Below are 288,358 nucleotides of genomic sequence, written 5' to 3'. Positions count from 1 at the left end.
CTTCATGTTTTATGAACATCATGAGTATATTTGATACTCAATTAAATAATCATAATTATAATTTAGGGGCTGCCCTCAAGAAAGAATATCTTAACTTTAATTATCTGTCCAGGAGTTACAACTCTGTTTTGCATATATATATAATGAGCAATTATGTTTAATCATAACACAATAAACCAAATTTTAAAACTACCTTAAAGGCATTTTCTAAAATAAGTAATAGACCCATTCATGCAATGTAATGTTTATCTACCTTTATTTTTATAGGAAGCTCTTACATTGATTATATATATATTAGTCAAATTATATCAGTTGTAATTAATGACTAGAAGTGGTCCACCATTGTGGAAATTTTCATTTCATTAAAAAAAGGAATTTGAACAGTGTGTAAAGGAAGTATGTTATTACTGCTAACTTTCACATTTTGTTAGAGGCTTTGCGTGATTTACAACTTTTTGAACATTTCTCCCGAAATTAAATGTTTCCTTTCTCTAGGGCCTCACCATAAAATAGTTATGTAACTCTGGCTAAGTTCCTGAATGTCTGTTTTCTCAATTTCTCATCCATAAAATGAGAATGATAGTGATATCTATTTATCAGGATAATTTTAAGAAGTAAATTAGTTAATAAATATAAATTTTCTAGAGTAATATTTAGCACATAGTAAGAGATCAATAAATGTAGCTACGGTTTTGAAGATAAAACCAAGAAATAGAAAGGCTAAATCATTTATCCAAGGTACATGCTAGAATGAGATAGTTTAAAAGCAGTAATCAAATTTAAATTTATAACTTATAGGCTGATTATGCTAAAACTCATTATATGATGCTGTGTTTTTGTTTTTTAAATGCTTCCTCAATGTTTTTAAAAATGAATTATTCATAAGAGCGTCTATTAACAAAAAAGACAATTGTTAACAAATAGAGAAAACAGACTAACATATGAAAAACAGTGAACAGTCTAATGTTACCTTTGGTTATTTGACTTTCTACTAGTAGGGCTTTGGGTAATTTAATCACCGCAGAGATCATGGAAAGAGGAAATTAGTATTCAAAAAGCTTAATGAGTTTGCAAAGTCTTCCTGACAGTGCGAACTTGGATCTAGATACATATCCTGATGTCAACTTCTGTGTTTTTTTCTATTTAACTACAGATTTCTCTATCAACCTATACCATGCCCCCACTAATGTCCAATAACAAGGCACATACACACCAGGTGCACACACACACACATACATACATGCACATATACAAGCATAAATGTGCCCCCCTACATCCATATCTGCATTTATGGTGTTGGAGTTTCATATATTTATGTCCTGAACCATCCATTATTTCCTTTTGTGACTAGTGATGTAGCTAACAGCCAAATTGGTGGCTGAATCAGCACCAAAACAGACTCCCCAGTGACTACTAAAATGCGCTCTTAAAGCAACTTCTTATAGTCTCCTTTCCATAATGGAGATCAAAGATCAATGACAAGACCTCATTTCAGGTGACAAAGACATGAGCTGATTTATTCTCTATTCAAAGTGAGAGCTCATTCTTCACTTCAAAATGTTTAATCCTGTACATCAGAGATCCTCTTTAATTTTATACTAACATTAAATCATGTCTTTCAAAAGCTAACATCAAATTATTCTTTTTTTCTCAGATTATTTAACCCTCTCCATCATAAAATGTTGTCCCTACTGTAGTCTGTATTTGCTTATACCAAAGATCTATGATGCTTCACTATGTTTGTTTAGATGTCTATCTCCCATTCCTAAATAGTAATCTCCCTTTATGGACCGTCTGACTTGGTATAACCAGCATGCAGTATAGGGAGTGGTGCATAAAAGATGTTTTTGAATGAAGGAATAAATGCATGAAAATGTAAATATGATGTTAAAGAAACTACTTGATATCAAAAAGTATATGGTTATAAAAAACTTTCCTGAAGACATTACATAACTATTTAGCCTTCATATGTAAACTGAACATTATGCAAACATGAGTTATTATTTGTATTCTACTTTCTATTAACCTTTGATGAAGACGGTATTTTTCCCTTTAAAATACAGCTCTAATTAATTCTACTTCTTTTGACCTCCACTAACCCCACCCTAGTCCAAGAGTCATCAACTCTCTAATTATTGAGCATAACTAGTCAGTCACAGATTGTTATATATACTTTGAGTTGGGAATACCAGAAATTCTGGATATATGGCTCTCTCTCACTAGAAATATTTTTAGTCACATTTACTTTCCAATCTCTTCCCTCTTTTTATATTACCTCATACAAGTCTATAATTAGTATTTACCAAATAAATCAGGTGCATTACACTAAACTAAGTTGTCTTAATCTCTGTTATAAAATTCCTGCTGCAGTCAAAAACTAGATACTCCCCGTGTTTCCTTGGATGAATGATTGACTTATCCACTCTGCTTCCTTCATTTATACCCCTCCCCAGGTGTGAGCTTCTCTATACTCTCCAGGAAGATTTTATACTTTGGAAGCAACAAAGCATACTCCCCTGATGCCTGATATTGTAATGAAGACATTTGAAGAAAGTCTTCCAAGGGAAGATGAAGAATTATTTATGTAACTATATGCCCTCCCTTCTGAAGCCCTCGGGAATATCTAAAATAGCATAATATTGTCTCACAATCTAAATGGATTAATTAAATTTGAAAGACTTGACTTGATGATGACAATAATTATACTTGAATCAATGCTTCTTCTATCATCTTATCCCAGGGGTTCACAGAGACTACATCACGCAACTTCTTCTGGGATATTTAGCAGCAAAGGAGCAGATCAAAATAATTCCTTTCCTTTACTTAATTTAAAAAAAAATGTGGCCTCCATTTTTTTTTTAAATAATCTTAAAACATTTAACTTAGATTATACACACACATACACACACATAAATATGGTAGAATTTCTAGAAACAGTCATAACTTCTTTGGGGATTAACTTAGCTAATTTATTAAAAGTATTTGCATTTGCTCATTAAACAAGAAGTACAAATATACAAGAGTTAAATTTTTTTGAAGATATGCAGTTCTATTTGAGAAACAGACATCAAATGAAAGCTCTAAAGGGGATGGTTAGTGTAATTTATCTGTAGATAAAACTCATTCAGTGTTTCAGTGCCTATACTTACTCTGAGGCACTGGTCTCATTAGGGAGGGAGAAAATAGTGCCCTGTATCTCAAGTTAATCCTTTGAAAGTACAAGATCCTCAGAGGGAGTAATTGAAAGTTCTTTATATCATTTTTGTCCCATGGATAGAAAATAATAAATAAAATTTTATACTCAAAGTTTAATTTCTATTTGAATATTTTAAATTTGTCAATATCTTCAATTAAGTCAAATAAAACTGGGTCTCACAGGAAGTGTTGTCATAGTTTCTATATTTTAAAAAATATCATTAAAAATAATAGCATAACAAAAGCAAATCTGTGACTATGTTATTACTGAATATGAATGAATTCAGGATAATTATAAATTACAGTCAACCACAACTATTTATTATATTTCAGCAATTCACAATTATAAAATTCAAATTAAGTATTTGTTCATTCATTAAGTCAAAATGCAAGAAAATTTTGATATTTCATTTCCATATGGAATACCAGCTACTGAAAATGAGCAAAATATTGACATATCAGGCTAATAATTCCTATTTGGTTAAGTTTATACAAAAGGTGACACTTGACTAGTTGTTTAAAAAAGTTCTAAAAACCTTCCCTCTCCTTTGGAAACAAAAGCCAAGTTCAAATTTCTTTTGTTTTCCCTTCTAGGCTCATAAAAGCTTATCCTTTATGCCTCCAACTCCCTCCCTCCACACACCCCTAACAAATGCAAGTACAGTTAGTCACCTTTGAATTATGCCTAAATGCTTCTGGCTTGTTCAATACGGTTTAGTCATCACAATATGCACTAAATCATAATAATGACAATTCTAATAATAATAAGCTAATATTTAATGAATATTAAGCTCTAGGCACTGTGTGAACTGCTACATATGCATCACTCAATTTTAATACTCATAACAACCCTGTGAGCTAATATTATCATCTCTCTTTTACAAATAAGTAGACAAGGCTTAGAGAAGTGGAGTAACTTGCTTAAGGTCACAAAACTAATAATTGACAGCTTTGGTATTCAAAGCTGGGTCTATCTTAACTACTATGTTATATTGCCTTTCTACATTATTTAACAATAAAGGCTGTTGCTAAATTGAAACGTATAAGAACTTAGATCTTGTGTCTACTTCATCATTGTATTTCCCATGCCCTAGAACAGAGTGTGGTGCTCAATAAACATCTGTAGAATGCATGAGAGTATCCATTATACTGAGTCTAAAATATTCTATAATTGAAAAGCCAAGGTTACTATGTCCTATGAATTCAAAAGCAGAAATCATGGTGTTGTGGTATCAATCTTTTCTTTTTTTTTTTCCCTCTAACTCATCCCCCTTAACTAACCTTCCTCCAATATAACATTTTCTCCCATGAATCATCTTGCTTTTGTTGTACTGTTTTTTTCACTTTTGAGCAGATCTTCATTGCCTCTTGCTTACTAAATAGTCACTCTGATTTCATTTTCTGGCAATTTATTCACATTCTCTGTAATCTTTGGTAAGTCAGTTAACATTTAGCTTTCTTTGTTAGAGGAGAACAGAAAATAATATATCTATTAAAATTTTTTTTTCACCTAAAGGAAATTTCTGTGTTCACTGAAGAATGGACCAGCCAAGCCCCTCATCATCCATCGTCTACAACTAAGAACCGTGCCTTGAATTCCTTCATAGGAAGAGAGAAATTAGTAGAGGGAACATGCTGGAGAAGACAAGATTTTCCAATGTAGTGAGCATGCTGTGGGAGAACGCAGGGCCTTTGAGCATGCTTATCCTTTATAAGGATCAGGAACCTTGTCTGAAAGATTTTTTTTTATCTTTTTCTTTTCTCTACTTTCCTTTTCTTCCTTCTTCCCTTCCTCCCTTGTTTCTAAATAGTTTCTTTCTTTATTCTGACTCCCTAAAGTGGTAACCACAGGTTTCTCTCTCTCTCTCTTTCTCTCTCTCTTTTGAGCACACATGCTTAACTACTTTACTTTTAGTCTACGTTCACCAACTTTCAGACTTACAAAAACAAAAACCCAAGTCCCACACACATAAAAAATCATGTTCATCTTTCTACCTAGCTTTATGAGTCATAATTGTATGTATCCCATAAAGGAAAAAATCCGTGTAAGAGAATGACAGCATTATTTTTCACTACATATCAGTAATTAAGATCAAAGTTTAAATATAGTTGCAGAAGTCGTCACTAAGTTACTAAACTTCATTTAGGATTATTTGTTAAATAAGATTTAGCAAAAATATTTATTTTTCTACTGGTCTATTAGTTCTATAACAATCTTCAAAATTATGTTCCAGAACTTAATAATGATTCTTATACCCTACACTTGTAATGGATTCTCCTCTTCTTATCAAGCTACCCTCTGAGAATCCATTGATAATTCATATTTTCTGACCCACCAATATTTATAACATTGTGGAAAAAAAAAACCCTACCTGAGTTAGACCTATGTCCAGCTCCTCCCAAATATCTGTTCCTACCAGTGGCACTAAAAGATACTTTGGGGAAGGAAATGATTTTGTCTTTTAAAATAGCTTCCTTGTCGAGGTATATACACAAATATTCTTATGCTACCTTAAATATTGTAATCTAGTGTTATTATCCTTGAATAATATTTTGTGATTTTTTCCCATTGATTCCTTATAGAATTTTGTTAGATTTATCCATAGGTTTCTTATCTTTAATATTTACCTTATATAAGGGCTCTTTTCTCTGTTATATTCTCTGTAAGGTTATAAAAATATCATTCCTTTTCTTACTGTGCTTGTAATTAGCAAAATTGCTATGCTCTCAGTAATTCTAACTGCTGGTTTTGTCTACAAATTCCCTTGGATTTTCTATATAGATACTCAAATCATCTAAAATGAGATTAGTTCTTTCTTTCCCACTCTTAACCTCTTATTTGCTTGGCTAAGTCCAATCTGCTTGTTTGCTCTTAGATCCATTTGCTGGTTCCTCTTGTTTTCTGCTCTGTACACAGGAAACTGTGCACAGTACATGTCACAGGCTTCTTTGCCAACTGGCTAATACCTTGCTTGAGCCAAAGTCAGACACTGAGATGAGATTAAACAGTAATAGAGAATCTGGAACATATACCCCCTCTCTCTGGTTTGTACTGTTTCCAGCAGCACTGCCTCTCCTCCGTAATCCCAGCTTCTACAAGATAGCCCCTCTCTCTGTGGTGATAGCTCCCACAGATGCTACCTTGGGTCTAGGTTTCACTAGATGGCCCCAGATCTTTGTCTTGAATAACATCATCTGTCCATCAAGTCTTAGCCTTAGGAGTGGTAGCCTCTGCATACTGTTGCTACCTCTGGTTTGCTTCACCATGCTTTCTTCTTCTTTTTTTTTTAATTTGCTTGCTTATTTTGTTTTGTTTCAACTCTTTCTACAACTTTGTGACTATTTAACCTTTTAAAATGTTCTCCAAAGAACTAACCATTATATAGATAGAGTTTGTTTTTCCTACCAAACCTTGACTGAATCTGAGGGCACCTGTTTCCTTGTTGTCTTAGCTTGGATTCCCAAAATGCAGAGCATAAGACAAGAACTTCCACAGCTGTTTTATTTGAGAGGTAACCCCAAGAAGCTAGTAAGAGACCGTGGGGAGTAAAAAGGGAAGGAAAAGAATCAAAATAAAGGTTAAGTTTTGAGGTCATCTCTGTAGGCAATGAGACTCAATTTTTCTAGGACCTCCAGAAGCTTACAGAATGTCTTCAATAGTTATCTGACCCTCATCTCCCTTTGGTCATGGATTGCCCCAGGGGTGTTAAATCTCTCATCAATCTGCACCAGTGCAAGGGCTGTGCACATTCTCACTAGCATATGTAATTTTAGAGGAAGCCTGAGCAGAAAATTAAGACATCAGGCGTGTGCTTGAGGCGAGATATTATGAGAGCACAAAAAGTCAAAACCAACACAGAACTGTCTACCCCATTTCCGGTCAGTATTAGGGTTGTGATCATGGGAATGTAAGGCAGAGCACCAGAGGTATCTGGTACATTTATAACAAGATTTTTGGTAAACTTGCTATAAAAATAAAATTCCCTTCTATTCTTGGTTTACCAAGTGTGATTTTCTTTTTTAAAAAAATTATTGTTGATTTAAAAAAAATTCTGTGCCAGTTAAGATCATTATTTATGGGTTTTTTTCCTTAGTCTACTGGTGTGATGCATTATAATTATAGGTTTTCTCATGTCATACTATGCTTTCATTCCCAGGTTGAACCCGATATGTTTGTGATACACACACATGCACACAAAGTTGGATAAGGATTAATGAAATTTTAAGAAGATTTTTGCACACCAACATTCAAAAATTAGATTGTGGTAGGCAGAATCATGTCCACCCTTACCTCAAGATATCCACATCCTATCCTCAGAATCTGTGAATATGTTGTTTCAAATGTTAGAGACTTTGTAGGTGTGATTAGCTTAGGGATCTTGAAATGGGGAGAGTATCCTGGATTATCCAGGTGGGCTCAATCTAATTAAACGGGTCCTTAAATGTGGAAAAACTTTCCCAGCTCCTGTCAGAGGGAAATGTGACTATGGGAGAATGGTCAGAAAGAAGAAATGTGCTGGCTTTGTAAATGGAGCAGGGAACTAGGAACCAAAGTGTATGGGTGACCTCTAGAAGCCGAAAAAGGCAAGGAAAGTGATTCTCTTCTACAGTCTCCAGAAAGGAAGGCACTCCTGAGACACTTTGATTTTATCTCAGTGAGACCCATGTTGGATTTGTGACCCAAAAAACTGTTAGAAACTACATTATATGAAACTGCTAAATTGGTGGTAATTTGTTAGAGCAGCATATAATACTAACACTGAGATTGATCTAAAAGATTCCTACTTGATATGTCCTCTCCTTATTTTGATAGTTTGATAGTTTTGATACAGTTTATTCCGGCCTTAAGTATTGTGTTGGAGAGCTTTCTTTTTTAATACCAGTCTTAGATTTTGTATTCCTTGGAGGTTATTTTTTCCTTAACAACTTTGTAAACCCACCTGTAATACCAGCTGAAACATGAGTCATTGGTGCAGGTAGGTTTATTTACTAGCTCAATTTCTTCTATGATTATTTGTTTACTAAGAAATTATATTTTCTTATGATTTATTTTTCTTAAGATAAAAGGTCATTTCATCTTGTTAAATATGATTTTTTCATAATTATTTTTCTCATTTTTCTCGTGATTATTCTTACTAGAAGCATATCAATTTTATTACTCTTTTTGTTAAGAACTAGCTCTTGATTTTGATTATCCGCTCCAATGATTCTGGTTTTTAGATCATTGAGAATTTTTTTTCTTTCTACTTTCTTTGGTTTATTCTGTTAAAATATGTCTAGTTTTTGAGATGAATGCTGAATTTATTTATTTTCAAACTTTTTAAAGCTAAATCATGTTAATGCTATAAATTTATTTCTAATTATTACTTTCATTCCATTCCAGAATTTTGATATGTGGTAAGTTTATTTTCATTCAGTCATAATGACTGTATTATTTTCACCATAATTTCTTCTTTTTTATTTATTGAGGTATAATTAATACATAAGATTATATTAGTATCAGACATAAAACAGAATGATTTGATATTTGTATATATTGTAAAACAATCGCCACAGAAGACTAGTTTATATCTGCTCATTACGTACTTACAATTTTTTTTTCTCATGATGAGGTCTTTTAAGATCTACTCTCTTAGCAATTTTCAAATAGGCAATACAGTATTAACTATAGTCATCATACTGTACATTACATCCTTATGACATTTATTTTATAACTGGAAGTCTGTACCTTTTGACCCTCTTTACCCATTTCACCTACACCCCCCTTCCAACCTCTCCTAACCATCAATCTGTTCTCTGTATATATAAGCTAGTTTTTTGTCTGTTTTTTTAAGATTTCACATATAAATGAAATCATACAATATTTGTCTTTCTCTGTCTGACTTAGTTTACTTAGCATAATGCCTTCAAGATCCATCCATGTTGCTGCCAGATGACAAGATTGCATTCTCTTTTATGGCTGAATAGTATTCTGTTGTCTATATACCACATCTTCTTTATCCATTCATTCATAGATGGACATTTAGGTTGTTTCCATATCTTGGCTATTGTAAATAATGTTGCAATGAATGAGGGGGGCATGTATCTTTTCAAATTAATGTTTTCATTTTCTTCAAATAAATACCCAGAAGTGGAATTACTGGATCATATGCTAGTTCTATTTTTAATTATTTGTGAAATCTCCATACTGTTTTTAATAGTGGCTGCACCATAATTTCTTTTTAACCCATGAGTTTTTGGTGATGGATAGATAGATAGATAGATATGAGATTTTATAGGTATTTTAAAAATATTTCTTGTATTTTGGCCAGAGATTAGGACTGTTATACATGTTATTTGAAATTTGTTGAAACTTCCTTTGCAACCCACTGTATGATCAATTTGGGTAAATGTTGAATAATGTTTTGCAAGTTTAAATGTTCAAATCAATGTATATTCTGTATTTATTGCAGGCAGAGTCCTCTATACATTGTTGAGATAAAATTTGTCAACATATTCTATATTCTTATTAGTTTTCGTCTTCCAAATCCTTCATTTTATGAAAAAATATGTATTGAAACTTCTACTACAGTTATGCATTTTTTCAATTTCCCTTTGTAATTCTCATTTTTTTTTTATAATGTGAAGCTATACAGTTCACAAGGGTCTCATGTTCCTGTAGGTAGTGTTCATTATTGCACTGTGTTCTATTTATAATTATACTTTTTACTCTCAATATTATTTTGTAAATATTAATATTGCTGATCCACTATTATTTTACTTGGCAATATTTTAACCTTTTTAGACTCAATTTCTCTATTTAAACCTCCAAAGAATAATGATATTTTAGCGACTATTCTCAGCATTTGAGGAGTGAGTTCTGGAATATCCTGCAGACTTGAGCCAGCCGACACCATAGCCGTGGGCAAGATTTAAACTGTAAAACTCTTATAACAACTCTTCTTAAACTACCTAGTGGAAGAATGTGTTTCAGATTTCACTGAAAACAAATAGACTATAAGATGCAGATTTCCTCAGTCACTCATTTTGCAAATATACCAACATATTTACATCTCTATCCATCATCATTTCTTCCTCTGAACACCAAGAAAACCTGTCTTCTGAGGTCAACCCTTCTACCTGTGTTCCTGATAAAAATCTGCATCACAGGAACATGCTCCCTTAGCTACCCACCCTGCTTTCTCTTGTATGTTTAACTTCTCCCTCTCTAACTTACTTCTTCCCCAGTGTGATAAGAAAATTTATTGATATCACAGGTCCTCTACAACTCTCCAGTGAACCCCAAATCTCCCACCATCTGCTCTCCTCTACTCCCTAATACCTTCTCTCCTTTTATAGACAAGCTCCTTCACTATCTACAGGATATCACCTCTCAATCCTCCAGGATCTAAGCTTATATTTCAAAAAAAAAAAAAAAACTAACACTGAAATTGTTTAGCTCAATTTACCTATACTTCTCTACTTTCAAATCTGATGCACTGTTAGGTTCTCATCAAGAAAGCCCTCTGAAATATTGATATCTTGATATTCTCACTTCACCTGGCTTTTGAAATAATATTCTCCTAGTTTCCTACTTCTTTCCTTTCCCTCAGCAGCACCACCATCATTATAACCCCTCAATCAAATGTTATTCCACTCAATGTTCTGTCTTAGAGCTCTTATCTCATATTATATACACATTTTGTTGATATAGTTTTACTATGTTAACTTTTATATCTATATTCTATCTATACATATTCTTTCTATGTTCTCTCTATAGAATATAGATATATTCGATATTTTGATGACTTCTAAATCCACACTTCTGGCTTCATTCTCTCTTACAAGTTTCTGGGGAAATATATGGCTTTTTGTCAAAAAATAAATAATAGCCCACATTTACTGGAATATTTTATATTTGTGATGAGGATAAATTTGAAAGAAAAATAAGGAAATGATGTTTGATGTCAGATTTTGGCAGACTGTGCCAGTCAACCAATACAAACGCTACTTAATAGGTGATGAAAAATGATCCAGTGTTTTCTGAAAATGATACTGACTTGATGGATAATACACTTTAGAGAAAGTCCTGTATCACCGTATGGTAAACAAATTAGAGAAAGAAACAATAGAAACGTCAAGATATGAAATGGGCATAAGGAATCAAAGGCCTAAAGTTGGATGGCAAGAGTAGAAATGTACAGAGAGGGAAAGCTTTTAAAGAGTTTATAAAACTCAATATATGGTAATAATATGACCATTGGAGTGTGAGAAAAAAGGAAAGAAGCACTAAGTAAAATGCTTAATATTCACTCTGGCTTAATAGGAAAAGAACACGCCAATAAGAAAAAGGATTAGTTCATTTTTGTCTCATATTTAAGGTATCAATGAGACATCTCAATGAAAAAATTCTGCAGGCAATTAGAAAAGTAGTTCTGATATTCAAGTAAGAAGTCATGCAAACACAAAAATTAGGAAGTTACTAAAGCTGTTGGTGGATGTTCCATAAATGGAAAAGGTCCTCTAGAGAGAGTATATTAGAGCAAGTGCATTGAAAGTAGATTCCTGGAGAGTGACTGCATTTGTATATAAAAGAGAGGAGCCAATATATGTGAAAACACGGCAGCAATCACAGCAAAAGAGAACACAGCATTAGGCAAGCTAAGGGAAGAGAGTGCTCCAAGAAGGAGCTTATGATCAACAGAGATAAAGGTTGTAGAAAAATCAATGCATAGGAGGTTTGAAAAAGGGCTTTGGATATAAAACTTATTAGAGCAACACTGAATACCACAGGGTATGTATTTTTTCATTTATTCAAAACTCATCTATTGAAGTTCCATGAGAGTATGGCAGCAGCTTTTCCTGATTGAAGGTTAGCACTGCGGCATGCAGAGGGCACTCAAAAAGTACTGTGCCTTCTATATGAAAGACACAGTAGGTCCTGGAAATAAAGCAAGTTTACTAACCTCAAGGGTATCCTAACTGGAGAGAAACAGCTATTATAATTTTAGGTAGAAATAGCTATGTAAGTGAATCAGTGCACTAAATGTACACTTCACTGTAAAGAAGGCACTGTAGGTACTGTGGAAAAAAACTATTTTCAGTAATAAAAAGTCTACATTGAGACATTGATATGAGACCTGAGTCTCAAAAATAAATAGAGTGAAACCTAGGAACTGCTTAGGTATGAGGAGAGATAACGCTGAATAGGTAAGTAGAGGCCAGAACATGAAAAGCATTGTACACTCTGCCATGTGGACCATAGTAGCACCTTAAGAAGAGGAACCATTTTCCAGAGAATATTTTAAAATATTAACAATTTTCCCCAATGATCTTTTTTCCCAATAGCCTTGTCCCCATCCAAGCAGAAAGCTATTCTGTACAAATTGCCAAGATAAAGGAAGTTAAACCTACATCCTGGTTAGAGAACCAGGGAAGCAGCAATATTCCAGAAACAGAAGATGCTGCTTAGTGTGTTTATAAGATAGGACCTCAGATGTCTTACTGAGATCCTCTGTGCTCCTGCATGACATAAGAGCAGCAACATGATTGCTGAGCACGCAAGAACAGGCAAAACATGTAGAGTTCTGCTAGACCTAAAAGGACCTTGTGGACAGGGTTTTGAGGCATCTCCAAAGACAGCTGTCTGGGCAGATAACAAAGAAGACAAGATGCCCCCCACCTTTAGTAGACTTGACTGTACATAAATAATATCAGCTTCTACAACTCAACTTGCTCTTTTCATTCAGATTACAAACAACTTCAGTTCTTTCAAACAGTAAAAATCCAACAATAACACACAAACCCTCCCACTGATTCTACATTTTCTTGAAAGAATGGCTATATTTATTTTCTCACCACTCATTCAACTCACTAATGTGTTATATAGATGTTCCTTAGTATTAGAAACAAGAAGGAAGTCTCTTCATAGAGAACAACGTGGTCGTTGCCAGAGGGAAGAGGGTGGGAGGATGAGTGAAATAGTTGAGGGAGATTAAAAAGTTCAAACTTCCAATTATAAAACAAACAGGTCATGGGGATGTAATGTACAGCACAGGGAATATAGTAAATAATATTGTGATAAATTTGACAGAGAGTAATTAGACTTATTGCGGTGATCATTTGTTGTAATGTTTAAAAATACCGAATCACTATGCTGTACATATGAAACTAATACAGTGTTGTAAATCAATTATACTTCAAAAAGAAGAAAGGAAGAAAAGCTGTTTCCCCTGGGGTTGGTAAACTGAGAATGTGAGGTAGCAGTGGCCTGCAGCCATTTTTCTTCTTCATGTGAAGAGCAAGAATGAAATGAACACAAAGAGTAGAGCCAACCACTAGAGAGAGTAAAAGAAAGAGACTGAAAATTTATATGGGCACCTAGATCCATCCATACCTTAAGCTAGTAGCCCTGGAAACTTTTTTGTTTCAAATCTACTAACCAATAAATTATTTTTGCTTTAAAAAAAGAAGGAAGTCTTTCATGAAGAGGAACTATTTTAACCGAGCTTAATTGGCTAAGTCAGATTATGTTTTGACCTACTGAAAGGAAGAATGGATATTAAAATATCCCCAAGGAGATTATATTGTATATATCCTTCTATACTGTTTCTCAGTACAATGATCAAGTACTTATGTGGGAAATTATATATTATAAGATTTCATTGATTAAAAGCCAAATTAGACATCTCAGAGTTAATATTGAAGAGGCACTCTCTGTAAAAGACGGTCTAATACTGTACTGAAATAAAAATGTCTTTGACATATTAGGAAAATTGTGATCATTCTTTTCCTTTTTATGTCTCCCTTCACATCTGAATATACAATGTAAGTTGATAATACATTATAAAATGACCTTCACAAATCTATAATAATGGCTGCCTAGAACAGATCATGGTATTATGGATTACCAAATGAATAATGATCAGGTTTAATGTAAAGGTGTAGTGAAACTTATTCGACCCTGCCACTTATATCTGTCCTTCCAAAGAGTCACAGTAATATCTCAGTCCATTCATTCCCCACAACTTAATGATTTCTGATTTAGCACGTCTATATCAGCAGGGGAAAAAAATCTCTGTAAAATTTAATCCTCATTAATAAAATTAAGCTAAATGGTAAGACAAAGCAGTAAAATTTCAGTGACAATATTTAATGTAGAACCTGATTTATCTGCCATACCAACCACAGATGGAAAGTGAGAGCATACCTGTGTATTTTAACCAAAAGAAACACGTTAAAGAAAAAAATTCATCTTTATCAAAATAATTAAAATAACTTTCTTTTCCCTAGAACACATTTTTAAGTGGAATTTAAGCATAGAGAAGTTCTGACATCTGGACAAAATTTAGTCTGTTTGAAGAAGATATATTTCTAGGGCTAAATAATCAGTGGACATTTGACTGTTTCAACTTACTAAAGCATCTATTCAAGTGAATTCACTATAGTTTGAGGTTGAGGAATCAGGTAGGTTTTGCCATAGTCAAAGATGTTAATGAACTTTAGAACTGAAGCAATGATACCACCAAAATAAAAATTAGTAAAACAAGATCAGGATATTTCACATTAATAGTTTTTATATAGTGTCCTAAAAGTTAACAAACTATATCAGACAAATTCCATATGTAGGATTTGCCTCAATTAAAGTGCTAAAGTAGACTGAAGCTAAATTTCCTCTCTGAAAGGAGTTAATATTTTTCCATTTTTGCTGCAATAAAGAATGATTCATATTTTAGCTTTCTATGTCATATTGCCAATACCGAATTTTTATTGTCTCCTCTACTATAAAGCATGTCCTCTTTCTTGTCAAGTTCAAAAGGGCACCATGATGAACCTTGCATTGCTTCAGCTCATGATCATTTTCCTATCAACCATCTATCACAATACCACAGAAAGAGTGTCTTTCCTATGGTTACCACAATGAGGTTATTATATAATCAGCACTTAAACATGCTTAAACATCACTGCTCAAAATTGCATTTAACAGGAAAATTTTAAAGAGAGTCTTGCCTGTTCTGATTAATGATGTGCAATAAGATGTATATATACATCTTACTGAAGTGGGTCAACTTCAAACCTGAATCTAAGTGTTGCTTTATAGTCTTATAAAACCAGTGAGATTTTATGCCTTCAGAGTAAGTTGATGTTCTGAGTAATTTAATGGGGAAATTGATGGAGAAAAATCAACAACTTTATGAACTGCAAATAGACCAGATGAACAAACCAGATGAACTATTAAGAGATTATCCTCTAAAGACACTTAAAGACTAGTCTATGAAACATACTCAGCTTGCCAAGTGAATATCCTGTGGCCAAGATATGGAAAAATCAGGGTCATTCCCTCTTCATCTCTCGTTTTTTAGGGTGACCTGAAAAGACTCAGTCTTGAAATTGGACTGCCCTGGGTTCAGTTTTGTGCTCTGCTGCTTTCTTACTAGCAATGTGACACTGTGACTATAATTTATATTGCTTGTCCTTTAGATTCATCACTCTTCAAAACATGCAAGCTCGGTGGGTGGATTAGACCATTTTTTACAAAATATATAACTCACTTCTGGTGATTTTTAATCTGATGATAAAAATGGACATGAAGATAGTTTAAATAATGATATTAGTGAGGCTAGTTTGGCAATTCCAGTCTCTTGTCAGAGAACCCTCTTTGAAGTTAAATGTACCTCAAAACATATAGAATCATTTTGAGATACTCTCTAAGGTTATCCTGCGTGAGGAGCTTTCTAAACGGTCTATTTCCTAAATGAAAACTATTCCTTCAAGATTAGATAAAAATGTTTCTTATGTGCATGTAGAGAGAAATTTTTCTTTTTACGTTTATGTAGAGGTTGTGTTTCCCACGTAAAAATGAGAACAATTTCAGCCCCATAAAGCAAAGAAAAAGACCAAAGACAACTAAAACAGAAACAATTCCAACTAAAGGAACAGGAGTTGGTTTTGTCTTAAGCAACTAAAACCCAACTGAAGTAACTTTGGAATTGCCTATTTCAAAAGAGTCTAGTGGCAGCTACCACTAAAGAGGGAGACATGAACACTATCAAGCCTCCCTTTCTGTTTTTGTCTGTGATCCATATATCTCGTCTCTCAGTTTGTCAATCTCATATTTTAAATTTGGTTTTCTCCATAGAACTGGAATCATGTTCACAAACATCCCTGGGATCAAATATTTCTAGCAACATTACACAGGAGAAAAACCCACCTTCCAGTATTAAAACTCCTAAGGACAGTTTCTAACTGCCCTAAGTTAGATTAATTTACCAGCCATGGGAGAATTATCAAAACCAAGTATTTGAAACACCAGAAATGTTCCAGAGTTGGATCATTTGATTATAACCATCAGTGATTAGGAATCTGTTTTTCACCCTCCTCTGATAGAAGAAAATTTTAATCTGAAAAAAACTCAGTTTCCTGGGGTATAAAGTACTAGTACCAATAAGCAAGGGAAAATATATACTATAATAAGAGCATAAAATGTTGTATATTATGTATACATAAGCATATATTAATATAAATATATATATTAGAGTGAAAATCCCTTTTACGCTAATGTTCAGCAATGGATATATTCCTGTCCTTCAAATCATATCAGTGAAAAATAATATAACTTATAAAAATAATGATCATGAAAGGAAAGACAGTGGGAGCAATAAACAAAATGGGTTAAGGCAGAAAAGAAACAAGACTGATATACTGACTTTTAGATTCAAGGTAGACTTTTTTCCTAACAACTACATGTATCTGTATACATTTACATATGTATATAGATTATAAATTTTCGAAATTACTCTTTCAATACATCTATATATGTAGCCCTTAAATTAAATTGAAATTCATTTGTTCCTAAAGGACAAATTTAATAACCTTTTCATAAACTGCCTTAAAGAATGGTTCCCTGTACATGTTTATTCTCATAGGGTCAATGATGTATTATTACCTAGTCAGATGCTATGTTACATAAACATTATTATTAATTAAGGTATGTCAGCCACAAATAGAAAACATTACAAACAGTGGCTTAGAAAAAATGAGTTTATTTGTCTTGCACAACAAGAAGGCCATGGGTAGACAGTCCACATTGGTATGGAAGCCCTAGCCATGTCACCAGACATCCATGCCCCTTCCATGGTCCCACTCTGTCACCTTTGGCTGTGGCTTTCATTCCAACGTTCACAAGAGGCAGTTATACTTCCAGGTATTCAGTCATCATATTGAAAAAGAAAAGGGAAAAAAGGGAAAGGGTAAAGACCAAATAAAGACAGAGCAAACAAGCTGCATTTCCTTTTATAAAGGATTTCCACTTTCCTGGAAGTCTAACTCAGAAACTTCTTGAAGTCCATTGGCCAAAACTGCATCATACTGACTTTCCATGGCCTCAAATTCACATGAGAGGATAAATATTTTTAATTAGCATATTTCACCCAAGGGTAATTAGAGTTCTTATTGGTCAAGAAAAGTGTCAACTGGATAAGCAACTACATATATTGAGTGCTATCATGACATAAATATGTCACCTATAATTTACATCCCACAGAGGCATTAAACACATCTGGTGTTACAAGTAAAAACAATAATCAAAAACCATGGTAGCTACAGCCAGCTAATGCCTAAATTTTTTTTAAATAAAAAATAACTTGTCAGTCCATGGGCAAAGTTGGCAGTCTGAAGAAGTTTTCAACATTCCACCCGCCTTTTAAAAATTCCATATACGTAATTTATGATGGAAGCATATCTATTTTATAGATTAGAAAGCCTACTTTCATAGAGTTCAAGTAATTTCCCCAAGTCCCACAGCTAGAAAATATTAGGGTCAAGAATTGAACCCAGATATTTTAAAGTTTACACCTCTCTTTTGTTTACCATGCTTTCCTTTCCATTCATACCTTTAGGCTGAACTATTTTTGCCATCTGTTTCTCTCTCAGGCGTACACTGATGTTCATTTCAACCAAACCCAAACCTTTAAAAAAGAAGTACAGTTTTGGGTGTATCTCATTGTGTAATTGGTTTTAGCCCTACTCTATAGGCGCTTGCAATCCCAAAGAACAGAAATGAGAAAAAAAGGGAAGCAAAACAGAAAAGAGGAAAAGGCAACACAAGAGAGTTTTACCAAGTTGAATACTGTTCAGTTATCAAATGCAACCAATTGCTTAAATTTTAGAACCATCGTCCTTTAAGCTATATAAATGGCTGCTTCTCCAGACAGTTTATTGGATGAAGGGGTGAAAGACTTTTATCTACTAGCTCTCATTTCCTGTTGATCAATGGTTTGCTCCTTGGAGCACTAATTCCCCTGTATTTTCTGATATTGTGAAACCAGTAGATTTCGTAGTGTCCTAGCACTTAATATCAGCAGGAGGGCCTGGAGCAGGAAGCAAGAAGTGTGTCATGGGTATGAAGTGAACTATTATAGGATTGTGTCTTTACATATTTATTTGGCGCATTTGCAGATTTTGTTAGTGCAGTATTACAGGGATAGAACATGTTACCTAATATCCTGGATAGAGGTGAAACCAAAAGTACCTGAAATGGAGCACAAGAGTTGTGTAATACCCAAGAAGTTAGTGTTGAAGAAATCAGCTAAACAAAAATGACTGCTACCTCCCAGCTTCTAAGCTTGCTTTCTTTTCACAAAACTTATGTCTATTTGTAAATTTTTGCACAAAATAATTAAAGAAACAAATAAATCTATCAGTAAATTATGAGATATTTTGATGAAGAAAATAATGTAGTCTATCTGGTAAGGTACCCAACCTCCAAAGCCAATCAAATGATTAGATAATCAGATTTAACATTTTAAGCTAAAAACATATTACTTATACAACATTATTCCACAAAATCTACAATTTTTTCCATGTAAACTGTGTAAATTTTTTAAAAAGCAATAGTTGATTTTTTTTAAAATAAAGTGAGCATTCTCAAAGAGATTTGCCTCAACACTAAAGTTATTCCATAAACTGGTGAATATTTTCATTGAATTATGTTTGCTTTTATATATTGATTTTATTCTGTGTATTTGTGTGTGTGTGTTGTTGGTCAGCCTGATAGGCTGATTTTGATCTTCATAATTGCATTTAAATTATGTAATTTGTATCTATAGTGGTCTCTTAGTTATGTTACCCTTACTTGCACATCAAATTCTTCTTTTTTAATTATTTACTTGACTTACACATCTCTGTCCCCTCCCCCCAGCTTATAGATATGCTCCTATTCTGTGCTAATAATTTTCATTTCAGCTATTTTTAATTTCTCTTTTAGAATAATAAACCATGATATATATGTTTGACAACAGGATTTGTAGTATGTCTGAATACTGATGCTCTAAAATGTCCAATTAAAGATAAACATGTTCTTAGTAGAGTCTTCAGTAGAAATTTTAGTTTGTTTAGAGAAAGTAATTAATGCTTAATAGGCGAGGATTTGGGTTTTTTTTTAAGCAACTGTTTCCTGTCACAATTGACAGTAGCCTATTTAAATATGAGTCTGTATGGTAAAACACTTAATATATTTTTAATACATTTTTCTTCTATTAATAATCTTAACTTATTCCTTTAAAATATTTAGATAGAATATAATGCAGACCATCCATATGCAGTTCCATAGATATTTAAATCTCATTGTATTGCCCTTTACTGAACCACTTTTGCAAGCAATATTTCATAACAAATAATATTTCATGCTCTTTTTAATACGAAATTTCATAGTATGCCCACATTGCTTGATATGGAAATGGTGTTTTATTTTTAAATATTCTTTAATATTCTTTTTAGAGGAGTAAAAGGAAATTATTTTTATGTCAAGAAAAAAATTCTTAATACTAGGACAAGCATTTACCTTCGGCTATCATGGTTTCAATAGGTACATAATCCTCCTTTTATTTATTCATTTTTAAAATATTAATTGAACATAACTATGTAGCTGATATTAATATGGCAGCTGAGCAATACCATCCATAGAGATATGCATTCCTACCTCACCCTGCTATTTCCAAGAGCCTCTTTTGGCTCTGAATTTAAGCTCATCCCAAAAAACTTTTGGTTGAAATGGGCTCTTTTCACAGGTTTTAGATCTGTTTAAGCTATCATTTATTCCCAACTGAATTTGTTAATGTATGCTTCTATTTATAGAGTCCTAAAGAGGTAGAGCTGATTTTAGCTAAAGATGATAAATAATTCTTCTCATGCAATTATAGAGACAGACTCTTTTGATAAAAAATACCCAAATTTAAATGGTTAATTGATGAGGTTCACAAAGAAATAGCCAGCACTAGTGAATTCACAGTAGATAGCAACATTAAAACTGATTCTCTAAAAAAATAGTAAGGACTGATTGGCAGGTAGCAGGTCTTTTTAATATAATAGCTATAGATGTTTGCAGTCTATTATTTTGTAGAGATTTTGTGCTTTTGCTAATGAGAGATATAATCTAATGAGCAGATAATCTGCTAATGAGCAGATTATCACAGGAAGCCCACAAACAGCAGCTGAAAACCTTGAGTAAAAATGTTCTGCACACAGGTGAGAATCTGGAGATATTTTGAAACAAATTTGAGGAAAAGTTTGTATAGCCTATGGTGATTCCAAGCATGGTAAGATTTATATACTGTAGGACTCAAAAAAATGGTTTGGGGAAATAGGTCTTTGTGTAAATTGAAAGAGCTGTTTCTATTACTAGGTGGAACACTTAATGCCACAGCCACTTGATTATGATACATTCCTCAACTGATAACTGGGGATGGAAGAGACTGTCCTCCTCACTTCAAGGAGCCAGCTACTACCTAGGCAAATCAACTGAAATCCACAGTTACATTAAAGCCAGTAGGTATGAGAAATTGACCAAAAATAGCTTCTTTTTAGGTCCCTTTCAGTTTAATCCATAAAATCTTGGACTATAAGGCATAAACCTTGACAAATTTGTTGCTCTGTTTCTGGTATGGCAGAAGAAGTAGTGGCATCTGATCTCAAACTCTCTGCCTGAACCACAGGTGTCAGGGTGCTTGACAATCCCAGATCAAAAAAAGATGGAGATGAATAGATTGAGATATCTCATCCTTAAGACTTACAGAAGGGCAGAAGTTGCAGAATCTGCTCTCGAGGATTCCTAGCTCATCAGATGTGGTTAGATACAACCAGAATGGATACAAAAGATGTACAAAACTCTAGACATGCTTGGAAGTCCTAGAAAATGTCTGGAATTCCTGTTGGTCAAGATGGGGGACTTGGAATATTCACAAGTTAGAATAACGTAGAAGATATGCTGAGATAGCAAACAACCCCAAAAATCTTAGGCGTTACTAGAGTAAAAGTTTATTTTTAGTTTATGCAAAGTTGGCTGAGGCTCTGAGCAACTCTTCAGGGCAACTGTTCTCTGTAGTAACTCAGAGATCCAAGCTAGAGAAGTCCTCACCACTCTCTAGGCATTCTATCTAGAACACATGGTCTCCCCAGTCAGTCAATGTGGAATAGAAAGGTCAGTGAGGAAATGTCGCCCTCCAGTCATTAAAGACTTTGGCCCTGAAATGACACATCACTTCCACTCACCAAGCCTTTGCCAATTCTGGTCACATGACACCACCTAACTACAATGAGAAGTCATGGGTGAGCAGTGGAAGTCTTTAAGGCAGATTATCAAGCTTGTGAGATATTGTAAATGTGACCTAATTTGTACTCAGGACAATAGAGGTTGGAAATACTAATAGTAGATATAACCTCCACATTAAAAAGATTGGGGGATGGGGTGGGGTAGGGATGATTCAACTGCTCTCAGAGTTCTTCACTAAATGAAGAACTTTTTTCTCTTGTTCACATAGATTAATATTTCTTACAATTTAAGGTTATGGCACTAATGATTCCAATTCGATATCCACTGCCCTAGGAGTCATTATTCAAGCAGAAATAAAAATATATTTATGACTACAGCTAAGCTCTAGTGAATTCTTTGACAAAAATCATAATTAGATTCTAGATGTTAACTTCCCTCCCCAACAAATATAAAAGTTTTAAGTTTAGAATATTTTAAGGTTTTAATAACTATCATTTTAACATCTGATAAGCCAGTAATCATTTTATATCCAAAATTTCTACTGTTACTCAGCATTTTTATTGATTTTTATTAATACAGGGAAGGTAATATGAATGGAAAAACTGGAAAAAATTATGGTCAGCTTAAACTCACCTGGTGTCAAGACTGTTAAACAAGTCATATTTATTAACTTAAATGCTTCTCCTCCTAATTATTTTTTGATAGATCATCATCCTTCTTTTCTTTTTTTTGTATTAGTTTTTTTTTTTAATTTTTGAATTTTATTTCATTTTTTTTTTATACAGCAGGTTCTTATTAGTCATCAATTTTATACACATCAGTGTATACATGTCAATCCCAATCGCCCAATTCAGCACACCACCATCTCCACACCCCCGCGGCTTTCCCCCCTTGGTGTCCATACATTTGTTCTCTACATCTGTGTCTCAACTTCTGCCCTGCAAACCAGTTCATCTGTACCATTTTTCTAGGTTCCACATACATGCGTTAATATACGGTATTTGTTTTTCTCTTTCTGACTTACTTCACTCTATATGACAGTCTCTAGATCCATCCACGTCTCAACAACTGACTCAATTTTGTTCCTTTGTATGGCTGAGACATATTCCATTGTATATATGTACCACAACTTCTTTATCCATTCATCTGTCGATGGGCATTTAGGTTGTTTCCATGACCTGGCTATTGTAAATAGTGCTGCAATGAACATTGGGGTGCATGTGTCTTTTTGAATTATGGTTTTCTCTGGGTATATGCCCAGTAGTGGGATTGCTGGATCATATGGTAATTCAATTTTTAGTTTTTTAAGGAACCTCCATACTGTTCTCCATAGTGGCTGTATCAATTTACATTCCCACCAACAGTGCATGAGTGTTCCCTTTTCTCCACACCCTCTCCAGCATTTGTTGTTTGTACATTTTCTGATGATGCGCATTCTAACTGGTGTACTTCCTTTCTTTTTTGAGGGGGAAACTTTTATGGACGTTGTTACTGCACAGCTGTTATTTCTTCTAACTAATAATTAGCTCATTGTAAAATTCAATCTGTTGTTACTTTAAGCCCAGGTATTTCACTAAGCTGCCAAAAGCATTATGTAACTTACTTATTCATGTTCATTTTTTGAAAACTGTGTGGAAATATATTCTGCCTGATATCAGCACAATTCACTTTTATATTTAACGGTTTTTATTTACCTGTCTTTTGCCTCACTCTAACTCCTATCCTCATGGTATATCACTCTCGTTCAGTACTTTGGTGGACTTTATTAGTTTTGTGCTTTAAATATTAAATGTCTTCCTATTCCTCAGCTCTCTGTTCTCATCTGTTAGTATAGTATGCAATCTTGATCGTAGGGAAGACCAGACATGAGAGAGAGGTGGCTGGGTGAGATAGAAGAAAATGAATCCAGTGTATCTAGGGGAAAGAATGGCTTGGGACATGACTGGACTTTAAGACATAAATAAGCATCCTTCTACCATGCAAAAGAGAGGCAATAATGTGCTATTTACATTTCATCTTTATCTTCAATACTCAAATCTTCCTCTGTAATTATTTTCCTTCCCTCACAGACATGTATGTAACATAGTAATATTTTATCAAAAGTGACAAATAGCCAAGGATATAAAGTACACTACAGGATGCAGTGTATATACAGGATATGTGTGTGTGTGTACCCAATAACACAGCATGCCCATGTTAGTTACATGATACACACATAACACACACATAAAACCATCCACATCAACATATATCAAACACCCCCCAACATACACACAAACCACACCCACAAAATACCATATATTCACCCATATCACAAACATACACACAACAGAAATCACATTACACACATCACTCACCACACTCACATATGTAGCACCTATCCCACCCTCACACACAACACTCACACTCAGAATCCTGAAATCCACAGACTTTACATTACTAGCACAGATATGTATAAGGTATCATGGATCTTTACCATTCTTTATTTGTTGCACATTTGTGTTAAAAGGAAACTTTTGTTGTTTCCTAATAATACCTAATACCTAAAAATATTCTAATCTATATGTTTTCATATTGTTTTGTATGCCTTTGTTTTAAAAAAAATGATCTTTCAGTATTCTCTTTGGAGTATCCCAAGAGTATAATATTTGTTTATAAGATTTTGTAAAGAAAAAGTTAATTTTATTTTCCATTATTTTATTTCTCAAAAAAAGCAGCTAATTATTTCTAACATTGTTAAAAGTGTTACAATAAAATAATGAAAGTGTTAAATTAGTTCTTAACCTCATAAATGACTTTTATCATAATACACTTTAGTATTAAGAGTTATTGCAAAAATGAAAGTTGAGTCTTAAGATGAAATTATTACAAATATTAAGTTTAAAATATTAACCCCTTTATTAGATATTTGCTTCTGTAGGTTTACGGACACATAGTTAAAAAAATGTAATCATGGACTTTTGGACATAGGCATCTTTATTCTGAAGATGTTTACTAAACTCATAAAATTATATATACCAGTTGACCAAAGAGTCAGAAAATATTAAAGAAAAAATGCTGTGAGGGCTATGGTCATTGAACCAACTATATATTTTGCCCAACCTTTAATACTTATCATCTGCCTTCCCTCAGAAAAGTTGAGAAGGTATGGATGATCAGAGAGAAAGAGAAGAAAGCAAGCAAAAGGACATTAAGATATAATTTTTAATAAAAGGCATAATAGGCTTAGACTAAATTAGGAGGGAAAAGAGGCCTATATTTGCACCATTGTATCATAGCAGGTTGTCTAGCAAAACAAAATGCTTAAAATTATAGAAGATTATTAACTGATACAGCAGTTCCCCTGGCTCAGACATCCGTCTTTGTACACATGCACACATCTACACACACACAGATACTTCCAGATATAAGTAGAGAAGCAAAGAAGTGTGATAGGCATGGTATAAGGGAACATAAGAGAATAACTTAAAACATATTTGTCTAAGGCTATTCATGACTATGATTCAGGTTCTCTTCTACTGTGAAAAAACAAATCCTGTTTTCTGAGTGTATACAATACTCCTAACGTGTTTTTCTATTTTTATGTTCTTGATGAAGCATTCTCTCTGGTGTCATACAGGATGACTTATCAGAACAGCACGATTAATCCTGATGATCAAAGAGGTGAAGATGTCTATGACAATCTATTCCTGGAGCTCACAGCAACCCAAAATATTATTGAATTAGATGATAGAAAAATGCCTGTGTTGTGTAGTCTTGAAGTCTTTTATCTGAATATGTCAGAATATATAGATGGACCATGAATCTCCCAAGCATGCCAGATACAGTTGTAAGGAAAGTGGCCCCAACAATTTTATTTCAGTTACTGTCATTGTTTCATCTCCACTCCTTCATAAAGTTTCTATTTCTTATTCTGTATGCTTTGCTTGGCAAATGAAGCCTTTTGCTACAAAAGCTACAGAGGTCTGTACTGGGGAATGCTGTACTAGCTGGAAAATAAACACGTAATAGCAAGGCTCGGAAGAGATTCCTAAATTCTGAAATAGATGATGAGAACCCAAAAAAATACAGACATACTATTCAGATTAGCATCAAATTAAACCAATTTAAATCTCTTTTTTAATATAAATTTAGGAAGATCAGAGAGAAGGGCAAATCGCTCAGCTCAAACCGATGACTGAACGACACTTCCCAAGCATCTGATTTCCTTATGGAGTTCAATACCTATCTCAGAATTGGAAGAACAGTAGACTAGGATAACTGCATGGCCAGTAGAGCAAATCCCTCTTCTAACTCAAATCTCTATAGAGGTTCACAATAAACTACTAGCACTGTAAGAAAAGTGGGGGGAAGTAACTGCTATTTAAAAACACTCATTACAACCATTCAGCGTTCTGTAATGGGGAGGATTTTGTCTCATTGCACAACACTCTTAAGAGGACAAGTTGACTGAGCTGGATTGACCTATGTATTAGGGGAAAGGAATTCTGAGCTTTATGTTTATGTTTTCTAGTTGGTTGTCTTCGAGAGATCTGAATGGATAAAAGGATTCAGGGATGCAGAGAGAGTGTTTGGCAAGTTTTTCATAGGGCCAGAAAATGAGGTAGGGACACAGATAATTGGCAACCAGTAAAGATGCACGTGCCCCCAAAATTTTAGTTAAGAGTAGTGACTATGCTCATTCAAACTAGTTACTGTTCCATGCTCTAATATCCTTCCATTATAGCCAAGATTTCATGAAAATTTTGTACCATATAACACATTGTTTATTAATGACTTGGAAGATGGCACAGTCCTTATTCACACCCAGGTAAAGGGGACAAGACAGAGTAAGAGAATTCAAAGTGACTGATAAATGAACCTGAAGCAAACTTGCAGAACAAGATGTGATAGGTGGCCAACAAGAGAGGGTAAGCATTTACAAAATAAGAATGTGTGAATTCCAGGAACCATTAGGGGAAGGCTGGGTTTTGAGCAAGCACGTGGGATAGAAACCAATGTTATTTTATATGCACATAGTAGAAGAAAGGGCCAATCCCAGAAGAGTAGGGTATCTGGGTACTAACTGTTGGTCCTCTTGTGAGAGAGAGATATGTCATCCACGGAAATCCATCTCCAATCCTAGGCACACTGGTAGAATTTTACCAGCCTCCTTTGCAGTTAGGTATGACTATATGGAATTATTTCCAAGGGAATGTGATTTGTAGTGAAGTCAAATTCAGGCACATTAAAATCTAAGACATAGCTCCTCCATCCCTTTCCCCTTCCACCAGCTGCATGCAAATAATTATGTGTTCCTAGGGTATGACATAGTCACAAAATATAAGGAGCTTTAGTTTCCAAATCACCACATGAAGGAAAGCCATATCTGATATATAGGAGGTTCCTCTGATTTTGTGGTTTTGACACATTTCCAGAAGTCTTGTATATTCATATATCTCTTTATTAATCCCAAAATAAATGAATAAAATGAGCCTCATACTTTCCTGAGACTGAAGATAAAACTGTCACAAGGATCACACAGTCAAACTAAATAGGTAGAAAGGTAATTAAACAGGTAAATACAATACATTGTGATAAGTAAACCTTATCACATGATAGGAAAAGTAAACCTTAGGGAAGAGAAAAGTTTAAAATAAGGGAGAGGTGATATCAAAGATGAATTTGGAGGGCTTGGATGGAAAGGGCATTCCAGACAGTGCCTACGCAAATATGAAGGTCCAAAAAAAGAGAGGAAAGAAAAAAGAAAAATAGTAAGGTATTTTCCAAACACTGACAGTAATTGAAGAACTTCAAGAATAGCATGTACTGTGGTCAGAGAGTGATCCATTAGGTTTACTTTGTGAGCTAAGGATTGCGTAACATGCCTAAGAGTCTGCACTCTTATCTTAAAGGCACTGCAGAATTTTAAGCAAAGAAGTGATGTCGTTGCATTTCCTGAGTAAGGTGACTGGTGACCATAAAGTAAGTAAATTAGAGGAGGAGGGACAAGATTGATGACAGGGAATGCCAATTAGGAGGTTGTTGCATTAACCCAGATAAGAAATAACGAGGCCTGAGTTATGTCATGGCAGTGGGGATGGGGGCGAGCAGTTTGGAGAGATGTTGAGGTATTTACAGTAATTAGATACATCAGACTTGAACACTTTTACTTTTACTTTTTAGATGCTACCTTATTTACTTGCCATCACAATCTTCCCTGAGTCATTCCTGGAGGAAAAATACGTCTGAGATATAGGATCATTTGGTGGTCAAGCCAGCTTCTGCTGGCTTTAAACACTAGATGATGATAATTAATCAGATTCATTACTATCTTAGTGATCCCAAAAGAAAGTTACAGTTAGTATGTAGAAGCTACTATCTGTTGTTCCCTTTAAAGAAATAGAAAATAAAGGAAGTAAAATTGCCCTGAGAGTTAAAATATAGAATTATCATGAAAATGCTAAGACAAAGTCACCTTGAAAAGACATCTCAAGCCACCAAGATTTGACTGAAACCAGACTAGTATTTTTTTCTGTACACCTCTGGTAACAAAGATTTGTGTTTATGTTTTAAAATCAGTTGTATGAAGCTGCTAAGTACGTATTTGCATCTAAACAGGCAATGCATTCTCAATTTAACAGTTTAACAATTGTTAACAAGTTAACAATTTAACAGAGATGTTTGATCTGTGGTTACACCCAGGGTTAGTTGATGGAGGGTTGGCTCTATTTTTTGCTTGGTCTTCAGAATTTTTCTTCTTTGTCATCCCAAATAAACATAAAATCTAAGTAAAGTCAGTGTTTTTGTTATGTAAACCTCAGCTTAAAGATAAGTCCTATAGACTCCACCAGCCCACCAGAGATTGCTCCCTCAAAACCCCTCTTTTAGAGAAATTATAGAATAGCCAAATTAATTCAGCTGGTAATGCTTATGACCAGAATCCCTCCCTTGGGAAGTTCAGTAAGATAAGGACACCAGTGAGACGCTTGAGGATACAGCCAGCTTGTTTTTCCTGTTGGTTACCTTCTTTCATGTTCAACTATCTTCAAATATCTGCATAATTTAATAAAAGTAATTGCTCTCTAATTTGTATACACATAACCTGTCAGCCCCTTTTAATACAGAAGATAAAACTAGAGCAGGGAGGAACATTGGAAGTGAACACTTAATGTAAGTGGCTGTTACCATGACCTCACCATGTTTTCTTTACACTGCATTCCTGGCAAACCACAATGTAAAGGTAATATAGAAAAAGTAAATTTATAAAGAGCAGAGCCTAAAGAGTGAGCGACATCTTCTGTGATGCTAATCCCAGGCTTCTAATGTAGCACTGGGTTTGCTTTAGTAAAAATGTGGAACAGAAAGAGCATTTAAATAATTCTGATTCTCGTCAATTCGGAAAGTGATTACTCTTATGAATCCTTATCAGTACTAAGTGCTAAATATTGTGTTCTTTTTTTTAAAATATCTTGAATTATCAAATATAAAATAGGAAAGGAGGACAAACAAACATAACTCACAAATATGACTGGTAAGAAATGTATCATTCCTAATAGAGCAAAGGCTAAATTGAACACATGGACAGACACAATTCAACCACTCACTGAATGAAAAACATTAGAGTTCTATCAAGAACACTGTATAAGTTTCCTATTGCTATTGCAACAGATTACCACAAATTTAGTGACCTAAAACAACTCAAATTTATTACCACATACTCTGGAAGTCAGAGGTCCAAAATGGTCTTGCTAGACTAAAAGTAAACGGTCAGCAGAGCTGTATTCCTTGTGGAGGCTCTACAGGAGAATTGGTTTCTTTGTCTTTTCCAGCTTCTAGATGCTGCCAACTTTACTTGGTTCAAGGCCCCCTTCCAGACATAATTGCATCACTCCAACCTCTGCTTCCATCATCACATCTCTTTCCCTTATTCTGATTTTCCTTTCCCTTATAAGGACTCTTGTGATTGCATTGGGTCCCCAGCAGGATAATTTAGAGTAAACGCCCCATCTCAAGATCCTTAACTTAATCTTATCTGAAAAGTCCCTTCTGTCATGTAAAGTAACATTCACAGGTCTAAGAGATAAAGACCTGAGCCTTTTTGGAGGGCAGTTATTCAGCCTACCACAAAGACGATACTATGTGCTTAGTTAAACACTAGCCAGTGAGAAATTGACTTCTTGTTGTTGCTGTTACTCCTAGATGAAAAGAAATATTATTGTCATAACCTCAAGTCTCAGATGATGGCACTTTTCCAATTATCATTATGAAATTTACATATTTGTCATAGGACACTCCAGAGCTAGTTTCCATTTTGTCTTCATACTTGCACAAAATTCAGTGAGGAAAAAAGGGAGACTATGACTCTATGCTAACAAATGCTCAAGACTGGTCATCCTTTTTGGAAATGATAAATGAATTATAATGTTAGTTCCAAATGTCACAAGACACTGTATCATTCTATATTCAGTATAAAATAAGATGGAAAAATTTTCCCCTGAGGAAATGTCTATGTATAGAATATGGACAGATTCTAATATCCCTGCTCCAATGAGTCTGCAAGCAAGTAACCTAAGTTAGATGATACCAGTAGCCAATCCAGATAAACACTAGCCTCTGTCCCCAGATACATTTCAAAATGGCCTCTTTCAGTATTCCTTTTTCTTGTTTTCTTACTCTCATAAGATAGTTCTCTATTTATATAAAAAACTAAAAAATATAGACTCTGAGATATTTTCTTGACTGTGCCAGTTGAGCAAAACTATGTAGGTTTAGCCAAGTTAATTTGACACGGGCTTGTATAACTAAACAATCAAGGCAGTGAAAACAACCAATTTATTGTGTTCGTCTAGAAGTACAAAGTTCTGAAAATAAAATCAGGATTGAAATAATATAGTTAAGAAATGTTCTCTGTGGGGGTTAATATAATTGTTAATAAATATTCTCTTTTCGCTGACCATCAATTATACCTTTAATTTTGACAGTGATCTCCCAAATGTGACTCACAGCCTCTAGATTTTTTTTTTTTTACATGACATAATGGTATTTGTACACATGGATCATTTTTGTTTGAAAACAATTAGAAAATTATGAGAGAGAGTTTGTATTACCAACTTCATGTAACAACCAACAAGAAGAGAACCAAATAATAATAATAATAACAATAATGCTAATTGAATACCTACAAATGCCAGGCTCTGAACTGACAATTTTAAATGCATGATTTATTTAATATTCATAACAAATTTACAAGTTAAGTATCATCATTATCATTTTGCACTTATAGCTTAGAAAATTAATGTTTAAAGAAATGAGATAAGTTTTCCAGGGATGCCCAATTGGTAAACTGAAAATCTTGGATGAGGACCACAATGTAGAGGCAGCACATCTAACCCTGCTGTGGGCTGTCTCCAGTTTAAAGATCAGCTTGAAATAGTGAGTGGAAACAAAGGCTTACCACCAGGATTGATTTCAAGTGGATTATCTATTTCAAAAACAAATTTAAAAAGGGAAAAATAACCCTAATTACCATGTGGTTTAGTCTAACATTATCCTTAGGTTAATCATTTAATCTCTAGCACTCCTGCTTGGCCAGAGCCACGTGAGGTTTCTAGACAAGGGACACAGTTTACTGACCTCTGACAGCTGAAATTGAAAACCATTACAACTATCCTAGCAAATTAAGCCTTTAATGGGTAGCTTTTGTTGTATCGTTTGTCTTGAGTATACTGACATAGTTTTCTAAAGACCCATAAAAGGGATAAGTACATTTAATGTCACAGTAATACTAGTAGTTTAGTAGTTAAGGCTTGAGTTTCATAATCAAGATCGGTTGATTGGTTTTCCTGTTTTGCCCCAACATTTCCTGAATTTGAGAGGTTGCCTATGTAAAATAAAGACTAATCAAATGATAGGTCATACATCAGTCATTTAAATTTAATTCCTCCTAGTGGTTTTAAAGTTAGTTTACTTTGGGATTTGGAATTTCTAAGATGTCTGTGTGTATATTTACACATAAACACATTTATATAATATACATATTATGAAATATAAAATGTATCATCACAGATATGATTGATGTCAATTTAGATTTTAAAATAGATCATAACATTTATCATTTTTTTAATCATTGTGCCTTATTAAAAAGTTTCTACCAATGCCTAAATAAGTTTATGATTTTAAGTACTTAAGATAGGTATATTTCGGCAACTATTTAGAAGTTACATCAATGCTTTTACATGATTAATTAGTATAAAGGCTTAATCTCAAAAGATTTCTAACTTACATAGACGCTTATAGGTGTTCCTCACTACAAGCAGTTTTTTTTTCTTTATCTGAAAATACAAATTCTTGAAGCACAAACATCAGTTCAAAATTTTTTTGATCTCTATAAGGATTATTCATTTCACCCCAAAATTCACTCTAATAGCCACATAATTATTGAGTTTCAAAGAGTATTTGAAAGATAACATTTCTGAAAGTTAATTTAGTTTTTAGAAACATTCATTTTATAAAATGCTATATTTGTATAGGGAGAATTAGAAAACACGTAGAATTCTAATACCGCTATGAAGATGTATTTGACATAAAAGGGTATTTTCAACATTTAGAGTTATTTATAACTGTCATTATAAATTCAGTAAAAGATTAAAATAATTATATATACATATATATAAAATCACCTATTTAAAAGATTTTGTATATACATTCATTACATAAAGTGTGATATAAAGTGTCCGTGATTCATATTTCATTTCTTGGAATCAGAAGCTGTACATGAAACGTAAGAGAATATCCTATAGCTAGATAGGAAGGAAATAAGTTGACCCTTGGTATCCTCGGGGGATGGGTCCAGGACCACCTGCTGATGAAAAAATTTGCAATGCTCAAGTCCCCTATATAAAATGTCACAGTATTTTCATGTAACCTACACATATCCGCCTATACTTTAAATCATCTCTAGATTACTTATACTGTATCACCTAACACAGTGTAAATTCTATGTAAATAGTTGTAAATACAATGTAAATGCTATATAGATAGTTGTCAGAGTGCAGTTAATTCAAGTTTTGCTTTTCCAAACTTTCTGGATTTTTTTTGGAATATTTTTGGTACAGTTGGTTGAATCCCTGGATGCTGAACCTGAGGACACGTAGGGCCAGTTGTATTCTCAAGACCAAAAAAATAATAATGATGATGATGGTGATGGAAATGATAAAGACAACAGAGCGTACTAGTTTAATAATGGTAGTGAGCTCCTTTTAAGAGTGTGAAAAGGTAGAAATATCTTCTTTTGAAAGTGGACATTATGAAAGAAAATTGAATCTGATTTTTTCTTTCTCAAAGGTCTGTTGAAAAAAAGACATTTTTATAACTGTACTAATCAGAAAATTATAATAGTATGAAGGTAATTCAAATGTTCTGTCTTATTCCCTTAAACATTTAGCTTAGTGTTGTGTCTGAGCAGAAGAAATTATTTCCTTGCATATTATCACACGATAAAAATACAGAGCAAAGCTGCATTTTGAACCATTCATGATTTTAAACTGCTTTGTGTTTATGGAAATGACTTTCCTTTCTTCCTCCTTCCACAGACAAACAAAATAAACACATTTTCCGCGTCTGTTACAATTTTGTTGTCTTACTTAAAAGTGGCTTTAATAAAGAATTAGTCTGAAACTAGGTCAACAGGCATCATTTAAGAGCATTTACTCTTAAACTAAAATCAACGTTTTTGATACATGCTTTCTAAAATTTAATTGACTTAACATCAACAACTTTGTTTTAATACATCTTTATTGGAATATAATTGCTTCACAATGCTGTGTTAGTTTCTGCTGTATAACAAAGTGAATCAGCTATACATATACATATATCCCCATATCCCCTCCCTCGTGAGCCTCCCTCCCACCCTCCCTATCCCACTGCTCTAGGTGGTCACAAAGCAGCGAGCTGATCTCCCTGTGCTATGCTGCTGCTTCCCACTAGCTATCTATTTTACATTTGGTAGTGTATATATGTCGATGCTTCTCTCACTTAGCCCCAGCTTCCCCCTCCCCCCACCGTGTCCTCAAGTCCATTCTCTGTGTCTGCGTCTTTATTCCTGCCCTGCGAATAGGTTCATCAGTGACATTTTTTTTTTTAGATTCCATATAAATGCATTAGCATACGGCATTTGTTTTTCTCTTTCTGACTTACTTCACTCTGTATGACAGACTCTAGGTCCATCCACCTCACTACAAATAACTCAATTTTGTTTCTTTTTATCACTGAGTAATATTCCATTGTATATATGTGCCACATCTTCTTTATCCATTCATCTGTCGATGGACACTTAGGTTGCTTCCATGTCCTGGCTATTGTAAATAATGCTGCAATGAACATTGTGGTACATGACTCTTTTTGAATTATGGTTTTCTCAGGGTATATGCCCAGTAGTGGGATTGCGGGGTCATATGGTAGTTCTATTTTTAGTTTTTTAAGGAACCTCCATACTGTTCTCATTAGTGGTTGTATCAATTTACATTCCCACCAACAGTGCAGGAGGGTTCCTTTTTCACCACACCCTCTCCAGCATTGATTGTTTCTAGATTTTTTGATAATGGCCATTCTTTTTTTTTTTTTTTTTTTTTTTTTTAAAGAATTTTGGTAGGAACGTTATAAATTTATTTATTTATTTATTTTTGCTGTGTTGGGTCTTCGTTTCTGTGTGAGGGCTTTCTCTAGTTGCGGCGAGCAGGGGCCACTCTTCATCGCGGTGCGCGAGCCTCTCACCATCGCGGCCTCTGTTGTTGCAGAGAACAGGCTCCAGACGCGCAGGCTCAGTAGTTGTGGCTCACGGGCCCACTTGCTCCGCGGCATGTGGGATCTTCCCAGACCAGGGCTCGAACCCGTGTCCCCTGCATTGGCAGGCAGATTCTCAACCACTGCGCCACCCGGGAAGCCCCGATAATGGCCATTCTGACCAGTGTGAGGTGATACCTCATTGTAGTTTTGATTTACACTTCTCTAATAATTAGCGATGTTGAGCAGATTTTCATGGGTTTTTTGGACATCTGTATGTCTTCTTTGGTGAAATATCTATTTAGGTCTTCCACCCATTTTTTAATTGGGTTGTTTGTTTTTTTGATATTGAGCTCCATGGGCTATTTGTACATTTTGTCCATTGTTTCATTGCAAATATTTTCTCCCATTCTGAGGGTTGTCTTTTTGTCTTGTTTTTGGTTTCCTTTGCTGTGGAAAAACTTTGAAGTTTAATTAGGTCCCATTTGTTTATTTTTGTTTTTATTTTTGTTACTCTAGGAGGTTGGTCAAAAAAGATCTTGCTGTGGTTTATGTCAGAGTTTTTTTCCTATGTTTTCTTCTAAGAGTTTTATAGTGTCTGGTCTTACATTTAGGTCTTTAATCCATTTTGAGTTTATTTTTGGTATGGTGTTAGGTAGTGTTCTAATTTCATTCTTTTACATGTAGCTGTCCAGTTTTCCCAGCACAACTTATTGAAGAGGATGCCTTTTCTCCATTTTATGTTGCCTCCTTTCTCATAAATTAGGTGACCATATGTGCATGGGTTTATCTCTGGGCTTTTAATCCTGTACCATTGATCTATATTTCTGTTTTTGTGCCAGTACCATACTGTCTTGATTTCTGTAGCTTTGTAGTATAGTGTGAAGTCAGGGAGCCTGATTCCTCCAGCTCCGTTTTTCTTTCTCAAGATTGCTTTGGCATTTGGGGTCTTTTTTGTTTCCATACAAATTGTGAAATTTTTTGTTCTAGTTCTGTGAAAAATGCCATTGGTAGTTTGAGAGGGATTGCACTGAATCTGTAGATTGCTTTGGGTAGTATAGTCATTTTCACAATATTGATTCTTCCAATCTAAGAATATGGTATATTTCTCCATCTGTTTATGTCATCTTTGATTTCTTTCATCAGTGTTTTATAGTTTTCCAAGTACAAATCTTTCACCTCCTTAGGTGGTTTATTCCTAGGTACTTTGTTTTTGCTGCGATGGTAGATGGGATTGTTTCCTTAATTTCTCTTTCTGATTTTTCATTGTTAGTGTATAGGAATGCCAGAGATTTCTGTGCATTAATTTTGTAACCTGCAACCTTACCAAATTCACTGATTTTTTCTAGTAGTTTTCTGGTGGCATCTTTAGGATTTTCTATGTATAATATCATGTCATCTGCAAACAATGACAGGTCTACTTCTTCTTTTCCAATTTGTATTCCTTTTATTTCTTTTTCTTCTCTGACTGCCATGATTCGGACTTCCAAAACTATGTTGAATAAGAGTGGTGAGAGAGGACATCCTTGTCTTGGTTCCTGAGAACCAAGATTTTGTCAAATCTCACACAATTTCTAATGAGTTAGGTAATTTTGTGGGGAGTCAGGGGGAGATAAGTTTACTGAGCATGTTAGTATTTAGTGGGAATACTACTGATAGAATTTTTTTATTACTATGTGGTAATTTTATTTACCTGCTCTAAAATATAGTTTATACTTGGCTCAATATGGTAGATTAGGCTGGCATGGAAAGACCATTTTTAACTCCATATTTCTTTTAAAAGTGCTTCAAAAAACACTTCTAAGGAATTAAGTGCTAGCTTTATCCCCTTCTTTACGTTGAAGGATAACAAATAGTTATACTCAATTTTTAAAAGGCTGAAAAATAGTTATACTCACTTTATCTTTAGTATAGGTAGATATTTGAAGAAATTTTCTACTATGTTAACAATTGTTTAGGACATCATACCACCATCAATGTCCATCTGTTCTCAAACTACTATTCTAGAAGCCTCAATGTTTCCCTCATATTGACTTCACTTACACAATTATATGTTCAATATTCAACTAAAGTGTATTTAGATGTAACTCTCTGCTAGCCAGTGTACTAGCATTTTTACCTGTGTTATTATTGCACTTAGTACTTGCTGACACACACCTAACAACTCTGATTCAAATGCAAATCTAACTGGAAAAATCTGAGGCTCTAAACTAATTTTTGTGTTGTATGTTTTCTTGCTGACTAAAATCTGTACTAATGGGTTATAAATAAATCATTAAATGAGCTATTTATTTCCTTTTTTTGGACTCATTTCTCTCAAATAATAAAAATATTTCATTGTGGAAAACAACTGGACCAAATACTTTAAACTGTTGACATTTCAAAGAATAAACTCCTGGATACAAGATTTGGGTTGACATTGCTTAGATGACACTCAGTCCATACCAGTATGATGAGTAAGGGTTTCCAGGACGCTTTTATTTATTTATTTTTTTATTCATGAGACAGCTTACTATCCTCTTGGACTTAGCTTCCTAGCCTCAGGATATCAAATAGTGGAGGCTTTTGACAGTCTAATCTTAAATTCCTTATGAAAACCTACAGAGATTAACTTTGTGTTCTTAGTAACTGTTTAATACTGTTTGGCTCTAGATTTCACAAAGCAAACTTAAGGAGGCCTATTTAGTAAATTAACACTCTTTCTATATCTATGTAATTAATCAGGTCAAACCTAATGTGATCCGTCTTATTTTGTGATTAAGAGTTATATTTTGGGGAGATTATTATCATCACAATTTGAAGACGAGTGGGTTCTGAAGGACTCTGAAATGTGTAAAGTAAGACTACTAGGTATACTGTCCAGATCACCTTTTCATTATCTCTGTGCTTCATTGTCAAGCTATTTTATAACTCTACAATGTAGCAAACTGATAATAATGCAAAGTATTATTGGTTATAGAACTTCAAATTAATTGTGTCTTGTGCAATGCACTTGACTATTGCCCTGTGGATATCCATTCTGCATTTATTAGTACATTTATTTCAAAATTCCCTATTTCTAATATATGTTTCTACTCTTCAAAGTCTTCTTAGTGCCAGCTGTGTAAGCAGCTTTAGGCAGGGAAGAGCTCTCTGCAGTAGGCCCGTTCTGTCTTGTCATTTTAGCAAAGCTATACTGTAACTAACCTTAAACCAGGCACCCCCATGCTCTACTCACCTCTGGCCCAAGCACACCTTTCAAATCTTTTGATCACACAATACCTTGCCTAACTTGTCAGTTCTTTCTGTAGATCAAAGAAGTAGAAATGAATAAGTAATTAACAGATGAGATCTCTTCCCTAGCTTCCCCTTCAATAATCTCGAGAACAAACTGTGTGAACAAGATAGCATCTAAAGAAAGAAAGTGAGGAGTCAGTCAGCCTGCACACAATGAAAAATGATGCAGAGCTTGACCTCCTGCCTCAACGATTAACTGAGATTACTTCCCCTTTTCGATTTAAAAACTCTCATGGCTGAGCAGAATCTTCCGAGTTGGTTTTGGGACGTGGCTCACCCTTCTCCCCAGATTGCTGACCTTTGTGATTAAAGCAACTTTCCTTTCTACCAACACTTGGCTTTCAAGTATTGACTTTTGACCCGTGAGGGGTGAGCAAGCAAACCTGAGTTCGGTAATAGCTATATGTAATATGTTACCAGTTTGCTTCTTAATAAATAAGTTAAATAAAAATTTTGGCATGTGTTCATTTTATGTAGGCAGGAGAATCACAATTAAATACTATTTTAACAATTTTTCTTTAATGTTATAAATGTATTCAAATAGAAATTATATATTAGACATTGTATTTTGAATATGACTTAGTTAATGATAACTGTATTATTATAAAACTTCTATTTTACTCAAATGCACAGAGAATAAGCTCATACACTATTGAGAATATATAGCCTACCTAATGAATAATCCTCACTGTTTCAAAAACAATCACTTTTGCAACAAAACAAACTCTCAAAGATCAGATGGATGACAACATCTGCTGGGTTGATATGATCCTTAGTATCAAGTGAATAGTCTCTTGAATTGAATAAAACAAAACTGCAAATGCAAACAGGCAGAAGAGAACCCTGATTTTTTTTTTTTTTTTTTTCATTTTCTGTTTTTACCATAAGAGGCAGATCAGGCCAGAAAGTCTGAAAAGGTAGTTAGGTCTTTCTACTCACTACAAAGCCCTAGTTTCCTTGGAATTACTGCAAAGATGCTTAGAGGTTTCCAGAGCTAATTAAAGATACTAAGAAGCAAATTAGCACTTTTCTCTCTAATAAACTGCAAACACATAGTTAAGTCCCTTTAATAATGCTCCAAAGCCCTCCAAACAGCAGGAGCAAGCCCAAACTGACCGAAGTAGACAAAGCAGGAAATGCAAAATAAAGGCAAAATGCCTGGGAAATATGGTGGCCTAAGACTGAATGGGAGAAAGTTAAAGGTCCATCCAGATTGAAGATATGAAGAAGCTGGACTAGACCAAACAAATATCTTTGGATATTTGATCGATACCATTTTTTGATTTGCATCATTATAGTTCTTTTCATTGTTACTATAACTGCCTATTTATCATTTTCGCTATGTAAAACATATCTCTCTTGCTTTTTTTTTTTATTTTCTAGCATCCAGCATAGTGTAAGACCAGAATAGAGTTCAATATTTTTTAATAAATAAGAACATAAGCTAAAGAATGAATATATTGATGAAGGGAAATGTGTTAGAAAAGTCTTAGAAATATCAATAAATTATTTATAATTTAATTAAAAATAAAATATTTTTACTTGTAATCATTCATTTATATAAAAATGAGCTTATTTGTGTATCTCCTTTTCTGTCATCTATTTTTCAGAGTCATGTTTTCTTTTTTAAACAACATACAGATCACATCTCTCTCCCATTCAAAAATCCCCAAACGTCTCTTATGACAGTCAAGCTAACATTGAGACTTGACCCTCCACCACCAAGTCCCTACTCCTCCTTGTCTTTTACCTTGCCCACTTTCACTCCACTCAGTTACTTGGCTGTAGCCCACTAGCCACCCTGTATGTCTCTGGGTCATAACCAACTATTTTTCCCTCAAAGTCTTTAATTTTGCTTTTTCTTCCACATGGAATTAGCTTCTTCCCTGAGTTTATTCAGAACTCTGATTAAATGCCAATTTATTAGAAAGACCATCCCCAAGCATACTATCTACAAAGGCCCTTGTCCATCACTATCCATTTACCTTGCTCTATTTTTCTTCAAAGCTGTAATTCATTTCCTGAAATTATTTTATAATTTATGTGTTTACTGGCCCTTCCTGCCAATAATGAGCTCTCAATTTGTTCTGTTCACCTCTTTATTCCCAGTGTATAGATGGTGCCTTAAAAAATACTACATATACAATATATAGTATTTTAAAAACTAATTAACATTTAGATGTAGATATCTATACATACACATAGATAAATGTACACTTTATAAGTAATAATGTTTATAGATGGTAGGATTCAACTATAAGTAAGAATGTTTATAGATGGTAAGATTCAACATCATAAAGGTTGAATTAATTTACAAGTTTCACGTGGTAATCAGGAGTTAGTTGGTTTCTCAAGCTAATTAGTAAATTCAATATAATTCCACCACACACACATACAGACAAGATTTTTTGAGGTTGACAACTGAATCTAAATTTCATAAAGAAGACTAAATATACATAAATAGTTAAAACAATTTTGAAAAAGAACAGAGTGGGTCAATCATTCTATCACATATCAAGATATGTTATATTTAATTGTGTCAAATTTAAACTGATTACATCAGTTTGATGTCGGTGCAGAAATAAAAAAGTAGATATTGAAGCAGAATACAAGGTCTGGAAAAAGACCACAGCCAGAGTCTGACAAACTTTGAGGTTTGAGGGTGCAGTCCCGACAAAACTGTCCTCACTTCTGACACTAATGGCAAGTTTGAGGGTTCATCAAAACTACCCTCCAGTTAGGTAATTTACTGGAAGATTTCAAAGAACTTATTGAAAGCTATTATACTCATAGTTACAGTGTTTATTACAGGGAGAGGACACAAATTAGAGCCAGCCAAAGGAAAAGGTGTATCTGGCAGAGTCTAGAAGGGGGTTCAAGTGCATAACTGCAGGTCACCCTCTTCCCACATGGTCATGAAGGGCTTTCCTTCCTCCTGGCCAGGATGTGTGATGATACTCGTAAAGTACTGCCAAACAAGGAAGCTCATGTGAGGTTAGGTGTCTGGAGATTTTACTGAGCACTCATTATGTAAGCACTGTTGATTAATTGATCGCCCATGGGTTGAACTCAGTCTCCAGCAGTCCCCCACCACAGCAGTCAGATCGACATCAGATGGGGACTCAACATCTCATCAGCATAAGCTATCAGGTATGATCAGAGGGGTCCATCATGAATGCACTCCTATCACCGGGGTTTAGTGGTTACGAAAGACAAAGATCTCTTCGGCCAAGGCTGAATTCTTTACTACATAGACCTGTGTGTCTGTAGATTTTTTTTTAATTGACCATAATGGAGGAAGGGTGACTTAAACGTAACTTCCTATCTGTGAAGGAATAGTTTGCCTATGTGTTAAATGGAAGAGACCATATTCTCACAAAATCTCAATAACTCTCCCTAACCTGAAAAACAAAAACAAAATGTAGAGCAGTCAGAAGGTGTATTTGGGAAGAGCCAGTTATTCTAGAAAGGGTATCATAAGTTAAAGCCCACTGGTTTAGATGCATGTGCAAAGCACAAAACATTACTATTGCTGACTTATAATGAGGGAGGCTATGGTAGGCAACCAACTGCTTATTACTACTTGAAACAGAGAAAGAGTATTTCTTCACTGCAGTGCCAAAACTAAGTGGTATGATTGCCTCCCCTTGGGTACATTCCTTCTCTGCTAGGGCTGCTCTTAGTGCTGAACCAGCAAAGTCATACAAGAACAAATCTAAACTCGTTTCCCCTTCATTGTTGCCTTTTCTCCTTCATTGATTAGGATATACAAACTCTTATTCCAGCACTGGATAAGCCTAGTCTTTCCACTGTAAGGATGAGCAGGAAAAATATATTTAAATTTAAGGAGTGTTTATGAATAACCAGAAAAAGCTCTTTCCAGTGTAACAGAATTATTAAGAAGTTGTAGGAAAAGATTATATAAAACATTTAACTTGCAGTCTCAACAAGATAAGAGGGCATGTCATCTACGGCACAACTGTTTAAATTTGTTAAGGATTTAGAAGAGAATTGCTAAATCAAGGAAGGTTGTTTTGCATGTTGGCAACATTCAATGGGGAATATACAGAGAGTAATGGTGATACCTCAACACATCCTGCTGTGAATTTTTAATTTTGGGGTTTAAAAAAACTTCTATGCAAAGCCAGAAAAACAAAAACAAAACAAAAAAGCATTTTGCCCTCATTCTTCTCAACAAGTATAAAGGTCATAATAAAGAAGAGTGTATAATAATAAAAACAACCTGCATAATAATCTTTTGCCTCTGTTATCTCTGGGAATAACTGCTACTCAAAGGTAGGGCATATTTTCCAGAGTTACAGCTTCTGAGTGGCAGAGCCAGAATTAAGCCCATATCTTCAAAGTAAGGATTGTTGATGAGTGCCTCTAGATAGTTTTGTGTGAAAAAGGTTGAGACTCAAAATCCTATCTTCAGCAAGTTGTTCTCCCTAATAAACCACAGGAAAAGCTATTTACATATATCTGTATTTCAAAAAATAAACCTTCCATGAAGAATTGTAGGTGAAAAAAAATGCTCAAAAGTATACTCCTTTCAGTCAGATAAACAATTCAAGAATAGAGAAATCGGCAGAAAAGCAGTAGTAATTAACAAACAATATATTTTTTAAAAATCGTAAAACATAGAATCAATTCTAAAATGATCATGTTTTAATATAATATCAAAGCAACTTCTTTGAGAAAAATTGCAGAATCAAAATTAATAAAATTATTCTACATCTAAAATTGAGATTATATTTTTAATAGGAAAATTAAAATTAAAAAAATAAAAATAAAAGGAGGAAGAAAAAAATTGCAGTAAATTTTTGATGTAAAAACGATACTGTTTCAATCTTAATACAGCTAATTAGAAAAATGTAGGTCTAAATATATTTTTATTCTTAATTTTAAGGAAACACAGGTAGATTAAAATGGAATGTACCTGCAAAAAACCTGAGTTGTATTTACCTCCCCATCTTCAGAAATTTAGGGGTACAACTGTCCCTCAGTAACTGCCACGGGTTGATTCCAGTACACCTGCGGATACCAAAACCTGTCGATGCTCAAGTCCCTTACGTAAAATGTCATAGTATTTGTATGCACATCATCCCATATATTTTAAGTCATCTCTAGGTTACTTGTAATACCTAATACAATGTAAATGCTATGTAAATAGGTTTCAGTGAGTAGTAGATTCAAGTTTTGCTTTTGGAACTTTCTGGAAGTGTTTTTTTCTTTTCAACATTTTTGATTTGCGGTTGATTGAATCATGCAGAACCCACAGATATGGGGCCATCTGCACAAGCTCTTTGGCAATCAGGGAAAAACACTGTCCCAGTTCAACTTCTACTGACTTCCCTTATCTCTCTTAGCCTGCTCCTCTCCTCAAATAAGAATCTCGTTCTTCTATTTTGATTCAGAGACCTAGCAATAATTTATTTTGACTTACTGCATGTGTTTTCCTCTGCAAATTGTATTTATTTTGTTTACACACATACATAGGCTCATTTTGTGAAAATTTGAAATACATTAATTCTAAGTATCCCATGGAAGAACTAAACATTTGTAGTTATTTACTCAAATGCTTATTGCAGTTGTTGACAAATGAGAAGTTTGCTTGGCCCTCAAAGAGCATATATTCATCTGAAGTAAAAATACTGCAGAAAACTACTAAAAAGTAGAACTTGGTAACAATGATTATTAGCATGTTTATAAAGCCACTCCTCAATCCAAACTGGGGGCCCGTATCGTAGATTATCATTTTCAGTGGTCACCCACCATCTTCTCCTTATCTCTAGGCACCAACCATTCCTAGAATCAGCGTTCTGGATATGATGGAAATTCATTGCTCTTAATACTTAACCCAAAATATATTCCAGAATACAGAACTAATCAGGAGAATATGGGGACCTGTGAAAGTTAACCTGCACTGAAGTACATCCAATCTGTATTATCATTACTGAGAACTACCGAACACCCTGTTACAGGTGTCTTTCAGGACACAGTCCTCACTCCCAATAGATCAAGCATAACTTAATGCCAGCAGTATTAATGAAATTTCATAGAAAATATAGTCCTCATTTGTTTGGTATTAGAACATCAGATATCCAAAACCCACAGTAAATTTAGTGAGTTATTACAAGATTTATATGTGACAACCTCTGATCTATTAATCATAAAACTATGGTTCTGTTAGTGACAAATTAGGAAAACATTAAATCCCTCACATGGAAATGCTAGGGGGAATGTATGTGTATGGGTATGTCCGTTTATGTGTGTGTGTATTTGAGCCCATAATAAAGATAATTTCCTGGTGTGCAAGACAAAGAACCAATAGAACAGGACACTACCAGAAGAGGACCCAGTGAATCACCGGAGTACCAAGAATATCCCTCCCTGGCTTCATTATGAGGCAGTATCTTACCTCTCATGATGACCAGAGTCAATTATCTCTGACAGTGCAATAACTCCTTCTGTTCCTGATGGTCTACTGCCACAAGAAGTCCTACGAACAGATGGAAGCTAAGGTTATACGTTTAGTGGGATTCTTACTTTCCCTCCTTACCCCTGGGAAAACTATCACCTCTCTGGGACCCAGCACAACTAGAACCAGAAGCCTAAAGATTCAGGAACAGGAGTACAAATCACCTGGTCTTTGGAAGTAAGGGTGAGTAGGGAAGCTTCTACTTCTACCACCTCATTTCCAGACCCAGGAAACCATTCTACTTAGGAACAGAAACAACAACAACAAAATGATCATTGCTTAAGACATACACCAAATCTTAAAGGATAATTCCCCGTTCTCACAGGGTATCATCTTCAAGCTGGCTCCTCAGCTACACATAAAAGTGGTAGTTCAAGTGCACTATTTGATGGCAGTTTCAGAATGGTGCAGTACATGGCAGAACCAATGTTTCCCACTGCCATTACAGAGGGAAGTACCAGAGTTTCTACTTGGCCTTTCCTATTACATTAGTATTTATTCTACTAGTTAAAAAACCAAGGTGAGAGGGGAGACCTTCAAGATGGCAGAGGAGTGAGACATGGAGATTACCTTCCTCCCCACAAATACATCAGAAATACATCTACATGTGGAAGAACTCCTACAGAACACCTACTGAACTCTGGCAGAAGACCTCAGACTTCCCAAAAGGCAAGAAAGTCCCCACATACCTGCGTAGGGCAAAAGAAGGAAAAAAAAAAAAACAGACAAAAGAATAAGGAATGGACCTGCACCACTGGGAGGGAGCTGTGAAGAAGGAAAAGTTTCCACACACTAGGAAGCTCCTTCATTGGCGGAGATGGTGGGGGTGGGGTGGGGGGTTGGGGGAGTGGTGGCAGGGGGGAAGCTTCAGAGCCACGGAGAAGCCGAGAGGCTTGTCTGCTCGCCCACCGGCTGGGACGGGTGGGGGCTGGGAGCTGAGGCTCGGGCTTCGGAGGTCAGATTCCAGGGAGAGGACTGGGGTTGGCTGCGTGAACACAGCCTGCAGGGGGCTAGTGCGCCACAGCTAGCCGGGAGGGAGTCCGGGAATAAGTCTGGAACTGCCTAAGAGACAAAAGGCCATTGTTTCAGGGTGCGCAAGGAGAGGGGATTCAGAGCACCGCCTAAACAAGCTCCAGAGATGGGTTTGAGCCGCAGTTATCAACGTGGACACGAGAGACGGGCATGAGACGCTAAGGCTGCTGCTGCCACCACCAAGAAGCCTGTGTGCAAGTACAGGTCACTAGCCATACCTCCCCTCCTGGGAGTCTGTGCAGACCGCCACTGTCAGGGTCCCACGATCCACGGACAACTTCCCCGGGAGAACACACGGTGAGTCTCAGGCTGGTGCAACGTAACGCTGGCCTTTGCCTCCGCAGGCTCGCCCCACACTCTGTACCCTTCCCTCCTCCCGGCCTGAGTGAGCCAGAGCCCCCTAATCAGCTGCTACTTTAACGCCATCCTGTCTGGGTGGGGAACAGATGCCCTCAGGCGACCTACTCGCAGAGGCCGGTCCAAATCCAAAGCTGAACCCCAGGAGCTGTGCAAACACAGAAGAGAAAGGGAAATCTCTCCGAGCAGCCTCGGGAGCAGCAGATTAAATCTCCACAATCAACTTGATGTACCCTGCATCTCTGGAATACCTGAATAGACAACGAATCATCCCAAAATTGAGTCGTTGGACATTGGGAACAACAATATACATTTTTTTCCTTTTTCTCTTTTGGTGAGTGTGTATGTGTATGCTTCTTTGAGAGATTTTGTCTGTATAGCTTTGCTTTTACCATTTGTCCTAGGTTCTGTCTGTCCGTGTTTTTTTGGGTTCTTTTTTAGTATGGTTAGTTTTTAGTGCTTGTTATCATTGGTGGATTTGTTTTTTGGGTTTGTTGCTCTCTTCTTTCTTTCTTTTTTTTTTTCTTTTTCTTTTTTTAGTACTTTTAAATTTTTTTAATAATTATTTTTTATTTTAATAACTTTATTTTTTTCTTTCTTTCTTTCTTTTTTTCTCCTTTTCTTCTGAGCCGTGTGGATAACAGGGTCTTGGTGCTCGGGCCAGATGTCAGGCCTGTGCCTATGAGGTGGGAGAGCCAAGCTCAGGACATTGGTCCACCACAGCCCTCCCAGCTCCATGTAATGTTAAACGGTGAAAGCTCTCCCAGAGATCTCCTTCTCACCGCTAAGACCCAGCTCCATTTAACGACCAGCAAGCTGGTCAGTGTTGGACACCCTATGCCAAACAACTAGCAAGACAGGAACACAACACCACCTATTAGCAGAGAGGCTGCCTAAAATCATATTAAGGTCACAGAGACCCCAAACACACCACTGGACGCAGTCCTGCCCACCAGAAAGACAATATCCAGCCTCATCCTCCAGAACACAGACACCAGTCCCCTCCACCAGGAAGCCTACACAACCCACTGAACAAACATTAGCCACTGGGGCAGACACCAAAAACATCGGGAACTACGAACCTGCAGCCTGGGAAAAGGAGACCACAAACAGAGAAAGTTAAGCAAAGTGAGAAGACAGAGAAACAAACAGCAGATGAAGGGGCAAGGTAAAAACCCAGCAGACCAACCAATAAAGAGGAAATAGGCAGTCTACCTGAAAAAGAATTCAGAGTAATGATAGTAAAAATGATCCAAATCTTGGAAATAGAATGGAGAAAATATAAGAAACGTTTAACAAAGAACTAGAAGAACTAAAGAGCAAACAAACAATGATGAACAACACAATAAATAAAATTAAAAATTCTCTACAAGGAATCAATAGCAGAATAACTGAGGCAGAAGAAAGGATAAGTGACCTGGAAGATAAAATAGTGGAAATAACTACTGCAGAGCAGAATAAAGAAAAAAGAATGAAAAGAATTGAGGACAGTCTCAGAGACTGCTGGGACAACATTAAATGCACAAACATTCAAATTGCAGGGGTCCAGAAAAAGAAGAGAAAAAGAAAGGGACTGAGAAAATATTTGAATAGATTATAGTTGAAAACTTCCCTAATATGGGAAAGAAAATAGTTATTCAAGTCCAGGAAGCACAGAGAGTCCCATACAGGAAAAATCCAAGGAGAAACACACCAACATGTTAATCAAACTATCAAAAATTAAATACAAAGAAAAAATATTAAAAGCAGCAAGGGAAAAACAACAAATAATATACAAGGGAATCCCCATAAGGTTAACAGCTGATCTTTCAGCAGAAACTCTGCAAGCCAGAAGGGAGTGGCAGGACACATTTAAAGTGATGAAAGGGAAAAACCTACAACCAAGATTACTCTACCCACCAAGGATCTCATTCAGATTCGATGGAGAAATTAAAACCTTTACAGACAAGCAAAAGCTAAGAGATTTCAGCACCACCAAACCAACTTTACAACAAATGCTAAAGGAACTTCTCTAGGCAGGAAACACAAGAGAAGGAAAAGACCTACAATAACAAACCCAAGACAATTAAGAAAATGGGAATAGGAACATACATATTGATAACTACCTTAAATGTAAATGGATTAAATGCTCCAACCAAAAGACATAGACTGGCTGAATGGATACAAAAACAAGATCCATATATATGCTGTCTACAAGAGACCCACTTCAGACCTAGGGACACATATAGACTGAAAATGAGGGGATGGAAAAAGATATTCCATGCAAATGGAAATCAAAAGAAAGCTGGAGTAGCAATTCTCATAACAGACAAAATAGACTTTAAAATAAAGACTGTTACAAGAGACAAAGAAGGACACTACATAATGATCAAGGGATCAATCCAAGAAGAAGATATAAAAATAGAAAATATTGATGCACCCAACATAGGAGCACCTCAATACATAAGGCAAATGCTAACAGCCATAAAAGGGGAAATCGACAGTAACACAATCATAGTAGGGGACTTTAACACCCCACTTTCACCAATGGACAGATCATCCAAAATGAAAATAAATAAGGAAACACAAGCTTTAAATGACACATTAAACAAGATGGACTTAATTGATATTTATAAGACATTCCATCCAAAAACAACAGAATACACTTTCTTCTCACATGCTCATGGAACATTCTCCAGGATAGGTCATATCTTGGGACACAAATCAAGCCTTGGTAAATGTAAGAAAATTGAAATCGTATCAAGTATCATTTCCAACCACAACACTATGACACTAGATATCAATTACTGGAAAAAATCTGTAAAAAATACAAATACATGGAGGCTAAACAATACAGTACCTAAAGACCAACAGATCACTGAAGAAATCAAAGAGGAAATTAAAAAATACCTAGAAACAAATGACAATGAAAACACGACAAATCAAAACCTATGGGATCCAGCAAAAGTGGTCCTAAGAGGGAAGTTTACAGCAATACAATCCTACCTCAAGAAATAAGAAACATCTCAAATAAAAAACCTAACCTTACACCTAAAGCAACTAGGGAAAGAAGAACAAAAAAACCCAAAGTTAGCAGAAGGAAAGAAATCATACAGATCAGAGCAGAAATAAATGAAACAGAAATGAAGGAAACGATAGCAAAGATCAATAAAATTAAAAGCTGGTTCTTTGAGAAGATAAACAAAATTGATAAACCATTAGTCAGACTCATCAAGAAAAAAAGGGAGAAGACTCAAATCAACAGAATTAGAAATGAAAAAGAAGTAACAACTGACACTGCAGAAATACAAAGGATCATGAGAGATTACTACAAGCAACTCTATGCCAATAAAATGGACAACCTGGAAGAAACAGACACATTCTTAGAAAAGCACAACCTTCTGAGACTGAGGCAGGAAGAAATAGAAAATATAAACAGACCTATCACAAGCACTGAAATTGAGACAGTGATTACAAATATTCCAACAAACAAAAGCCCAGGACCTGATGGCTTCACAGGCAAATTCTATCAAACATTTAGAGAAGAGCTAACACCTATCCTTCTCAAACTCTTCCAAAATATAGCAGAGAGAGGAACACTCCCCAACTCATTCTACGAGGCCACCATCACCCTGATACCAAAACCAGACAAGGATGTCACAAAGAAAGAAAACTACAGGCCAATAACACTGATGAACATAGATGCAAAAATCTTCAACAAAATACTAGCAAACAGAATCCAACAGCACATTAAAAGGATCATACACCATGATGAAGTGGGGTTTATCCCAGGAATGCAACGAATATTCAATATACACAAATCAATCAATGTAATACACCATATTAACAAATTGAAGGATAAAAACCATATGATCATCTCAATAGATACAGAAAAAGCTTTTGACAAAATTCAAAACCCATTTATGATAAAAACCCTCCAGAAAGTAGGCATAGAGGGAACTTACCTCAACATAAAAAAGGCCATATATGACAAACCCACAGCCAACATCGTTCTCAGTGGTGAAAAACTGAAACCATTTCCACTAAGATCAGGAACAACACAAGGTTGCCCACTCTCACCAGTATTATCCAACATAGTTTTGGAAGTTTTAGCCACAGCAATCAGAGAAGAAAAAGAAATAAAAGGAATCCAAATCGGAAAAGAATACATAAAACTGTCACTGTTTGCAGAGTATATAATACTATACATAGAGAATCCTAAAGACGTTACCAGAAAGCTACTAGAGCTAATCAATGAATTTGGTAAAGTAGCAGGATACAAAATTAATGCACAGAAATCGCTTGCATTCCTATACACTAATGATGAAAAATCTGAAAGTGAAATTAAGGAAACACTCCCATTTACCATCGCAACAAAAAGAATAAAATACCTAGGATTAAACCTGCCTAAGGAGACAAAAGACCTGTATGCAGAAAATTATAAGACACTGATGAAAGAAATTATAGATGATACAAACAGATGGAGAGATATACCATGTTCTTGGATTGGAACAATCAACACTGTGAAAATGACTATACTATCCAAAGCAATCTACAGATTCAATGCAATCCCTATCAAACTACCAATGGCATTTTTCACAGAACTAGAACAAAAAATTTCACAATTTGTATGGAAACACAAAAGACCCCGAATAGCCAAAGCAATCTTGAGAAAGAAAAATGGAGCTGGAGGAATCAGGCTCCCAGACTTCAGACTGTACTACAAAGTTACAGTAATCAAGATATTATGGTACTGGCAGAAAAACAGAAATATACATCAATGGAACAGGATAGAAAGCCCAGAGATAAACCCACACACATATGGTCACCTTATTTTTGATAAAGGAGGCAAGAATATACAATAGAGAAAAGACAGCCTCTTCAATGAGTGGTGCTGGGAAAACTGGACAGCTGCATTTAAAAGAATGAAATTAGAACACTCCCTGACACCATACACAAAAATAAACTCAAAATGGATTAAAGACCTAAATGTAAGGCCAGACACTATCAAGCTCTTAGAGGAAAATATAGGCAGAACACTCTATGACATAAATCACAGCAAGATCCTTTTTGACCCACCTCCTAGAGAAATGGAAATAAAAACAAAAATAAACAAATGGGGCCTAATGAAACTTCAAAGTTTTTGCACAGCAAAGGAAACCATAAACAAGACAAAAAGACAACCCTCAGAATGGGAGAAAATATTTGCAAATGAAGCAACTGACAAAGGATTAATCTCCAAAATTTACAAGGAGCTCGTGCAGCTCAATATCAAAAAAACAAACAACCCAATCCAAAAATCGGCAGAAGACCTAAATAGACTTTTCTCCAAAGAAGATATACAGATAGCCAACAAACACATGAAAGAATGCTCAACATCACTAATCATTAGAAAATGCAAATCAAAACTACAATGAGGTATCACCTCACACCAGTCAGAATGGCCATCATCAAAAAATCTAGAAACAATAAATGCTGGAGAGGGTGTGGAGGAAAGGGAACCCTCTTGCACTGTTGGTGGGAATGTAAATTGATACAGCCACTATGGAGAACAGTATGGAGGTTCCTTAAGAAACTACAAATAGAACTACCATACGACCCAGCAATCCCACTACTGGGCATATACCCTGAGAAAACCATAGTTCAAAAAGAGTCATGTACCAAAATGTTCATTGCAGCTCTATTTACAATAGCCAGGACATGGAAGCAACCTAAATGTCCATCGACAGATGAATGGATAAAGAAGATGTGGCACATATATACAATGGAATATTACTCAGCCATAAAAAGAAATGAAATGGAGGTATTTGTAATGAGGTGGATGGAGTTAGAGTCTGTCATACAGAGTGAAGTAAGTCAGAAAGAGAAAAACAAATACAGTATGCTAACACATATATACGGAATCTAAGGAAAAAAAAAAAAAAAGGCCATGAAGAACCTAGTGGCAAGATGGGAATAAAGACACAGACCTACTAGAGAATGGACTTGAGGATATGGGGAGGGGGTGGGGTGAGATGTGACAGGGTAAGAGAGTGTCATGGACATATATACACTACTAAATGTAAAATAGATAGCTAGTGGGAAGCAGCCGCATAGCACAGGGAGATCAGCTTGGTGCTTTGTGACCACCTAGAGGGGTGGGATGGGGAGGGTGGGAGGGAGGGAGATGCAAGAGGGAAGAGATATGGGAACATATTGTATATGTATAACTGATTCACTTTATTATAAAGCAGAAGCTAACACACCATTGTAAGGCAATTATACTTCAATAAAGATGTTTTAAAAAAAAAAAAAAAACTAAAAATAGAACTACCATATGAGCCAGCAATCCCACTACTGGGCATATACCTGAGAAAACCATAAATCAAAAAGAGTCATGTACCACAATGTTCATTGCAGCTCCATTTACAATAGCCAGGACATGGAAACAACCTAAGTGTCCATGGACAAATGAACAGATAAAGAAGATGTGGCACATATATACAATGGAATATTACTCAGCCATAAAAAGAAATGAAATTGAGCTATTTGTAGTGAGGTGGATGGACCTAGAGTCTGTCATACAGAGTGAAGTCAGAAAGAGAGAAACAAATACTGTATTCTAACACATATATATGGAATCTAAAAAAAAAAAAAAAAGGTTCTGAAGAACCTAGGGACAGGACAGGAATAAAGATGCAGACGTAGAGAATAGACTTGAGGACATGGGGGGTGGGAAGTGTAAGCTGGGACGAAGTGAGAGATTGGCATGGACATATATACACTACCAAATGTAAAATAGATAGTTAGTGGGAAGCAGCCACATAGCACAGGGAGATCAGCTCGGTGCTTTGTGTCCACCTTGAGGGGTGGGATATGGGGGGTGGGAGGGATACACAAGAGGGAGGAGATATGGGGATATATGTATATGTATAGCTGATTCACTTTGTTATACCGCAGAAACTAGTACACCATTGTAAAGCAATAATACTCCAATAAAGATGTTTAAAAAAAAAAAAGTGAAATCTCTGCCAAATGCTGAGTATATCCATTACAATTATACCATCGCGACCTGAAGAAAATACAACTGGCATGCCAAAGATACAATGGACCATCTGAGACGGACTTCGTTAGAACTCCATATATTACCTGACCTCCAAATATCCCCTAGCCTAACATGGCATTATAATTATACTAATTACCTGTGTATCAGTAGCAACTCAGATCTTGTATCCAATAACCTTAAAAAATCTAGGGGTTATCTTTTCCATCCATTCTTGATTTTTTCTGTATATATAGAACATATATAGTGAATATATATGCGGAACATATATATTCCGTATGTAAGGAAAAGATCAAACATGAATGAGCTGAAGGTTGAGGTTAGCTTTCTCTGTGTGTGTGCCTACACACACATCGACATATGTTCATATATAATGTGTATATAATATAAAATATCAAGAACATATGTATACATATGCATGTAGATCTATAAATATAGGAAGATATGGAAAAATATAGTTATCTAGATAAAGATAGATATGGATGCAGATATATTTACAGACACAGATATAGATACAGATATAGATATACAGATATAGTCCTTGCTGGCTGCCGCCAAATTTTACCCCTATAAATACCAGATTCTCTTAGCCAGTTCCAAAGATCCCACATAGATGAGGGCTCCCTTGCTACCATTCAGCCTTGCTACATATTCGAGTCCCAATCTTTTTCTCATAAAACTCTCTAGAGGCACTCATCAGCAATCCTTACTTTGAAGATAGACATGGGCTTAATCCTGGCTCTGCCACTCAGAAGCTATAACATACCCACATTGCTTCTAACAGTTAAGTTCTTCCACTAAGCTCCACAATTCTGGAATCCTATTATCCCTATTATTAAAAAGCCCAATTCTTTAATAGCATTTCCTACCATCACCTTGGCCTCCAGAGGGCAAAAATTAATGAGCTTCTCAATAACAGTTGTGCCCCTCTCTTATCAGGGCATTCCATATTGACTTGGTAAGTGGACTGTTCCCAAGCTCTCCTATGGAACATAATCAGCTGGGGAGTTTGGGGTCCTATGGAGTATATCCATTCTAGCATGCCTACTCTAATCCTTTTACCTTTTCCTCTAAAGTCTATCACAGCAGTTCTGGCATCATTTCATGTGTGTCATCACTTTTATAAAGCCTCCAAGATCCATCTAAGCAGTGTATTAGAACGATCTCCTGGGTCCTTGATAGGATTTAAATCCTATGTCACAGGAAAGAGTTCCCATATGAACAAACTCACAATTTGGGGAAAATCTCTACATAATCTCCAGCTGGGCTTATAAATAAACAAACTCCCTCCCCTTTAGCTAGTTTCTTTTTTTTTTTTTTTTTCTTTTCTCTTTTTTCTATTTGGTCTAGGCCTCTCAAGATCGATTTTCAAATTCTCAGGCATATTCTCCCAGTTCTTGCCAGTTAGGTTAGCTAGATCCTACAGCTTCTTTAGCACATAACTCCTCTCTTCCTTTGATAGGTCCAGAAATACTCCATTTGAATTCTGATGAGATTTTCCCCAATTGTGGGAATCTGTGGGTTCAAGGTTTTTAACTGCATATATCCAGGATACCTATCCCAAATCTCACATCTGACCACTTTCCTTTTAGGTCCCTGACTTGCCGAGGCCAAACAAAAAGGCTTCTTTGAAATTCTGCCATTCCTAAAATTAATATTCAGCTCTATCTGCTATCCAGATGCCAGAGAGGAATCTCTTGCAATGCTGCCAAGGCGGCCCTCTCACTCTCACACTTCCCATGAAAATGTGCAAACTGAAATAATGGTATTGCCTAAAGACAAAATATGACTGAAAATTAAAATACTTCTAACATTTATTATTGGCACAGACACAGGCAAAAGGAACTCATATGTATTGCTACTATAAATTATATATTGAGAATGTAAATTGGTATATTCACATTCATTTGAATAGAAACATGGGACTAATGTGATAAGTTTGATTATTGTTCAGCAAATAGTTATTCCCCCTTCCCCTCCAACCTCCACAAAAGGAGCATGTTTCACCATAACTTTGATATTGGGTTTGGCCAGTGATCTGCTATAGTCAATGAGAGGTTAGCAAATGTGACATGAGCAGAGACTTCAAATATGCTTAAAAATCTGTAAAAGGGAAATGAATAGGATCAAGTAGCTAAGTCACACTGCACATTCTGAAGAATTCTGTAATGTGCTAAAAATGAATGTTAGCCTAATTTTCAACTTGCTGTAGTTATAATTGTGTTAAATTTTGCTACTCTTTACAGAGCTTTGTAACCTATTCAAATGCTTTTTCGGAATAAGATAAGATAAAATTAAAATTCTTTGAAGATATTGTTGTTATCCCCAAATATTGCCACCAACTATTACAGGCTCCTATCTAATGCAGTAGAAAAAGAGTACGGTTTGGAAACTGAAAGGCCTTGGATTCATATACAAACAGCTCATGGAGCTCAATATAAAAAAAACAACCCAATCAAAAAATGGGTGGAAGATCTAAATAGACATTTCTCCAAAGAATACATACAGATGGCCAAAAAGCACATGAAAAGATGCTCAACATGACTAATTATTAGAGAAATGCAAATCAAAACTACAATGAGGTATCACCTCACACTGGTCAGAATGGCCATCGTCAAAAAAATCTACAAATAATAAATGCTGGAGAGGCTGTGAAGAAAAGGGAACCCTCCTACACTGTTGGTGAGAATGTAAATTGGTATAGCCACTATGGAGAAGAGTATGGAGGCTCCTTAAAAAACTAAAAATAGAACTACCATATGACCCACCAATCCCACTCCTAGGCATATACCTGGAGAAAACCATAATTTGAAAAGATACATGCACCCCATGTTCGTTGCAGCACTGTTTACAATAGCCAGGACATGGAAGCAACCTAAATGTCCATCAACAGAGGAATGGATAAAGAAGATGTGGTACATATATACAATGGAATATTATTCAGCCATAAAAAAGAACAAAATAATGTCATTTGCAGCAACATGGACCTAGAGATTGTCATACTGAGTGAAATAAGTCAGACAGAGAAAGACAAATATCATATGATACTGCTTATATGTGGAATCTAAAAAAAGGGTACAAATGAAGTCATTTACAAAACAGAAGTACAGTCACCAATGTAGAAAACAAACTTATGGTTACCAGGGGATAAGGGGTGGGGAGTAAATTGGGAGATTGGGATTGACATATACACACTACACTATATAAAATAGATAACAAATAAGAACCTACTGCATAGTACAGGGAACTCTACCCAATACTCTGTAATGGCCTATAGGGGAAAAGAATCTTAAAAAAGAGTGCATATATGTATATGTATAACTGATTCACTTTGCTGTACACCTGAAACTAACTCAACATTGTAATTAACTATACTCCAATAAAAACTTAAAAAATGGGCTTCCCTGGTGGCGCAGTGGTTAAGAGTCCGCCTGCCAGTGCGGGGGACACGGGTTCGAGCCCTGGTCTGGGAAGATCCCACATGCCGCGGAGCAACTAAGCCCGTGTGCCACAACTACTGAGCCTGCGCGTCTGGAGCCTGTGCTCCGCAACGGGAGAGGCCGCGACAGTGACAGGCCTGCGCACCGTGATGAAGAGTGGCCCCCACTCGCCACAACTGGAGAAAGCCCTTGCAGAGAAACGAAGACCCAACACAGCCAAAAATAAATGATAAATAAATAAATAAATAAATAAATTTATAAAAAAAAAACTTAAAAAATAAATAAATGAGACAATAAACTGTAAAATGCAAAAAATAAAAAATAAAAAGAAAGAAATATGCTTGTCCTCTAGGGTTCCTACATCGTATTACAAGAAGAATATGTACAAGGTAGCCACTGGTCCAAGAAGGATAAAAAATATTTGGGGAGGACTTTGACCAAACCTTCAGCTTAGAGCAAAGCCCTGCCAAGTGTAGCCTGGATCAGCTGAAGGGCAACCAACTTGCAGACACATAAGTGAAAAATAAATATCTTCTGTCCTTATGTCACTGAATTCTGCAGTGATTTATCACACATCATTATTGTGAAAATGAGTGATTAATATAACTTATACCATGTGGCCTGGAAAGTCCACTTATGTCTAATCCCCACACATGTGTATAAGGAGATATGTAAAATGATGTTCGTGGCTGTACTATTTGTTCTACAGAAACTGCCTCACCTGCAAGTTTACCATTCTTTATGTTATATTGACTTTTGAAACATGTGAGCCAGCCAGCACTATCCGAGAAGAGTTTATCATTTTTCTGACCCTGGGTAATGTGACTGTAAATTTCTTTGGCTTTCAGCCTCACAACAATGCTGTCCACTACACTTTTTAAAAAATTGCTTGCCATCTTATGAATCCATAAATTTAGCCACATTTTAAATGGCACACTCACCAAAAATGTGAAAAGAAGCAAACACATTTTTAAAAAGTGGCACTAAATAAACTACAAAAGGACACTTGTTTACAGAGTATGAGAGCTGAAACAAGAGGGCGGAGCATTGCCTTATTCAACCACAGCTGGCAACAGGTGTAATGGGCAACTCAAAAATTTTGTGCCTCTGTGCAAGTCAGTAAATGACCATGAAAGTGCCATGAGTACTGATTTTGGTATAACAAATAGATTTCGGCGTGTAGGCAAATTTGCAAATACGTACACCATGGATAATGAGGAGTGACTAAATATAGTTTTAGTAAAATGTAAAAATATGCACAGGAATGAAATTACCAAATCAGGATAGTTCCTATGTCTTTCAAGAAAGAGACAAAAGATACATATGTGGGTCTTATTTTTATCTTTAATATTTTATTTTTAATAGAAAAAAGATTTTAAACAGATACTGCTGGTGTCTCTATCATCTCTAATAAGTATAACTGCCTCTAAGTTTTGGAATATTGAAACGTTTTCTAACTTTACATATTAAATTTTAAGTATATTTACAAATTCTCTTTGAAGAAAAAAATTCATGGGAACTGGGAACTAGAGCTGGGCAATTAGACTTGGCACAGAGGGTAGATTCTGAGCTAGCAGCTGGTCAAAGCACAAATCTGGTAAATGAAGCCACAGAGGCACAGATCTCCATTGATTCCTGAAAGGGTCTCTTACCTTTCATTTAGAAACCATTCAACTGTTGTTTCAAAGAATATTTTGATTGTGGGTTACTAGTATTTTCAGTGTTCAGTTCATTTAAAAACTTAAATCCATTAAAGTATCCTGAGAAGGCAAGCAAGCACTGAATTACTGATACCATATTCTCCACATATACCTCCTACAATTTGGACCAGCTCCAAAATGGTGACCTTCCCCTCCTTACAAAACATTGACTTATTTCTTACCTGAATATTCCATCCAAATAGAATGCCCACTATTTTCCTGGTCAAGGGGTAATCTGAAATTACTGGTTGAATATTCTGACTGAAGAACAGGATGTCTTTAGTTACTGTTTTTCCACACTGATTACCGTTATATTTTTCTATCATACATATTGATCCTTTCCAAATCTTGGTCACTGAGGCTAGAAATAATACTTACAGAGCAATCTGAACAAGCTCAAAAAAGACCATGATTATTGTCAACACTCAGAAACTGAATCATATAATGTAGTGCAGAATCAGATTCGATAGGAACGTTGCATAGATGGAACAGCTAGAAATTTCAAGAGGTGTAGACCTTTTTTTAAAAATTTATTTACTGTAAACCTCAATTAAAATATGTTGAATAGGTTCCAGCTTTTGTTCCCACGCAAAAGGTCCACCCACCTGGCATCCCAGGAAGCCCTTTGAGTTCATGGCTCTTTTAGTTTTAACCATTTAACTTAGATACAAACAGAACCATTTCTGAAAACAAAAAATGGGTATTTTATAGTCAGATATGTTGTCTTTGAACCCCAGTGCCCAACTTCTGAGCAGTGTGGTTCTGAGCTGGCTATTTAACTTCTCTGAACCTGTTTCTTTCTTTGAAAAATGCTGATACAATACCCTCCTTGTTAGGTTTTTATGAAAATTAAGTGACATAATACACACCAAATGTGTATTATGCATACACAGAGTGTCAGTTATAATGCCAGGCACATAAATAGGAGCTAAACAAACATTACTTCTTTTCTTTCCTTTTTTTTTTTAATTTTTTAATTTAATTTAATTTATTTTTTTACACAGCAGGTCCTTATTAGTCATCCATTTTATACACATCAGTGTATACATGTCAATCCCAATCTCCCAATTCATCACACCACCACCCCCCTCTGCCCCACCGCTTTCCCACCTTGGTGTCCATACGTTTGTTCTCTACATCTGTGTCTCCATTTCTGCCCTGCAAACCGCTTCATCTGTATTCTCTTCCTTTTTTTGTAAAATATTTATTAACCATCTTTTGCATAATTTGTATAAGACTCTCCTGTTATAGGTAACAGATCAAGCTATAGTCCTTTACATGTAGGTCATTATGTACAGATAATTGTACAGTAAAATCAAGTTTTTTTCCTGAATCCTGGGAGGTAACTTCTAAACCCTTGGAATTTCTCCAGTGATAGGAGTGTCTTTTTCTTCATGGTGGGCCCCTCAGACCACACCTGATATTTTATGCTAATGAGATGACTAGACCAGACCCATCTGATAGTCTTAGGATGGAAGCTAGTCATAGTAGAGTAACCAACCACATGATTTAGGGTGGAGGCAGTTATGCAACAGTTTAGGGTGGGGGCTCTGGGTTATGCAACATTATCTCGCCTCTGGAGAGTGAGGGGACTAGAGATTGAGTTCAGCCTTGTGGGTAATTAATCAATCAAGCATGCTTCAGTAATGAAGCCTCAATAAAAATTTTGGAGATTGGAGCTCAGTGAGAGTCAGCTTCCTGACTCTGATGATATTCTGTGTGTATTATCACTTACAAATACCAATGGAAATCCATACTGAGAATGAAGAATGCTTTATATCTGGAACTTCCTAAACTCTCTCCTATGCATCTCTACCCTTAGCTGGTACTAATGTATCCTTTTCCATGAGTATAATCATTTTCAGAGAGTTCCGTGCGATTTTCTAGTAAACTGTTGAAACTGAGGGTGGTTTTAGGAAACCCCTGAACTTCTATCTTGAACAGCCTTTGCAGTCTGGAGGACTGTGTCCTTAACCTCAAAGTCTGGCTAACTTGGGTAATAATAAAAATTATTTTCTATAAGTAGATGCAATTGGGAAAGAAAACTAACAATTTGTTTCCTAACAATTGGCAGAAAAAGGCTATAGATCAACTATTACAGAACCAAAATAAATATTATTACATATTTAAAAATATTTAATGGGTTTATAAATACCACATTCTATTATAACAAGATAGTTCATTTGCTTGGTATACATTTCCCAAAATACACCCAGAATTGTTGTAAAATAATATTGTCCAAAGTGATATGCTCTCTACCTGCACACTTTATGTAGATTTTTTTAGGCTCAGATGGCATTGGATTACCATGACTTAAAAAATCTTTCTGAACAAAAATATTTCAGCAATGCTGAGTCAAAAGGAACTTTAGAGTATCAACTGCTCATTCTTTTATATATAAACTGGAACAAAATCAAAACAATTATCTAAATGGAATCAAGGGTCTTTCTGTTACTAAGCTCACCTAAGACCAAAGAAGAAACAAATACTATTCTGGTACCTATATTAGCAAGGTGTCTTGTATTCGTTTAAAAACAAAACAAAACAAATACAATGACATTAACCTACTTTTAGCTTGACTGTTTGTCCAAGTATACATTATCTATATAACTAGTAACACAGAACAACTCTTTCCAGGTATCTGTTAGTGAGTATGCTTTTGAGCTCACTAACTATCAAAACCTCAGTTAGGGCTTCCCTGGTGGCACAGTGGTTGAGAGACTGCCTGCCAGTGCAGGGGACGCGGGTTCGAGCCCTGGTCTGGGAGGATCTCGCATGCCGCTGAGCGGCTAGGGCCGTGAGCCACAACTGCTGAGCCTGCGCGTCTGGAGCCTGTGCTCCGCAACAAGAGAGGCCGCGATAGTGAGAGGCCCGCGCACCGCGATGAAGAGTGGCCCCCGCTTGCCGCAGCTGGAGAAAGCCCTCGCGCAGAAGCGAAGACCCAACACAGCCAAAAATAAATAAATAAATAAATACATAAATACATAAATAAATAAGTTAAAAAAAAACCCTCAGTTAACAGAAACAATAATCATGTTATATAGAATATATGTATCATATCTGTCTTTTTGGTATTCTAAATTACATCCTAGATCAAGCCATACCCACGAAGAATAGGATCCTATGACAGTGATCAGGCATCCTCTGCTAATCGTTCTACCCAACCACACACACACGCATCACTCTGACCAGTATAAATACTGCATTTTCTATTCCCTTGGCTCTAGGTGTGCCTACGTGATAGAGGCTTTCTTACTGGTAGCCTCAGAAGAACAAAACAGTTACCTTGGCACCTAAGGATACAAGCCCAAAGTCAAAGATGGAAATAACATGGTACCATCTCACCCAAGCCTTTTTAATCAGATGGCCTCCAAATAGCTGTTACTATCAATATTTTGGGGAAGAGGAAAGACTGGGATGGAGGGGAGTAAATGGAGCACAGTCAGTAAAAAAAAAAGATCACAGTTTTTAGACTCAGATGCTATTTAGGCAAGATCACCAGTTTTGCTTATTGACATATAGTCCTAAAACTAAGTTTTCAGAGAATTACTTTGACAGAGAATCAATCTTGGCTTGCAAAGGATGGTGGCTGTTCAGCTCCAGGAGTAACAGCTCTCCATCTCTCCACCCACAGCAAGTACACACACGCCCCAGCTGAATCACTAGGACGCTGGCTCTGAAATTGTGTAGTCCTCAAAAAGAACATTTTGACAATGTTCACTTAAGATATGACCCAAGAAGAAAATAGTCAAAGAAGAACTTCCCAGAGAGCTATGGATTACCAGCTGGACTAGCCAAAGGACTTGTACTTCATACTTTACATACAGCAGGATTTGATCATTGCTATAGACCTATAATCACTATGCATTTCTCATTCTCCTTTTCCCCAAATGAGAAGTTCATGCTTATTTTGTGTATATGCTGGGGTGAGAAAACTATGACTCACAGGCCAAATCCAGTTTGCCTGTTTGTGTAAGTAAAGCTTTTATTGGAACACAGCCATGCCTGTCTGGTTTTATATCTGGTTGCTTTCACCCTTCAGTGGCAGCTGAATAGTTGTAACAGAGACAGTATGGTCTACAAAGCTGAAAATACCTACCATCTGGCCCATTACAAAAAAAAGTTTGCTGACCCCTGGTTTATGTCATCATTTTATATTGAGCATGCATGCTAAGAGCAAATGCCTGTTTCTAAACTAAAGATAACTATATCAGACTTAAGGGAAAAGATTGTACATCTACTAGAGATCCTGGGCTTTAAGCTGGATACAGCAACTGAAAGGAACTCTGCCTTACAGAAGGGATGACACAGAAGGAAGTGCATGGAGAGCTGGGTGTTCTAAAGGACAGATTGTATCAGAGAAAACATCTGTTCTTTCTTTTCCCTATAGAAAGTAGAAACTTCATGAATACCAAAACTGCATGTTTTTGGCCCCCTGAAAGATAGTTTTTAACTGTTCTTTAAAATAATGACATCTGCTTATATTGAAGATTTCTGTAAGAAATAATCATATGAGATTTTTAATTTGGGTCTATTATAAAGATATTGTTGATGTTGTTTATTCATTATGTCATTATCATACTATGCACTCATCTCTCCCAAGACAAATGATCATGGTACCTAGTGATGTTTATGTCATTTTTGTAAGTATCTTAACTCCATTTCACTACAACTGTGTTTCTCCCTCTTCTTTTCACTCTATTTTTAATTATTCTAGACACTTTATGTAGCACCATAAGCCACATAACTTCTTTGCTAGACCAAGCAGATAGAAAAATATACAATCCGTCACTCTAAAAAATAAAGCATTAACTCATTTAACCCTAAATATAACTCTTTTAATTCATTGTTTACATTTTACAGGGAAAAGACAAATTAAGTAACATGTAAAGGCAATCAAAAAATAAGTAAAGAATGTATAATTTAAACACATACCTAACCCTAGAAATCATACTTTTTTCCACTTTATCATGTTGTTTTCTTTAGGAACAAAGGTGGTAATAGAGCAATATTTTTCTAAAGCCTAGATCAAATTAAATTAAAAATTGAAACAGGCCTGAGGATGAGCTCTAAAGCCTTGAATTTAAAGAGTCTCATTTTTATGTCTGACAATGTTGAAGAGATTAGCATGTGTACTGGAGGCTCTAAAAACCTTTAAGAAAACTTAGCAGAAACTAACACAACATTGTAAATCAACTATAGTCAAATTTTAAAAATTAATTTAAAAAAAAAGAATTGCTGGATGTAGAAAATTGCAAACCACTCCAAAAGTCCATTACATGTAATGATTTTTAATACTGCTAAAACTGCTGAAACTTATGAATAATTAGGCTAATATGGAATAGAGGCCCATAGCTAAAGAGCAAGCCTGGCCCACCATCCAGTATTCAGCTTTCAATCTGGTTTCCTCATTCTCTTCTTATCTCTATGCAGTCAGTAACTCATGAAAATAAAAATAAAGTCTTATTTTCATAGGCTAAAAAGTAAACAATAATGTTTTGAATATAAGGCTAAGAAACCTAAAATATTTCTTATCCAAGAAAGAATTTTGAATAGAGAATTGAATAGCAAATTCTCAAAGGATCCAGATCTATGACATTCAAAATCATTAAATATATATATTCACTCAGTAAAAATAGTTTATGAAGTTTTACCCCCACTGCAAAAGTTGCACAATAATAGTGATAGAAGTTAAGTGAAACTTTAAAAAGCAGGTACTTTGTCCTTTGAAGTAATATAGTCCCAGGAAACATGGGACTATTTCAAAGAGTTCTTTGCATCTGTGACAGTATGAGAAAGAAGAGAGCGTGTTTCTTTCTGAGGGACCTGCGTTCAGGATGGGGAGTCAGGGGTCTCAGAAAGGAAGGGATATAAGCAGGAACAAGAGTTCAACACTAATGAAATTCACCTAGTTTTATAACAAAATTTGTAGGAAAGAGGAGTATCATGGTTAAATGAAGCAAAGCACATACTGATTCCTATAGCGTTGCAATGTGGAATGTTTTGAGCTATGTCTATTCTAAAATTGTGTTAATCTCAATTCAAAACAAAAAAAAAGAAAAAGAAAAATCTCATTCTTCCGTTCAGATAGTCTATTAAAACATTCACACACTCATATCATGGTACAATTTATCATTTAATATGATTTCACAACTATGTTTGTGCTTAAGTGGTAATTCACAAATGTGAGGTCTAAAAAAAAATTATAAGTGATTTTTCTTACGAATGTCAGGATTCTACTCAGGTTTCTTTTGGCAAACCCACTTAAATTGAAATGATCCCTAGCTAGCTGACATCTTCTATATAACCAGTCTTCAAACTGTTGCATTTCAACAATCTAACTGAAATCCAGCTGGCTCATACTCAATTATGATAAAAATCCAAAGTGTTGCTAAGCGACTAGGGAACAGAATTTGAAAACCTGACAAGAAATATTTCCTCACCCTTGATTGAGGGAAGCAGTGCACAGATGGTCAAGGTGACACAGATTCTTGGGACCTTCAAAGATTAATTCCTTCTCAATTCCTACATAGAAAGTGATTAATTTTTTTAAAAGTATCATTTTTAATCTCTGCTTTAAAGTGTCCATTGTTAACTCCCACTATAATTTTGGTTTTAACTGCTGCATTCACCATTGCTTCTGGTTTAGATTACTGCGTGTACTTCCAACCCTACTACAAGCAGAAGTTTCTGTGGCTATTATAGTTCTTTCAGAGGAGAAGAACACTGAGGTCATATCACATCAGTACTTCCTGCCCTGTACTGATACCGATCAAATTCTGAAAACAATTTAAGGTTTTGGTCCTTAGCTTCAGGGCACAAAACTCGATAGAATCTAGCAATTTGAGAAACTTTATCATGCTCAACATCACATTACTCGTAGCAACTATTTTCAACAAGCAGTCTGTAGTATTGGTCCTAAAACTGAAATGGACAAGATTCTAGGTCAGAATACTCCTTTAAAATCAATGAAATTGCGGAAATTAGTTTGAAAACTTCTAACAGGACATTAAAACATTTTCAAAGAACTTGGCAACAATTTAGCAAGTTCATTCTTTCATGTACTTACCAAAATGTCAATCTTCAAGCCATAGCTTTATTCAGTTCCCTTTCCCATTTCCAACAAGTTAGTTCATGGTTTCTCGAAGGCCCCTCCTCCATGTATGCAGCCGTAATTCTCCACCTCTACCACATACTTGACTGGGAAAACATAAAATCAGGAACACCCTCACCTTCGGCCCTCTATTCCACCCAATTATTTTTATATCCAAGTGTCTGTCAAGATTCACGTTTACAAATAATGACCCATTTAAAATAGTTTTGAAACCATGAGTGATTAGTCAGTCCATTTCACCTGGCTTCCCTAATCAAGGTCGTTTTAAGGCTTGTGTGTCCTCCACGCGGCACAGAGCTTAAAGGATAAGATGTATAAGATGCCTGCCTGAGTTGTTTTCCAGGAACCCGGAGTCACCTGCATCTGGTTCAAGCTGAGCTGAGAGTTAGCTGTGTCTAGCTTGAGCCGAGCTGGTTAAGACTGGATAGGACCACTGACCCTCCAACTGAGCATGCGCGAGTGTCTGGCGGTCTTTAGAACACGCAAAGCCCTGTTGCTTGGTTGGGCTTGCGCAGAATGGTGATTATCACACGTTTTTCCAATCACCCTTCCCCATGCTTCCCGTGCACCATGCCTCAGACCGCCCTGCTTGTTTATTCGTTATCCCATAAATACCCCAGCCCCCTGGCTAAAGGGGGGTGGATTTGAGGTTTTTCTTCTATCACCGTGCTTGGCTGCCTTGAAAATAAACCCTCTCTTTGCTGTAAACCGGGTCTCTCAGCATTTTGGCTTGCTGTGTTTCAGGCAAGACCAACCTGTTTCTGTAACAGTTCAAGCAGCAAAGCTATTTGTTAAAGAGATATTAAGTCAATTTCTCTCTCTCCCTTCCCATGCCTCATTTTCTTTTTCCCCTCTTTCACCAATTAAACAAGAAGAAGGAAGCATGTAACCCTACTAGTCACTGGCAGCTATCTTTTAATTGCAAAGTGAAGCTAGACTTAGGCTAAAACCAAAAATAAGGACAGCAAAGAATCAGAAAGAATCTTTAAGAGATGGCGGCTTGGATCTCAGAATCATTACTCTTGGTAATAGGTATCCACCTTAACTCCGTGAAGTCATGTGTCCAGACCAAACTGATCCATTCCACAGAGTGGATCTTGATGAATTGTAAGCAATATCCTGAGACATTACTAGGGAAAGTATGCTGGCTGGGGTGGTTCTTGGAAAGTTCTACTCATTCTTAAAGACAAAAAAAGTACAAAAGAGTCACATCTGCTTCTATCAGTGAGAATACAGTCAGAGAAGCAGAACTACACTTATTCTTAATTTGTCTAAATGGGGGAAAAATACTCTCAACAAACTAGGAATAGAAGGAAACTCCTTCAACTTGATAAAGAAATATCTACAAACAACCTACATGTCACATCATACCCAACCATGAAATAATGAATACTTTCTCCCTAAAATTGAGAATAAGGCAATATGTCCACTTTTACCACCTTAATTCTTTATTGTACTGGAGATTCTATCCAGGCAATCAGACAAGAAAAAGATATAAAAGTAATGTAGATTACAAAAGAAGGATTAAATGTCTTTTTGTTCACAGATGTCATGGTTATGTAGAAAATCCAAAGGAGTAGGCATGCACACACATGTGCACACACTAGAACTAATAAACAAGCCTACGGAGGTTGCAGGATACAAGACAATATACAAAAGAAGTGAAAATTTGTACACTGAAAACTGAAAACATTACTGAGAGGGGAAATAAAAAGAATCTAAAGGAAAGGAGAATCATTCCTTGATGATGGATTGGAAGACTCAATATTATTAAGATGGTAATCCTCCCCAAAATTATTCAGTGCAGTTCCTATCAAAATTATTGAAGGTATTTCTACCAAAATTGACAGTCTGATACTCAACTGTACAGGGAAATGTAGAGGACCCAGAAAAGTCAAAACAATCTTGAAAAAAAAACAAAGTTGGAGGATTTGCACTTCTTGACTTCAGGCTTACTACAAAGCTACAGAAATGAAGACTATGTGGTACTGGCCTAAGGATGAATATACAGATCAGTGGAATAGAATTGATATTCCTGAAATAAACCCTTACATTTATTGTTAATTGATTTTTCACAAAGTTTCGAAGATTTCATTGAGGAAAAGATGGTATTTTCAACAAATGGTACATTTCCATCTCTCTACTGATTTGGAAGTTGTCAGTTCTAGTTTATATCTTAATGATAGCTCTGAATATTTTACTAAATTTGCCAGAAATAGAGACTGCTAGATTTCTAACCAATAATTTTTTTTTTTTTCATTTTCTGTTTCTAAAGCAACCTTCATCTAGTTGGGGCCATTTGAAAACTCTACTCTTCAATTTCCTGTGAAGTTTCAGCAAATGTAAGTATACAGCCAATATGATACAGGTTGAGATTTGGGGTTGTGGTTTCCATGAAAGCTTTCTTTAAAGAGGGATCAGAGTTAACTGGGAGACCATTTGCCTTTGACAAACTCTTACTACCTTATGTCTTTGTCTTGGTGCCTGCCAATTGGCCACAATGGGAGAAAGTACAGTCACTGACTTCTAACCAAATACAAAAGACAGCAGGGCAGAGAGTCTGGATTTCTTAAACAATATGGAGCCGCCATCCCTGCCTCAGACTGCCTACCTTTTGCCTTATTTTATAGAAAATAAAATCCCTAAGCTGATAGAAAATAAACCCCTAAGCTGTTTAAGGCAGTCATTTTTGGACTTTTGGATTTCTGTTACAGGAAGCGAAACACAGTTTCTAATAACGCTAAACAGATATTTAATTACTATTCTAACACCCCTCTCCAAAACAGCAACTTAAAACACATTAAATCTAATCGTCCCCATCTTCTCATGTAGGCTATGGTAATGGTTAGCTATAAGTTTAATTCAATGTCTTTTTTAGGTGTTTTTGTTTATAAACCCACAAATTAGATATCTTATTATTGCTTTATAACTTAATATTTATTTGGATTTGTTTGCATGTGTTAACAAAATGTTTTGTTTATCATTCCTTCTCGACCTCAGACCTAACTTATGGTTAATTTCCTTTATTCCTGAAGTATATTTTTTATACTTTTGTGCTGTGCATCTGTTGATGGTGCTCTCAGTTTTTGTTTACCTGAAAATGCTGATCTTTTTGTGAAAGATTTGCTTGGGACTTGATTCAAGGTTTAAATTTATTCTGTACTTTTATAATATTATGTTACTTATCTAGCTTCCCTTGTTTCATTTGAGAAGTCTACTGCAGTATAATTGTCTTTCCTTTAGAGATGATCTGTTTATTCTCTCTTGATTAATGAATTCATATCTTTAATTAATTTTGGAAAATTCTCAACCATTTTCTATATATTCTACTCCTGAAAAAGGCTATTTAAGTCTATCCATCAAATCCATTAACCTGTTATATTTTACATTTTATTGTCTCTCTGTATGCATTCCCAGGAGATTCCTCATGTAGTTCTTTCTTCTACCTTATAAATTCTATTTCATCTATATGCAACCTATCAATTAACCCACTCATTGTGCTATCCTTAGTTTCAATTTCTATGCTATTTAAATTTAGAAGTTTTGTTTTGTTCTTTTTCAAGTCTTCCTAGTAATTTGGATAAACATTTGTCTATTGCTTACTGTTTTTAGGTTTACCTCTCAATTTTCTGAACATTGCATATAATATATCTAATTCTATTTTGGTTTTTTCCAGTTTTATTGCAATATAATTGATATATAATTTGCATTAGTTTAAGGTGTACAACGTAATGATTGGGTATATGTATATATTGCAAAATAATTAACACAGTAAGTTCAGTTAACATCCATCACCTCACATAGTTAACATTGTTTTCCTGTGATGAGAACCTTTAAGATCTACTCTCTTAGCAACTTTCAAATATACAATAGAGTATTGGTAACTATAGTCACCATGCTATATGTTACATCCCCAGTACTTATTTATTCTTATAATTCTTATTTATTTATTTATTCTTATAATTGGAAGTTTTTTCCTTTTGACTACCTTCATCCATTTCCTCTAACCACCCCCCTCCCAGAACCTTTAGGAAACATCAGTCTGTTCACTGTTTCTATGAATTCAGTGTTCTTAGATTCCACATACAGTATTTGTCTCTCTCTGTCTGACTTATTTCACTTAGCATAATGCCCTCAAAGTCCATCCATGTTGTCACAAATAGCAGGATTTCATTTTTTTTATGGCTGCTTAATATTTCATTGTCTGTGTGTGGTGTGTGTATCATATTTTCTTTATCCATTTATCCTTTGATGAACACTTAGGTTGTTTCCATTCTTGGCTATCCTAAATAATGCTGCAATAAACATGGAGTGCAGATATCTTTTCGAGATAATGATTTCATTTCCTTTGGGTATATACCCAGAATTAGAATTGCTGGATCATATGGTAGTTTTATTCTTAATTTTTTGAGGAACCCCCATACCTTTTTCCATAATGACTGTACCAATTTACAGTCCCACCAACAGTGCACAAGGCTTTCCTTTTCTTTATATCCTCAGTAACACTTGTGATCTCTTGTCTTTTTGATGATGCCATTCTAACAGGTGTGCAGTGATATCTCATTGTGGTTTTGATTTGCATTTCCCTGATGATTAGTGATGTTGAGCATCTTTTCACATACCTGTGGCCATTTGTAAGTCGTCTTTGGAAAAATGGTCTATTCAGTTCCTCTGCCCATTTTCTGATCAGGTTATTTGCTTGTTTGTTGAGTTACATGAGTTCTTTTTATATTTTGGATATTACTCCATTATCAAATATATAACTTGCAAATATTATCTCCCATTCTGTAAGTTACCTGTTCATTTTCTTTATGGATTCCTTTGCTGTGCAAAGCTTTTTAGTTTGATGTAGTTCTGTTTCTTTATTTTTGCTCTTTTTTGTCTTTCCTTTTGGTATCAAATCTAAAAAATTATTGCCAAGACCCTGGTCAGGGAGCTTCTTCCCTATGTTTTCTTCTAGGAGTTTTATGGCTGTATGATTTCAGGTCTTAATTTATGTCTTTCATCCATTTTTAGTTGATTTTCGTATATGGTATAAGATAGTGGTCAAGTTTTATTCTTTTGCAAGTGGTTGTCCAGTTTTCTCAGCACCATTTATTGAAGAAACTATCCTTTTCCCTATTGTATATTCTTGGCTCCTTTGTTGTGAATTAATTGACCATACATGCATGGGTTTATGTCTGGCCTCTCTGTTCCAGTGCCTTGATCTACTTGTCTGTTTTTCTGCCAGTATCATACAGTTTTGGTTACTACAGTTTTGTAGTAAAGTTTGAAATCAGGAAGTGTGATGCTGACAGCTTTGTTCTACTTTCTCAAGATTGCTTTACCTATGTGGGGTCTTCTGTGGTTCCATACAAATTTTAGGATTATCTTTTCTATTGCTGTGAACACTGCCATTGGATTTCTGATAGGGATTACACTGAATCTGTTGATTGCTTTGGGTAGTATAACCGTTTCAACAATAATAATTCTTTCAAACCATTAGCATGGGATATCTTTCCATTGATTTGGGTCTTCAATTTCTTTCATCAATGTCTTATACTTTTTAGTGTACAGGTCTTTCACTTCCTTGGTTAAATTTATTGCAATGTATTTTGTTCTTTTTGTTGCAGTTGTAATGGGATTTAGTTCTTAATTTCTGTTGCTGATAGTTGATTATTATATAGAAACACAACTGATTTTGTATATTGTTTGTATCCTGAAATCTTACTGAATTCCTCTATTAATTCTAACAGTTCTTGGTGAAGTTTTTAGGGTTTTCTGTATGCAATCTTATGTCATGTGTAAATAGAGAAAGTTTTACTTCTTCCTTTCCAATTCAAATGCCTTTTATTTCTTATTCTTGCCTAATTGCTCTGGCTAAGACTTGCAATACTATGTTGAATAAAATGATTAAGATAGGCTTGTCTTGTCTTGTTCTTAATCTTAAAGGAAAAGATTTTTTTACCTCATTTTAGTTTTTGAAGAAAATGATCAAAGATTGGAGTGAAAATAAAAATACAGACAAGAAAGACAATAGAAAAAATCAAAGAAACTAAGAGCTTTTTTTTTTTAAGTAAACAAAATGGACAAACCTTTATTTAGACTTACAAAGAAAAATAGAGTGAGGACTCAAATAAATAAAATCAGAAATAAAAGAAGAGACGTTAAAACTGACACCACAGAAATACAGAATATCATAGGAGACTAAAATAAAAAATTATATACCAACAAATTGGACAACCTAGAAGAAATGGATATATTCCTAGAAATATACAACCTACCAAGACCAAATCATGAAGAAATAGAAAATCTCAACAGAACAATCAAAACCTCCCAACAAATAAAAGCCCATGAACAGATGGCTTAACTGGTGAATTCTACCAAACATTTAAAGAATAATTAATACCATCCCTTTTTAATGTTTCCAAAAAATTGAAAAAAGGAAAGAACTTCCAAACTCATTTCATGAGTCCAGAATTACCCTGTTACCAAAACCAGATAGGGACACTACAAAAAAAGAAAATTACAGACCAATATCCCTGATAAACATACATGCAAAAGTCCTTAACAAAATATTAGCAAACTGAATTTAATACATTGAAAGAATTATATACCCTGATCAAGTAAAATTTATTCAAGGAATGCAAAGATAGTTCAACATCTGCAAATTAATCAGTGTGATACACCACATTAATAAAATGAAGAATAGAAATCATACGATCATCTCAATAGATGCAGAAAACACATTTGACAAAATTTAACATCTATTCATGATAAAAATTCTCAGTGAAGTGGGTATAGGGGAAACACACCTCAACCTAATAAAGGCCATATATGACAAGCCCAAAGCTAACATCATACTCAATGATAAAAAGCTGAAACCTTTCCTTCTAAGATGAGGAAAAGACAAGGATGCCCACTCTCTCCACTTTAATTCTATTTTCTTAAATTATTGGAGATAGTAAATCTGCTGTGTTTTTGCTGTTTTTTTTATTGCTGTACTGTTGTTTCTGCTGACTTTTATACATGGTTGTTGTTTCTTTACATGTTATATCCAACTGTACTTCAAAAGAAGGGAGAGTTTTGAGGCAGGTGAGTAGAGAATGGTCTACACATGACCATGAGGGACAAATATAACCTTTATCTATACTTCCAGGTCCAGATTACTTTGAGTATGGGAAAAAATATTAAACCAGTTGCTATTTGAGATGACTAAATGGAGAAGTGTCCCTAGGGGAGATCTACATTTCATTTAGAGAAAAGAATTAGGTGAATATTTTTAAAAAATGGGGGTACAGAAAAACTTTTGAACATATCATTAGGTCCAAGAGTCACATTTGAAACCTTTATTGGGGGATGAAGACAGCTTGGTGAGAGACTGAATCAGATCAGAGGCTATATAGTGCAATATAAGAATAAGTCAGAGTAATGAGTGCCTAAGGGCATGGGGCTTCTGCTAGGCCTAAGGTACAGAGGCATGTAATACACGATGAGATATTTCTTGCTTGTCACTTAGTATAAATTCTTTTTAAAAAATCATTCTTAGAGCAACACTCCTAGGGAATATAAAATTTGAGCAAAATATCTTGCTGTGGAGTTCAGCAGGTCTTGCTTAAGTTCTGCGAAGGGTAGAACCCAAAGTCTTAACAGGTGTTAATAATAACACGTGTGTTAAATTTTATTAATAGCAGTAGAAAATAACTAAAAATAGACACCTAATATCTCCTTTCAAATTTCTATATTACCTGAAATAAACCTCTCAACTCTTTGGGCCCTAGCTTCCTTCTCTTTAAATGAGGAAAATAGACAAAAGTATATAGTCACTTACAGCTACTTTAGTGATTTTTCTAAAAACATTTTTAAGAATGCATAACAGAAACTAATCACAGTATATTAATTTGGGTTTTACAGCTCAATATATCTGAAGTATATTTTTTACACTTTTTTGTTGAAAGAATAAGAAATGGATTTCAGATTGAACCCTTAGAATTCTCTAGACAACTGGCAATTGAATGGAGGGAAATATGTATTATAAAATTAATATACTTTTCAGAAATAACAAATTTTTAAATAATGCAAAGCTTTCTTTTTAACTTTTATATCAATTTTATTTTTTTCAGCAAAAGGTCAACTTAGCAAATATTAACCAGTTGTAAGAACTTGCTATTTGCCAGCCATGGTCATATTTATTTCTCTTAACAAATTTATGAGACAGATATCTTTGCCCCGTTTTACACATGAAGATGTAAAGCAATGGAAGTTTAATTGTCTATAGTTATGAATCAGTTGGTCCTATCCCCATTCTGCCTTATATATGGTCTTTCCTTCCTCATGCTTTCTACCAGCCCGTGAAGCAAAGATCCAAGTAATACCGGACTTATGCTCTAGTTACCCAAAGTGTGATTAAATAGTTAATCATGGTTTCTGAGGTAGATATTTTGACTTTTTAAATAACACTAGTACAACAGATGCTGCATGTGCCCTGCCCTTTTTTTCTCAGCATTCAGTGTTACTATAAGCATATGGGTCTTTGCCCAAGAGCTTTCCTTGGTCACAATAGCATGCTTAGCTTAATGCAGAACAGGTTGGAATTGCCAAGAATTAACTCTCAAGAAGAACCCTCAACCAATGAAGAACAGAAATTGGTGGATAAATACTACAGCTCTGTCCTTATTAATGCAACAAAATAGCCCCCAGAGGCCCCAGTGGGAATTAGCCCCAGTTGGACCTAGTGGCAGCCTACTCATTAATATGCCTTGAATGGCTTCTGTACCCTTCTAATCTCACTTTTTGTTCAAGGAATCACTCCAAATAATTTACTAAAATTCTTAATTTAGGGCCTGTTTATGGTGGAACTCAGCCTAAGTCAAATACTATATAAGGTTTTATTTAATTAGTGGGTGGCTACTGAGGTTGAAGATTATTCTCCATAGGTAGATTTTATTATTTATAATGAACTATTAAGCTCTTTTCCCCATACACAGGATATTTCCAAATGACCATAATTTTAGGAGCCTAAAAGTTATGTGTTTTAAATGGTTGTCTATAGAAGCAGAGCTACACACCTTCAGATGGACTATTTGGACTGAATAATGAGTATCTCAGCATTGACCATAATAATAAAGATCACAGGTGGCCCTTCTTCAGATTGTCTGTTCTACATAGGTCTTCAGAGACCTTTGAATGAACTATGTGTTCAATAATAGCTTCTTGAATTGATGAATAACTCCTTTTCTCCTTCACTGGATTTTGATAGTCTTACTGTAGATATAGATACAGATAAATAGTTTTGAGTCATTGGAAAAAAACAGTAGGGAAGTTAATAAAGAGGAAAGCCATATTTAATTTGGTTTATTTTAGAATAATTAGGTGATATAATGTTTACTGCATTCAAATATACTTCAGATTTTCAAATAATTCATGAACATTATATATTGACATATTCAAGTATTTCCATGTTTGTTATAATCAAAAACTACATATTTTAGAAATGAATATGGATATGATGACTCTAAGAATTAAGTATTTTCCCTTATCCTAAGAAAAGTAATGTCTCTAGAGTCATGCATCAGAAAAGCTGCAACAAAATAAATTTAATCAACATAATTTTGAATGAAATATCTTCTTTCTGTTCTAATTTAATTGTACAAAGCCACTAGAATAACTTTTTAAAAAACATATACCCCAAGATTAATGTCTTTACTCTCCAATGACTTCCTACTGTACTTAAAATAAAAGCAAAACTTCCTAATAGCTTGCAAGACTTTTCATAATCTTGTTGCTCTTATAGCCTCAAGATTATTTCAAACCATTCTCCACACCCTAACCCTACTCTACCCACTGACCTTCTCTCAGATCCTTTAATATTGAAGCCCTTACCTACCTCAGTTTAGATCTGCATGTAGTATTTTCTTAGAGCATGGTCCTATTATAAAATTTGAAAAAATTCTAAGTTTTCTAACAAAAAGTAAGGAGAATTGGTGTTAAATTAGTCACCAGCATTTATTCTCTACCGATCAATATGTATCTCAGCAAAGAAGCTTTTGGCTTATCAAGATCTACAGTACTTTTAAAAGATCTGAAGATAAAAGTGTAAAAGACACTTGTGCCTTCATTTGGGAAATAGCTACAATTTTTCTTTGCAAGTCTTGCCACGTATTTTTAATTCTCCAAAGGAAGAGCAGGTTCAGATTTATGCAATTTATATAACAGATTAATTTTAAATAATTTATTTGCCCCATTTCAATTATTTTCCTATTTCATGGATAATCAGGCTAATGAAGTGCCTACCAATTCCCTAAATTTAGCACCAGTCCATCCCATACTAAGCAGAACTAGAGTGATTGTTTATAGCATCGTCCTAACCACTGCCAAGTTACCTGTGGTGGTAGGATGCATTAACACCTCAGCAAAATATGTTAGCAATATTTCACTTCATATTAATTTCAATTTATATTACATTTAAGACTTTCACCTGTAAAAATAAACCCTGAGATACAATGTCTTACCAGTGTGTCTTGCTGTAATGGTTTTCAAATTGTGAGCCCTGAAATAGGAGCATGAGCGTCAACTTGGAACATTAGAAAAGCAAAGTCTTGACCCAGACTTAACAAAATGAAACTCTGGGAATGGGACTCAGCAATCTAGCTCTTTGGATGATGTACATGCATGCTAAATTTGGGAAAAACTGCCCCAGAAGTTTCCCAGATACTTTCCAAAGAAGATTATGTATCTGGAAAAAAGATTGGATTTTAAGCAGCTGAATAGATTGGTAGCTTTAAAGTGAAAGTCAATGAAACTCAGTTTTGAAGTAACAGATTGATAAGGTTTGGGCATAAAAATTATATACATTAGTATGACTACATTTAAATCCATGTCTGATTAGTCGTAATGATATTTTGGTTGCAGAAAGTTACAAAATTTTTTCAATTTAAGAAATTACTAAAATTCCTTTTTAAAATACAAAGCAATGATTTTAAGGAATGTAAAGTTTTATTATGGTAAAAGTTCAAAACTAGTCAAATAGAGACAGACTTCTAAAGTCTAACTTTACATTTCTACAAATGAATTCAGCATGTCCCAAAATTTATTTAAATTCTATTTCTGCAATAAATGTAGGCACCATAAAATCATGGCAGTTTGATCATTAACTATTCGCTCAACTCAATTTAATTGCTGTTCAGAATAAAGACAACATCTACCAACAAATGCATGTTTTTAAACAGCTTCACAAATTAGCGTTGCATTCATTGGTCACATGAGACATCTTAAAAACAGACTGTAGAAATAAGTAGCTAAATTTGAATCTCTTAAAATTATATGCCTTTACAAAAGATTAAAATGTGAAACTTGTTGTTAATATAGTAAAATCAGAGTCAGCTGCTTGGTTTCATTACACTTGCCAAGTTATCTTAGTTGTACTCATTTCATCAGTTGTACTCATTTCAGGTCTCATTCGGATAAAATAGCGGTAGCTACTCTTTCTTCTGTGTACCAACCAACAGATAATCCAGCTAGAAACCTTTCATCTTCTCCATTTGCATCCCTTTTTCAATGTGATTTCTGTCCTAAATAATATTTTAACTATGCAAATAGTTTTATCCCAAATACTGCTATACTTTTCCTTTTATGTCAAGTGGCTATTATACAAGTTATTTAGTTTAATAAAACTATATCCAAAACTATTAATTTAACTAAATATTCCTAAAACTAGGTTTTTAGGTAATGCAAAGTATTTGATAGAATATAATTAATCCTTCTTTTTCCCATATGAAATTATTAATGCATTATAATCGGGTTTGGAGGTTTTATATTTTTCTGTTTTAATAACAATACAATATTTATTATATTATCTGCATTGAAACTTTTAGATGGCATGGCTAAGCTTGTTATTTTTAAGTCTTAGGTTTTTTTTAAAGATAGTAATCACTTTTTTAAAAACTCAAATGCAATTTTTCATTTTCTGTTATGGCCGAAAACCCATATCTTGTGCAAAATCATTCTTGGCTGAATTCATTTAAAATTTAGTGCAATCAAGCATGAATGAAAAATGGCATACTGCATGCATCAAAAATGGACCATCATAATTACTTTGAATCTTACACGCTGACTCTAAATCTTGGGTTAGTAACAAGGTAATAGTTTGCATTGTCATCAATACCTAAAAGCATAGGATCACAAAAACAATGACAAAGGAGCACATTCTATTGGTTTCTTCTGTAAGTAGCTATTTTTATCGTCCAATCTCATAATACATGAATACTAATAGCCTGGTTTGCTAAGTTATCTGGAGAGGTGTAATTCATTTGTAGACAATAAAGTAGAAAAAGGCACTTGAAAGTGATACACCAAATGCTAGCTCAGTAATACCATTAATTCGCTAAAATATGCCTATATTGAATCATCATAAATGAAATAAGGGTAATATCAGTGAAGACAAAGGAAGATGAGGATCAGAAACTTCCTTGCCTTTTTGTTAAATTCACTGTCCACTTGTGAGTTGGGTATATTAGAAACACATCTGAAAGTTCTTTTGTTATTCTCTGATGTCGTGAAATGAAGTAAATATATCTGTATAATTCTGCATCCAACACAGAGCCAGGATGTGCCACTTAACTTCCCTGGAACACATATAATCTGATAGGTTGCACTGTATTTTCAGGTCATCTTGGAGCCTCTGATGTATCTAAAGAATGAACAAACATTCAAAACGCATACTGCAGAAGACTCTTCTTCATTCTGTCTTCTGCCTAACACAAGGGAATGCTATGCAGAAACTTAATATGGCATGTAAGGGATGTTAAAATAATGTCCTGATTGCTGAATTCATAATATCTTCTCACTAGGGAGCCATCAGCCTCACAGATTAAATAAAAATAAATATGAGAAAGAATCCATTCTTGTGGTTGCCAGCTGAAAATAAATTAAAAGCTGCTTCCTTCTTAACTATGGTCAATTGTCCTTGTCCGCAGGGACCATGATTTGGAAATATAAAAGAATATATTTAGTTCTTGATGAAAGAATAATAATTTGGTAATTTCTCCTAGGAAAAAAAAAAACATTAAAGTTGCGGTTACACAAAACCATTTTCCTGTCTATAAAAATTTTCAGATTTAAGACTAAAATGCTTCAGAAAAAATTATCTCAACATCCCAGTGAAACAATATTTTAATTGCCTCATTTAGAAAGAGGAAACAGAAAAAAAACCCTGAAGCATCCGTATACTAACAGGCTTTTCTGATCTCCCAGAAGTCTGCAGTAGAACTGAAACCATAATTCTTGATATCTAGGTGATCTTCCCAGCATAACACTTTTTCAATCAGACATAATTTGAGGAAGGAGTAAGAAAGTCAAATTTGTACTTTAAAAAACATAAAATAAACTTTACAATAAAAATAATAATAAATAAGATGATCAAAGTTCTTGTTATGCAATATGAACTAAACTGGATTATTTTACTATCACTATGTGCTTGTTTGCTTGCTTGTTTGTTTTAAAATAAACAAATAGGCAATTATGGTATTGTTGACCCCAAAAGGAGTTTCAGGTAATAAAAAACAATGCAAAGGGAACAAGGGAGCAATTTTTATTTTTAAAATGTACTGAAATAAATACTATTATATAAAAAAGTCCAGCTATATAATTTATATAATCAAAATTTAATTTTAAAACTCTCAGTACTTTCACTGTAGCATTCTCATTACAAAATTATTGAAAAAAAAGATATAAGTAGTCATCAAAATATAATCTTTCTCTAGAAACAAGGTGAACCTCTGTTCTTAAACAGTGTTTCTAGATCTTGAATAGAGCCAACCTAGTTTTTTTCTTTTTTTACTTTTCATTTGCACTCTAAAGGATCTGTAATATAGGTCTTCACATTTAATTGCAAAGCTTAAATGTTTTCATGTGCACCTGCAATTCAGAGTGTGTATGCATAGATTTGTTCTAATACCCATAGAGTTCATATCCCTGTGCTATTACCGAATATTTGGTATAAAGCAAGGTTAACATTCCGTTTGAACATGGTGTTGGATATCATTCCTTATATTCCCAAATAAATTACTTGATCTGTTATTCAGTTTATACACACTGAGAAGATGCTCACATACCTTCCTGAGGAATGTAAAGCAACTCCAAGCCCTCTTTTTTCCAACTGGCTAGATGAATTTTCATGCAGTTTGTTAAAAGGGTCTGTTCCTCTAGAATACTGCATACAATTTTGAGAACAAGAAAGTAATGTACTCATCACATACAATATAATAAATGCTATTCATTGGAATTTGCTACTCACTCTACATATTCTATCTCAAAGCATGACAATGACCCTGCACTGTTTGTATTATTATTCTCATTAAAGCAATCTTGAGAAAGAAAAACAGAGCTGTAGGAATTAGGCTCCCTGACTTCAGACTGTACAACAAAGCTACAGTAATCAAAACACTATGGTACTGGCATAAAAACAGACATATAGATCAAAGGAACAGGATAGAAAGCCCAGAAAAAACCCATGCACCTATGGTCAATTAATCTATGACAAGGAGGCAAGATTATACAATGGAGAAAAAACAGTCTCTTCAATAAGTGGTGCTGGGAAAACTGGAATGCTACATGTAAAAGAATGAAATTATAACATTCTCTAACACTGTATACAAAAATAGTCTTGAAATGGATTAAAGACCTAAATGTAAGACCAGATACTTTAAAACTCCTAGAGGAAAACATAGGTAAAACACTCTTTGACATAAATTGCAGCAATACCTCTTTGGGTCCGTCTCCTAGATTAATGGAAATAAAAACAAAAATAAACAAATGGGACCTAATTAAACTTAAAACCTTTTGCACAGCAAAGGAAACCATAAAAAAAACAAAAAGACAACCTATAGAATGGGAGAAAATATTTGCAAATGATGCAACTAACAAGGGATTAATTTCCAAAATATACAAACAGCTCATGCAGCTCAATACAAAAAAAAAACCCAATCAAAAAATGGGCAGAAGACCTAAATAGACATTTCTCCAAAGAAAACATACAGATGGCCAACAAACACGTGAAAAAATGCTCAACATTGCTAATTATTAGAAAAATGCAAATCAAAACTACAGTGAGTTATCACCTCACTCCAGTCAGAATGGCCATCATCAAAAAGTCTACAAATAATAAGTGCTGGAGAGGGTGTGGAAGAAAAGGAACTCTCCTACACTGTTGGTGGGAATATAAATTGATATAACCACTATGGAGAACAGTATTGAGGTTCCTTAAAAAACTAAAAATAGAGTTACCATATGATCCTGCAATCCCACTTCTGGGCATATATCTGAAGAGAACTATAATTTGAAAAGATGCATGCACCCCAATATTCATTGCAGCACTATTTACAATAGTCAAGACATGGAAGCAACCTAAATGTTCATCAACAAATGAATGGATAAAGAAGATGTGATATATATATCCAATGGGATACGACTCAGTCTTAAAAATAATAAAATAATGTCATTTGCAGCAACATGGATGGACCTAGAGATTATCATACTAAGTGAAGTAAGCCAGAGAAAGACAAATATCATATGCTATCGCTTATATGTGGAATCTAAAAAAAACCAAAAAGGTAAAAATGAACTTATCTGCAAAGCAGAAATAAACCCACAGACATAGAAAACAAACTTATGGTTACCAAAGCAGAAGCGGGGAGGGATAAATTAAGAGATTTGGTATTAACGTATACACACCACTATATATAAAATAGATAACCAACAAGGACCTACTGTATAGCACAGGGAACTATACTCAATATTTTACAATAGCCTATAAGGAAAAAAGAATCTGAAAGAGAATATATATATATAATACATATATATATAACTGAATCACTGTGCTGTACACCTGAAACTAACATGACACTGTAAATCAACTATACTTCAATTAAAGAAAATTACAAAAAATGAAATCTATGAATTTAACTATATATTAAATGCAGCTCAATAAAAAATTGTGTCTTAGGTTAGTAAACAATTATTGTGCCCACATCATTGTCCTAACAAATATCTCATCTCTAATAATTCTCATAAATCAAGAAAAAAGTTAAAATCTGTAGGGAGTTTGAGGTTTCCAATTATCCATATGATTTATCAATAAAATAAGTTGAAAATTTTACAATTGTTTGTTAGGATAATCAGGTAATGGTACTGAAGAAAATGTAAATATTGCAAAAAAGCTGCATCAAGATTTCCTGCTCTTCACAATCAGATTCTAGGCAGTTATGCTCATCCCTGAAGCTACCTTAAAAAAGTGAAGAGCCTTAAAAGTACTGGAGCAGAACATACAGTTCATTGATCCTGGACTCAGTTCTGAAAGGAAAATAAGAAAGGCCTCTTAGTAGGGCAAAGATTTTGACATTACTTACCAAATGCATCATCATGCATCCTAGCTTAATATCTGTGGATTGTTACTTTTCCTAGTGAAAACAGAGCCACTCAGCAGAAACCTTTCCAGAGGAATAGTATCACAAAAATATTTTTTTGAGATTGTTGATAGTTTTCAACAGGGGAAGTTAACATGGAATAAATATTACACTAGATGATATTCTATTTGCAGAGATAAAGTAAACTAATACATCACTGTGAGCAGGAATTATCTGCCCTTAACAACCCACCAAAAACATATTTTATTTGTCTATGGCTTGTAAAATGTTTTATGGTATATAAATACAGATGGAGAAATAAAGAGTTTTCTGTTACATCATCACAATGCCATTTTCAAAAACGTGGGCTGCATTTAATGAGTTGTTACAAAATATTTAATCATCAATGTTTTTGTTTTTCTTCTCTACCAGAAATTAAATAAGGCTGAATAATTTTGTTTATCTGTTAGTTGATTACATTAGGAAAAAATGGACAAGATGAATATTAAAATTTGTAAGATTCTCAGGAGTGCCATTGCTGTCATTGAATTGCTTTTCAGAGAATTTTGCTTCTAGCATATTTTGTTCTCTTACTGTTTCATGATAATAGGGTTTTTTGGTAGCTATAGGTGGGGCTTCAAAAAATGTATATGTATGTACACACACACACACACACACACACTCCCCATGAGGACATAAAAAATAAAAGATTCTTCCTGTACAGTTATTATGCAGATATTATAAAAATCTAGAATGGTCCAATAAATAAGTAAGCTCCAGGACATATTACTTATTAAAGTTTTTACACCCTGCAGGTGATAACTAATTTAATCTGACACTCTGCCCAGGGTGTGTGAAAAGGGTAGTAAAAAGCTGAATAAGAATTAATAAATTAACAGGCATACATGAGAGATAATTTGTCATACATTAAATTGCATGCAATTATCATTAAATCATTATTTTATATTTATTGTGCTTTTATTATTTATATTCCACATATTTCCACTAACGACCAAAAAGGATTTTAGTCAACTTAAAATGAAACACAGAGATAAAATTAAACTGTATGATTTGAGTTCATTGCATGTTCATCCTTTGATCTCTCATGTTTAATCATAATTTTAGAGCCGAAAAGGATTTTAAAAATCATCTACCTTGAGATCATTCTTGTGTATACACAGAAGTTAGATGTTTTTCCACAAAGTCTACAGTTACTACTAGAGCCAGGACTAGAAGTCAGTTTCAAACTTCTAATTTTGGGTTCTCTAAAGTTGAATATTTACTTAAAAATTCAATTTTATTTAAGCAATGAAAGTCATGTGAATATATCTGATTTTTTAAAATAAATTCTTCCAAATAGTTCAACAGAAGCATTTCCCCACCCTAATTCGGGTATCAGTATTACCAAAGAAACATCTTGATTTTCAGTATTAAGAGAAAAACTTAAGTTATGGAGTTTATTTTCCTGGTATGTCAACTGCTCAACCTACTAACATAGAATCAAAAAGGCATATTCTTGTATACTCATTTAAAAAGCACTGACATCAGTTTCTTTAAAATATTATTTTTCAAAACTACAAAAATATTATTTATAAACTCCTTGAACATAAATAAAATAAATTTAGATGTCAATTGAGCACTAGTGTAGGTGGGGAATAATAAAGATTTTTTTAAATTCCTTAACTTCAAGAAACTATTGATAGGGTAAATAAAAACGTTTCAAATAGGAATATAAAGTCATCACTTTATTAAATAATCTTTTATTTAATAGATACATATTGGATGCTTACACAATATTCATGTATAGCTAGATCTTTGCCAGGCATTCAAGCATGCAGTAGTAAACAGGAAAAATTATTTTTCCTAGAAAAGCTTACATTATGATGAAAGAAGAGCCAGATATATGAGCAAATGCATTGCAATGCGACAAATGCTCACAGTTTACTTGTGCTTTTATGGTAAAAGGAGCTGAATGAATGTTAGAAAATGCATCTAATTGAGCCTGCGCCATGCAAAGGACATAGAAGGTCCTGGGGAATGAGATGTCTAAGGATGGCTTAGAATAGCCAGATGAAAGCAATGAAGAATGATGAGCACTCCAGGCATAAAGAATAACATCAGAAATGCCTCAAATTGAGAAAGAGCAGAAAACTTTTGGAGAAGAAGTGTAGGCTGGGTAGTTAACCAAAGCAAGGCCTACTGTGAGGAAACTCATAAACCTTTTAAGAACTTTGTTTTTGATATTTGAAAAAGAATCAGGGTGTCTTGGTTAAGGTGTATGGACATTCACAAGAGAAGCTAGTTGGAGATCTAGGAAGTCTCTATTTAGAAATTGAAATTTGAGATGAACCTCAAAATAATAACACTAGGCAGGAATAGGAGCAGAAAGAAGTTACATTGCTTGAAAAAGGACTGAACAGCATTAATAGAAAATTATACCTTAAAAGTGCAGACCACGTTAGTTTTTCAATAGGAATATGAGACATGGAAGAAAAATGGAAAATAATGCCTAAAACACACACTTAAGCATTTCTAAAGGTATTATATACAGAGGTTGATGAACTATATGATATAAGAAGAGCTCATAGTATTTCCTGATCAAAAAAATATTTCACTGACATATTGACTTAAATTCCAACATTAAAAATGTTCTTAAAATTTTTACACACACTCACAGACACACACAGCAGAAGGCAAAAAAAAAAACAGGATTCAAATCCACCTTTAACAATCTCTAAAGGTCATGTTCTCTCCACTACATCATGATTCTTTTCAGGTTGAATGAATACTGAAAGCACAATAGTAATAAAAGCTCTCCTCATTTTATTTGAAGCACAGATACAGGTTACTGTATAAGATAAACCCATGAAAAGGACATGAATATAAATGAGAAGCATATAAATATATGTATCACTAATGGCTAGTTACACATAACGTGCACATGTATTTAAAAAGCATTTTTATTACAAATTTCCTCTACAAGTCTGTAGATTTATCTCATATTTGGAAAATACTATTATGAGATATAAGTTCTATACACTTTAGCATATGTAAAATATACTTCTCTCAGACTTCCCTGGTGGTGCAGTGGTTAAGAATCCGCCTGCCAATGCAGGGGACATGGGTTTGATCTGTGGTCCCGGAAGATCCCACATGTCGCGGAGCAACAAAGCCTGTACGCCACAACTACTGAGGCTGCGCTCTAGATCCCGTGAGCCACAACTACTGAGCCTGTGTGCCACAACTACTGAAGCCTGCATGCCTAGAGTCTGAGCTCCGCAACAAAAGAAGCCACCACAGTGAGAAGCCTGCGTGCCACAACGAAGCATAGCCCCCACTCGCCGCAACTAGAGAAAGCTTGCGGGCAGCAGCAGAGACCCAATGCAGCCAAAAATAAATAAATAAATAAAAATAAAATAAGATAAACTTCTCTCTATTGAAACAATAAAACTATTATTGTCAGCAAGAATTACAAAAAGCCGTGAATGGGTCATTTTGAAAGAGTGTAGTCCAGGGTCTTCAATGTGATACCATTTGCTGTAATGGGTTTATGTTAAAATATAACTGGGACAAATTACTGCTGTTTATGAACACTTATCATTTTAGTGGAAGTATGTTACTAAGAATGAAAGCATCATATGTGTGTAAAACAGAAAAAAGTTTGATAATAAAAGTATGTAGAAGGATTTCCTATTGAATGCAAAAATAGATCTATTTCAAGTGAGCTATTTCAACATGTGCTCTTATGTTTGTAATTCTTCCAGTGCCTTCTAGTCGTTAAGATGCTTGGCTTCCTTTTAAGACAGCCAATACTCATGAGTGCTATTGTTGCAAGGTTGTCTCCCAACTAGAAACAGGAAAACAATTCAAGGAATACAGCTTTAGAATGTAGTAGTCAAGTACAACACAAGACATTATCCAGAAAAATTGAGGCAAAAGAAGAATTGTAGTCCAATTGTGGAAACAAAGAAAAAGGACTCCTAAGACCCTGAAGTAGGACAATGGGTTTAATACTCATTCCGTGAAGAGTACTCCAAGTCACGCTAAAAAGCAACACAAAGTATTCTATAAAGCCATAAATAAATTCAAGAAAAAGCTGATTGTAGATATTCGATCATTCATCTCAAATGTCAGTGGTAGCCTGTGACTCTTCATTCAGAAGTACAAAGCCAGCCACATGTATACATAACATCCATCTGTTGCAAATATGGTTTTTGTGATGTTTGTATCAAAGAAATAACAGAAAGCCTTCTGAGACTCATAAAAACTGTGATACCAATTCTGTTGATTTACTTGGCAACAAATGACCAGAGACAGAATAGCTCCAATATCCCTTTCAAGTGACTAGAATCTCATACATAGTAGACTGAAATTTGGACTAGGAGTTCATTTTTCCTTGCAGCTGAGTTCTTATGAGTGGAAAGTAAATAGCAGGTTATGTGGTGATGTAAAATAACCAAACTTGATTTTCTAGGCAAGCGATTCTAGTAAAAAATAGAGTACGCTCAGAAAAACTAGGGGAAAAGATTAAAATGTTCAGATAAAGATAAAATTGCATTCTACATAGAAAAACAGGCTTGGCATAAAAAAACAATTGTAGAGGAGGTATTCTATGATTCTCAGTATAATCACGAAGAGTTTAAAGGAGTCCTGAGACAAAAAGTTAGAATTCACTGCTTTAAAAGCTTAGATACTTAATCTATATTTAATTATTGTAGTGATTCTTTTTCCCGTTTTTCTTTATTGCTGAAACACATATGGCAGATGAATTTGACGTGTAAAACAAACCCCAATAGGCATATCCTGATCAGAAGTAATTCCTAGCATAATTCTATCATTTGTCATATATATAATAAATATATTAGTATCTAAATCTATGAAAAACAGTATTATAAATACAATCTTGAATCTGCTCAAATTTTTCTTTTTCTTTTTTGTGCATGTGTGTGTGTCTTTTATTTTATTTTATTTTATTTTTTATTAGTCATCAATTTTATACACATCAGTGTATACATGTCAATCCCAACTGCCCAATTCATCACACCACCACCCCCCACCGCTTCCCCCCTTGGTGTCCATATGTTTGTTCTCGACATCTGTGTCTCAATTTCTGCCCTGCAAACCGGTTCATATGTACCATTTTTCTAGGTTCCACATATATGCGTTAATATACGATATTTGTTTTTCTCTTTCTGACTTACTTCACTCTGTGTGACAGTCTCTAGATCCATCCATGTCTCTACAAGTGACCCAATTTCGTTCCTTTTTATGGCTGAGTAATATTCCATTGTATATATGTACCACAACTTCTTTATCCATTCATCTGTCGATGGGCATTTAGGTTGCTTCCATGACCTGGCTATTGTAAATAGCACTGCAATGAACATTGGGGTACATGTGTCTTTTTGAATTGTGGTTTTCTCTGGGTATATGCCCAGTAGTGGGATTGGTGGGTCATATGGTAATTCTATTTTTAGTTCTTTAAGGAACCTCCATACTGTTCTCCACAGTGGCTGTATCAATTTACATTCCCACCAACAGTGCAAGAGGGTTCCCTTTTCTCCACAACCTCTCCAGAATTTGTTGTCTGTACATTTTCTGATGATGCCCATTCTAACTGGTGTGAGGTGATACCTCATTGTAGTTTTGATTTGCATTTCTCTAATAATTAGTGATGTTGAGCAGCTTTTCATATGCTTCTTGGCCATCTGTATGTCTTCTTTGGAGAAATGTCTATTTAGGTCTTCTGCTCATTTTTGGATTGGGTTGTTTGTTTTTTTGATATTGAGCTGCATGAGCTGCTTGTAAATTTTGGAGATTAACCCTTTGTCAGTTGCTTCATTTGCAAATATTTTGTCCAATTCTGAGGGTTGTATTTTCACCTTGTTTATGGTTTCCTTTGCTGTGCAAAAGCTTTTAAGTTTCATTAGGTCCCATTTGTTTATTTTTGCTTTTATTTCCTTTTCTCTAGAAGGAGGGTCAAAAAGGATCTTGCTGTAATTTATGTCATAGAGTGTTCTGCCTATGTTTTCCTCTAAGAGTTTGATAGTGTCTGGCCTTACATTTAGATGTTTAATCCATTTTGAGTTTATTTTTGTGTATGGTGTTAGGGAGTGTTCTAATTTCATTCCTTTACATGTAACTGTCCAGTTTTCCCAGCACCACTTATTGAAGAGACTGTCTTTTCTCCATTTTATATCCTTGCCTCCTTTGTCATAGATTAGTTGACCATAGGTGCATGGGTTTATCTCTGGGCTTTCTATCTTGTTCCATTGATCTATATTTCTGTTTTTGTGCCAGTACCATATGTCTTGATTACTGTAGCTTTGTAGTATAGTCTAAAGTCAGGGAGTCTGATTCCTCCAGCTCCATTTTTTTCCCTCAAGACTGCTTTTGCTATTCGGGGTCTTTTGTGTCTCCATACAAATTTTAAGATTTTTTGTTCTAGTTCTGTAAAGAATGCCATTGGTAATTTGATAGGGATTGCATTGAATCTGTAGATTGCTTTGGGTAGTATACTCATTTTCACAATGTTGATTCTTCCAATGCAAGAACATGGTATATCCCTCCATCTGGTGGTATCATCTTTAATTTCTTTCATCAGTGTCTTATAGTTTTCGGAATAAGGGTCTTTTGTCTCCCTAGGTAGGTTTATTCCTAGGTATTTTATTCTTTTTGTTGCAATGGTAAATGGGAGTGTTTCCTTAATTTCTCTTTCAGATTTTTCATCATTTGTGTATAGGAATGCAAGAGATTTCTGTGCATTAATTTTGTATCCTGCAACTTTACCGGATTCATTGATTATCTCTAGTAGTTTTCTGGTGGCATCTTTAGGATTCTCTATGTATAGTATCATGTCATCTGCAAACAGTGACAGTTTTACTTCTTCTTTTCCAATTTGTATTCCTTTTTTTTCTTTTTCTTCTCTGATTGCCGTGGCTAGGACTTCCAAAACTATGTTGAATAATAGTGGTGAGAATGGACATCCTTGTCCTGTTCCTGATCTTACAGGAAATGCTTTTAGTTTTTCACCCTTGAGAATGATGTTTGCTGTGGATTTGTCGTATATGGCCTTTATTATGTTGAGGTAGGTTCCCTCTATGCCCACTTTCTGGGAATATCCTCAAATTTATTAAAGAAGTAGACATGGCTGATTCTTTTCCCACATTGACTTCAACATTTTCCAAACACTCCAAGTTTTTGCCATCTTAGGGCCTTTGAACATGCTGTTTCCTTTAACTGTAACATTACTCCCCTCCTTCATCTTTTATGTATCAGCTAAAATATCCCCTCCTCAGACAGGCCTGCATTTACCAGCTGTATAGATCTGATACAGCCTAATATTTCTTATAACAAGATGCCTTTTGTTTTCTCTAGTGGACTTGTCACTATCTTCAATATGTGTAATTAATATTTTTGGTTGTCATTGTCCCATTCATCTAATAAATTTTGAATTCCATGAGTGTAAGGATTATGTATGTTTTGATAATCACTTTATCTATACTATAGAACATATAACTGTACCTTACACATTGTTTATTATTTTTAACCTCATGCACAATTAGGGTATTGTTAATTTCATAACTTCTAAGTGTTTTTTTTTTCTTACTCCTTAAATAAATTGTAATAATAACTTGGCTATTTTAAAATAGTTAATATATTACTCCTTGAATCTGCTTGTCAAATTTTTGCTATAAAAATGTTTTCTAATTCACTTATATCTACTTTCATCAATTTATCTTTCCTGATTCCTTTTAGATATGTTGTATCTCTCTAACTTCTTTAGCTGTTTTATATTTAACTTCTTTATATTTGTTTTTCTCTTTGTTCATCCCTACCTGTCCTTTCTAATAATAAAAGTATTACCTTCTTATAATAAAGTTTATCTTGTTCCTGTCATCTTGCTTTATCTGTTATTATATATTAGTGTTAACTTCATTTCCTGTGCTTGGACATTTAGTTACTTAATGCTATGAAATGCTCAATGTTTTGGAAGGATTTACTAGGATATACTAGTTTACAGTTATTCTTTCCAAAACATTCTTTAACATACATTCTTATGAATATCATTATTCAGAATGAGATGGTTCAATATCCTTTAATACCTCCTACATTTTACTCTCTGATATAATGTTATCCATAATATCCTTTTCACTGAGCAGCTGTTTCAAAACTAATTTTGGAATTTGAGATACATAAATGATAAGCCTATCACTAGTGCAGAGTACAAATCTGATATATGTAGCATTGTTTCTATTTCCCAAATCTGCTAGTAGGAAGTCTCACATCTCCTCTTTAAAGTCTTGCCCATATGATATTAAGACACTTACCAGATCCAATGGGAATTAAATCTGTCAGCAAACAGCAAGCTGAGAGAGCAAATTGGAGCCCATTGTTGTTTTAATGCTGGTGATCTTCCCTCTTACTGACATACAGTGCCATATGGTCAAGCCCAGATCTACAAACATGTGCATCTATAGCAGCTCATCTAGGTCCCTCCCTCCTCAGGTTGTAGCAGTGCCCCATGCTGGCTGCCAAGTTTAAAACTGTTTTTATTCCACATACACATGTTCTTCCAGAGTCTCACTGTGGCAAGTTGGCTTGGTATGCAGAAACTTCCAGAATTGTCTACATTGTGCTGAAGCCAGCCTCCTGATATGAACTTTTAGGTCTTTGGTTTAAACCAAGGTCATAGACTACACCGGAGATTTCATCAGAGGTTTTGTTGCCCTTACTTATCACTAGACCTTGATAAAACCATCATTATTCATTCCAACAGGTCCCCCTATGTAACCTATCATGATGTAAGAATTTGTGACCCCATTTCCTTCAGAGAAAGTCCTCCTAGAAAAGAAAATCCTGGACTCTAAAATAATATCAGTTTACAGAGCCAGAATATATTTAACAGTACTATATAAGAGATGTCAGTCTTAGATTTTATGGGTATTTTCTCATTTACTCTTTATTATTATTTTTCAGATGAAGAAACTGAGGCATGAAGAAATTGAGAAAATCACTCAGTTTCACAGTTTATAAGAGATGGAACCAAGAATTCAACCAACCTCTGACTCTGGGCACCATGTGTTTAACTAGTAAACAAAACACCATCCAAATACTAAGCAGTCTACCCTCTTTTCCAGATCCCTATAGAAGAGAAACCTCAGCTCTGAGTGGGCTCCACAGAGCAAAGGGTCTGTTTATCTAGGGCAATAGATGCCTACTATTTTTTCACTTTTATAACCAAAAGGGTTACAAGATTATCTTTTCAAGACAATTAAGATTTACTCAAAGTCAAGCTTCCCCACTTGCCGACAGAAAAATTTAGTAGCACTTTTTAAAAATTAATTTTTATTGGAGTATAGTTGCTTTACAGTGTTGTGTTAGCTTCTACTGCACAGCAAAATGAACCAGCCATGCATATACATATATCCCCTCCCTTTTGGATTTACCTCCTTTTTAGGACACTACAGTGCATTAAGTAGAGTTCCCTGTGCTATCAGTATGTTCCCATCAGTTGTCTATTTTATACATAATATCTATAGCGTATATGTGTCACTTTTTTAAAATTTATAAATGAATTAAGTTGGAGTCAGTATACTTATATCCTGACATTTCTATTCTTAAACCGTTTTTGCTTTATCTTTCAGGTAATTAGAAATTATAAATTTATATATACACATAAGTTTCAATTGTATTAATGAAAAACTTAGAATAATCTTTATGACATATGCACTTAAACACTTGTTTTCTTCTCAACAGGTGAAGGAAGTGTTACTTAGAAGAGGTTTACATTCTAGTGATGACAGAAGATGGTGATGATAGATAGATAGGTCCCAAGTGGATCCAAGGTTTTATTTAAGCCCAAAACAATGAGTTTTTATTACAATCCTCTATTTTATGACATCCCCTTTTGTCAGACATAACAAGCTACCCATCAAGAATTTCTGTCCCTATAGGATGACAAGGATGCAAACTGGAGGGAGTCTGAGTCCCTGAATTGTCATGTGGAGAAAAGCCACACAGAGACCAAGTGTACCTACATTGGACTATTTTCTGGGATGAGATCAAATTCCATTGTTTTAAACTACTGATATACATGGATCTATTGTTACATCAGCTAGTGTGCCCTAACTAATCACCCTCAAATAAAATAATGTTTTTCTAAATCTTTTAATAAAGAGACTTGTAAGTTATTTTTGATATGGGAAGCTATATCTGTTGAATAGTCTATAAAATATGCTTATTATAAGAAACTGAATTTAATCCATTAAGCTGTAAATAAAACAAGTAGTCTTCTAATTAAGGAAAAAAGGTGTGTGTGTGTGTGTGTGTGTGTGTGTGTGTCTGTAAAACATTAAGAACATTTTACAAACTTTCTACTACTATAGAAAAATCAAAATCACCTTTGGAAGACCAGTTCCAAACACTAAAAGATTTGATTTCTCCTACAATTCACAGGGCATCTTGAAATATTTTCCATAGGAATATTTTCCATATGTGTTTTACATTTTTTTTCAAAGTCCGTAATTTGTCCTTTAACTTTGTTTGTGGCATTTTTAATCATAGAGAAGTTGTCATACATTATTTTTTCTACATCGTTTCTGGTTGTTTACATGTGTGCGCACGAGTGTGTATGTGTTGTTTTAATAAAACCCTTCCTAACCATAATTATACAAAATTGCTTGCATGTGAAAATATACACAGACACACAAAATTAAACATACATATTCATTTTGATGTTAGGTATGTTTGGATTTGGTTTGTTATAACGTAGAAATATAACTTGTTATATTTCTTTTCCAAATGTATTGGACAATAACCTTAAACGTTTAATTTACAGGTGTATCATATCTCTTCAGATTTGGCAAGAAATAAATTAATACATATTTTATCTGTCTACTCTATCTATATTTACCTTCTATCTATAGGGTACACAAGTTTGTTTATCCAGTTGGTTTCACCTCATTTCTCAGTCGATCTCATGGAGCATGTATGGTGCTTAACAAGTGACACCCTTCATTAGGGAGGGATTTGGTGAATTAACCGGAGGAAAAAAATCCTAGCAAAAAGAGTTTTATTTTGAGGACTTACATCCATGCCAGCAACCAAAATACATGTTACAAAGTGTTGAGACTAGCACTTGGCCTGTACTAATTTCTCGATAAGTGTTAGATATAATTATTAAATATAATTCTTGTTTCCTTATAGAAATTCTTAAAGGTAAACTGGATGGAATCTGGACTCCCTCTTCTCCTCTTTTCACTGACTAGAACACAAATGTGGCAGTAACCAACCTCCAAACATTCAAGGAAAACAACTGAGAAAAGAGTTAAGACACAAAGTGGAAGAAATTTGGTTTCTGAATAATCTGGGGAAAATAATCTGTTCTGTGATGCTAGATATCACATAGTGATGACAGTATTACAACACCTGATAAAAAAACTTGGAGTTGGTCCACAAGAGGGTGATAAGAATAATAAGGCAAATTATGAAGAACTTTTTAAGTGACCAAAGAAGAGACGATGTTCAGGAGAACATCATAAAAATCTTCAAATATTTTAAAAGATATTAATGTAGAAAAATTATTATGCTTTTATTTTGTCTAAGTATATATCTAGGGATATTTATGCTTTGTGTGTCATTAAATATTTATAGTGTATATATATAATATACTATGTTAAATATTTGTTCAGTGTTCAGGATTAGGTAGTTATAATTTTGAAGTACCAGAGACAAAGAAAATACTATACAATATAATTGTATAAATTTTAAAAATTACTATAAAATAAAAGTCTATGTAACCACAATTCAGGTCAAGAAATAGAATATGGTTACCACCATAGAACACCCTTACATGTGCATTTAACATTGTAAGTCAGACAGAGAAAGAGAAATATTGTATGATGTCACTTATATGTAGAATCTAAAAAGAAATGATACAAACGTACTTATTTACAAAACAGAAACAGACTCACAGACTTAGAGAAAGGACTTATGGTTATCAGGGGGGAAGGATGGGAGGAAGGGATAGTTAGGGAGTTTGGGATCAACATGTACACACTGCTATATTTAAAATGGATAACCAACAAAGACCTACTGTATAACACAGGGACCTCTGCTCAATCTTATGTGGCAGCCTCGATGGGACAGGAGTTTGGGGGAGAATGAATACATGTATATGTATGACTGAGTCACTTTGTTGTGCACCTGAAACTATCACAACATTGTTAATCAGCTATACTCCAATAAAAAATTAAAAGATTAAAAAAAAAAGAATGTATAAAAAAATTATAAAACCAGGGGGTAAGGGAGGTGGAGGGATAAATTTGAAGATTGGGATTGACAGATACACACTATTATATATGAAATAGATAACTAATAAGGACCTACTGTATAGCACAGGGAACTCTACTCAATACTCTGTAATGGCCTCTATGGGAAAAGAATCTAAAAAGAGTGGATATATGTATATGTATAATGGAGTCACTTTGTTGTACACCTGAAAATAACACAACATTGTAAATCAACCATACCCTAATAAAATAAATAAATAAAATAAAATTATAAAACCTTTTATTAAACATAAGTTTAACCATTATACTGGCATGTATGGTAAACTCTTATTTTCTTCATAGTTTTCCAATAAATATGCGTTCCTAAATATGCCAGTAAATTCTGACTGCTCTTTTTTTTTTTTTTTTAAACCATGCCATGCAGCATGTGGGATCTTAGTTCCCCCACCAGGGATCGAAACCAGGCCCCGAGAAGTGGAAGCATGGAATCTTAACCACTGGACCGCCAGGGAAGTTCCTCTGCTTGCTTTTTTGAAACATAGTCTATGAATTATTTTATGTCTGATGGCTTTCACTCAAATTTGTATTTGTGAGATTCATCTATGTTTTTGTTCATGCTATAGTTTGTGTCCTGTCATTGTTACTTAGTATTGTACTGTAATAATGATATGAGAGTTAATTATCTCTTCTCTTAATAAACTTTTACAATTTCTACAGTTTTTAGTTATTACAAATGATACTACTATAAACATCCTTGTATGTGTCTCCTAGTACTTATGTGCACACATTTTTGTCAGTATAAACCTGAGCATATTGCTGTTAGGAGTGTAATTTGGTACAAGCTCCTTAGAAAACAGTTTAGAGTTATCTACTAAAGTTGGGATTATACACTGATCTCTCTGCAGCTCATCCTATTAATTCTTAATATCAGTCATTTAAATTTCTAGTATCTAGTATTTCACTTTTTTTTTTCAAATCTGTCATGTCACTTTTCATAGGTTCCAGTTCTCTGCTGAAATATTTGGGTTTGCCTTTTATCTACTTGAACCCAGTAGACATAGTCATTTTACAATTAATTTTGATAATTCTAGTATCTGGAGGTCTAATGAATTTTTTTTGTTGTCTGCTATTTCTCTTTTATATTATCTTCTATTTTTTAAATATTGCCTGATTATCATTTACTGTGTGTTGGGATATATGTGTGTATATATATATATATATATATATATATTCATATACACACATACAGATACATACAGATACTGTGTGTTGGAATATATATATATTCATACATACACACACAAACATTTGTAAAATCATTTGAGGTCTAGGATGAAGTTATTTTCTCCAAAAGAATTTTTGTTCTGTCAGCTGGAAGCACTAAGAACCTGGGATAACAGTAATCCAAGTGTAGATCTTGAGATATTCTGGGCCACCCAGAAAGCACAAGGCTAGGCTGTATTGCAATGTCTGTGATTACTCTGTATGTCCTATTCTATTCCTACTTACCATCCTCTCAGCCCAAACATGGAGTAATTAGGCATAGCCCTTACTCTTGGTGGCATTCAGACTCCATCTTTTGTTTCCCTAGCTCCATAAGGCTCTCAAAGCTGTGCTAAGGTCCCAAGATAGCTTTCATAGGTCAGCAAATGCTCCCAAGGTAAAAGCGGCCTCAAATCCCATATTCACCTTTCTAGAGTTCCACCTTCTCCTGAGCTTTGGCTAAATAGTGCTTCTTTGTCTTATTAGCTATTTGATATTTTCATATAGTCATTATTTCTTCCATGTATTATGGTTTTATTTAGTGAAAGATTGATTAATTAAATAACTCACTATTATTGGAAGTGAAAGCCAGGTTCACCTGAAGGGAAATTTTTGTACCAGTTACTATTAGAGCAAGTATTGGGTTGACCAAAAAGTTCGTTCTGTTAATGAATACATTGTTCACTAAAGCTCTTCGTGAAAATGAAAAATGTGTCTTTTATTTTTACTTAAAACTGAATGAGATTTTTGGCCAATCCAATATTTTGTCAATTTTTTAAAATGCTGTATCCCATTACCAAAAATAAGACAGCTTAATAATTGTTTGCTAAATGAAAGAATAACAGGTATAAATCTAGTATTTAAACCATTTATAGTTTAGCAAGAAATTAACTTCCATTTTCAATTAATCGAATCTAGAGAAAAGCCACTTTATTCTCAGTGTTGACATAAATGCTTAACAAATTAAAAACATTTAGAAACTAGAATGGGCTTTCTTGTGAAGTAGGTAGCTTACTCACTGTTACTAAAAAAAAAAAAAATTATGTTTTGATAACTACACTCTTAGGAATTGAGGTTGTATTTCATTAGTAGTTTGAAACATTTGTGTTTAAGTTTTATCAACCGCTGTACAATGAGTACAAAAATATGTATCTTTGAATCTAGAGACATTTTATTTCTTATTAAACTATAAGATTTTCAGTCATTTATCAAAGATCAAGTTAGAATACCAGGCACACACACATCCACATACAGAGAGAGAAAGAGGAAGAGAGAGAGAGATAGGAAGTGAAGTAGACTAAGAAGTGTCAAATATCTGTGACATTTTCAAGGTCATTCAGAGAAAAGTAGAGAGTTTGCTCTTTTCCTTATATAGCCCATACTTGTTTTCATTTCACTACAGACCTCAGATCGGAGAGAAAGATAAAGATGGAGGGTATGCACAACAACAGCAGAACTATTCTCATGTAACAAATGTCCCTCTGAATTGACAATAACTGGTATACTATTGTCAAAGACTTAACCATTTCTAATTCCCCATCACCAATTTTCTGTAACCATACCAATTAGGAAATAAATATACATTATCCCTTATTTAATAAAACTTTATTTTATTTAATGTCTTCACAAATACTTGAGTTTCTTCTACTTCCAGGTATTGTTCCAAGCACTGAAGTTACAGAGGTGAACAAGGAGGACAATACTCCTGCTCTCAGGAGGTTTGTATTCAAGTGCTCACAAGCAGACTAAGCAAACAAGCAAACACATGAGCTATTTATGACCAATAATAAGTGATAAGAAGAAAATAAATCAAGATGAAGTAATAGAGAAGACTAGGGGAAAGCTTTACATTTGGTAGTCAAGAAAAGTCTCTCCTAGGAAATTACATTCAAAGAGACATCTGAATGCTGAGAGAGTAAATCATGCAAAGGTCTACAGCAGAAGTTCAGGCAAAGGAAACAGATAAGATGATGCAAAGGCTCCAAAGGAGAACAGGCTCTGGAAACCAGCAAAGGCTCCTCTGACTGAAGGATAAATGGACTACAGGAAGATCTGTATATGATGAAATTAGAGAAATAGGCAGTGGTCACACACAGCTTTGCAAGCCATACTTAATGATTTAGACTTCGTTCTAATTGGAATGGGAAGCAACTGGAGGGGTTCCTGTACAGGAGGGTTATGATCTGCTTGAAGTTTTTACAAAGCTTCTCCAGCTTCTGTGTAAAGAATCTACAGGGACATTCACTGGCAAGATTGGAAGCAGAGAAAGCAAGATTTTGCAGTTGCCCAGATCGTTCTGATCAACTGAAACAATTGCTACTAATGAAAAGGTAACATTCAATATTTGAGAATGCCTATAACATTTAGGCATGAATTTACTTTTAGTCCATCAGGCTAAATTGTGATTCTTATTGAAAGATTCTACTTTTCTTCAACTTCAACATACCATTTACATGAAATGAGTTAGTGTAGTAAAAAAAAAAAAAAAGAAGCTGAGGCTTTTCTACTATCAGCCTAAACCAAAATGTATATATTTTACATTGTAAAATGTAAAATGTATATATTATATATGTATACATGTATATTATCTCTGTGGTTGCCTAGTTTCCTTATTTTCTCTTTGTCTTTAAAGATCACTAACTTAGAGAACATTTTTCTTAACATTTTAGATGATTATGAAGTCTTTCTTCAGAAAAATGCACACGCACATAAAAATCTGCAGATAGTTTCAAAGGCTGCACAAACCACCTAAATTACATTCTTAAAAACTCAATCTATTTTCTTATAGCAAATAAGGAATCTTGCTATAAATATCTGTCATGATGCTCTCTTAGGCTTATCTGTCTTTTACTTGTTAAAAAATAAAGTTCAACGCAGTACATTTTAAGTATCTTATTGACTTTATTTAGCGATCCATGAATCAGGCAATACCCAATCTAAAAAACAGAAGAATGGATAGGACTGAAGAGCTAACTATACAAGACAAGAAATTTTATAGGCTAAAGGGAGTAAGAACAAGGAAGCTGGACTAGGAAAAGAGGGGATTGGTTACTGCAAGGTTACTTTCCTTATATGAGATGGCGGGAGGTTATAAAGTATATTACCTAACTAATGCTGATCAAGAGATTCCTGATTGACTGGTTTAAGTTTTCATTTCTGGGATAGCCAAAACTTTAATTCTATTAAATCTTGGTTTGGTGACATGAAGCCTACCATAAGTGACTTCATTTGGGGCCTGTCGTCTTTAACACATTAAAAATAAGTTAGAGTTATTTTGTATTATACTGTAAGGAGATAAATTTAAAATGTATACATGCCTCCAAAAATAACATGATATAAAAAAGAACAACAATCCTGCAGCCTGTGGAACAGAAACCACATCCACGGAAAGATAGACAAGATGAAAAGGCAGAGGGCTATGTACCAGATGAAGGAACAAGATAAAACCCCAGAAAAACACCTAAATGAAGTGGAGATAGGCAACCTTCCAGAAAAAGAATTCAGAATAATGATAGTGAAGATGATACAGGACCTCGGAAAGAGAATGGAAGAAAAGATCGAGAAGATGCAAGAAATGTTTAACAAAGATCTAGAATAATTAAAGAACAAACAAACAGAGATGAACAATACAATAACTGAAATGAAAAATACACTAGAAGGAATCAACAGCAGAAAAACTGAGGCAGAAGAACGGATAAGTGACCTGGAAGACAGAATGGTGGAATTCACTGCTACGGAACAGAATAAAGAAAAAAGAATGAAAAGAAATGAAGACAGCCTAAGAGACATCTGGGACAACATTAAACACAACAACATTCGCATTATAGGAGTCCCAGAAGGAGAAGAGAGAGAGAGGACCCGAGAAAATATTTGAAGAAATTATAGTCGAAAACTTCCCTAACATGGGAAAGGAAAGAGCCACCCAAGTCCAGGAAGCGCAGAGAGTCCCATACAGGATACACCCAAGGAGAAGCACGCTGAGACATATAGTAATAAAATTGGCAAAAATTAAAGACAAAGAAAAATTATTGAAAGCAGCAAGGGAAAAACGACAAATAACATACATGAGAACTCGCATAACATTAACAGCTGATTTCTCAGCAGAAACTCTACAAGCCAGAAGGGAGTGGCATGATATGCTTAAAGTGATAAAAAGGAAGAACCTAAAACTGAGATTACTCCATCCAGCAAGGATCTCATTCAGATTCGATGAAGAAATCAAAAGGTTTACAGACAAGCAAAAGCTAAGAGAATTCAGCACCACCAAACCAGCTCTACAACAAATGCTAAAGGAACTTCTCTAAGTGGGAAACACAAAAGAAGAATAGGACCTACAAAAACAAACCCAAAACAATTAAGAAGATGGTAATAAGAACATACAGATCGATAATTACCTTAAACGTGAATGGATTAAAAGATCCAACCAAAAGATACAGGCTTGCTGAATGGATACAAAAAGAAGACCCATATATATGCTGTCTACAAGAGATCCACTTCAAACCTAGGGACACATACAGACTGAAAGTGAGGGGATGGAAAAAGATTTTCCATGTGAATGGAAATCAAAAGAAAGCTGGAGTAGCAATACTCATATCAGATAAAATAGACTTTAAAATAAAGAATGTTACAAGAGACAAGGAAGGACACTATGTAATGATCAAGGGATCAATCCAAGAAGAAGATATAACAGTTATAAATATATATGCACCCAACATAGGAGCACCTCAATACATAAGGCAACTGCTAACAGCTATAAAAGAGGAAATTGACAGGAAAACAATAATAGCAATATTGCTAATTAATATTGCTAATAATAGCAATAATAATAACAACAAAACAACAATAACACCTCACTGACACCAATGGACAGATCATCCAAAGAGAAAATTAATAAGGAAACACAAGCTTTAAATGACACAATAGACCAGATAGATTTAATTGATATTTAGAGGACTTCCATCAAAAAACAGCAGATTACATTTTCTTCTCAAGTGCACAAGGAATATTCTCCAGGCTAGATCACATCTTGGATCACAAATCAAGCCTCAATAAATTTAAGAAAATTGAACTCATATCAAGCATCTTTTCTGACCACAACGCTATGAGATTAGAAATCACTTACAGGGAAAAAAATGTAAAAAACACAAACACATGGAGACTAAACAATACATTACTAAATAACCAAGAGATCACTAAAGAAATCAAAGAGGAAATCAAAAACTACCTAGAGACAAATGACAATGAAAACACAATGATCCAAAACCTATGGGATGCGGCAAAAGCAGCTCTAAGAGAGAAGTTTATAGCTATGAAAGCCTACCTCAAGGAACAAGAAAAATCTCAAATAAACAATCTAACCTTACACCTAAAGGAACTAGAGAAAGAAGAACAAACAAAACCCAAAGTTAGCAGAAGGAAAGAAATCATAAACATCAGAGCAGAAATAAATGAAATAGAAACAAAACAAAACAAAAACAATAGCAAAGATCAATGAAACTAAATGCTGGTTCTTTGAGAAGATAAACAAAATTGATAAACCATTAGCCAGACTCATCAAGAAAAAGAGGGAGAGGATTCAAATCATTAAAATTAGAAATGAAAAATGAGAAGTTACAACAGACACCACAGAAATACAAAGCATCCTAAGAGACTACTCCAAGCAACTCTATGCCAATAAAATGGACAATTTGGAAGAAATGGACAAATTCTTAGAAAGGTATAACCTTCCAAGACTGAACCAGCAAGAAATAGAAAACATAAACAGAACAATCACAAGTAATGAAATTGAAACTGTGATTAAAAATCTTCCAACAAACAAAAGTCCAGGACCAGATGGCTTCACAGGTGAATTGTATAAAACATCTAGAGAAAAGCTAACACCCATCCTTCTCAAACTCTTCCAAAAAATTGCAGAGTATGGAAAACTCCCAAACTCATTCTATGAGGCCACCATCACTCTGATACCAGAACCAGACAAAGATACTACAAAAAAGGAAAATTACAGACCAATAGCACTGATGAATATAGATGGAAATATCCTCAACAAAATACTAGCAAACAGAATCCAACAATACATTAAAAGGATCATACACCATGATCAAGTGGGATTTATCCCAGGGATGCAAGGATTCTTCAATATACGCAAATCAAACAATGTGATACACCATATTAACAAATTGAAGAAGAAAAATCATATGATCATCTCAATAGATGCAGAAAAAGCTTTTGACATAATTTAACACCTATTTATGATAAAAACTCTCCAGAAAGTGGGCATAGAGGGAACCTACCTCAACATAATAAAGGCCATATATGACAAACCCACAGCAAACATCATTCTCAATGGTGAAAAACTGAAAGCATTTCCTCTAAGATCAGGAACAAGACAAGGCTGTCCACTCTCACCACTATTAATCAATACAGTTTTGGAAGTCCTAGCCACGACAATCAGAGAAGAAAAAGAAATAAAAGGAATACAAATTGGAAAAGAAGAAGTAAAACTGTCACTGTTTGCAGATGGCATGATACTATACATAGAGAATCCTAGAGATGCCACCAGAAAACTACTAGAGCTAATCAATGAATTTGGTAAAGTTGCAGGATACAACATTAATGCACAGAAATCTCTTCCATTCCTATAAACTAATGATGAAAAATCTGAAAGAGAAATTCAGGAAACACTCCCATTTACCATTGCAACAAAAAGAATAAAATACCTAGGAATAAACCTACCTAAGGAGACAAAATACCTGTATGCAGAAAATTATAAGACACTGATGAAAGAAATTAAAGATGATACAAATAGATGGAGAGATATACCATGTTCTTGGATTGGAAGAATCAACATTGTGAAAACATTGTGACTATACTACCCAAAGCAATCTACAGATTCAATGCAATCCCTATCAAACTACCACTGGCATTTTTCACAGAACTAGAACAAAAAATTTCACAATTTGTATGGAAACAGAAAAGACCCCGAATAGCCAAAGCAATCTTGAGAAAGAAAAGCGGAGCTGGAGGAATCAGGCTCCCTGACTTCAGACTATACTACAAATCTACAGTAGTCAAGACAGTATGGTACTGGCACAAAAACAGAAATATAGATCAATGGAACAGGATAGGAAGCCCAGAGATAAACCCACACACATATAGTCACCTTATCTTTGATAAAGGAGGCAAGAATATACAGTGGAGAAAAGACCACCTCTTCAATAAGTGGTGCTGTGAAAACTGGACAGCTACATGTAAAGGAATGAAATTAGAACACTCCCTAACACCATACACAAAAATAAACTCAAAATGGATTAAACATCTAAATGTAAGGGCAGACACTATCAAACTCTTAGAGGAAAACATAGGCAGAACACTCTATGACATAAATTACAGCAAGATCCTTTTTGACCCTCCTTCTAGAGAAAAGGAAATAAAAGCAAAAATAAACAAATGGGACCTAATGAAACTTAAAAGCTTTTGCACAGCAAAGGAAACCATAAACAAGGTGAAAATACAACCCTCAGAATTGGACAAAATATTTGCAAATGAAGCAACTGACAAAGGGTTAATCTCCAAAATTTACAAGCAGCTCATGCAGCTCAATATCAAAAAAACAAACAACCCAATCCAAAAATGAGCAGAAGACCTAAATAGACATTTCTCCAAAGAAGACATACAGATGGCCAAGAAGCATATGAAAAGCTGCTCAACATCACTAATTATTAGAGAAATGCAAATCAAAACTACAATGAGGTATCACCTCACACCAGTTAGAATGGGCATCATCAGAAAATGTACAGACAACAAATTCTGGAGAGGTTGTGGAGAAAAGGGAACCCTCTTGCACTGTTGGTGGGAATGTAAATTGATACAGCCACTATGGAGAACAGTATGGAGGTTCCTTAAAGAACTAAAAATAGAATTACCATATGACCCAGCAATCCCACTACTGGGCATATACCCAGAGAAAACCACAATTCAAAAAGACACATGCACCCCAATGTTCATTGCAGCGCTATTTACAATAGCCAGGTCATGGAAGCAACCTAAATGCCCATCGACAGATGAATGGATAAAGAAGTTGTGGTACATATATACAATGGAATATTACTCAGCCGTAAAAATGACATTGGGTCATTTGTAGAGACGTGGATGCACCTAGAAACTGTCATACAGAGTGAAGTAAGTCAGAAAGAGAAAAACAAATATTGTATATTAACGCATATATGTGGAACCTAGAAAATGGTACATATGAACCGGTTTGCAGGGCAGAAATTGAGACACAGACGTAGAGACCAAATGTATGGGCACCAAGGGAGGAAAGCGGCGGGGGGGGTGGGGTGGTGGTGTGATGAATTGGGCAGTTGGGATTGACATGTATACACTGATGTGTATAAAATAGATGTCTAATAAGAACCTGCTGTATAAAAAAAATAAATAAAATTAAATTTTAAAAAACATGATATAAATTTCAGTGAAACAAATGCTATAGTATTTGGTCTAAAAGCACAATGGTCTACACTGGAATCAGTAGTTCTTTTGCTATCATCCACATCATATACGTATCTTCACATAAAAGTATTTTAAAAGAATAATAGAACATAAAAAATGAGATTTAATTGTGTGAGTAATATAAAAACCAAATTCTCCTCTTATACTGAAGTAATGCTGGACCAGCTTCTGTGGTTTATTGGCAACCATATTTTGCTGAAGTGATTTTGAAAGATGAGAAATAATATAACATGACCACACTTTGTAAATTTGATGATGACCTTAAAAATAAAACACAGGGAATAATGAGGAACTCTGGTGATGGGATCATTCTTGTAAATATCAGGTGTTAGTATTTCTTCTAGATTTAATAAATATCATAGTGTAAACATATTGTCAAGCTTCTGGCTAACAAATCATAAAGTTGAATGGCTTTGAAAGGCAAGGCAGAAAAATGAATACTTAGAAGAAAAAGAGGACTCTATTTGTCCATAGTAGAAACTGAGCTTTTATTTCTTTTACAAGTGTGACTTAACACAAGAACTCATTTTAAATCTTCAAGTAGATCTCTTGGCATATACTTATGTTTAGTAACCATCTAGCCAAGAGGCATCTTTTAAAAACAAAAATTAGATACATTTTTTAGCAAACAGAGAAAAGATTCAATTCAGTACACACCATTGAACAGACCTCAATCTCTCAGAGAAAAATTGAAAAGCAAAAGTGCATGAACCATAGCTATTAGGCTTTCATGAACCCTGTTAAGTGCCATTATTGGGCTATTTTGGTGGGTTTCTTTGTAATATTTCAAATATTGTAATTCAAAAAGTAAAAGACAGATAACCCTACCCATTTTCCCTTAGCATGATATAAAATAATAATCTGAAGTTTTTCTTTGCCATAATCAAACTATTAAAGGATTAACTGTGTGAATGTCAGTGAATAGTGAAAGGTCAGGGAATGGTGAAAAACATATTCATATAAATGGGTGGAAAAATCTGCTTAAATAAAATATTAACAAATAAACCTAAAATATTTTGTCTTTGTACACAAAATGCACTTTTTAAAAAATTATATAAATTAGGTTTTTAAAATTAAGCACATAATTTTAAATGCATTAGAGGAGATGGCTTTGTAAAATAATACCACTCTGAAAATCTTGTAAAATATTAGCACCTTTTCATAAGCAAATGTGCTAAGTCTTCCTAGCGCATCTATAGTTTATATGCATTCTAAGCAAAGGATATTTTTAAAAGGAAGCCACCAAGAACAATAATAGTATTTGCAAAACAGAAAAAGTATGAATATTCACTCATAAAAATTTTTCATAGGATTCCTTAAATAAAGAATTGTTAGCAAATATTTTATTTACAAATTATATTTTTAGGAGTGTTAAATTAATTAAACAAGGAAGCCATTAGACTGAGGTGGCTTTAAAGACCTGCGAGCCTACATAGGCAAACCAAAATCTAAGCCTGTAAACATTTCAAAGTTATAGAATTGAAACCTAAGGATAACCAATCACAAACAGCCAAGTAGGCTTTAAGCTATACCCAATCAATAATTTCCTTATTTTGCTTCCACATTTTCTCTATAAAAGTCCCTCCCCAGCTCCTGTGGGTGGAGCGCTCCAAACCATTTCCTGACTGGTGCTGCCCAATTCAAATGGATTTTTGCTCAAATAAACTTAAAAATTGTAATATGCTTCAGTTTATCTTTTAACAGAGTGTGTATTTTGTGACAAAGCATACTTGTAGGTAGTTTTGTGAAAGTAACACTAACTTTTTATTTCACAAAATTTAGTAGGTGCCTTGTGTGTCTATAATACCTAGACGAATGAGATGGAAAACTCCATTATCAGAAAGTGTTATCATTAAAAAATTACTAAATGTATTTTAAAAACACACTTCATGTAGAGAAGGTGTTCCATGTCTGTTCCTTAATTTTTCTATCAAGTCAGCCTAAAATGGCTATCCTTCTGGTCCCTATCTCTATCTCTCCATGAAATTATTTGTTCATTTTACAAATCCCCACTGAACACATAGTATCGTAACTATCAGAAAATAGGTTCAATTTGGGTCAATAGAATGGGTGTTTTAGTCTTTCTCACTCTTCCAGGTAGAATATCTCCAAGACAAATAAACCTTTTGCTTGCTAATATAGACCACATCTGAATCTGATGTGTACTTTTTTTTTTCATTTTTATTCTTTTAACATCGAGACAAAAGTGGTAACAATAGCAAAGCAAAAAATAATAATAAAAAAGACCAATATTTAACTTTCCCATCCACCCAAGTCTCACACTGAAGTTCTATTTCCGTTTCCTCCATAAGCACCACTGAACTAAAAAATCTATTTTAAAGCACCCAAACCAATCCAGAGCCTCTAGAAACCAAGAGCCCCAGCCAGAGCTGTCGCCTCTCTTGGGTCCAAGCGAGAGGAGGGTTCCGGGAAAGGCACCTCACAACTCACGCAGCGCAACGCTGGGGACGGGCTCGGGCACTGGGCACTTGGCGGGTAGCCGGGGTGGCAGTCACAGCCTCTGTGCTGACACGCAGGGAAGGGGACTTCTTCCGTGATCCCAACAATTTGGTTACACAGCCAAGCAAACGTGACTAGAGAGTTGGGTCAGCGGAACGGGAACCCGGGCCTCAGAAACAGACCGGGCCCCTTCCAGCAGGATCCAGCAGGGGGTCGGGGGTCGGAATAAAGGCAGAAGCACAAAGGCGATAAAGGCTGGTACACAAAGGGCTGATCCTTCTTTGCAAGGACTCCAGAATGCACCTTTTACTGCTGGCTGGTCAATCTCTAATGGCGAGCGCTGGCGAGGCGGCCCCGGCTCAGAGGAGCCTTCCAGCCGGATCTGGAACCAGATACACTGTCCCCACATCTGCCCACCCCCCAAGTCCCTACTGGTTCCACAATCACCTGATTTTCATTTGGACTTCTTTACGGCTAAAGTAGATATAAATGGCTAAACACAGATCCGAGAGCCCCCACCAGGGGGGAAAACGGCAGATTCTATTAATGTCGCGGCCAAAAGGCGGTGGGGGCCTTAGAAGCAGCCAAGGGGAGAAGCAGAACACACATGGCCTGAGCCGGGCTAGAAGGAAAAGCAGGAGAGAAGTGACCCAGATGCTTCCGAGCACGCGGGCACCATTTTGGATGGAGACTGACCACCAGGGATGGTCTTTGCCTAGGTGCTGCCAGCTCCCACAAGGGAAGTTTTTTTCTGAGCGCGTGGTGACTCCTCTCCCAGGTAGCACCCACTGGGCTCACAATGCTAATCACAACCGGAAAGGGGTGTTTTTGAGAAGTGTATGTAGGTTTCCTTAGAATGGGGAAGGAATAAAGGACATATACAGGAATTGGAAAAATTGATCTTGCCACTTAATTGTGGTCACTGTGTACATTGTGATGACTTTGAAGTGGGATACGGGAGAGAGACTAAAAGATAATCAAAGTAAAGTTTGGCCCCAAGAAGACCATAGACAGGTCAGTAAGCAAAAACTTAAAGTTCAAATTCACAAATGGTTATATGAGAGGCAGTGAGATGCACAGTCACTCCCACTGTGAAAGACTCATGAAAATTTCGAAGATAATAGATATAAACTGTTAAGGGTTCTGGAACCAGTCGCAAAGCACCCATGATTTAAGACAGAGAAAAGCAAAATTACAACATTACTATTATATATAGACCATACATAAGATAATTAGAGGAAATTATAATATATTCTGAAATTAAATAGCAGATACAGAAAGCAATAAACGTGAAAGAAACATCCATCTCCCCTACATGGGTCCTTACCAAACAGAAGATCTATAGCCAGCCCTGATGCATGAGAACTGCTCAGTACACTGAACACACCTAGTGACTCCAATCCTCATCATTAGCTCCTTTTCTATGTCCCTTTAAAGCTAAGACTTTATACAAAATAGGCATGAATGCATAGATATGATAATTAGGATGTTTTGTTATTAAAACTACAAATGTAAAAAATGACTCATATCTCTATTCTCAATGGCAAGGGAACAAACATATTTAAAAATGGCTGTAAATCATTAAGATAAAAATCTAAGAGAAAATGATCCAAAACACTATTCCTAAAGTGAAGCAACTGACATTGCTATCTGATCTGTCAGAACACTGTACCTATACTTCACTTTCTGGAGGACTCTCTAGAAGCAACAGGGGTTTCCTTGATGAGCTCACTCATCTTAGCTCATGTCTAGTTTCGACCCACAGATTCAAAGTCAATACAAGCTACAAAAAATATTATGCTACTCTTAGCACATTTTATACAATGTAGAGAGTACAACAGTCAGCTGTGTAATAATCAAACCTAAAAATGTCTGCTAGTCTATTATATTAATAGTGTGAGAAATCCATGAAAACAATTTGACAAGGAGAAAATTGACAAAGAGTTCAGAAATAATGGTCAATGAACTAATGGAAATGTGTTTTGTGGGGGGAAATGTGTAACTTGCTCTTTAAAGGAATGGCATGTATTAAACTATAGATCAATGTTTGGATCATCCAAACAAAATGACAAAGTAGGAGAGCCCCATTCAAAGGAGATATATTAAATATATAAAGTAAACATCACAGTCAATGGTGTGTGGCAGGAATTTTTTAAAACTATTATCCCCCATATAATTAATACTTGTAATCTCACTTTTGATCATTCAAAAAGTGAAGTTTTAGGCATAGCAAAGATTTATTAATGGATCCTAAAATATGTGATTCAGGAATAACTAACAAAAATCTTTGTTTAGTAGGAAAGTTTCTATCATCTTGCTTATATACTGAAGGTGGAGGGAAGGAAGGGGACAGTTCTGCCAGATGGAAATAGTTGTACTTCCATGTCTGTCTGTAAGGAAGCAACCATTGCTTAAAAGCAGAAAAAAGAGACCTAAAATAAATGAGATGTCCAATGTTATGATACTCCCCATTATATTTACATAGTAAAGAAATTTCTAAAATGTAAAATTTATCATTTTATCCATTCACAAAAAATATTTATTGTCCATCTGCTATATGCCATGAACTCTGCTGGACCCTGATGATACAAAGGCAAGATTTTAAAAACCCTAACTCTTGGAGCACGTAGTTTATAGTTTATGAAATAGATAAAAATAAAAATGTAATCAAATGTAAAAGTGCTGATTTTATGAGTATGACAGAGGAGAATCAAGTGACACCATTAGTATTTCTAATAATAAGATCTAGTGTACACAGGTATATTGCTGCTGTAACAAATTACCAGAAATTTAGTGGCTGAAAACAACAAACATTTATTCTCCTACAGTTCTGGAGGTCAGAAGTCCAAAATCAGTTGCACTTGGAGTAAATTCACCGTTTCAGCAGGGTCGTTTCCTTGTGGAAGTTCTAAGGGAAGAATTCACTTTCTTGCCTTTAGCTTCTCATGGCTTCCTATATTTCTTGGATATGGCCCCTTCCTCCATTTTCAAAGAAAATCACTCCAATCTCTACTTCTGTCACCACATTCCCTTCCCCTGTGACCCCGACTGACTCCTTTCCTTCTTAGAAGGATCATTGCTATTGCATTGGACTCAATGAACAATCCAGGATAATCTCCCCATTTCATGATCTTCAATTTATTCATATTTAAAGTCACCTTTGATAGATAAGGTAACATTCATAGGTTCTGGAGATTAGGCTGTGGATGTACTTGGGGGATTATTATTCAGCCAACCACAGGAGGCAATAGAAAGTTTCCCTTGGGAATAAGCCTTGATCTTAGATCTGATAGATAAGATGTTAATCAGAGCAAGAGGAAAGAGAGAGAATGTGAAAATACTGTAGTATGGGAGAGAGTACTTTGCACTTGATGAAAAGAAAATATATTAATTCAGATAACGCTAGCACAGAGTACAGGGAGAGGTTTTTTAGATAAACAAGAAGAGATAGGTAGATCCTTAACCAGGCTTGTAATCTGAACAGAAGTCTGGATGCAGTATAGATAAGGTATTCCTTATTGTGGGATAGAGCACATGTTGATGGGGGTGGGGACAGGGAGGGGGAGCGGGAAAGTAACCAGATAAGGGTTTATTTCAGTGTCCTGTGGTGTGATAATGTTGATGTGATAAGTTGGTGTGATAAAGAAAAAGAGAACCAGACAGTAGATTGGGAATTATTTAAATGAGAGGTAGAGAGAATGGTCGTATATTTTATTATTCAAATTAGGAAACTTTTGAGAGTGAAAGAGAGAGCTAAACATAACTCATGTTTTATATATATATATTATATATATATACATATCTATGCATATATATATATATATATATATACACACACACATATATATATATAGAGAGAGAGAGAGATTAGGAAGGTTCTAAGCATGACATAAAAGGTAACACATGTAAACAAAACCAGAAGGGTTTAGAAAAGCTATAGACTTTAGGTGAGTTCTTTTGGAGGCTAAACCCAAAGATATTCCTGTGATTACATTACATTTCAAAACAGTTGAAAGAAGAATAAAAAAAAAAAGGATTAACCCACTGGAGAATTAAAGGATATAGGATAGATTATTGAACACATTTTGATAGAATTCAGGTGTACATCCTGAAGCAAATGTGATCCTCGTTCTCGCCTCACTTTCTGTAAATTGTCTAAAGCTAAAATGAAGCAATTTAATAGGCAAAGACTGGAATGAGGAACAGCCTCATGGAAGACTGCACTGAACGTTTTGAAACAAAAACAGGTTAAGACCCAGAAAACACTAATGCTGAGCGAATAAAATAAATAGTGCTCCAATATCATCAGAAGAAAAGGGCACCTATAAATATAATAAGCTTAAAGGACACTGTAATAACAGCCCATGCTAGCTAGCTATGTGACTAACATATATAATACTATATATGTGTGTGAATATATGTGTATATATATCTTCATTTTTCCTCACAATATTGTATATTATATAATATAGTATAATGATTATTATATATATTATATATAATATGATACATCTATATATACAACAAATATCTATTGTGGAGGAAACAATAAAAATACTCTGAAGGGAAACGCTGTACCTAAATTCCAACTTTGCCCTTGAACTAATGAGGAGAAATACCTCTAAATATTGAAGAAGATATTTTAAATTTTAATTGTATTGTTAATGGGACTACAATATCATCTTTAAATAATTCCATTGCCATACAAACTCTCTCTCTCTCAGACAGATGGACATTAAACAGCTTTGTAATGACTTGCCACTAATTCAGAAACTTCACTCCCACATCACCCCCAATCAGTGGGAATGATAAAAGAACAAATGAACTTCTCAAACTAAAATTACCAAGCTCAGAGACACGTAAACTTCCATGGCATAAGGTAATGCCATTGGGTTTAATGACAAGCTCAGTTTGTCTGGGATTCATTGACTCTCTCAAGGTTAAGTACTAAGTCAGCCCATGAAACAGACAAGGTTGAATACTGCAAGGTAATATATTGCATATATTGACATTGGCTATCATATTGGTATGTTAGTATTATGCAATATACCGTGTCTGATCATCAGCCTTTCTTCAACATCCCGCCAAACAACTTTTAAATGATGTAAATCTCAAAGATCTAGTCTTCTGGAAGATATACCAGATAAAGACAACTCTTGAACCACAGTTGAAAGGACAGAAAGTTGATCTTTGGGTCCATGATTTTCCATAAAAGAGATATAAGTTATCCTTAGTTCACTGGAATAGTATCTCAGTTAGACACCTTAAGCGAAAATTTTTAGGAATCAGAAGCAGATGATCTTTGGCAAACAGAAAACTTACACCAAAGACCTACAGAATAAGATAGACATGAATGGAACCACAGGTTATCAGGTTTTGATAAGTATGTATGTTTATTTTTATAGCTATTTTCTTGCCTCTTTATTGGTTTAATACCCTGGAGACAGATATTTTTTGATAGGCTAAAGACACAATCAAACAAAAAAGTGGATTTGTGCTTAATTTCTTTTAGGCTCCACCTAGCTCCTTTTAGTACAAGTCCCTTTTAATAAATGAGTTTTTCCCCTAGGCAATTGGATTTACCTCAAATGTGATTTTTATGAGAAAACACCACAAGAGGCCATATTTCCAAAATCCTAAAATCCCTTATCATGTAACACCAAAAGAGAGGTTGATGGCTCTACTCAAATCGTACTTGGGTACCTTTCAGACTTTGTTGACTTTATAACTGACTTTCACAGAAATAGAGATTAGAAAGTGTCCTTAGGAAAATGGTATATATGTGGAAGTTATCTCACTTTACAGACTTTACAAAGAAGTCTCATCACTTAAACTCAGTCTCCTGTTCTGAATTATCTACCTGTCAATCTCTGTACTATAAATCTTACCATTTGTGTATGAGTTCACTCTTCAATGGCATCCTATCTGTATAATATGATTCAGAAACTCCATAAAGTTATTTTTGGCTGAAATCAGATGACTGGGTGCCCACACCCCATTAAGTGGTATTAGATTTGTTCCACAAAAGCCTATTGTTCTACAAAAACGTACTGGCCTACAAAGAGGTCAGTGACTTGTTTTCTCAGTATATTGATGTATGCATTCAGTTCAATATTTGATTTTACCTAGAGCCCAGTTTGGCTCATCAAGTTTTCCTCTTAGCAAAAAAGATCTTAAGATAATTTAATTGAAGAAAGAGAAAAATTGGTCTCAAATTGAAGAAAGAGAAAAATTGGTCTCAGTTTAAGACTCCACACCATAGCTACTGGAAAGGAATGTGATGTCAATTTCTTTTGTCTTCTAGACCACTTAATGCTTATATAAGGCCTGAAAACTGTGGGGAAAAAAAAATCCTAAGGGAAATATGCATGGAATATAGACAATGCCACTAAGACCATAAATTTTCTCACCCTTAAAACTCACTAAGTTGGGCATGCTGTGTTTCAAGAGAGGAGTCCTAAATATAATATTGTTCTTTAAAGGTAAAATGCATGTGATCTTAGGTAAAGAATGTTGTACCTAATTCTTAGAGATATTCTGGTATCTTTACTGCTAATAAAAAGATCCAGAAAACAAAGAAAGCAGGGAAATAGATAATTTGGCTAACATCCCCAAATTGTTTTCCTCCACGCTGTCCAAACTGGGAATTTGATCCATTGCCTTGGGTTAATTTGGGCACTTTAGTGTGCTAATAGAAAGTACACAACAAACTATAGTCATAACACTTTTCTTAGAATTTGTCAATGTTATTGTCTTAGCTCAGGCTGTTATAACAAAATACCATAGACTGGATAGCTTAAACAACATTTATTTCTCCCAGTTCTGGAGACTGGGTAGTCCAAGATCAAGGTGCTTGCAGATTTATTAATCCCATCATGAGGGTCCCACCCTCAAAACTTAATCTAAATCTATCACCCAAAATCCAGATACCATCAAATTGTGGGTTAGGGCTTCAACATATGAGTTTGGGAAGGATACAAACACTCAGTCTGTAATACTTACAGTGATCAAAATGTTGCACAGAAGTTGTCCCATCAAATGACCGAAACAGAGAGAGAAAGAGAGAACAGAAATACTTGATAATAGATAGTAAAACAACCACTATCCAAAACATGATACATGATAATAATGCCTCACACATCAGTACAGATTTGGATTAATCATGTCCCATATGGTAATTATATCCCCAGCTCAGTCTAGAGAAGGATTAAAATTGTCACCAGTAAAGCCCATTAACAATTCCTGAGAAATCAAAATAGAATCTGGGTAATTAAAATAAAACCTAAACTTGTTTTCCTTTGTACTTCGTCTAGTTTCACTTGCTCTCGGGTTGCAGCGGGCAGAGGCTTTGTGCCTGACTTTTCAGACTGGAGTTCCTAGTGTGAAATAGCTGCGCCCAACGCTTCAGCACAGCGGACCACACGCAGAGGTGCTGCACCGGGCGCTTGGATCTGCAGACATGAGCAGCACGCCTGCGCCTGACCAGCGAGAACTCCACCTCCTCCCCTCCAGGCTGAGGAAATCTCTATAAAGCAGCTCTGCCCAGCCTGTCAGGGAGAGCACATGCTCTAGAGCCGGAGCTGGCACGTCTCTGTTCTTTGATCAAAGAAAAAACTTCCCTTTGCTTCTGAACTGAACTCAGTCTCATTCTTATTCTGTTGGCTCCAACGACACCAACTGGGCACGCTGGGCTGGAGGACCCTTGCCGGGGACCAACTCGAAAGAGTTGGTAACAAAATGAAGGTCTGGAAATCGAGACAATTTGTATCAACATAGCCAAACTGGTGGGACCAAAAACTGAGACTACCTATATCAATATAACTTAATTTGCAGCAGTGAATTCTTATGTGGGAAGATGAGACTTCAAACCTATAAATAACTTTACGATTTACATTAGGAAATTATTGGAAATCAGTATACCTGGCAAAGAGTTTGCTCATGTCAGGGAACAGCGCCCTCTTTTTTTTTTTTTTTTTTTTAGTTAATTTTTATTGGAGTATAGTTGATACAATGTTGTGTTAGTTTCTGCTGTACAACAAAGTGAATCAGTTATGCATATACGTATATCCACTCTTTTTTAGATTCTATTCCCATATAGGTCATTACAGAGTATTGAGTAGAGGTACTTGTGCCATACAGCAGGATCTTATTAGTTAGCTATTTTATATATAGTAGTGTGTATGTGTCAATCCCAATCTTCCGATTTATCAGCTCTCTTTTCAATCAAACAATTTACTCATCAAGACCCACCTTAAGACCTTCTCCTCCCTATTCTCCAATCCTGAACTGTTTTATGTGAACTTTACCCAGTCCTAATCAATCCTCTACTTTAAAAGACCCACCTTAACTTCTTGAGCCTAAGCAAGAAAATTCTGAAGATAAATTGACCTAACTTCTATCTGTTGAGTTACTTACTATGAAAGTGGTATTCTTTCTTGTTGCAGTAAATTTAGTGAAGTAAACTTTTCTTGACCAACAGATTTTTCTGGGGGCAGAATACAATAGTACCTATTTCAGTGGTTCTCAGATGGGACATTTGGCAGCGTATGGAGTCATTTTTGAATATCACAACTTGGGAGGGGGTTCTACAGGCATTTATGGCATCTAGTGGGTAGAGACCATGGATATTGTTAAATATCTTAATGAACCAGAGAGCCTTTTCTCCCCCAACCCAACAAAGATTTATCTGGTCCAAAATGTCAAAAGTGCTGAAGTTGAGAAACCCAGATCTGCTTCATTTGATTGCTGTAAAGATTAAATAAGATAAGACTTTTAATGTTTTGGCATACACCCAACATTAAATATGTTAGTTATTATTGTTATTAGTTTTATTGGTGTGTTTATCAGAGCATTTAAGAAGATTCTTGGGTTTCCCTGGTGGTGCAGTGGTTAAGAATCCACCTGCCAATGCAGCGGACATGGGTTCGAGCCCTCGTCCGGGAAGATCCCACATGCCTCGGAGCAACTAAGCCTGTGCGCCACAACTACTGAGCCTGTGCTCCAGAGCCCGCGAGGCACAACTCCTGAAGCCCAGGCAGCTAGAGCCTGTGCTCTGCAACAAGAGAAGCCACTGCAATGAGAAGTCCGCACACTGCAACAAAGACCCAAAGCAGCCAAAAATAAATAAATAAAATAAATAAATAAGAAGATTCTTTACAGACATTTAACATCTATAAAAATGAAGAAGAAAATAATCTTTTTAATTCAGCAGCATAACACTACATATGTTCTCATCACTAAAAAATACAATGAGTCACAGTGGAAAGATACACCATTTCCATGACTGCAATGGCACAAATGCCCATTGTGTAGCACTTCCCAGTTTTAAATGAGAAATGTCAAAACACATACAACTTGGTCTGTAAAAATTTTAGGAATCAAATAGTTTATTTGCCCACAATGTTTAAGCATTTTCAATATGATATATATTAAGTATCACTATATTGGCGAATGTTATTATTCAGCAGAGGCTCTCAAAACTCTTTTAGTTTTCTTATATATTTATCCCTAGTTGGCAAAAACCAGTTTAGAATTTAAATGCTTGTTCACTCTATAATTTAAATGCATTTTACTTCCTTACCCATGTAGAAGAGAACTCTTTTCTAGATTTAGTAGTATTTTTGGTTGGATTAGGTTCAATGTCTGATATGTTTTGGAGAGTCCATAGAAACAAGGATCCAAAAATAAATCTTAAATAATTGATCATAATATCCAAAGAGTAGTAACAGTAGTGTAATAAGACCAATTGCCCACTGATCATACCTTCTATTTTCTTTCAGTATCAATTAATCCTGAGTTACCACCCTTCACAGTTCCACAGTGTTCTGGTGGAGCTGTCATTCACCATGGCTCCAAACCAGTCAATCAAATTCTCTCCTTCCCTAGAATTTGAATCTCAGGCATCTTTGCAAAAGGACAGGAGGCCCTTCAAAATCTGTCTTTCCAACATCAGTGGGGAAGAGACTAGTCATCAGTTCTTGACTTTCAATCTGGGTTATCCTCATCATTGTATAGGTTTTTCAGACTTAAAAAAAAAAATTCTTTGTGATTCCTAGTGTCCTGATAATAAATGTATTTTCATTTAGACTGAGTCATATTCTGTTACCAGAGGCTTCCCAATGATACGTTATTAGCATGTATGCCCCAACATATGCTCATTCCAAAAGGCTTCTATGTTCTGAATTAATTTCTGAAAAAGAAATGGGAAACAGCTCAAGCTGCATCAGGCTTAGTGAATTGTATCAGCAGCTGCAGACCAAAGGATGCTCTTTAACATTCTAAGAGCATAGAAAAAGCGGCTACAAAAGGCTCTGGGTTTTCAACCACACCCAAAACCTGGAATGACACCAGTCACAGTATATCCTCAAATATGAAGAAGACAATGCATTTCACTATTAATGTCTTTCTCACATCCTATTCTTAAAGAAAGTCTATGACTAAAAACTCTTGGCAGAGCAAACCCTAATCTGATCTACTCCTCACCCTCTAAAGCTGTACCTTGCAATAAAATAAAGATTGAAAATTGAATCTCATCAGCGCACTCATACCACCAGAGCTATAAACAGCAATTTCAGAGGTGACTACAAGGAAATGGAGGAAGAGAAAAAAAGCAGTGACTAGCAATGGAGAGAAAAGGGCAGCTCTGGCAAACTGGCTAAAATGGCTAAATTGCTTAAATGATGTATTTACATTAAAAAAGCAATGACAGAAAGGTTAAGAAGGCTTTAGGCTAGGTATTTAGATAAGATTACATATTATTTTTTAATCCTCTCTCAGTTGACAACCTTCTCTAACTACTTCTATGCAGAATCATGACCAGAATATGAGTCAGTACAGTTAAAGCCAGTTGAAGGCATGAGTATAGATTAGTGCTATGACTTGACTTTATGCTTCTTATCTCTGCACAGCCTGGTGCCTTAAGTCTGGCCTAACTTTTTTCAAATTTTGGGCCTCAGGGCCTGTACTAATTTACATAAGGATCTGCAGAAGAAACACTTCATAAAATTTCCATGTATAAATTGAAAGACTTCTATGAAATGCACTAGTTAAACTTGATAAATTTCTTTTACCAGCCATCTGGTTTAACTTTGCGAAATGCAGTGTAGTCTCCATGGCAAAAAGAAATGCAAGGTTCCAGAGGGGATTTTTTTTTTTTAACTTGGAAAATATAAAAAGTTAACAGATTTTGCAGAGTTCCTTATAAAAGATCCTTTGGTATTTTTCACTAACAGATTTGCTTACGTTAAAGAAGATTGACTATATGAATGAGTAGCAAAATACTGGTATATGTTAGAGCCAATCTGACTTTACTGAATGATTATTTCCTTAATCAGAGTTGGAAAGATTAAGTTCTTATTATCTTCCCATTTAAAAGCAATTAGTGATATATCATATGAAAAAAATTTTAAGAACAATGATGTTTACCTTGCAATGCTTCAAGAAAAAGTAAAACTCATTTTTTTGCTTTCAGCATTTGAAAGGTAAGTTATTATTAAAATGTGTATTCTCTTAAGTCTAACAGAAACAGAATAATAGTAAAAACTATTAAGTTCTGTTGCTGCTTTGCTTTTGAGACCCTCTTTCTCATTGAATCTAAACAGTATGATATGCATAGTCAATATGAAATTATTTAAACTGTTGATTTGCAGATTCGATATTACCAAATAATATATTGGAAAGGAATAACATCCTAAGAAAACCAGAAAAGTTCATTTTGGTTGACTGGAGTTTTGCATCTCTTTCTTTTGTGACTTACTTTCTCTGAGTTTATTTCTATTTTATTGTTTACCATAGTAAATAATAGGCAAACAAAAAAAAAAGAGAAAGCCATAGCTTTGACTAAATGTTTTCCCCTGAACAAGTTCATATATAAGTAGCTTACTTATGTAGCTGGTATGAAAGGGAAAATTTCTTACAGTTGACAATGTATTTCTTCATGATCTTTCACATAGTTCTAGTTAATCTAATAAATAATAAAATAATTACATTGGAAGTTACATTATTTTGTTTTCTTTTGTTGTTTCTTTGATAGCATGAACTCCTTCCAGTAGAATGCTATAGTTTTCAATACACTAAGATAATGTTTTACATTGTTCAATCATAAAATATTTAGACAGCACAAAATTGTCTGGCTTCCATTAGCCAATATGTTTTTTAATCAGATTCAAGTTAATCCAACTAGTTTATCTCACCATAATCATTGACAAAACTTCCTCCTCAACCAAACTTTAGTTAGGCTCCTCTGATTCCTCTTCTCATCCAGGCTTCTACCTTGGACAGCCTTCAGCAAAGAATACGGCTTAGTTGGTTTAGCAAGAATCCCCCAACCCTTACTATCTGGTCAAGTTTCTCATCCTCTATCCTTGATATTTGGTCATTGTGGCCTGACTTCAGCAAGAATCCTGTTGTCAGTTTAGCAAAAATCCCTTGAAGTCTTCTCTTAGTTATCTTCCATTCACTGACCCCCTTACTCTGCTCCTTGACTATAAATCTCTAGCTATCTTTGCTATATTTGGAGTTGAGCACAATCCCTCTTCCTTATTACCATAGAGTTGACCCCTATTGCAATAGTCTTGAACAAAGTCTTTCTTACTATATCTGGAGTTGAGCACAATCCCTCTTCCTTATTGCCACAGAGTTGACCCCTATTGCAATAGTCTTGAACAAAGTCTTTCTTACTATTTTAACAAGTGTCAGAGTAATTTTTTCTTTAACATCATGGATGCCTGATTTCTGTTATAATGAATAATTAGGTTATATAATATGGTCAGGTGAGAAAAAGGAGATATTGGTTTCCACAGTTGTAAATGATAGAATTTGTAGAAGAATTGTAGAATCTCTCTTCTCTCCTGTCTTTTCTGGCTTAGAATGGCAATTTAGGACTACTTCACCAAAAATTTAGAGGTAACAAATACATTATTAAACTGATCCAGCATAGGATTATCAAGCAAGCTCAAAGGGATAGTAAAGAACAGGGAAAAAAATTGAAAGTCAAAATAGAGAACAATGACCTGGAAAGAAACCAACAGTCACCTAATATATGTACTCTGAATCAAAGGTCCAAACAGAGTCAAGATATATGCTTCTTCACAGTGGAAAGTAGGAAAGTCATCTAACAGTTCCATGTCTTATACCTCAAAACCTTCCTTCTGTTTTTCTTTTTTTCATCTATCTTTTAGGCATACTTATATGTATTTAAAGGGGAGCAGAATTTGCCACCCCAAAATATGCCTCTCTGGCATAAGTATTATTTTAGGCTGATAATTTTTTAAAAAGAGCAGATACAGGAAACACTCTGAGAATGGAGTAGAAGTTACCCTTTTGTAAGAGGCATTTACTTTTATATGGGAAATCTCCATTTGTAAGAGTTTCTCACTCTGTCCCAGGAAGAAAAGGATGACTAAATCTCTAGAATCTCTTATAGATGGAGAAGGCAAAGATTCAGATCTGCATAACCTCACCCTTATTTACTGAGCATTTCCTAACAGTCTCCCATAACTGGTTCCCCCACTCTCCAAACTCTTTTACGTTTAGCTGACAATGGTATTTAGTATGGTGGCTTGGGAGATTTAGGGTTGTTACTCAGTTTTTCCTGGGTATCTCCTATACAGAAAGTGTACATGTTTTTAAACTTCTGTTTGTTTTTCTCCTGTTAATCTGTCTTCTATTACCAAGGAGTCTCGTCCAAGAACCTAGAAGGGTGGAGGGAAGTTATTTTTCCTCCCCCACATATTCCTTGTTCTCTCCCCACCCCCAGTAAATCTTCTAATCATCTGTTCTCCTCTCCTTCACAAACAAGATTTATGAAATCTTTTATTTCTTCACCATCTATTCTTCACCTGATACAAAACTATTGATACCTGTATTCTGCTACCCCTAGTACATTGAAATTGTTCTTACCAAGTTCATTAGTTCTTCCATACTTCTAAATGTATTGAATATCTTTGGGTTCTTACATTACTTGATCTTACATCATTTCATAATGTTGACAGAACTCAGTTTAGAAATGTTCCCTGGCATCTATTAACACTGGTTCTTGTTCTACACTGACCATGCCTTTTTAATCTCCTTTGCCATTAAAAAGGAGACTGTCACTTAAACACCCCATGAGTTTTCCCCCAAGGAAATGCACCAGCCCTCTTCTCTTCTCATTGTGTACACTTTCTACAAGTATCCTCCATCACCCTGTATGACTTGAGCTATCATCATTAAACTGATCATGCTCATATCTTTTTCTATATAGTTCTTATATCATATCTGAGATTCAAAGCCATATATCCAGCTACCTGCTTGATATAGTCACATTCAAATTCAACATATCCCAATGGAAATAATTTTCTAAAGGAACTAGTTACCATAGTTACTCAGTGAGACAACAGTAGCTATAGTAGCCATGATCTTCAATAGAGGAAAGCAGCCACTGCTTATCTGAGGAAAGAGAAGGAGTTGGAGAAATAAACACAGATTCAGGGAAATAAATACCTAAACTTCACTCTCCTGCCACCCTCTGATTTTCTACTGGTGCTTGGGATGCATAGGACAAGGTAGTTTTTTTCCATGAAGTCCCTAAAGTTGAACTTCCCCAGGCACAAAGCAGGGTGAAACAAGGTGAAGTGTGGATCTAGAGAGACAGAGAGTAGCAGAGTCCAACACTTTTTCCATCAGTACCTAATCTTGTCATTTGTCTGAATGAAAATACCAACCTCCACAGTGAAAAAAAAATGCATGACTCAGCTATCTACTGTCCCACTAGCCTTCTACTCTGAGGTAGAATTGGAGCACAATGTCTGGCATCACCGGCCTTCTTTTGCTGACACTTTGAACAGTAAGCCATGGTGACATTTTGTCTTTAGCAATAGTTCAGAATCAGTATCTAATATCCTTCAGAAAGTCTCAGCATTTCCACTTCTCCAGTGCATAGTCAGTCTAGTAAATGGTAAAGGCTTGAGAAAAAGTCACAGTATATCCTTTTGGGTGTGCCTCAGTGTACTTACTCAAAGTACGCTGACCTCCCCACCATTTCCAAGTCTGTGAAAAAACATATATGTGCACAAAACTCAGCAAAAATCTTTGAGTCTTCACTATGGTGATTCAAGTTAGGTATCTTCTAGCAGATAAATGTACAAGTACTCCCTTCAAGAGGTGAAATCTAATTCTCCTCCCCTTAGCTGTGAGCTGCATTTAGTGACTTAACTTTGAATGAAAAGAATGTGGCAGAAATGATATTGTATGACTTCTGTAACTATATGAAAAAAAGCAATCTGGGTTTCCTCCTTGCTCACATTCTTCCTGGGGGGAACTCAGCTGCCATGTCATGAAAGAAACACAAGCAGTCCTATGAAGAGATTTGTGTAGCAAGGAATTTAGACCTTCTGCCAATAGCCATGTAAGTGGATTCTCCAGCCTCAGTCAAGCCTTCAGATGAATGAAGCTCTGGCTGAAATATTTATTGTAACCTCATGAGAAACCCTGAAACCAGAATCACCAAGCTAAGTTTCTCCCAAATTCCTGATTCTCAGAAATTGTGAGTTAATAAATGCATGTTGTTTTAAGCTGCTAAACGTTGGGGTAATTTGTTATGCAGCAAAAAGTAATTAACATAGCACTTATGTATGTCAAATATCATCTATTCTATTTTGAGATCTATTTGGGATCAATGTGCCATTGCCCAAAATTCCAACAGGTCAGAAGTGTATTTATTATTCTGTTCCTGTAGCTTACTTTTATAATTGTGCCTCCATTTAATTCTATCCTTATGGGGCTCATGATTTCCATCAAGGTTAGGTCATCTACCACAGTTAACTCTGGCTTCCCATGCCTCCACAACTCATCAAGGCCCCTTCAGGATGGTGATTCTTTATATCTTGGCAAAGAGCATATCTTCTGGGCCCTAGTGAAGAGGATGTTGAGGGAGTAGTTGAGCAATTAGTTTATAACCCATTCCAAAATTATCATCTTCCCAAGCATTCATACTCCTTTTTCAGCATGCCAATGAAAGTCTAGCATTTCACCCTCATTAACTATAAAGCCACCAATGAGTCCAGACATTAATTAACCAATTTAATGAATTATTATACCAGTCCCAAATGCTCAAGCTACCATGTTAAATCCTGAATCCCAGGTGAGTGCACCCATGAATTTGACTCTAACTAATCTGATATTTTAATTTCCCTCATTTAATGACCATTGAATCCACCCACTGTATTAGTCTTCTATGGCTGCTATAACAAAGTACCAAAAATTGGGTGGCTTAAAATAACAGAATTCACTTTCTCATAGATCTGGAGCCTAAAAGCCCAGAATCAAGGTGTTGGCTGAGCTGTACTCTCTGATGGTTCCAGGGCATAGTCCTTCCTTGTGTTTTCTAGCTTCTGGTGTTTGCCTGCAACTTTTGGTGTTCCTTGACTTTTAGCTGCACCATATCAGCAACATAGCCATCCTTCCCTGTGTGTCATCACATCATCTTTTCTCTATACATGTCTACTTCTATGTCCAAATTTCCCCTTTATATAAGGATACCAGTCAGATTAAGACCTACCCTAATGACCTTAATTTAAATTGATTACTCTGTAAAGACTATTTCCAAATAAGATCACATTCTGAGGTACTGCGGGTAGGACTTCAGTATATCTTTTTGGGAGGACACAATTCAAACCATAACACTCCCCAGCCTCCTACCAGTACTAATTGGTAAAGCCCCACACTTCTCTCAGTATATAGACTATATTTTCCCATACAATTCCGGTACTTTGCCTTTGTCTATGCTGGGATTTCACTCTCATGGACCTGGAGAAGATGGAGATTGGTTGCAAGGAAAATTGGCATCCCCTTGTGAGACCACAACGGTAGCTGAAACCTTTAATGAGGCAAAGGGGTATGTTACTGCTTCAATTAACAAGGTTCAGGGATTTGAGATTTCAAAATTCTCAACCTTTTCTGTGACTGTGCATTCCTTCCCATGTACCATGTACAATTTACTCTTCCATCAGTAGTGTGAGAGAGTTCCTGTTGCTCCATTTACTCACTAAAACTATGCATTGTTCTCATTAAATTTGAACCATTTTGGTAGGTTGATAGTGGTTTCACACTATTATTTTAATTTCCAGTTCCTTGATTGCTAAGGAAGTTTAGTGCCTTTATTTTTTTAATGTTTATTGACCACTTGAATATCTTTTTTAATGCCTGTTTAGAGTTCTTGTCAATATTTTCTTTTGTAATTTTTGACTTTCCCTTATTAATTATAGAAGTTCTTAATATGTGTTTCAAATGTAATTTCCCACACTATAGCTTAAATTTTCAATTTTTAAATGATATCTTCTGAGACACAGAAGTTCTTATTTCAATTATAGTCTGATTTATAAAATTTTTGTGGTTAGTCCTTTTTTATAAAGTGCTATGTAAGTTTTTATCTATACTAAGGCCATTAAGTGTATAATATTATATTCTAGGAAATTTATATTTTAACATATGGAAGGAGTTTGGGGGGTGGTGTGATGTAAGATCAAGTTTTAAATTTTTCCAGATGCAATTGCCCTGCACTAGCACAATTTTCATAAATCAAGGGTCCAGATATACATATGGTATATTTTCGAACTCACTCTTCTGTTCCATTCTATTAGGCTGCCCTTGCATAAATATCACATTGTCTAATTGCCAGACTTTTATACATAGTGTTAGTCAAGAATAAAAGTTGTTCCAGTTTGTTTTTCTTTTTCAAGAATGTCTTGGCTTTTCTGGAAATTTTTATTTTGGAGAATGCTTGCCAATATCAAAATTTCTATTGAAATGTTAACTGGGATGGCATTGGATATATAGATCATTTTGAGTAGAATTGGCATCTTTAATTGTAATGATCAAGTCATACAAATCATGAGCAGGTCATAGCCCGCCAATCATTTAGGTCTACAATAATATCTTTCAATTCTTTTTTTAAGTTTTCTGTTTAGAGATTTTACATGAAATTTCTTAAGCTTATTCTCAGTTGTTTGTTGTTTTCTGTGGCTATTATAAAGAGCTTCCTTTTGTAAAAATTTTATTTCTCATATATATGTTCATGTTATAGGGACTTACAGTTGACTTTTACACAAACATTTCTAGCAAATTTGCTGAACGCATTTTTTATGGTCCCTGTTTCTGTCAGACTTTTAGAAAGCATAAAAAGGTAAAAGGGAATGGGAATTTTAAGATTTAAAAAATGGAAAATCCAAATTAGCCAAATATATACATTTTAATGTCTGTTTTTGTCAGTATCAGTTACCAGATATTAAATTAACTTCTTAACTGGTTTCACTACAATCTTTCCTAATTAAAGTAAAAATATTTTAATTCATATCATTATTCTCCAAAATTATTTTTTTAATTATTATTTTTTTTTAATAAATTTATTCATTTTATTTATTTTTGGCTGCGTTGGGTCTTCGTTGCTACGCGTGGGTTTTCTCTAGTTGCAGAGAGCAGGGGCTACTCTTCGTTGCGGTGGGTGGGCTTCTCACTGTGGTGGCTTCTCTTGTCGCAGAGCATGGACTCTAGGCACGTGGGCTTCAGTAGTTGAGGCTCACGGGCTCTAGAGAGCAGGTTCAGTAGTTGTGGCACACGGGCTTAGTTGCTCTGCAGCATGTGGGATCTTCCTGGACCAGGGCTCGAACCCGTGTCCCCTGCATTGGCAGGCAGATTCTTACCCACTGCGTCACCAGGGAAGCCCCTCCAAAAGTATTTTAAATGAAGCATCTGAAGCATCGTGAGAAAATGTTTCTGTGCTGATATTTTCTCTCTAAAAATGTTTAAAACTTAGAGGTCCACCTAACCACATCTGAAAAAAAATATTCTAAAATGTTATCTCATTTCTGAAGGACCATTGTATTTTAAATAGTTTCCATTTTTATAATTTTATTTACTTTCCAAAGTTTCTAAAATAAATATATATTGCCTTATAATCAGAAAAATGACAATTTTTAAAAGTCAATCATTTTTGACATTCAAAAAACTGTACAGTGGGTAATAATGGAGTAACACATATTACTGCTTTAAGCATATGAAATGAGTAACCCACTATATTTAGTTTGATTGCATCTAATTGTTTAGGATGAACTCACTTATTAATTCTAATATATCTGAATAGTCTTTAGGTCTATGTACATAACCATAAAATAATGATAGTTTTATTTCTTCTTTCTAATGTTTATAACCTGTAGTTTCTGTTTATTGCTTTAATGAATTTCCAAGGGTCTCCAGTGTAATGTTGACTGTAAAGGGTGATAGCAGGTACCCTTGTCTTGATTCTAACCTCTAAAGGAACACTTTAAAATTTCATTACTGTGATGTGTACTCTATGATTTTTGTAGACACCTGTTATTATATGATGTATGAAGGTCTCATCTATTCCTAATTTGCAGATATCTTATCATAAATAAATTTGAAATTGCACTACTTTTCATTTATCTATTGAGATAAACATATGATTTTTCTTTATTCTGTTGGTGTAGTAGAATATATTGATTTTTAATCCATGATATATTTTTTAATGCATTGCTGGACTAAGAACATTGTTAGTACAATCCATTTTTACTTATTTATCTTCTTGTTTCAGTTGCTGAGAGACATCTATTAAAACTCTCCCTCAAAAAAAAAAAAAAAAACTCTCCCTCAATGATTGTGGATTTGTCCTTTTCTCTTTGTACTTGTGTTAATTTCCATTTTATAAATTTTGAACCTATGTTACCTGAACACAGATTTAGAATTTTATATCTCCTGGTAATTTGATTATTATTTTTTTTATTATTGTGTTGTGTCCTCTTTGTTTCTTAAATTCTACTTTGCTTGACATAAATATAGTTACTCTGGCTCTCTTTTTTTAATTGTTTACATAGTACATTGTTCTCTTACCATTTGCTTTCAAATTTTCTATAAACTTGTATGTTAGATGTGTCTTGTGTAAGTAGCATATTTTGGAATTTAAAAAATACAGTCTGATAAAGCTTGTTCTTTATTGGTCTTTAAGCAATGTGCAACATGATCACAGATGTATTTGGGTTTAAATCTAACATCTTATTAGTTGTTTTCTTTTTGTACCACCCCATTTTAAATTTCTCTTTTTTCTTACCATATTTTCTATTATTTTTTCTTTTTCCTTTTTTTCCCTAATGTTAGCTTGGTATACACTTTTTATAATTTATTTTAGTAATTTCCTTTGCAGTTACAAATTGCATCCTTGACTTATCAAAATCTAATATTACTTAGTACGTTACTCTCTTCCCAGATAATGCAAGGAACATTAAAACAATGTAACTCAATTTACCTCCTTTTGAATTATTTGACATTATTTCCACATATTTCAATTTTATGAATGATTAAAACTCAAGATATTTTATTATTATTTATTCAATATTCATTCAGATTTACCGGTTTTATTTCATACATTCTGAACTTCTGAACTTTCATCTGTGGTTGTCTTCCTTCTGCCTGAGGATCATTGAGTATTTTTGTATTACATGTTTGACAGTGATGGTAATACATTTTCTCAGTTTTAACTTGTCTGAAATTATCTTTATTTCAATTATAATTCCCAAAGGATATTTTCACATAGTATAGAATTCTGGGTTGAGCAGTTTTTGGAAGATACGTTGATTTTTTTCCCCCTCTTTGGCTGCTTTTAATAGTTTTTTTTTTTGTCTTCTTTTTTTCCCTCAATAGTTTTAGTGTGTGTGGCAAGCAGAATCCTAAGATTACCCCCATGATTCCTGGTCCCTGATGAACACACACCTTCTCCCAGTTATTCAATTAAATACTAAACTAGGTATTCCTGTGGGGGACTTTGCAAATGTAATTTAAGATCTCATTAGTTGATCTCTAGGTAGGGAGCTCATCCAGGTGAGCCTAATATAATCACATGAACCCTTTCAAAGCAGAGCGTGGTCTCCAGAGAGTAACAGAACAGAAAGTCAGGGAGTTGAAGCAGTAGAAGGGTTTGATGCACCAGTTGCTTGCTTGCAAATGGAGGGGGCCATGTTCCAAGAAATGCAGGTGGCCTCTTGAGAGCCTCCCCAACTGCTAGTGGCAAGGAAACAAAAATCTCAGTCCTACAAACACAAGAAAACCAAAAAAAGAATGAGATTCCAGTCTTTGATGCCCTGAGAACCCAGCTAAGCAGTGCTGGACTTCAGATCTACAGAACTGTGAGTCAGCAAATGGATGCTATTTTACACTAAGTTTGCAGTAATTTGTTATGTCACAATAGAAAGTTAATACAGTGTGATGTTCCTAGGTTAGGTTTTCTTCATAATTTTATTGCTTGGAGCTTGTAGAGGTTCAGGATCTGATATACAATGTCTTTTAATGGTTTAGGAAAATAAGACATTATCTTTTTCAAATATTGTTTCATCTGCCCTCTTCCTCCTTTTTTCTCTTTCTGGTACTCTGAATAACATATATTAGACCTTTCCCTTGTATCTTCTATGACTCCTATTTTTTTCCTTCTAGTTTTTATATATTTTCCTCCATTCTGCTTCATTAAATCTATTTTCAGAATTATTTCCTCTCCATTTATCCAATATTTTCTTTAATCAACTGTTTTGATTCTGCATTTGGTTATTGAATTTGTCAAGTCTCAGATTTCTATTTATTTTTTACATATTCCAGTTTTCTGCTTAAATTCTGTTCTTGTCCTTTATTTCATTCAATATAGAAACTACCACTATCTTAAATGTATGTGAGTATCCAGTATCTCTTCACTTTATAGGACTGTTTCATAACAATTGTTAATTGTTTTCTATTTAATGTCTACTGTTTTCTGTTGTTTCTTTTGGTTTTGTTGTTGTTGTTGTTCCTTCTCTCTTTTCTCTTTGTGGGCCTGATAATTTTAATATCTGTGTCCAACAGTTATTGGAAAATATTTGTAGAAGTAACTTTGAGAACTAGGATAATATTATCTTCTTCCATGAGTGTTTTGGTGTGCTTCCTCCAGGTGCCTCTCACCTAAAATCTAGGATCACCTGTATCTAATTTTATAGATTTACATTTTCCAGTACGAGTTACAGGCCATGGAAAAACCTATTCTGGTTGACCATTAGTCCTAGGTTGCAATTCTTTAGGTTCTAACCTAAAACAAGAAGGGTATACCAGGGATTTTTTCCATCCTTGATAGGCCCTGGATATCAATTTCTGACACTTTCCCTTTATAAAAATCCTCAAAAGATTCTCTCAGCCTGTTGCCCTCTCAATTACCCCTTCTAGCAACATGCAGAACCCCCAAATCTGAGTTAAATTTTCTGATCCTCCCCCTTTCACCCAGTTCTGATGTAATTCTTTACTACTTACTGGTTCTTCAATAGCATCAATCAGATGACTTTAATAATTGTATTAATTAGGGTTCTTGAGAGAAACAAACCAATAGAATATATACATTCTTGAGGGAGGCAAGGGGTGGACATTGATTGATTAGTGTAAGGAATCGGCTCATGTACTGTGGAGACTGACAAACTGACAAGTCTCAAGATCTTCAGAGTGAGTTGGCTAGCTGGAGATCCAGGAGTGCTGATTGTGTGGTTGCAGTCTGAAAGCTGGCAGGCTCCAGACGTAGGAAGATCTGCTGTAATGGTTCAGGTCTGAAGGCAGGAAGAAGGCCAAAGTCTTAGTTTGAAGGTAGTCAGACAGGAGGAATTTAGTCAGACGGGAGTTTTCTCTTACTCAGGTGAGGCTCAGACTTCTTTTTCTATTCTGGACTTCAGCTGATTGGGTGAGGTTCACCACATTAGGGAGAACAAACTGCTCTACTCAGTCTATTGATTCAAATGTCAGTCTCATCCAGAATCACCCTCACAGGAATACCCAGAATAATGTTTGATCAAATACCTGGACACGCTATGGCCCAATCAAATTGTTATATAAAATTAATCATCACAAGAATTTTTCCAGCTTTTCTTCTTATATCTGAATATGAAAGTGCACTTGATTTAAATTTAAGCTAACGTTCTTATACTTATGCAGTGAAATCCAATTTCTTTAACATAAAATGTTAGAATCAAAATCTGACCCTAGTACTTACTGTATAGCACAGGTAACTATAGTGAATATCATGTAATAACCTAAAATGGAAAAGAATCTGAAAAAGAATATATATATACATATATATATATAACTAAATCACTTTGCTGTACACCTGAAACTAACACAACATTGTAAATCAACTATACTTCAATTTAAAAAAAGTAACTTAAGAAAAAAAAATCTGACCCTAGTGAATTTTTCAGACTTTATATTATTAATTACTAACTTACACCATAGCCATCATGAATGCTTGGCTTTTCTGCACATTCCAGACAGTTTACAACTTCTTGTCCTTGTTAAATACTCTCTGCCCAGAATGCCTTTTTCCACTCTCTTAACCTGACAAAAACCTACTTACCCTGCAAATTCTCTCCCAGTTGTTGCCCCCTTTTTGGAATGTTCCTTAACACACTTAAAGCCAGAGAATTAATTATTATTAACCCAGAGAATTAATCATTTTCCTCCTTTTCATGTTGCATATTTAATATCTATGTGTGTGTATAAAATGATATCACACATAAATATGTTTTGAAATATAAAAATAATAAAATGAACACTTGATACTTCAGCACTCAACTTATAGACTAGACCTTTTTCAATCCATTAAAACTAGCAATTGCTCCTCTCTTTTTTCAAATCACTCTGGCCCCCAAGAGATAATCACCCTGAATTTTTGTTCATCTTTTTCTTGTTTATTTTCAGTTTTTCTAAGTTTCTAGATTTATCCCACATATTTATTTTAAACTATTTCATTTAATATTGTTTCTAATGTGTTTGCATACTGTTGCATGTAGCTGTAGTTGATTTATTTTCTCTGCCATTTACTTTTTCATGGTGGTCATAGAATACAATTAATTTAACCTCTTGTCAGTGAAGAAATTGCTCATACCCTCTGGGTTTTTAATATTACAAACACAGGTGCCACAATAATTCTTAAGCATGTCGCTAGGTATAGGATATTCTGTGCACAGGATATTGTCATAGGCAGGATTTTCTTTAGAGTATATGGCAAGATATAAATTTGCTAAGTCTTAGTGTGTGTCCATGTTTAACTTTAGGTAATGGCTAATTGTTTTAGAATGTTATTGACCTAATTCAACTTACACATCAAATAAGTTCTCATTACTTTATATCATTACCAACATTTGGTATTTTCAGACTTCTAAATTCTTGCCTTTTTGGACCATGGAATAGGAACCTCTCACATTCATTTACATTTATCTGATTAGTAACAAGACTAAATATCTTTCCATATGTTCACTAAGCAGTTATTTCCTTTTCTATGAAATACCTCTTCATGTCTTTGCTGATTTTTCTACAGGTTTGTTTAAATTTTATTTTCTGTTGATTTATGAGTTATTTATATATCCTGGTATCAAACATTTATCAATTTTATGCATTGCAGATATTTTCTTGTTTCGTGGCTTATGTTTTCAGTGTCTTTGTTGTGCCCTATGGAGAATAGCAGTTTAAATTTTTAATGTGTTCTACTTTAACCATCTTTTCTTTCTATAGTTAGCATCTGTTGTAATTAATAAATTCTTACCCACCCTGAGGTCAAGAAGTTATTCTTTATCATTTTCTTCTATTTGTTTTAATTTCCATCTATCTTTAAATGCATAATAAATCTAGATTTTTGTGCATTTTCATTTTTAATTAAGAAACAAATTTTTTTTTTCTGTATAGTTTGGCTATTTTCTCAGCGCCATTTAATGAACAGACCTTTCTTTCCTCAGTCATCTTGTTACTGAACTGAACTTGGGTTCCCTTGCCTGTGTGCAGTAAAGCCAATCTACTGACACAGGGTTGTGGTGAAGGAAGGTTCAGTATTTATTGTAGGTGCCAAACAAGAAATCCAGGCAGCTCATGCTCAAAATCACCCAAATTCCTTGATGAGTTTCAGGGAAGAGTTTTTAAGGGCAAAGGGAGAGAGAGGAATTGCAGGGTATGTGATCAGCTCCTGCATAATTCTCTGATTGGTTGATGGTGAGGTAACAGGGTGGTGTCACAGTGGTTGACATTATCAATTCTCAGACAATCCAGGGGTTATCTGCTCATGGTCATCATGTAGTTAACTTCTTCTATTTGGTGGGGACTTTAGATTCTGTAAAACAACTCAGAAATGTGAATCAGATACTGTTATCTATGTACTTCAGGAAGGAACTAAAGATTCTGTGACTGCTAAATGGCTGACTAACAGTTTAGGTTGTTACCAGTTCTCCTGGCCCAACTGCTATTTTTGTTGCTACGTGTTCACATCCTTTCAATCATTAATTCTTGAGCTAGGCTTTTGTGACTCAGGATAGGCTGGGACACTAAAGCTTTTCTACAAACATGAGACAGGCAGAGGACATGGGAGTCTGTTCCAAGAAAGTCCCACAGGATCCTGCTTGGTTACAATCTGTTGTATACCAAGTTTCTATATATGCAGAGATATCTCTGGGGTCTCTATTTCATCCTATTTATGCTAAAAGTTAGTGGGTTTTATTTTAGGTTTTATTAGGTCTGAATATCCGGTGACAAAATATGGCAGATCTCCTATCTTACTCTTCTTCAGGAGTATCTTGGTTCTCCTTAGGTTTTTACTTTTCCATTAATATTCAAAATCAGCTGACAGTTCTTTTAAAATTTTGTGAAATATTGATTTGAAATTATGGCAGATGCCATATGTTTGCCAAATATTCCATATACCTCCATTTTGAGGGGTTTTGTCTACACAATGGACTAAGAGAGAGAGTACTGCTTGATACTACTGAAATGAAGCATTTGGGAATGGGTGTGATTTCTCCACATTCTCTCTTCCCCTGATTTGGTGACAAGATCATGTGTGAGAGACAGAAGAGAATCTGAATCCTTAAGGATAGGATGAGAAGAATGGTTTTACTGTCTTGGTAGACAGTTCTTCATTGGTTTCTCGTATTTCTGCACGTTTACCAGCAAAGGCAGTGACTGTCTTTGTCTGGACTATCTTTTCGAGAGTGTTTATATAACAAACAACATTGGAGGATAGAAATAGTCTCACACTGTTGCAAAGGGCAGACATGCTACTCTCTAGTATAAAACATTCAGGTTCTCAGGCTCAGGGTTTTTCTCCTGTAATGCAGTCCCTTGACTGTGAGATGTAACCTGGCCCTCTTTGAGTTGTCCTGTAGAGACTAGATAATAGGAACAAAGCAAACATGATCCACACGCTGCTTGCTGCCATGGGTAATAAAGTCAGTTACCTCTGATGCATCAGACTGATTTATAACTTGTAAGTAGGGTAAAATATCAGATCCTTCACAGCTCTTGACATACTGAATCCAATATTATATTATTGAGAAGTCAAAATTTTTTGTGTTAACTCCCTGGGATTTTGATGTGTTTATGTTGCCTTAGAAAGCTTAGTCCAACCTGATACAGAATAACCCTGAACCCTATTTTTTCTCTTCCCTATTGCTGAGGAATTTAATTGTTTTCCTTATTTTCCTGTACTGGTTGGGTTCTCAGTGTGGTACTAAAAAAAAAAAAAAAATATGTGAGACAGTGGGCACCTTTTTCTTTTTCCTGAGTCTAAAGGGAGTGCTTCTAAAATTCTCCCATTAAAAAGAATATATGCTGTAGGTTTTGGTAGATATTTCTTAGCAAATAAAAGGAATTTTCTTCTTTTTTTACTCAATTAGTGATTTTTAATCATGAAGGAGCATTGAACTTTATCAGATTCTTTTTTAAGTTCCCACTGAGATGATTATACATGTTTTCCCCTTTAATCCATTACACATTTTCTAGTGTTAACTGACCTTTGAATTCCTAGGACAAAACCAACGAGGTCATGATGTGCTATCATTATTGTACATCAATGGATTTGTTTTGCTAATACCTTGTTTGGATTGTTTCATAAATATACATGAGCAAAATTTGCTTACATATAATTGTTTATTTGTCAATCTCTTGCAGAATAATTATGGCTTCTGAAGCAAGGACCATATCTTATTCATGTTTATATCTTTAATACTTAGTAAAATGCCTGGCACAATGCTTTGTTAATAAATGTTTTGAATAAATGCACAATTGATTAATCATACTCTAAGAAAGAAATGAACTTATGGGTAAGTTTTAAGTATTCTTAACTTTAAATGAGATAACACATATTCATCAAATTTCTATATTGGCTTATCCTCAAGCCATAGATATGAAAGAGAGTTTTGACAACTCACCATCAGCAGACACTACAGTTTTACTCCCAAAAGGTCATTCTGATATCTGCATTTTGTTAATTTCCATTCCCACTAACAGAGAACCACTCACTATCACCTTCTGTCTGAGCTACTGTAAATGTCTGCTGATTGGCTTCCCTAACTACAATCCCCCACCCCACCTCTCCATTTATCAAACAGAAAACAAAGTGGTCTTTTTAAAAAATTAATAAAATTGTTATCCATCTCATGCTCTAAACCTTTCAATTGCTTCTCACTATACCTGGGATAACGTCTTAAATTCTTACAATAGCCTATATGCCACTACACACCTGCATCTCATCTTGCCCACCTCTTCTCACACCTCTATTGCTTGGTTCACTACCAAAGAACCACAGTGACCCTCATTCTGTTAAAATGTAGTGGTTATCCCTTGGTTCTTGGTTTGGAAGATAGATGATTCAAATCTTAGATTAGGGAACTTCCTGGAATGCCAGTCTAAATTATCACTCTCCCTGTTTTTTTTACCTTTGTAACTCTATTACACTATTTAATTATTTGCATCTGTATATCTAATTGTTCAATGATTTTCTGGACTTTCATGGTTGGTACCATAAATGTATGGAGTATGTCTATTTTGTCTACCATATACATAGCCAGTCCATAATTGAATTTAGATATTGCTCAATAAATTTTTGAATGAACAAAAAAGGAAGAATATATGAGTTATAAAACTATTCATAAGTTTTACTCTAGTCTCTCCACTTTGGAGATAGTACACCAAATAAGCAACTAAAAAATGTGTTTTGCTACTTATAAAGATGCAATCTGTAAATATCAATAACACTCAAAAGCTAAATGGAGAGACATGTAGGTGATTGGTGACATCTGAAATAGCTACTAAATATTGTGGCCATGTGAATTACATCAATAAATTCTATGTGTTCATACAATACAAATGTAACAGATGTCTCTCTTACGGTCTAAGCTTTATTTGCAGTTCATTCCAGGCATATTTGGGAAAAACTTGTGCAGGCCCAACAGAAGCCTATTTACAGAAATTCTTTAGGATTCCTGGAAAGACAACACAGTACAAAACAAGAAAAATACTACAAATGAGCTTGAACTAATATCAGAATTTTAGGCTTAAGGAGGACCAGATGATTTTGAGGGAACATCGTGCTTGTTTTTCAGATTTGTCTCCTAGTCCCAGGTGCTTGAGCTGATGATATATCAGTCCTACATTGCTATGTTTGAAATTTAAAGAGCCTTTTTATCAAAAATCCAGTATTTCTATTTAAACACTGATTTGATTATCTTCTTGTAGAATGTGTTAACAAATGGACTATCAGCCCAGGAGAGGTAAGACTGGATGGGCAAGGATATGAGACAGAGAAGGCAAAGGAACTAGACGGACAGGGCAGTGGAGTGAGCACAAAATGTCCAGCAGGAAAACCTACTCTGTCATTTCCCATGGTCCAAGGCTTATTTGCAGATCAGTTCCCCAGAGACTAAACAGATGCACAGTTTTGGCAGAGTTAACCTGGCCTCCCTTTTTGAGCTTTAGCCTAACACATCAAAGCACCACCTCCTACCAGCAATTTTTATGAAACGCAACTGCTTAAGCGCAACACCTCTCTCCTGACCATGGTTCCCATTTCCAAGCCTCTGACTTGAGCAGTCATCATCAGATCTCCAAGTTTCCACAAATCAGCAGCCAGCCACACCTCACTCATTCATGGTTGGTCATTTTCTCCTCTTATATGATAAAGTTGTAGATTCTTCATCACTATGAACTTCTCCTAACTCAGAGGCCACACATTTAACCACATAAACTATACTAGAGACACTCAAAATCTTAACTGCCAGTAGAATTAGCTGACATGCCTATTTGTTGCAGTAACATAAAAGGAGAAAGAGGCATTCTCCCCCACTTGACAGATTTGTCTCTGGTGTCTCTGGAATGAAGGCAGAAGACCACATAGCCTACCTGAAAAATTGAATGATGTGTGGGAAACAGAGTGGATCCAAAAAAATGCACCAGGGAGCAAATGAGAGCCATAGCAGAGGGGAAGAGGGCCAGTGGTGCCCAAAGCACTTGTCTGTCCATTCAAAGAAGGTTGAAGGAAAGGATAGAAATAAAACCAGAGTTGCCACATTATTACTGAGAATAGTCTGTGAGCATATGTGAAACGGCCTTCAGAGAGTCCTGAAACTGTTAAAGACTGAATGAGGGAGAAAAATCCAAAAATATATAATATATATACACAAAATAAAATACAAAATACATATATATACACATATATGTATATGTTTATATGAATCAACCAGGGTTATAAAATAACTGAGTAATATAATTAACTATAGTTTCATATAGAGTAGGCTATAATGAGGTTATATATTATTATTTTCAAGTTTAATCTGGTTGTAGTTGTTTTAATTTTATGTGGTAAGATTTGTTGTATTATTAAAAAAGGCATACACATGTTACTATAAAACACTGTAAATCCCCCCATACACAACTTTGAATGGATATTTCTCCACTCTGGAGATAAAAAGGAAAGCGTGTCACTGCTGCTGGGAAAAGGAGTTAATCAGGTAGAAGACATCTAAGCAGCTGAGGCTATGGAAGGCCTTTTACTGAGGTGAAAGCAGTGTTATCAAGGAGTAACACTCTGGTGACATTCAGTCTGAAAGGATATTAGGACACTGACAGCTGGTACTAGAGACGAAATATCTCAGCTGGCTAGGCTGGATTCAAGCAGAGAGCATATCTCTAAACTGGTTACATTAAATGGAGTCTTTATCTAAAGTAAGGAGCTTGAGGGTTTGTTATAGAGGAGAAGGAACAAAGGACAGCTGAACATGTGCTGTGAAGAGAGGGACCGAATAAAATTCTGTAAAAGCATTATATACTGTCTAACTTTGTCAAGTAAACCAGATTTTGTGGACAAATATTTAATAGAGACTACCTGTTAACATTTAATAATGCTCTTCCTGCAAATTCAGCAAACTAGGTATTAGTTTATGCGTTATTTTTATTACACATAAATAAAATATATTATGCCTCCATCTGGTTAGGCATAATTACTTAACCAGACCGCTTAATTCATTTGGATTATACTCTGTCCTTCCTAATCAGTGCCATGGAAGTGAGCTGGAAACAGAGCAACAGTCTCAAAAAATGTTGAAGACACACATAAGTGTTTGGGGACATACCACCAATTCCCAAGAGATTTTTGTTACAGAATTAATTTGCTCTAATAGTGTTCCATTAGTAATTGCGATAAATGAGCATTGAACTTGGAGCTTTGCCCTGCAAAGTAATAATGGATAACAGGAAGTCTGAGATACGGTATCTTCCTTTCACCTTCTCAATAAGGAAAACCTCTGTATATTGTATCAAGTCTGGCCTTTCTGAAAGTATAAATAGAGATGAGTTCAATTGTTCCATTTTTGAGAGAAGCAAAATGCTTCCTTAAGGTCTCATGGTAATCAATGGTGAGCTGAATCAGAAGACAGCAACACAGATAAAGAATGAAGTCTTGATGAGACTATAAAGAATTTTTAGGTAGAAATAGAATATAGGTCTATCTGAAGTGCAAGGTAGAATGCATTTCTATGCCAGATATGTGAAACACATGGAAGAGTAATATGTGTCCTAAACTGAGATGTAGGAATCCCTAAACAATTCTAATTAATTAAAAAAAATAAACAGATCTCCATATTTTAACCAAACTCAGACAGAAACCAGAATCCACGGATGGAATGCATATGTAAAGAGGCTTCTCTTTTGTGCATACCAGGAGTACTAATATTCCTGAAAGATAACAAGACAGCTTCTTCTCAGATGCTGAAACAGTGTTTCTCACTTTAGGGGAGCAGCATTCCTTGAAGTTCATTCAAAAATTATCCCAAATGAAACGGGTGCCAGTGGGACATTTACCTTATGCCTGATTAGAGCAATTAGGTACAAGCTCCATCCATCCAAATAACCTAAATTGGAACCATTTATCAAGACACTGTTTAAACCAACATCACTCCTGGGATGTTTCACAGCTTGTTTTGTGTGTAAACGGACATGTAAACTGAACAAAGAAGCTGTAACAGCAGAAATATTTCAATAACTGCAAGGAATCCACCTAAGAAAATCTCTTCTGAAAAATATTAGTAAGATACTTAATACTCTGTGCACAACCTGCTAAATTTCCTCCCATAATTCAAAATCATTCATTTAAAAAATGTTCAGGACTTCCCTGGTGGCACAGTGGTTAAGAATCCACCGCCAATGCAGGGGAAATGGGTTTGATCCCTGGTCTGGGAAGATCCCACATGCCACGGAGCAACTAAGCCTGTGCGCCACAACTACTGAGCCTGTGCTCCAGAGCACGCGAGCCACAACTACTGAGCCTGCACGCAACAGCTACTGAAGACCAGGTGCCTAGAGCTCGTGCTCCACAACAAGAGAAGCCACTGTAGTGAGAAGCCCACACACCGCAACGAAGAGTATCCCCCCCTCGCCACAACGAGAGAAAGCCTGAGTCCCTGCTCGCCACAACTAGAGAAAGCCCGCAGCAACAAAGACCCAACGCAGACAAAAAAAAAAAGAAGTCCAGGTGTTATCCATTGAACTCATTTAACAGATGATATTTTGTCTTTTTTTTTTTTTTACTGCCAACCACTTTGTAAGACAGATTTGGTAAAGAAAAGACAGACTAGTCACAATAAAAAGGACAAACACAAGATAGGAACATCTGGAATTATCTGACATATTACAGTAAGCACTTTATGATCTGAATTTGGTTTTCTCAAAAACACTTCTGCCCCTCAAGTTTCTGATTGTATGAATTCCTCCCCTTAAGCTGTGAAGATCCATAAATGTTTTTGTCTCACTGTGTGTGTCCTTCATACAGTCAAAGAACACGCAAAGTAACAAGAGTAAGAATTATAAATGTTAAGAATAAAAATAGTTATGTTGAAATTTCATCAGTTATGATTTAAATTAGAAGGACTACTTTAAAATAAGTATTTCAGGGATAGTAAACAAAAGTCAAAGAGAAAAATACTCAAGAAGACCACAAATGAATGAAAACTCTACCAGGTCCAAAGTGCAAATGCTTTAAGAGCAACAGATAACATACAAAGGAAGTAAACAGGGAGGAGAGGCCGGAAATTGGGACATACAGGAGGGGCTGGCTATGGTGCATTTGAATTTACCTCATTGAAAGGAGGAATATTGGCTCCGCTGAATTTCAGCCATGCAGAAATGAGAACTCACGGTTAAAACCCTTCTAATTTTAAATTTTTCAATAGAATTTAGTGATAGGAATTTTTATATAAAATATCCAGATTTTAAATATTGGCTTAAAAAAAGCACTATGCAGCCCATATCAAAAATCTTTCTGGGCCAGATTCTGCCCTTGGGCCACTAGTTTGTTACCTCTGGAAGAAAATGGAGATAGGTAAAAAACATTTAGAGTAAGAATCGCAATGAGTAGATGAGCAAAACACCGTGAGACAAACAGAAATACTGGATGTACACAGTCAAGAATCTGCAATTAACTTGGAATTGAATAACATAAAATATAAACTATAGCTATCAGTAGTGAATATTCTTGGTTAGTATTCCCATTCCTCTTGTTCTATTTAGTACAAATATTTCTTTGATATTAAAAAATGATTCCTATGCACATAACCATTTTATTTACTATCAGCAAGTCATAAGAATAGATTATAGAATCTGCTTATACTTTTTAAAAACTGTTATTTGTCAGGGACAGCTATATGCTATTATCTCCAGAGTCCGATAAAAGTATCATATTTGAAAAGAAGGTTTTAAATTGTCTAACATGATACATACATGCTTAAAATATTATTATAATGATGACTATTAACATCTTCTAGAAGGGAATATATGGTCACCTCCCCCATAACCACCAAAGACTTGAGGCAATATCTTAAAATTGCAACTCTTAGAGATATACTTTATTATGTTAGTGGTTTAGTTGTAATTTTTCATAGTAATTTTGAATTTCTTTTACATAGTTATCTTATTTGATCCTCATAACCTTCATAATTTTAGATATAATTAAACATAAATTGAGCTATATATAAATGAGTTATCGAGTCACAAGCTGGGACTTGAAGTCAAGTCTCTGATGACAAGTCTCTTTGTCTTTATAATATACCTCATTACCATAGAACCTACTTGGAAAACTGATGTTACAAACGAAGTAACATAAGAGAAAAAGAATGTATTCATAAGCCACTTAGAATGTATTGTCTGGCATAGTATTTAAACAGCAACAGAATCCTTTCTAAACTTAGGTAAAGTGTAAATAAGAAATAAATCTATTAATAAATAGTATCCTATAACAAAAAAGGAAAGGTAAATTTCATGTGAAAGTATTTCATGAGGTGAAAAAAACACATGGTGTCTATCATAGATAAAGGCCTTTGGATGAGGAAAAGCCATTGTTGGAATGCAATTGCTATTTTGGCTTTTTAATCCCTTATTCCCCATCACCTCAATACCAAAGAAAATATTCCTGAAGAAATAACAAGGAATAGAATACTCTAGGTAATTTTTTTGGCAAATCAAATATCTTTATTACTGATAAAGATTGTGACTTATATTTGAAGGTAATTGGATTTCCAAATACAGAAGAAAAAAGAAGCATTAGGCTAAATTTACCCCCTAAACCCAGCAGTACGAGTTCAGACTAGAGCTAGCTTCTGTTCATGAGTCCTGTCCCTAAAATGCTTTCAAACCTAGAGGAAAACATATTTTCCACAGGCAGCTCATTCCAAGAGAAAGGGGAGAGATTATATCAATCTTCCTTCCCTGAGGAGGAAAGAGTGAGGTGGGTGAGAGAGGCCAATAGTGATAGATTAAGTCTCCCACTGGAAGAATTAAAGGATAAATTTGGGAAAAAATTCTGAAAGACCCATGTGGGGCCTGAGGTACAAATTCTAATGAAGCCATGAAAAGTGGGAAAGAGTGGAGCAGAGCATAGGATTTATACACAGCACATAGAGGGAACATTGAGGTGTCTCCTATCATTTCAGATGAGATTTTTCTCTAAGCATTAAACTATAAGATCAATAGGCAATTGGTCAAATAAAGGTATTCAGTTGGCCTTAATTGAACAGAATATCTCCCAAGAAAAGGTTTGAATGAAGAAAAGAGGTGCCATTCGCATAGGGTTAGTCATTGTTGAAAAGAGATTTTTGAAGAGTGACAGAAACAAATGCTGACAAATCCCATACAGGAACAGCTAGTGAGTGTGTAGTTGGCTTTGGCTCACAGATTTTAATCTGGACAGGTATAACTGCAACTGCAAAACTGAAAGTATCAGGTTATTATTGCCTGATGCAACTAAATATTCTAATCTTCCACCTAATTTTCCTTATTCTAAATGCATAATCAGCAAGCTGCATTTCAATTATTATTAAAGTTCACCTTTGGAAATACTATGAAAAACAGAATGCAGTGATCACACTAACAAAACCATACTGATCCTTTTCCAAATGTTGTATTTCACGTTGCACATTAAGTAATTGATTATCTTTTCCATTTAATATTCACTCCCTTATGAAGTTGGCTAGGGTGTTAGCCAGCCCCCCCTCAAAGGCCCCTGGGGACCCTTACCTCCTGGCATCACTGGCCTTGTGTAGACCCTCTCATCTTGACACAGTGCTAGACTGAGCAACAGATAGAATACAGTGCAAATAACAGTATATGGCTTTCAATGCTAGGTCTTAGAAGGCATTGCAGCTTCCATCTTGGTTTTTTGGATCTCCCTCTCTGGGGAAAGCTAGCCACCTGCTGTCAGAACACTCAAGCAGTACCACTGAGAAACTGGCGTGGAAATAAAAAGAGGACCCCAGCCAACAGCCAGCACCAACTTCCCAGACAGACGTATAAGCCACATTGGAAATGGATCTTCCAACTCCATGCCAACCTTAAGATGGCTATAGCATCAGTTGACATTAGACTGCAATCTCACAAGAGACTCCAAGCCAGAATCTCTCAGCTGAGCCATTCTTAAGTTTCACAGGAACCATGAGAAATAATACATGATTATTATTGTATTAAGCCGTTGAATTATAGAATGACTTCAAATGCAGCATTCGGTAACTAACATGGTTGATATACTGTCTTCTGATATGAATCCCTCGTAGTTACAGCTAGCTATCACTTACCAGCTATTTTTAAATGGTATTAACTCTATATAGAAAATATTCTAAGCTGTTAGAGATATATAGATATAGAATTTAGTTTATTTACTCCTAATAACAAGCCTATTATCCTCATTTTAAAAATATGGAATCTGGAAAACAGAGTAATTTGGAAAAGGTCACACAGCTAGAAAATATCAGAACCGAATTCAAACTCAAAGAAGCCTGGATTGAGAGTATATGTTCTTAACCACTAAACTATAGCACCTCCCTGTCTGCAAAAATGAAGAAAGAAGTCAAAAGTTTCTGAGCCTCCCATACAGTGGAGAACTCACTATGCTGCAAGCTCCCTTTCTACTATCTTTGTACCTGGCTAGCTGAGCTTGCCAGCCATACCCAGACCATCCTCAAAATGCACAGAAGTTGTGATGTGCCAGGACTGACAGAGAAGGTACACAGTGGAGGGAGAGACTTAATTATTCCTAATTATACCAGACAGCTGCAGGGATATGAACAAGAAGGATAGGAAAGGTGGTGACAAACTTATTCTTCACAGTGTTGCAATGTGTTCTTGACACATGAAAGAGAATGTTATTGTACTGACTTTTATTATCTCCAATTTCTAACCTCATGATTCCTACACACTTGGTCACTCAGTGCTTCAGCAAGAGATTGGCTTCTTGAAATGGGTGGTTAATCCTTTCAAGCTTTGTATTTTGCATCCCATTTATAGACCTGGCATACAGCTCTCTGACAGCCATAATCCAGGAAACAAAGAGAAAACCTTGATTTAATTATTTGGTAATGTTCTCAGGCATAGTTGGCTATTTTGACAAAAATAGAACCTTTGTCAAATTAGCAAACTGTGAAAAGGACTGTCATATTAACCACTTACTGTTTTCTAAACATCTTTTTTGATGTCATGTGAAATGTGCAAATACAATTTCTGCCAAAACAGAAAAAGTAAAGTAAATGATTCATTAAAGAAAACCAATATTGGAATTTATAATTAAATGTGGGCATGTCCCCTATGATAATTGAAATTCCATCTCTGTCCATTTAATCATAAGAACAAATAATGTACATAATTTATAATGTTATTTTAATCTGTAAAATAAGCTATCTTTGAAAGGCCAATATGATTGTGAAGTCTGTAGGCCTAGATTAAAAGTCCAATTCTGTCACTTATTAGTTTGTGTTAAAGACTATGTGTAGATATGATTGTTCACAATTTTTTACTTCCCTACTGTAAGAGGATTACATTCTCTGGAGTTGCAGTGCCTGCTATGGGAGAAGGATAAACCTCTGTCTGTTGATGTTGGGCTTGGCCATGTGACTTTCCTTGACCAGTGGAATGTGAGTAGATATTCCATTGGCAGAAGATTTAAAAGTCATTATGTTTCACAAGGTAACTTGCTCTTTCTCCTCGGAAATGAGAATTTCATGTTCCAAATAGGGGCTGCTCCTTCACACCGAGTCTTTGAATAAGTCATTGACTCATACCCATAAGCATATAATGTGAAGAAGAAAATATTTCTTATTGTAAATCACTGAGATTTGAGATTTTAAAAAATGTTTTTAATGCACAAAGAAGCTAAGAATTATACAGTCTTATTTTCTTATCTAACACCTATGTAGAATATTTTTACCCTTATAGCATCACTTTGAGCAATAAATACATTTTTAAGAAATAGTAGATTATGTACCTAAAATTTTTTTATATAGCCTTCAGGGGAAATATAATAACTCAAGTAAAGAGTCATCATTTTATTTAACATGATATTGGTATGTTTTTGAAAGATAGCTTGAGCTTAGAGAAGTAAATTCTAATTCTGGCCCTGCCACTAACTTCTCTCATTGACCCTCTAGGTGGTGCCTCAGTTGTCAAATTTATGAGATGGAGTCAATAATACCAATCCTACCTTCCCATCAGTATTGGTAAACAGTTTCAGTGAGAGGGCAGATGAACTTCTGTGAACAGCTCTGATATAGAGGAGAAAGCATGTATCTAGGCAATAGTCTTCATAAGTTTGAGTCCTGATTCAGGTTTTTACCAGTGACATGAAAATAAGTGCATTACAGCATCAATGAGTCAATTTCTTTGCCTTAACCCAGGGTTGTTGTAAGATTCAAGTGAGATGATATGATTGATCATATAAATGTGATTAATTGCTCTTATCACTAACACAATACTCCATTTGTAGTGCCTTAAAGAATATGTATATATATTTTTAATAATATCAGGTTACATGATAGAGTAAAAAGGGAAGAGCACTGCTTTTAAAAACTGAATCCAACCCATTTTTTTTTTTGCTACTTTTAGTTACATGGCTTTGGAATGTTTCTAACAATTTTTGTATATCAGGTTTACCATCTACAAATTGAGGATAGGGCTGTTCGTTTTCATAAATAAATAATTTCATGTATTTAAGTGCTTGGGATCTAGTGGCACTCCTGACTTTATCAGTATAATACCACTGTGCTAGGATCACATGTTCGATGACACAGTGTGTCCTAAGTACAAAGGAGAACCATGCAGATAAAATATTCATCAGAATTCAGTACAGTACACAATATTCCTAAAGGAATACTTGCCTTTATATCTCAATTTCTATGTATTCAATATAATTTTAATTTATATGATTTCATCTTCCTATTCAGACGAATAGGAATGAAATAACAAATGAAATACAGATTACCTTTGAAACAATTCATTAAACAAATGGAAAACATCTTTGCCAAAATAAGATATATCAGTAGACAATATAGAAAGTAGTATGCAGATTAAATTCTTATAATAATGATAATATGTCTATTAGTCAACCAATACTCACCTACATGTGGGATACTGAACTGTGTGCTCTCATATCATTCAAGTAGTTATCTCATTAATACAAGCTGTGAAAAAGTTCTAACTTACACATTTGACTCCATATCATTAAAAACATCAAAAATGCGTGAGTGAATGGGGGCTCTTAGTCCTTGGAAGCAGAAAGTTACTCTCAAATTAGTTTTTGCCACTTATTACTTAGGTTAATGTAGTAAAAGTGATTATGTGAAAGTCAGTTATAATTCATATGGATTTTTCTGAAAACAATTTTAGAATAATATGTAATTCAGCAATGAACACAGAAAAACAAACAAGAAAGATTTACTTGTTTATACATGAGTATTTAATTTAAGGAAGAAAACATGAAGCTTGTCATTAAATACTATGAGGAAGAGTTTGGAGAAATATAAATGAGAAACAATATAAAAGGAAAATGATATAAAGTTATATGCCTGATATATATTTTATATATATATATATGTGTGTGTGTGTATATATATATATATATATATATATATATATATATATATATATTAGGATAGGTGCAGAAGCAAATTGATATCTTTTCCAATGAATTAAAAGTAATATGAATAACTAATCCTTCAATATGTAGGGACAGTTGATTTAAAGTGATTCTATTGCACTTTGCAAACTTAGTTATAGTAAAAGAAGGGAGAAGAAGGAGGAAGCCAGGGCTTTCCAAAGAGTCCCTAAGTTTTGATTCTTGCTTGAGGTTTTGCAGTTTCAATGTACAGAGAATTCTCTCTATTGAGAGTCTGAAGACAAAAAAGTATAACTGTTCCCTCAAACTGTCAAAGTGCTTTGCAACATACTTAACATCATTATTATATCAAAATAATAAATATCTTTAATGTTTATACTATATTAAAGAGAACACTTGAAAGCACCTGATATATATTTGTAACCAAAACGCATTTTTTCTTTTTTCAAACGAAGTCCAGAAAATGATATAACATGAATCTACATAGTCAACAACAATTGAAAATTGGTAAAATTTTATCAGATGTGAAAATTGATAACATTTTATCAGATGTGCTTCTTTTAAAATATAATAAATGAAATAAAAATTTCAGATAAAGTTTAAGTATTCATTGTTACTCATCCCCAAGAATTTTAAAAACTGAGAAAAAAATAATTCGAAGGATTAGAGTTGGTACATATTCCCAATCAGGCATTTTAATTGATTTAGAATTAATATTGCTAACATCCTAATATCATCTTTTTTTGTTTTTTTGAATTTTATTTTATTTAGATTTTTATACAGCAGGTTCTTATTAGTCATCCATTTTATACACATCAGTGTATACATGTCAATCCCAATCTCACAATTCATCACACCACCACCCCCACCCCCCGCTGCTTTCCTCCCTTGGTGTCCATACGTTTGTTCTCTACATCTGTGTCTCTATTTCTGCCCTGCACACTGGTTCATCTGTACTATTTTTTCTAGGTTCCACATATATGCATTAGTATACGATATTTGTTTTTCTCTTTCTGACTTACTTCACTCTGTATGACAATCTCTAGATTCATCCACGTCTCTACAAATGACCCAATTTCATTCCTTTTTATGGTTGAGTAATATTCCATTGTATATATGTACCACTTCTTCTTTATTCATTCGTCTGTCAAAGGGCATTTAAGTGGCTTCCGTGACCTGGCTATTGTAAATAGTGCAGCAATGAATATAGGGTGCCTGTGTCTTTTTGAATTATGGTTTTCTCTGGGTATATGCCCAGTAGTGGGATTGCTGGGTCATATGGTAATTCTATTTTTAGATCTTTAAGGAACCTCCATAATGTTCTCCATAGTGGCTGTATCAATTTACATTCCCACCAACAGTGCAAGAAGGTTCCCTTTTCTCAACACCCTCTCCAGGATTTGTTGTTTGTAGATTTTCTGATGATGCCCATCCTAACTGGTGTGAGGTGATACCTCATTGTAGTTTTGATTTTCATTTCTCTAATAATTAGTGATGTTGAGCAGCTTTTTATGTGCTTCTTAGCTGTCTGTATGTCCTCTTTGGATAAATGTCTATTTAGGTCTTCTGCCCATTTTTTGATTGGGTTGTTTTTTTTTTTAATATTGAGCTGCGTGAGCTGTTTATATATTTTGGAGATTAATCCTTTGTCTGTTGATTCATTTGCAAATATTTTTTCCCATTCTGAAGGTTGTCTTTTCGTCTTGTTGGTAGTTTCCTTTGTTTTGAAAAAGCTTTAAAGTTTCATTAGGTCCCATTTGTTTATTTTTGTTTTTATTTCCATTACTCTGGAGGTGGATCAAAAAAGATCTTTCTGTGATTTATGTCAAAGAGTGTTCTTCCTATGCTTTCCTCTAAGAGTTTTATAGTGTCCAGTCTTACATTTAGGTTTCTAAACCATTTTGAGTTTCTTTTTGTGTATGGTGTTACGGAGTGTTCTAATTTCATTTTTTACATGTAGCTGTCCAGTTTTCCCAGCACCACTTATTGAAGAGACTGTCTTTTCTACAGTGTATATCCTTGTCTCCTTTGTCATAGATTAGTTGACCATAGGTGCATGGGCTTATCTCTAGGCTTTCTATCCTGTTCCATTGATCTATATTTCTGTTTTTGTGCCAGTACCATATTGTCTTGATTACTGTAGCTTTGTAGTATAGTCTGAAGTCAGGGAGTCTGATTCCTCCAGCTCCGTTTTTTTCCCTCAAGACTGCTTTTGCTATTCAGGGTCTTTTGTGTCTCCATACAAATTTTAAGATTTTTTGTTCTAGTTCTGTAAAAAATGCCATTGTTAATTTGATAGGAATTGCATTGAATCTGTAGATTGCTTTGGGTAGTATAGTCATTTTCACAATGTTGATTCTTCCAATCCAAGAACATGGTATATGTCTCCATTTGTTGGTATCATCTTTAATTTCTTTCATCAGTGTCTTATAGTTTTCTGCATACAGGTCTTTTGTCTCCCTAGGTAGGTTTATTCCTAGGTATTTTATTCTTTTTGTTGCAGTGGTAAATGGGAGTGTTTCCTTAAATTCACTTTCAGATTTTTCATCATTTGTGTATAGGCATGCAAGAGATTTCTATGCATTAATTTTGTTTCCTGCAACTTTGTCAAATTCATTGATTAACTCTAGTACTTTTCTGGTGGCATCTTTAGGATTCTCTATGTATAGTATCATGTCATCTGCAAACAGTGACAGTTTTACTTCTTTTCCAATTTGTATTCCTTTTATTTCTTTTTCTTCTCTGATTGCTGTGGCTAGGACTTCCAAAACTATATTGAATAATAGTGGCGAGAGTGGACATCCTTGTCTCATTCCTGACCTTAGAGGAAATGCTTTCATTTTTTCACCATTGAGAATGATGTTTGCTGTGGGTTTGTCGTATATGGCCCTTATTATGTTGAGGTAGGTTCCTGTTTTGCCCACTTTCTGGAGAGCTTATCGTAAATGGGTATTGAATTTTGTTGAAAGCTTTTCCTGCATCTATTGAGATGATCATATGGTTTTTATTGTTCAATTTGTTAATATGGTGTATCACATTGATTGATTTGCCTATATTGAAGAATCCTTGCATCCCTGAGATAAATCTCACTTGATCATGGTGTATGATCCTTTTAATGTGTTGTTGGATTCTGTTTGCTAGTATTTTGTTGAGGATTTTTGCATCTATATTTATCAGTGATATTGGTCTGTAATTTTCCTTTTGTGTAGTATCTTTGTCTGGTTTTGGTATCAGGGTGATGATGGCCTCATAGAATGAGTTTGGCAGTGTTCCTTCCTCTCCAGTTTTTTGGAACAGTTTCAGAAGGATGGGTGTTAGCTCTTCTCTAAATGTTTGATGGGATTCACCTGTGAAGCCATCTGGTCCTGGACTTTTGTTTGTTGGAAGATTTTTAATCACAGTTTCAATTTCATTACTTGTGATTGGTCTGTTTATATTTTCTATTTCTTGCTGGTTCAGTCTTGGAAGATTATACCTTTCTAAGAATTTGTCCATTTCTTCCAGGTTGTCCATTTTATTGGCATAGAGTTGCTTGTAGTAGTCTTTTAGGATGCTTTGTATTTCTGTCGTGTCTGTTGTAAATTCTCCTTTTTCATTTCTTATTTTATTGATTTGGGTCCTCTCCCTTTTTTACTTGATGAGTCTGGCTAATGGTTTATCAATTTCGTTTATCTTCTCAAAGAACAAGCTTTTAGTTTTATTGATCTTTGCTATTGTTTTCTTTTTTTCTGTTTCATTCATTTCTGCTCTGATCTTTATGATTTATTTCCTTCTGCTAACTTTGGGTTTTGTTTGTTCTTCTTTCTTTAGTTCCTTTAGGTGTAAGGTTAGATTGTTTACTTGAGATTTTTCTTGTTTCTTGAGGTAGACTTGTATAGCTATAAACTTCCCTCTTAGAACTGCTTTTGCTGCACCCCATAGGTTTTGGATCGTCGTGTTTTCATTGTCATTTGTCTGTAGGTATTTTTTGATTTCCTCTTTGATTTCTTCAGTGAGCTCTTGGTTATTTAGTAATGTATTGTTTAGCCTCCATGTGTTTGTGTTTTTTATGTTTTTTTTTTCCCTGTAAGTGATTTCTAATCTCATAGCGTTGTGGTCAGAAAAGATGCTTGATATGAGTTCAATTTTCTTAAATTTACTGAGGCTTGATTTGTGACCCAAGATGTGATCTATCCTGGAGAATGTTCCGTGTGCACTTGAGAAGAAAATGTAATCTGCTGTTTTTGGATGGAATGTCCTATAAGTACCAATTAAATCTATCTGGTCTATTGTGTCATTTAAAGCTTTTGTTTCCTTATTAATTTTCTGTTTTTATGATCTGTCCACTGGTGTAAGTGAGGTGTTAAGGTTCCCCACTATTATTGTGTTACTGTCGATTTCCTCTTTTATGGCTGTTAGCAGTTGCCTTATGTATTGTGGTGCTCCTATGTTGGGTGCATATATATTTATAATTGTTATATCTTCTTCTTAGATTGATCCCTTGATCATTATGTAGTGTCCTTCCTTGTCTCTTGTAACATTCTTTATTTTAAAGTCTATTTTATCTGATATGAGTATTGCTACTCCAGCTTTCTTTTGATTTCCATTTGCATGGAATATCTCTTTCCATCCCCTCACTTTCAGTCTGTATGTGTCCCTAGGTCTGAAGTGGGTCTCTTGTAGACAGCATATATATGGGTCTTGTTTTTGTATCCATTCAGCAAACCTGTGTATTTTGGTTGGAGCATTTAATCTATTTACATATAAGGTAATTATCGATATGTATGTTCCTATTACCATCTTCTTAATTGTTTTGGGTTTGTTTTTGTAGGTCCTGTTCTTCTCTTGTGTTTCCCACTTAGAGTAGTTCCTTTAGCATTTGTTGTAGAGCTGGTTTGGTGGTGCTGAATTCTCTTAGCTTTTGCTTGTGTGTAAGGCTTTTGATCTCTCTATTGAATCTGAATGAGATCCTTGCCAGGTAGAGTAATCTTGGTTGTAGGTTTTTCCCTTTCATCACTTTAAGTATATCATAGCACTCCCTTCTGGCTGGTAGAGTTTCTGCTGAGAAATCAGCTGTTAACCTTATGGGAGTTCCCTTCTATGTTATTTGTCGTTTTTCCCTTGCTGCTTTCAATAATTTTTCTTTGTCTTAATTTTTGCAAATTTGATTACTATGTGTCTTGGCGTGTTTCTCCTCGGGTGTATCCTGTATGGGAATCTCTGCACTTCCTGTACTTGGGTGGCTATTTCCTTTCCCATGTTAGGGAAGTTTTCGACTATAACCTCTTCAAATATTTTCTCAGGTCCTTTCTCTCTCTCTTCTCCTTCTGGGACCCCTATGATGCGAATGTTGTTGCGTTTAATGTTGTCCCAGAGGTCTCTTAGGCTGTCTTCATTTCTTTTCACTCTTTTTTCTTTATTCTGTTCTGCAGCAGTGAATTCCATCATTCTGTCTTCCAGGTCACTTATCCGTTCTTCTGCCTCAGTTATTCTGCTATTGATTCCTTCTAGTGTAGTTTTCATTTCAGTTATTGTATTGTTCATCTCTGTTTGTTTGTTCTTTAATTCTTCTAGGTCTTTGTTAAACATTTCTTGCATCTTCTCGATCTTTGCCTCCATTCTTATTCCAAGGTCCTGGATCATCTTCACTATCATTATTCTGAATTCTTTCTCTGGAAGGTTGCCTATCTCCACTTCATTTAGTTGTTTTTCTGGGGTTCTATCTTGTTCCTTCATCTGGTACATAGTCCTCTGCCTTTTCATCTTGTCTGTCTTTCTGTGAATGTGGTTTTTGTTCCACAGTTTGCAGGATTGTAGTTCTTCTTGCTTCTGCTGTCTGTCCTTTGGTGGATGAGGCTATCTAAGAGGCTTGTGCAAGTTTCCTGATGGGAGGGACTGATGGTGGGTAGAGCTGGTTGTTGCTTTGGTGGGCAGAGCTCAGTAAAACTTTAATCCACTTGTCTGCTGATGGGTGGGGCTGGTTTCTCTCCCTGTTGGTTGTTTGGCCTGAGGCGACCCAACACTGGAGCCTACCTGGGCTCATTGATGGGACTAATGGCCGACTCTGGGAGGGCTCATGCCAAGGAGAACTTCCCAGAACTTCTGCTGCCTGTGCCCTTGTCCTCACTGTGACACACAGCCACCCCCTGCCTCTGCAGGAGACCCTCCAACACTAGCAGGTAGGTCTGGTTCAGTCTCCTATGGGGTCACTCCTCCTTCCCCTGGATCCCAGTGAGCACACTACTTTGTGTGTGCCCTCCAAGAGTGGAGTCTCTGTTTCCCCCAGTCCTGTCAAAGTCCTGCAATCAAATCCCAATAGCCTTCAAAGTCTGATTCTCTAGGAATTCCTCCTCCCATTGCTGGACCCCCAGATTGGGAAGCCTGACGTGGAGCTCAGAACCTTCACTCCAATGAGTGGACTTCTGTGGTATAAGTGTTCTCCAGTTTGTGAGTCACCCACCCAGCAGTTATGGGATTTGATTTTATTGTGATTGCGCCCCTCCTACCATCTCATTGTGGCTTCTACTTTGTCTTTGGATGTTGGGTATCTTTTTTGGTGAGTTCCAGTGTCTTCCTGTTGATGATTCTTCAGCCGTTAGTTGTGATTCTGGTGTTCATGCAAGACGGAGTGAGAGCATGTCCTTCTACTCCGCTATCTTTCCTAATATCATTTTGAAGATGTTTCATATGTCAATCTTTATGTTCATGAAAATTGTACATATATTAAGTATAGAAAGCTTACAAAAATAAACACGTGCTTAACATTTCCAGCCTTCTAATGTCTTTATTTATTCATCCACCTCTAATGGCCCTCATCAAACCTGAAAATCAAACTAGATCTCTATTCAGGTGATTTGTATTATTTTTCCCCCATTACAGAGCTTTAATTCTCTAGTGGATTTCAATAAGAGATTTTTTTGGCATAGAAAGGAAGCACCTGTTGATTTGAGCAATTCCATTAGCACTAGCAAAGCAAAAATATTCTGTAGGAAATTATGGACCTAGTATCAGAATAAAACCAATAATTTTATCATCTTATTCCTAATTGTAATTGGCAACTTTATCCAATGTTTAGCTGTAGGGAGAGAAGATCAGTGTTCATAATGATTTCCAAATGCTATTTGAAATATTATGGAATTTTGAGTAATTTCTACTCACAGTTTGAATTATGTAAATTTGCAATAAAATTACTTGACTATTTTAGATCATGTACACATTGTCAATACAACTGATTAAAAAGTAAAAATTCAGATAACAAAACCTGTGTTTATCAACAGCAGTCATTAAGAAAAAACTAATTTAATAACTGCTCTTTCTTTAAATTTACTTTTTTGTTGCCATGTTACCACAAACTTCAGATATAAAAAGTATGTACTTGGCATAAGTTTAAAACTGCAGTATTTTGTACTCTTTAACACTGTTCTCCACCCCATCTCTCACGTACATACATACACACCCATTAGGCACTCTTGAGAAATCTGTGGGCCTCTAAAAATTGCAAAGTTTAGTTAAGTGATAATCATTCCTATTTTCAAAGAAATATACTTTTATTTGACCAAAGATAGTGTGTTGTTCTTTTTTACTGCTGTTTTATCAAAAGTGGATACAGATGAGCTTCAGTATATACCTGATGAGCAATGTACCCCTGGCAGCCAATTAGGAATTTCTTCTTCACTTATCCATAAATCCATTCATATATTCAATAAGTATATATTAAGTATCCAAGAGAAAAATGTACTGCATACTGAAGTATTTAATGAAACATAAGGCCACTCACAGCTTCAGCAAATCCAATGAATATTATAAGGACTTTTTATTTCTAAAATGTTGGGTGGATAGGAACAGCAATTTGAACAACATATAGTTCTTACTCTTAAATGGTTTACAATCTAGTGTTGATGTAGTTGTGTGGAAATAAAAGCCAGGACAAGGAGTAAGACAGGTCAATAATAAGCCTAACTGGAGAAATGTGTGTAACACTAAAGAAAATGTTAAAAAATAAATACAATAGCACAGAAAGAGGCAAGAGTATTTTTTTCTTTGATTTGATGATCACTATTATACTTTTAAAAGATCATGGAGACAGCAGTATGTAAGATAAATTAGAAGTGGGGAAGAAATCAGCAGAGGAGGATAAGTATAGGTAAGAGGTAGAAAGAGTATGAATTATGGCATTGAGAGTAGAAGCTGATGAAATTCTGCTGATATATGCACTGTCATGAGTTTTTATGGGCACACGGGCATGTATGCTCTCTGCTCCTCAGGAGTATGGCTTAGCAGAGTGATTACTGGCTCTAACAGATGTGAGTTCATATCTCAACTCCTTCCCTCATTGGCTGTATGACCTTGACAAGTGTTTGCCATCCTTTTGGCTCCTATTCCTCTTACACAATCTCTAATTCAGAGGGATGTTATAATAATTAAATAACACAAGGCACAAAAGTGTTAGATTCAGTCTGTCAGGTAGTAAGTATTCAAAAAGTCTTTTAAAAAAACAGTTTCAAAATCAAGAAAAAAGAATACAAATAGTTATTGATATGATTATTGTATCATTCTAGTATTGTCTTACTGTGTTTACTGAATAGATGAAGTAGGAAAGATTTTGAACTCTTCTCATTATCAAAACAATAAAAATGCTTCTAAAATAAGGCTTCGCATGAATCTAATTAGATATAACATCCTCTTTCTGTAAAAATATCTTGCTTAAAATTGCTATCTACCATAAATTTATATTCCCTGGGAGTTATGTGAGCAAGATCTCCAATGACAACCTAATGACTAAAATCCCGAGCTCAGTCATACTGCTTGCAATATCTCTGTGGCATTGGGCACAATTCAGCTTTCTCTTTTGAAGCCTCATTCACAGTTAGTTCTCAGGAGACTTTATTAGTTCATTTCCTGCCTCCTTGATCATCCTTTTTCTGTCTCCTTTGATGAGGTTTCTTCTCCTCTCTTGCCTTCAGGTAGAACTTTCTTCAGTTTTTTTCCTTACACTTTCTTTCTCTCTTTCCCTCTCTCTCTCTTTCCCACTTCTCTTCCTCTCTCTCAGATAGACCTTGGCAAGTAGTTTGTCATCTTTCTGCCTCTTATTTCTCTTAGCTGTCTCCATTTCAGAGGAATTTGAAAAAGAGAAAAAAATATATATTTATATTAGAAAACTAGATTATATTTATATATGATCTATTGTATATTACATATATTTATAACCCTAGAAAACTCATTTCCTCCCATAAATTAAATAACATGTCTTTTGATAATGATTTCCAAATCTTATCCCCAGTTCTTATTTTTTCCCCAGTACCTGTGTCTCATTTTTCAATGCCTATTAGACTTTACCATCTGAAGGTCCTTCCTATCGGCACCTCAAATTTAACATGCCTAAAAGATAATGTATTGCCCTCCTCTGAAACAAAGTTTCTCTTGAATCTCCCTTGATTTATTGTTCCACCTTTTTCTATGCTAAAAATTCCAAAATTATATTCACCACCCATTTTTAATGTTTTCAGATCATATCACATAGACACTTCGTTCCTACTGCTTGTACCTGAATATTGCCTGAGTTGAATGAGTGTTCCGTCTCTAGACTGTCTGTAAAATCATATTTGGTTAGGAATTCTTTTTCATGCCTACCTCAATGTCAATGCTGTCTTTGAGGCTTTTGATAAATATCCTGGTCACCCATAAAATGCAAAATTGGGAATAGACTAAATATAGTATTCTGCCTTGCCTTTATTTTATTTTTAAAGGAAAATGGTTCTCCAAGGGTAGGAGTGGTTGTGAAAACAACCTTGCTGATGGAGAGAGTTTACTTGATCTGATGCAGAAGATGTAAAATATAGCAGTTTTCAGTGAGTGATCTTAGTGGGAAGAAAATGGGGAAGGACAAACTGTTAAAGAGAAATCCTGGGTATGAGAAAGCCATAGAGGGTTTTGATACTCTCTCCATATGTTCCGGGACCTACTGTGAGGCTACATGCATCCCAAGGGATACCAAAGAGGGTCAATTATTTCCATGCATTCCTGATTGACCAGGAAACTGCACATGTGTGCAGAGGAAACACAGGAGGGGCTAGCAGAAAATAAAAGCCAAGGTAGATTCAAAAAATGCCTGAACTTTGAAATGTGCTCTCCACCTATGCTAAGATCTATTGGTAAAAGAAGAAAGCCTTCCATTTTTAAGGTGTTTGAAGACAACATATGATTATGTACTGGGTGATCACTAAGCTGTGCTGAGACAGGAATGATCGGTAGGAAGCTAAGCAAAATAGATTAAAATAATACAAAAATATTGAGCAAATATGTCAGTAAATACCAGCTAAAAGAGATAATCAAAGAGTACCTGTCACAATTCAGATTTACTATAGCTGCTTTCACCCTGGTTCTAGATACTTTCAGCAGAGGTCTGCTTGCTCCTTTAGACCAGTACTGTCTTGCAGCATGACTTTTTTATTATGTTGATTTAATTTAATTTTTAAGTAAAAATTGCATGTATTTAAGATGTACTACATGGTAAATTAACATACGTACATATAGTGAAATGATTACTACAAACTAATTAACATATCTTCTACTCACAGTTAACCGTTTGTGTGTGTGTGTGTGTGTGTGTGATGAGAGCACCTAAAATCTACTCTTTTAGCAAATTTCCAGTATTCAGTACAGTATTATTAACTACAGTCATCATGTTGTATATCAGAAGGACTTTTCAGATCATCTAAACTAGGCGGAAACTGTCTTTCTCAGTATAGAAGAAGGAAAGTGAGATTTACATGTTCATACAACTTGAAAACAATATTGCTTTCAGTACTCTATGAATTCAGAACCAAATATTTTGGTTAGTTCCAACAAAATTAGCTGATACTGATGGTACCTTATGGCAGCATGTTAGATTGGTTCGAGGCATTACCAGGAACTTCCAACTTAGATGGTTAAGGGTGAGTCTCCTGAATTCAAATATTCACACCCCACCTATTTGCATTTCTGCCTCCCAACCAGCCTTGTTTTACTGCTTATGAGCCAGGTGGCATCCCAAATTTTTCATATTCTAAATTATATTCTAATATCTAAGATGAACTCCTAATTTATCTATTGTCAAATATTTTGCCTCGTAATGAACGCAGAGAACCTATTACCCAAGTTCTCAAATCCACTTTGGCCTAATAGTGCTTGTAAATAATGCATTTGCATAATGAGCAATATTTATAAAAGCCAATTACCGCTAATATGGATGACCTTTTGGCACCAAATAAGCTAATAACCTTTGAAATGTAGACTAGATTACATAGTGCTAAACAAAACTTAGGTATAATAGAAACTAGGCCCCCTTAAGGATGAAGGTTATTTTCTATTTTGGCTGTACTTTTAAAGATCTATTAATTAGATATGAGATTTGAATTAAAAATCAATGCCAGCTCATTTTCCAATAGAAAATCTTAAAAAGAAATGCAAGAGCTTTCTTTTTACAAAATAATTTGTAATGAAACAGAATTAACTTTAACATTAAATACCATGATTCAGGCATTTTCAAAATATTCTTTTGCTAAAGGTCATATACATTTTATATCTATAGCCAGCTATAAGATTTTGAGGTTTTTATCGATTCATTAATAATAATGATTAATCAGGTTGAAATTTTACTTATCTTTTAAGAAGGCCAAAATATAGTGTCACCAAATATTTAATCCACTGTTTTCATGTGCTATAAAACTAATCTATTTCACCTAATGCTAGTAGAACAATAGTTCATTTTATTAAGGCACTTTCATTTCTGTGTACTGCATTTTAAATGGTTTATTTACTATTATATATGATCTACTATTTCAGTCTTGCCATGATGCAATAGTGTAATAGAACTACAGAACCACTGTGTATTTTAGCAGTAAAGTATTAATGCAACGTGTACTGAAATCTGATTTTGGCTTTGCTAGCTGTATTCTATTCTACTTGAATTAGGAATCAAAATTTGATTATCCAAAAACATTCAGTTACATATCTAATAATTTTCAGCATTGATAACATTACCACAGATTTGCTTTCTCCTTTAAAATCTAACCATAGTGAAATTGCCTAAGTAAAGTTAGTTATTTTGAGAAATCCACCCACTAAGGTTTTCTGCTTTATCTTCACCTCTTTGTGACCCTGTATACAAGTGACCAGAACTTTCACAATTATTCAGTGATTCCTCAGGCCCACCCCCTGACATGGCAGAACATGCTGCTATTTCATCCCTTATTCATCATCCTGTTATGTAACTTTTCAAAATTTTCTCCTTAGAAAAGTCACATATATAAAATTTTCTCAACACAATTTTGATAACAGTCACCTAATATGGCAAATTAATTGCAATAATTCAATTTTTAAATATATAACTATCTGCAAGCCTACTGGGAAATACCTAGATGATTTGGAATTTTACCTTCTCAAGAGGCATGAAGTCTAGTGGTAGAGGCACAAATATATAAGGCAAAATATAGTGTTTTCAGCATCAAAGTTGATGATGGTGATGATGATGTTAGGCTTTATTTATTGATTCCTGACTTAGTGACAGTCACTGCTCAAATATTTTTACATGGGAACAGGTATAAAAATAATTTTTACCTGAGTCATCTGGAAAGTTATCATGAATAAATTATCATTTACTCTGTATTCTGAAGAAAGACTAAGATTTTCACAATTAGAAATGAAATGTGAAAGATTTCAGAGTAAGTTAGAATAAGTCCAAGAAGGTTACTTGAAAACAACCATTAATAAAATAACAAACTTCTGATAAGATTATAAAATGTCTACATTGGAAAATAAGTCCCAGAAATAAGTTCAGTACTGTTCCGGACCTTGACACACGAGAACGTGTACTCAAGGAGAGCTAGTTGAGTCCATGGAGAGAAAGAGAAACTTACCTTAAAACAATTGCTACTATAAGCATATAATATTAGTGAAAATGCTGTTTCATAAACTAGCATGATAACCATGACACAGTCAATCTTAAGAGGAAGGAAGACAAAGTATGACAACTAATATCCCACATTTGCATATAGCTATGTTTGTACTTAATGATCCACGTTTTCAGTTTTAAAGGTAGTTTAAATATTGTCATGGGCACACTCCCTCACCACGAGTGATAGGAACCTTTGGAAGATAATTATTAAAAGTGAAAAACTGGGGGCAAGACATGGTGTCAGGACAATAATTGTTCAGGTAAACAGGCTTTTTCAATAGTTTTAAAATAGCATCAGATAGTTGTCTTCCTTGTAATACATGTATGTATAGCATCAAAACTATTCCTTTTGTAGATTGTTCTCCACAGACTGACTTTTTAGCAAGGCTTTGTTTTTATTGTTTAAAAAAAACACAACTCTGTAGAATGTGCTGAAAATATATACAACTATCTAAATTAAATATAATAAGTGATGATATTAGTAATTTTATTTTCACCCCTAACCTTTCTTTTTTGCCCATTTCTCAATTTGGTAACTTTTCAGATTGCTTTCCCAACTTTTGAGGTCAGTAGGCTGAAATGCTGCAGAGATAGCTAACTTATAACTCAAAGCCTGAAGACTATATCATACTCTCAGCGGGATCAAGCATCTTTAAAGACCCTGCTGAAGGGAAAAGGGGGAAAATGGGTCAAAATTTTGTGTTTGTGCTATTTTCAGTGAAAACATCTCTATTATCTAAGACCTCTGAAACCAGTTAGTTATCAATTCAATGAGAGTCGCAAAAGCAACACTTAAGGGTCATCCCACAACAAAGTAAGCTTTATGAATTGGTGTTAGTGAACATGCATAGCTAGTATGACATTAGGCTCTAAACACCATACTCTGTGCTGCAAACCCCTCCCTAATCTCCTTGTAGCTATCCTCATGCTTTACAGCCTCCTCCTACATGTATCAGCATACAAAGTCTTTTCTCTATACCTTTTAAAAAAAAATTTATTGAACTATAACACATATAGAAAACTTATAAGTAAACTTAGAATTGCAGCTTATAGGTAAATTGCTCCAACTGTTTTCAAAAACTAAATACTCTCTTGTAACAACATCTAAATAAGGAACAGATTAGTTCAATATTCCAAGAAAGGAAAGAATAGGAACACGTTGAAAAGAAAACATTCTCCAATCTTGTTTCTAAGAGTAATAACAGTGACATTTTAGGATTTGTTAGCTACCTTTTTTTTTCCCCAATTAGTTCAGAAATTGGGCTAGAAAGATTCTATTATTTTAGGCGCCTCAGATTCTAATCTGCCTGTAGAAAGCTTCACAGGTGCATCTGATTTCCAACCTATCCTGGAACTAGAGTATATGCATAACTGATGAAACCTGAATGAACTCTGTGGATTGTATTATAGGGGAACAAAACCTGCCACCCCAAAATGTCTCTTTGGTATGCAGATTAATTCAAGCTGAAAACAATGAAGCCCGAAACACTCAGGGGAAAACTTTGACCTTCCCCATAACTGCCTAAAGAATTTAGATAGAGGGCCTGTTCCCAGAATAAAGCTATCACCAGATATCTGCAATGAATATGGGCTGGATATGGTTGGGGGAACTGTTAGAGATCAGAGTCCATTCTGTGTCCCATTGTCTCTATATGGTCCAGCAAACATTTATTTACCCAACATTTGTTTTTCTATCTCTATATCAATTGCTTCCCTACCCTTTGAAGTCCCGAACCATTATCCCCAAACATCCTCTTTTGTCTTTAGCTGAATATGGTATAGTGAGAGTTTCAGCTATTTTGGTGAGTTACTCAGTTTTCCTGTGCCTCTCCCATGTGTACATGTTATTAAACTTATGTTTGACTTTCTCCTGTTAATCTGTCTCATGTGAATTTAATTCTTAAGGCAGCCAGAAGAACTCAGAAGAGTAGAGGAAAATTTCTTTCTCCCCAATAGTACCAGTGTCAATTTCCTGGTATTGATATTATACTATGAGGAAAGTGTGCATGAGACTTCCCAGTCTCATTATTTTGCAACTTCCTATGAGTCTACAATTATTTCAAAATGAAAAGTAAAAACAATAATTCAAAATTTATAAATGTTATTTTAATGAAACTGTTCTAGATTGGTTATTGCCTGAACATGAAAATGCTAATAATATTTAAATTACTAATAACAGATAATAGTTATCAATACTATGTTTACTACGTGCTAAATATTATGCTAAGAGTCCTCCACAAGGGATTTTATGTAATACTCACAAAACTCTTTGAGTTAAGTGTCATTACAGAACTGAGGTGAAGAGAAATTGAGTAGCATTCCCAAGATCACCAACTAGAAAATTGTAGAGCCTGGATTTAAACTCATTTAGACAAAGCACCATTATGTCTTAGGTAACATTTATCCCATTCATAGGGTTTTTGGGATTGTTTTGTTGTTTGTTTGTTTGTTTTGAGTTAGAGCAAAGAAACCACCCTGTAGATAGGCAGAGATATCCAAACAGTATGTTTGTTTTTTTTTAATCCAAGAATGTGGTGTATATAATTTTTTAAATTGAAGTACTGTGTAGTTGATTTACAGTGTTTCAGGTGTACAGCAAAAAGAGTCAGTTATTTATATCTATATTTGTTTTCAGATTCATTTCCATTATAGGTTATAACAAGATATTGAATATAGTTCCCTGTACTATACAGTAGGCCCTTGTTTTTCTTAATCTATTTTATATATAATAGTGCATATCTGTTAATCCCAAATTTCTAATTTATCCCCCCCTTCTTTTCCCCTTTGGTAATCATAAGTTTGTTTTTGAAGTCTGTGAGTCTGTTTCTGTTTTGCAAATAAGTTCATTTGTATTATTTTTTTTTTTTAGATTCCACATACAAGTGATATCATATGATACTTGTCTTTGTCTTACTTCGCTTAGTATGATAATCTCTAGATCCATCCATGTTGCTGAAAATGGCATTATTTCATTCTTTTTATGGCTGAGTAATATTCCATTTTATATATATATATATATTATATATATATATATATATATATATACACACACACACACACACACACATATATATGCCACATATTCTTTATCCATTCATCTATTGATGGACATTTAGGTTGCTTCCATGTCTTGGCTATTGTAAATAGTGCTGCTATGAACTTTGGGATGCATATATCTTTTTGAATTACAGTTTTAATCTTTTCTGGATATATGCCCAGGGGTGGGATTGCTGGAACATATAGTAACTATTTTTAGGTTTGTAAGGAAACTCCATATTTTAAACAGTATGGTTTCGTGATTGTGGTTTCCATCTTATTCATAGGACTGCACCTGCTGATCATAACCTAAATTTTAATTAAATTTTGGTTTTAGCTTGGCATGTCAAATAATATCTATTATGATTTTAATCATGATCTCGGTCAAAGGTTATGGCATTTTATGCTCCACTAACTCTGATTGCAGAGAAAAATAAACAATTTTAGTTTAAAAAGTAAAGGATGGGGTTAGGGGGAATGAGAACTTGAAGCCAAAAATTTCTTAAATGTATGAAGACAGTGATTTTAATGTCGCTTTATGTTTTATTATCACTTAAAATATAAGCAATAAATAAAATTTCTAAAATATAATACAAAATTTCCTATAAAATATAGCTGCTGTATATTGCTCAAAATATTCCCTTTTTTAATTTGACAATTGTATAGACATTAATTTCAGTCATTGTTCCTGAATGTTTATGAATAACACAAGTAACTACTTTTAATCCATGTTTATTTGCCAAGAAAATGTTTAAAAAAATACTTTGAACGCTTACACATTCAAATACATACGTTTTTATTATGGGAAAAATCCAAAAGTACAGTGTTCCCACTAAATCCTGTATTTTACAGAATTGAAAAAATTACCAATGATTACTATATTATGTGTGGGTTTATGCATATGTTTTTGTGTCTGAGTATGTTACTTTAGAAACATTAAAATTTTGGAACAAATCATTTCATGGGAATTCCCTAGTGGTCCAGTGGTTAGAAAGCTGTACTTTCACTGCCTAGGGTGTGGGTTTGATCCCTGGTCGGGGAGCTAGGATCCCGCAAGCCACGCGGCATGGCCTAAAATAAAAAAAAATAAAAAAGAACTTTGGGCATAGTACAGGTAATGCTCAAGTAGTAGATGTTCAGTAAAGATTTTAGTAAATACATGAGTTACAGAGAAACAAACTACAGTATTTGGGGCTACAAAAGGAGATAAGCAACTACTATAATTTTATACCCAGTGAATGGAACAATATTACAAAATAAGTTTTGTTTTCAGTGACTGAAGAGAATTAGTAATTATAGACTTCAGGATAAAATTGATCCGCTAATTCCATGCTAAGCTACACATCAGCATATTTTTCCAAAGCTCCAAAATCACTTTGATTAAATTGCAACCATCTTCCAGGAATATGAAATTCCAATTATAACATCAGTATTAGCAACTTCCTTTGGTATATATAGAACATCTCACTGACTCATGAAATCCAGTATTTAGATAAATGTTTCTTTCTTAAAGCAAGATAACCAATCACTGTATCCAGTAAAGGTAACTCTTTAGAGAATGGAATTTTGGAAAACTAATGTCAAAGTCAATGACCTAGTAATTATTTTAAAATATTATTCCATGAAGTATGAATTTATACAGTTAGCAATGAATAAAATGTCAATTGTTAGGTCATGGTACACATTTATACATGTGGGAAAACTGAGATGGTTTACAAGAAGTCAATTTTGCACTTGATATTTAGAGAAAAATCTTCATTAGCAAGTATAGGAATTCAGATTATGCAGTGATCCAATATGCTTTTAATTTTTACTAAAATGTGCAATTGTTATTACCAGTCAAGCTACATTCTTTCTACTAATTCAAGACCTACTATTATATTCCATGCCCACCCTATTCATAAATGATTTCTTAATACTTCCCCCACGCATACTTCAAATAAACCCCCTCAGTATTTTTCCATGTTATTTCCACTGCAGTGATTTGGCTCAAAACACTCACTCTAACTAGGATACCTTTATCTCTCCTTTACCCCAGCAAAATCTCCCAATGCTTAAAATTTCAACTCAACAATAACAGTTCATAGGTATGATCATTTATGTTCAAGACATTGTGCCAAACATTTATCCAAATTACCACTTACAATATTCTAATGTAGGTACAATTATTAACCTTACTTTACAGATGAGATTTGGGGTTTGGAAAGGTTAAATAACTTGTCCCAAACCTCACCAGTATGAATTTGTGGGGCCGGACTCTGTAAGAATTCTGACAATCAGTTCCAGAAAGCCTGGAGGGGCCCTGAGGTGACATGGAAAGGGAGAGGGGCCCAGTCATCCTTACAAGGGCGTCAGATATGTGCATAAAGCCAAGTTAGTTTTTCAAGACCAGAGCAGCTGCTCACCAAATCAGCAAAGAACCACAGTCAGTGTGGAGATGAGTAATTTTCTAGCTGAGCCCTTTTCAAATTCCTGACTCATAAAATTAGGAAAGTGAAGAAAATATAAACTCCAAAGGAGTTCAACATCAGGCCAATCCTCTAAACTAATATGCTAGACAGTAGTCACACTCAAGGCCCACTTTCTTAATTTCTTGCTTTGTTCATTCAAAAAGTACAGCAAATGCCAACACTTCTCTGGAACTGGGGATCCAATAATGAGCAGAGAAAATTTTCTGCTTTCATTTACCTTTCATGGGAGCGGTAGAGTAAAGATTAGACAATTAACAATAACCTAAGTGACAAATGATCTTATATTTTGGTAAAATATTTCCGTATATTGAATTATGTGTCTTTCTGTAATTCTATTTTTATTGTCTTCCAGAGTGTACAATTCTATATTTAGTAGTTTTAATCCATCATTGTTAAATGGTTTCATAACTAAGAGTATCCCTTTACCTCTGTCTATCTTCAGTATCCCTAGAAAGCACTTTGAATATAACCTGCATTCTTTCATATATTTGAGACCCAACACCATATTGACTTCCCTGATAGATTATCTTATAAATGATGTTATCCAGACCATTAAAGGTATGCATTTTGATGCCCCTCAGATGCAAACTTCCACAGCAAAAGTCAAATTTAGAAGGCAAATTTTAAAGGCATCAATATCCCAAACCAGCACCTAGTTTATTTTTTATTTTCTCATTTTCTGCTTACATTCATTTTCACCTGCCTTTTTCCTCAAGAATATATCTTATTACCCAGTTAAAAAAACAAACAACCAAAAAACAAAACAAACAAAAAACACTTCTCCAGTTAGTGTATGTAATAGTCTTAAATTAAAAAAACAAAAAAACAAAAAACTACAGAAGATTGCTTTTACCATGAAAAAGGTATTGAAGCACCAAGTTGTATATTACTATGTACAAAGTACAAAGTAGGAATAAAAGGAGTACCTGGTGCCTATGTAGAAATAACAGCCAGGTGCCAAATTATCTTTATTTCTGTCTATCACAGAGCCTGAATACATTATGGAGTTGATTTTTTTTTTAATTCCTGAAGGCCAGTTAAGCACCAAGAATTTCCAAGTAAAAATTAAGTAGTCATTTTTTTCTGGTGATAAAAACATTTAATTTCTCTAAACCCATCTGATGATATGAAGAGGAAAGTTTATGAGTTGAAAGACAGTGCTAGGCAGGGTTGAAAAATAAGAGTGGGGAATTATTTGCTGCTGGTAGAACTTCCTTAACTACCAGGAATATTGGTCCACATCTCAAGTTTTAGATAACTGAGAAAATAACCACACACATATCAAGATGTTCTTGTTATTCTAAATTCAAAAATAAGACTAAGTTGTCTAAACCATTGTTAATGACAAGGTTGACTAGAAGCTAAGATCATGGACTTTGAAATCAGACTGACTTATGTTGGAATTCCAGTTTTGTTACTCATTTTAATTCTGAAACTCAGTTTTCTCAGTTGTAAAATGATAACAATGATCATTGGACCCACTATTAATTTATTTCCCAAAAAACTTGTTTATTGAACAAATGCTAGACATTATTCCATGTGTGGGAGATACAGTAGTAAACACAGCAGACAAAACACATGGAACTTACATTCTTTTAGGGGAAACAGACAATATAAAAAAGGCAAGAAGTGCTATGGGGGAAAATAAGTAGAGACTAAGGTTAAAGACTTCTGGGAGTACAGAGAAATTTTAGGAGGGTATTTAAGGAAGCACATATTGAGAATATAACATTTGAACATGTATAAAAGGAGGTGAGAAAATGTACCATTGGGTTTCTATTTTAATAAATACATCCTAGCTGGAAAGCACAGTTAAGTGTGACAATCCAGAGGTAGGAAGTGAGCACTCTAGTACTGGGCACTGGCACCAGGTGTACAGTGAGTAGAGGCCAGGGAGAGCTGCATACTCTTTTGTTGTCAAACAGAGTTCCCATAAATTTTATTTTTCAAAATAAGTAGAAACAAATAATACATGGGTCTTAGAAAAAATTTGGGAAAAACTCAGGAATAATATGCTGAAGTTTCAGAGGAATAATATATTATATTTTATTTATCCTAATCATATTATTTTGATATATTTTGACACGTCTGACATTGGGATTCAGATAACAATCAATGTGTTAAAAAATTTTATGATTTAATGGTCATTTTTTTCTTAGTTGTACAAAAAACAATGATGCATCTTATAATTGATGGCATTATAGAGTCAATGAAATATGGTAGCTATGTAAATTACTTGAAAAAATAATGAGGATGAAAAAATTAGAAAACTTTTGCATCCCTCACAGAAGGTAAGAGTTCTCAATTTCTTGGGAAAAAAAAAGAAACAAGCAAAAGGACATAACAGGCCTAGGTTTAAAAGATGATAGGAAAACACACACCAAAATGAAAAAGGGGGTCGAATGGAACACAATGATCATGCAGAAAACCATATTTCATTTTGAGAATTAAATGCTGCTCTGGAGATTGCAAATGTTGAGATGCCTATGGAGCAGTAATGAATAAGATAAACTTAGAAAGTTTTCCTTTTCCTAGAACTAAGCAGAAAAGTGCAAAGGGGTAAAGTTGATAAGTGAGAAGGTGATAGTGATAGATTTGCCTCCAACAAAATGGAGGCCTCATACCAGGACTGAGGAAAAACTGCTGGACAGGAACACAAGCAGTCGTTAAAGACAAAACAAAATAAATATTCTTGATCTGAAAGTGACACAAGTATATAAAACAAACTAATTTGACATTTTGCCAGTACATACAACAATTTTTTTGAGACAAAGAACTGTAAGCATTTAGTGAGAAGAAAGGGAAGAAAGTAAGATAGATTATTCATAAATGAGCACAAACCAGGACAAACTCTGGCTTTCTTCTGCATCAGTAAATGCTTAAAAATAAAGCAACAGTGAATACAAAGAAGTAAGGAAAAAATATGTTCTCCTAAGAATTTTGTACTCAGCCAAATAACGTTTCCAGTGTGAAGGCTACAATCCCCCTTCCAATTAGGTGGTGTCTGTGCTGGGCGCTCTCTTGTCATAAGGAAAGTTAATCCTAACCTCAGCTGAGTAGCTACATTTGAAGACTTCACCAAAATATAATCTTGAACTTGCTTCTATTTAAGAAATTTCAAAAACTTGACTGTGAGCAACAATATTTATGAGGATTTTCTGTAGGATACTACTGACATCCAATTTCATAGACAGCTATTCATCAACTGTGTTCATGTGAACATAAATATTCCCAGAATTATTTGTAGAAACACAAAAAAATTTCTGTGATGAATATGTCAGGAACATGCTGAACTAAACTAAGTTAAACAGAATTCTCTTCTATAGTATTCTGCAGAACTTGTAAGAAACTAACATGCTTTATAAATCTTTAAGAGTAGTATATAGTGTACAGTATTCAAACATATCCATTTCCATTGCATCCCTAAAACACACAGAAATCCCTTAACATTATTTCACATAGTACTAATACTCCGTAGACCATTCTTTGGGAAATGGACTTGAGATAGTTTTAAAATGTATCCCTGTAAATGCCATGTTTGTTTTGATCTGCTCAGCCTGCATTGGGAGAGGTTATAAGAGATTTACCTGTAAAACTCTTGATCATATCAACTACATTGCATAGTGGTGTTGTCTTTACATGAACCAACAGGAGAAATATTCCACTGGTCTTAATACTGAGAGTGGTTGTGATTCTCCTAAGAAACAAATATATTTGTTACTATGAACCTCCTAACTTATTGAGTTTTTCTTTTTACATTGTCTGCTAAAAAACCTACAGAAAAAACAAAATTGTGGTCAACTTCCCTGGAATGTGTAAAAGAGAAAGATGCAAACAGGGAAGAGAACAGTAGTACAATGATGCGCATGGCAGTGTCTGTCCCACCACCCAGATCTAGCCTTCACAATGGACTTGACCCCATGAGTCCTTCCAGAGTTGTGAGCAAAAGCTACAGAAACTGTTTTTCATGAGACATATTATGAGACTCTGGGTATAAGCAATGCTGCTCCGGACACAGGTGAATACACGGCAGGAGAGAGCATTTCCCTTCCCATTTGTGCTCTGACACAAGTAGGACTGAGTTACTGTTTTGGCACCTTAGGAGTCTGGCAGTTAGAGGACAGTAGGGTTTATGCTGAAGAAGGACTTGTTCTTCCCAGAGGGGCAGTGGCACCTAACACAGCAGAGTCTCAGTGAAGACAGCCAAGAATGGCTGCAGACTGATCCTGAGGCACATGGAAATTTCAGAAATGCTTGAGGAGAAATTCTCAGGCATGAGTTCCTGCACTTATAAGGATGAGGGCTAAACAATGTGTGGAATTTAGGTACAAATGCTAATATTAGTGCATTATTTCCTTAGGATGGTGGGGCCTGGGATTATTTGGTAATCTTATTATTTTAACATTAAAAAGTTTTATATTGCGGTATATCTCTTATTATTGCACATAAGATAATGACTTAAATAATTAGATAAAACTAAACTAATTATTAAATACATGATTAACGAATTGATATTTCACAGTAGAAGAAACTCAAATGATCAATAAACATGTGATGCCAGTAGGAGCTTGTGGTGGACAGAATAAGGATCCCTCGGAGATGTCCACCACCTACTCAGCAGTACCTTTGAATGTGTTGCCTTATATGGCAAAAGGGACTTGATGTGGTTAAGGATTTTTAAATAGGGAGAGTATCCTGGATTAACCAGGTGGGTTAGTCAAGGATGCTTATAAAGCAGAAGGTGGAGGCAGAAGAGTCAGAGGAGATGGTGCAATGCAATAAGAGGTCAGAGGGACACAGCCAGTAGTTAAGGAATGTGGGCAGACACTAGAAGCTGGAAAGGGCAAGGAAGAGATTCTTCCCTAGAGCGTCCAGAAGAAATGCAACTCTGTAGGCATCTTGATTTTAACACTGTAAGACCCATTTAGGACTTCTGACCTCAAGAACTGTAGGAAAATAAATGTGTTATTATAAGCTATTAAATTTGTAGTAATCTGTTATAGCAGCAATAGAAATCCCATATAAAACTTCAATGAGATACACTTTATTCCTACTAAATTTTCTTTCACGGATAGCGCTAAATTTTTAGAGAGTTTAGGAAATATAGAGCTCATATACCACTAGTATAATATAAATTAGTACATTTCCAGAAGGTAAGCTACATGGACCAAGTTCTAAGTCCTTAAAATAATTTTACCATTTTGACCCACTAAACTAAACTTCAGGAATTTATAGTGAGAAAATAATCAGACACATGTACAAATATTTTTGCATAGTGATTTGTATTCAGATATTATATATGCCAAAACTGCAACCAAATTAAAGATCCAATTATATGGAAATGGTTTAGACAAACTTGACTATATCCATGCCAAGAAGTATTATACAGTGGCCAACTCCAAAAAATGCTAAGGGAAAGAAGCAGACACCAAAACTTATGTAAATTACAACTCTAATATTGTAAAGGTAGACACAAAGTTATATACAGGAAAAAATTAATTAAAATACACTAAAATAACTGATTATTTTTGTATTATAAGATTTTGTGTGATTTTTATTTTCACCTTTTTATAGTACTGATTTTTTAAACGTATTTCCCACAGAATTAATGCATTACTTTTATAATCATAAAAATTAAATATGAAACATATATTTAATATACTGTTATGAGGAAACTCAATACATAAAACATATCATCGTTGCTATGTCAGGAGTGGATGTGGCAAGCTCAGAATTCTCACCGTTCTCCTTTTTGTACCATTGTCCTGCAGCCCTCCTTTTCCCCCCTCCCCCCTTTCCTGGATTCCCACGGACCTCTGAGCTTCTAGGGAGCATAGTGTGAAAATCACTGATCTAATCCAGTTCACTCATTTTGCTGAAATCCAAGAAACCTAAGTGAAAAACTGTTATTGTAAAGCTAGATCTAGAAGAAATGTTTTCTAGCTCCTAAGGCAGTGTGCTTCCAGTTATATCAAACTGCACTTCACATTTCCCCTAGACTGGTTTGAAAAAAGTATGAGTATCTGAATGCCTCCTTCTCTACTGAGACATGTTGCTATAGAAAAAAGAAAAAAAAAAAAAAAAAAAAAGAGGAATCCAGCTCATGCTTAGCAACTCAAATAAGAGGAATGTTTAGTCCACAAATCCATTTGGAATCTTGAAAATCTTAGCCTTTTGTCTGTGCCCTGTAATCCTTTATGGGAGAAAACATATGTATTTTGTTTGTCAATAAAAGAGTTGTAGTGTTTTTTTTTTTTTTTTTTTAATTGGGCCTCAAATACACAGAACTTACTGTAGAGTTGCTCATTCTTTCCATGTTGTGTTCACTGGCAATGTTCAGCTATGTCCTGCAATTGCTGCCTAGCGAAAGTGGGTAAGTTGTGCTGCACCTCAGTTCCTCTCATAGAGCAGGAACACCAAACTGTGCGGCTGTCTTTGTTGTGTTGTACTGATAGTGATGTTCTGGGCTAGGAATGCCTGAGGCAGTCACCTGGCCCATATTTCTCATAGGGAGACCCCATGGACATTTTCCCCACTGGGGCCAAAGTTGTGGCTGGACTGGCCCTTATGGTTCTTATGACTCCAGGATGTACTTCAGCAAAAAGGAAATTTTGACAAGATGTATCACTCTTGTGATATCACAAGTCCTGGAGGGTATAGGCAGGGGTCCCCTGTTAGTAACCAGGCCACACAGCAGGAGGTGAGCGGCGGGGAAGTGAGAGAAGCTTCATCTGTATTTACAGCCACTCCCCATCGCTGGCATTACTGCTTGAGCTCCACCTCCTGTCAGATCAGCAGCGGTATTAGATTCTCATAGGAGCACGAACAGTACTGTGAACTGCGCATGTGAGGGATCTAGGTTGTGCGCTCCCTATGAGAATCTAATGCCTGATGATCCGAGGTGGAGCTGAGGCAGTGATGCCAGCACGGCGGAGCGGCTGCAAATAAAGATTATCATTAGCAGAGAGGTCTGACTGCACAGAGACCATAATAAATCAGTTGCTTGCAGACTCATATCAAAACCCAATCAGTGAGTGGCAAGTGACAATTAAGCTGCATCTGATGGCAGGCTTTATAGTGGCAAGTGAGTGGATATACTTCAGTTGTACAGCTGCATCTGGTGGCAGGCTTTAAGTCGGAATCCGACACTTATTTTAGTCTGAGTGTGGCCTGCGCTTTATTTCATTTACATGAAATAATGTAAATCATCTACACCTCTTTCCCACACTGCGCACTTGTCTCAGTGATAGTTTTGGTAAGCTAACCCTAGCCAAAATGATTAAAAAACAAACGTCGCTGGAGAGCTTCTTTGAAAAGGGGGAAAAGACCCAATGATGAGACAGCAGAAGACTCTCTAAGACTGCCAACAAAAAGAAAGCTGCATTAAAAGAAAATGTCGAGTCCTACTTAAATTACAACAGGGTTCATTGTAACAGGTGATTCACATTCTTCAAGCCGGTTTTGTATAATATGTGGCAACTGGCTATCCAACGAAGCCATGAAACCTTCAAAACTGCTTCACCACATGGAGACCAAGCATGCTGCATTAAAAGACAAGCCTTTCTTCGTAAAACAGAAGCAATTATTGAAGGCCACCACTACATCAAGCATGTCTGCACTGAGAGCATCATTCTTAGTGGCTAACCGCATTGCTAAAGCTAAGAAGCCCTTTACTATTGGTGAAGAATTGATCCTGCCTGCTGCTAAGGAGGCTGCAGTTCAAAAGGTAGCATGTGTTCCTCTTTTGGCTAGCACCATAACTAGACGCATTGATGAAATAGCAGAGGATATTGAGGCACAATTGTTAGAGAGGATTAATGAGTCACCGTGGTACACAATACAAGTTGACAAGTCTACCGATGTTGACAATAAGGCAACAGTGCTTGTATTTGTGTGATATATTTTTCAGGAGGATGTGCATGAGGATATGTTATGTGCACTTTTGTTGCCAACCAACACCACAGCTGCAGAACTATTCAAGTCTTTGAGAATGATTACATATCAGGAAAACTGAATTGGTCATTTTGTGTCAGTATATGCACAGACGGAGCGGCTGCCATGACTGGACGTCTTTCTGGTTTCACTACTCGGGTCAAAGAGGTCACTGCTGAATGTGAGTCTACGCACTGTGTCATCCATAGAGAAATGCTGGCTAGCCGAAAAATGTCACCCGAACTTAACAATATTTTTCAGGATATGATTAAAATTATCAACCACATTAAAGTACATGTCCTTAACTCATGTCTGTTCACTCAGCTCTGTGAGGAGATGGACACACGTCTTCTCTTATACACAGAAGTGAGATGGCTTTCTAAAGGTAGATCACTGGCCAGAGTTTTTGAGTTACGAGAGCCGCTCCAGAGATTTCTTTTAGAAAAACAGTCACCACTGGCAGCACATTTCAGTGACACAGAATGGGTCACAAAACTTGTTTACTTGTGTGACATATTCAACCTGCTCAACAAACTCAATCTGTCACTTCAGGGGAGAACGACAACTGTGTTCAAGTCGGCAGATAAAGTGGCTGCATTCAGAGCCAAACTGGAATTATGGGGGTGACGAGTGAACATTGGGATTTTTGACATGTTTCAAACATTAGCAGAGATTTTGAAAGAGACTGAGCCAGGGCCTTCTTTCTCCCAGCTGGTGCATGATCACCTATCTCAGCTTTCTAAAGAGTTTGAGCATTACTTCCCAACCACACCCTTAGATGGGACCATCTAGTTGCAGGAAAACAAGCTCAGGGATCCCACTGATTCTGCATTATGGTGAGTTGTATAATTATTTCATTATATATTACAATGTAATACTAATAGAACTAAAGCGCACAATAAACGTAATGCACTTGAATCATGTCGAAAGCATCCCCACCCACAGTCCATGGAAAAATTGTCTTCCATGAAACCGGTCCCTGGTGACAAAAACCTTGGGGACCGCTGGTATATGGTGTGCTCATGGGTCACACAGCAAGTTCTCAGGTAAAGAGAGTGAGAGAGCATGAGAGTAGATCTGGGGCTCTACCTTTGTTAGTGTCCAAAGGTGGGGTGCCTAGAGGTTCCTCAGTTCACTCTTTATTGGCTAGTTTAAAGCATAAGAGCAGGAAGTAGGGTGTGGGAAGGGAGAAGTGGGATCACTCAAGTACCCAGGGCTTTCTGAAAGAGGGACCTTCATGCCTGGGAACATCTAATTCCTCATCTAGTTGTTTTGCTAGTAGCTGTGCCATAGCTGGCAATATATTGATTCAAGATGGATATCTTTTGAATTGGATAGCTCAGCAATCAAATGCTTAATATCAGACGTATATAATACAATCAAAAAGCTTAATATTAGGCCCTTATGCTCAGTCTGATTTGTCACAGCCAATCTGTATGACTCTTACTAGGGAATTTCATAGTCCCTATAACTGCATTGATTTTTCAGTAATTTTCCCCCAGGCATGATAAATAGGCTCAACATGTTCTTTATTATATTTTATATTTTATTTATATTTTGTTATATTTTATTTGTTCATTATAGATATAATTTACATATTAGATAGATATTCTTAATAATAAGATAAATTTAAAATTTATTCACAGCAAATTTTCACCTTTTTCACTAGTTTAGTATTTCTAAATGTGAAAGCATTTCACACTTCATTTAAAATACGTTACATAAGTATTTCTGCAACTATGTTTTAAGTTATTCTGAAAAACTTATATTGTACATGTAATACTATATATATTGGTTATCCTTTGTTGTGTAACAAACCACCTACATTTAGTGGATTAAAAAAACCACCATTCATCAGTTCACAATACATGGGTTAGCAGTTTGGACTAAATTCAGCTGAATCATCCTGCTGACCTTACGTGGGTTGACGCATGTGGCTGCAGTCAGCTGGTGGCTCTGCCAGAGCTGAATGGTCTAAGATGGCATCATTCTCATAACTGGCAGTTGGAAGGCTACTGGCCAGGATGCCATGGTACTCTTCAAGGGGCTTCTCTTACAAGCTAACTGGGACATGTCTTCATGCCTCTTCTAGTAGATTTAGATAAGCGTTCCTTTACTGCCATATGTTCTTCTATTCATACTCATTAATTCAGCAAAGGTCAACTATGTGCCTAGCGATATGTGGAAAAGATTTAGAAATATATGAAAGATTTTGCCTTATGTAGATTATAATATACTATTTGGGAAAATTAATCAATGTAGAAAAAAATTAACTGTCTGTTGGAAGGTACATTAAGCCAGTGGGAAAAATAAACCTATCTACCTGTTATCAAATACTTAATTACATATAAATATGAAATTAAACACTATAAAAGCACTTGGATATCCATATTTTCTATCAAAGTAAGTAAGCCAATTTTTATACTTTTTTTCCCAAAAAACAGTGCTATTATGTGACATAGGAAAACTTGAGAGCATTTTCCTCAAAAATTATTTAAAACTGAACAGAAAAGTGGACAGAGGTTATAAAGAACATTTTCAAAATCAAGCCAGAAAAACAGTTTTCTCAGATGCAACTTTACTTTGATAGTGGATATGTGTTTACAGTATATTGAACAGACACATACTTCAGACTATAATGAAAGCAAAACCTTTTTCTAATACCCACCAAGTTGATAAAATGATCTGCATACCTAGTCTACATAGTTTTGTGGAAAGTCACAAAGAGAATAACCAGAAGAGAAAGTAGAAAGAAAATAACAAAAATCTGAACTTGAAGTTATGGACACTTTATTTTAATCTACCCAAAATTATTAAATTTGATATATTAATTCCCTTTGCCATCTTATTAATCTTAGTAGATTATTGGACATGTAATCAATAAAATATACAGGGAAGCAAATTCACCTAAAATTGGCTGCAAAGTTTCATATTATTGAGATCATAACTCTGGGTTATTACTTTTTTCACAAAAAAGTCAGATTTCCATAAAACCCAGTAGAGGAAATATGTATACCTAAGGGGGAGAATATTTCTCACCTTTATAGGCACTGAAATTGAATGTGTTTTACTCACAATCTATTGTTCATAGCTGCTGTCAGAAATTTTAAAGGTTCAAGAATTCACTTTTTAAATGAAACAATGACCATTCTTCTACTGAGATCCCTCAATATATCCCCAAAGAAAACTCAGCATTCCACATTTTCTATAATCATTTTACATATATGATTTTCTTGTTATGTGAAATAGAGAACCTTCACACTACCAAAAATAAATACTGCTTTACTTGTTAAAGATTGAGTAGAGTTTGGCTTTTCAGGGAACTGCAGTATATGAGACACAGGTTCAGCCTACAAATCTATAAGGCAAAATAAATAGTTGTGCAGTGCTTTCAAATGCAAAAGAAGTAAATTTGGAGAGAAGGACATTTTGTACAGAGATAAACAAGGAATGCATTCATGAAACGAGAAAGCATTAAACTAGGTTTCACAGGAAATGAATGAACCAGAGAGAATATTTCCCTATAAAAACAGTATCATGGGCCTTGTTCAGGAGCGTGTATGCCTGGATTGAGTGACTAGAACAGAATGGAGGACAGGAGGCTGGATTCCCAAGGGATTGAGAGTAAAGACTAGTACCACATGAGAGATGAGTATAGCTGTGAAACACAGGAAGAGAGTAAATTCTATATAAAAAAAAAAAAATTTTTTTTAATTTTTAAAAGGACTTTCTTCAAACTCACTAAGTTGTTAAACAAGTTTTAATATTTACCAACACATTCCTGAAAAATAAAATAAAGGTTTAAAGAGAGAAGGTAGAGATAGCATTGTGATATATTTAATTTTTATGTTGAAGTATAAAACATCATGAGTATCTTGCTGATATTAATGGAAAAAAGGAGGATCTTTTTTTCCCACTAATTCTATCTTTATGTTTCAATTTCAGTAAACAAATGACTGAATAAATAAATGTATTAATACATAAATAAAACAAGAACAAATCCTAATATATATTTTCAATTACCCTCTTATCTCTAACTATTCTTTAAAAATAGAAAGCATAACCACATTATTTGAGTTCCAGGACTATAAATCCCTAAAAGATTTCCTTTGTTCAAGTTGAGGCAAGTACTATATTTTATTCATCCTTTTGCACATACTTACAGTTATAGGTTGGAATACTATATTTAAGAATGCATAATTATCAATTCATTTAGCAATTATCATTAAAAATAACCAGTTCTAAGTTATCAGCTTCCTCCTCTCTATTTTAGCTTAAATCAAATCTATGTGGTAGACCAGTATCTCAGCATATGGTCTGTTTTTCTTACATCATAGTGGTTTGCTACAAATCATTTTGTTCTAAAATATTTATCCTTTACCTTCCATTCCCATTGCTGCCACCTTTCAGAACCTCTTCCCTAAGAGTTTGGTTAATCTCTCTGCTTCCAATCTCTGCTTCACACTTGAACCTGCCTTCCTATGCCTGCCTCACCAACACCATCACCAGTCTCTGTTGAAAAGCTCTCAAAAAATCATCTTTCAAATCACATTTTTTCGTATCAAGGAGTGCTCAATAAGAGCTAGTTCTTCTATCCACAAATCCAAAATCTTTAGTTACATTTGTAAAGACTTTTACATTCTCTGAGTACGTATTTCACCCAAACTTATTTCTCAGAACTTCTCAGCATAGATACTCCATTTCAACCAAGTTTACCTCTTTATTGTTTCTTACACATCCTTAGTCATTTCATTAGCATTTGTATCTTTGCTCAGCTTTTTCCCCAAAACCATGTCCCCCAGTTCCTTGGAAAGTCTCTCTTTGTCCTTCCTATATAACCAAACAATATTTATCATGTAAAACCTAAATCAAGTTCCATTAATTAAGCTTATAATCAGTTTCCTAGAATTCTGGATGCCTAGAATTCTAGAATTCAATTCTAGCATATTGAATTCCATTAAGTCTGGTACTTTGTTATTTTCTGATTTGATAAGTATACAACACCAACACATTATATTGTATTTGAAGTACATATAGTCATCCAAAGTATGTATGCATTGTACTTGATGAATGGTTTACCCACGCAAACTCATGAGATGTGCTTATAGAGATAGGCTCTAATAGTCAAGAGTGAAGTCAAGGTTTCTCCTCCAGTTGTCATTCTCATATCACCCCAGTCTCTGTACCCTTTTTCACCTAACCCATGTGTCTCTGCCATCTTAATGACACCACATTCTCCTGCATATCATTTCTCTAAAACCTTGTATGTTTCTCTTGAGTGAGTCGCTTCCTCTGAAAAATACCTCTGAACCAACATATTCTATCTCCCTTCTTCATTGTCTCATTCTTCACTTTCTCTCTCCTTCTCTTTCTTTTTCCCTCTTTATATAGTGGGCTCATCTTTTCTCATAACTTTGCCCATGTCCTCCAGGTGAATAAACTGTATATCCTCATTTCCTTTCTGATGTCTCTCCTGAATTTCATGCTCATATTTCTAGTAGTTTCCTGCATATTTTTACTTGTATTCATCTTTTGTATATTACTTATGATAGTTAAACCTCTTGATTTTTTTTCAAAATTCATGTTTTTGAAATCTTCTCTCTACTAATGTAATTACCATCTTCTCAGTAATTCTCTACCAAAGTCTCAGCTGTGTTTTCTATTTCTGCTTTCCCAAATGTCTGGTGTCTTCCTGAGCAGCATGATTCAATAATTGATATAGAACTTGTCAAGTGAACCACGTTTTTTGCTGTGTTTGGAACAAAAGTGCATGAAAGTTCTTTCTTTTACTTGGGTAATGTTTCAAAATTTATGGTAGGTATTCCACTAAAATAAAATACATCCCCTCTCACCACTTCATTTCAACATTGTACTGGAAATCTTACCTAATGCAGTAAGACAATAAAAAGAAATAAAAGATATGCAAATGGTAGAGGAAGAAATAAAACTATCTTTGTTTGCAGATGACATGATTGTCTAAAAATCCAAACAAATTGGCAAAAAATTCCTGGAACTAGTAAGTGATTATAGCAAGGTTTCAGAATACAAAGTTAATTTACCAATGTCAATCACTTTCCTCTACACCAGAAATGACCGAGTGCAATTTGAAATTAGAAACACAATGCCATTTACATTAGCAACCAGAAAAACAAAATATTTAGGTATAAATCTAATAAAGTATGTACAAGATTGATATGAATAAAATTATAAAACCCTGATAAAAAAATAAAAAACTAAATAAATGGAGAAATAGTCCATGTTCATGGATAAAAAGACTCAACAAGATGTCAATTTTTTCCAAGCTGATCTACAGATTCATTACAATCTCAGTCAAAATCCCAGCAAGTTGTTTTGTGGATATTGACAAACTGATTCTAAAGTTTTATATGGAGAGGCAAAATCCCCAGAATAGCCAACACAGTATTTAAGGAGAAGAACAAAGTTGGAGGACTGACACTACTTCATTTCAAGACTCACTCTAAAGCTACAATAATCAAGACACTGTAGCATTGGTGAGAAAAAAAATAGACAAATAGATCAGTGAAACAGAAGAGAGTGACCAGAAATAGACCCCCATGAATATAGTCAACTGATCTTTGACAAAGGAGCAAAGCTAATACAATAAAGAAAAAAAGTTTTTTCAACAAATGGTGCTGGAACAACGGGGCATCCACATGCAAAAAATGGATCTTACTCAGACTTCACACCCTTCACAGAAGTTTACTAAAAATGGATCATAAACCTAAATGTAAGATGGAATTTTATACAACTCCTAGAAGATAACTTAGAAGAAAACCTACATGACTTTGGGTATGACAATGACTTTTTAGATAAAACACCAAAGGGATAGTCCATGAAAGTAATAATTAATAAACTGGACTTCATTAAAATTAAAAACTTCTGCTCTGCAAAGGACAGTGTCAAGAAGATTAGAAGACAAGTCACAGACTAGGAGCAAGTATTATAAAAATACATCTGATAAAGGATTATTACCTCAAATGTACAAAAAACTCTTAAAACTCATCTATAAAAAGACCAACAACCCAATTTAAAAATGGGCAAAAGACCTGACCAATGTATATCAAGAAGATATACAGATGACAAGTAAGCACATAAAAAGTTGTTCAACATCATATGTCATTGGGAAATTGCAAATTAAAACAGCAAGGAGATACCATTACACTCCTATTAAGATGGTCAAAGTTGAAAACGCTGACAACACCAAATGTTGATAAGGATGGGGAGCAAAAAGAACACTCATTCATTACTAGTGGAATGCAAAATGGTACAGGCACTTTGGAAGACAGTTTGGCAGTCTCTTACAAAACTAAACACACTCTTACTGTGCAATCCAGCAATCAATCTCCTTGGCATTTACTCAAATTAATTGAAAACTTATGTCCACACAAAAACCTTCACATGGATGTTTATAGCATCTTTACTTATAATTGCCAAAGCTTTGAAGCAACCAATTTGTTCAGTAGGTTAATAGAGAAATAAACAATGGTATAGCCACATAATGAAATATTACTCAGTGCTGAAAAGAAATGAGCTATCAAACCATGAAAAAGCATGGAGGACATTTAAAGCCATATTACTAAGTGAAAGAAGCCAATCTAAAAAGGGTACATATTATGAATCCAATTATATGACAGTCTAGAAAATGCAAAACTATGGTGATAGTAAAAAGTTCAGAGGTTGCAAGGGCTTGAGGGAAGGAAGGATTAAATAGGTGGTGCACAGAGGATTTTTAGGATGGTGAAACTATTCTGTATGATACAGTAATGGTGGATACATATCATTATACATTTTTTGTCAAAACCCAGAGAATGTACAACACCAAAAATGACTCCAGTGTGAACTCTGGACTTCCTGTGATAATGATGTGTCAATGTAGATTCATCCGTTGTACCGGGGGCAGGGCTATATGAGAAATCATTCTACCTTCCACAGAGTTTTGCGGTGAACCTAAAACTGTTCTAAAAATATAAAGTCTACTTATATGCCAAAAAAATTTTTAAAAACACAAAAGAAAAAATAAGAATACATTTTCTTTCAAAGGCAAGACAACAATGTTTTAATTTCTTAAAAAGTACAACATTGGTATTTTCTACCTGTAGATCACACAGTAAGTTTGAAGTTGTGTGATAAATTATCACAGATTCTTAGGGAATTACATTTCTAGAAACACACTTGCATTTCTTGTCATTGTCCTCTTCCTTTGTAATAGGAACAGCCCAAGTTAAGCTTGCATAAATTTAGGGGGAATGACTTCTTTACATGAGTGAGAGAATGTAGAAATTAAAAACTCTAGAAAGAGTCTGGAGAATAAAAACCTAGGGAAAGAATACCTTGAATATTCTAGACCACTAAGCAGAGTTTTCAGGAGAGGTGGATAGCTTTCATTTCCTAATTACCCAAGTAATATACAATAAAATTCTACACAAGTGAGATAAATGCCTAATTGAGGTCAGCCCGGCTAACACTGAAGTCTGGTTGTCAATGTCTCCCAGGATTCTTGTCTATTTTTCTCTTTGCTTCTGTGTCTGCTCTGATACTGATTATTTTCTGCTCTTTGCCTATCATTCTATTTTTGAACAACTACCCTAAGATAGAAACCAGTAATGCAAGAGGAACTGTAAAAGCTGCTTTCAACTTTCAGATGAATGGCTTTCCTGTCTGAAAGTTACCACAATTGCTTTCCCTGAATAACCAGCTCTCATTGTTTTATGAAAGGTCCTCATCTGCTATGCCATGCACCTAAAGACTAAGGCTTGCAACACACTATTTTTTCATGCTGTACCTTGATGCCTATTGTAAAGCTTCTGAATGATTGACAGGTGCCAACTAGACAAGTTTCCATGTGGTAAATCTTAAAACATATTTAGAAGGCAGTAAAAAGAACACTGCTAAAAATGTTTTGCCTCTTTTAAGACTGATCAAGCAGTTTAACTGGTAAATCCCCCCTTAACGTAAAAGAACAAAAACTGTTAAACTACTACATATAATTTTTATTATTAAGCAGCAATGTTATTTATTTTTTGACAAAACACTTTACTTCCTTGCAAAGTAGGAGGAAAACCCTAAATCAAAATGCTTATTTTATAGAAGTAATGCCACTCAGTTGACTAATATCCAGCCACTGACTAAGGGTAAAATGTTGAAGAGTGATGCACTCAGCTGCTTAAACATCTAAACAGTAACTAAACTGAAGAATGTGAGATGACAAAGTTTATTTCTCATAATTTCTATGTATTCAGTTTCATAAAGAAGAAAAAATATATTCTCTGGCAATGGTATCTTTTACAAATAGAAAGTATAAAACTACTTTTATAGAGGAGTAGCAAAGAATTTGGGCTCATCTTCATATTATCACATTAATATCTATTGAATTCCTACCAATACAAGGCGCTGTGAGTAATGTAACCTTCGGACCCTGTTAACTAGACAAACTGATAATGTAGTTGTACTCTTTTTGATCCTAGTTCTCCTCAAGATTAAGATCATGGGGTAAGAAATGTACTCAGTGTAGTTAACTTATTCTGCAACAAAAAATGTATGGGTAGAACTTGGAATTTCTTGAGTGTATAAATAAATTTTAATTATTTATGCTATGTTTCCCTTCCAATGATATAATATAATTTTTATGCTAAAAATCAAAATCTCTACAAGTCAGACCTCTATAACTTTTCCACTAACTGTAATATTTTAAATGTATATTTTCTGAGAAAATAAGGTTTTGAAATAGCATTGAAATAACATTTCTTGTGATTTTGGGTTATAGCAATGTTGTGTAATGCGATGAATAAACATGTGTAAGTTTGTTGTAGTATATTATTTATTTTATTTTGTTGATTTTTCAAAGAATATGAGAAGTATGGCATAAAACATATATATATTAAACATTCAACCAATATTTAAAATAACATAGAATAAGAATCAAGTCCCAAAAGGGAGAGGAGGAAATAATGTGTGTGTGTGTAAGTATGTGTGTGTGTGTGTGTGTGTGTGTGTGTGTATGAAAGTACTCTCATAAATAAAATTTTCTGTCCTGTCATGAGAATTTTTTTCTAGATGAAAATACTAACAAGAATATCTCATATTTCTTCTTATTTAAAGAACACTGACCTAAGTACTGGGTAGTCTTTCAACAAGATATTTATAAAATAATATTCCATATTATCCATATAGATATTTTCATATAAGCTTCAAAGAAACTAAGGCATAATGTTAAATCACAGCCCTAAGGAAATTTCTATGGAGGGTTAAAGAAATTGAAATAGGGTTGAAGATTACTGGTAATCTGACTTGCCACAGGTGCAGAACCTAAAGAAACTAAAGCAGTGATTCTCAAGGTGTGGTCTCCAGATCAGAAGTGTCAGCATCAGAGAAGATCTTATTCGTGTGACTATTCAGGTCCTACATCAATTCTATTGAATCAGAAACTTCTAGAGCAGGGAAGGAAATCTTTATTTTATCAAAGCTCTTCTGATGATTCCGAATCACACTAAAGGTTGAGAACTCCTAATCCAGTGCGACATTTCTCAGAATGTGTTTCATGGAACGTTAGCTCCAGGATGTATTCCAGGGAGGAAAAAATAATTGTTCTAGTTAAAAACCAAAACAAGACGTTGTGTGAAAGTTAAACAGATTTCTTTACTCTAAGCTTTTCTCAGGGTTTAATGTGATACACTTGCCTTAATACCACAGAGCTGGTTCTCCAACCAACAGCATTAGTATCACAGGGGAGCCTGTTAGAAATGTATATATCAAATCCCATTCTGAAACTACTGAATTTGAATCTGCATTTTACTGCACATTAAGTTTGCAGAGCACTGTGCTGAAGCGTGAACTAGGGGATATGACAGAGTGCAGATATGATATGCAATCTGTTAAAAATGCAGTGGAGCCAGTAATGGGAAAACCTGATCCAGAGATGTGTGTCCAACATATGGTTAGAAATCATTCATGTCTAGGATGACCTGGGTTGCAAAAGGCAGAAGAAAAGCATCCCCTTATACAGGATTCTTTTTCACTGTGAGTCGGGGGGCAGGTGGCAGAGCTGGGGTTAGATGAAGAGGATGTCTTAGAAATAACCAGAACACTTGTTTTCAAACGTTTAATGTTGTCTTCAAGGTACTGTCAACCAGAGAAACAGAAAGTAAAAATATTAGTCTATGAACGTAGGAAAAGGAGATGTGTACAAAGATAGTTGATTTAATAGAATATATTTAAAAATCTCTTTTTACTAAACATATTTGACTTTAAACGGCAAAACCTTATAGTAGTTCACATTGAAAGAATGGTTCCAAGAAGGATTTAAATAACTTTGGAATTAATGCAAAATGAGAAAAGTCTTCCAATAATAACATGGTCATATCCAGTGGTTTCTTCCTTAAAGCCACATAATATTTTCCTCACATTTCCAACAGAGCATCAGCTGGATGGTCTAAAATTACCAACATCTATAAATAGCTAAGGTATTAAAGCTATCATTAAGAAATCAGAGGTAAGATATAATAATGTGTTTTATGCTACACACTCTAGAAATATACATAATTTATGATAAAATTAGAAGCAAAAATGTAAAAGAAGATAATTCATCTAATTTTTATAAAATGTTTGTATGAGATTAAAAGTAATTGTAGTTTGGAAGTTTTGCCTACTTGTGTAAAAATACTAGCTATTATTTCACTATAGTTAAAGTGACTCACAACTGTGAACCCAGTAAGATGTAATTTTATTGAGCTATTAATTTAAAAAATAATAATTTTCTGAAAAACAAATATCTAGAAAGTGATCATTCTTCTTACTATTATTAGAACATAATGATGATGCTATTTGATGCCATCTCATATAGTACTGTTGTAAATATACCAAAATATTTTCAAGTAGAATTATATTATAATAAAAACATATAATTACTTTAATGGAAAATAGTATTTTTCTTCTTACTATCTTGTGAAAATTAAAGTACTTAATTTTCACATATTAACTGTGTATTTAATTAAAGCTAGATAACTAGTCAGGCAAAGAAATAACCAGTACAAGAATTTGTAATACCTGGGTCCAGATAACAAAAGAGAAATCCTATTTTGGAATGTAGTGGAAATTCTAATCGTGCTTACATTTATTATACATAGAGGACCATTTAAAAGCTACCATTTTGCCGTGAAAAAAGAGAATTTATTAAACACTTACCTTATAAAAGAGTTATTGAAGGAAAGGACTGTGATTTGGGAAGCTGGTGCCTGTTAAGGAAAAACAAATGCTTTGATGTATTCATGCCCTCTACTCTCCCCTTTTGGCTTGAGAATCTTTCTTATATTTCTAAAGAAGAAGGTTTCTTTCAGGCCCACTTGTGAAAATATCACTTATGTGGAACCCCTGCTGCGTGAAGCAAAAAAAAAAAAATCACTAACTGTGGAAGAGATGTGTTTTTTCCTCCTCACCGTAAATGCATTTTCCTATGTTGCTTTCTTAATGACCTTGGAAACTTCTAAATAATTATTACAGGATCACAGGGATCTTGTGGCCATATATACACTTTTTTTGGTCCATGTATAAACTTTGGCAAGACCAGTGTCTTTTTATCTTTATATCCCCAGCACCAACAACACTCCTCCTCAAGAAGATACTCATGTATTTCTTGAACTCATGAATAGCCAGATCAGTAATTATCAGAGTGTCAAAGCAGAAGGACCCTTCTGCTTTATGAAATACAGAAGTTTTAGAAAGGTATTGGACTACACTGGGATTCATGAGTCTAAATAAAATCAATTATTTATTTAGTAGAATTATTGAACTTGAGATCATTTAGTACTGCAGTTTCTTGTTTGGGATTTGTGGACTCAATTTAGCTGCTATTGTATTGGAAGTATCTGCATTAGTTTTAATATTTCAAAAGGCCTAAACATTTGCACAGAGTAAGTAAAATTCTAAGATTCTTTGCTTTAGCTGAATTTATACCAATTATGATGAGTTTGTAGAGGCAAGTATATATGACATTAAATAATTTAATATATGTAATTTAAATGTGTGTATATACATGTATGTATAGGATTTATATAAAGAAAATTTAAAAGATAGGTTAAAAAATTAGAAATAATTTCTCCCGTGCCAAATGATTCATCTAAGTCAAATGTCTAGTTGGTAAAAAAGCCAAGACAAACATCTGACTTTACTTCCTAATCTAGTATTCAGTTTCTGGAATAATAGGGAAGTTTATTTCACTACGAGGTAGGAACCACATCAAAGGAGAAAATGTAACAGCATTATCTTTCAAATTTAATAAAGCAACAAAGGTAAAAATTATGAATTTATATTCCATAAATAGTAACTAGGCTGTAGAAATACATGATAAGGCAATTATCTTTATTTGCCTTAGAGGAAAAGGATTTAGGATGATAGAATAGGTTATAGGCCCAAGGCAAACAATTCATTCCTGTTTAGAAGACTATTATGTTTTTTTTATTTTAGAATAATTTTAAATTTACAGAAAAATTGTGAATGCAGAAGTTTTCCTGTACTGCACATCCAGTTCCCCCTATTATTAACAACTTATATTAGTATGGTACATTTGTTATGCTTAACTAATTTTGATACATTATTATTAATTAAAATTCCATAGTTTATTCAGATTTCCTCAGTTTTTACATAGTGTCCTTTCTCTATTCTAGGATCCCATCCAGATATTACAGTATATCTATCATGTCTCCTTAAGCTCCTCTTGGCTCTAATAATTTCTCAGAATATCCTTATTATTAATAATTTTTACAGTTTTTAGAAGTACTGATCAAGAATTTTGTAGAATTTGCCTCAGTTAGGGTTTTATCATGATTTTGTTGTTTTTATCATGATTCAGCTGGGCTTATGTGTTTTGGAGAAGACTTCAGAGAAAAAAATGCCATTTTCATCACACCATATCAAGGGTGTATAGCATATGTGACTTAGTGTAGGTGTTAACCTTTATCACCAGACCGAGATGGTGTTTATCAGTTTTCTCCACTTTTAAGATATTTCCCCTTTCCATGCTGTACTGTTTAAAATAAAATCATTACAAATAATTCACACTTAAGAAATGAGGTATGCTTGACCTCCTTGAGGGAGGAGTATAGCTGTAACCATTTGCATGTATATTTAGATAAACAAGAGTTCATACTGTTTCCAATAATCCCCCTTGGATCCTTCTGGTCTCCTCCCCTTGTCTCAGAATGTGATCTTATTTGGAAATAGGGTTGTTGCAGATATAGTTAAGATGAGGTCATATTGGAGTCCAGCAGATCCCCTAATCCATTATGACTGGGATTCTTATAAAAAGGGGAAATTTGGGCACAGATAAATGCACAACGAAAACACTGTTGGTTCAAAACCTCAGGAATTCCCGGGTAAAATCTGAAACTGGCCCCCATACACACAAGGCAAGGACAGAGCAAAGAAAGAGGCAGATCACTGCAGACTGGTAGGTGGCAATTTTAAAAAGCAAGGGAACGTACTTGCAAGGTTTGTCTTGACAGTGATAAGTTGAGTAGACCTCCAAAACTGCCTGCCAAAATCTGAAGTGTTTACATAGAAAGGCTTGATTGGGTTCAGTCACATATACCATCCAGATGGTCTCGATAACATATTACTTTCTCAAGGCTATATCCTTGAAAATGGTTCCCGCTGTGGGAATGCTGGGCAGAATGTACATTCCAAGGACAAGTGAGGGATGAGGAGCTTCAGATGGCCTGGGTCCAACTCCTGGGTCCACTGGCAGTCTCATCTTCTTGTTGACCTCCTCTAACACACACCGTGTTAAGATTAGAGTAAACATCTCCCAGCTACAAGCCAAGGAACTACCAGAATCTAGAAGAGAGACCTGGAGCAGGACCTTCCCTACTAACTTCAGGGGGATGCTGGCCCTAAGTACACCTTGATCTCAGATTTCTGGTCTTCAGAACTGTGAGATAATACATTTCTGTAAGTTAAGCTACCTAGTTTATGGCACATGTTATGGCAGCCCCTAGAAACTAATATGAGCAGTATCATAATTGTTAGCCTGTACCCTGAGGAGAACAGGTTGATCAATTAGAGTACAGTGTTATTGTACAGCTTTTCTTGCATTGAGTCGTTTGAAAATCCACTCCTTTCCAACGTTATTAGGTCAGCAGCCTATTCCTCACGTCTCTTCATTGAGGCTGTTTCATGTGATTGATTCACATATTAGGGTGTTCCATCACATTCTGCATTCTATCCTTGTGTCATTCAATTATCTAAATGATTTTTTTATCTGCATAAAGTGAGGTTCTCATTTTGTGCTATAAAATTCTAAGGAGTTTGACAAATGCATGGTGTTATTTATTCAACTTTACAGTATCATACAGAATAGTTTCACCATCTGAAATAATCCCCTGTGTTTCACTTATTCAAACTACCCTACCTCTCCAACAAGCAAACTCCTGGAAAATATGAGTCTGTTTATTGTCTCTATTTTTGCCGATTTGGAATGTCATACAATCGGAATCATACATTAAGCCTGTTCATACTGGCTTCTTTCACTAAACAATATGCATTTAAGATTCACCCATGTCTTTTTGTGGAATAATAGCTCTTTTTTTTTTTTTAACTTTGGGTTTATTTATTTATTTATTTATTTATGGCTGTATTGGGTCTTCGTTTCTGTGCGAGGGCTTTCTCTAGTTGCGGCAAGTGGGGGCCACTCTTCATCGCGATCCGTGGGCCTCCCATTATCGCGGCCTCTCTTGCTGTGGAGCACAGGCTCCAGACGCTCAGGCTCAGTAATTGTGGCTCAAGGGCCCAGTTGCTCCGGGGCATATGGGATCTTCCCAGACCAGGGCTCGAACCCGTGTCCCCTGCATTAGCAGGCAGATTCTCAACCACTGCGCCACCAGGGAAGCCCTAGCTCATTTTTTTATCACAATAATATTGCACTGTGTGAATGTATGACAGTTTGGTAATCCAGTCACCTACTGAAGGACATCTTAATTACTTCCAGTTTTGAGCAGTTTTGAATGTCTGATATAAACATTTGTGTGCAGGTTTTTGTGTGGAAATAAGTTTTCAAATAATTTGAGTAAATACCTAGGAATGAAATTGCTAGATCATGACTCTATTTAACTTTGTAAAAAAGTGCCAGACTGTCTTCTGAAGTGGCTGTACTATTTTGTATTCCCATTAGCAATGAAAGAGCATTTATTGTTGCTCTAATTCTTTATGATGTTCACATGTTTTTTTCCCACCTATATATTTTTAAATTGAGGTAACTTCAGATTTGGGGATAATTTTTTTATCAATTTCCTTATTGTTGAGTTTTAACAGTTATTTGTATAAGTCCTTTATCATATATGTGTTTTACAGATATTTATTTCCAGTCTGTGGCTTGTCTTTTCATTCTCTTGGTAGTGTCTCTTATAGAATAGAAGTTCTTAATTTTAATAAAGTTTAACTTATCAGTTTTTCTTTCAAAGATAGTAGATTTAATATCCAAAATATATGAAGAATGAATATATCTCAATGATAAACACACACACACACACACACACACACACACACAAGTAATCCTATTAAAAATAGGCAGAGGATCTGAATAGACATTTTTCCAAAGACATACAAATGGTGAACAGGTACATGAAAAGATGCTGAATACCACTAATCCTTAGGTAAATGCAAATAACCACAATGAGATAACACCTCACATCTGTTAGAATGGCTATAATCAAAAAGACAAGAGACAAGTGTTGGAAACTGTATAGAGGTTTCTCAAAAAATTAAAAATTGAACTATCATATGATCCAGCAATCCCATTTCTGGGTGTATATTCAAAAGAATTGAAATCATGATCTCAAAGAGATATCTGCACTCTCATGTTCATTACAGCATTATTAAAAGAGCCAAGTTATAGATATAACCCAAATGTTCATGGGTAGATGAATGGACAAAGAAGATGTGGTATATACATACAATTGAATATTATTTAGCCTTTTTAAAAAAGAAGGAAATTCTATCATATGTGCCATCATGGATGGACCTGAAAGACATTATGCAAAGTGAAATGTCAGCCACAGAAGGATGCATAATTCCACTTAAATGAGGTATCTAAAATAGTCAAAATTAGAGAAGCAGAAAATAGAATAGTGGTCACCATGGTTTGGGGGAGGGGGAAATGGGAATTTGTTGTTCAATGAGTAAAAAGTTACTATTATACAAGATGAATCATTTCTAGAGATCTGCTGTATAACATAGTATCTGTAGTTAACAATAAGGTATTTTACACTTAATTAGGAGGGTAGATATCATATTAAATGTTCTTACCACAAGGAAACAAGCAAAACAAACAAAGGGCTCAAGGAAACTTTTGGATGTGATGGATATGTTTATTACTTGGATTGTGGTGATGTATCAAGGGTGTATGCATGTGTCCAAACACATCAATTTGTATAAATTAAATATGAGAAATTTAAAAATATTAATTATACCCCAATAAAGCTGTTTAAAAAAATACGAAGAAATTTGCAATCCTCTAACCACAAAAAGTCACAAACAAGTAAATTTAAGATGAGGAGATTATCCTATATTATCTGGATGCACCTAATATTATTATAATTGTTCTTATAAGTAAAAGAGGGAGACTGAAGTGTTAGTATCAGAGTGACGCAATATGTAAATAACTTGACAAAAAGTTGCTGGCTTTGAAAAAGGAAGGAGCCACGATCCAAGGATGTAAGCACTCTCTAGAAGCTGGAAAAGGCAAAGAAATGAAATCTTCCCTAGAGCCTTCAGAAGGAGCATGGCCCTGCAGACACTTTGATCTTAGCCCGGCAAGACCCATTTAAGACTACTAAACTCTAGAACTCTAAGACAATAGAAATATATTGTTGAAAGTCCCCCAGATTTTGGTAATTTGTTATAGAGGCAAGAGAAATCTAGTGCAGGTAGTGTGAGTCATCCAAATTTATTCCTCTTCAGTATTGTGCTGGCTATTCTAGATATTTTCTTTTAACATATAAATGTTAAAACAATTTGTTGACATCTATAATATAGATTGCTTGGATTTTGTATGGATCAAATCAATAGATCATGTTGAGAAGAGTTACATGTTAACTATATTGAATCCTTTAATCCACACACATGAAATATCTCTCAATTTATTGAGATCCTCTTTAATTTCTTTCATCAATGTTTTCTAGTTTTCAGCATATTGATCCTGTTTATACTTTATTAGATGTATACCTGTTTCATTTTCTTCTTGCCATTTTGTTTTATATTCAATTTCTAATTTTAATTATTCACTGCTACTAGTTTATAACAAAGCAATTGACTTTTATATAATAACCTTGCATCCTGCAAAATATGCTAAAGTCATTTATTAATTCTAAGATGTTTTTGTTGATTGTTTTGGAGTTTTTACATAAATAATTGTCATCTGTGAAAAAACACAGCTGTATTTCTTTCTTTCCAATCTTTATTATTTCATTTTCTTGTGTTATTGCACTAGTTAGCACTTCATGTACAATGTCAACAGGAGTGGTAAGTGAGAACATCAACCTTTTTCCTAGTCTTAGGGGGAAAGTGTTTACTCGCCATTAAGTATGATGTTATTTGTAGGTGTTCTCTATCAAGTTGTTGTTTCCATCTATTCTTAGTTTTCTAAGAGTTAATATCATGAATAGGTGTTGGGTCTTTTAATATTTTTCTGCATGAATTGCTATGATCTATGATTTTTCTTCTTCAACCTGCTGATGTGGTGGTTTACAATGATTGATTTTCTAGTATTAAACCAACCTTACATCACTGGAATAAATTCCACTTGGTCGTGAGTATAATTCTTTTTTATAAATAGTTCTATTCTAGTTGTTAATTATTGTTGAGGATTTTTGTCTCTATATTCGTGAGAGATATTGTCTGTAGCTTTCAAGTAATGACTTTTTTTGATTTTGGTAATAATAATGACTTCACAGAATGAGTTAGGAAATGTTATCTCTGTTTCTATTTTTTGGAAGAGATTTAGAAAATTGGTATAATTTCTTCAATTGTTTGGCAGAATTCACTAGTGGAATTACATGGGCCTAGTGCATATATTTTGGAAAGTTATTAATTATTCATTCAATTTATTTAATAGATATGGGCCTATTCAGATGATCTATATTTTCTTGTATGAGTTTTGCTAGTTCGTTTCTTTTAAGAAATTAGTGCATTTAAAGCAATGTTGGTGGTTTAGTGGTAAGCATAGCTGTCTTCCAAGAAATTAGTTCATTTAACCTAAGTTATCAAATTTATGAGAATAAGGTTGTACATGTATTATTTTTTAGTCTTTAATGTACATGGGATGAATAGTGACAAAGCTCCTTTCATTACTAATTTTGGTAATGTGTGTCTTCTCCTTTTCATGGCTTGATATAGCTCATTTGTTTTTAGCACTGAATAGTAGTTCATTGTTTGGATGTACTACAGATTATCAATTCACCTACTGAAGGACATCTTGGTTGCTTCCAAGTTTTGGCAATTATGAATAAGTCTGCTATAAATATCCATATTCAGGTTTTTCTGTGGATGTAATTTTTAACTCCTTTGGGTAAATACTGAGGAGTACAATTGCGGATAATATGGTAACAGTAGTCTAGTTTTGTAAGAAATTGCCAAACTGACTTCCAAAGTGGCTGTACCATTTTGCATTTTGCAATGAATAGGAGTTCTTTTTGCTCCATTTCCTTTTAAAATTTTTATTGATTTCTACTCTAATTTTTTTAGTTTTTTTCTGCTTGCTTTATGCTTAAATCTCTTTTTTTCTCTAGTTTCCTAAACAGGAAACTTAAGCCATTGTGTTCAGATCTTTCTTTTCTAATAAATTACACTTAGTACTATATATTTCCCCCTAAGGAATCCTTTTACAAGGTGTATTTTTATTTTTGTTTAGTTCATAATATATCTTCTCTTGAGACTTTTTGACTCATGTATTATTTAGAAATGTGTTTTTTAAAATTTTAATACTTGTGGAATTTCCAGATATCTTTCTGTTGTTGATAATCTATTTTCATCAACAGAAATCACAGTTTCATTATGGTCTCAAAACATACTTTGTATAATTTCTTTTTTTTTTTTTTTAATTTGTTAAGGTACATGTTATTATTAAGTATGTGGTCTATCTTGGTGAATATTACACGTGAGTTTGAGAAGAATGTGTAATCTGCTCTTGTTGGATGGAGTATTCCATAAATGTCAGTTAGATCAAGTTAACAGATAATACTAATTAGGTCAGTTATACCCTTAACTGATTTTCCGCTTGCTTGGTCTAATAACTTCAGAAAGAGATTTGTTGAAGTATCCAACTATAATAGTCGCTTTGCCTATTTCTCCTTTCAGTTTTATCAGTTTTTACTTCATATATTTTGACACTCTTGTTAGGAACATACACTTTTAGGATTGTTTTGTCTTCTTGGAGAACTGACCCATTTTTTATTACATAATACCTCCATTTATTCCTGATAAATTTCCTTGTTCTCAATTCTGCTTTGTCTGAAATTAATATTGCTACTTCAGGTTTCTATTGTTTAGTTTTAGCATGGTGTATATCTTTCTCTATCATTTTACTTTTAATTTATCACAGGCTTTATACTGAAAGTAGGTTGATTTTTTGTTTTGTTTTGTTTTTGTGTATACAACATGTAGTTGGGTCTTGTTTTATTACAGACTCTGACAGTCTCTGTTGTTTAATTGGCATATTTAGACCCTTCACATTTTAAGTGTTTATTGACAGAATCAGATTAACATCTATCATGTTTTTAACTGTTTTCTGTTTATTACATTTGCTCTTTGTTTCATCTCTCTACCCTCTCTTTTTTTGCCTTCTCTGGTTCTAACTGAATATTTTATATAACTCCATTTATCTTATCTCTTATCAAATATACCTTAAAAGAAACTTTTAGTTTTTTCACTAAATTTCCCATTATAATGTATCTACTAGTCTAACTAAGCCTACCTTCAGATAATGCTAGAGTCCATTGCATGTGGTGCAGGCACCTTATAACAGAATATTCTTAATTTTTCCCTCCCATCCTTCTTGACATTGCTGTACTTATCCATATGCTGTACTCATGTAATACATTGTTACTATTATTACTTTGAATAAAAATATCTATTATTATTTTTAAAGGAATTAAAGTTTATTTTAACAAAAGCTCCATAAGCAAATCTGTGTCAACAAAAGGCAGAGATTTGTACTGACTACAGTATAGACACTGTTATAGTATATCTGGTCCTTGACCACTTTGCAACTTAATTAATTTAAGAATGAGAAAAATAAAAGATTTCATTTTACCTTCATATATTCTTTTTTTGATATTCTTCCTTTCTTTGTGCAGAACCAAGTTTGTGACCTATATCATTTCTTTCTCCCTGAAGAATTTTTCTTTAACATTTCTTGAAGGACTGGTCTGATGTCACAGTTTTTATTTATCTTAGCCTTTTTCTCCTTCACTTGAAGGATTATTTCACTGGATATATAATTCTGTGTTGTTGGTGGTGGGGGGTTCCTTTAACACTTTAAATATTTCACTTTACTCTTTTATTGTTTGCATCATTTCTGATTATAAGTCTTCTGTAATTCTTATCCTCATTTCTATATAGAGAAGATATTTTATTTCACTGGCTTTTTTAAAGATTTTCCATTTGTCTGTGGTTTTCTGCAGTATGAATACGATATGTGTGTGCAGATTTTTCGGTATTTATCCTGTTAGGTGTTCATTTTTGGCTATTATTATTTCAAATGTTTTTTCTACTTCATTGCCTCTTTCTTCTTCCAACTACATATATGTTACATCCTTTGAAATTGCATGTGGTTGAATATTGTGTTATGATTTTTAAATTTTTTTTTCTCACTGCATGTCAGTGTGGGAAGTTTCTATTGACACACCATCAACCTCACTGCTTTCTTTCCTTAGCCTTGAACAGCCTGATGAATCCACATCAAAGGTATTTTTTCTTTTGTTATGTTTTTAAAATCTAGCATTTCCTTTTGATAATTTCTTAGAGTTTACATCTTTCTGCTTACATGAACCATGATTTCTTTCATACTGTCTACTTTTTCCATTACAGCCCTTAACATATTAATTATGATTATCTTAAGTTCCCTGTCTGATAATTACAATATCTGTGTCATATCTTAGTCTAATTTTGATGCTTCCGGTGTCTCTTCAGACTGTATTTTCCTTGCATTTCTTTCAAAGCCTTTCTTTGGCATGTTTTGTAATTGTTTTTTTGTTGATGAAATAAAGATGTATTTAGTAATAGGAACTGAAGTAAAAAAGACCTTTAATATAAGCATTTATATTGAACTGACGAGGAGTTGTGCTGTGTTTAATGTTTAATATAGCTAGCTCTAGGGGCCAGCATCTTTCTATTATTGTAGTGCTCTTGTTTGTGTCCCTTCCTGACTTTGTGCTTCCCTGTATACTCCTCAGGGAAGGTCTATGTCTTGCAGTTCTTTCATCCATAATCCATTCTTACACTGGTGCCCTGTTGATGTGGTGTTACAATGTGGGGCAGGCAAAGCTTTCTACATAAACTTCTGGTTAAATCTCAGTATTTTGTTGGGCCTATGTGTCTTGGCTTTGACCTTAGCTGGTATTTTTGTGGTGATATAGGTTTATTTTCCTTTAGGTGAGGCACAAGAAGCCTAGAGGAGGCTGAAGTGGGTGGGAATTCCTGTCCCCTCTCCCAACTGAGATAGGGCTCTGATAAAGTCTTTTTCCCCTGGAAAGTAGAACACTTTGGGTGTATTTCACCATGATTACACTTTCCTTTCCCCTGCCAGAACCAAGAAGGTATCTTTGTCAGATCCTTACCATAAGAACATTGTAGGATTTCTAATGAAAAGGCCATGAAAATGTGAGAGACCCTGTAAGACTGTGGTCCCCAGGCATTTCTAACTATCATGCTAGTTCACACTCAGCCTCCAGCAATATATCAAGATTACCATTTAAGTGTTCCTGTCTGTTTTATTTTTTCCCCAAGTGTATATTGACTGTGATTCTCCATATTCACCTGTCTGTCCAGATTCAGGATGGCAGTTTGTCCTGAAACCTCATATCTCTGTTGCGTCCAAGAAAAGTTGTTGATTTTCAGTTCGTACGGGTTTTTCTTGTTGTAAGGATTAGGGTAATGACATGTTGGACCTGAAACTGTAAGTTTCATTCCTTTTTCAGTTACACAAAAAGCTGCCATCTTCACATTGCTGTTGAAAATTTTGTTCTTACTTTGATAAACTTTACCTTCAGAAGGCTATTTTTGTTAATAAAAGAGAAACCCTATATTTCCTGTTACAGTTTAGAAAAATTCTAGAAAAACACCATCAATTTTAAGATCATATTGTAAACTTCAGTTTACCTGATGTGGCTAAATATTATATTGCCTCTTATGCCAGTAGACAGAGCATTTGTTTTATAAAGGAATACATAATTTTCCCACAAGGGAAAGCAAATTTCATGCTAAACTCAGTATCTCCTAGATTTCTTCCCTTACATGGCAGAGTTGTAGGTGATGATACATTCTGCTCTGCTCTCATCAAAGACTTCTTACCTCAACCATGGATATTCTTTGAATCAGGCCATCCCACCAACACACCATGTAGCCAACATCCAACAATCTGACCATTGTTTTCTCTGGCTATTTCAAGAATAAACTAGGCTAAGGCAATATTTTGTTAGAAATGTTGTTCTAGGGCACTAGAATCACGAAATGCAGTTATAGTTATCACCATTTGGGCATGATTATATTTTACCACCTTCAGGCCCAGTTCAGTGTGAAAAATAAATAAATAGAAACCGCATTTATTCTGTGTTTCAGTCTTCCGAATTGCCTTCCTTTCCCCTGACTCGAAACAGGATTGGTTTTTTCAGCTGCTATCTTCTTTTTATTCTTGCGTGACTATTGTGATTCTCCCTGAGAGATGAGCCTCCTCACATTACTTTCAGAAAAGCGAAACACCACTGCTACTTGAAGGGCAAGACTTCTCCACGTGAAGCCTTCCCAGGCTTTGTGTGGAGATGTGGGCTGAGAGCTTCCAGAAGGAAGCGTGATTATGTTCCAGAAAACAACACGTGGTTTTACCACATTTCCACTGTGCTCACTTTTGGCTTCTCCAAACGTTAATCTTAGCTGTTTACCACTGAGCCTGGGACAAACAGCTCCTATCCGGGATGCTTAAGAACAGGTCAGTGGAAGAGATCAGTCCCCAAGTTGAGTCTCTTTTCCTATCCACACTCAGGAGCAGAAGCAATTTTTTTTTTTTTTTTTTTTCAAAGAGATTAGAAGTGGTCCCTGATCAGATTCAGGGCCAGTTGCTTCTTGGAATGTTTGGTGATATTCTTTTTTTTTTTTTTTTTTAAAGTTTAATTTTTATTTATGTATTTAGTTATGGCTGTGTTGGGTCTTCGTTTCTGTGCGAGGGCTTTCTCCAGTTGCAGTGAGCGGGGGCCATTCTTCATCGCGGTGCGCGGGCCTCTCACTATCGCGGCCTCTCTTGTTGCGGAGCACAGGCTCCAGACGCGCAGGCTCAGTAGTTGTGGCTCACGGGCTTAGTTGCTCCGCGGCATGTGGGATCTTCCCAGACCAGGGCTCGAACCCGTGTCCCCTGCATTGGCAGGCAGACTCTCAACCACTGCGCCACCAGGGAAACCCAAAGCAGAAGCAATTTTTGAGGAATTAAACTGTTTGGTGCAGACCATCAGGACAATCCATATCCTATTCCACTATAATGTTTCCTTGGTTTTAGTCTCAGACATTGTTATTGTTGTTGTTGTTTTTCCCAGACATTGTTTACTACTAGGATAAGAAGTCAAAAACCTTTGCTATGTCTGATACTGAGCCACTCCAAGGTTGCAGCATGCCGTCTTGAGAACAGCTCGTATCTTTAGAAGTATTCAGCAGTTCCTTCTCCTCCAAGTGTCTCCAACCATTCAATATGTCTGGTTTTTTCCATGGAAGTGTTTCTTATGTTTCTTTGTAAAATAAAAGGAAAAGTCTAGATGATCCCTGAGTTCCCTTTGAGTTCTTACATTTTGTAATGAATACAAATGTCTTCACAAGGATGTAGTTATAGAGAATCTGCTCATAATCTCTCATTTTATGTAATTTTCTTATAACTTACATTTTACATATATTTTCCAAGTAATTAGTGTCATAGATAGAATACAACCATTTTTTGTTAACTCCTGGGATACAATGGACTGAAATTCTTACCATACTTCTAAATAGGAATTCAGTGGCACAACTAACAATGACATGCTGTCACATGAAAAATAAAAGCCACACAATGATATTTGACTTTTTTTCAGTCTTTGGATGTTTAACTCTCATCCAGGCTTGGAAGGGTGGGATAACTTCTTAGGTATCTCTCAAGTTCAATCTCCAGTACCTCCAAAGACTGCAAAACTCTAACCATGTCTTTATTCATTTATTCTTTATTGTTTCTTTGATCCATTTGTTCAGAAGTAATTGCTTAGGCACTAAGGGAAAGACACAGAGGGGATCAACAAGTAAACGTTCGTAATTCATTGTGTTCTGTGCTCGGTTAGGAACAAGCACAGAGGGCTAAGGGAATGCACAAGAAGGGCACTTGATTCTCCTTTAGGAGGTGTGGGCAATCAGGAAAGGTTTCTAGAGGTAAGAGGATAAGTGGCGGGGCGGGGGATGGACAAACAAACAATAGTAAAAAAGATATTCCAGTAAAAAGAAGCAGCATGCACCAAGGCCAGAGGAGAAATAGAGTAAAATCATGGGAAACAGATCCTATGTTCAGAAAACTTGGAACATAGGATAGAAAAGACTTAATGTACCATGACAGGTGTGGGCAGGGAGATTAGAGGAGCAAGTGTAAGTGAGAGCAATAATGAAAGCCTTCTCCTTCCCTTTTTTCTCCTGCTCATTTCACCAGGTCAGAAATACAGAGTCTCTGTCCCACAGTCTTCTTGCTCTAATCTTATTCTCTGGTTTACTCCTCTAGACTCATCTTGTTAAAACATTTTATATTTTTATTTCAAAACCTTTTTATGTTACATTAAAAAAAATTTTTAATCTGGTAAATCTTCAAAAAACTAAAATAAATGAAACTATTGATCTAAAAGAAACAAGTAAAGCTGGAGGTTGTCTTCTATGATGGAAACAACCAGGTGAGACATGAAGCCGAAAAGGTTGTAGAAAAGACAGTTACAAGTTGTTATTTGTTTGTTTGTTTAATGTAGGCCAGTGTAATATAAAACTGTGTGATCTTTCCGTAATTTCCATTCTTTCTTTTCTACTCTTAAGCTGGTGAAGGCATGGGAGGGCAAGAGAAATCTGGAAACTTAGATTTTTAAGTCCTGATAAGTCCTATTAAAATGAAGATGATAGTAATTAAAAATTTATAACATAAAAAAAACCTAAACATAATGCTGGCATTTAGCAAAACTATTCAGATGTCTCAAATATGATAAACCTATTACATATGAATAGAAATAGAGTGAAAAAACACATGTGGGCATATCCTGAAGCAGAATTTATTATCCTTGACACTATTAAAATTTGGGCCAGATAATTCTTTGTTGTGGTAGTTGTCCTGTGCAATGTAGAATGTTTAACAGCATCATTGGCCTCTATGCACTAAATGCCAGAATCACCCCACCGCACAAGCCATGGTATATAAAAACATCCCCAGACATTGCCAGAAGTTTTCTGGGGGACAAAATCACCTCTAGCTGAGAACCACTTGCTAGATTCTAGTAGTCATTGAAAGGCATGAGAAGTTACTCTTCCACTCAAGGAGCATATCATCTTGTGGGGAAAAAAAACTTGCTAAAATTTTATTCTAGTTCACCTCATTCAAATCAGATTGTAATTAATACAAGAGGAGAAATTTCAATACCATGATATGAGAACATACAGAAAAATAATTCTGAAAAGGAAGTAGGACACAAAATCAGTAAATATTCTATACAGGAAGCAAAATATGAATGTGGACTTGAAAGACAAAAAGGAAGTATAAGGGAACCACAAAAATCAATAGCATCCACAAAGGCTGGGAAACATGAAAGTAAAGTTAAGCATTTGAGAAATAGTGAAAATTCATTATAGTCAGCCAGCTGTAGAATAAGTGATGGGCTAGGAGCCTGCAAAGATAGATTGAGGGCATGTTTTGAAAGATCTTCCATGCTGTGTTCAGAAAATGGGGACTTTTTTCCATCAAGTGCTAAAGGACTAATTAATATGTTAGAGTACATTGGCACAATATTTGTGTTATGAATGTAATTTTTGAGCTTTATTTTTAAATAGTTTAAAATAATATTATAAAACAATAGTCTACTATCCATTACTTAGATAACAAGACTAGGAAGAAGTCTAAGTTTTGCATCTTCAAAGCCCTATCTCAGATTAGTGATGGTTTATCAAATTACAGATCACACATCTCCAATGAGATGGGTAACTCCGGGAAGATTAGCCTCACAAGCAATCTTCTCTGTTTTGCTAATGAATAGATGACTACTTTAAACAACAAAGTCTGAAAATTATTTAAGAGATTTTTATGACATGTAACAAGTAAACCAAAATATAAATATACATTGAAATAAAGACTCTGATTGCATTAGACTACATTAGAAATATTTTGGGGTGATGAATGCAGCCAACAACTAGATTAAGGTTGACTCGTGTCCATGAATAGAGTTGAGAGCCACCTGGATCCTCTCAGAAAGGACTCCAGTTCTTAATTAGCATAGATAATATTTTGGCTGTGTGCACAGTGCTCGAATTTGGATAATATTTTGATAATCAAATAATCAGAAAGATTATATTCAGCACTATTCTGCTGTTTTTAAAAAGCCAAGTAAAACATGTTTGTTAATGAAGAATTATTGTTCACAAGTGATCCCAAATAAGCCCTACAGTATTTTGTTGTCTTGATATTGGTGAAAATGGTATATAAACAAAATAACATATACTTAAATGAAAGAAGTTGTAATAAATATAGCCTTATACCTGTGTTATTTATACCCCTGGTTTAAAATATAGCTTATATTTATTCTTCTTTTCTCTATTCTATTGTATTTTATTGTCATAAAATTTTTGATATATTCTAATGGGTAGAGATATGAAATAATCGACTAAACAATGAAATGTAAACATGTCAGTTAGTGATAAATGGTATGAAGAAAAACAAAGAAGGGTTATGGTTGTGGGATATACTTCTATGGGATGGAAAGGAAGAAGTGAGATGAATGTAGTCTTTACTACAGCAGAGACCAGAGGAGAGAAAGTAGCCATCCATGTAGACATATGGTGAAGAATATTCCAGACAGAACTAACAAATGCAAAGCTCCTGGTAATGTGTATATTAGCTTTGAAGAAATGCAAGGAAGCCCCCAGAAGTTGTTTATTGCTTTGTCCATGGTATCTCAAAAGTGCTCACCTCATTGTAGGAACTCAATAAATAACATGCTGAATCAGTCCAGCATTCTAGAGTTGAAGGAGTGAGGGGAAGAGTATAGGAGATTGAGTACAGAAGTTCCAGAAGGCACTTGTAGGCTAGTCTAAAAAAACCTATGGCTTAGTCTGAGAGAAATGGGAAGTCATTAGGGGATTTGGAAAATACAGGTGATATCAACAGACATATGCTTCAATAGGACCTCTGGTGTCGTGCTTTTAGAGACTTAAGAAGAAAAGTGAAGAAGCAAGGAGAGAAATGATAGCATTTTGGACCAAGATAGTCACAGTGGATGTTATAGAAATGGTCAGATTCTATATATGCTTTGAAGATGTAAATTGTAGCATTTGTTAACAGATTTATGAGTGTGATTTTTTAAAAAAGAGTCAAATAGGACCCTAATGTTGTAAGTTATAGCTGTAAGAATGTTATAAGGCATCTGTAAGAGTTATATTTACTGAGATGAAGAAGACTGTGGGAAGAACACAAGGGGAAAAGTTGTGGAACAAGGAGTTGGGGAATACACTGAGTTTGAAATGTGCATTAGACAACTCTATGGAGTTGAATGGACAAGTAGAAGTGCAATGCTGAAGTTCAGGCTACAGTTCTAGACTTGGGAGTTCTTAACATATGTGGTATTTAAAGCCATGTGATGTGATCATCAAGAGAGTGAGGGTGTGAAGGAAATATCCACAACTGAACTCTAGGGCACAGCAATATTCAAAAGATAGGGAGATGAGAATGAACCCATAAATGAGATTAAGAAGGAATGTCAAGTGAAGTAGGAAGAAAATAGAAAAGAATCTCGGCAGGATCGTGTATTAAGGAGAAAGTGATGAAGTCAAGACATCCATAAGATCAGAACCAGTATATCAAATGAGTTGAAAGCTGAAAATTAATATGACAGTCTTTGGTGATTTGGACAAAATCTGCCAAAGAGAAGTGGAAACAAAAGTCTAATTAGGAAGGTTCAATTTAGAAAGGAATTATAAATAGCAAATGTAGACAAGTCTTTGGATAAATTTTTCTTTAAAGTTAACAGACAGATTGAGTGGTATCCGGAGGGATATGTGTGCTCAAGGTTTTTGTTTGTTTTAAAAAGGATAGTATTACATGATATTTGCATGATCACAAGAATGACTCAACGGAGTGGAAAAGTTGACAGTGCACGAGAGGGAGCACTTTGATACAATGATGTACTTTGATACAGTGTTGTACTTAAATGGATGAGAGCCAGTATGATGAAATGAACGGTTGTTCATAAATATGAATCGGCAATTCATCCATAATTCCAGAAAAGAAGGCAAAAGAGAATATGGGTAGGTTGGTAATGTGTAGAAATCATTTCCTTTCTTTCATTTTTCTCACTGAAGCAGAAAGGAATATCACCTACAGGGGGTGAAGGAGGAGGAAGGAGGTGCTAGAAAATTAAAGAGAGGAGAAAAGAGGCAACCGTGGTTGTCTAAGATTGGGAGCATGAACAAACTAGGAAACGTATGTATTAGATTTACTAGGTAGTACTAGAGGTTCATGTAGGCTTGTGGTCATTAAGTTAAAGTGAGGTCAATGGACATAGTTATGTCCTTTTCCCTAAACATGTTCAGTCACCTGCTATGGATATGGAGAAGGTGTAGAGCTGAGTATAACCAGGATCTGGTGTGAGACTAGTCACAAGTAAACAATATATGCCATATGACATGCCTTCACATATAAATAACTTCACACTAAAAAAAAAAAAATTCCCGGCCATATGAACATATACATAAAAAACATGATCCTGTTTTTGTCTACTAGTCTAAACTTAGAAACAACAAATGAACTACTCTTGTTTTGGCTGTATAATCTTCAAGTAATCTTATTTAATATAACAACAACAAAAAATAACATATACTTTATTTCCTTGTAGACACTGATATTTAAATTAATGTATTTTTAGCACAGGTCAAATATCAATCTCTCTGCCACTCTCTCTCCTCCTTCCTCTTCACCACTAAACCCCACAAAAGCACTTTAATGTGTTTTTCCGTGATAGGGAAATAAATGGTGCCTAGACCTGGTCAGGCATCAATATAACTGCAGCTCGAAAGTCACCCTCGTATCTTCATATCTGAGAACTACAGCTCCTTCTAGTGGAAGTGAGTGCTTTCTTTCACCTAGAGAGCGATGAAAAATGTACCTTTCTCTTTCACTGGGGGCATGGTCATTGTTCATACAGCATTTAAGACAATGCTTTTCCTATCTCCTAGTAGGTATTTTGGCAAAATAGACTGAAGGCTTCATTAAAAATATGACTAATCCTGGAAAACAAAACAAAAAACAAACAAAAAATTTAAAATGGCCTTTTTCACAGTAGGTTCTCATTGACTGGTAAAAAAGCAATTTCATGAAACTTGTGACTGATTCCTTTATAATAATGTGAGCGTGGCTGGAACCTGGCAGTAATTCTCCTCATTTGGAGCAATAATGTCTTAGAAAGAAAAACAGAATTTGCTCTTAGAAATATATTTTTCGAAAGGACTCTTTTAATAGGAGGTTTTTAAAATATATTAGAGGCAATTGAATATTTGTGTGGTAGAAGACTTCATTATTATTCTCATCACATTCATTAATATAACAATAAAGAAAACAGCCATGAGCTGTATGATATTTAAAGTGATTTATATAGTTCAAGTTCATGCTTTTCAGTACCAAACATTTTTGAGGGTCTACCTTCTTTCACAAACCATTTTGACAAATTTCAGAGGAAGAATTATTTTAAGAAACATGAGTTGAATGACTTGCATGTCTACAACCTGTATTCAAAAATGGACTTCCAAGTTTTACTAGATAGTCAGGAGAGCTGAGTTATCCTTTGAGCTTACCATTAACTGACAGTTCAAAACAGAGGAACAAGATAATGTGTCGGTGTTTCTTTCTACCTCTGAACTTCTTCTGTAAAATGAGAGATGGACTCCAATGGATTTGTAGAGGGGGGAAAAGGAAATTAAATATATAATTCTTTCCCCCTGTTTTTAATTTTAAAAAAATATGAACTTGTGTCCTTTTGTGTATTCTTTTCTGAATATTCAGCTCTTGCACGATGTTATTGGTAATCCAAGGGTATACCTCTCTGACTCTCAGTTACCACATCTGTAAATGAGAATAATAAACCCAGACTGCTGATCTCAATGGATTGCTGCCAGACATCAATAAAACTACCTATAAAAATATCTTTTTTTTTTTTTTTAATTTATTTTTTTATTTTTTTTGCTGTGTTGGGTCTTCGTTTCTGTGCGAGGGCTTTCTCCAGCCGCGGCAAGTGGGGGCCACTCTTCATCATGGTGCAAAATATCTTTTAAATGCTTAAGGACCATTTAAATGTAAGGTATCAATATTAATCTTTAGGTCCTCTTAATTAGACATTCTATTTAGAGCAAACTGGATATATAATATTTTGGCGGAAATATTTGAAAAAAATCTTTTGCAAATGATCAGAAAATTATTCCCTAAAAGAAAACTGTACTATACTCACATTCTCTTGCTATTTCTCTTAATAAGAAATTATAAAATTAACCTCTAGGAGAAAATTCATGTAGATTTGATTCCAATGGGAAATAATCTCTGGGGAAAAAACTGTTAAAAATAAACAAGAAAAAATTTAGAAAGGTTAAAAATGAAATTAGCTTTTAAATGTCTTTTCTGATTGTTTGATTTTCTGGTTTTTAGGTTTTTTCTTTATTTCCCCTTACTTTTTAACCATGGGGGACAAGAACAATTTGTTAGTTCGTCCAGGCTTTTGCCAAATAGCTTGCATTATCTTTGTCAGCCTTTGTTGTTACTTATCTATCCTCTGCCTTACGTTATTTTTAGAGAATTTTGTCTTACCTTTTCTACTCTGTATTGTTATTATATTATTTTATTACTATTAGAAGGTGAACTGAGTAAATATATATATTTTCCTATGCAAAGTATATCAGAATGAAATACACATGGTGGTTATGGTCAGGAATCCAGGGTAGAAAAATGAGCTAAAAGAAGTTTTTCAGCTGGTTTAGTGATGGATTGCCAAGTGAAAGGAAAGAATCACAGGGATGAGTTCTCAAGTGGATAAACCACCAGGTGGAGTTCGGAAGACTGGACAAACAGCCAGATGACCCAGAGGGTCAGATATGTGGTATGACCCCAGTAATAAGGGTAATGATTATATTAGGGGTTATTGTATTATGTCATAGTGTGATATTATGTGATAAATCACAGACAGGAGATAAGGAGCATATCCATAACCTTAAAAAGGAGACAGATTTTTTTGGAGTATAAGTAGAAACAATCTGCTTGTCTTGCACAATAGAGTGCTTTCTGAAAAAAATATTTTTATAGAATACAGTGACACCAATTCCATGCATCATCTGGTAGTTAGGGAAAGTAACACCATTCTGTTTTCAAATTCAGTCATTATAACATTACAAGAGCTAATTAATAATAATATCTAACAACTATTGAGTACTTACAATGTGACAGGTAATGATCTGAGCACTTTTAATCCATACAACAACCTATGAGATAGTTAATACTTTTCCCTATTTTATAGATGAGGAAACTCTAGCATGAAATCGTTATGTAAATTAAGTAAGACCACTTAGCTAGGGAGTTTTGGAGTGGGCTTTCACGCCTACATGTTGTGATTCTAGAACCCACACACTTACAGGAAAAAAGAATAGTGAACCTGGGAATCATCAGCCATTCATCAGGTCTTACTGAAATACATATGTGCCCCCACCATGTAAAGAGGATGAAGAGAGATAAGAAATCAAAAGTTTTCCCAAGAAGCTTATGATCTAGTTGAGAAGTCATGAAAGAAAAAAATGGGGAGTCACAATTTTAACTGTCCATAATTTAAACTAGAGCTTGGTTTATATAAACTAGAATAGTTTTTTTGTTTTTTGGTTTTTTAGAAGGCCTGATGGAGGACGCAGAACTTTTAAAAGGAATTAAGATGTTTATGGGTAGAAGGGAGAGAGGAGAATACTTCTAGTGACAGCATTACATTTTACCTACCTGTTATGACTGTTAAGAAAACCGCCACCCTTTTCTAGGAAACAGTTTACTTCAAAGAATCACCTTCCCCATACAACTTGGATAATACTCACGCATGCTCTCCTGTTCACCTATGGCAAGGCCAGACACAGACCCTCTGAATTCTCATTCTTTCATAAATGATCAGCTGAGCTGTTTGTTTCATTGACCAATCTGGACAAAATGTCCACAAACTTGACTTGTCCAAACTTAAGTTTCTCTCCTTCCTCAAGATTCCAGAACGTTGATCCCCCCTCAGCATGAACTAGCATACAACCCCTCTGTTAAGGTACTCTCCTAAGAATCAGCTAACTCAAGGGAAGATATTCCCTAACCAACTATGTGATCATGCCACTCACACATTCTGCTATTCAGGATCTTTCAAATTTTCTTTACCCCTCCCTATAAAAGAAAAGCCTTTTTCTGCCCAAACACTTGCACATCTCATGGTTGGAGTGTTCTATTGCAATAGTTCCCCTCACCTTACTGCAATCATCCCTTTCCAACTCTTGCATTAGTCTCCAAATAAAGTCTACTTACTTAAGTCCCAATTTGTTATTTGACACTAGGTAAAGAACGATGTAAGGGGGAAAAAAAAGCCTCACACACAGAGGAAAAAACCAAGGATTTTATTATGTATAGGACAGTGAGGGACTAGCCTAAAAAGAGCAAAAGAAAAAAAGGTATAATTTTCAGAGTACAGGAAAAATATTGTGTGAGCAACCCAGAGTAACATAAGACTTTGATTTGTTGTTTACCTGAATAATCATAACCAAAGCTGTAATAAAGACATTGCCATCTAAAATGAATTGAGTGCTTATATCATACCAAGTGCTTTACAGGGTTAGCTTCTTTAAGGCTCATGGGGGCCCTATGAATTAGAAATTGCTTGTAAGCACTGAATTGTGTCCCCCAAAATTCATATGTTGAAGCCCTAACCCCCAGTGTGACTGTATTTGGAGATAGGCCTTATACGGATGTAAGAAATGCTAAGGGAGGTCATAAGGGTGAAGTCTTATTCTGATAGGACTGGTGTCCTTATAAGAAGAGAATGAGAGACCAGAGAGAGATCTCTCTCTCTCTCTCTCTCTCTCTCTGAGTATGCATAGCAGAAAGGTCATGTGAGGGCACAGCAAGAAGTTGGCCATCTGCAAGTCAGGAAGAGAGGTCTTACCATTAACCAACCCTGACAGCAACTTGATCTTGGACTTCCAAGCCTAGCAATGTGTGGAGCTGCACCAGTTCTAGTAATGTCTCAATGGAGGGCTTCAAGCATAAACTGGCCAACAGTTTGGCAGGAAGTTTCAAGTCTTAGAAAGCGGGATAAATAAGGTAATCTTAGAGACCTTCACCTCCAGATTCTTTCCTTCTCTAATCTGGGTTAAGGTGACCAGACAACAGACAGGGTGATGATAGTGGACACACAGAGGCAGGCAGCAAAATATTGTCTTTCAAAAAAGCTTTTAATTATAAAAACAATGCACAGCACTCACTGCCCTAGAGGCAATGATGCCTTAAATTCAGTACAGTTCCATAATATTTTCACTAGTTGTTTCTACTAAATCAGGTTCCATTTACTTTATTCACACAGTAATATATTATGGACATTATTTCAGGGTAGTATGTACAATCTACCTATTTTGTTAGCTGTTGACTTGTATTTATTGCATTTGTGCCATAACTTACTTAAATCTATTAATGGGCCTTCAGATTGTTTTCAGTTTTTCCTTTTCACAATTGATAAGAACAAACTCTGATAAGTGCTTTTGAGAATATATGTATAAATCCATACAGATGTTTGTAAAATTTATAAGGATTTATGCCAAAATTTCTAGGTATAGACTTGCTGGGTCAGATGTTATACATATTTTAAATTGTGAAAAAACTGCCAAATTATCTTCTAAAACTGAGTCAACTTTATGGTTCACTATCAAGGAACTAAGTGACTACATTCCTTGCCAACACTAAAATTTATTTAATCTTTTGCATTTTAGTCTTCCCATTCAGTAATAAGAAAAGTATCATTTGTAAGAACACATGATTAAAATAAAATATGACTGTCTTGTTAGAGCTGTTTAACTGACCTTCTTTATAAAAAAAGAGGGGGGAGCATGAAGTGAAAAGTAAGTGTTCTGAACCTTGTCTCAGAGTTAATCTCTGTTAATGGTTTTGACACTCCTCCATGTAACAGTGTTCTGCCACTTGTTTTCTTTTTTCTTTTAACAGACTTTATATTTTAGAGCAGTTTTAGGTTCACAGCAAAATTGAAAGGAAGGTACAAAGATCTTCCATATATTCCCTGTCCCCACACATGCAGAGCCTCCCTGACTATCAGCATTCCCCACCAGAGTGGTACCTTTGTTAAAACTGAAGAACCTACGTTGACACATCATAATCACTCAGAGTCCATAGTTTACATGAGGGTTCACTCTTGCTGGTGTGCATTCTGTGTATCTGGACAATTTTATAATGACATGTATCCCCCATGATAGTATCATACAGAGTAGTTCCACTACCCTAAAAATCCTCTGTGCCCCACCTGTTTTATTTACTATATCCTGGATATTCCTACATATTATTAGTATACCTTTTTAACAGTTAGGAAGTTTTCTACTGAAGACACTTACAATACTTTATTAAACCAGCTTAATACTGATAAATAAACATTTAATTGTTTTTAGGTGTCTGCTATTATTTACAAAAAACATAATAAGCATTCTTGATATAGCGTCTTTATTGCACTTTTGTGAATACATCTGTAGGATAATGAAAGATTTTAACTGAGGAGAAAAAAAGAATGAGTCAGCAACTATGAACATAGTCATGCACAGGGCAACAATGAGACCATCCAAATTTAATGTTAGAGAATAAATGAGAGACAGGAAAGGATGGGAAACTAACATTTGTTTGGTGCATACTATGTACCATAGGTATAATCACATTTTTCCTGTGAGCAAGATTTCAAGTTAACAAACATCATTCCCACATTTTAGAGGTCTGAACTTAAGTTCAGAAAAGAACAAATGTCTTTATGTGGTCATTCATATTGGGAGATAGGACTGTCCTTCAGACCAAAAGGCATATTCCTGTGTAGCCTTCCTGAGGCCAAGGGACTCACCTTGGACCACCTGCAGGCTTTGTGGTAGAACAGGTTTTGAACCCCAGAATCTGCCCTCTTTGCTATTATACTACACTGTCCCCAAGAGGAAAAGTTGTCAGAAACAAAGTAGACACTATTCCTCAAAGGCCTAATGTTCTGTCTCAAACAGTTACCAAGACAAGGATACTAGAACTGAGATAAAGGCAGATGTCCAGGTATCACAACCTGGGGAGATCGTTCTTAGCCAGCCTGGTAGCATGTATTCCTTGTTGAGAATATCAGAGAACTGGACCTTCATGTGAAGGTCAAGGGGCCTGTGAAAATATAAATGTCACAGTTGCTGAATACTGGAAAGCTTTGAAACTGCTATTCTGATCTAGAGAAAAATTGGCATTATAAAAATGTTAAGTAAATGGAGCAAGAAGCTATTGTAAGTAAAATTGCCCAAGCAATATCAGTCATAATGTAGGCACTAAATAAATATTCATTGAAATTTTGTTTTATTATTTTAAAATGTTGTGCATATTTAATAACAACCTATATTAGAAGTAGGTTTTGAATACATTTTATTAATTCAATGGAAACTTTACAATTTCTAAAATTCCCACATTAAATACTAATAAATAAAAACATGAAAATAACTTAACACATAACTATTGTTAGACCCAGAAAGAGTTAGGAACTTTAAATGCTGCCCTTATTGAGAAAACTAAACCAAACTAAACTAAATGTCACCTAATAATAATAGATTTCTCTTAATGTATGTAAAGTCCTGAACAATTATAGAATTAAAAAAAAAATCTATTCAATCAAACCAATTTCTAAATTATTGTGCTTTAAGAGCTTCACTGTATGTTAGAGATGCATATTATTTAAGAGAGGATGCAACAATTAAAATTTCAAGTATGGCTGAATTCCATTAATGGAGGAGAAGAGAGATAACATCACCCATCACAGTTTGTCACAATGAGAGAATGTACTTTATCCCACCAAATACAAACAAACATGACTTGAGACTTAATAAAGCCAATCAGTGATATAATTATACCTAATTTTAGCAAAATGTAATATGTGACTAGTTCTACAAAACAGTTCATAATATGATGCCAGGCATTCTTGTTTTACAAATAAATTTATCATAAAATTTCTTAAATGTGTTCTCTAATGCATCTTAAACATTTTTTTTCCAGACATGTAAAAAGTAAGCACAGTTGACTGATGAGGCATTTGAAAGCATGTTATGGTAAAATATAATGATCTTTACTACAGACACCAAACCAATTCTACAAACTGCCAGTCGAGAATCAGATTTTCATAAGCCTATAGATGAAAATCTATAATTTCAAAAGAAAAAAGAAATTAATACCTTCTCCTCCTATAAAATAAACAGAAGGAAAGAGAAGTTTCTCCAAGTTGTAGCTCCAAAATTATTCCTCTGGATTCAGAAGCAAAGATTTCTGTAAACTATAATCAGGAAATACTAAGTTACATATTTTGGTTCAACCAAAATTAAGTGAACCACTAAGAAGCAGGCACCGCATTTCACACTGGTTCAGAACACAGATGTCAGGGCTGTACCAGCTGGGTTCTGACACTTAATCAGCTGTGAGCCTTTAGCAAATTCCTTGGAATCTAGTTCCTTCATCTGTGCTTCAGTTCCCTCATCAGTAAAACATTAGCTAATAGTAATAAAAATGCCTTCAAAGTGTCATGACGATTTTGAGTTAACATATGCAAGGCACCTAGAATAGTGTCTAGAACATAGCAGATGAGCAGCTGCCATGTAAAGTTCAGCTGTTATTGTTAGTTTTTTAAAATAGATAAAAATTTTTCTGCTCAAGTATCTCACAGTCTAGGCCTCGTTAAACTAGAGAGTACCAGGAAGAAGTGTTATTGCAATGTGGTAAGTATTAAGATTGTTACCTGCAGAGTGCTTCATATCTTACAAGTAGAGTGCTAGGCACTCTATTAAATCATCAGGGATATGATTTAATACTTACATGTATATATTTAGGTTTGTATCATGTCAATATGAGCTTCACAAAATTATAAAACTCCTGGCAAATATACTTGATTGAATTTCCATTTGAAATATTACTTATGATAGGGTATCTTTATCAAAGTTATTTTCCCTTTAACATTTTCTTTGACTCAATTATGACTGAATTTTCCTTTTGCAAGGCTTTGGGAAGTTCCACATAAAAAAACATTTGTGGAATATACATAGGAACTAGTATAACCCATCGCTATATAGCTAATTTAACAAAAGAGGAGAACACTGGAGATTGATGCAGTCTATGGCCTTCAAATATTAAAACATTATTTAATTATTGCTGCCATCCATCTTCAGCCCATATAATATTTAATGTTGGAGACAACATCCATAAAAGCCAAATAAACTAAATGACATTTTCCAAGTTTTTATTGTTAAGGTCATAAATATGCTTGGCACAATTAAACTACCTCCAAGACTTGTCAGATGTTTTAACTTTATACGGCAGTTGGTTGGATATTTAGGGGTAGGCTGGCCTCTAGATAAGTCTCTCTGCAATTGCTCTTAAGCTTTTTTTGGGGAAAAAATGGAAATGTATTGATATTTTAAAATACATAAGGTTTTTTATTTTATAACTGACAATCTGTGGTATCAATCAGGATTCTTAGGAGTCTAGGTTAGCTATTGGGTGTATTTGAATATCTCAATTAAAAATTATAAAGCACAGATGATATTTTTGTCAAGTACTTTATCCCTAAACTTTTACAATCAAGCATCATTTTTAAACATTCAGTTATTTATCTTTTCATTAAACTGTAGTGTTACTTTTCTTGGTAATACAACCAATTCAGGCTTTGGTCGTCAGGCTCTTACAACACTCAAGACTGCCCTGGAGACTTGACATTTATTAATCCCTGGACAAGGTCTGTGTTTAGAATATAGCAAATATCTACATCCATGTAAATCATGATATTGCAGATAAAACCAGAATCATGGCCTAGAAATTCAGTCAACAAGGATCCAAACCATGTCTTTGGACAAATACAAAGAAGTGACTTTTTAAAAAATTCTCAAAGCATCATAATAGACCAGCTAGAAAACAACTCAAGAAGCACAAAGATGTGGAGCCCTATTCTGAAGAGGCTACAGGAAATGAAAGCAGACTGACTGAAATTACAAAAGATGCCCACTGAAGATTGGTTACTCAGATTGCTAAGGAGCAGCTACTCACAGGGCTATAAAGGGAAGAGGTGAACAGTAATTAAAAGAAAGCTCTAGAAGGAGAGATATCATTCTGCATTTTACGTTCTCTTGATCTAAGTATAAATATCATATATGTGAAGGGTCTCAACTTTAGAACTCTTAGAGATAGATTTATTTCACAATTAATCACTTCTAAACTTCTCAAAATATCATTATTAAAAGAAATATTGTAAGGTAAAAGATGTATCCAAATGGAGTTTCAGGGATTGAATTATCATTATTTTGTGATGAAAATGATCTCACATACTCAGAACCTGGCCACAGAGATGTCAGGTTTATCACCAGTTTGTGTTTCCCACAAGAGCTAAGGAAAATGATAGGGATTTCAGAAGGAAACAAAAGATAAATAGAAATTTTCTACTGGGGGTTGAAAAGAATCCTTTCTTCTTAGGGAATCTAAATCTGAACAAATCTAAATTTAGTTTGTGTGTGTGTGTGTGTGTGTGTGTGTGTGTGTAGTTACACAAAGTTAGTTCTCAAATGGTTATATTTTTCCAAATATGTTGTTTAAATATAATACTTCTACTAGCCCAAAGTTCACAGTTAATTATACATAATTACATATCTTTATATATTCTCCTTTTTACTTGGAAAAAAAGATGATATTACAGAAATAATGTTCTTGGGAGTCAAGACAGATATGTGTTCCTCTGTATTTATTTAATTTTCTCAATAACATCTTTAGTCATTATATGTGTATTACATTGATTGAGCACTAACTAAATATGCCAAGCACTATAGCAAATGCTTTAGAGACATTATGTTATTTAATTTTCACAATAATTCTAAGAGGTAGATACTATTATTATATCCATTTTTCAAGCACAGAAAGTTAGATTATGTAACTTGCTTAAGAACATGTCACAACAGCAGTGAATATGGAACCAGGACTCATACTAGGCAGGTTGACATCAGGGTCCACATGATTAATCAATACGAGATTCTGCCTTCTTGGAACATAAAAGAATGGTCTTGGATATATAGGTTCCCTGTATTCTGGAGTCTTGCTGAGTTCAAACCCCATTCTACTACATATAACTGTTTATTTAATTCTTAAAATGGGTATGTAAACCAGGAGTTTTTTTTCCTATATTTTTAAACAGATAGATAAACTGAGGCTTAGGGAAGTTAAGTAACTAAGTTCCCTGAGGGAACATGACTAGGAAGTGGAAAAGCCAGTATTTGACATAAATTGTTTTGACTCCAAAGCCTATGTTCTTCCCAATACACTGCACTGCCATTCATTTCATTCTTATGTAATCTTCCCAACAACACTGCAAGGTAAGTCAGTCCTGTTATCTACCTTATTATAAACAATGGAACACGTTAAATGACTTGCCTAAGTTCATCGAGTTATTAACTATTGGAGCTAGGGTTCTAGGCCAAGTCTGTGTGACTCAAAAGTTCATTCTCTATGATAAACCTTTGTCACTGAACCATTCTTATGATCAAGCTGCCCATCATATAGAGGTTTTTGACAGATTAAGAACTTGTTCATCCTAGCCTTTGCCATAAGGTCCTGTTTGTTGGTAAATGAATCTCAAGCACAAACTTGACCATTTTATAGCAGTCATTTGTTTTCCTAATCTGATCCAAACGATGCTTGGAAAATATAAAAGACTTAGAAAGGCAATAGATGAAGAAGACGATATTGCCATACAATATTTGGAAAGTTTATTTTTGGAAATGAGTTTACAATATTTGGACTATTTTAAGTGAGTTTATTTAAATATTCATTTAAATAATTGAAAATGCCTATTTTATTTATTTATATATTCCTCATTTTACCAACAAATTATTTAAGGAGGCTTTAGAATGGTATTTTATTTTTGTTAATAGATGATCTCTAGAATAGATCTTCTTTCAAAAATGGAATTAATGATGATAAAAGTCATTCTTGATTTAGAGATTACATTATGCTTGGCACTTACAGCAAACAGATGGCACACTCAAATTAGGATCATCTGGGGAGGGTTTATTGGTAAAGCAACTAGTTGGAAAAGCATGGGAAAAGGTGGGGGGACCACAAGGACTAGAGTATATGTCTCAAGCTGTTACCACCCCTCATCCTGTGTGGACGAGGGAAAGGAGAGGTTGCTGGAATCGGGAAGGATTGAGCATTGTGTAGAAAAGGCCAGTCTGAGTAAGCAGTGACCTTCTGTCACTAGACATACCAGCCTAAGGTAATTGCAGAGGATGAGAAAAAGAGGGAACTACTGACTCTATATTTCTATCCTCCTGCCTTTTAATCTTATTTCTTGTGCCTCAGATTGGCCTAACTCAACTGTAAGTCAGAGGGTGGGAACCTATCGATGTTAGCTATACAGGTTGGTCTCCCAGGGCAGAAAGTAGGGTGGAGAGGGCAGAGAGCAGAACCGGAGGGCCAGATGGAAGTATCCAATACAGAAATTAATACTCATGTTAACTAATTATGTACTCATGTATTCATATGTATTTTATGTAATCAACCAAGTTGCATACATATGCTGCTGCAGTATATTAAAACTTTAGAATAATAATAATTGTGATTAATAATGTCTAATTATAAATACATAAATATTTGTAATCTATCTCCTAACAAGAAAACAAAGGGGGCCAGAGTAATATTTTAGAAAACTCAAAAGAGCAATGAGTTAGAATTCCTATACTTAGGTCATTTATTGAAGGTGTGATCTTGAACAAATCAGTTAACCTCTCAATATTTCAGTTTCCGTTCTGTTAAATAGAAATAATAAATGCCCTATCTCTCTCCTGAGGATGTGGTGATAGTCTATTGGTTACAGTGAATGAGACAGTATTTTGAAAATTTAAAGTATTATTTATTTTCAAGAAAGAAGTATCACATTGAATTAGATCATCTGGAAAACAATCTTAAATTCTGTTTTATTTGATTTTTTAAAATGAAAATTCATATTAAGAAATTATGTCTACACACTATTTAGATATATATAAATATTCAATTTAGCTTAACCTGAATGTCCTAATTTCTGTCTTTAAGCACAACTGCCTTTTAAGCACAATTTCTGAATAATTGACAGATATAATACTTACCATATGATCACCTTACATATGCCTGGAATACTTGTAAAAGGAACAAATGTAGCAAGTATACTTTGCCATTCTGAAAATCTCAATCCTATATTAGCAGTTGTGCTTATTTAGATAAGAATATTAAAACACTCCAGAAACATAAAATAATCTATGTAAGTTCTTAAACATGAATTTAATGGTTAGTCACCTTCCTATTTTCATTCTATATACTCTTCCTGACATATTGCACAACATGGCTCAGTCTATCAGCTATAAGGCCACAACTTCCAGGTCGTTATTATCATTATTATTAATTATTACTCATTGTAGGCATCTCTACTTTTATATATCATAGGTACCTCAAGCTCAATATGAAGAAACGCAATGAGATTATTTTTTATACAAAATGATACTGCACCTTTATTCAACATCTCATTATCTATTCAGACACCCAGAAATTTGGATACTAGCCAAGTAGTCACCACCTCCTAATCACCTACAACTAATTCATCGCAAAATACACAATTTGGTGCCCCTTGTCTCTAGGCTAACCTTTTCAGTCTACTGTTCACAGTGTTGTTGGAGTGATCTTCTAAAATATAAATGTGAATAGTTACTTTTCTGCCTAAAACCTTTTCATATCTTCATAACAGGATAGTACCTGATGATGGGAGACCATTATTTGAGCTTTGTCCAGTTACCTCTACTTTACCATCACTCCCACCCTACCCTAGTCCCCAACAGATACAGATATCTCCCACCCTCAAGCCTTTTCCTAACGATCCATGGTGTTTCAGGTCTCCATGTCTTCTGGTCACACTATGCCCGTCCCATAGAATAGTCTTCTTATTCTCCGCCCCATCACCACCACCAGTCTGGCAGATACTCATCATCAAAATATGCTCAGTGTTACCACCTCTATGTGTGCTCCTCACTTTTCCCAAAGAATAGACCACATCCTCTTTTGTGGTCTCTTATCATAGCACCCTTATTTTTTTATCCATCTCTTTTCCCTTACTGGAATGTAAAACTCCTTAAGCTCAGCAGTGCTGACTTGGTATTTATAATGATTAGAAAAATCAGAGGGTTAAAAATTACATATTGAATGAAAGAATGACCAGAAGGACACAATTATACAAGAATAATTTTCTACTTTTACCATTTTATCTCTGGATTCCCCAACTGTCCTTGATAAACCTAAAAATGATTGTTTTTCATACAGTAAGAGGAGTGTACTAAAAATGTGTAAAAGAAATGGTTGGATAACTAATAGTTATAGTAGCATAGTTCTCATATAATGTTTCCCAACAGATAAAACATGCAAAATAACAGTAAATCTGTTATATTTCACTGTTTCTTTTCAGACTAAGCTCAGGATTTTATTCATAGTTTTATCACATAACTATTCTTTCACACTGAACTTTCTGCCTCAAAAGAATTAGATACTAAGGGAGATAAATTCCCTTTATTTTTTGCCAAGATGAAAGAATTCTCTACTAAATTTGTTCTATCTTAAAATAAGATAAGAATTAAAACACATAAATTTGCATTCTCAATATAAAAGTTTACATTTAAAAAATCAAAATGTGAGTTAGTCATGTCTTTTAAGTCTAGAAACATTTTAAAATTAGGGCTGTACTTATGGGCACTTAAAAAAGAGACATTATAAACTTCAAGTCACAATTCTTTTCCACTTGAAAATTTTTTCAGATCAAATTTCTCTGCCTACCCTTATGTTGAACTGATATAATTTTGGACTATTTGATTTAACGATAGAATTATATGAACCTTATGTTAATTAATCTATGGTATTTTATTGAGTCCATCTTTTTCCAACCATATATTTTGTTAAAAGTAAGATTAGAAATCTATGTTCTTATTGTGTTTTTTTTAAAGTAAAACAGAAAACATTATCATAGCATCTACTTTACCCCAGGGGAAAGATTTTATAATAAGAAATACAGCAAACATATTTTCAGTATGTTTCATATAGTGTAAAGGAAATGGAATTTCTTAAAGTTCAAGTATTTGCAACAAATTTAAAAAGAAACAAACTTTTGAAGAGAAATTTCTAGAAATTCTTGTCACAAGATTTACAGAAATCTTGTTAGAAGGCTGTATTGTAAGCCAGAGTAGGGAGGCCTTCTAACAGAAACTGTGAATTATTTTCATTTATCACACAGCTCTATGGAAAGCAATGACCTGACGAATAAGTCATAGCACAGTTCAGTTAAGAGTATGTGACAGCAGGAGTCACAAAGAGGAAAATGAACTAAGGCAACTAAACAGGCAGAAAGCCCTGGATGGAGCACAAAGGGTATTCCTCTCAGCCATGACTTGTTACAGCTCAGAGGAATCAGACTGGCACAGTCTGTTGTGTTAATTTTTTTCCTTTCAATGCATTTTTTTACTGAGATATAGTTGACATATAACATTGTGTGAGTTAAGGCATACAACACGTTGACTTGACACATTCATATATTCAGTGTGATCAGTACCATAGAGGTAGGTAACAGCTCTATCACATCACATAATTATCATTTATTTTTTGTGATTAGAACATTTAAGGTCTGGTCACTTAGCAACCTTGAATCATATAATACAGTATGGTGGTGTGTTAATTTTTGAGACAAGGAAACAAAGGTAAATCAAGTTTAAATTATCAGTCCCATATTACATAGCCAACGTTGATCAATTCAGAAGTAGTTATATCTCCTTACAGCCCTTCTCTCTTAACACATCACATATTTCTATTCATAAGATGTTTCCTGAGAAAAATGCCTGGAGCTGAGGTAGAAAATATCCCAAACCCCATCAAATATGAAAGTAGAGACATACACAATTGTGTCAGCAGTTGCTTGTGATTCTGGGATTAGGGTGAACAAGAGGGCAGAAGCCTAGTTAGCTGTAGAAAATATTTTGTAGTACAAGTCTCACTTCTGGGCCTCATGCTTAAGTCTATTTCTTTTTCCAGTGTCATTCATAATTCCACATAGCCTCTATTTTCATAAAATACTATAAAAAGATAAATTATGTTATGTAATGACTTAAAGTATAATGTAAATTTTCCAAGTAAAGACTGAATTTTGTGAAAAAGTGCTGGTGTTTGCTTAGGTTCAAATTTTAGCCCTAGTTTGAGCACACATGGGCAAGTTGTTTAATCTCTTCATGCCTCAGTTTCCCTAATTATCAAAAGGCAAAACTAACAGTATCTTAGTGTTGTGAGGTGTATATAAGTAAAAATGCCTAAAGCCTTTAAACAGTGACTGGCACACGGTGAACCCCATGCTTAATTTTTGGTCATTATTGTTATTTTATTACTAAACTTTAACAAAGGCATTCACCTCTAAATAACAATATGGACAATTTTTTTCCTTGAGTTTTTATGATATATTTAAAACATATAAACTGTATGTGTTAGTATTTTACATTAAAATTTTTTTTTCTATTTCAATTCCCTCTATATTGTTCTAAAGTCTTTCCCCTTTCAAAGCTGACAATATTTCACCCCTGTTTCCTTATTCAATCTCATTTCTTTTTTATTCCTCTTCTTACTGTTTTCCAACCTGACTTAAAGAACCTGAAGGGAATTCCTTCACTCCTTGGATGAATCTTATACCTAGTAAGGGAGTATAAAGAAGGTAAAGAAGCCAGTACATCAGTGGATCAGTAAGAAAGTGGCTCTATATTCAAGCTATCCCTCCCCAGAAAGGAACCTTGTATGTTTATTTTTTCATATATTCATTTATTTATTCATTTAAGAAACATTTATTGAAATCTGTTCTGTGCCAGGTATTGTGTTGGGCATTCAACATACATTATCTCTTAGCCCTCACAATAACACCATCTATCTATCTATTGTTAGCAGTACTATTATTATCAACTAGCAACGATTGTGCCTTGGATAAACCTTATTGTGTATGATACTGCTACTGCACAAAGCTGGCAGTACTGTTTTTATCAATCTCAATTTATACATGAAGAAACTAAGATTCAGAAGTTTTAAGTAATTGATCCCAAATGGCAAGTGTTAGACACATCTTGCTGACTTTCTCTACAAATAAGTCAGTCAGATAATATTCATACAAAACTAGAGCAGGCCATCATTCACTCATTTATTCATATAAGCATTCATTTTTTTTTTTCCTACAAAAGGTAATTGTGTGTCCAGCTTTGTGCTAGGTATTAGGATAAAGTCTACTTTTAGGGAAAAATTCAGTGATACTTACCAGTGCTGATGCTTTATGTATGTTAACTAACCTACTTCTAGAATGGTCTGGCCAAGTTTTGGTCCAGAGGACTAAATAAAATTGTTCTGCCAACCTGGCTCAAGTGTATTATCCTGTACCATTTGGACCTGATTGCCAAGATTTGGTTATTCTTTTTGAATAACGCTCCTTGAATTGTTGCAAGCCTTTGATTAATTTTCAGAGTTCTGAAAAAGCTGACTTTGACAGCTTTTGCTATTGTTCTCACTGGTTTATTGAAATGCAGATTTTTAGGGTCCTTACTCCATCATTCCAGAATTCCCTCCCTCCTGTGGTTTTAAACTCACTTCTAGCATCGCATTCCTGTCTCATTTTTTGTCATCAAATTAGTTGTCATCCTTCAGTGGCAGTAACTGGGTCTTGGCTGTGATTTGTTTTGTAATAGTTCAATATCTCCATTGCTGAGGTGGTGCTACCTAGTTTAATCCATCTTCTTAGAAATCATGTTGCTGAATCCCAGTATTGATCCCCACTCTCTGCTTAAAGACTGTTTTAGAAAGGTGATCCCCTTGCTACTCTCTGTGTATATATCTGACATAGAACTTAGAAAGGGGATGAAGTCACTTCTAATATTCTTCTGTATTAGTCCTGGTATTAATCCTTGTGTATAGTGTAATTTATATAGAAAAGAAAGTCACCTTTCTCTCTCTGGGCCTTATTCTTTGGACTTAGATTTGCAGAGGAAAAGTTATCCTAGATGTAAGTGTTTAAAAGATGGTCCTTCCCATACGAAGACAAAAGTCCCAAGCTGAAGTTGAGAAAGCTATATTTTAAAACCAGTTGTCTTAGTTGACTGCTACTCTGAGTTTATTTTCCTTTTATTTTAATAAATGTCTTAGTAAATGCCTGTGTAGAGATTTTAGCTTGGTCTACAGTGTACTAGGAGCATGTGATGAAGGGTATTTTGATATCAAGGGAGTACCATAAGCCCTAAGGTCCATATGGTAGAGAAAACTACAATTAGTGAGAGACCTCCAAGAGAAAGGTTTATCTTTTTACAGGGTAAAAATAAGGTTAGAAGGGCCACTACACCTCAACATAGATAATTCCCTTAGTAACCTTGGAACATTGGAAGTTATATTAAGGAAACCTAGATTTTTCCCTTACATAGATATTATATGCTAACTACCCATATCCCTGAACTTCTTGAGAGAAGTCCTCCATGAAGATCTAAGTACTTATATCCAGAAATCTGCCATGACCTCCCTCCCCAACTGCAGGCTGGATTAGATCCCCCCCATGTCCCCCCACCTCACTCTGTACCTAACCACACCTACTCTATCAGCCTTTCCTTAATCCATGGACCTACAAGAATTTTGACTTGCCTTGGAATTTCAATGTCTAGGACAGGACTTGGTGTTATTAGATGCTCAATAAATTGCTTGTGGAACTTTTATTTAACATTCCTCTTGCTAGTTCAGACTCCTTTTCGTTACTCCCAAAAAGTCTGCCAAGCTGAGCTATTTGTTCCAGTAGGATTTTCTTACCCTTTGAAGTTCAACCCATCTGACTTTAAGAGTTGCTATACTATCATCTAACTCTCTTTTCCCACTGGCATTTTATCTTGCCTCTGCTTTCCTATAATATACACTAGTGTTATTTTTCCTTTCTTTTACTAGCAAGGATCATATTGGGGAATTTAGCTTCCTGAATTCATTTCCTCTTCATTCATTTCCTTCTACTTGCCTTCACTCCCTTTAATATGTTGAAACTATATGTATGTTGAAACTATACAGTAGGTATCACAAACTTCTAGTCTCTATATAAATAGTGTTTTCCTCATCTCCCATAATTCTAAACATTGTTTCACATTACTGATCTCACCTTCTTAAAGCTTCTTGCAAAACTCTTGAATTGCTACCTGCCTTGTGAGAGCTCCTTTTTCAGTGCCTTCCAGAATCTAGACCCTTCTCACTGGAGCATCTGTGACACTAATCAGCTATGAACGAAATACTAATTAAACCAGGTTAGAGGGCAGGTGTCCCTTTCCTGTGATTTACTCATCTGCAGATGGTTTGGATCCAGAAATACTTCTCTGTGTCTCAATGCAAATTCCATTCCTTACCAACCACATTGTGTCTGATTTGAGCCCTGTGTTGTTATTGTATACAATATTGTTATTTTATACAGTGACCTTAATTCTGCTTGTGATCTCTGTCTGGATCAGGGGGCTGCACAAAAACTCCACTCCTCCTGCTCAAACTCTGTGTGCTGCCCCACCCAGCAGTGTGTACTGATGCTGGGGATTTCAGCCTCCGTGCTGCTGGGAGGACTCAGGAACCACACCCACCCTTTCCCTTTCCCTCTCCCTCTCCCTCCCTTTCTCCCATTCTTCTGACATGGTTTTCCCTTTTCTGTCTTCCCTCACTCCCCTTACCACTCACAAGTCTTAACATGACTTTCCCCGTTTTCTTCCTTGGATGGTACTCAGCCTCCCATCGTTTTTCATTACCACAAATCACTTTAAAATTTATTTTCTTTGCTGCTTTCTCTTAAAACAGTACCTAACCCTGCAATATCATTCAATAAAAATCAGCTTCTATTACTATTTTATTTATACCTATTCCACACCCTGGGAATTTTCTCGGACATAATTGCCTGTGCTGTGTAGTCTAGCTTAAGTGATTTCTCCATCTCTCACCAAAATGTGTGTGTGTTGAGGGTGGAGGGATGGGGGAGTTGACTTACAGCTTTTATAAGACCTCAAATTATTTGAGACTTGTGTAAAACTATTTAGTGGCATGTCAAGATGACATATAAATTCCTGCCAAGGCTTCTTTGGTCTTTTTGTGCTCATCTTTTTGGCTCAACACACAGAGGCTACCTCTTTCACATATCTTTCCTACCCATTCCAAGCCATTGTGTTGTTTTCCTTTAGCCTCCTAAAACTGTTCCACCCATGTAGTCTCTTGCATGATTGTCACTTTTTTGTATGCCTTTGCCCCCAGTTTTATTAGGTCCCTTGAGAACCCACCCTACTTTATGGGCTGAGTGTGCACAGGCACGCATACACAAATACACACGTTCATGGTCACACACCCAAGAATGAAAAAATTTCCTTAAATCCAGAATAACTAGTCGGAATCTAAGACCTTATAGCAAGTTAAATCAGAAGGGACAAACAAAGCACAAACTTACAACCGTATCATAATAAAACCTTGCACATTCATAAAAAATTCTTCCAGCATAAGGACTGTTGAATTAAACTCTTTGATGGTAAAATTTATTCTAAATAAAACCTCAACTCCATGCTGTGCCCTTTCTACATAAGAATTGGAACGAACTATGCATATCTTGCACCTGTTGAGTTATACAGAAAACCTGCAGGAAACCAAGAGTATGAGTGCGTGTCATTAAATACAAAAGATTAGAATAAAAACCTTAGGTGGCTATGGTTTCTGGTGTTATTTTAACGCTCCATGCTCTTGTACATTGTATAACATTAGTGGGCAAAAACTCACATAATAAATTACTAGCCTTATGCTTAAAGTTCTTAGACAATGCATATTATGTGAACATCTATGGCTGTTCTGAGCATACAAAATGATTAAGCCAAACAGAAAGGTTATCACGTTGCGTTTATGAATTTTGATAACAGTGGCCTTGTGTTCTGCATGTCTGTGACGCTGAAGAGCAGATTTGGGTTCAGCCTTGTGGCAGCTCCTGCAGGGGCTAATCAGGAGAGCTGCTGTGAGTAAAACTAAGTGGAAGTTGCAGCTGCCTGGGAGATGATTTTCACTGAAGCTGCCTGGCAGTGTCAACACAGAATCCAGACTGGATTTTAGAAATGAAGCATGGCACTTGCAAGGCACTCGGGCTGAGTAGTCATAATTTTCTAATGGTGGGATTGCATCTTTTCACTTAGAATGGAAATAAAATCATTAAACAACTAGTGACATAAAATTCACCAAACTGGCTAACTGTGAACATTTCCATATTTCCTTCTAACTAATAATTAAACTATATATGGACGTTTTGTCATTAAAATATACATGTCTTCAGCATTTGAAAATGAATTATAGCTCTGGACAGAGATTAGAGTATAATCCTGAGTTGTGTTAAAGTAATGAAATTGTGAGTATCTTTCTTCTTTTTTCTATTACAGTTATTATGTTGTTTTATCACAATGAGATATATGTAAAAATTTTGGTAACAAATTTTGGTTCATTTAAGGACAAAGTTAATCTTGAGTTAAAATTATATTTATAGTACTATACTTTTATCCTTGGTTTCAAAAAGTAGCTCTATTTACAGAAATCTTTCTAGTAAGATAACAGATATTTAGGGAAAAAACCCATGACTTTCAGGAAACCTCTAATAGATATCAGAGTTTCTATGGCCATTAAGATATAATAAATAGGTTTAATAAATAGTATTATCTTCCTTATTTCAGTGTTAGTCTACAGATTTCAGATGATAAAATGATCCTATAAGATGATATAATTCTTTGTTAAAATAAATTTAGTGCTTAGAAACTAGGCTGATAACATAAAAACAGGGAGTATTATTTCCCAAGGGAAATAAAGTGAAGAGGAGTCACATAAATGCTGTATTAAAATAATGGTATTTGGCTTCAAGCTAGAAAAAAAACCCCCTCCCCTCCATTGCTTTACCTCAATAAATATATTATTTCTTTAGTCACATGCACATTATATTTGATTTTTTTAAATATGTTAAAATTTATTTGAGAAATAATGAGGAAGTATCTTAATTCAAGACTATTTCCTGACACGTGTCTCCAAGTACCATCCTAGCCTATTAGACATTCCTCCTGTGCCCTTGAGACTGGCTCACAGGAGTCCATGATTGAGCCACATCTTTGACACACACCTTGTGCTCAATAAATATTAGTTTACTACATGAATTTTTCTAGTTTCTACTACTTCAACTGAAAGGGTTCAACCTCTGAATCCTGTGCTCCAGAGTACAGAAAATCTGAATGTCTGGAAGATTCTGTACCAGTGGTAGATAAGAAACACACCTGAAAATTCATGATTGTTTACCAAAAACTTTAGATTGTTGTTAAGAGCATACATGTATAATTATATCCTTTTATATAAGTGCAATAAAATGCTTCTTGTTTTAGTTATTAGGGTCTAAACTGTTTTGTTTTGTTTTTTTTAACAACCAAAAGAAAAATGAAATCAAATCTCAGATCCAGGACCAGAAGAAGTTAATTTTTTGCTTGGGACCTTACTATCTTAGAACAAATGAGCACCTTCACAGTTTCTTCAGACACAGAACTGCACTGGTGTTTACCACAAAATCTTTCAAGGTAATATAAGTCCTAGGGGAGACATAAATTTCTCAAAAGAGGAAGAGAAAGAAATGGTACTGCTTGATAAGGTGAAGTTGCCAAAACGCTGTAGAACTTGCCTATCTCCATGAATGAGGTTGACCTCTTTGCTTGCAAAAGTCAAATGATAACTTCTTGATGCATGTCATTTGAATGTGTGTGCATAAGTAAATGTAAACACAAAAGGTTTTCAATTCAATTGCTGTTTAAGTCTCAATAGAATGCTAGTCATTTCAATCTGAGAATAATTTGTTTCTGCTTAATAATACTTGGTACATGGTAACCGCCCCCATCAGTGGATCTCTCCAGCTCCAGGAATTTACTTGTATTATTTAAACCAGGGTTTCCTAATTCAGGATCCTACTCCAGTTTGCCCTCCTGTTTCCCTTCTTAACGTGCTGGGTTGGGTTCACTACTGATGCATAATTGTATAATCTGAAACAGAATTTTGGTTTCTGAAGCAGAAATAAGATTTCATAGTTTAAAATCTCTCTACTCTCAGCTAAGCCTAAGGGAGTGAGTAATGTGAAAACGTCAGATACTATCACAGGGTCAGTTTGTGCATAATCTCCTAAGATCTACCTGATACATGTACATGTGCATTTTCTACACATCCTGAAGACTGGCTCTGTATGAAAATCCACACTTACAATTAATGTCCTTATATAGCATAGAGTTTCTGTATGTATCCCTTATATAAACACATATAAGGGACTTCCCTGGTGGTCCAGTGGCTAAGACTCCATGCTCCCAATGCAGGGGGCCCGGGTTTGATCCCTGGTCAGGGAACTAGATCCCACATGATGCAACTAAGACCCGACACAGCCAAATAAATAAATAAATATTTTAAAATACATACAAACATACATACATACATACATACATATAAGAAGGTGAATAGACTTTTCATACCTATACTCAAATTATATTTTGAACTGTATGAAAAGAAGTCCATTCCTAACCTGAGTGAACTTGTGTCAATTTTTTAGACATTTTAATTAGAAATCTTCCATTAGGATTAGTAGTAACAAAAGCCTGTGGAATTTGTAGAAATAGATAGATGCCCAAGCCCCACCACTATGGATTCTAATTTAATGTTGAAAAGGGCTAAACCATCTATTTAGTTTTTAATGATCAAACATTATTAGTTATTACATGAATTATTAAGTTATTAAATTTCAAAATCTATTAGATTTAGAAATATTGCTTTAAGTGTGATCTCCTAAGTGCATATTGATATGTCAAATTCTATATCTCAGGACTCATGGTGAAATAAATAGCAGTCACAAAATTCAGATTTTTTGCTGATATATCTCTTAACATTTTATTTAAAAGAAAAGCAATATGGAATATTACTCAGCCATGAGAAGAAACAAAATTGTGTTATTTGTAGTGAGGTGGATGGACCTAGAGTCTGTCATACAGAGTGAAGTAAGTCAGAAAGAGAAAAACAAATACCGTATGCTAACACATATATATGGAATTTAAAAAAAAAAAAAAAGGTTCTGAAGAACCTAGGGGCAGGACAGGAATAAAGACACAGATGTACAGAATGGACCTGAGGACATGGGGAGGGGGAAGGGTAAGCTGAGATGAAGTGAGAGAGTGGCATTGACATATATACACTACCAAATGTAAAATAGATAGCTAGTGGGAAGCGGCCACATAGCTCAGGGAGATCAGCTCGGTGCTTTGTGACCACCTAGAGGGGTGGGATAGGGAGGGTTGGAGGGAGACGCAAGAGGGAGGGGATATGGGGATATATGTATATGTATAGCTGATTCACTTTGTTATACAGCAGAAACTAACACAACATCATAAAGCAATTATACTCTAATAAAGATGTTAAAAAAACATAAAAAAAATAATAAATAAATAAATATCAGCAAGTGAATTTTTAAAATGACTAACACTGTAGATATGCAGTAATGTCCCCCATTCTCTATTTCTCTCTCTCTCTCATACACACACACACACACACACACACACACACATCACTACAGTTGGAAGTATTTTTTGAAAAAATAGCCTATCCATTTTATCTTAGGCATAAGATATTTTTAAAATAATAAAACTGTAGTTGTTAGACAACATCACTTTGCTGATGTTTATACTACAAAGTTTTAAGCAAAATTAAAATATTACCCTCTGTTTCCTCAAAAATAGACAAATCTTAGAAACTTTACCAAATTTCTCAATTTAGTAATGAGTGATGTACTGTACTTTATGTAGAATTATAGATATTGCTATATAGATTATACATAAAATCTTCACAAATAGAATGGTGGAAAAATGGGATAAGAAAAAAAGGGGAAACTAGCCAAAATATTAAAAATACATGAAAAAAATCAAATATACATAGCTGATAAGTCCAGTGCCTTATCTTCTGCAACTGAATACAAGACTGTGATGGCTATTTGTAAGTCTTTTTTTTTTTTTTTTTACCAGCTATTCAAAATTTCCTGTCTTTATGCAATGCTTCAGTTCTCACAGCTTTAGGATGGAGATTTGGTGATTCAAACCTTCGTTCCTAAGGAATCAGATAACCTTTGTAGTCCTGACTATATTCTTCTTCTAATATTTACCACTGATGGTGATGTAAACATGGTACTTCAGGGATGCCCTAGATTCTGTTCACACTTTTCCTGGCCCAGTTTTATAGCACCATATCATTTCCTCTTGATGGGAAAGACTTTAACCCCAGTCAACACCTAAAACCCCTATTGTACCTATTCATTCAGGGTCATGCAGAGCACGGTAGGAGCATTTTTCCATGGACATTAAAATCTGTACACCAGCAGACCACAAATTAATAGGGATGGGAAGCAATTTTTTTGCCAAGAGATCACCACATATTTGAGTGAGTTACCATCTCCATTTCTATCCCTTTGTTCTCAAACATATACTCTAGTTATGGGGAGAAAATATTTTATATCATTCACTGGCTTAGTGCATACATCACAGGCTGCCAGAGTGTAACTCAACACTGACAAGGCACTGTCTCTTAACTATTACCATAACTGTATTTTTTTTTTTTTTTACAGTCAAATGGAATTATTTTAAAAAGTGATAGTTTGTGACATAACATGGTGTTGTACAAGTCAGTTAGAAATTCCTCAGAGGATGATTCTGGCAGAGACGTGATGAAGAGAAATAAATTCTAATCCAGAATACATCTATTTACATGTGAGAACAAAAGGCCAACTCAAGGGAATGGGTCCATGTAATAAAACTTCCTTAGGTAGTGTGCAGTGCAGGTCCCTTCAAGGTAACATTCCCCACTGGGGCCCAGTATTGATTGTTCCTGGTAGAAAGGTAAGCACTTAACAGGGGCAGTAGCCAAGTTAGCCTTGTCAAGGTGAAACTTTTAGTACCATGAATAGCCTCTATCTTTAGCGTGGTCATTTGTATGACCCTACAGAGAAAGCATTGAGTAGGCAATTTTCCTTGTTTATTTTGGAGACCTTATGTGTGAGTATTTATATGATCAAATAGTAACAGGTTCTGGGCCTATGCCCATTGTGAGTGATCCATCTACTTGTAACTTCCACGAACCTCCTTCTCACTAATGTTAGTTCTAAGTCCTACACCACCTAATCATCCTCACAAAGCAATGTAGGTGCTAACATCAAGCCATCTCTACTTTTAAATAAAGTAGACAACAAGCTGTACTATTGGATGTCCTGCCCACTGGGAGGATTTCTCTCCTGAATGCTTTTCCAGGGCCACACCTCAGTGAGACACAAGTGCCCTTCTGGCCTGTGCAAGCATGTCATGTCGAACATTCTGTGGCCCATCCGCCAATAGTTTACTCCTTTATCAACAAATCTTGAGGACTCTGTATGAGACCCCAGTTTCAGAATAAGGGAGAGAACAGAGTATGCAGAATCAGGCATCCTTGGAATGTGATGGTTAAGAAGAAAAAAAGAGTGAAAATTACATCGCTTAAGTGTGAATTGTCATTCTCATGTCCAGAATGGCTGCTATAGTGTGGGCATCTCAATATGGAATCCAAGAAAAGATGATTTTTTTCAGAGACATACTTAGACAGGTAGGTAGGCAGTTGTCATGACATTGTTTGGAGGGAGGAAGTTATCCAAATAAACATCATGTAGTGGAGAAAAATGGTATTTTCAGACAATGTGTGGATTTAGATTCAGGAAATCCAGGTTACAATTCTGGTTCCTAAGAGGGTCAATGCTGAAATGGCAGAATAAAGACCTTCAAAAATCCATTCCTGCATGTGATTGGAGGAATGGAAAAATCTGGAAAAAATTTCAAAATCAACAAATTTTGAAATCAACATTTTCAGAACTTTGGAAATCAGCTAAAGACCTGCAACAATCTAAAGTGTGTTTATTCAAGGAAAATGGCTGAATCTCAATACGAGCAGCAAGGTATGTTTACTGCCTTAATCTCATTCCTTGCCTCTCCAGCTCTGCAGTAGCCTTGAAAACTAACAGCATGGCAGTCATAACTGCTGTGAAAACCAGCCACTTGGAAGCTACTGGATGAGACAAAATAGGATTGGAATGCCCCAAAACCTCCAGAGAATTGTCACTATTTGACCTGTCTGGCAGCTACTAAAAAGCTCTGTTCACATCCCGTAAAGGGATGTCTTTATTTGATGTGATTTAGGCCCTGCTCTGTGAAACAGCCCATCCTCTGAACATTTGTCAAAAACAATTACAGCCGTCTCTTTGTATTTGCAGGTGATTAATTCCAGGACCCACCATGGATACCAAAATTTGCAGATGCTCAAGTCTCATAGTATTGGTGGTTCCACATCCGTGGATTCAACCAACCTCAGGTCATGTAGTACTGTATGTATTTATTGAAAAAAATTCACGTATAAGTGGACCTGGCCGTTCAAACCCATGTTGTTCAAGGGTCAACTGTACTCATCATAGCTGCCTAGGTAGCATTTCAAGTTGGGTCCAATAAGAGGCTGATCAAAAGAAGTAAAAGGGAAAACTGGGGAATGATATGTCATTTAAAAACTCCAACATATTCCTGGGAATCTAGAAAGCTGTATCCATGTGCAGGATCGTGTTCATGCTAAGGAAAGACTTGAGAAGGTTCTAATCTCTGATCTCTAGTTGACCTTGAGGATCTACACAAACAAAAAGTGAATACTAAGAGAGACTGATGGACTGTTTGATAGAGTATTTATGGTATGTCCCAATATAAACACAGCACCCCTCAGAAATATCTAGGAGATTCACTGGTTCAAAGCATTAAAGGAAATCTCTGTTCCATCATTAGTTGACCACTAACCGAAACAAGCAGAGACATCAGTAACATATATGACAAAGAATACATACTCTACAGTATACGTTCAGGAAAGTAACCAAACAAACACAGCAAAAATAACAAACCCCAGGAACATTCTGATTTCCAGAGCTGGAATATTTTATTATTTAAAGTGTCCACTTTTAGCAAAAAATATGATCCATGCAAAGAGGAAAGTATGAACCATATACAGGAATAAGAGCAGTCAATACATAATGCCTCTCAGGAATCCCAGATGCCGAACTTACTAAACAGAACTTAAATCAGCTATTTTAAACACTGTCCAGGAACTAAAGGAAATCATGTATGAAGAACAAAAGGAAAGTATGAGAAAGATTTCTTACCAAATAGAAGATATCAATAAAAAGATTATAAAAAAGAATCAAATAGAATTCTGGAGTTGAAACTACAATACATGAAATAAAAAATTCACTAGAGAATAACAATAGCAGATTTGAGCAGGCAGCATCAGTGTATTTGAAAATGGGCCAATTGAGATTATCCATTTTAAGGAACTAGAAAAAAAAAGAGTGAAGAAAAATGAACAGAGCTTCAGAGACCTATGGGACAGCATCAAGCATACCAACATACATTTAATGAAAGATCCTGAAGGAGAAGAGAGACAGAAGGAATATTTGAAAAAATACTGGCTGAAAATGGCCCAAATTTAATGGAAAACATTAATCTGTGGATCTAAGAAGATTAGTGAACTCCAAGTAAGATAAATTCAAAGAAATCTACATGTAAATATATCATAATCAAAGCTTTGAAGGACAAGTACAAAGAGAGAACTTGGAAAGTAGCAGGAAAAAAAGTGACTCATCACATACAAAGGATTTTCAATAATATTGACAGCTGACTTCTCAGAAATCAAAGAGGCTAGAAGGCAGTGGGATGATGTACTAAAAGTGCTGAAAGATAAGACTGTCAGTTCAAAAATTCTGTATTCTGCAAAACTATTCTTCAAAAATTAGGGAGAAATTAAAACATTCCAAGATAAAAACTGAGAGTTTATTGCTAGCAGACATGCCCTGGAAGGGAGTTCTTCAGGCTGTAATGAAAGTAAACTAGATATTAATTTGAATGCGCACACAATAAATTAAATGCAATGGTAAAGGGACTATACAGAAAAACATGAGACACTATAAATGTAGTTTTTGTTTGCAACTCTTTTATTCTACTCTCTGATTTAACATACAGTTGCCTAAAGCAATGTTTTAAAAACTGTGTTGATGGGCTTATAATGCATGAAGATGTAATTTGTGTGACAATAATTGTACAAAGAGGGAGGAGAGATGGAACTACATTGGAGCAATTTTTTATATCTTTGAAATTGACTCAATATTAATATGATTTAAATTATTTTCAATTAAGATGTAAATTCTAATCACCAGGGTAACCATTAAGAATATAACTCAAAAACAAATAGTAAAAGAAACAACTAGAGCATTAAAATATAAAATATAAAAATGAGACAATTTAAACCATCAGATCAGTAAAAATTAGTTTAAAAATCCACCATAATTAACAATACTCTTAAATAATTACTATTTTGGTGTTTACTTTTCTAATCTTAAAAAAGAAAGTTCACATATATTTGCACACACATATGTATCTTCATTTAACATGATATTGTAAACCTTTTTTGGTCTCAAATTTGGATTCGAAATATATGGTGGGGAATTTTAAACTAATTTTTCTGTATATTGTAGAATCTGTACTTGTACACAAGTAACCTGATATTTTTTGTTATATACAATTAAAATACATATGGATTCATGACATGTTCATTTCTGTTAAACATATGAAATATTTTAAAATAATTGATTATAATTTCATAATCAATTTGAAAGTTAAAATCAAATCCAGTCATAATTTTTTGCATACTCACATGGTATAAGGAGCTACCAGTAATATACATGCTAATACTTATCCTTTCTCTAAAAGATTTTTATTAATCTGAAAACAGTTTAAAGAATTATTTAAGCACAAAGAGTTATAAAGTGTTTTAATAAGCAAAAGTTGATAACATTTAAAATAAGTTAAGTGCCCCGTTCAAATGTTTTTGGTTTGTGGGCACATGCAAATTTGCTCAGTGTTCCCTTCACATGGGGATTTGTGTGATATTTGTTTTCACTAAGAAGGAGAAAATGGAAAAGCTATTTCAGAACCTGATTTGATTGCTTTGAAAACAAACAAACAAAAAGTACCTTTTTCTTGTGGCTTTGGGCTAATTACTCTTCCCTTCAAACCTCTGTTTTCTTGGTGTGTGGGGTTTTTCCCCATTTATCTATTTTCAGGTAGATTTAACGGCTTATGGGAAAAACTTTAATTTACTTCTTCCTTTTGGAAAAGGTTTTCTTCTGTATCTTTTCTTGTCTTACTCTGTAAAGTCTCATTTTAGCCTTAGCATGTTAAGGAATTAATAATGCATGTGACAGATTTTTTTCTGATATTTTTCAACTTTTAAGAGGTTGTGCATAATGATCTGATCCCAGAAATGATATATCCTCATTTCAATTCTGCCTCTGAGCAGAACTATATTATCTCCAGAGAGCCATGATATAACCTTATCCACTTATCAATCGCCTTACCTATACAATAGAAAGGGAGGGAAGCCCATTTTAGATGAAAGCACTTTGAGTTAAAAAAAAAAATAGGAAATTTACATAATTAATTTTAATGATGTGAAAATCTAACGTAGATACGCTCATACCCTCAGTAATTGCTGACTAACCTTAACTTCAAAACTTGCTCTTGAAATCTCTGTACCCAAGTGATTTCTTATGTGTTATTTTCTTACACAAAAATAATAGCTACTGTTAATTGAACACTTACTATGTACCAAGCACTATTCTAGGCTCTTGGTATGTTATGTGTCACTTCATTCAATAATCATAACAGCCTGTTAAGTAGATACTATTATTATTGCAGAGGATTCTAAGGTAGAGAGGGGTTGAATAACCTGCCCCAGGATTTGACTTTCAGTAACGTTATAGTACAACCTGCAATTTTAACCTCTATCCATTTTTAACTATGAAAAAGTTATCGACAGGAGAATTTCGTTTAGGATCAAAAATAGCTAATGTCTTTCCTACTGCACAAAATATAGACACATATGTGGGGTTATAAATAAAAGTAAAGATGTCAGAGATCCTCCAATGATTAAAGCTCTATTCACCATAAAGTAGCAAGCTGGGGCAAGATTTGGAGGTAGACATTTGTCAAACATATTTTTGAGGCTGGTTTATCTAAAATGGATGCCAGATATTTATATCTGAATTTTTAAAAGTATTTTCTTGCTGATTCAACAAAATGCAAGGTAATCTAGTGTTAAACAAAAAAAAAGGAATGTTTTTAAAGACCTCAAGAAAATACTAGTAGTAGCATTCACTTTCATATTTTTTATTAAAGAATGAAAATTATGGTTCTGTCAGATATACACTAAATTAATATTTGTGGTTGGGTCAGAGACCTTTCTGACTAAAGCATTAATTTATGGGTTTAGAATAAATTTATAATTTTTCTAAAGTCTTTGAATGAAAACAACAACAAAAAGCAAAACCATATACATTTGAGCTTAACATTAAAATTTTTTTAAAATAATAGTTTATTTTTTTTTAAATTAATTAATTAATTTATTTTTGGCTGCGTTGGGTCTTTGTTGCTGTGTGCGGGCTTTCTCTAGTTGCGGTGAGCGGGGGCTACTCTTCGTTACGGTGCGTGGTCTTCTCATTGCGGTGGCTTCTCTTGTTGCAGAGAAGCTTCAGAGGTTGTGGCTTACGGGCTCTAGGGCGCAGGGTCAGTAGTTGTGGCACACGGGCTTAGTTGCTCAGCGGCATGTAGGATCTTCCCAGACCAGGGCTCGAAGCCAGGTCCCCTGCATTGGCAGGCAGGTTCATAACCACTGTGCCACCAGGGAAGCCCTAAAAATGTTAATGTTTAATACCTTAACATTAAAATTTTTTTTAAATGTACTTTTATGTTACACACATATTTTATGCCAGGTGCTCCTCTATGTGTTCCACAGATGTTACTTCATTTCATCTTTCTACCTACTGTGTGCAGTGACTATTGTCATCTAAATTTTACAGATTAAGAAACTCAGAAAAGTTAAACAGCTTGCCCAAAGTTATACAGTTGAGATGTGGCAAACATAGTAAATAAAACTTCAGGTCTGATTTCTAAACTCGTGATTATACCACTATCCTATACTGTGTATCTTGGGCTTTTAAAATTGACACCAGTTCTCTCTCTCTCCATCTCTCTCTCTCTCTCACACACACACACATACAGACACACGCACACAAAGTAAAACAATCCAAGTCTCTAAATATGTCTAACATTTTATCGATGGGTCAGATCATCCAGGGGAATTATTGTAAGGATTAGCTAATGTATGTTTCATGGAAAATTATATTACTCTATAGTCTGAGTATATACATATACATATACATACACATTCACACATCGTGAGAGGTGGTGGCCCTACATGTAAGCTTGAATTATCTATTTAGTTATACTCCTAAAATCAGCCCATATATTTCATGATGAGTATTCAGGTTTTTTATCACTAAAATTATTTCTAGTAGCTTTCTTTGCATTAATTGGTAGTGAAGTTTTAGTCACGGTTAACAATGAAGAAGCATTTATTCCTTTTCAAATAGAGTTGGATAAATGTAATTTTAAATTAAAAGCTTGAGATTCTGAAATGAATAACTATTACCATTTTTTTCACCATGAACCATTCTGAGAAGATACTCATTAACCATTTCAGTTAGAAAAAACAGTGACCCTACCTTGAAAGCACCTACCACTGGAATTCTTTTTTTTTCTTCTGTGTACAGGCATACCTCAGAGATATTGTGGGTTCAGTTCCAGACCACCACAATAAAGCATCTATCACAATAAAGCAAGTCACATGAATTTTTTGGTTTTCAATGCATATGAAAGTTATATTTACACTATACTGCAGTCTATTAAGGGTGCAATAGCATTATATCTAAAAAACCAATGTAGACACCTTAATTTTGAAATACTTTGGGGACTTCCCTGCTGGTGCAGTGGTTAAGAATCCGCCTGCCAATGCAGGGGACATGGGTTCGATCCCTGGTCCTGGAAGATCCCACATGCCGCGGAGCAACTAAGCCCATGCGCCACAACTACTGAGCCTGCAGTCTAGAGCCCGCAAGCCACAACTACTGAGTCCGTGTGCCACAACTACTGAAGTCCGCATGCCTAGAATCTGTGCTCCACAACAAGAGAAGCCACCGCAATGAGAAGCCTGCGCACCGTAAGGAAGAGCAGCCCCCGCTCGCCGCAACTAGAGAAAGCCCGTGTGCAGCAACGAAGACCCAACACAGCCAAAAAAATAAATTAATTAATTAATAAAAAAATAAATAAAATAAAATACTTTATTGCTAAAAAATGCTAACCATCATCTGAGCTTTCAGTTAGTCATAATCTTTATGCTAGTGGGGGTCTTGCCTTGATGTTGATGTTGCTGACTGACCAGGGAGGTAGTTGCTGAAGTCTGGGGCAGCTGTGGCAGTTTCCTAAAATAAGACAGCAATGCAGTTTGCCACAATGACTGACTCTCTTTCACAAACAATTTCTCTGGGCATACAATGCTGTGTGATAACATTTTACCCATAGTAGAAATTCTTTCAGAATTGGAATCAATCCTCTGAAAGCCTGCCACTGCTTTATCAACTAAGTTTATGTAATATTCTAAATCCTGTGTTGTCATTTCAACAGCCTTCACAACATCTTCACCAGGAGTAGATTCCATCTCAAGAAACCACATTCTTTGCTCACTCATAAGGAGCAGCTCCTCATCCATTAAAGTTTTTTAAATTATTATCATTTTTATTTTTATACAATTTGTAAAGGATATACTTCATTTACCAAATACTCCACTGCAGAATATTGGCTCTATTTCCCATGTTGTATAATACATCCTTGTAAAGTTTTATCATGGGATTGCAGCAACTCAGTCACATCTTCAGGCTCCACTTCTAATTCTAGTTCTCTTGCTATATCTACCACATCTGCAGTTACTTCCTCCACTGAAGTCTTGAACCTCTCCAAGTCATCCATAATGGTTGGAATCAACTTCTTCCAGACTCCCATGAATGTTGATATTTTGACCTCTTCCCATGAATCATGAATGTTCTTAATGGTATCTAGAATGGTGAATCCTTTCCAGAAGGTTTTCAATTGCCCTTGTCAATATCCATCAAACTAATTACTGTCTATGGCAGCTATAGCCTTACAAAATGTATTTCTTAAAGAATAAGACTTGAAAGTTGAAATTACTCCTTGATCTGTGGCCTGTAGAATGGATGCCATGTTTGCAGGCATGAAAACAACAGTAATCTAGTTGTACCTCTCCATCAGAGCTCTTGGGTGACGAGGTGCACTCTCAGTGAGCAGTAATAGGTTGAAAGAAACCTTTTCTGAGCAGTCTCAACAGCAAGCTTAAAATATTCAGTAAACCACATTCTAAACAGATGTGCTGTCATCCAGTCTGTGTCATTCCACTGGTAGGGCACAGGCAGAGTAGATGTAGAAGAATTCTAAACGGCCCTAGGATTTTCAAAATAGTAAAGGACCATTAGCTTCTTTAAAGTCACCAGCTGCATTAGCCCCTAATAAGAGAGTCAGCCAGTTCCTTTGAAGCTTTGAAGTCAGGCATTGATTTATCTTCTCTAGCTATGAAATTCCTAGATGGCATCTTCTTGCAATACAAGGCTCTCTTGTCTAAGTTGAAAACCCGTTGTTTAGTGTAGCCGCCTTCATTAATTATCTTAGCTAGATCTTTTGGACAACTTGATGCAGCTTCTACATCAGCACTTGTTTGTTGCTTCACCTGACACTTTGATGTTGTGGAGACAGCTTCTTTCCTTAACCTCTTGAACCAAGCTCTGCTAGCTTCAAACTTTTCTTCTGAAGCTTCCTCCCTTCTCCCAGAGGAGAGTTAAGAGAGTTAGGGTCTTGCTCTGGATTAGGCTTTGGCTTAAGGGAGTGTTGTGGCTGGTTTGATCTTCTATCCAGAACACTAAACCTTTCTCCATATCAGCAATAACACTCTTTCATTTTCTTTTCATCCATGGGTTCACCGGATTAGTACTTTTAATTTTCTTTAAGAACTTTTCCTTTGCATTCACAATTTGGCTAACTGCTGGGCACACGAGACTCAGCTTTCAACCTGTCCTGGCTTTCCACAAGCCTTCTTCACTAAGCTTAATCATTTCTAGCTTTTTTTTTTTTATTAAAGGGGTTGCATTTATTCTATGAAATTTTATTTTATTTTATTTTTTTGGCCACAACGCATGGCTCATGGGATCATGGGATTAGTTCCCTGACCAGGGATTGAACCTGGGTCCTCGGGTGTGAGAGCACGGAGTCCTAACCACTGGACTGCCAGGGAGTTCCTGTTTCTAGCTTTTGATTTAAAGGGAAAGATGTGTGACTCTTCCTTTCACTTGAACACTTAGAGGCTATAGTAGGGTTATTAATTCGCCTAATTTCAGTATTGTTGTGTCTCAGGGGAAAGGGAGGTTCAAGGAGAAGGAGAGAGACTGGGGAACAGGCTGTGAATGGAACAGTCGGAACACACACAGCATTTATAAAGTTCTCCATCTTATATGGGTGCAGTTTGTGGCATCAAAACAATTGCAGTAGTAATATCAAAGATCACTGATCATCATGACAAATATAATAACAATGAAAAATTTTGCAATTTTGCAAGATTTACCAGTATGTAACACAGAGACATGGACTGATTAAATGCTGTTGGAAAAATGGCACCAGTAGACTTGGTTGATGCCGGGTTACCACAAACCTTCAATCTGTAAAAAACAAAGTATCTGTGCAGAGCAATAAAGCAAAGCACAATAAAACAAAGTACACCTATACTCAGGGTTGCAGTGGAAGATTTTAAAACTTAAATAAATTATACATAAAATACACATGATGATCAGCCACTTATCGTGGCAATGAGAAACCAAGAACTAACAATTTTTAATCACATTTCATAACTAGAAGTTAATTTCATACACATTATCTTTAAGAATCTTAAGTTAGATAGGCAGGTATTATATATTCCCCATATTTTTGAATAAAGATAAAAGAATCAATATTCATAGAGCACTGTGATTGCTGATAATTAACTGGGTAACTTTAAGAAAATAATAATTCTTCTGCACCTCAGTTTTTTAACCTACGGAACAGGGCTGCTAATATACACTTGTCTTACTTCAAGGGGTTTCTACTAGAACCAAGATAAGGCAGGAGAAAAGTAACTGCATACTGCAAAGAGTTTTCCTTTGCCTCCGTTTTCTCATGTGTACAACATGAGCTAATGTTAAGGCCATAAAGTATCATGAAAATTCTTTCTGTAACAAAAAATTCCATTATGTAAGTGTGAGATATTATTGGTCGCACATGCCCAGGTTTTCAACCTAATTTATCAAGACTTTAGGTTATTAGTGTTAATATTTTTCTTCCTCTCAACATTCATATTGTACAATTAAGATTTTTAAGACATTCTACTTCTGTTTTCCTGACCTGGATTCACTCAAGGTTAAGTTTGTAATGCATTCCTCTTCTTCCTTCTTACCCTTATGGGGATTAAGAGACTTGCTAGGTCTATCAGGGTTTTAAGGGGAAGCATAACAAAAGAACAGCAGAGCACTTACTTTTGAGGATAAACAGTCTCTTCCATGTAAAGCCTAAGAAGTGTTCGTCCAAAAATGGGATATTAACCAATGCATATTGGTGTTATAGAAAGACTTGATGCCTCACTTTAAATGCATTATTAGTAGGCTACTATTTTATAAGTCTAGCGATTGAAACCCCTTTGAAGATACAATTTCATTACACCATAACCCCATTACCATATCATTTACAAAGGATTGGTCATCATTCACTACAAATGGTTTTAATCAAAGGAAAACCCTCAGAAAACAGAACTGGCTGGTATTTTGTATAATGCAATAGCTCCCCCATCTTACAGACTGAAGAATATAGACTGGAATTCTTCTTTTGATAAATAATATTAATGACATCTATATTTTATTTTGTTAATTCTATTTTCTTTCCTTAACTCTTTCAAAGAAGAGAAACCTTATCATTGATATAACTGTTCCAAAAGTATTCATTATTTCTACATGATCTTTGAGAAAATAAAATCCTTACAGGACACTGAAAATATCTCAGTGACTATGATATTTAAAAGTCATCTCGTAAAGACTAATAAATATCATGGATATCTTATGTCCTTTTAACATGTTCTAGGAAAATATAATTTTATCTTCTTATATGCTTAAAAATGATGTTTGTACTTGAAAAGTTTTTTTTAAAGGTTTCTTACATTTTGATAACTTAATAACAATATTCAGGTTTTCTCTCCAAATTAGTTTGACTCAATACTTAAACAAATATTTATTCAACAATTTCAGTCTTGCAAAAAAGCTGAAGAAATTACTAAGTAACTTACTTCAGGTATCCTTAATAATGATTACATAGATAATTCAATTAAAAATCCTAAAAATTACTTACTTAAGACAACTCAGGTAAAAGGATTTTCTTTCTGAAATTCATAAAAAATTGCATCTACATATATAAAATTAAAATATGTAAATTATTTTATATAGTATATGAATTAATGTTCAACTTTCAAAGTTTTATCAGGCCCTATATACTGTAGGATTCTCCTATATTTAGCAGTATGAAACAAACACAAATTTTATAAGCCAGAAAAAAAAAAAAGCTCACCACATAAAAGAACTCATAATAATGAATAGAATAAAAGAAAATTGCAGGTACTTTTCATTTTATAAAGTAGGTATTCAACAGCCTACTAAATGTAAAGCAGATTTTTTGAAAAAATCAACATCAAAGACATGATTCCATTTGGGGAAAATCACTCCCCCACCCCCATAGACACCACCATCCAGATTTCTTGAGACCATTTTGCAGAAAATATACTGGTTACAGCAATTGAATATTTAATAATGGAGCCATGTGAGGACACTTTTAGAACCCTGTAGACAGTTGTATGCTGTGACCAGTTTATTGGCTAGCTGAAGCTAAGTGTGTGTATCTCTTCCCAAATCTGTGGTCACTGATCTCATATGGTAGCTTGAAATCAAGCTTGAATCATTTAAACCAAAGATTGATAAAGATTGTGTATCAGACCTTTTCTCCTCCTTTCCCCAAATCCTCCTTGGTTGTTAAACATTTACCAGCACACTTTAGTCAGCAGTAATTCCAAACCTATAAACTATTTTTCGGCATCAAGGTTTCCTTTTTTTGCTGTGCACTCTGTGAAACATTTCCCAAATTCCTGAAATTTCTCATACTGTTAATTCTCTGGGTCTGTGATGCAAGTACAGAATGTAGAACTTTTTTTTTTTTTAAAGAGGTTGGAAATCTGATCAGGGTGCCAGCATGGTCAGGTTCTGGTGAGGACTCTTCCTGGATTTCAGATAGCTACCTTCTCACTATGTCCTCACATGGCTGAGGGAGACCTTTGTGGTTTCTTCCTCTTATAAGGCCACCAGTTGTTTTCCAGCTTCTAGAGATTGCATTCCTTGGCCTGTGGTCCCTTTCCATCTTCAAAGCTATCAGTGTTGCATCTCTCTGACCCTTCTTCCATGGACATATCTCCTTCTCTAGAACATCTGTTTTTGCTTTTATACTCATACTGTCTAAATTGTTACAGAACTACATTTGGTAAATGAGAACCATTATCTAATACATGAATTTTAATCTGAAAATTCCATGATTTGTCATCTTTCATGAAATTAAACGTTGCCATACATAATTGATTCCATAGATTCTGCAATCTTGTGAAATTAGTTCTCAAGAGAAAGTAAGAAAAATTTAAAATTAATGTAATAACTAATTAATAATTTAATATAGTTGTTAAAGCTACAACTTTATTTTTGATGCAAATATATATTTGTGAATATACACAGAGTATTAGAATTTTTTGCATACTTCAAGCATTTTTGTTAAACATCAACAACTAATGTAAGCTAAAGGCACAAGTACAATTAGAATGGAGAAAAGAGAGAACTCAAAGAAAATAAAATTAAATAAAATACAGGTTTATTAAAGTGCTTTTCTTGTGTTTTTTAATTCATATATGCAGTGAAGTAATAGATGGATTTTAGCATTTATATAAAACGTGTTTTGTCATTTAAACAGAATTAATAAAAACTGTTTGATATTTAAATAAAATTAACATAAAATTGGAATAGCTGTTTTGCATCTCTAATAGTTATTATAGATAAATAACCACCTTAAACAGTGGTTCTCAAAAGACAAGGAGCACAGAATCACCCAGAAGGCTTGTTAAAAGATTCCTGGGCCCAGCCCAGAGTTTCTATTTCAGTAGATCTGGGACTGATCTGATAATTTGCATTTCTAACAAGATGCTGGTCCAGGGACCACACTATGAGAAGTACTGCTCTAAAAGTGAAAGTCTTCTAAATACTGACTTTGTCAAGGCTAACCACACTGACACGGACAAATTACTCAGTTCTTTGAAAAATGAATTGAGCTGTTAACTATTTAATAAACCATAGCACCTTTGTTTTTAGAAATATAATAAAAATAGTTTTGAGGTTATTATCCTATAATTTTAAGTTTCTTCATAAAGTATTGTTTTGGGAAAATCAACATTTTTCTGTGTACTTTTAGAAGAAAAACTTTTACCTATCCGAATTCTCGTAAAAGTTGTGATAATTGGTGACAGAAAAGGTGTCTTTGAACAGTTTTCGTTTTTCTGATTTTATTTTTTGTTGTTTAAGTAAAATTTTATGTTGTCCATGGTCATTTATTTAGTTTTTTAAAATATCTAAATGCCGGAGAGGGTGTGGAGAAAAGGGAACCTTCTTGCACTGTTGGTGGGAATGTATATTTATACAGCCACTATGGAGAACAGTATGGAGGGTCCTTAAAAACTAAAAATAGAACTACAATATGACCCAGCAATCCCACTACTGGGCATATACCCTGAGAAAACCATAATTCAAAAAGAGACATGTACCACAATGTTCATTGCAGCTCTATTTACAATAGCCAGGGCATGGAAGCAACTTAGGTGTCCACTGACAGATGAATGGATAAAGAAGATATGGCACATATATACAATGGAATATTACTCAACCATAAAAAGAAACAAAATTGAGTTATTTGTAGTGATGTGGATGGACCTAGAGTCTGTCATACAGAGTAGGGTAAGTCAGAAAGAGAAAAACAAATACCGTATGCTAACACATATATATGAAATCTAAAAAAAAAAAAAAGGTTCTGAAGAACCTAGGGACAGGACAGGAATAAAGATGCAGACGTAGAGAATGGACTTGAGGACACGGGGAGAGGGAAGGGTAAGCTGGGACAAAGTGAGAGTGGCATGGACTTATATACACTACCAAATATAAAATAGATAGCTAGTGGGAAGCAGCCACATAGCACAAGGAGATCAGCTCGGTGCTTTGTGACCACCTAGAGGGGTGGGAGAGGGAGGGTGGGAGGGAGACACAAGAGGGAGGAGATATGAGGATATATGTATATGTATAGCTGATTCACTTTGTTATACAGCAGAAACTAACACACCATTGTAAAGCAATTATACTCCAATAAAGATGTTAAAAAAATAATAAATAAAATAAAATATCAGTTGGCTACTAGTTTGTTTACAGATATTTATTTTATAGCTTTTTATAATACATCTATCATAGAACATTTGCATCTCAAAAGACAGATATTTCAGTATTTTTACTATATACCATCATCCTCAATTTAATTAAAAATATCAGTAAGAAAAGTCATGCAACAATTAAAGTAAATATTTATAGAAGAACTTAGACAAGGCAATATGAACCAGCTTCCATCATGGTTCTAGAAAGAAGTTTCTTCTACCTGGGGCTAATCCTTCATGGATAGGATCTTCTATTAGCTCCTTGGTATCTTGCTTTAGCATTTATAACTCTTTTCCTTGTATTTTTATTTTTTATTTCTTAATGGAATCTGACTTGATATATCCTTCAACCCCCTCCATCTGCACTTAAGTCTTCTCATGTGAATGAATGATCCAAAATCCTGTCTTAGATTTCTTACTTACCATTTTCTCCTTGACCCATTGAAAGAAGAGGCTGCTCTGCTCTATCACGCCACTGAAAATATTCTTGCTAACATCACCAGTGATGCACCATAAATCTTCTCCTCTGACTTCACTCTCTGTTATTAGTCTCTCTGTAAAATTTGCTACTGTTCTCCAATCTATTTCCTGAAATCCTTGTGTCCTTACTTTTCCTGATAGCATTCTCTCCAACTTGCTATTAAGATATATTCCTTTTCAACTTCTTCCCATCTCTTTTTTCATCAATTCCTTGGCTATTCCTATACTACTGGGGTCCATCTTTAGTCAGATGTTCTCACTCATGCATTCTCATTTAATCCCATGATTTTAACTGTCACCTATAAGTTAATGCCTTTCAAATTGTATCTACATCCTAGATTGCTCCTCTGAACTCAACTTACATATCCACATACCTCCTGAGAATTTCTTTCAACCATCTTATTCTCATATGTAAAACCCGAATTAATTATTCTCACCCAAACTGGCTTTCTTTGTACATCCATATATTGGAGGACTGGAGACTTCAGTATGTTCTTTCCTGTATCTAGACCCACTTCTCAGAAGACCCAGAATATCTCTTCTTAGAGTCTGGCTCCCATGGCTGTTTGCTGAGTAAGGAGCAGGGCATATTACCCCATCACCTGAGCATAGCTGGGCCAGTGTTATCTCTCTTCTGGGGACTGAAGTTGAGACAGACAGAATGTGGTATTAGCAGTGGGTGAGATGATCACATGTGGGCAATGTTCTCTAATTATCAAGCAGGAAAAAAAGCTGGTCTGAAGAGAAAGGTTCCTTAAAGCGCAGGTGAAGAGAGCAGTAGAAATGAGAAAGTGTTACACTAGTAAGCGAAAAAGATGGCTAGGGTAGCTGCACTGTTTTCTTATAACTCCTGAGTTCTTCTGTACATTCTTTTCTTGGGATAATAGAGATGTTCCTGTATGGATACAGTAAAGTTTGATTGAGTCTAAGAGTCAACCTAGTCTACTCTGACAGTGATCAAGTTGGCCATTAGGCCACATGAGTATTAACTTCTTAACAACTTTTGAATCCAATCCTCTTTCCCCCATTCATAGCCATACCCTCTTCGCACCTAAAGTACTACAGTTTTCCATTAGAGCTTTTCTTTTTCCTCCATCACCGTCAGCCATCTATCCCTCTATCTTTCATACTGTTGCAGGACCAATCTTTATAAAATAGGAATCCATATTTATTATTCTTCTGCATGCGTCATTTGCCATTTCATGGCTCCCTGCTGACTACCAGAGGAAGTAAATGCCTTTAAGTAGAGCATGCTAACTGCTCTCTGTCCAGAACCTGGCCAACTTTAATTCATCTTGAGGGTTTGCTGTCCTCTACCTTGTATTTGGCTCATGTTATTCTTGCTGCCTGGAATACCCTTCTCTACCTTGTTGCCTGATCATTCCTACTTATCTTTCAGACCCAACTCCACTGTCTACATTTGCAAATCTCCCCTGATCTAGCAAGTAGAGCTGATTATTCCCTTCTTTGGAATATACACACATACTCATTTATCCACTCTGTATCATTTACTTATTTAAATGCCTTTCCTTCAGTTCAGAACATGAATTCATTGTTGATGGAGAGCAGTGTTTCATTATTTATGCAGCATTTATTTATTTATTATGATCTGACTAAACTCAAGAGGTTACTGGTATAATCCAAAGTAGATCTGGGTTTCCTGGATCCTAATGATTGACTACTGGTCTATGTGTTAATCCATAATCTAATTCACTTTCTCTTCAAGAAAGAGGGCAACTTTAGAATTATTATAGCTCATACTACAAAATTCATTTTTAAATATCAAGGAGCTCATGTGAAAAGATAAACTGAGGCACATTAAACTTTTCAAGAGTTTATTTGAGCATGCATCATTCAAATTGGGCAGCACTAAACCAGAGGTGGTTAGGAGTACTCCACGCACAGGAGGTAGGGAGACTTATTTACAGAGAAGATGAGGAAGCAAACTACAGAATTTATCTGATGTGCTACAGTTTTAAGCAGTTGCCTTATTTGGGCAAGCCTAGTTGGCTGTTGGTGACTGGTTGTTCTTAAGTTTCATTTTCTCAGATTGGAGGAAATTGGCTCTGTTTCAGGTTTTGGTTTGCTTGTGTAGGCTATCAAGGCATTAGAGTCACCTTAGGCTAATGGTCTTCTTGTTTAATTACTTTAACACCCATATTTAAATTAATGGTTTTCTTCACAGCACTTCAAATTGTGACATAGATATATAATCATATATCTATGATTTCTTAGAATCACAATTTACTTTTTCCTACTCAAATTCCACACTTTTTTTTTTAACATCTTTATTGGAGTATAATTGCTTTACAGTGCTGTGTTAGTTTCTGCTGTATAACAAAGTGAATCAGCAATATGTATACATATATCACCATATCCCCTCCCTCTTGTGTCTCCCTCCCACCCTCCCTATTCCACCTCTCTAGGTGGACACAAAGCACCGAGCTGATCTCCCTGTGCTATGCAGCTGCTTCCCACTAGCTATATATTTTACACTTGGTAGTGTATATATGTCCATGCCACTCTCTCACTTCGTCCCAGCTTACCCTTCCCCCTCCCCGTGTCCTCAAGTCCATTCTCTACGTCTGCATCTTTATTCTTGTCCTGTCCCTAAGTTCTTCAGAACCTTTTTTTTTTTTTTTTGAGATTCCATATATATGTGTTAGCATACGGTATTTGTTTTTCTCTTTCTGACTTACTTCACTCTGTATGACAGACTCTAGGTCCATCCACATCACTACAAATAACTCAATTTTGTTTCTTTTTATGGCTGGGTAATATTCCATTGTCTATATGTGCCATTTCTTCTTTATCCATTCATCTGTTGATGGACACTTAGGTTGCTTCCATGTCCTGGTGATTGTAAATAGAGCTGCAGTGAACATTGTGGTTCATGACTCTTTTTGAATTATGGTTTTCTCAGGGTATATGCCCAGAAGTGGGATTGCTGGGTCGTACAGTAGTTCTATTCTTAGTTTTTAAGGAACCTCCATACTGTTCTCCATAGTGGCTGTATCAATATACATTCCCACCAACAGTGCAAGAGGGTTCCCTTTTCTCCACACCCTCTCCAGCATTTATTGTTTGTAGATTTTTTGATGATGGCCATTCTGACTGGTGTGAGGTGATACCTCATTGTAGTTTTGATTTGCAGTTCTCTAATGATTAGTGATGTTGAGCATTCTTTCATGTTTTTGATGGCAATCTGTGTATCTTCTTTGGAGAAAGGTCTATTTAGGTCTTCTGCCCATTTTTGGATTGGGTTATTTTGTTGATATTGAGCTGCAAGAGCTACTTGTAAATTTTGGAGATTAATCCTTTGTCAGTTGCTTCATTTACAAATATTTTCTCCCATTCTGAGGGTTGTCTTTTCATCTTGTTTATGGTTTCCTTTGCTGTGCAAAAGCTTTTAAGTTTCATTAGGTCCCATTTGTTTATTTTTGTTTTTATTTCCATTTCTCTAGGAGGTGGGTCAAAAAGGATCTTGCTGTGATTTATGTCATAGAGTGTTCTGCCTATGTTTTCCTCTAAGAGTTTGATAGTGTCTGACCTTACATTTAGGTCTTTAATCCATTTTGCATTTATTTTTGTGTATGGTGTTAGGGAGTATTCTAATTTCATTCTTTTACATGTAGCTGTCCAGTTTTCCCAGCACCACTTACTGAAGAGGCTGTATTTTCTCCATTGTATATTCTTGCCTCCTTTATCAAAAATAAGGTGACCATATGTGTGTGGGTTTATCTCTGGGCTTTCTATCCTGTTCCATTGATCTATATTTCTATTTTTCCACAAGTATTTTTAAACCAACTCCTTTTATCCAAATGTGGGGAGACTTACGAATAAGATATCAGAGTGGGAGAAGGAGGCAGTAAGATCGCTAGATCATACTCTATGAAGCTTGAAAAGTCAGCTTAAGATCTCTATGTTTCAGTTTTTTAAAACTTAAAATTAGCAGTTGAAATAGCTAATCTATAAATCCCCGCCTAACTCTAAATTTCTGTTCTTGGAAAATCAAAACATTTCTAAATATTAATAAAAAGAATAATTTGGAAAGTAATCATTAGTGGCCAGCATGCTTACTTATATTAATACTTAAGGGCATCTATTACTGTTTATATAAACATAAATTAAAATATATTAATGCATTTCTCCATTCCTAGGTAGAAATATCACAAAACATTTTGATTATAGTAACATATCTGTAAAAGTATAGGGGCTATATATTAATGTAAATTTTAATTATCTGATTTTTATCTTTAGTAAATCAGAGATATAGTACAACAAAATCTCAGAGGAGAGAGAAAAAGTGTTTATTCATTTGAAGGTAACCTCCAGTAGATTGTGTTCCAGGAATGTTTCATCATCAGTTGATGCAGTTAAAAGCCTGAAACAAAAACACTACCAGAAACAGAAAATGGAGCAAAGTTTCAATTGCTTTTGCATTATAACTGCTAAATATAAAGGATTTCTTATTTTCATGGACTATAGTTTCTTAAAGTCAGATATTCTGTTTCACCCATTACAGAGTTACTAGCTTAGAAAAAAATTAAACAAAAATACGTTTAAAAATAAATATGTTATACCTTTATTGAACAGTCTGTTCCATGTAAATTTTATGTATATGGCTCTTTTTAACATGAAAATAACAGAGGATCTGTTTGAACTCACCAAATAAATGGTTTTAAGAAAGCCTGGCACATTATCTTACGCATACGTACATTATCTTCCTAAACACTTATGTGATACAGGAATAAATGTTAAATTTGAAAAGATAAAAGACAAAAATTAAGGAAGTCTCTGTATTCACTATATTTAAAAAAATAGTTATCACCTTGTGTAAATGTGATCTACATAGAATGTGAAACACTGAATTTGCTGTCTGGGTCATGGCTGAACAATTGGGAACATTGTAGATGGTGTTCAGTCACTTTCTTTTCTAAAATTTAACAACTTTGTTCAAATCCAGGATTTATTCTCTTGGGGTCCTCATTGCTGTTGCCTTTCAGTTCCAGCATTTGCTTCTTAGTGCAGCCATGGCACAGATCCATTGCACCAAAGCACAAAATAGCAAATGAACCCCAGTGGGAGAGATTTTATACATAAAAGTCAAAGCAAAACCCCATAAAGAAAGTAACTATGTGTTTATACATTTCATAAAACAGAAAAATGTTCAAAGGAAAGTAAAATTAGCTTTCAAAATAGTTGCCTCTTGAACTGGACATCTGTTACATGAGTGTAAAATTACCTTGCATATTTTTATAAAGAACAATATTTTCACATTTACAGAAGGTAGTCTAGGTATAGCCAGTCTACACATATTGTTGTTGTTCTTTAACATTTTAAGAGTCATTGTAATTTCCAATTTGGGTATTTTCTGCAAAATTTTCCAGAAGCCTCTTTCCTAACTATTCAAAGAAGTACTCAGAAATTCTCCAATTCTAAGCATAATATTCCCATGTTGCTTGGTGTTAGAAAACAGACATACATTTTACCTACAAAATGGTATTCTCTTGTCAAGAATAGATCAGAAGTGATTAAATAACAAAAGCAGGAAAGAGAAGCTACTGGCATAGTATAAAGACAGAATACAATAGGCAGAAATGAGTTCAGGAGGTCGAGGAATCCATCTCATAGCTCACTGGCAATTTTCTAAATGAATGAGTAAGTCTAGTACTACTGAATCCAATCAAGGTCTCCAAGATGAGGTCACTAGAAAAAGAAACTGTCTTACTCTAGTTCACTGCCTCAAACAAATGTCCGTCTTTCAAAATTAATACACTTTCATTTTTTGCATTATGAGCATTTTCACATTTAAAACAAAGTTAAGATTTAAAACTGCATTTCAAACTCTCCTCCACTCACAAAGTGAAAAATAAAACCTTTAACATGTTATAAAGATCCATTATATGTGCCTAAGGATATGTGCATATTTGACATAATTCTACTTGTCTTTCTTATAAATCTTACATTTATCCCCATCTTATTTGAAGTCTATAAAATAAACGTCTCAATGGGATAGTATAAAAATGCTTTTGGAAATAGAGAATTAATGTTTGAACTGAGAAAAAGCATTTCTAGACAACATACAGGGAATTATTTTTGTAGTTCTAAACATTATTAGCTTTACAACTTGCCCTCATTCTTTGCTTCCCCCTCTCCTTTTTTTTTCTTTCAAGATATATTGTCCCTTTTAGTATGAATGAAAACTGGAGAACAATAACATCTCAGTACATGGAGTCAAGGACAGGAAGAGCCTAATCTTTAAGTATAACATGTAGAAAATGAGTGAATGAATGTATGAATGAATTAAATGCTGAGGATTTTACACTTCTGGCTACATTTATCAGTAATACTGGAAATCAAGAGAGTCTTGAAAAATTTCTACCAGAAAATGTAGCAAATTACCAAATTTGTAAAATGATAAAAGCTAAGTATAATCGAGGCTGATTATGTTTTGAAAACCATATAGAAAGAATGCAATCTCATATAATTTTTCACAATGATTTACCATCTAACTTTTTGTTAGTTCCTAGATTCTGTTGCTAATAAAACCAATATAAAATATCTGATATGTCCCAACAATCACTAAGGTATCATGTTAATTGTTCAACAGTGTATTCTTTTAGGTTTTTAAAAAGGCTCTAATTTTATAATATTACCAAAAGGTTAAAACATGCCAATCTAACACAAAATACGACAATATTTTGCTTATGTTTTTGGCATATCCATTCAGAAACAAAAGATACAACAGATGGATAATAGTTAATGTTGCCAATACACAAATTCACTTTAGAGAAACTGGGACAATACCATTGCATAGCAGTATAGTGCAATAAAAAGAAAATGGGTTTCTGTAGCTCTCTTAAAGGGGAATTTAAGGAACTAATAGTAAACTTATAAAATACATTTTGAAGCTGAATAGTATCTGAAGAGAGCAACTTGAGTATTCAAGATTTTGCTAAATAATACATCACCAAAATTAGAATATTTAATATGAAGGAAAATAAAAATATTAGCAGAGTGTTCTAGGCATCTTCCTGAGGATTTTTATCTCACTTTTATGAGCAAATTTTCTTGATTAAAAAAAAAAACAAATTATTCTGAGAATCTAGATTATTTATAATATCCTTTCAGTGAAATTAGCTATTCATTACATAATTTGAAATAAACTAATAGCAAAGAACAGAAATGATATGTATGCAGTACTTGCTTTTACTGGGTAGTTTATACAGGTGAAGTTATTAAAATCTCTCAATCAACCCCAAATCTAAGTATTATAATTTCCACTTTACACACAAAAGAGTTAAAGATTCGGGCTAGAGTTAAATGATTTCCACAGGTAATGCAGTGAATTTCAGAACCAAGATTCAAACCTAAGTGTATTATATTCCAACATTTTATGGAATATGCTGTGTTGTTCTTCGATAAAGGACTATGTCTGGATATTTCAAGACAGTTTGAATGAATATGAGAAAAACAAATTAGAAACTAAGAGCAGTGAAGAAACTATTATTAGAGTATATAGGGATGGGTTCCAGAGGCCTAACAAAAGGTTTGGACTTCATAGCAAATTGCTGTTGGTGAAATTAAAGCAAGGTCATATTGTACTAATCTTCTTGTTAGTCTTATAACCTCCACTAAATAGTAAACTCTATCATGGGGACAGAGACCAAGAGAATTCATCTTGGTTAATCTTCTCTCCCCATTGCCTACTGCAGGACACTGGCTAAAACAAGGCATTCAATGAATTTCCAGGGAATGAACCAAACTGCAAGCAGAGAAAGGCCATTGTCTGGAGAAATAAGTTTGGTGGTAAACAATCACAGAAAGGGTTTGCTTTCATTACGAAATTAGAGCCATTATGGCTGAGAAATGAATCCAAAGGAGCTTTAACACCAAGCTAGTCAAGAACTCAAGAGTCAGTCAAAGGACCATAAGGAGTAGGATGTAAAACAAGAGCAGAGGTCTGAGAAGTAACTCAGTATCCTAAAGAGACCTTAATTAAAGGAGAACTGGTGAAAAAGATTCGGAGGACATCATCTCATCACGCCTTTGGAATTTATGTTAAGAAACCATTGTTCTAAAAGAAATTACCTGCTTTTATGTAGATAAAACTTATCCAACATTATTTATTTTAATGACAATGCATCTTTCATAAAATAAATAGAAATTAATTCTTACTTCAAAATCTATGGTGGTGTATAAGAAAGCCAAACCCTGTGGTCTGGTCTCAACCACGTGAGTGTGTCACCTTACTGCCGACTTGTGGCCACCTGACTGAAATTCAGGGGCAGACTCTGGAGAAAAAGAAATATTAGAAAACAGAATCTGTAAAGTAAAGCTTAAAAGCAAATCCTTTTTTCTATAGTTTATCAACAGGTTTTGCAGAATTGAGAGTAATATATGCATTTTGAAGAAGTTAAGTCCATAGACTTTTGACAGCTTATTACTTCCATCTAATATGACTTGGTGGGCTTACCAGTAATTATAGATCAATAAGAACAGTAATACAAACTTTTGTTTTTAAGATAATTATGTGATGACTGGCTTCATTTTAAAATAAAGTTTCAAGATCAAGTGGAAGTTTTCCTGAAACACTAACTGGATATATAAATATAAAACTTTCTAAATGTTTTTTCCAAGGTTAAAAAATAGGTTTGAATAACTGTTCAACAGCATTTCAAAAAATAAAATAGATAAAAATAGTACCATACTTAACATTCAACCCTGTATACAAATTTAAAGATGACTGTGATGTCTTTGCTCCCTTTATATGTAACACACTTTGCCAGAAATTCTATGTTTTAGAAATTAAGTTGGCTTCACATTTCTGAAGTGGGTAAACTGCTAGACACTGACACTTTAGTTTGAATTAGCATTATATGATTGTTTTCCCCTTAAGAATTTAATAAGATATATCTAATATGACTAAATGGAGGTTTTGATGAGGACAGGAACATAGATCCCAGTATCATACCAATCTTCTCTGGGTTAGATATTCCTAGGTAGGATGCTGCACTTTGGGACTTTTGGGTAACTAAATGGAAGCCCCAGACAAATACAGGGAGTTAATACCAGAATGTAAGCAAAAAAGCAAGACAAGATGGATGAGTATTTAGATAAAATTTACTTTTTACTTGCTATTTTGCCTAAGAATTGCCTTGCCTGTCCAGCAATGTTTATCTCTGAAATAACCTCTTATCTTTGAGCTCTCACAAACAATTTTTGCCAGGGGGCTAAAATATAACTTTATATTAGGAAAAAGAATCAAATGCTCCTCACAACACCAATTCATCACCCAGAAAATATGGAGATATTCCAATTTTAAAAAGCTTTTTAAAGCATACATCAAACAAAAAATGAACTAAAGCGACAATATATCACACACTTTTAAACTACAGAAATAAGAAAATTCATGAGGTAAGCAAAGTAATTGTTGAAAACAATTTTAAAACAGTAAGTCATACCTTTCTCACTGCCTTAGAAAAAAATGCTAAAAATAATATAACCAGAAACTCAGGTTTCCTTTTGGTATTCATCATTTTAAGTGTAAATCATTCATATTTCCATTTATTGTCTGAAATTAGCAAAACACAACTTTTTTCAAATTCTGCATTCTTCTGGGAAAACACAGTCCAATATTTATGACCAGAGGTCCTTAGAAAAATGATTGGGCCGAGAAAGAAGCTTAACATAATTTTAAAAATGACTTGACATAAACACCGGATTTGGGGATAAACTAAGATTTTTTGGACACTTAAAAGTATACCAATTTCAAAGCTGGTTTATGCCAACAATACTTATGTAGGCAAACTAGAAATTGCCATCTCCTTTTTTTTTTTCAGAGGCCTTTTTTTCCTTTGGTTGAAAGAAAAATTACCCTCTGTTAACTCTGAGATCCTTTGGGAAAGAATATCCTAGCCTTTCCTTGAAAGTCTTCCCACCTCTACTGTCAAGCTAAAACAAAACTTGTTTCTTCCTCCCTACTGGTAAACTCTAATCAGCTTGTATAGGAGGGAAAGAAACAAATACTGTACCTGGAGAGTGAAAGGTACATGACTTTACCAGCGAGTGCTTTCTTGAGATAAGATGAAATGGGGAAAGCACTTTCAAATATAACGTATAATGTACAACGCGAAGGCTAAACTAAAGGAAGAGAGGATGGTTTTGTGAGCTCGGTAGGGCTTGCAACAGAAAAGAATACTGGAAAGTGACACGTTACTACTCCCTAAAGAGTCGTTGATTACACACACACACACACACACACACGCACACACACACACACACACACACACACCGTTACTTATAAGCACCCAGGAAGATATTTGAACTCCAGCTCTCGTCTTCTTACAGCTGGTTAAGTGTACCCTCTCCTCACCTCGGTCCGAGCACTAGAAAAAAAAAAAAAAAGAAAGAAAACGAAAAAGAAAAGTTATTTAGTCCAGCAATGCAAGGTCTTTGGGCTTCTCATTCAACATCTCTCTATACTTTGGTCCCCAGGGGGAATTGCAAACCTTTATCTCCTGGTCTTCAGCGGTTCCTATCAGCTCAGTAGGGAAGGGGGGCAAGTGGGACGGACAATCCTGAAGGAAAAAGGAGTCACCCCCGCGTCCAAAAGTATTGGAAGTGCTCGCTCGTATCTGCTTGTGGTCCGTGCTGGGGCTCCGCCGCCGCCCCTCAGTGAAGTCCGAGAAGCGGCCAAGTTTAAAGTGAAACGAAGATGGAAGCACTCTCTCTCTCTGTTTCTCAGAGAGTCCCTGAACTTATTTCGCCGCAGGTTTTTGCCCCGGACTTTTCGGAAACCTCAGTTTTTCACTTCGGGGGACAAAAAGCCACAGGGGTAGCGCTGATGGTTTTAGTGGAGAGACTCCTGCCCTGCAGTGGTGTCCGCTGATGTATTTGTCCGCGGTGTCCCTTTGGTTTATTTTTCTGAGGTGTCGGAGGTGTCGCCACGCAGACCCCCTGCTGCGCGAGTTTGCCACCAGCTCTCGAACTCTGATTGTCCGGCGCCACCCGGGCTCCGCGGAACGCGCCCCAGAGCCCCGGACCCGGTGCCGCCAGCGGACCTGGAAGGAGGAGGCGCAGCAGGAACTGCGGCACGTGAACCGAGCTCCTTCGGAACAAAGCCTCCGGAAGAGTTGCGCGGATTCCTAAACCCCGGATTGGGCCTGGAGCCCGGTGGGCGTAGAGGGGAAGAAGAGGAAGGAGGAGACGCGAGAGCACTTTCCACCTCAAGCGCCAACAGCCCTCGCATCCTCTCCTGAAAGAGGCAGCTGGGTGGGTCCTGCCTACGCGTGGGTGCATGTGTACGCGCTTGGGAGAGCCCGTGGGTGTGTTCGGGTGTGAGCGCGTCTGGGCACCCGCAGGGCAACGCTGAAGCCTGGGAGAGCTCTACTGGTAGCCAAATTCGAGAACGCCCTATCCTAGGAGGCCACTAGCACGTGGCTTTGACAAGTAGGCCTGGAAGAGGCCCTCATTAGCCAGCTTCCTTCGGCAACTCCCAACTCTTCCATTCTCTTTGGGTTCAGACTGGTTTGGGGCCAGCAGAGATCCGAGCTGAGAGGGAGTTGCTCGCTGGGGCCGAAGACCAAGTGCTGGTGAACCGGTTAAAGAGAAGTGACAGGATTTCCAGGCTCAGGAGATAGGAACAGCTGATTTCACTCGGGGTTCCCGGGAGGAAGCCTTTTTCCGGGCTGGAGGGAGGGTAGGGTCGAGGAGAGTAATTCTAGGATTTGTGGCGAGAAAAGTCGACCTCCGCCGGCGGGGCCCTGTCTTGCTTTCTCCCCATCCCTCTTTCTTTCCTGCTTCAGACCTGTTCCCTGTCCCAGTAACCTTAGTGGCTTGTGACGACTATTGTGTTTACTTTCTGCCCTTGACATACTAATATGTGACCAACTGCAGTACTCGTAATGTCTGATGCTCAACTGAGTTGATTCTCAAATATAATATTCTTTTCAGCTTTTGCGCCCATCCGATTAGTAAGTAAACTACCACCTACTACTAAGGAGACGCTGGAAACCAGTCGCAGGCGACTGAGACCCCTAGATCAGCAGCCCTCCATCTCAGATATTCCTGGCGGCTTATAGCTAATGACTTTTCCCTGTGCCATAAGCAGTCACAGCCTGATCCGGTGACACTCCTTTACCCCGTAACCGTGGGGCAGGGGGCGGTCAGCAAGTCCCGCCTTCGCAAGAGACTGGGGAAGCCCCTGAAGTTCGCCTTCATGCTCCAGATTTTCTGCTTTCTCCCCTCCCCCTGCCTGCAACGCCCCCGCACCTCGCCTGCCCCGGGCTTTGCCGGCGCCTGGCTGGCCCTTTACTCCAGCCCTGGGTAAATCAGTCCGGAACACGCCAGGCTCCGAGGCGCTGAGGGCGGCGTGGCGGCCCCGGCGGGGGTCTCGCCTGACTCCCGGAGTCTCGGCGGCGCGGCAGATCCTGTCACTGCGGCGAGGGCCGGGCTCACGGCCGCGCGCCCCGCCGCCGCCACCGCCTCCATGCTGCAGCGCGGGGCGCAGTTCCTCCCGGCCCGGCGGCTGCCGTCGTCCGAACACGCCGGCGCGGGAAACCCGGAAGCCGCGCCCGCCCGGGCCGCAACCGCAGCGCGGGAGACGGGCCGCCAGCCCCTCGCTTGAGCCGCGGGCTCGCCTGGAAGCCGCGGGCAGCGGGCGGGGCACTGTGCAGTGGCGCGTAGGGAGACCGCCGATGTGTGCAGAGCGGCCCGTACTGAGGACTCTGTGTGAGTGCGTGCGGGGGTGCGTGTGTTTGCGCGTGTTTTTCCTTCTTCCCTCAAGGATGGCAATGGCTTGCAGCTGGCTGCTCCCTTAGGATTTTAGAGTTTGTGGAGCTCTAGGTTGTGAGCACAAACCACCCATATAATCCATTTTGCACGGTCGGTTTATATCAGGAGAAAAAAAGCGCAACTGGACGGGGGTGGGGCAGACCAAGGAAACCTTCTGGAAATACAAACACGCAAGCACAACACTCGTAAGAGAGAGGAAGAATGAAAGACCTGGGAAGATGTCTGTAACCTTCCTGCTGGCCCTTCCATTTTTCCGGAAAGATTCTGGATCGTTTCTACCTTTTGAAGTCATCTTGGCATCTATTTTTTTGTAAGCTCTCTCCAGCTTAGTAGCGTGCGTGAAGGCGTGTGTGTATGTGTGCGCGCGCTTATCTGATGCATTTGACTGTCTTTTATACAACTGCCCAGAAGCAAATGTGTTAACTCGGCAGTGCCCCTCGATGCCTGGCTTCTCGCGGAGCGCGGAGGACGCCCAGACCCATTTTCCAGTCTGGATTCGGAAGGGCTGCTCAGCTTTGGACCCTTGTGTGTGGATCGCTTTACCCAGAGGCTTGGAAAGCGCCAGTATTAACCTGCTTCCAGGTACATCACAAGGTCACCAGAGGGTCTTGCAGCCGTCTCGTTTCTGTGAATCTAGACTTTCCTGTCTTGGCCCGAAGGATATTTACGTTTCGGTCGACATAATTTGAAGCCAAAAGTTCAGCCTGTCGAGCTGGTTTCTGCACAATCAAGGTAACAAGAATTGCCTTTCAAACTGCTTAACAAAACCCCCGACTCTTCGACTCTTCCTTGCTGGTTCCTGGCTCTTGCCTCCCCACCAAAATGTCACCAGCTCTTGAATTACGTGGATTTGGGTTGGAGGAGAACTTGAAGGAAACGTGATAGAACCGCTATGCCAGACCACTCTCTTTGCTGCCCGTGGTCCGGTGGGCATCGAAGCCGATCGTGAGAAGGACCAGTCCCCTCCTTGCTTTTCCTTCCCTGTGCTGTACTGGGTGTGTGTGTGTGTGTGCAAGTGTGAATGCGAGTGCGCGCGCGCCTGTCTGCGAGTGTGTGTGTGCGTGTTTGAGTGTGTTTCTGTGTGTGCGTGCGCGGCCGCCCTGCCTCTGCCCGATCCCTGGGTGCAGAAACGCGGGTTTCATGGGGCGATCGCCGCGGATCCCCCGCCCAGCGCGACCTGCGGGCAACGGCGGCAGTGGCAGGAGCCGCCTCTCGGACTCCCTAGGATGCGGGTGCTGAGCTATGGCAAAGGGCAGCGAAGTGACGAGCGAGACCCGCGTACGACTGTGAAAGCCACCTGGAAACACCTTGCCGGGATTGTACCTGCGGGCAGAAAGTCTTCCTACGACCGTCTTTCCTCTAGAGGCACCAGGTAACAAGCAGACGACTTCCCGCCTCACCCAGTTTCCTTCTGATCTTATTTCTAGTGTCTTATCTGCATTGCAGGCTACTTTACTTATTAATGTTTTGAAAATCATTGAGAAGGGCTGGGTATTCAAGGGCGCTCTGTGATGTAATATAATTTCTAGTAGGTGGAATATAAATCTATACCTGAGCATTTAATCTATCAGTGAAAGCTAAGAAAATATGGATACGCTCCACCTTAAGTGATGGTTTTGGAAGCTAGGCGTGTTGAACCTGTCTGAAGATGCCAGAGATTAAAGTCCCGTGTTTTCTTCAGGCTATGGTTGCCACGGACCATTTGGTATCCAACCCTCCCCAGATTGTGGAGTGTGAGAGGGTGTTTGGTTCCCACCCATCGTTTCAGGCAGGGATCACTTTGACCCTTCTCTACCTCTGGTGCCAGGTTGTTTTCCTGATTGTCGACGAGCTTGCCAGATCCTTTAGTAGTTGTATATTACGCATCTGGAGACTTTAATTCGAAATAGAGTTTTCTTGGAACTTGGTTTGAGTGGAAGGGAATTCATTGTCACGGGTGTATGTGTTGAGATATGGTGTTTAACTGCCAGGGTTTGCTTTTATGTAGCAAAATAGATCCATATCTAGAGGAGCGCTGCTAAAACCACAACCTCCGTCCCCAGCTGCATTGTCTCGCTTGTGGAGAGGGGCTTGTACGCTCGTGGTTTGTTTTTATTTTGTTCTGCTTTTTTTTTTTTTTTTGGTTTGTCTCTGTATAATGTGTATTTTGAAAATTCTTGCCAGTGCCTTGATTTACAAGGAGTAGGGTGGATTTGCGACTGCCTAATTAACATATTCGGTCTGATATGTTAAAAATGGAGATTCCCACAGCCGGCTGAGGCAGAACAAATTTAGTGAACTTCCAAAGCCCCTTACCCTCGCACCTTATTTCTCTCATTTCCTATCCCATCACCTCTGCGTCCCCTACAGAAAATTTCTCTCCCTTCTCGAGGGCATTGGGATTAAGAAGATAAAGCACTTCCAAAGTAGTCTCCTCAATGTTTTATTAGACAGTGAAGGCGGTCTGAATAATTCAGCTAGGGAATGTCTCCCGCCTTCGGGAGCTGCCTGCTCGCTGCAGTCAACCGAGGGTTTGGCTCAGCCGAGCGCACGGTGCCCTGCTCCTGGAAGCGGTGACTGGGACTGCTCCGGGGGTTTCTCTTTGCTGAAGCCGCTTGGAAAGTGGAGGGGCGCTGCCTGCTTTTCCTCCGCCCGCTGCATTTTTAAAATAGATATCCATATGATGGTATTTGCAGACTACAAGCCGGTCGCTAGCTAGCTGCTGTCGCTGTCCCTGCGCCTTGATGTCCCCGACTCCTCTGGAGATTGGGCTCGGCTGCTGCTGCAGCCCTCGCAGGCTGGTGGTGCTACAAGGCCGTGTTTGCAGCGGGCTTGGGGGCTGGGCTCCGCCACTGCAGCTGCCAGGCCCGCGTTGACACTTTCTTGGGGCCGGGTGGGAGAGCTCAGCGGGCCCCCTGGCAGACAGCGGGCGCATCATGGCAGAGGTGGCCGCCTGGATTTGAGACGGAGGAGGTGGAGAGACACGCGTGGGGGGGCAGTGAGGTCCTGCCCAACTTCCTGCGCCTGCAGCCCCCTCTCCCTTCTTCGTAAATGAATATTCAAGTACATAGAAGGAAAGCTGGCTGGCTGCAAAAATGCCTTGATATTCAGATACTGCATGATTTCTCAGGATTCAAAACCTGAAACGAAGTGCGTTTTTCCTAGGCCTCCATTTGTTCCTCTCTTCTCTCCCCTCTTGCTCTCCTGGATTTAATCAGGTCATTTCTACTCCTGTTTTACCTCCAGTTGAAATACCACTGGAAAGACTGCTACCTACCCCCACCCCAACTCCAATAAACAGGAAGGAGTTGAAGGCCACTCTTTAGACAGATTTGCTCTGTAACTTTGAGCTCTAGGGAGAGCCAAGAAGGGATAGGCAGTATAACTCGACTTTAACAGAAAAGCAGGTCCCCCCTCTACTTTCTGAAGACTCAGAAAGAAAAGGGTACTGCCTGCATACATACAGACTAAAAATAACTGGGAATTTGGGAGGAATTAGGTGAGGATTTTTCTTTTCTTTCATCTTTTCCTTTTTCTCTTTTAGTGAATTTATTTGTATTTCTCCTATCGCTCAGAAAATCGTAGTCAGCAAATTGATTTGTGTATACTAAAAATCTGACAGAGATACCTTTTTGTCTCCCAGATTTCTTCAGAATATTATTACAACAGAAACTATAGCATACTCATAATATTTGTTAGCAAATAAGGCATCCCTGTTTAGAGGGTGCCCAAGAAGGACGGAATACTGGTGGAGAATATTAGTACTTGGGAAAATTTTGTGTTTTCTCCATGTCCCTCCTCATTTCATTTCACCCTGGCCTTTTCTCATTAAGGATTCAGTCCTTCGCAGGTTAAGTCTTGTCCTTGTGCCCTCATCCTCCGGGAAGGTTGAAACACATGTATTAACTGGATGTTGAGTGATCAGATGCCTAAACATAGATTGTGGTGTGATTCATGTTTAAAAATGCCATTCATTGGTGCAGACTGGAGGTAGGTGAAATGTGAGACCCAGATAGTCCCCCTAGCATAGAGTTTCATGTATAGAAGTTCCTTAAGAAATGGAGCTTTCTGCCTCCCTTCTCTTCTCTCTTGTCTGTAGAGACAGAGAGGTGCAAGCCAGTCTGAGGATCTGAGTCCGCTGCCCTTGGTCAGCGTTGTACTTAGAGCTGGCTTGACTCACTAATAGGTCAAGCCTATTGGGTCTTGATAGAAAATTTCCTAGAAAAACCTTCCTTCCTTGTCAGCCCTCTTATGGTCACTAACAAGAGGGGCAGAACAATAGGAAAGCTAGGATACCCATGGAAACAGATGTGAGCATATAGGCAGGTGGAAAGAAGTTGTCATTTAGCTCCGGTCCTCGAGACCATTCCTTTTTGTCATTTTTTCACTTTATCTTTTCAAGAGGAGAATGACCTTGAGCAACACCAGTCTTCTGTGCTTCGCATACCTCTTTTCCTCCCTCAAACATGTGATGTATATATGAACACACACACATACATACATACACACACACCTCAGTTTTGAAATGAGATTCTTGTGCTTGTGTGTTTTGGGAGGGGTTCATCAAATATATCTCTTGATTGATACCAGCCAGAGGTGATTTTCTTTCTTTTTCCATAAGAGTATATAGCAAGAGCTGTGGTCATTTGAGGCAAAATTACCCCACCCTTATCCCCTCTTCCAGTATTTTTATCTCGTTTGTCATTCAGTGTATTCTTGGTATTAAAGCAGTGTCTGATTATGGCACTGGTGTTTAAATGACCATCATATGTTATAACTGCCTTTCATCTTTTCATGAATGACCGTAAGTTCCCTTTTGTGCATTTTAACCAGTGTTCTGTTTCCTCTTGCTGCTTGAAGCACTTTAAACTTCCTAGTTTGTTTGTTTTTTTTAACATCTTTACTGGAGTATAATTGCTTTACAATGGTGTGTTAGTTTCTGCTTTATAACAAAGTGAATCAGTTATACATATACATAAGTTCCCATATCTCTTCCCTCTTGCGTCTCCCTCCCTCCCACCCTCCCTATCCCACCCCTCTAGGTGGTTACAAAGCACCGAGCTGATCTCCCTGTGCTATGTGGCTGCTTCCCACTAGCTATCTATTTTACATTTGGTAGTGTATATATTAGACTTCCTAGTTTTGCTGAGTTTTCTAGCTGGTGAAATTAGGATCTTGCTTTCTGCTGATACTATTGCTGTGTTGTTATGTGGTTGGGATGAAATGCCTGCAGATTTCTAACAGTGTTCCTGTCTCTACATAAAACTACTACATCATAGTTCTATATCATAACTATCCAGTTATTTTAAGGGAAATTTGCTATAAATAAGATTGCTAAATATTTTTGCCAATTTTAAGGTTGGAAGAAGAAAGCTACTTGAAAGTTTCTGATGGCTTAACTGGCTAATCTACTGACTCATTCCAGTGAATTTTATTTTCTGTTTACTCAGAAATGTAATATACTGGCATTACTTTCAGAGTTTTGTGTATAGTATAAATGGTTCTGAGTTTTATGTTTCACTGAAGAGTATATAAATTCAGGCCTTTTAATAGATGTGATTGTGACCCCCTAGGATACATGACTAACTGATAATTTTGCTAAATCATTCCACTGACACACATGTGCATAGCTCTGCCTTGTTCAATAAACCTTGAGAGTGAGACTACTTATTATATTTCTACAGCCCACATTTTTATTCCTGTGGCATCCTTCAATCATTGAGGACTATTTAAAATCTAAGGCGGTGTAATTTGTCCATTACATGGTGTGTTCATGGTGAAATTAAGAAGTATTATGCTTATAAGTATTGAAGCTATTCCGGTTAGAGGTGTACCATTTTTATTATGCTCTATCAACATAAATTATATGTTATTATGAAAATTCCTGTTTTATGTAAGTATAACAAGAGCTAGAAAAAATAAAGAATTTAATTCAGATATAGTGCTGTTTTTTAAGCTTTTTCATCTTAGTGTTCTGATGGATTCTATTCTGGCAGAATGCTTTTTACTGATCTATGACATAATTTAATACTAATTATGAAGATGGTTAACAAGTGATAGAAAATTACAAAGGAATTACATGGTTATATAAATGCTCTATCACTTTACTGATACCAAGTAAGTCACACGAAATGGCTTTTTTATTTAAACTACAAACTACATCCGTAAGGTTTCTCGGAAATTGGCTTTGATAGCCTATGTTTATTAAGTTACAAACTTGGTCACATTGGGAGGAAAATGCCAATTGACCAATTTAAGTGTTCCTAGAAAATATATCTTTTAATAAAATCTGTCTAATTGTAAACCTCATGCTTTTCTTCTTTTCTTCGTAGGAGCATATATGTAATTTATTGCTTTTTAAAAAGCTTCCAATGAAATATTTTGAAATTGGTGTTATTACAATCCTTATGAAGAACAATTACAGAATTACCACTGAATGTTGAATCTATTTTAGATTTTGTAACAAAAAAAAGCTCCTGAAAAGAAGTAACAAGATACAGGAATAAAGTTGTAGGATCCTTTCCCCAGCTCTGCCAGTGTTTCTGAATTCTTAGAAAAAGAACAAAAGAAAACGCCAATTAGTTCAATAGATACTCAATTAGAACTAGTACACTTAATCAAGAGATAGAAGCCAAAACAATGCTGTTTACATTACTGTATTTTCGCTTTGCCCTTTGCAGCTCTTTTAAGGAAATGCTAAAGACACCTAAATGACATATATTAGTTGCTCTCCGGATTCTGTCACCCATGTTGACTTCTCATTTCCTGTCTTGAAGTAGTCATGCATCTTAGTGGTATCACTTCCAAAGTGATGTTTGCATTAAATGATTTACTAGTGGAAACATATCAACTCTGTAACCATGAAAACTAACTTTCTTGTATGTTCTTTGGAAGTAAAGGCTGTGGTATTTTCTCAGTAATTAGCTCTTTTTGTTATTTTTTCCCCTGGTGTAAAAGTTAGGTTACCAAGTGATTTATGTGCACTGGTCTTATTAGTGCTAAAGCATTTGTATAGCAGCGTTAAAACACATATACTTTATAGGGCAACATTGAACACTGAATTGAGTACTCAGGATATATGCTTTATTCTACATGGATAGAGTTATCATTATATCACTAATATTCACTAATATATCACTAGTATTCACATATATTTTAATTTGAAATGCCTCACTTAATAGAAATGTGCCTACCTTTAAATTGAAAATTTGGGGTTATTTATAGGAATTGTGTAGTACATTTGCCTTGTGTTGAATCTTCAAATGTCAGGCACTTTGACAACACGTAACTAGACATTGGATGCTGACCTCAAGAAACTTATTTTCTTAGTAACATGAAAGATATAAACGAGTGTGTAGCTTGAAAATAACTGGTATTTTAAAATTCTCTTTTGATATTTTATGCTTTGTAGTAGGGAAGACAGAGGAAATCAGGAAATCGTAACTGTTTTGTGGACAATGGTATTGCACAGTGGTTAGAAGCATGAACTTTGGGATTTCACATACCTGTGTCTCAGACCTGTATAACCTTGAGTGAGTCTTATAGCCTATCTGAGTCTTAGTGTCCTCACTTATAAAATGAAGCTAATAATAAAAGACACTTAGCTGTAATCATCATCATCATCTCCATCATCATCATCATTATCATCTCATCATTAGCTATCATGAGGGTAAAGGAGAAAACTAAAGGAAGTGGTAATTGAATGACTTCAAAGCCTATTCTTGGGGCCATAGATGCACAGGATTCCAGGGAATGCTAAAGGTCATCCAAACCAGGGGTCGTGCAGTCTAGTGTCCTCAGAGATCAAGCAGAAGATGTAAAGCAGGAAATCTGTCTGGCTTTAAGAAATTGTAGGCTGTAGGATCTCTGTTATACTGGAGAGTGCCTGACTTACCCAAGACATTCAAATTTAAATTCATTTTAACCCCTGATGAGTCCGGCATTATGAAACTTCTGAGTTATTCTGACATCCATTCAATCTTAAATTTTTTGGAAAGCATTCCTGCCATGTGGTCATCTTGACTCAGCTTGGGTACCTTCAGTGATTCCAAAAATTACTCCATGTAAGATAGATTATTCCATTTTTGTATAGTCTTATCATAAAATTCCTTTTTGGGATTGAGCCCAAAATCGGTATCCTGTGGCTTCTAATTAATTTTAATATGGGAGGAGAGACACACAATAAGTCTAATTCCCAGTAACAGTACCTCAAATATTTAAACTGTTACTCGAGATCCCCAACCAGCAATTGCTCTGCTTATGATTAAACATAACTTGACCTAAACAGGTTTGGGACAGTTTTCTACGTGTCATGATTTCAAGCCTTTTACCTTTTACACTCAGTAAATTTTAGCTATCATAAATCTTCATCATTACCCTCTTTGAGATAGGCTCCAATTTGTTTTCTTGCTTCTTATTGAATTATGTTACCAGCACCAACAAGTCCTGTGGGTCTACTAGTGTAGAGTTGAGCAGGGCCATTGTTTCCTTACTCTTGACACTGGAGAAAGCCATTACATGCAGAAAGCATTACATGCAGAAAGGATTACATGCAGTAATCCTCCATCTAGCACTCATGTCAGATATTACTGTTTGATCAATGACTTCTTCCCTCTTGAGCCTGGACAAGTCTTGAACATGTATCTCTAAGATACTACAACTTGTCAATTCAAGTTTGGTCACAAGATTGAAAGTATTCTCCATTCTGAGTCTAGGCACTAGTAAAGATGCCCGAGACCACTCTTTCAACATTCACATCACATGATTTGCTCATAGTGCTCAAATTAATTAAGTCTTCTCCAGTAAATATTGAGAGACAAGTAACATAAATTTCAGTGTTGGTGTTCATAATATATACAAGAAACAATGGAATGGAGTAAGACAAGGTGGATTTTCACCTCGCCCTAACTTGATGGGTTGGCTCTCTGATTTAGACAAGAATGATTCAAGGCCCATTCTTTGATCCGTTTAACAAATATTTCTTCATAATTTAACTCATGCTTTGATACTCTGCTAGCCATTTCGCCTTTGAGACACAAAAGCCCAAATGGCATAGATACCATTCTGGGAAGCTCAAATCTCAAGCGAGGAACACATATTCTTTCAGTGAGGCAGCCCTAGGCCCCAGTCGGTCTTGATGACATTCTCATATCTCTGCCTCTTAACTTACCCTTAAACCTAGATGATGTTGATTTCTAGTATATTTACTAACTTAATTTGTGTTACCTCCTCCATTATTGAATAAAATCCATGTTTAGGCTCCTAGTAGTTTCCCCAGCCTTCATATGAGGTCACCTCCTAATTTCCAACAAAGGGAAAATTATTTGAATACAAAAGGAAATAGTCAAATTCCCTTTATCTGGTATCCTTGTAGAGTGAGTCTTCTCCTTCTTGACCATTCTCCATGGTCTTGAATGTTATTCTTTTGAGGCATCATATTTAGAAATTTTTTTTTTAGATGTTTACTTTTAATGGAAATGCTGATAGTTATTAAAATTGACACACTAATTCTGAATATAGTTAACCTTTTCTTAATGACTTCATGTCTTCATTGTTTATGTTAGTGATTGCAGAAAGCCCTTGGAGACTGTCCCATGACATGTTTAAGGCAGCTTATACTGATATTGAATTTTCCCCAACTTCTTTTCCTTCCCTTTATCTTCTGTGTATGATTAAAAACATTTTTTCTTTGTTCTCATATGGCTAACATTTTTTTCAGTGGGTCTGTTTTCCTTTTTAACGGACTGATTGGAAATTTATTGACAGAGTGGCAAGATTATTAGATGTTTTGGTAAAATAGAGCCTGAGGATGACTAAAATTCTAAGATCTTCTCTACTGAGGAAAGCACATGAGTTTTCCTCCATGCACTATGTGGAAAGCACTGAAAGATGCTAATGTATCTTGCATAATATATGATTAGATGATGATGATGATGGTGATGAGGATCATCATCGTCACCATCATTTTCTGAGAATGTCCTTTGTGTACACTGTTGGTTTTTACTTTCCTCTAATCCATGCAATAACCTTCAGCTTAGGCATGATTGTATACATTTACAGAGGAGCAAGTTTGAGTCTGAGGACAATTTCCTTGTCCATGATTATATGACTAACAGACAGTAGGGCTAGAATTCAAATACAAATATTTCTGATTCCAAAGAAGATGCTATATTTGCTACATGTAGATTTCCCTTTTCTCCTATCTCTTAAAGCTGTTTTTTGTGTATTATTATATAAATGTGTTTTTAACCTCTTTCAAGGATGTTGGCTATCTTCTGAATATGCATCTTGTTCTCAATTTCTTTTCCCTTTATTGTACTCTATGAATTGCCATGTTTCATATCTGGAGGTTTTTGAAAGACTTTATAGTTATCCATTAGGGGATTCTCTAGCTGTTTGCATTGAGAAGGAAATGTTTGGTCCTGAGTCTGGAATATAAGTATATACTAATTATTATTATTATTATTTTTTGCTAAACGAGACTGTGTGATTTTGGGTGATTTACTCAATTCCCAATTCCCATCTGCAGAAGGGACTTGCAAGCCATTATAAACTGGCTGGTATATCTAAGTAATTAATAAATAATTGTTCCCTTTAGTGCTTTTCCTAGTACAGAAGAATCAGAAAATTCTGTGAAATGTTAGGACTGGATGGAACTTGGAGATCACTCTGTTTATCATTAAAACTTTTGCATGTGTCTAATTGTGCTCTACATTCCACTCGCCTCTGTGTGCAGGCTACTGTTGCAATACTTAATGAGTGCTTCAGGATTTAGCCCCAGATACCCCCTCCCTTTGGGACGGGGTCAGAAAAAAGTCAAATAACAAATTCATTTCTTCACCTTGTATCCAGATTTCTGTGCGTTATTTCAATGACAGAGGGGCCTGACATTAGCCAAAATCTGGTACTTAATTCTTGGTATATCTTTTGGCAGAACAGACCATTACTAGATAAAGCCCTGTGGTCTGTTCCCATCTGCGATTTACGTTCTTACCTCCCTTGATGAATTCAGAATAACCACAAATCCATTGCAGGTCTTCTGATTGAGAGTAGATGTCTGTTTACCTTCCCCTTGAATCTGGATTGGCCTTGCAACTTGCTTTGAACAATAGTTGTGGCAGAAGTAATATGGTGTAAGTTCCAAGCCAAATCCTCTAGAGACCATGTATCCTTCACTCTTAACCTCCTGGAGAAATGTTAACATCATGCGAAGAAGCCTGGGAACCCCTGCTGTAGGTAAATGGCCCAAGTGATCTCTAGCACCAATGGCAAGACGTACTAATGAGGCCATCTTACACCATCCAGATACAATTAAGCTTCCAAGTAATTATAGTAACATCATGAGTGATCACAGGTGAGACCAGCAGAAGAACCTGCTCCAACTGATGGTTGGAAAAGATAACTGAGACAACTACCACCCCCCTCCCACCCCTGCCTTGGGTGATGGGACATAGCCAGCCACCATGCCTATTTTGAAAACAACCCTGCCTCCTTTTTTTTTTTTTTATTCTTTCAACAAATATTTGTTAAATATCTACTATATTCATGCATGCTGCCCCTCCCTCTCTGGATTCATGGATTTTTGAAGAAAAGTATATTTTTTTCTTAAGCCGTTGGAAGTATTGGCTGATTCCTCAAATGCCTCGTTTCATCAAATTGATTTTTCCTAAGATGGATGAATGTATGTGATAATTAATTTTGATTTGCCTGTTTTCTATTATAGCCACTTATCACCTGCCTTAGAGAAGCTTCCGTGAAAGGGTTGTCCTCTTATGCCAGGGATCATGCCATTCACCTAAAGCCCGAGGGAGAATTTGTCTTTGTTTCTTCAAGTTACCTTTGGGCTTGGTTTGGTTCAGAGTGACATTTTGTTATTTCTCTGAGATTTCATTTTACCTTCTAATTATGTTTTAGTGATTCATATTTACTATTCATTTCTTCTGTAAATTAAATGTAGATTGCACAATTACTTTATTCTGGAACTTCATACACACCTCATTTTATTTAATAATGTTCTCATTTATGTATCAAATTACTCTATAGGAATTCGATATACTGTTATAGATATAATAAGGTGCAGAGTGTAGGCCACGGGGCAGTGCAATTATAATGGTTTTATAGCTTTCTGATTACTATTTATTTGCAAAAAAGATATAATTACAAAAAGAATAAAGTCAAATTCAATGTTTTTATTTTTGGTAAAAGAGATACATTTGTGGGTGGTGCCTAAGAATGCGTGTCACATTCACCTCAGTATTTTCTACAAAGATGTTTTGTTATGGATTTGAAAGTCTCCCTGGAATGTGTGGAATATGAAATATTTTATTTACATTTTCTTTCTCCTGTATCTTACTGTGATTTTAAAGTTTAACATAAGATAGGTAATATATGTTGTGCTAATCATTTGAAATTTCTGCTTGTGAATTCTAAAGTAACCAAGTACCTATTCTATTTGCTACATGTTGCAATATACATTAAAGCTGAAATTTTTAGCATGGTAGTATCAATTTCCCCATCTGTAAATGGGGCTAATGTTTACCTCCCACGGCCTACTGTGAGGAATAATTCATTCCCAGCACTTCACACACTGACTGGCAAATGATGGAATGCTCAAACAGCACTAGCAAAATATACGTCCTTGTATTTTATATATCAGAGTGTAATATTTGGTTTGAGTAGATTGTCAGCTTGCAAATATCTTTCTATTTTACTTTGTTGAGGTCCTAAATTGAAGGAATCTTCTAAGATAATATCAGGCAATACTTTGCTTCCCATATGAATGCAGAAGTTTTTTTAAAAATATATTAACAAAAAAGCAAACTTTCATATATATCTAGAATAAGTAAGTATTGTTAAACTAGCTGGAATAATATTTTAAGAGAAACATCTCAAATAATGTATGGCTTTTAGAACATGATTAGGAAAACTGAAGATAATAATTATTTTACCACTTATCTAATAGGCACAACCAATCCAAGTTGTTTAGAGTTTTAAATTTATACAATTTGAGGGAGCTTGTGAAGAGAAAAATATATAAAATTACAAACCCAAAAGTTAGATAAAGTATCTTGTAAGGGGCCTGTGTGTGTAACACTGGCTTTGTGGCCTATCTGCTTTTCTTATTCAGGACATGTTCAATGAATTCAGGAAAGAATTAGTAACTTTCTTTTTTTTTTTCTGATTAAGAAAATTGATTTTGTGGTTGTTTAGACTAATTTGTGCTGAGAAATTTTTAAACTCCTGGTAGCCTCTTTAATAGTTTTAGTACTCCTTTAAATATATTTTTATTAATTGAAAATTGAAATATTTATCTAAGTAGCCATATGACTATATGACTATAGCACTTCTTGTTTTATTGGGATCAAAATAAATGGAGAAATCCATATGTGTAATTGATGACCAAATTTTTCCAGTGATGTTGGAGAAATAGTTTATTCAATTTGAGGTGATGTCTATAGCATTACAATAGATAACATGGAAAAAATAATTATCTCTAAAGTATATTCAAAAAGGAAGCAGATTCTAGGCAATATTTAAGGAAAATAGAGAATTTCAGTGAAATCCTGCTTGGTACAAAATGTGCACTCAGGAGGTGTTGTTTGAAAATTGATATGTACATTAATTAATAAATATTTGTTTTGGAATGTGGCTCTATAGCACAAAAATCTATTTTTCTAAAATAATGGGAGGAAATTAGTTTCATTTTTATAGTCATTTCCTGTAAATTGGTATTTACAGTTTAGTGTTATGAAAAAGAAAAAAAATCACTATTTTTGAAATATCAAAAAAAGCAGCCCTTGAAAAACAATGTAATATCATTCTGAAGATTTTCCCTATCTTGTCTGTCCACATATTCCCTCTACAAAATACAATCTGTATAGGGAATGAGAAGTATCAACTCTTTCAAACTGATTCAAAGCACATAGTACAAAATTTTCCTTGATGGGGTAATAGGTTTTGTGGGATTCTGTGCTTCTTGGATGGAGAGAGAGTCCATGTGAGCTGTGTGTAAATGGAGTTAGTACTCATTCTTGCTGAATTGGTACTCTCAGTAACAATTTGAAGACATGATTTGCCACTGTAAGTTGAAATCATGTGTTGATTATATAGCAATCCAAGGAGGAGAGACCTGCAGGTGAAAGAGTGAGACAAACAGTGATAGGAGGATCCAAAGCTTGTTAGGGTTCAGGCTGTTTCATCAGCATTCTTCAGCATAAGATTTTTGGTTTCAGCACCTTAAGTTAAGGCTGGAAAACAGGGTTGTGTCACTTGGGACTCATTTAGCTGCAAGTGGAAAACCCAACCCACATTGGCTCAAGCATCTAAGGAACTTCTTGGTTCATACAACCAATAGCCTTAAGCAGGGTTATCTTCAGGTATAGTTTGATTCAGGATTAAAATAGCTGAAAAATGTGGAGCCCACTTTCGGCTCTCTTTTCTCTCTATTAATTCCCTTCTCAGATTTGGAAGGGTGGATTACCTTAGCTTCATATCATCACACTATGAAGTTGAAGTTCAAAGGTAGAAGGAGCAAGAAAAGAAAGAGGGAGGGAAGGAAGTAGGGCGTAGATAAGGGAGAAGAGCAAGGAAAAAGGGTGGGAAGGAGGAAGGAAGAGGAATTGCTTCCTGACAATCTGAATAAGGTCCTTTAACTGGTTGTTTTCAACCCTGGTTGTTTGACTTGCACCCTGTTAACATCTCTGAACTTGGAACTTGGTTAGAAGGAGTCAGATCACTGCTTGGTTCATTTACTTCTTCCTTCCTCCTATATTCTCTTCCTTCTTCCATCCTTCCCTCCTTTCCCTTCTTTCAGAATTATTTTCCATGGAAAGCCCCTCTCCTGTCCTCCATGTGAAATTCAAAAGCCCATACAGCTTTAGAGAAATTTTAATATTTGGCTTTGATAATCAGTGTTTCATGCTATAGGGGAAAAAATAGTTTTTCCTCTACTCTTCTAAGTTTGTGGCTGAGACCCCCCTGTAATAAATAAAAAGATTAACAGGATAAAAAGAAACAGAAATTTAATAACATGTATACCTCCTATATACATGGACAATACCCAGGAAAAATGAGTAACTCCCCTAAATGGCCCAAGGCGTCACCTCAAAGACCATCTTTAGCTAAAGACAAAAGATTTTGGAGGGAGGGAAGCCAGTTATGGGAGATTATCAGGCAAAGCACAGTAAACAAGGATATGGTTGTTATGTAGATCTAAGTTGGCACCTTCTCCATTGATAAATTTCTAGAGATTTAGTCATCCTCCTCTTCCTTCCTGGTACAGAGAGGGAGACATTCTTACAGGTGGATATTTTCTTCCTAAATGTAAAATGTCTCTTACAGAAGGGTAACTTCTAGGTATTCAGAACTTTTCCTATGTCTGCCGTTTCTTAAAATAATAAGCCAAGAATAAACTTTTATGCCAAAGAGGCATATTTTGGGGTGGCATATTCTGTTCCCCTTCACTGCTTTAAGATTTCTTAGCAAGTTTTGTTATTTTGGGGGAATTGAAAGTTGTCAAGCCACAGACTTACTGTAAAAATCTTTGAAATGAGTGGGTCTAATAGAATTTACCTACAGAGAAAATGGCATCTGTCTATCATTGAGAAGTTAAATAACACATTATTTGCATAAGACAAACTTCATCTTACTATAATAGAACAGTAAGTGGCTATTTGAGTATACACTCACACACACGTATCCACATAAGCTTATTTATTTTTATCAAATTCTAAATCTTCATTAATGAACATGCTATATATTGTACTATTTGTAATTATCGCACTTTAAAGAAGATGGTGAATAATTTCTAAGCTAAATGCTTATGGAAAAATAATCATCTTTCATTCAATTTTGAAATAAAGTTTAGTAAAATTATAAAAGAGAAAATGATAATGAATGAATTTAAATATAATTAAAATAAAGTCTCAAGTAGCTTCTTTTTCTTTGTAAAACAGCGATTGTACAAATGCTGAATAATTGTTGAAGCTTTTGCATTCGTTTTCATAATCTGTCTTTCAACCTTCTGAAGGGTAGCATTCTTCATTATGATTTACCCATTTTTTGAAGCCATGCTCTCTTCTTGATAGTACTGTCTCTCCCACTTCCTTTTTAACTCTCTACTATAAGTTAATTATAAGGTTATAGGTGATAATAATGAACTGTTGTAACTGGTATAGACCATCATTTTGTATTGACTTTACAGTGTGATTTCAGTTGAAGGAAGCAAGTAATAAAGCCCTGGCATGGGGTGACCTGGGTCAGTTTGAGAGCTTTTGCTTTAGCATCAGAGCAGCTCAGCTGTTAAAGTTCAGCCTCCCTGCCACCCCAGAGGCTCATCACAATTCCCACAGGACCATTCATTAAATGAAACTTCCATTTGAGGAATAAAACAGACAAAAATAATGCCGGTGGGGATTTTGAAAAATTTCTGTGTGTTTGAGTTCCTATTAAATGGCACATCGGCAAAGTAATCAAACACACCTGTGTTTTGTAGGGAGCACAAAACGTAAGAGAGTTACTGGTGTATGCACCCTCTATTAAGTGGTTTTAATAATCAATTTTCAGTGTCTTTGATATAAAACCCATGAAGAAATTTTTAAAAATGTAGCCCTGACTGTTTAGCCTGAATTGATAGCTATAGGCAATCTCTACCCATATTTCTATTATATTTTAATTGCACTGGGCAGGCTCCTTAAGGTATTACCCATTCTTTAAATTTTGGATAGTTACCTTCATTTTAGCTTACTTCAACATAGTGACGATGGAATCATTCCTTTCACAGTCAACTTTTGGTCAGAATACTCTAAAATTAATGATAGTGAAATGATAATTCTGCATTCTTCATTGGAAGGAAGTTGGTGGCAACCTCTGAAGAAAATAATGCAGTGTGGTTACCCAATGTTCCTGTTTCTTCTAGTGTAATGTAACTAGTTTAATCAATTACATATGCAACAGTAAGTTCCTGAATTACCAAGAAGGAAATGTTTCCTGGCAACTATATGTAAGGTATTTTGATGTCAAATACCTCGAGCTTCAGCTATCCGGAGTTTGAAGTAACTTCTGTCCCTTTCTTCACGATGGGTAGCACATAATCCATATATTTTACTACCTAAGTATACTTTAGAATATTTAGTCTTTTCAGTATAGTCCAAGACATTGCACTTTAATCAGTCAATGTGGATTGAAATTTGAATGACTGGTTAGGTTTCCTGCAATTAGTCTTTTTGTGGAAGTATCATTGCTATTATTTAATTAAAATTCCACAATAGATTGTTCATAATAGTGAACAAGGAGGATATACTGTAATGTAACATCATATCTTTTGCAATCTCTTCAGATGATTCTACAGAGGGGAAAAACTTTGAGCTGGAAGGTTATCAGCAAAAATAGAATATAGCAAGAGAGTTAAAAATAGTATTCTCTTCCCTGTCTTTTTCAATCCAAGTAGAGCGCTCATTGTATGATACCGCACCAAATCTGCAAAGTGCTTTAAAGATTCACTTTTAATTGAGGTAACTCTGAGCTTTTTGAAGTGTAACCAGTGACAGACTAAAGGGACATTTTGATTAAGCAGTGGTTGAATTATGAAATACTGTTACTCTACATCACTGCTGGGAACCTTAATTGGTGTGAGAAGTCTAACGAAAGGAACAACTACAACAACAAAGCAGAAACACATAAATAACTGAATCATAGGACCTTTCAATATCAGTTCTCTCACAGTTCACACACAGAAAAGAAAGACTTGTAGTTTTTTCTTTCCATTTTTTTTTTGTTCTTTTGTTTGAATCAATAAAGAATGCCCCTCCTGATTTTTTTTCCCTTTTCTTTGTCTTTGTTCTTAAAAAATTGACTAATTGCAGATAAAAGATCTTAATTACAGGTTAATCAGTTGCCAGTTTAATTGTTAATGAATCAACTCTAAGGATATATTTCTTGCTAGCATTTTCATTCATATTTTTCTAAGATACAAATTGCTTTATGATCTTCATCATGATTAAGTGATGGATATTTAGAGATACATTAATGAACCAGAGAGAATAGTACAGACTGCTTTTTGCTATAGAGTACTCTGTAGTGTACTCCCACATTGTTAAATGTTAAATAGGATCAAGGTATGGCCTTGAAATTTATCTCATAGATATAGTTATACAAGAAATATCTATTACAAGAAAGTTTATTAGAACACTCCCTGACACCATGCACAAAAATAAACTCAAAATGGATTAAAGACCTAAGTGTAAGGGCAGACACTATCAAACTCTTAGAGGAAAACATAGGCAGAACACTCTATGACATACATCACAGCAAGATTCTTTTTGACCCAGCTCCCAGAGAAATGGAAATAAGAACACAAATAAACAAATGGGACCTAATGAAACTTAAAAGCTTTTGCACAGCAAAGGAAACCATAAACAAGACCAAAAGACAACCATCAGAATGGGAGAAAATATTTGCAAATGAAGCAACTGACAAAGGATTAATCTCCAAGATTTACAAGCAGCTCATGCAGCTCAATAACAAAAAAACGAACAACCCAATCCAAAAATGGGCAGAAGACCTAAATAGACATTTCTCCAAAGAAGATATACAGATGGCCTACAGACACATTAAAGAATGCTCAACATCATTAATCATTAGAGAAATGCAAATCAAAACTACAATGAGATATCATCTCACACTGGTCAGAATGGCCATCATCAAAAAATCTAGAAACAATAAATGCTGGAGAGGATGTGGAGGAAAGGGAACACTCTTGCACTGTTGGTGGGAATGTAAATTGATACAGCCACTATGGAGAACAGTATGGAGGTTCCTTAAAAAACTACAAATAGAACTACCATACGTCCCAGCAATCCCACTACTGGGCATATACCCTGAGAAAACCATAGTTCAAAAAGAGTCATGTACCAAAATGTTCATTGCAGCTCTATTTACAATAGCCAGGACATGGAAGCAACCTAAATGTCCATCGACAGATGAATGGATAAAGAAGACGTGGCACATATATACAATGGAATATTACTCAGCCATAAAAAGAAATGAAATGGAGGTATTTGTAATGAGGTGGATGGAGTTAGAGTCTGTCATACAGAGTGAAGTAAGTCAGAAAGAGAAAAACAAATACAGTATGCTAACACATATATACGGAATCTAAGGAAAAAAAAAAAAAAGGCCATGAAGAACCTAGTGGCAAGACAGGAATAAAGACACAGACCTACTAGAGAATGGACTTGAGGATATGGGGAGGGGGTGGGGTGAGATGTGACAGGGTAAGAGAGTGTCATGGACATATATACACTACCAAATGTAAAATAGATAACTAGTGGGAAGCAGCCGCATAGCACAGGGAGATCAGCTCTGTGCTTTGTGACCACCTAGAGGGGTGGTATGGGGAGGGTGGGAGGGAGGGAGATGCAAGAGGGAAGAGATATGGGAACATATTGTATATGTATAACTGATTCACTTTGTTATAAAGCAGAAGCTAACAACAACAAAAAAAAGAAAATTGCAATATGAATTATAATAGCAAAAATATATTTTACAAAATACTATATAACCTAAGTATTTATCAATAGTAAGCAGGTTTCTTGACAGAATATTTGCTGCTCTTTAAATAAATGAAATAGATCTATATATGTTGATAAAGAAAGCTGTCCAAAATATATGGCTACATAAGAGTGGAAGTTATGGTGACTATGATGTTACCCTCTTTGTATGTATGTAAAAATAGACATACACATATGCAGATGTATATATGTAAAATATGCATACATATATGCAGATGTATGTATGTTTAAAATGTACATACACATATGTAGATGTATATGTGTATGTATCTAAAATATACATTCACATGTGCAGATACACATAAATGCATATTTATGAATTAACATTCTTGGAATGATACATATACACAAAAAGTAGGTGGTGGTTTCCCCTGGGTGATTGCCAATTTTATCTTTTTATGGTGTTTGAAACTTTTTATCACATACACTTAATGATTTATAATAATTACAAGCTTAAATATAAAGTTTTAATAGCCATTACTATTACAGATCAAATAAAATTTAAAATGAATATTTCTAAATGATGAAATGCCACTATATGCTAAAGTTATACTATTGAATGTTTATATGTCAAAACATCAATGATATTACAAATTTATTTTCTATTAATGAATTTCAGAAATTTAGCAACCCAGCTTATCTAGAATGTTGCTTACACTGTGTAAAACAAACTCAATGTATGGTTCTTAGTAGGAATCTCACTAACAGTATGAAATGCCAAAAACATTCAGTTACTTCAGTGTTTCAGCTCTGCCTTATATTATTACAGTTTTGGGAAGAAAGTATCTATAAAACCTACACATTTAATTTAACCTAAAATAATAGGAAACTTTGACTTCCACCCTAAAGGAATTTCAATCTGGGGCTCTATTTAAGTCTATAGCTTCATGTTCCTGGAGATAGAAATTTTGAGTGTTTGGTGCTTGTTTGCATCAGACTCCAGTGCAGTGTTTGTCACGTAGATGAATGATTGCATCATTAAATTAAAAAAAAAAATCTTTTTTTCTAGAATCTTAATGTAGTTTGAAAATAAACTGTTTTCTAATTTACTCCAACTTATTTATTTTTTAATTTCAATATCGTTGATTTACAATATCAGTGATTCAGTTATATATATGTATATGTATATATTCTTTATAAATATATATATTTTTCAGATTATTTTCCATTATAGGTTATTATAAAATATTGAGTATAGTTCTCTGTGCTATGCAGTAGGTCCTTGTTGGTTATCTATTTATACATAGTAGTGTGTATATGTTAATCCTGTCCTCCTAATTTATCTCTCCCCTCCTTCCCCTTTGCTAACCATAAGTTTGTTTTCTATGTCTGTGGGTCTATTTCTGTTTTGTAAATAAGTTCATTTGCATCATTTTCCTCTAGATTCCACATAAGTGAGACCATATGATATTTATCTTTCTCTGTCTGGCTTACTTCATTTAGTATAATAATCCCTAGGTCCATCCATGTTGCTACCAATGGCATTATTTCATTCTCTTTTATGGCTGAGTAATGTTCCATTGTATATATATCTCACATCTTCTTTATACATCTGTTGATGTACATTTAAGTTGCTTCCATTTTATTAAGCAAATAAATAAAACAAAACTAAAGGAGACAGGAGGTCCTGCTAGGAGACTAGTCTAGAATATTGATAATGGAAATTAAAAGTGCCATTAAATTCCACATTAATAGAGATAAAAGTTTTATTTGGATTTTGTACAGAAGAATGAAGCTAAACTTTTGAAAATTATTTTATCTCATTTAACAAAAGTATAATTATAACTATGCATATTCCTAGAGCAAAAGAAACACTCAAATCTTATCATTCCTCTGCACGTTTTCAAACAACATTGATCAAGAGCATAAAAGAATAGTTTTTACTTCACATTTAACTTTCACAGCAGAGCTCCAAGGATGTTAATTTTTCAAAAATTTATTTTCCACTTTTTTATTGACATATAATTCACATACCATATATATGTCACCCTTTTAAAGTGTACAGTTTAGTGATTTTTAGTTAATCACACGTTGTGCAACCATTGTTATTATCTAATTCTAGAAATTTTTCATCTCCCTCAAAAGAAAATCCATACTCATTAGCAATCACTCCCCTTGCCCCCTCCCAGGAGGTTAATTCTGGGGATAAAAAAACCGGAGGAAAATAAAAACAGAAGAAAAGTACACACACACACACACACACACACACACACACACACACACACACACACACACACACACAAACTAAGGCTTTAAAAAATAATTTTCCCAAGGGCCTTTCTTAATCTTTTAGGTAAGTAAGCCAATTTATTTTGAAGCATCTTGCAGATATTTTTTCATTTATCACGTGGTTTCATTCTGGCAGATCATTTTCAGGAGCTATGCTTTTGATTCTAGTGGTTATTCAACATCATTTTCATTGACTTCATGAAATTCTAATTTTTATAAATGAAATAAAATAAATAAATTTATGGTGCAGTATATTTATAATGCAAAAGTGATGATAAAGAAGTAGACAACGTGGTCAAAGACATAGCTATTTTTATATTGATCTATCTGACCATCTATCTATACTAGTGTTAAGTGGAGGGAGATATTTGAATGGAGTTAATATTTATATAAATGAATATTCATTAGTGAATATTGTCTCGTAGTGACACTTTTTGCTGTTTTAAACAACCTTGTAATTTCAGAGACTTGAGGAAAGAATACTAGATTAAAAGCCTCTATGTATGTCACTTGAAATTATATATATTTTCCCCTTCTCGAGAGAGAAACAATTAAATATACTTAAAGTTTCCATTTATGAAATCGATGATTGTAAGTATTGCATTATAAGAATTAATTTTACTCATTACAGATAAGAAAATTAATATTTTCTCAGTATTTAACATTCTAGGTTTTAGTGATACTTATCTGATTACTTATTTCAAAGTTGCTGAGTTAATATTTGTTGCAAAAAAGGTCTGTGCACTATGCAGGGACTGTTCTGTCAAGGGTGAAGCTTATCTGGTCTCCCAACTCTGGACTGCTGAATCTTGACTATAATTTTAAGTTCTTTTTTAGCTCTCATTTCTTCTTAACAATATCTCACTTTTTCTCACTAAGGCATCCATGAAACCATTTATTAGAGTGGATAAAGGAAACAATTCTCTTTTTCTGTTGTCAGGTGCTACATCTTTAATTCATTGATTGATTCATAAATATATATTGATAACATTCTACATTCACTAGAAGTAGTGGTGGGATCTAAAGAGTCAGCAGTAAACAAGAGAAATAGTATTGTTGCCCGTATTGAATGTACAGAGTAGCAGGGAGAAAGATACTCAGGAATTCATGGATTCAATTTGTCTGATACTGGTATTTGCATGAAAGAAATAGAGTTGCTTTACATGTGTGAGGACTGTTATGACACAGGAAGTTCAGTGCGCTCTGGGAACATGTAAGGTGGGATCCCATCCATCAAGCTCGCCGTTTAATGGGTCTTAGCCCTTGCTGCCTAGGTATGAACGATGGCACATGCTGGACTAGCTTGTTATGTCTGGGCTGCTATTCTGACTTTTAAATTCTCATTTAGTCTGTAAACTAGTAAAATTCAAATGACTAGATTCATCACCAGCTGGTTTTGTAAAAAATGTATTTACAGAAATATATATATACATAATATATATTATATCTGTATGTTGAAGATGCCATGTGTCTCTGTATTTGCAAAAAGATACTTTCTGCAGTTATTCATGAGGTCTGAGGAGTTTCCTACTTTTCTTTCTATTTTAGATAAAATAGATTGCTCTGGCTCAAGTACTGGCTTGACACTTATTTGAAGAGTATTTCCCATTAATTAAAAACTTACTGCTCTCTGGTAGTTTCTTATATTACACCCTCAGATAATTTATCCAACAACAGAAGCCTGGAGTTTTACTGTTCAATCAACTTTGTGCTCACTTATTTGTGGGCTACGCTTCCATGCTGCTTTATGGCCTTGAAAGACTTCCCTGTTATTTGTAAAATAATTACATTGTTTTACTTCAGCTCACTCCACATCTACATATTCAGAGTTTCCTGCACATTATTTAGGTGAAACAAATACCTTTTTATTTCTTTATTTCTCTGAATGGACTTTCCTAATTCTAGTCAGTACAGCTGGCATAAAGTCTTGTCCAAGTGTTGCTGAACTATTTATAGAGTTCTCTACACATACTAAGCTCTTTCATGTTTCTATGTCTTTGATTTTGCCTTTCCTTCTGCCTAAAATATCATTTTCTCATCATCCTCAAATTGTTTATCCAACAATATTTCCAGAATCTCCTTCTGGGGAAGGCTTCTCTGATGCCTCGAACTTGAGGATCTCATCACATTTTTGTTCCCATGCTGCCCTCGTATCATAAGTCCTAGGGAGGTGTCAGGTGGGTTTCCATGTTTCTGTGCAATGTAGCTTTGTATTGTACAGATTCCGTCCCAAGATCTTTGAGCAGAGGTTTTTCTGAGAACTTTGCTTTCCTATATAGTGGCCATTCTGTATCAGAGCATTTTTTTCCATCATATCACATTGTAGTTCAATCATTCACTTATCCTTCTTTTCACATATACTAGATAGACTTTGATGCCTTTGGCATATTTAACATATTTTTACTTTTTGTGATCCAAATACCTAGAATAGTATTTGAAATTACTGAATTGATTTATTGAATTATTGAAATGAAGTACTCATTTATGTGTAAAGGCAGTAGTGGTGACACAAAAGAAGGCAACAGTTTTCTCAGAGATTTTTCCCAAGCTTGTTGATATTAAGCTAAAGATTTACTCTAGAGTAATATTTGAAGACCTTTTCTCAATAAAGAAATACTGGAGAGAACTAGAAATGACCAATATACACATCTTGAATAAAATTACAGAAAAATTTTTCTGTGAGTTAAATCAGTTTAAAGCAATGGCTTCTTTCAGATATATAATTATCGTTCTGAATTGGCTGTTAGATCATGTAAATTCAGTAAATACTGTAAATATTTATCACTTCAAAATTATAATTTGAATTATTGATCCTTTTCAGGGATTTCTGAAGACTACTTTTGAGAAATACATGGATTTAAGATGGATCACTTTATATTCTTCCCATTTGTTTAATGAGACCATATATTCTCAGAACCTAGAAATTCTAATTTCATGGTGTATATTACGTAGTATAGCTATGATTTATTTGCTGCTAATTCAGGTGTACAGTAATCAAACAGTGATAAGAGCCTCATTTCTTTGAAAGCATTTGTATCATATACTTTTGAGGGGACATAAGTGGAAACAGATAATTTTCTTTGACAGTAGGATATCTTAGTCATATAAGACATACCCCTGCTTCAATCACTGGACATATATTTCTCTACTCGGGTTTTCTTTTGTCATTTAAAAAAGTATATTAATTACATACCTTGTATTTTCTTGGGATTTTTCCTTTGATGTTTGATACTATGTCTTCTATAGTAAAGATCTTTACTCTTAATTCATTGACATTAACTGGAAGACAAATTAGAATCTGAAAGTCTTTTCTGACTTGTCAAATGTTGGAGTGAGTTAGGTTTGAATGGTTCATATAAAGCTGTAAACTCTCTACTTATAGTCTTTCCTCTTTTAATCCATACTATATTCCTGCAAGATAAATCTTCCTAACGAGCTTCAGCCATGTATTTTCCCTACTCAAAAACTTCCAGAGGTCCCTCATCGCTTATTAAATTAAATTCAAACTTGCTCTCTGACATTCATGGCCCTCCAAATCCCAATAAGATCCAGCCTCTAGTTTCAACCATGACTACTCCTCCGTTCACGCTGCATACAACAGTAAAACTGAATTATTTTGCTCGCACAGACTCTGTTGCCTTTTTTCCCCACTCTGTGTTTCCTTGGGCTTATTCTTCCTGGAGCACTTGCTCTTGTATCATTTCTGACTGTTCAAATTCAACTGATACTTCAGAACCCATTTCAGAGCTCCATGACTGTAAGAAGCCTCTGCTGATTTATTTATTCAACAAATATTTATCTGCCAGGCATCAGTCAAGGGCACAATGAGTGAAAAAGTTAAAAGCCCTATTATCATAAGCTTATTTATTGGGCAGAGGTGTTTGACAATAAATAAATAAATAAAAATATAAAATATTAGGCACTGATAACTGCTATGAAGGAAAATATTGAAAATACCATATGGAGTGTGGAATCAGGAAGGAAGCTTCCACATGTCCTTTCAGATGAGGAGACATTTTCAGAGAGACCTAAATAAGTGGGGGAATAAGTCCTGAAGCTATCCAAGAGAAGAACAGAGATTGAAGGAAGGGTGAGTTCAAGAACTCTGGGGGCAGCAGCAAGCTCCACATGTTTACAAAATAGTCAGGAGGAGCTTGTGGCTAAAGAGGAGTGAGTGAGCAGAAGAGTCTCTAAAAACGTGAGAGAGAAGTAAGTCCTGAGGGTCAGCCTAAAGACTTTGACTTTCAGATAGGAAGCCAAGGAGGGTTTTGAGGAGACATGACAGGAAATGACTAATATTATAAAGTATCGCTCTGGCTGCTGCCTTTGAATAGACTGTAAGGACACAGGGAAAGCTACGGAGCAAAAAAGGCTATGCCCATCAAGATTTGATGGAGGATTGAACCATGCTTTTGGTATAGGAAGTAACTAGATTCAAAAGGATTCGTTTTGTAAAATAAAGAAGTATGTTTAAAAGGATAAGAAATCACAAAGAAAAAAATTTGGAGAATTTTGGAAAATCTTTCTTCATCTTCAAAGCTACCATTACTTTTTCTTTTCTACAGTAATATCTTGTGCCACATACTTTACTAAGCCCTTTACTTTCATTATCCATATTTAAACCTCATAACAACCCTAGGAAGTGTGGGTATTATTATTGTTACATTTTTACATAGGAGATACTTGGAAACAGAGAAGTTGAATTATAAGAGAATATTATGTATGTCTATCTCTTTGTATTCTTAGAGAAGAAAAATTATGACTGGCAATAAATACATCAGAATGTTAATAGTGTTAGATGAATAGATATTTTTTTTCTTTGTATTTATCTGCATCTCTTTTAAGAATACACGTTGATTTTCTTTTACTTATTTTAAAATTCCTATACTTAGATGGCTAGGATATTACTTTCATAATCTGATAAATATTACATGTGAAAATCATGCATTTTAACTCAATTTACCAAACTCTTCTCATTTTATAGGTGACAAAGTATGGGATTTGTACTCAGACTTGATTTCAAATTCTATCACCTTGGGCAATTAATGTAACCTCTCTGAACTATAATATCTCCTCCGTAAACTAAAGCTAATAATCCCAAGGTTTCAGGCTTGTTTTCAGGACACAAGTGGATGACACTTTTAGGCACAATGTCTAAAACAGAACACAATAAATGGTCACTATTATGATGTCACTATTATATTGTGTCAGTTTTCAGGTTAAATTACTTAATTGATAAATAAGACAAAGGATGTACTACCACAATATATGTAAAATAATATAGCTGAAGTCCATCTATATCTAATAAATTACTATGGAAATTAATTCCAGCTAAAAACATTGCTTAATTTTTCAATTTCTTTTGTACCCCAATATCGTGACGATTATAGACTTTTGTGCTACTTTGGGGATGGTATTTCTTTTCTTAATTTTTTTTGTATTTAACATATATTTATTTCCTTTTATTTTAAAATGCTTTAGGTACTTTTAAATAGGTTTGAATATGTTTAAATACTCAATTAAGGATCACTTTTAGATACTGGTTTTAGCGTGGGCCAGGGTGGCTTAGTGAAAAATTCCACTGATACCGGTTGCAAACAGACTTGACGTCAGTGTGGGTTCATTCTGCATTCATTTTTTAAGGATTAGGTCCAATTCCATAAAAATCATTGGAATTATGACATTTGTGTGACAATGTCATGAGTGTAAGTTAAGATATTCCTTTATTCACTTACATTTTAAAAACAGTCAAAAGTGTTCTCTGCAATTTTGTAAATGTTGCCTTCTGTAGTTAAGAATCTTTTTAAAAATTCATAAAATAAAAACTATTTAGATGACGTAGAAAATAATGACCCCTAAAATAATGACATAGACCTCATCTTCCTAATATGCATGTATAAATATAATATATACACGTATATATGTATGTAGCAAATTTTTTCCTGTCTTACAGCTAGCAGTCCAATGAACAGCTGTTAGATGCCAATTAGTGTGACTGAATTAACATCTTTTCCTAGGGAGAGGAATGTGAAGAAATAGAAAATAATGTAATCTTCTCCATTGTGTTTCAAAATTATCAGTCCTACTTAACTATTGTTGTATAATTTACATTGTATTGGTTTGGCTTGCTTCTAAGTTCAGTTATTCCCATTGGCTTTCACTCTTTTTTAATGTCACTGGATTTTTTGTATTCCAGTGATTGTTATAAAATAAACTCAGGATCACATTGTAATGATTCTCAATAAAACTAAGCAAAACTGGGTCCAGTGTGTGAAGCGCATCCACTATAATGAGCGCCACTACACTCACTCAGTTACAGATCTGTATGAATCTCCAATGCTTCTCACTTTTCTGAAATTAGATCTTTCAGCATCTCCTGCTGGATTAGAGATCATATTTATCTTTTTAACAGTACCAAAAAAGTGTCACTAAGTTGGTATGTTCTTCCAGCAATAGACCCATCCAGAGATATCCCTTTGTTTAATGAAGATTCTCCCCATGGAGTCTCCTGTCATTCAAGAAGCCATAAAGGCCAATAGCTTAATGCAAAGAAAGGGCATACAGTGCTGTTTTGGTCAGGTACGAGATCATCTGTACTTTAAGAGTGGAAGTAAAATAGTAGAATCATGTAATTGGGAGATAAAGGATAAGTTTGTATTCCCCTATGACATCGGTCCCTAACGTTTTTGGCACCAAGGACTGGTTTCCTGGAAGACAGTTTTTCCACAGGGCGGGGCAGGGGGATGGTTCGGGTGGTAATACCAACGATGGGGAACGATGGGGAGCAGCATATGAAGCTTTGCTTGCTCACCCGCTGCTCACCTCCTGCGGTATGGCCCGGGGGCGGGGGGTGGGCGGTGTTGGGGGCCCCTGCCCTATGAAACAATATCTGTGTAGATAAAATTCCTGAGACACTGAAATATGAGACTTTCTTCTAGGGCATGATTAGCTATAATATATTTTGAAGACAGACTCTAGGAACTGTATGTTCCAGTATATAACTAAAGAACCAGTGTTGAAATTGATCAAGGTGATCTGTTTCCTTTTAAGCTGTCGGATTTGGGTACATTTTCATCTTTATCATTTTCAGTTTTGATTCTCTTTGACATATTGAGAAATGTTTGAAAGTGAGTTTTATTATTTCACTTTTCTACCTATACTGGATCGAGACTCCCTTGAGTTATTGTTAAATGTGGTATATAATCCGACAAATGCATTACTGTACTCCCTTTAAGAAACTATTCACAAATAAGTACAAGTTGCTCCCAAATTACAAGTATAGAAGGGCAGCATGTTAATATTTTTATGATTTTAGGACTCAGAGAAGTGTTATTTTTGTTTTGCAGTGAAATTGGAACCTATTACTTCCCAATAAATTATATTTTAAAGGTCAAAAACCATATTGAATTCTGAACATTGACTCAGATACATCCTTCAAATCCAAGAACCATTAGAATGCACCATGGTATTTTTTAAAGTGTCTTAATTTTCATAATTATTTTTAAGGACGAATACAAAACTTGCATATTCACAGGGCTCTATCAGCTAGTACATATAATTTACCTGAAAATTTACAAGCCAAAGAACCCAAATACTCAGGTGTCAAGATTTTGAGTCCAGTTTTAAAAGTCAATACATACAGTAGAAATTTAAGTTAAAATGACTAATTCTTCAAGTACGTTTAATGATTTGACAAAAAATTGCCTTAGTATCAGAATGTACTATGTAGTATAATGTGAGTGATTAAAAGATAAGGAAGGCATAATCTCTGTTTTAAAGAAAATTGTTATATCCTTGGGAAATATGGCAACCTTACAAATGATTCTAATAAAAGCAGAATGTGAATGCTACAATATGAGACCACTGAGTTGTGAGGTTAAATGAGAGAAAGATACGATCTAGTTAGGAATACAGAAACATAACCATGAAGAAGGACACACTTGAGATGGTCCTTGAAGATCCAGTGAGGTAGTGCTTGAAGATCTGGTAGGATATGTGTGGTTTGAAGTAAGGGAGTAGTCATTGTAGAATAAGGGGCTCATATGAATAAAACAACAAAAAGAGGCTAAGCAAATCATATTTAGGACCAAAATATTGCTTGAGTTTAGGGTATAAATAGGATAATAATGGAAGAAAATACTTGAAATTTTTTAGAGGTCAGGAATTCTTACTAAATTCTGATGGTGATTGGGAGCCGCTGAAGTTTAATGAGTTGGGGAATTACATGGTTGGAACTTGCTTTATGTGTGTAATCAGATGTTGGTTCATCTGATGAGTAGAGAAATATTGGAAGCAAAGAGACTGGTTAAAAGACAGTTAAAGCATTCTGGGTGGAAGGCAGTAAAGAACTGCATTATGGAGTTAGTATTAGAAATGGAAATAAGGATCTGGTTCAGTGACCTTAGTGAACTCCAGTTTACTTTCGATAGAGCTTAGGAATTATGTTTTAATACATTTTCTTCTTTGAGATCACAGGAGTTAATCACAAACTCTCTTTTTAATCTTAAACTGTTGGTCCGAATAGGGGTTCATTTTGTGGGTCTCCCACACTCTTCCTGACTGTGGGCATTTGCTCTGGCCTGTGCGGCCCCTCAGCACAGATCCATTGCATAGGCTGTGGAGACAAGGTGCTCAGGCTATGGTCATTAGTAGGAGGTGTACCTCAGGCTGCTTAATTCCATGATTGTAGTTAGGGAGATTTGCTCTCTGTTCACTTACTCTCAGCATCTTACGATAGTGGAATTACGAGGTTTTCAGCATGGCATGTTCAGATTTTTGTTTTGTTTTCTTTTAATCATATAACACTTTAAAACTACCAGAACTGGGATGGGGGAAGGGGCAGGATTTTTTTTTTTTCCTTTTCCAAATCTGCTTTCTTCCTTTCTAAAGGAAAAAGAGTCTAATAATAATAATAATAACAAATCAAGAGACTCTAATAAGATTCAGATTCTGTCCATATTAGTCTCTTAATTCTTTTTTTTTTTTTAAAACCCAGAGGCTGATTTTTTTTAAATTAATTAAATAATTAATTTATTTATTAATGGCTGTGTTGGGTCTTCGTTTCTGTGTGAGGGCTTTCTCTAGTTGCGGCAAGTGGGGGCCACTCGTCATCGCGGTGCGCGGGCCTCTCACTGTCGCGGCCTCTCTTGTTGCGGAGCACAGGCTCCAGACGCGCAGGCTCAGCAATTGTGGCTCACGGGCCTAGTCGCTCCGCGGCATGTGGGATCTTCCCAGACCAGGGCTCGAACCCGTGTCCCCTGCATTGGCAGGCAGATTCTCAACCACTGTGCCACCAGGGAAGCCCCTCTCTTAATTCTTAAAGAGCTTCATTCTGAATTTGCATGCACTACCCTCAGCCTGCCATCCCAGCAAAGCATCCAGGACTAGAATTATTCTGTTCACCCAGTTTCGGGTCTGTCTCAGTCAACGGCCAGGCCTGCCTGGTGGCTCCATGTCATTCTTTTGCTCTGAGCTTTTTACACTTTGTTTAGAGTTTTTTGATATATAGGGTCACTTAGGTGTAAGGGAAAATTGCAGCCTGTGTCTAAGGGCAGGGATCAAAAGTGCAGAAGCTGCTGGATTTGCATTTTTTATTGAGGACCCAGGGATATGACCACATTCTTCACAATGTCAAGAGAGTCTTTAGGACCTTTGTGGGTGGGATCAAATTGTCAAGTCAGTTCAGCACCTTGAACATTTTCTCTCTGCCCAGAGTCTCCACTCTGGGTACCCAAAAGGGTTTCTTTCTCAAACATTAATTTGCATTAGGGAATTTTTCCAGGTTTTGCTTCAAATCCAAATTCTGTTCTCTGTTTGCTGCCTTAGGTTGAAGATTAAAACCTTCCCTTATTTTCAGACCCATTTTTGCCTGTAGTACCTACACCAGGCCCTCTTTACCATGGCCCTTTGTGACTGGACTGACTCCACCCACAAGGCGGCTATGACACCCTAAATAGATGCTGCCATAATAGGAGAACATTCTATCCACATGTGTAATAAGACCCAGATATCTTTACTCAGCTCACAGAAATGAGGTAATCCTGAGGACTTTGGACCATTGCAATTCCTACCCTTAGTAGTGAGGACTTCATAAATGCTATTCTGTGTTCATGTTACACCAGCTATAAGTTGTTCCTCCTAATTAAAATGGTAGGGAGTTAGGAACCAAGGTTGCCCTGACCACAAGCTGTCAAATTCTCATTAGAATGCAGTGGGGGTATCTGTATTTCCTTATTTGTCAACTCTACACTGTCAGGGGGCTATTGCCAGAAATTACTGTAAGGCAGCCCTCCACATACTTGCTTAAATGTATTTTTGATAGATTGAATGATGAAAGCCATTTAGTGAAGAAAAAATAGACTTCAAACCACATTTCATATAATATTTTAATTGCTTTCTCTTGCTAAATGTAAAAAAGACATTTAAAAATATCTGACTTAGCAACTTCTATTTTGCAGTTCTGGTATTGTACATCAATTCTCCTTACTAAAATTTAATATTCCGTGAGAGAGACTTCCTGTTTCTTAAAAGAAGTAATTCCAACAAATCTCAGTTTTTAAAAGTTAGTTTTAAAATTAATATAACCCAAATTATATAAAACATGTAATTTTTATAACATAAGGTAAGTTATATAATTTATAAGCAAATTTAAATTTTATAAAGCTTGAAAGTAATGGTAATTAAATATGTTAACATGTTTTAAACATTTTTGTTAAAGCTTTTAAAATATGCTTCTGGAAATACAGTATCAATAATAAAATATATGTGGTATTTCAAATATAGACAGAAAAATATTTTATGTTAGTATATCTTTTTGGCATCTCTTAGAAAGCATTTTTCTCACATTATTTCAAGAAATGCTGTGAGGTAGAAAACGTTGGTATCATTGTCTTTACAGTACAGATAAGGAATTTGTTCAATAAAACATATTTGAAAAGTGACAGAAATGGAACTAGAGCCTTCTGATTCCTACTATTATTCTGCCTCTTTTGAAATGCTAAAATAATATTTTTTTCCCTAAAGACAGAGCTCATGAACCGTTTGTTCAACAGCAGGAATCCATTATGTTCCTCTATGACCGGGTATCTTGCTAGGCACTGGGAAGGCAAGGTAAATGAGGCAGTCTTGGCCCTCAAAGGATGGACAATCTGTAAATATTTTTATAGACCATGTCATAGCCTGATATGGAAATCACGGATGCAGAGAATTTGTCTCTGATTCCTTTTGCAAACAATATAATGCAGTCGTATATTTTCTCCTACAGTGTTACAAATTGCTTTTTCTGCAGGGTTGAGTGGATAGCCTTGGTAGAAAGGGCATTCTCCTCAGAACCGGGCACCTGGATTCTGTCTTTACCTCTGAAACTAACTTGTTGTACTTTGATCATTTAACCTCCTCAGTCCTTAGGTTTTTCATTTATAAAATACTCATAATAAAACTTGGTCCACCTATCTTGTAGGATTAGTGTGAGAAAAAAATATTTTATAGGTGAAATCAAAAAGTGTAGGAGGACTGGACAAATATGGGTAATAATGTCTAATTCTGGCTATTATATCGAGAAATTACTAAGAGATAACTAGTTTTATAATAAAAACTGCCATATCCAGCACATTCTTTAATTGGGTGGCATATCCACTGGGATCACAGGTGAAAAGTAAACTGAGGTAATAGAAATGTCAGAGGTGAAAACATATTTAATCATCACTCTGAAGACCCTGACATTCCAAGTAAGCTTTATCAATATAGTGTCCCAGGCTGAGGTAGATTGGAGTGCCATTTTTCCTTTGCTTTAGGCTGTTAATATAAAGACATACTTTTTTTATGCCAAACCAAGTGAGGATAAGTTATTGTTAGAAACCCATAATAATTCCAAAATTTTAAGACCTCAAAGGACTATATTTTTATGCAGTTCTACACTAAAGGAAAACCTCTGCTTTTGGATAAGCAAAGTGAGGATGC

Source organism: Balaenoptera physalus (assembly GCF_965194825.1).
Source record: "Balaenoptera physalus genome assembly, chromosome: 2".
Classification (NCBI taxonomy): Eukaryota; Metazoa; Chordata; class Mammalia; order Artiodactyla; family Balaenopteridae; genus Balaenoptera; species Balaenoptera physalus.
Note: the sequence above shows the minus strand (reverse complement) of the source record.